General features: G+C 34.9%; 4 protein-coding genes across 5 annotated transcripts; 3 read left to right on the top strand and 1 right to left on the bottom strand.

Moving 5' to 3' along the window:
* Nucleotides 1-10,775: 10,775 nt before the first annotated feature.
* On the top strand, nt 10,776-12,857 carry LOC141480760 (uncharacterized). Its single transcript, XM_074171164.1, has 2 exons — nt 10,776-11,349; nt 12,486-12,857. The coding sequence occupies exons 1-2, from the start codon at nt 11,017-11,019 to the stop codon at nt 12,855-12,857; spliced, it is 705 nt and encodes a 234-aa protein (XP_074027265.1). The 5' UTR covers nt 10,776-11,016.
* A 60,528-nt stretch (nt 12,858-73,385) lies between these two features.
* Nucleotides 73,386-265,950, top strand: LOC111503323 (diuretic hormone receptor). Of its 2 annotated transcripts, none has more exons than XM_074170818.1 (10): nt 73,386-73,587; nt 149,584-149,976; nt 165,492-165,669; nt 169,734-169,824; nt 172,420-172,516; nt 187,675-187,755; nt 189,112-189,188; nt 226,596-226,883; nt 255,487-255,653; nt 264,747-265,950. In XM_074170818.1, exons 2-10 carry the CDS (start codon nt 149,751-149,753, stop codon nt 264,919-264,921), a joined length of 1,380 nt encoding a protein of 459 aa, XP_074026919.1. In that variant the 5' UTR covers nt 73,386-73,587; nt 149,584-149,750; the 3' UTR covers nt 264,922-265,950. The 2 variants fall into 2 exon arrangements, with proteins under 2 accessions (XP_074026919.1, XP_074026920.1); XM_074170819.1 differs by lacking the exon at nt 73,386-73,587 and adding an exon at nt 129,228-129,331.
* Nucleotides 235,069-236,178, top strand: LOC141480747 (uncharacterized). Its single transcript, XM_074171160.1, has one exon. The coding sequence runs from the start codon at nt 235,069-235,071 to the stop codon at nt 236,176-236,178; it is 1,110 nt and encodes a 369-aa protein (XP_074027261.1).
* An 8,113-nt stretch (nt 265,951-274,063) lies between the features above and the next one.
* On the bottom strand, nt 274,064-275,872 carry LOC141480748 (protein hunchback-like). Its single transcript, XM_074171161.1, has 2 exons — nt 275,632-275,872; nt 274,064-275,536 (listed from the first exon to the last, which is right to left on the bottom strand). The coding sequence occupies exons 1-2, from the start codon at nt 275,755-275,757 to the stop codon at nt 274,220-274,222; spliced, it is 1,443 nt and encodes a 480-aa protein (XP_074027262.1). The 5' UTR covers nt 275,758-275,872; the 3' UTR covers nt 274,064-274,219.
* Between the last annotated feature and the right edge of the window lie 3,131 nt (nt 275,873-279,003).

Here is a 279,003-nt window from a genome sequence, read left to right as displayed (position 1 = left end):
AGGTAAATGGCACAAGCAGAGAAGAAATGTCAAAATAGAGGATATTGTCCTATTTTATGACCCCAATAGTCCACGGAACATTTGGCTGAAAGGAAGAATTACAAATGTTCACCCTGGGAAGGATGGCAAAATCAGAGTGGTTGATGTTGTTACAACTTCTGGAACAACATCCAAGCAAGCTGTATCTACACTTTGAATACTTGATGTATTTAAAGAGAACTCTCCCGAGAATAATCAGATTTGAAGTTATTTCTTTCATTCGAATCAATTACTGCGGAAGAGAATGTTCAGTATTTATATTCACTATTATTTATTTACTCTCTGTTTTACCCTGTTATATTCAGTTTGATGTTCAGTTGTTGTAAGTAAAACAAGGAGAACAAAAAACAAAACAAAAAAAACTTTTTTGATTGACACTGAATTTCAATATTTCGTTCTTCGAGACCGGAATAAACCTAGATATTTTAGGTAGAACATAACATCATTCGTTGAATAAGCATATTTGTATGCCACGGCAATTGGGTATCGTTTCCCAAAAAAGTTGAATAATCCCTCAGTTCTATTTGGTGTTGAAAATAGTTTCGTAAACTCTCCATAATATTTTTCCTGAGTGAGTTTTCGATTCCATCCATTGTTCAACATGAGCACATATTTCATGGAACACTTCGGTTTATTGAAGTAGCAATTGAAGAATCAAAAACAGTTATAGCATTTACAAAATCATTCTCCCAATAGCTGAAAAATTTTATGGAAATATAAACTCAACTCTCTCCATGGAAAACATTCTGAAATCCAGATAAAATAATAGAAGTCAGAAGTGTTGTTCTGACTTGAACTCAAGTGAAATGTGACACTTTATCAAAAAGAATAAGTTGAATAAGTTGAATTCATCGGAGATAATTCCATCATACTCATTTCTCACATACATTAAGGACCAAACAAGCACTACAAGAAAATCCTTGAGATGTTTCAAGAGTGGTGTCTGTGCGAAACTAGTGATTCACAGTTGATATGAATCGTTGGAGATGAAATCCATTTGGAAAAACGTTCTCAGGAAGTTTATTCCACATGAGTCCAGCTTTACAAATCGAAGAGTTCTCTAACAGTGAAGTTCGATGTGAACTGAGTTGAACCCTAAAACGATGAACGGCCACGGTCTGTCGCGTATTTCTGATATGTACCGCTCTTGCTGAAATCGAATATGCCAAGTCACTTGAACACTTCCCGTGGAAGTATCTGTAGAAGAGAGACAAATCCTTAACTGTTCTTCGATGTTCCAGACTATCAAGGTTGTAAGTGATGTTCGTGTCTTTAATCAGGCGAATGGCTTTTTTCTGGATTGGCATTCAGTAGCTTCAGGGTATGCTTAGGGGGGAGCTCCATACATGAGAACAATACTCCAAAGGAGGTCTGATCTGAGCTTTATAAAGTATCAAAAGTTATAAGGTGTGTACAGTTTTCTGGTTCGGAACAGTGTTACAAGCTTTTGGGAAGCAGCGACATGATTGGGTCAAGCGGAATTGTATATCCTGATATTATTATATCCTGGTGAGTTTCACTGAAATACGAAATCACTCCTAGATTCTCATCAAGGTATACAACCTCCTGCTTCCGGTGACGATGTGCATCCGCAGCCGATGTCCTGGAATACGAATGGAATGTGTGCTGCATGTGTATGCTGTCGTCAGCAAAGCAATATATAGGAATCTTCGTTTCTTCCAATAAGTCGTTGATATACAATAAAGAGAGTGTTGGAGACAATATCCATCCCTGGGAAACACGAGTGTTGATGGTAACCCTAGTGATCCATTTTGTCTCCAACCCATTATTCATTGCATTACCGACTTATTGGATGAGATACTATTTCCATCCATCTACCTATATTTCAAATTTTTAAAAATAATTGTATTTTAAAGAATTGTACTTCTTTTCGGGGGACCGGGAACGATATTTCTTCTCCAAATTCGTTTTATCAATCCAAATGATACGCATCCAATATTCCCAGCAGAATCGATTTTACGAATACAAAATAAAAGCTAATTAAATTATAAATAACTTTAGGTACATGATAAGTAGCTTAATCATGTTGCCAGTTGAATCACAAAAAAACTGATGAATGTTGTTGAATTCATTAGGTTTGTCATTTCAGTAATTTTTCAGTTAATCCCACTAATGTTTTCTCGTAGTTTCATTTCAACAATTCCATTTTGCAGATTGGGCTCATGCATAAAACCACTGGCCGAATCATTAACTCTAATTTCGCAGTGTTCAGTTGAACCATTATTTCCCATATATTCCCTAATGTAGAAAATATTCATCCATTAATCTGCTTCCTTTCATCAGGTCTGGCTTTGAATATAATGTGGTGTCAACTGTGTAAATACATAAGGCTCTAATGGTGTATGCGGTCAACTCACACTAATTTCTTTTTTTCTCACGGAAAAAATGCATGCCATTATGTTCCAGTCCCTAATCGCTAATGGGGTTGAGAGATATAAGGCCGATTGGAACTATTTGGAAAGGAAAATTTAGCGTCTTCGCTCAAACTTCAAATCAATAATGAGCATAAAAAATTACGTTTTTCATATAACACTTACTGAAACATTCATAGTTTAGGTAAAAACAGATGAATAAACAATACATTTTGTACGTTACTGAAGAGTAAACAATATCACTCTGACGAATGAATGGAAAACAACCGTGAAAATACGACAGTATCTATGTTTGATGTAGATATGCATTTATAATTGTAATACTATGAATTGAAATCATGTACCAAATGAATAGGTTTTAGTAATTGATGTAATAGATGGTTGACTATATCGCAAGTGCAACTATGAAAAAATATCGGATATATTATGAACAATAGCGATATAAAACTTTCATAGTTTATTTTCATCCTCATCTTTTTCTATTTTCCTCACTTCTAATATTGATTGAAAAGTATATCTAGACATTACTGCTCAGGTATGCTCAGTTGATCATTAATTTCTTATTTGAGATACCTTTATCCACCAATCAACCTGATGGCCTCTTCTGATGAATTCTGGATCTGAAAGGATTCGTAAAAATTTAAGTCAATTCGCATGAAATATTGTTAGACCATCGGCGTACATTAGAAAATTGGAAAACTTCAAACACATTTAAATATCCTTCATGTGAAATGTTAAAGAGTATTGGACCCAAATGTGATCCCTGGGAAACTCCAGATGTTATGCGAATTTAGGTTTGAGGTATAATTTCTAATACAAACGGACGACGACGGTTACTTATGTAACATCAGAGCCAATTCAGCGGTGATCTTACAGCAAGTTTGAACACTACTCTGATCAATTCTGTCAAAAGTTTTACCGAAATCTGTGTCAATAGCATCTACTTGATTTTCACTGTCCACAGTTTCCAGAATGTATTTCGTATAATCAAATAGGTTAGTTTCCACAGATTTTTTGAATCCGTGTTTGATTTTATTTTGAATATTTATTACGTATTGCATGTATAAATAGACAGAATCAATTCAAACAACTTGGCTATGATAGATAATTTTCAGACAGGTCTATTAGTCAGTTGATAAACGAGAGAAATAAGAATGAAACCCCTAAAAATATGGGCAACTCATTCGATTCACAATGAACTCTAGAAAAATGTATTCGAAGGATTTTATACTGGATGAAAAATTATGATCGTTATTCCGGTGTTCCATTTTTCTGGCAATAACATAAAAATTTTAATCATTCAAGAATGGAGACAAAAATATTCTCGAAGAGAAAGAAATTTCCTATACAAAAGTCTCAACTACCAGAAAGGTACCTCCATCATTTATAATTTTAAATGAATGCTCGTTTTATCAAAGACGCGACGCCACTAAAAATAGCGCCACTGAAAATATTTTTCTTACAACATAAGATTTGAATATGTTTTGATATTATATTTGTGAAATTATAAAACAGCCATAAAAATAAAAACAACATTAAAAATTAATTGGAGCTCCGGGGTGACTTCATTGATTCCATATTTGCAAAAATCATACTTCATTTGGAACACTTCAAAAAATAAGGTCCCGTTGGAAAAAAATGTATCCTCGTTTTTCATGAAGTTTTTTTTGTTGATTAACAAATTATTATCGGATCTCTGCTCTTACAAATAGTTGAATGAAAGTTCAGATGAAGTACTTGAAAAAAACTTCGTGAAGTTCTTCCCATATATATGTATACTCAAAAATAACATGGGATGAACGTTTTTTTCATTTTGTTTCTTATAATTATTTATTGTTTTGCTTTAAAGAATTTTTTTATTATCAAATGACAGTAATTGATCTCGGTTGCAATTTATTTCCGTCATTTGTTAACAAATCATTCATAGATAAATAGACAAATTCCATAGTTGATTTTTTTTTCATTTTGTTGTGATAAAAAAAAATCTCATATTTTCTAATAGTTGATCATGTATTGAAAGAAAGGTTTTTTTCCTTGAAATCATTATTTATGTCTCTCATTACAGTTGAAAAATTTTTATTTATCCGTAATTTGAATGTTATTACCAAAAAAAGATGTAATAATTTAAGATTATCCATACAATTTCTTTCTAAAAGTGAATGTGATTCTTAGAGCAACCATATAAAAGAAAATACGAAATAATTGTAATTGTTTTCAACATAACACAACAGCACGTGTCATCTTATGTGAAGTATTTTTTGTTGGAGTAGAATCTATGAAAATCATTCAATAAATATTTTATGTTATAAAAAAATAAATAGAGTTTGAACGCCATTCATAAAAAAACGAAATACCTCATTCTTCGATTATTTTGTTCATAACAATCGTAGATTTTTATTCACTGTAAAATACTCCGAAAACGTTTTTGCAAAGCTCATTTTCAATATTTTTAGGAGCTTCATCTTTATTTTCCACGTTTTTCAACTTGATGATTGGACTATATTATTCTCTGGTTAATCATTTTTGGAGAATGCATTTTCTTGTTTCAACTGCAGAAGTTAAGACTTTATTGTATTTTTTGCCTTTCATATAACATCAAAATAAATGTGCTGTCCTTTATTTATTGAAATGACTTATTTAATTGTAAATTATTGAAAATTTTCAAAGGAATTCACATATTCAGAATAAAATATGAAAAGTGAAGTTGCGAAATGATATAAGAAAACAATAGATAACAATATTCACACAAATTAACTATCTGGTCTAATGTTTGAAAGTAATTTGCATCAAACGTGACTTTACTGCATCAATTAAAAGAAAGTTGTACCAGACATTGAAAAATACCAAGTCTATTTTTCTGGAAAAGAGAGATCATCGGTAACACTGCACCACAGTTAGTCCTCTCACTTATATGGACTAGACATAATCCACAAGAAGGATGTTCCGCTCAGACCGATCATTAGCTCCAGAGATTCAGCTACTCAAAACTTGTCCAGATTTTTACTACCGATGATGAAACCACTGCAAGAAAAACATAATTTTTTGTTAAGAATTCAAGGCATTTTGTCGAACTACTAGGGTCAATCGAAGCCACAGAGCAGGATCAACTGATCAGTTTCAACGGGGAAAGCCTCTACACCAACGTTTCTGTCGAAAAAGCACTTCAAATCATACAGAGGAAGCCTGTAGCTTCCAAGAATACTTGGACTGTCTCCAAGTATCCTGGATTTATTCTTACAAATTTCAGAAGTATAGTTATTATTGCAAGTAATTGTTTTTCTAAAGTGGAAAACGTTTTCATCAACGAATTTTTTTTTGTATATTCTCCATAACATATTTCTTAAGTCAACTTTCAAATTCTTCGGATTGTTGAATATTCAACAAATGAGCTCAAGTGAATATCATGATACGAACATTCGAATAATCTCACCCTCTATCATGTCAAGTCAAGTCAAAAATGTTTATTTAAGTGTTTGGATAAATAATAAAATATTTGTTATAGTGTATTTTGTGTGGGTCCCTACTGTAGGCTTATGCCTCCTAAAGGTTTCACCCTCTATTCAAAGAAGTCATTGTCTTTGTTGTCTGGCAGTATTTCATAAATATTTTGGAAGGCACCTAACTAGTGGAAACTCTCTATAATAACACAATGAAAGCCCTGGTGAATACCCAATTCTCGTACATATATTGTTCATGTCGCCACCCACTTTTGTTGAACTTGAGTTACCTTTTTCTTGGTTCCACTGAGAATAACCGGAGTAATTAGACACTCCCACTCTGACGATGACGTCCAGATTTTCTTTAACGAGTTTTTGACGATCTCGTCGCTGACAACATATAAGTGAAAATGGACAAAGTTTTAATCAGAATGTCGGGACTGAAATTCACCAGCCTGGCCCTGGGATGAAGCTATTTTCTTTGAAAGTTGGGACACGATATTCGTGAAAGCTCGTCATGTAATTCAAACTTTCTCGAAGAAGATGACAGTTCCAACTCGGAGATATATAAAATAGGGTCAGTTATATGTATGATATGTGGAACGTTCAGTAGCGTCAAGTGGGTGAAGTGGGTAACTTTGATCGACGTAGGTTTCCTAGAATGACTCATTGTGTTACAGTGTTCCCCTTAAATCCGCACAATTACTAGGAATTCCCCCTGGAAAAAAAATCATTTATGGAATGAACAACTACATATTTTTACATGAATAATACATTGAAAATAATGAATGAATGATAAAATATCATCGAACAAAAAATAAATTTGAAATAATCAATACATAATATTATTCAGCAACACTTTTCAACATACTTTATTTACATTCTAATTTTTCAGAATCATATATGTTAATATTCAATAATTTTAACATTTTTGCCCACAGCTGAAATGTTGTACGGGATCCACCATTCCGTTGTTGCATTAATTGAAGTATATAAAATTGAAGTTATAAAAATTCCCACAGATACTTTTAATGATATAAAAACCCGAAAGAAATCCCATCCCATCTTTCCCCCTGAATTTGGGGGGAAAAACGCTGAGTTGGAAACCCTATTTTGTTATATTTTTATTGTTTCTGATTTGATAAGTGGAATTTGGTATCCCTGACGTGATTGAATAAAACTGGCCAATACTTGATGAAAATCTATATTGAAAAACTAATTAATACAGTTTATTGTATGATTTTCACAGCATAAGGTAGCAACTTTCAACAGTATGATCCACAGACCGATAAATGTGCCCTTGTCAGAGGCAAATTTCAATAAAGAACTGAATATAATAATATATCTGGCGAGACAAATATCGTCAGAAAAGAGGAGAAAAAACGGATAAGATTTTCTCTACGAATTCCGCAGAATCTATACAGATCACTCTGTCAAGATGGTTGTTCTGATTATTGGAGTCCTTGGTGGAATAATGCCCTCTCTACTGTCGAATCTTAAAATCATACTGGCTTGCCGCACTAAGGCAGAAATCTCAGCCGCACAGATGCAGAAGGTTGTCATTCTTGGCTCACTCCGCTTGCTCAGGGCACATGATTCTCGGACCCAATGATGACTTACCCCACGGTGCTGGCGCGCCCTCACGAATGTATCGGGGCTTTGGGGGATAGGGTCTGACCAGCGCACACTACGGTGAAAAAAAAAACTTAATACAGATACAATTATAACACAGAATTGCAACCAAATACCGTTAACACTCAATAAGTGAAACACTTGTTTTGAGTAACAAATCAAATTGGAAGTCAGAAATTTAAAAATCTTTGGTCATTACACTAAAATATAACACTATAATAAATTCTTTCAATTTAAAAAAGGAATAAATGATTTCTAAATATCCTTATTTTCAATGAAACGAGCAATTTTTTGCCTTTTTTGGACAAATGAAGCAAATAGTCGTCAACAATGATTACGATAGCGGTCTAATACGTTATCTATTATCAAAAAAGTTATACAGTCAAGCTTTGAGAGAAGTTTACCCAATTCAAAGAGAAGAGGATAAAAGTTGGAACCCACTAGAAATATTTCAGATTTTCTGCACAGCAAAGGTGTAAATACTGCTTTCAAAACCAACAACAACTTAGATATGCACATTAAAAATAATAAAGATGAAAGTTCAGTTTCAGAAAAATCAGGAGTGTATAAATTATCGTGTGGGTCATGTCCGATGTATTATATAGGTCAAAGTAGAAGATCGTTCAAAGCCCGCATAAAGGAACACAAATATAGTTTCCAGGATGGAAAAATAAATTCCACATATGCCACTCATTCAATCTAAGAGGGACATGAGTTCAACCATGAATACAAGTCCCTCCATTTCCAGAAGAAAGGTTTGAAACTCAACCTGTTGGAGAGTATGGAAATAAACAAATTCAAAAACTGTCAATATCTTATGAACGATCAAACTGAACTGAATAATTCGCCATTATCAAATCTGTTCATTTGCAGGTGAAAATAGTTAGGTATATTTACACGTATACTTTCGAAAAATGTATTGATTTAGTTAATAAATTCATACCTGACCTCTTCAGGTAGATGCATTCATTAGGCAGACGAGTTGGTAATGAGTTGGAGTATGAAATGGTTGTAATTTAGAAGTAACTTTCAGTTTATGCTTGAGGAAGCTATTGTATAGCGAAACACGTGTCGCGGTCTTTGTAACACCCTTTATAGTGAAAATCATGCAATAAACTATAATAATTAATTTTTTTCCCTGACGTGAATTTGTGAACACCTTTTCCTGACTAGAAACAAAAAGCTGTTTTTCGAAGTTTCGCTAACCAAGTTACCATCATCAGGAGATGGTTGAGAATACGTACGTAGACTACCAACTGATCCGTAAACAGTACAATGTTTACTACTTGTATGTGTGAAACCGTTTTTTTTGAATCTTGCCGCATATTCACATATTATGTATTCTCAGTAACAGTTCTTTTATTTGATGGTAATCTCAGCACTTTAGCTATAACTTCTGGAATTATTATTTCAACATTCAATGCAAATATATGTCATGATAAAATGGAACAGTTAACAAGTTTTTCCTTATCATTATCTACACGGTATTCAATCAAAATTAAAAATGTCTTCTCAAAGAACAAATGTCAATTCAAGAGTGTGTTCTGCGTTGATTAAATCAAGACTAAATTCACCAAATATTTTGGAATTTCCATTTCTTCGAAGTATTCACCCCACCTCGACATATTAGCAAGGAAATTATTTGTTAGTGAAGTGAAACAATCAGAATATCAAGTAGAAGGTTAGATTAGGTCAAAAGTGAGTGGGTCCATTCGACCCTTCACCGCAACCCGCAAGGGTTTATTGTGGCTCACACCTATTCTCAATCGGCCAAACAAACCCAGCTTCTTAACGAAGCCGATTAGTTTATATGGTGAGTGGTATTTCAGGTCAGATGGTAAGAGTACGGCTCTGCCGAACTCTAAAGACCTGATTCGGTTCCCAGCGGGGCAGGCACTAAACGTATGCTCTGTTAATGAGGTAGTCGGATGGTCAAGTTGCAAGATTCCTACCTTGATACCCACGACAACCTTCCCATAAGAGGGTTTTTGCACGTCAGCTACACCTGGCGATGCCTTAGATTCAGCCGTGCAGGGCTTTTTCGCCTCTAGTTTTGGTGAAACCTCACTTGAGCGCAAACGTTTGCTAACCTGATCATGATGGGTTAGTTCATCCACCTGAGACAGATTCTGCGTACGCCGCAGCTCTCGCTCCTGAACTAAATTTACAGGGAGGTTAATTGGAGTCGTAAACTCGACATCCATCTTCTCTGTAGACTCGCTCCTGAATTAAATTTACAGGGAGGTTAATTGGAGTCGTAAACACGACATCCATCTCCTCTGTAGACTCGCTCTTGAGCTGAATTTACAGGGAGATCCGTTGGAGTCGTAAACTCGACAACCATCTCCTCTGTAGACTCGCTACTGAACTAAATTTACAGGGAGGTCATTTGAAGTCGAAAACTCGAAATCCATGTCCTCTGTAGATTCGTTCCTGGATTAAATTCACAGGGAGGTCAGTTGGAGTCGTAAACTCGACATCCATCTCCTCTGTAGACTCGCTCCTGAACTAAATTTACAGGGAGGTCCGTTGGAGACGTAAACTCGACATCCATTTCCTCTGGAGACTAGCTCCTGAATTAAATTTACAGGGAGGTTATTTGAAGTCGCTCCTGTATTAAATTTTACAGGAAGGTCAGTAGGAGTCGTAAACTCGACATCCATCTCCTCTATAGACTTATCGCCAGAAAGAATATTTTAGGTTTACTCTGTCTAAATAAGTCCCACGAGTAGCTAGGGAAAAAAGGTCAATCACGGCAGAGCCCCGCATTACCGTGACAAGGCGATGACACGACGAGAGGGCGCCCGGTATCTCGAAGGTTCCGTAGACACAGCTGATAGGCTCAGTGTCATTCATCCTCTCGGGACGGATACACACACCAGCCACCCCCCATCCCAAGCCAATGCACTCGCCGAAAACAGCATGTACACTGGTTCAGGCAGTGAAAGATGAACAAGGACAGCTAACCCGCCATATCAAATAGAAAGTTATTATTTCTAATGCCCCTACTTGACATAATATGTATAAATGCGCAGTATCCCAGAGTACAATCATCATCGGTCAGTGCGGCATTCAGTTAATACGTCAGCAGCAGTGGTATTACAATGGAAATTGATATAATAATATAATAATAATAATACTTAACGGCAAATAATGTCCTCAGACAATCCAAGAGTAGTCTTGAAAAGGAGACAGATCAACAATTTCTCTGAGAAAAGAAGGTAACTTGTTGAACATTTTCAATTCCAAGTAAAAAGGGGACAGGCCAGTTAAGGCGCGTACACATCTGGCGAACACATGTGGCCGAAGCCTTTCGACCGAACGCCTTCGGTAAGTGTGTACGCCCCAACAAACGCTAATCAACGCATGCGTTTGCCTTCGCGAGAGTTCGCTCGTCGGGCGGTACATCAAAAGAAAATTGAAGAACGAATTCTTTCGTCTGGGTTTAGTGTGTACGCTTCTCATACAAGTGTCGAACGTCGTCGCGATTTTGCTTTCATTTCTATTTTGCGATAATGGAGTGGACTAATTCTGCTTGTTTAAAATTGATTAATGTATATCGAGAGCGAGAAGTTTTATGGAATCCAGTGCATAATGATTACAAAAATAAAATAAAGAAACTTGATGCCTGGAACGACATCAGCAAAATTATGAAAGGCGATACAGGGGAGGTTAAAAAGAAAATGGAATCATTATTAACGTCATTTCGACGTGAGAGACAAAAACAAGACAACTCTTTTAAAACTGGCTCAGGAACCGACACAATTTTTAAATCTAGCTGGTTCGCTTTCAAAGATATGCTTTTCTTGATGGATAAGTTTATACCAAAAGAAACTAAAAACACTGAGGTAAGTCAAAATATTTATTCTTTTATGAAATGAAATATTCCTACATATGCAAATATTATGACGTATTGTATACAGTACGACTGAAAAAAATCTCCCTTTTCTTCGTTTGAACATAAATGAGATATAAACTTGAAAAAATGAGAATTTAACTCCATACTTAGGTATTATTGGAAAAAAAATAGGGAGGGCATTTTTAAGACCGCAGGGTCTAGGCAGCAATAAGATGGAAGTTTATTATTATTCGTCGAATAATATTTATGCATGTGTATTCTGCCAACTCACGCTACCTTCGCACATAAAATATGAAGCAAATTTATTTCTAATTGCTTCACAATTTACTGAACTTTTTCGTCCTATCTTAGGTATTGGAAGAAAGGACTCTGCATTTCTATTTTCGTTTCCCTGCCTCCAGAGTCCAGGAATGATCTTTCCATCTTTTTCCTCATCAAATGTCCCTGGTGGTGTGTAATTCTTGCGGGAATGTTTACTCTTTCGTAAGAAGTTGTGTAAATAGACGCAAGCTAAAACTACCAAAGTTGCTTTTTCAGGTGATAGTAGCATCACTTTTCTCAAAACTCTAAAAACAGCTGACATGATGCCGAAAACATTTTCAACAATACGCCTTGCTCTACTGAGTCTATAGTTAAAAATACGTTTCTTAGAACCTTTTTTCTGTTCTACTGGATACCCTTTCATTAAATGCTCACTAAGGCTAAAAGCATCATCTCCTACAAATACATAAGGAACTTTCACATCTCCATTAGGTAGAATGTCATCAGGTGGTAGATGAAGCTCATAGTTTTGAAGTTTTTTCCAGAACATGGAGTTTTTTAGTACACCTCCATCAGAAATCCTGCCTTGGCAGCCAACATCAGCAAACAAAAAGCAATAGTTTGGATCAGCAACTCCCAACAAAACTATACTAAAATTTGATTTATAATTAAAATAGTCACTGCCACTGTGTATTGGGGCCTGTAGTATGCAGTGTCTACCATCTATGGCACCAAGGCAGTGAGGAAAATTCCATTGAGCTTCATAATTTTCCGCAATATATCGCCATTCTTCTTCAGTTGTAGGCATCTAAAAATAAAAACAAAAACAATAGTGTAAAAAATTCTAAAACCAAAAACTTTCAGGAGATGGTTCGACCAAGGAGTCAACATCCAGTAGAAGAGGAGGAGAAGGAAGAGACGGAAGAGGAAGAAGATACTGCTAGTAACGCAAATAATAATGACACACAAGAAACAGAAGTACCAGAACGAACAACGCTCAAAAAAAATCAGATTTTAAATCTCCCAAGAAAGTCAAACGAGTACTACCTGTGTCTTCTGGGGAACGTGGGACAAGCAGTGGGACAGCTACCTCTAGAGGGCAGGAAGCATATCAAATATTACAAGAAACTATTGCAAGTAGAAAACCGAGAGACGATAGCACAATTTTTGGAGAGCATGTGGCGGCGAAGCATAGAAAACTCAGCGTTCATACACAAAGCGAGGTGGAACATCTAATTGGAAACCTATAATCAAGCGGAACACGACCAACTCCCGTCACAAAGAGAAGATAGGTGAAAGCACTCGAATGACCTATATTCAGATCTAGGAGGAATCAGTCCAGTCATCACCCGAAGACGATTGTGGATACTAACAATTGAAACGTCGTGAAGTAACTTGGTGCGAGAACTTTCATTCCTTGTTAATATTATTTAATTTTCATCTCGTGTTAATAGTTCAATTTTTTTAATTTTTATTGTTGCTTGTATTTTATTTCTTTGTTATTTCAGTTGTTTTGCTTAATATAACTGTTTTTTTCAGCTAATCTTTTTAATTATTTATAGATTTTTTTAAGGATTTTCAATCAATTTATATCATATTAGACAATGGAAGTCCGAACTTATGAGAGGCACCACAAAATATTGTCAACTATCTTCAAACAAACGGTAATCAACATTTAAAGTGAATACCAAAAATTGAAAACTCAAAAATTATTTCAAATTGTGACAACTCAATGTTTTCAATCAGTGACTTTGGTAATTGTTATTACCATAAACAATTGGTCGACGATAAATATGGTATGTTACAAAAGTATTAAACAGAATATTATTATTATTATTCACATGCAGGAAAATGTGATCATTTGCGCGGTTAGGAAAATAGAGAATAGAAGTTCCATTGAATAATTTTCGAACAGAGTAAATTTGTAATTGTTCTACACGAGAAATTTTTTTCAGTCGAAACTATGATGATATCAGAAAACTAATAATATGCATAATGATCAGTTTGATCAAATTGAATGAGAAATATTTCTCATCAGCCCTCAAACTGTCATATGCAGCTCGCAGTTCTTAATAGTGCCTCGGCTGCAATTTAGCTTAGTGAATGCTCTCCAATATCACTCTTTAATTGGACCCTATGGCTAAGAGGACATGGCCCCAATAACAAACATTAGTTGAGTAAAGTTAATGAACCAGCAAATTAATTCACGGTGTAATCAGAAGTTGAGAACATCATAATGGGGTAGGAGACTGATATTAGTAGGGGGTGTGGAAGTTTGTACAGTTTTGAAGGGCACTAGAAATGGAGCAGAATCGAATAATAACAGTGATCTCGAAGAGATTGATTATATGAATACATTATCCAGTCATTGAAGAACAGAAATATCATTCTCTGATCATATATCCATTTTATATGATTATGAAAAATGCAGGTATGCAGTTGTTTCTGCACCTTGATATTGAAGTGACCTCAAAATTTTGTTTCAAAGCAGGATTACTGAAACGTAATTGATTTCATTCATGTGGAGTTATTTTCCAAATGCCGCAACGGGGTTATGTTAGAGGTCTTCAACTATTCGAGTGAATCAACATCAAAGCGCTGAAGATCACACTTTGAAAGCTAGAACCTCTTCACGTTCCAGCTCAATAACGTTTTAAATGATCGAAATGTGAAGTTGGGTGAGTTAGCTGATATTATAAAGATATCAGAAGAACGTTTTGGCTTTATATCGAATGAGCATTTGCCTATGACAAAGCTCTGTTCAAAGTAGATGCTGCGCGAGCTTACCGTTGACCTGAAACAAAAACGTCTTGATGATTCTGAGCAGTGTTTGGCCATATCTGTCCATGGCTAGTGAGTAGTCGACTAAATTGTAGCTACCGAATATATGTGAATAAAGAATTTATTACGGCAAAGAAAAATGTTTGAAAATGAAAATTAGTAACAACGTATTATTTTGCTTTGAAAGTTGGTGAAATTAGAAACAGGAATATGGTTCTAACCAGGGAATTCCGTATAGAAATAGAATCAGCAGTGGGTCAAGCGATTACCAAGTGCATGAAAAGTTATATTGATATCTCTCAAATAGTAAACAAAGTCACTGAGGCTATAACAAAAACCATAGACGAGAAACTCCTGAAGATCGAATCCACAGTGGCAGAGCTCTACCAAAATTACTCCAAACTCAACGAAAAGTTTGAAAATTAAATTAAACTCTTGGAAAAGGAAATGAAAGTGGCTAATGAAAAAAAACTTCCCTGAAAGTGATGAAATTTCAAGTGGAAAAATTCCAAAACAATGGAAAGAATCACTCGCCACTCTGATTTTTAATACAGGTAACCGTTGTCAAATAAATAACTACAGGCAATATCTTTCATTAATAATGTAGCAAAAATCTTTGAACAAATAGTTAAATAAAGATTGACAGAATTTTTTCGCAGACATAACGTCATTACTGACAGCAGTTTTTTTTAGATCTTTCTGAGGTATTTGACACAGTATCACACAAAATTCTACTTAACAAATTGAGTCACTACGGTCTCCCACAAATTCTTACGTCCAATTACTCAACAAATAGAGTCCGGAGAGTGAAAATTGGAATTGAGGTAAGTACGGAGTCAATAGTAAAAATGGGGGTGCCTCAAGGAACATTGTTGGGCCCAATACTCTTTCTTGTATACATGAACAATATAGCAAAAATAGATGGTCTAGGACACCTTATTTGTTATGCTGACGACCCGGCCCTGATCTGCGCGAGAAAGAATTATGTGGGTGTTAAACACACCACCGAAACAAATTAACAGAATATATATGCGTGGTTGGATTTGAATGAGTTCACTCTAAATAATGATGGGGCTGAATTTATTGCCGTTGTACAACGGTCATTAGTCAACCACATAACCACACTCTATAAACAGTCACAAAAACGTATGTGGGTGTTCTACTATTAAAAAAATATCATCGATTGAATATTTATGGGTAGTTCTAGACTAACATATACATGCATATCATGCATGTAAAAAAACGCATTGGAACACTTATACACAGTTTTTATTTTCTAAGAGACATGATGCTCATGATGCTCTACAACAGCCTAGCCGAATCAATTCTGTCTTACTGCATTACAATATGGGGTGGAGCCTCCAATAACACACTGAACATTATATAAACAACATTATACAAACAACATTATACAACAACTGTTAAACTATTATACACTCACCAATGTTTGAAGAGAATGTTCATATATCAAAAAAAATTCAAACAGAAAAATACTAGGATAAGCAGGTCTACCACAAACATGAATGTTAATATGCAACTCTCCAAAAAAACCACACAAAAAACATTCTTTTTTTTTGTCTCAAATTTTTCAACGCATTACCAGTTGACCTAAAACAGATTCCAAAAATGAAGGTTCACAATATTGAAACAAAAAATATGTTATGAATAATTCTGAGAAATTTCATGATATACTAAATACAAAATTACCGTGAAAAAATACCAAGTGTTGGCATCCTCTCCCATGTAATGATCACACCCGGAAGAAAAATATTCAATATCAGAAATCTAGTTTATTTTGCTCACTCACCATGTCAGACAATGTACATTCAACTCTAAATTTCTCTGATTGAACACATGGCAGACAGGCAACCTTGCCTAGGAGAGCAACTGGTGAACCTCGTCTAAAGTGCCAGAAAGCACAACAATCGACTGGAAAAGTTATGGCCTCGGTGTTTTGGGATGTGCGTCGTGTAATATTCATCGAGTACCCGTGGGTTGGGGTACCTATCGGGAGCGTCCCCAGGTGGCGGATAGAGGAACGGTCAGAGGATTGGAGGCCCTGTCCAAGAAGCCAATGTGGCCTTACGGACGGGGTCGCCTGACTCCTGGTAAGTGGTAGAAATAATTACAGTGAGGGGAACTGAAACTCTCCAAAAGCCTTTGCAAAACATGCCACCGTGGACCAGCCTACCCAAGCTGAGGTGTAGGGAATCGTGTCGACAGCTGAATGGCCGCTGGGTGATATGTGGTCACGAATGGATTCCCTTGGGGAACTAGGCGAAACCTCATTGTAATCAGCCTTCCTCTGGTAATGCAGGGCTCTGCCAGAAGTAACCAACTCTTTCCTTGCGACTCGTGGGATCACACATGAATGAAACAAACACAAAAATAAAAACAACAAAAACCAATCCCAAGATTGGACAGAAGTGCTCACCTCAATCTAAGGCGGTGGCTGGGGATGAACAGAAATGTTTACCCTAATCTACCGCTTGGAATGAGGCTGGACATAGCAGATCACCTCGTGATGTAATACAAAGGCCAAGGCGTAAGCGCATTCGTATCGCCGAGGACAAGAGGAGAAAGAAAGCGAAGAAGGCAGGAGTGGCAGTAACTATAAGTGTACCCTTCTACTCCCCCCCTCCATCTCCAACAGCAAGGGCACTTCCTGCGGCGGGCGCCAAGAGCTCCGTTTTGAATGAAGGCAAGGAACCGGCTGCCCCTGCAGGAAAGCTCCCTCACTTGTGCACTTCCACGGAGAGATCCCCATGAAGGTTGAAGAATCCGCGTGATGACAGTAATGTTACTGCACCTTCCAAAACCTTCGCGGAGGCCACCATGAGACACCTCAAGGTTGCCAAAGAGAGTGTGTGTTCGGCGAGTCTTGGCCTGCACCTGCCAATATAAAGGAGATGTCTCCTAGTGACCTGTACACCTTCCTGGAAAGGACAGGATGGACGATGACCTAGGAGGACAACTCCTTGGGAGGATGAACAACGGGTCACATGTGACCTAAGTGCTGTGGGTCTACACTCACCTCCCCTACTCTACAGATACAGATACATAGATTCATCGACTATTTTGAGAAGGGAAATACCATCGACAGTGAATATTATATAGCATTAATGGAGCGTTTGAAGGCCAAAATTGCAAAGAAACGACCGGATATAGCGAGAAATTTTGTTTCATCAAGTTGACGCACCATATCACAAGTCAATCAAATGTCAAAACTACATGCATTGAACTTCGAATTACCCCCACATCCACAGCATTCACCGGATTTGGCTCCCAGCGACTAACAGTTGTTCGCAGACCTCCAAAAATTCTCACCGGTAAAAAAAGTCGCTCGAATGAAGTGGTTATTGCTGAAACTGGGGCCGTTTCTGAGACAAAAGATAAATCGTTTTACAAACGTTGTATTAGGATGTTAGCGCGGCGCTGGAATGATTCTGTGTCTCTTGATGGAGATTACGTTGATGAATGAAGCCAATTTTGATAAAAAAAACGCGTTTTCTTTCCTAGCCCCGTAACTTTCCATCCAACGACTCATAAATATGGTTAGTTTTGATATGAAATATCGATGTATTTCTCCAGAAAATGTAAACGCCAAAGTTCCGCACAAGGAAATTTCGTCTTCACAAGACATCATATTCATTGTGATGATTTCATGTTGTAAACTCCACTGCAAACATACCCGTTTTCAAGCGAACAATCCGTATTCATTCTTTAGGAATCCACGTATTAGTTTGAAGGCGAGTTGAATGCAATTTCTATGTAATTATGTTTCTCTCTACGCAGTGCCAACGTCAGAAAGACAATATCAAAAGGCGAGATGTCACACGTGCTATGATTTTGTGAGGAGGTCGTAAAGCCAACAAAATTCGCGAAGGGCGTTGTTTTATTTATTTTGCTAGGGAGTCGTAATCAAATTCTCGTTTATGTTAAGCATTTCACTCTATCTACATTCCAGAAACTGTCGTTCTCAACTCGGGAAGGAAATACATGCAGGAAAATGTGATCGTTTGCGCGGTTAGGAAAATAGAAGTTCCATTGAATAATTTTCGAACAGAGTAAATTTGTAATTGTTCTACACGAGAAACTTTTTTCAGTCGAAACTATGGTGATATCAGAAAACTAATAATATGCATAATGATCAGTTTGATCAAAGTGAATGAGAAATATTTTTTAGGAGAGATTGATTTTTGGGAAAGAAGCTGAAAGCAAATTGCATAATCTAAATATCTTTGTGAAAAGTTAATTCCGATTACTTTCTTCTTTTTGTGAAGTTTTCCATTATTTTATAAGGAGATGAAGAAGTAGGAAGCCAAAAAGCTATTTCCCAATCATTTAGATCAGGTCTGTCTAAGCTATATGCTTTCGCGGGCTAATTGAATTTACATCAGAAGCTGGAGGGCCGCAGAAAGGAAACCGTTTTCAAGATAAATAAATACGTTTATTGGTTCTGCGTTAATTTATCTTAAACAATCATACCGATATCAATGTCAACATTCGTTGTTACCAGACGCATTGCATGACATACAAGCAACAACCAGGAAAATAAAAAATTGAAATAATAATAAAAGCTGAAAAAATTGAAATATTGGAAATATTATAAACAAAAAATGGAAAAATTAAAATTAAAAGATTTCAAACCAAGTTATGTCACAACGTTTCGATTGTTAGTATCCACAATCATCTTCGGGTGATAACTGGACTTATTCCTCCGAGATCTGACTATTTATAGGTCATTCAAGTGCTTTCACATATCCCCTGTTCTCTCTTTCCGCTTCATTGGTTTTGGCGGGAGATGACCGTTTGGCGGGAGTTGGTCGTTTTTCGCTTGATTAGAGGTTTCCATATGTTTCGTATCTCTACGCTAGCTTGACTAAATGCGTTATTGGACAACATATACGTGGCTTCTTTGAATTTTCTCCTAAACCAGTGTCCCTTTTTGTGGATGATTTCAGCTTGAGCCCACTTGAGGTTGTGTTGATGAGTCCAAAGATGCTCTGCTATCCCGGATTTGCTGGTTTCTCCTCGCTGTGTGTGTTTCTTGTGCTCAGCAATGCGAACTTCCAATGGCCCCTTAGTTTCACCGATGTATGAATCGAGCAAAATGCAAGATAGGCAAGAAATTCAGGATCTTGCATTTTAGTTTTTATATCTGTTGTATAAGATTTTATTCAATTTTTAAGAAATATCGGAATTTTTTTCCGTAAAGTGAAGGAGCGATGCAAGCACTGACCAGTACTCAACTATCGTATTTCTGAGTGCAATAGCAGATCTTATAGGTGGCGTCAATTTCAATTAAAAAAATTACGAAATTTGCGATGAAACAAAGCTTTGTTTTCGCCTCCAATAAGATTTGTTACTTCAACAATATTTTCATGGCATTCATTTGGCGCAAATATTTTCCGCATAAGGCTTCTTGGTGTATGATAATGGATTTATGGGCAATCAATACTATTTTGTTCTAAAAGTCCCTCAAGTCCTGTAACATTTCCTATCATTTAAAAAATGACATGCGAGTGGAATGTTACAAGAATAAAGTTGAATAAAATATACCAAATATTGATTATATATTTAAACAAAGAATTCTATTACCTAAACTATTGATATCCAAACTTTTTTCTGATCAATATACACTATAAAACATGCGTCGTGGACCGTGTTCTGGATAGCCCTAATTTACATCGTTTCCAACAAAGATGTCCGTATTTTTTCAGGGCTCTTCGTAAAAATATATATTATTCAGTTGTGAAACAACTACGTATTTCCATTATTTGAAAGATGGTATATGACAATTTGATTTTTCTTCCTTATCGTCTTCAAAATGACTGAACGTTGCTTCCAGTGCATCATCATTATGAATCACATCATATCGAATAATTCATTCGTTTGATACTGAGAAATTATTCGGAAATTATTATTATAATGGACTGATAGTTTGATCTTCGGGATGCAAGTGATTCATTTTTTTGTGATCGAGTCACTCTAGAATATCATTTCAAAACTACTTTTTTCAGATGAAAAACCATCCTAACAATTCTATTTTTGTGTGGAATTTGAATTTATTTTGATGAAAAATTATCCAATGAATTGGTAGGCGCGGTACGAATGAATGTCCACAACTTGTATTACATCGATTTTTTCATTATGTAATATACTTCAGGCGGATATCTGAATAGATCAGAGAATATTGATGGTTTGAAAGACAGAGGAAGATAGGAAAGACACTGAGCACATTATTCAAATTAAAATACAAGGGGTTTCTGTGATAAAATACAAACGAATAGCATAACCAACAAACACTCCATTGTGAGATATTCACTAAACACTCGCTTCCGCCATAATATCAAATATCAACTCCTTCGCCAAATTATAACATTATTTTATTCACATTTCCAGCAAATAGGAAGAAACTATTCCATTTAGTTATCCGATATAATATCGATTAGAACAGCTAACTTAGGCTTGATAATAATTTTTTTTTCATCCTTATAGCAACCAGTTGATATTTTAATTGTAAAGGCAAAGTAAAAATTATATTGTCAAAAGTTTTTCAGCATTATTTATTTTCATGTAATATAATAATAATAATAATAATAATAATTCATTATGGCTTGCCAACATCTTAGTCTACCGCAGTCGCGTGATGTGTATAGAGGTTCCTGACACAAGGTGCAGGGCCTGCCGCGAGGCGCCCGAGACCCTAATGCACTTGCTATCAGCATGTCCAGCATATGCGGTCTCGGCCTATATCCATCGACATAACGCGGCCCTAAGAGTGCTATATTACCATCTACAGCACTCTTACGGTATTGACGAGACACCGGTGTTACCCTACGCTCCGGGGGATATTGAATCCGTTGTAGAGAACGAGAAGTGCCGAATTTATTGGAACTATTCGTTCCCCACCCTCAGGCTCATACAAGCTAATAAGCCTGATGTAGTCCTTCTCGACCACCAGACCAAAACGATATTTGTCGTGGAGTTTTCAGCTCCTGGCGAGACGAATATTGTCAGAAAAGAGGAGGAAAAACGGATAAAATATCGAGATTTCCTCTTCGAACTCCGCAGACTCTATCCAGATCACTCTGTCAAGATGGTTGTTCTGATTATTGGAGTCCTTGGTGGAATGATGTCCTCTCTACTCTCGAATCTTAAAATCATATCGGCTTGCCGCACTAAGGCATAAATCTTAGCCGCACAGATGCAGAAGGCTGTCATTCTTGGCTCACTGCGCTTGCTCAGGGCACATGATTCTCGGACCCAATGATCACTTAACCCACGGTGTGGGGAGTGTTCATTGGTTGATAATGCTGGCGCGCCCTCTCGAATATATCGGGGCATTGGGTGATAGGGCCTGACCAGCGCACACTACGGTGAAAAAAAAAATAATAATGTATTTTATTTACCAAGGTAAAAAAGAAAGTACATAAAGGAAAATTCAATGGGTTTGGTAAAATTCTGGAGCGGAATTCAGGAGACCAGCGTGTGCAACACGCCGAATCCTGCTCTTCCATTCAACTCCTTTACAATATACAAAACTTAAAAGTATTCATCGAACATATGATGTACAAAAAATTATAGTACCTATGTAGTAAGAGAGAGAAAAAAAATCAAAGGAATAAAATAGGGGTAATTCATAATGCTTACAGAATTACTTGAATTTTGCATTTTATGCGAGACTTTAGTTGCACGATAGCTGTTTTTCATATAGCCAATTACGAGCCTGAAACTTGAAAAGTGGTATTTTTAATTTTTTCAGATGTGTGGGAAGACTATTGTAATGAGTGTAGATAGAAAAGCTGAACGATCTCTCCAACAGTGCTGTGCTGTGGTGGGGGGCAGTTATTGCATTTTTGTGTCGGAAATTCACTTTATGTTCATTTTCACGAAATCGAACTTTATCATAAAGATACTGCGGTGATTCGTTGATGATTATATTGTGAAATAAGGTTAGAGATTGCAATAAGAAACGATTCTTCATTGACAGCCATTGCAACTGAGAAAGCTAATGAGAGATATGCTGGAACTTACGAATGCCATAGATGTAGCATTAACAGGAATTTTGGAATTTTTGTATCCTGCATAAATCTAGACTATCCAAACAGGGATAATATACAGGTGAGCAGTAGGTGAACCGTGAAAGGATGAGAGTCTGTCATAAATTTTTTTTGTCTGAGTATTTAGGTATGCTCGGTGAGGGTAAATTGATCTTAAGTTCGCGTAAGCTCTCTGGATATATAATAAAACTTGCCTTTAAAACCTGAAATTATTATCCAATATCAAGCCAAGATTTGTTGCCTCCGGTACTATATTTAGAGTTATACCATTCAGAGAAATATTTACTTGAGGTGAATACCTTTAGCGTAATAACTTGGGACCAAACATAAGAACCTGCGTTTTATTAGGATTGAGTTGCAGTTCGTGTTTCACAAAAGAATTACAAATGTTTAGAAGTTCAGTATTGAAGTCAGCGACAGCTTCATTCAGCAATTCTGGTTTAAACGATACATAAGGTTGGGTATCATCAGCGTAAGAATGATACTTACAGAGATTGATCTTAGTCAGTATATTTGAGGTATATAAACTAAAAAGCAAGGGCACACGTATAGATCCTGCGAAACACCGCGCATTAATCTCACCGATTCAGATAGTTCGGCTTCGAGTTTCACCATTTGATGTCTATTTGTGAAGTATTCTTGCATCATCTCAAAGGCTGTTTTGGAGAAGTCAATGTAATTGAGCATAGATATAAGTATTCCAGGATTTAATAAGTCGAATGCTTTACTGTAGTCCAGTGAGATCAATAACGAGATATCTCCTGTATCTGTTGCTGCCAATATGTCATCCGTTATTTCAAGCAAAGCTGTTGTACAGCTATGTAGAGGCCTAAAACCCGACTGAAAGAGACATTAGATTAAAGTTACTTATATATTCCCTGATTTGTTTGTTCACAATGCGTTCTAATAACTTGGACATGGTGGGTAGAACACTTATGTGTTGGAGATCTTTGTAGTCTAAAATATCAGCCGTTTTGGGGACAGGTATAACATACGCAATTTTCCATTGAGTTGGGAAAATTTTTTCAAGAATGCAGCTATTGACAATATGTAATAAAGCATGTTTTATTATAGGAAAGCATATATTTATCATTATCATATTAATACCATCCACTCCAGTTGCCTCAGTTTTCAAGAAATTTACTGCATCTACAACGTCTTCTTCAGATACCAGGTGAAATTTGAAATTATTTCCGTCCAGATTCGGGGATAAGTTGTTATTATAAAATTCAATAAGTTCTTTGTTGTCATTATTGTGCTTTGGGACACTGTTTACAAAATGGGAGTTGTTATATACTGTTTGGAACCTTTGGTGTAGTATGAATATTACCGGAGTTTTTTCCAACACCAAATCGTTATTTTTACACCTCGACACGTGTTTCGATCACTAAGTGATCATCTTCAAGAGGAAGATAAAACTAATAACTACTCAAAACTAAAGCTACTCATACTAATCAGGTACATCATACAGGTAGGTAATCAGTAATACCACCCATACAAGTGTACCACCCTGAATTAATTTTACAATTGGCCTTTCTATCATTTACAATATGTCCTTATGTATGTTTAAATGTTACAGCTATATATAGAACAATTTTCAGCTATATAAAATTAGTTTTACAATATTGCCTATCTAAATATATTTACAATGTGTCTCTTTGTAGTAATCAGTAAACCCAACAATATTATTTCAACAAGCTATATAGTATGATATTTGGTATTGTTCCGTTATCGTTATTCATAATATCATTATGTTTACTTATTTCCACACTCTCATAGGCATCTAGTTGCCTATTGTTATTAACTTGTGTAACTAATCTTAAAGAACTGAAGTCTGTGGAATGGTTTTGTTGCAAAATATAATGGGCGACTGCTGTTGATCTGATTGACGACAGTCAAATTTCCTGGGACTGCAACCTAAGGTTTTCTGCTTGTAACATTCAGGTTTTTCAGCTCTTTCCATAGTTGCTTCTGGTCTTCACTGGCACAAACACGGTTGAAATAAACTTTTTTTTCATGATTTATAGAAATGTTGGTGATGTTTCGGAGATTTTCAATTTTTCATCTATATTTTTAGTATAGTTTATTCTATGTAAATTCTTTTCCTCTAGTTCGGAGCAAACCTTATGACAGGTTCCGGCTTTGAAATACCAAGATCTGCAAAAACCGCATCGTGGTCCGATATACCACAAACTATGACTCCAGAATTGGATATAAGTTCTGTTTGTGTAATTATTATTAAATCTATCAGTATCGAACTTTTCTCACACACTGTTGTTGGTGAGTTTATGATTTGCGATAGCTCGTGATCTCTCATAAAATTTTCTGAATACTTGCTTGAATAATTATTAGGATTGTAAACATTCACATTCAGATTGCCCATGCAAATAATATCATCAGACATATTTAAGGAATGGGAAAATGTATTATTTAATTCATCGAAGACGTTGTCAATTGAACTATTAACCATAACTGCTCAATTTTTGTAGATGTTTCAATGAGTTTGAATTTAAGTTTATTGGAAATAAAGATGCCTACCCCGCCACCACGCGAACACCTATTGTTTCTTAAGAATTTATACCCGCTAATCGTAACTGCCGACGTTACGACAAAATGTTAGGACAAAATTCTTGAAATCAGTGAATTTACCCAAAAGAGAACGAGCATTTAAGTGCTTTATTCTTAGATTATTCTGTATCATATTTCAATAATAACTAAAGAAACAATTTGAATATCAGGTACTATTTCTGAATGGCTAAGAAATAAAAGAAATAGATGTAAAAAAAGAGAAAAGAAAAAGTAACTTATTCTGATTCGCAGTCGCTACTCTCTTCTTTATCCAAGGGTACTGTGCAAATACAAGTCTGCTCATTCCAGATAAGATTATTTCTCTGTTAGGGTTTGGATGAATTTTGCGATGTCATCATGGGACACAATTTTATTTACCATGCCATTAATTTTTCCTCGAACTTGCCCGCCCATACTCCAGGTGTTCTTATTACCATATTCAACAGCTGCCTTAGTTGAGAGTCCATAACGAGTGGGCGTAAGATATTCTTTGATGACGACATTCGTTCTTTTCAGCTTGGATTTGTTGTAGAATACTGAATTTCTTTTTTCCTTTTTCATTCCTGACAGGCAGTTGGTATTTGAATTATATATCTTCCTGTCTGACATTGAGTTTCATTTTGTTTTCGAATATGGCAACTACTTGTTTGACATGGCTTCCATCCTGACTTCTGTCTTCCTGTATACCATATATACGCAGGATATTTTGTTTAGCTTCCTTTTCCAACTGATCCACTCTATCTTCTGATGAGCTAACCTTTTCTTCATAGACAATTTAATGAGAATTAAATCTGTGATATATTTGTGAAAATTATTAATTACAATTATAATACACTTATCGAATACAATGTGAACTTGAATATTAACCAGATTGAATGTTTTTAACACATTGTTATTGTGCAACAAGTTAGCGATTCACTCATATCGAAGTACTTATAGTAAGGGGTTATATTTTTAGGAGTGACTAATTTTTGGGAAAGAAAGTTTGTGGCTTTCTACTACTCCATCTTGATACAAGAAAATGTGAGAATCTTCCAAACAAATGAAGGAAGTAATCAATTCTTAAATAAGTAACTCTGTACTTAGATATGTAGAACATGCAAAGAAGTAACTTTCAGATACAAACTGGAAGAACTTCTGTGAATGATATCTGATGTTATTCCATAACGGATGTTTGGAATACAAACTGAGATAAGTATTTTATGTGACTTATTAAGTGTTCATATAAAAGTATTTGTTTCGAAAGAATGTTTCTTTCGTGCAATTCAATGTTTATGTGGAAGTAGCTGTTTTAAAAAGGTTTTTTCATCCAGTTTGTGTCCGAAAGTTACTTCTTCGCATGATCTACATATGCAAGTATAGAGTTACTTATTTATTATTCTTTCCCAATACTTATAGTAACTACTGATCATTCACCACTAGATGAAAAGTGAAAGTTGCCTGTCATTTAGTGTTTGTTTTCAACTGGATTCTAATAGAATATATTGTTTAGTACAGAGAAACTAATACAATTTTCAGTTGATTTCCTCAACTTTCTCTATGTCAAGAACATTACAGTATTTTCTAGTTTAAGGTTTTTCTACTCTGTCAATAACACCGAAAAAAACTGATGTATAAATCAATATTAGGGCTTCCTGAAAACAAGTGTATTCCTGTAAAAGAAATACATACTAATGAGTAACTGAATTTCTACTGAAATGAAATTCGATAAAAAAAGAGATTTCATTTGAACATTTTGTGGTAAATGTAAGATACTATCAAATCAAGACAAAATGAAGAGACCGCATGTTTCGAATTGTCCTTGTTAATGCTTACAGCCCCAAAAGTTAACATATGTTATTGTCATATTTTACTGTTCTAGCCTCCGTACTCTGTTATAATAGGATATGGACAAAACCAAAGACAAGGATGATCATTTTCCTTTTACATAGATTTTCTTTGATTCCCTTCAATTCAAGAAATGGAAAATTCAATCCTCGGGTAATATTATGTTATAAAAATAATTCATGAATGAACCTCATCAGTTTTTAGTTAATTGAAATATCGATGCTATAATTTGGCGAAAGAACGGGCGTTTTGTGTTTTTCAGCTTGCCTCATAAAAACACATTTTCGAGATATTTTCATACCTGTAATTATACAAGTTTATTCAGGAAATCCTAGAGAGAATGTGAATGATCATGCAAACTATCGAAAAGCATATTGTAGAATGGATCAGCAATTTCGATGCCCTACTGTGAAATTAACACATACATTTTTTGTGAGAATTGTATCCACTCCCGACTCATCCATGCTGCATATTTTTTCTTTCCATATTTTCCACATTACTGCTTTATTTCAGCCTTCGGTCTCAATGATAATAAAAACGTGCGTTCATTCGAACAGAACCATTAACAATTTTCGAAAACGAAATGGCTCGTTCTCCACTTAATAACACACATGAGTAGCTGCGATATTCGTGAAACTCCCATGCATATATTTCAAATTTCCTATGAAATCGGGTGGAAATTTATTATAGCAGGGGTGGTTATTAAGTTGATATTAGACAGAAATTGGCAAATTTCTGCACTCTGCGGTGTATCAACGTGCTCTCAGTCATTTATTATGTTTCATTCAAAATGAACTATCTACCATACGTGTCGGAAAGCTGTGGAGAGTAGATTAGGCGGTGAGATATTTTATGGAGGATCTGTATCTGTAGAGTAGGGAGGGCGAGTGTAGGCCCACAGCACTTAGGCCACATGTGACCCACTGTTCATCCTCCCAAGAAGTTGTCCTCTGAGAGCATTGTCCATCCTGTCCTTTCCAGGAAGGCGGACAGGTCTCTGGGAGACATCTCCTTTATATCGGCAGGTGTAGGCCAAGACTCGCCGAACACACCCTCTCTTACGAAAACTCCGGATATTCGCATAGGACATGCCTGCCAGTTTCATCTTCCTGTTCACACATCCTGCATAGAGGTGTGTCCGCTAGCTCCACGGTAATCCTGGCCAGATTGCATCCTTTGAGTTCATCCCATCTCTTTAGGGATTGAGCATGGGTGTGACGTTCAGCTAGTTCCGCAATTGTTGAAGTCATCAAGCCATAGGTGCCACTGGGTCCTAAAATTCTTAGTCCAGCCGCTTTCTTGGCTAAAGAGTCGGCAATGCGATTACCTTTACTCCTGTCGTGCCTTTCAATCCACCTCAGTGTAATGTTATTATCTACCGAGGCTTTGGCTAAATCTTGGTGGCACTCTATTACTAGCCCTGAAGTAACATATTGTCTGTTCAAGGTTGACAGCGCTTGTCTGCTATCAGTGCAGATTGTTATGTTTTTGCCAGAAATTCCTTTCCTGGTTATTCCTTTTGTGGCGATTGAGATACCAGCCAGTTCAGTTTGAACCACGCTGGTATTTTTTTCCATTTCCCACTTAATCCTTACACTTAGTGATCTGGAGTACACTTCACATCCTGAGCTTTCTTTGGTTTTTGAGCCGTCTGTATATATGCGTATTGCATTTGTAGCATCTGACTCTGTGTTCTGTTTTATTTGTTTTATTTCTAGGCGTATAAGTTTTCATCATCAGTCTTCATAAGGGTTTTCTCGAATATTGGACACATCCAAACTTTGTACATTCGAACAGATGTTCACCAGGACGTATTTCGCTTGAACCCTCGAATAGTGAAGTGATGAAGTCCGCTGATACTTGATGAAAATTCATAACGTATTTAGTAAACAGTTTTACAAAAAAGCAACACGTATTTTGCTATACAATGGCTTCTCCAGGAGTGTCTTTACAAGCCCAACACGTCTGAAGAAGCCATTGTCTGACGAAACACGTGTTGTGTTTTTGTAAAACTTTTTAGTGAAAATCTCGCAGTGAATTGATTTTTGTTTTTTCAGAAATGACTTACAAAATATACAACATATCAAGAAGTTGAAACATATACATATTGAGCTGATCAATTTATGGAAACAATGGATTCCTTGGAGGTCCAGTGAATATGTAATTCGAAGTGAATAAAAAAGTTGAATGAACCAAATAAATTCTCAAGATGCTATTATAATTATGTGTTGACGAGCTCTTTTCGAATTGACTCTGTACGATGTTGAGCATATTATTACGAAGTACCAGGCATATGGCGATGTATCAGTGTAGTTGAACAATGAATATATATATATATATATATATATATATATATATATATATATATATATATATATATATATGATATAATATAATATAATTATTAAAATAAATAGCTGAAAGAAACAATTATATGGAACATAAAAACACTGAATTGAATTACAAGATGGAAATTCGACAAAAAATTGAACAATTGTAATGAAATGAAAATTAAAAGATTTCAAGAAAATTCACTTCACGATGTTTCCATAATTGTCTTCGAGTGAAGACTGGACTATTTCTCCAAAAGATGGGTTTGTATAGGTCATTCAACTGCTTTCACCTACCCCCTATTTTCTCTCCCCGCTTCACCGATTTGTCGGAAGATAACCATTTGGCGGGAGTTGACTGTTTGATTATGGATTTTCTTATGTTGCATATATCTACGCTAGGTTGGCTGAATGCGTTGTTGGACAACAAATATGCGATCAATTCCTTTGAATTTTCTCCAAAATCAGGGTTCCTCCCTGAGGATAATCTCAGCTCGGGACCACTTGATGTTATGTTGATGAGTACAAACAGGCTCTGGCTATTCCCAATTTGCTGGCTTCTCCTCGCTGTGTGTGTTCCTTATGCTCGGCAATGCGGACCCTCAATGGCCTCTTAGTTCCACAGATATAGGATTCGCCGCACTCACAGGATATTCGGTAAATGCAATTCTTGGAATCGAAGTCCGCGTTTGGTGGCCTGGTTTTCGTGAGGCTGCTACGGATGGTATTTCCGGATCTGAAGTAGGTTCTGATGTTGTACTTGGACCCTATTATTCTCATACTTTCTGACAATATTCTGATGCAGGTAAGTGCAAGCACACTGTCATGGTTTTCCTTCATTGCAATACTCTTGTCGTCTTCTAGCCAAAGTCTGTTCCACTATTACTTTGAAGTAACAATTCCGTTGAAGATATTTTTTGATGATGGCTAGTTCCTTCTCGAGACTTTCCCTTCTTGAGGTTTTCCCTACTCGAAACTTTCCCTTCTCGAAACTTCCCTTTCTCGAAACTTCCCTGCGTATTACAGAGTCTGACAGCACAGTCTACTAGAGTTTTGATGATTCCTCTTTTGATAGGTTGTTGGTAGTTGAATTCGTGATTTATTTACTATGCCGCGTGAGTGTTTCTTTGGTATACAGATGTTTTCTACTTAGTTTCGGTACTCTTTACCAATACGTCTAAAAATGGACTTGTGGACTATCTTCTCCATTGTGTTGGTGATGGAAAGTCTTATGCTGTTGAAAGAAAGATGTTTAGTTATGTATCCCTATGACTCCATTCTATGAAGGTGTCGTCAACGTATCACATCCACACTTGGGGTTTCTTGTAGGTTTCTTCAAGTTTCAAACCACTTCATATATATATTGGCTATAACTGATGAAGGTGGCGATCCCACTGATCGTCCCCTCCGTAGCAACTTCACGAAGACCAGGCCACCAAACGCGGGATTCCAAGCATTGCATTCACCGGATACCCCTCGACTGCGGCAAGTCCTATATCAATGAAACTAAGAGGCCATTTAAAGTTCGGATTGCCGAGCACAAGGAAAACATACAGCGAAGAGGAACCAGCAAAGGTTTGGACTCATCAACATAACATCAAGCTGAGATCATCCACAGGGAGGAGCACTGATTGTTTTCCAAAATCACGCCGCAATTAATATTTTGAATAGTGTTGGCTCTTATTTATTATTCATATTACACTCTAGAAATATGATGATGATGATGATTCACCATAAGAATGTTATTCGACTCGATAAATAGCGACAGTTTCCCAATCGTTTTTTCGTTAATCGTTAAATGCTAACAGAATGATCAATTAAGATTGAAATCCTCCAGATTTGATAGGTGGCCCCCTACATTAACATCTAATCTGTTACTTGTTAATTTCCCCTATTCGCATCAATTTGCAGGACCCAAAGTCTCATATCTGTATTTTGATCGCCTAATAATAAAACTGAGCTTTCGAAATCTTACAGAGGTTTCCAACCAAAAACTAACATCTTGTCTCCAGAGAACCATTCAATCGGAGTCAACAAGCTGCCCCACCTGTCATTCCATCTAAGAATATTCAACCTTCCCAGAGCAATTGCGATAGAGTTTATATCCGTCAAAGTGGATTAGGATTTGAAATCAATGCGAAACTATGGATCCAATTTGACTAAAACGGATTAACTATTCAGGAAATTAATTGGGGTAATGTTTTGAACTCTGTGATTTTCAACATTTGTGGAACTTTAATCATTCTTTGTTGAATCAAACACGGTTACTCTGTGATTTGAAACTCTGGTTGATAACTGAGAAATGTTTGCTTGGATGGTTACCTGGTATTTCACTTGGTATCGGATAATAAACCTTGTAGAATGATGTATCATATTTTGCTAGATACCTGCGTCACCAACCTGCGAAAATACTATCATTGCACAATAGCCGAAGTTCAAAGTGTTCAATTCATATCAACGCACTGTACAAGAAATTTCAGGTTCAAAACGTGCTCATTTGGCATTATCTCTAGTTGGCTGGACTAATTGGGGTAATCGCGCTCGTCTACCAAAATCATATAAAAAAGAACGGTATGGAAATTTCACAAAACAGTAGATTGGTAAGAGAGTATTTCGGTATCGATCGGAATGGAAATGTTATTTACGTATTCAACAAATTTATTGTGATTTTACTCGAAATGGAAATCAATTGATTTATAATTGTTTTTATTTTTTTTCTCCCGCTTCTTCAACGAAAGTGTTTGAGAATTCCATGTTAACGGAATTTTATATAACTTTTATAGTAATATCCATGAAATTAATCATTAGTTGCCTTCTTTTCTCAATTTTTTCTTCAAATATTCGAAAGAAAACATTTAAATTGATATTAAATTACTTTTTTCCGTAAATACACATGCCAAATATTCGTGTTGGCAAAATCTTACAGAAAGTAACAGAAAACAAAATAGACAAAATATTTTGTAAAAACAGTCCATTTTCATTCTTGATCGTAGTTCATGAGTGACTAGTTTGGCGTATTTCAATAAGGGGAAAAACAAACAAACAATTGAAAGGAATGATGAGGCATGACAATGAAATGGCGTTACGAAGAAAAAATGAAAGAAGAAGGATAAAGAGTGTTATAGAGGGAATCTTTGTCAGTGGACTTATGAGACAATTAAATGGATATTAGAACCTCACTGAAGAGTTCATTTTATTGTGTTACATACATGAATGTAGTAGAAACGGCATCTAATTTTCCCATATTCTATATTGGCTCTATTTCAGAGGGTTCCCAGAAATTTGAAATTGAAACTATGGATTTCAGAAATAGTAAAGACAATTTTTTCTTTCAGAAATATATTTCCTAATTCTGTATATATGTTCTCATATTTTATATTTTTTTGAAAATAATGATGGTATCATATCGTTTCTACCAGGAAATATAATCCCAATTTCAATAAAAAACTTCTCTAATCAAAATATACGTAACGAACAGATCTCTCCACAAATTTTGTGTCTAACTTCGTTCATTAAAATTTAGCATAACTAGAAAATTATATATTCAGTAACTCTATATTCTCCCAGTAAGTATTCAAGAGTTTTCGTACTTTTAATTGATTGTGAACCTTTATGACCTCACATCGAATGAAACGGGCCGACATTTTCAATATACGCTTTGGTCCTGAATATAAATCGAGGGTTCGTGATGGTATAAAGAAAATTCCTTCATGTATTGCACGAAAGTATTCACAATGTGGAAAGTGTGCGTTTCTTCTAGCCATCGCCCTCGCAGTTTTTATAAGGCTGAATAATTCCACGATTTCGTCAATAGCCGCAAATATGGGGAAGATATATATGATACTTTTTGGGTGCTTCGGGTATTACAACGAAAAACCTCAATATATCTCTCATATATTTTCTTTTTTTTTTTTCACTCAATTGTTACCTTTTTTATGGGAGATTATTGAAACACCAACCTATTTCAGTGGTTGACCACTTGAAGAAAAAATGTTTCATGTTTTTTGGTTTTTTGGTTCGGTTGTGAAAAACAAAGTTTGCTAAAATTTTTGCAACTGAAATGTGTATAATGTAAATCTGGTTGCACTCATATTACGGAACCGCATAGATTATAGAAGACTTATGATAAATTGGAGTTTTTTCTGGAGTTTTTTCCTAGTTACAGAGTTTTTCATGGTAATTGAACTTCAAATGCATCGAGTGTCTATTTGAAAACAGTTGAAGATTGAACTATCGACTTGGTGTAGTAGGTAGCCACCTATGATGAATGATTGAGAAAGTATTTGTGATGGTATCTCTGTTTCTCGTTACTGAAATCAAACTGTCTTGATTTGAACTCACGGAAAAATAGTTCATTGTCAGAAATATTGATTTATGTGATTGTAGGAAAATTATGAGGAAAATTGGAAACCATATGAATTCTATGACAGACGATACAGTCAAATTTCAATTTTCTCAGTACAACATGGCTATCACTGACGTGTTTTGTCTACCTGTCTAACATTCGTTATTTTTTTCAATCGTATATTCATTATTAAATTGATGGATGTAGGTGAGAAATCATAATGAAGAGAGGAGAATTGAAACATACCACATAAAAGTGCTAAAAATATTCATTATTACTTTGAATAACGTCATAACTTCTTTGACATGTACTGTTCACTTTATAATATTATGAATACAGCTAACTCAACAAAAAGTAAGTATGCCTTTTCTGATTTATAACTATAACAAATAACATCTTAGTTTTGTTCTTATTTCCTTTCATTATTCATTTGAATATTTCAATTTCCTTACCTTGATGGTATGATACTCAAGCCAGTTACTACTAACTGATGAGCTACAATTTATAGAAATGATTCTTAAATGCAATTTATTGTGAAAATTCTATAATAATTATCAGACAGTGATGATTCAATGTTCCGTGATATCTCACTGGCAAAACTGCCAACATTCAGTTGGCATACGAAATGTACCACGACTTTGTCATTTTGAGTTTCAATGACATGTTATTATATTAATTGACGAATGTTATGACATTATTTTTTCATGTTTTTACATAATATTAACCAGTTCGTTAACTTAATTTCAACAAAACTTTCGTAAGTAAGTGTTCTATTCAAGTGATAATTTTAGACTTCCTGATGGAGACACAATGAACGTCTTTTCTGTGAAGATTTTCCTGTGCACTGTTCAGGTTACGTCAGTAACTTGGAATTACCGAAACGAGTAGAATTACTTAAGTTAATTTCATAATAATAGAAGAACTGTGGGTGTTCTATTAACGACAAAATCATATGTGATACAAAAACTCATCAAAATCATAATTACCTCAACCACATTGAACTAGTATGCTTTGTTGTTGTGCTTGAATGAATAGACTGTTCTCAACTGTAGTGATTGGTGCACTTATATTTATCAAACTTGCACTTCAAAAAAGACATATTTCGGTCAGAATTGAGTCTTGTTGAGAAACAGCAGCCTGTGAAAACTGTTATTGAGTTTCATGTGTTCGTTTTATTATCACTAAAATTTAACGAAATTCACTATAGCTGAGTAAAATGTTTATTATGTAATAAAAGTCAAGACCTCATTTCCGTTGCTGCTTCCGCCATTATAATTTCATTCAGCCATAAACACTTCCAATCTCTAGCAAGCTTACATTGAATACTGGAAAAAAGCATATGCACACGAACAAGACTGGATTTATTGGTTTTGCGATATTTTTGATATCGCAATCGGATTTTCATTTCTACTGATCGGTTTGACTTTTGTCTTTGACTGACGTTTTGTTTATTTTGTGGATATACATGTTCCATGAGAATACACGATAGTTTTATATTTCTTGAATAGTTTCGGTCATCACAACATTTTCAAAACTAACTATATTACATTCAAGTAGTCTGTGTAATTAATACCTACATTGCCTATCCTATCATTGGTAACTACATTGTCCTGGGATAACAACAATTGATAGCAGTATGTATGTCGATAAATAAAACAAAAACAAAATTTTTGATAAAATGGGAAATGGCTTATAGGTTCAGGAAAGGACTCTTCTTTAGATCGAGTTGTGGGTTGAGGATACTATAATTTGGATTTTTTTTCGATTTGTTTATTTTCATAGATTCCAACAGATTCATTGTTTTCCCTTTTTCGCATGTGTGGAGGATTTTTAACTTATCTTCATATATTCCATGTTTGGAATTTTGAAGGTGTTCGTACCTTAATGATTTTTTATCCGAAATGAACATGTTATTTGAATTTGTGTTTCTTCAAAATCCTCCTAATGTTAGTTCTTGGCAGGCCTGTTGATGTTTTCAAATTTCGCGTTGACGTTTCGGCAGTATTTTCAACAACTCCTAAAACGATTGTTTCTTTCAACTACTTATCCCTATTCGATTCATATAATTTTGTACTTTTCTTTTCAAATTGACCAATACCAATTTAGTTGTGTAGCAAACCTTACGAAAATTTATAAACGGTTGTCTTCTCTCCGGATACCTCTCGTGTTACAAATTGCTTGCTGCTTCTGCATTTTCACTGGTGTGTATGAATCAGACTATCATATTCCATTTTTCATGACTCTCATACTTCATTGCGAATGCGTTTGAAATTTGAACAAAAACCACTGATTGAAGAGCGTCTTCACCGTTTAAATAAAAATTCGACAGCTATCAGTGAAGATTTGCATTCTGTTTTATCGCCGCATCGCCTACTTGATCAAAGTGTGCGTTTCAAAGTCTACATGAAAAATGAACTTTTTCGAAAAAATTGTTGTAACTCAGAAACAGTTTTCACTATTGACTTTGTCATAGCATTTAATCCTCAGACACAGTCATTAGTTTTCATCTGTCTAGTTTGAAAGCAAGAGTTTCCTTTTAGAAGTGTTCAGTTTGGCCCACTCTGTACAGTACAGCATGCAGTGTACAGTGTGGATTTTGAGCTCAACATATACCTAAATCTTGTTGAATATTTTAATTAACTTTAGGCTCACCCTCACTTGGCATAATTCTTTGCATTTGCTGTATCCAGCTTCTAGTAGATTATAGAAATAAGTTCATGGTATTATCTGCAAATTTTTTGTTGAGTGCGCATGAAATTGCCAGCGCTATGCATGACTGAGAAGTTTTTCCTTTCAAATTGAGTCATCTTTGAAAAAAAGTTTGATTACAGAAGCGAACTTTCACGTTTTCGACACTTGAACTAAAAAAAAAGCTGGTTATAAAAAGAAAATTTTTGAACAATTGAAGTGAAAGTCTTGGGGTTAGGTCGACTATTGAAAGACTTCATGAAAGTGAGTAGTTCTCTACTAGCTTTGCTTAGCAGTTCCATTTTTTGATGATTAAAAAAATCACTTCGAGCAAGTACACTTTGCAAAAAAGAATAAACATCGTGGTATGGTTACTTTCAGTTTTCCATAGTTATCAGGAATACAATACATTTTTTCATCTAATTTTTCATTTGAAACTTATTTTACAACCTGTTACTCAAAGTTAAAATTTTCAACTCGATATTGAGAATTGAAAGAAAGTATAACATTTGTTTCAGAATACTGTACTAGGCTGGCTTGGAAAGACATTGTTGGATCTATTGAATAATTTTCAATAAACTCTGAACAATGAAAAAAGATTATGAATTAACTGAGCCGTAACTTAATGGAAATTAATAACAACATTCGGGAATAAATGTTTTTGGATATGGAAATGAATGAATATTTTCTAAAGAGGAAAAAATATTCCAAACAAAAATGAGAAAGAAAGTTGGTGAAAATCAAATCATAAGGTGTAGTTTATGAAAAAACTATTGGAAGCTTTCTTGTGAGTAACCTTGAATCACCGTTAGTTGGAGTGACTTTGTCCTACGAGGTAACTTTGCCCAGTTTTGAAAAAACAGTTTCGCGCCTCCATAGTGAATAGCTGAAAGGTCGTTTGAGACTAAGGACTAACGAGGTCTTACCTTTTAACGTGTGATTCCTAACACGGAAAATTTGAAAAACTTTTATGTCGTTCATTTGACTTCTGTAGACAGTTCTGGCAAGTGTATTAGTTATTTTCGATTTTTTGAGCAATTTTTATCTTTTTTTATTTATTATTTAAGAGGGGAAGTGATATAAAAATAAAATTATTACATAAATCGCATCAACAAACCACCTTCCAAAGGTACATATTTCATCTAGGATATGAAAAAATGGGTCTTGTGAAAATTATCAAATTAAATTTTAAAATTGGGCAATTCACCCCAATTGACCGGTAAGTTCTTACTACAAACTGATGACTGTATTATCTACCAAAGATAGACATAGCAATGAATATTCGAATGTTCGATTCGGTTTCTCATGAAAATAATAAATTTTTTCCTCAATTATGGTGACGCGGACTTTTTCCGAGATCTACTGAAACCAGTATTTTTGTAGTCCATCGTACTTACGCATATTATAATTATTACAGTGCACGCGAAAGAAATATCGGTTTTACTCCCGATTAAATTCATTTATAATTATATATAATAAATTTTCGATGCTGAGAACCGTAGCGTAGATAGCTTATAGTCTTCCTTATGGATATGGATGCCATCTCTAGTCCCTGTCATTGGGACAGTGATTGAAATCATATTAGAAAATCGTCTCACTAGCTTTTTTGAGAAATATTGTCTAATACATAAACTTCAGTTTGGTTTGGTAAAAAAACTTGAACACTATGAAGAACTCAGTGTGTCTAAGATAACAAAAAACTATCCGACTTACGTGAAATAAAATATGGTGTGCTCCAAGGTCTGCCTTGGGACCCCTTTTGTTCATCATTTACATCGATGATCTTTTTCCGAACACTATTGTCATGTATGCCGATGATGCGACATTGATTAACAGACACTCAGACTTGCGCACTATTAAATACATTAGAAAGGAGGTAAAAAAATACAGCAGATCACTGGTATAATTATAATCTACTCTGCCTGAACAGAAACAAACCATAAAAACTGAACTTTTTCGCAAATCACCAACTCTCAAATGGTGGCATTGTTAAACTCCTTGGAATAACCTTGGACGATAATCTCAACTGGTCTGCTCATATAGATGACCTGTGCAAAAAATATCCAAATACACGTATGTTCTGCGTCAACTCAAAAAGTTTGCAAACATAGAAACCTTACTGAGTGCCTTTCATGGTCTTATACAATCCCATTTGAATCACGGTATTATTTTATCGGGTAATACTCCAAACTCAAAAAAGTCTTCATTATTCAAAAGCGAACTAAAAGAGTCATAGCTAATGCAGGACATAGAGATCACTACCGGTCGCTGTTTGCCGAGTATGGAATAATGTCTGTACCTTCCTTATATATATATATATATATATATATATATATATATATATATATATATATATATATATATATATATATATATATATATATATATATATATATGAGTGGTATATAAATATATATATATATATATATATATATATATATATATATATATATATATACCGGGTGTCAACGAATCTATTAGACAAGTCATAACTTCTAGACTATTAGGTGTATCAAAACGAGATTTGGTACAGATAAATGGTATATGGAGAGGAATGTTTTCACATATTTTTCACTTTCCGGTCACTTCCGGTTTCAGCGGAAATGGCTCCGGTTCTGAATTTTTAAATGGAACACCCTGTATATTGTAACATTTTTGGATTTTTGAGAAAATTCTGGATCAGAAACTGACATTTCCGGAAGTTTTTCAGCCTACTTGATTTTTTCAGAGTCACTTTTAAAATTGCATCTAGGTGGCCATGATCGGACGTAAACTAATCTATGGACCTCAGGTGATATCAGAAAATTGCAATAGCGGAGTTTTAGTGACTAGTGTGTTGAATATGAATGAGACAAGTTTACAAAATAACATTTTCGTGTCTAACTATCATTTTTCAAATGGCGACCATTTTTTGACAAGCACTTTCCGAAAAAAGGATTTTTTGACAAATCTAACGATACTAATTTATTTGCGATTGGATTACAAATAAGAACATAAATTAAATATTACTGAGGAAAATACTCGATACAGATTCATTTACTTTTGTCAAGGGTGCCATGGATAGGAATGATGCATAATATTTTGCGGTTATTTCCATCAAGTCCACTTTGGAGAACAAAACGCTCACCTAGGTTATGACAGTGACATAAGCTTTATGAGCAGAAAGTAGAAGTTTCTCTTGATTTTCGTTAATATTAGTTTAATTTTTCGTCGAAATAATGTATACTCAAAGTGAAAAAGTGGATATGTTGTTATTGTTTGGAGAATGCCACAGAAATTCAAGGAAAGCTGCTGAGTTGTATGCTCAGAGATATCCCAATCGGCAACACCCATCTCATCAGTATTTTTCCTATGTTGAGAGTCGTTTTAGGCAAGAGGGAAATCGAGACGCAGAACAGAGGTTTGTCATAAATGAGGAGACTGAGATTAACGTTCTTGCTATGGTAGAAGTTGACAAAACGGTTTCTTTAAGAGAAATTAGTAGAGAAATACAGATAAGTCACGAATCAGCAAGAAAAATACTGAAAAAGCACGGATATCGAGCATTTAAATATCAGTTACATCAACATTTGTATGCTGACGACGGCAATAGAAGAGTAGTATTTTGTGATTGTTTGCTTCAAAATCATAGAGTTAACCCAAATTTTATCAACTTCATTCTATTTTCCGACGAATCACGGTTTACAAATAATGGCATGTTTAATAAGCAGAATTGTCGGTACTGGGCCCAACAAAATCAACATGCAATGAGAGAGGGCAATTTTCAAGAAAGGTTTGGCGTCAATGTCTGGGCTGGTATCGTTGGAAACAGAATAATTGGTCCAATATTGTTTCAAGGTCAGTTAACAGGGGTTAGATACTTGGGTTTTCTTCAAAATGAAATCGAGGATCATCTTAATGACATGCCTTTAGAAGTTTTACGGCAAATTTACTTCCAGCAAGATGGAGCACCACCCTATAATAGCAGAGACGTACTTGATTTTTTAATAGAGCATTTTAATAATAGAGTTATTGCAACCAACGGTCCAGTACGGTGGCCTGCCCGCTCACCGGATCTGACTGTGTTAGATTTCTTCATTTGGGGATATGTAAAAGAAAGGGTCTACTATGCAACAGCCCCAGCCACTCTCGAAATCTTAGAAGAAAGGATTCAACAGGCATTTAGAAGTATATCGCCTCAAATGTTACAAAACGTGTTGAGAGAAACAATTGAACGAGCTGAAATGTGTCTTGAACAAGGAGGGATGCACTTTGAAAATTTACTATAGTGGAATTTTCAAGAACTTAGGATATTGCAAAAAATCTAAGTGCATCGCTGAAATTATTAGTTAAATTTGTTAAATTTGTTGATCCAATCGCAAATAAATTAGTGACGTTAGATTCGTCAAAAAATCCTTTTTTCGGAAATTGCTTGTCAAAAAATGGTCGCCATTTGAAAAATAATAGTTAGACTCGAAAATGTTATTTTGTAAACTTGTCTCATTCATATTCAACACACTAGTCACTAAAACTCCGCTATTGCGCTATATATATATATATATATATATATATATATATATATATATATATATATATATATATATATATATATATATATATATATATATATATATATATATACCACTCACTACTACATATACATAAAAACAAAAATGCCTACTCAACTAATGCGGAGTTCCATAACTACAATACCAGAAATGAAAATCTGCTAAGAGAACCATGACATCGTCTAAGCAAGTCAGTCAGAGACTCTATTGATAGTAGGATACATAACAAATTATCTGACGAAATTAAAAACCTAAATTATAATGAATACAAAACAGAAGTCAAGAAAATATGCTCCCACCACTGTTTCTATATAGTTGATAAATTTATGGCCTGGAATATATAAAGTTTTGTCCTATTTTCTGTCACACAATTATGAAATATTTCACAGATCTGCCTCCCAACATATTTCGCTAATATACACCGCTAATAATTTACCTGTCTGATTGCCTGCTTGTCAATTTTCATCTATATTCATAATGTTTTATGCCTATGTGATTTTTTGTCTTTGAGTGAATGTTTCAAATCCTACAGTGATCAACTCGTTCGAATATAAAAATGAAAAAGAAACTTTTCAGCTTTATCATATCAGTATAGATTCATATTATGTGAATTATTTGAAATTTTGGTACTGTTGCACCCATCGAAAGTTCCTTGTGCTTAAAATGAGCCCAGGAAAATGACTTGAAAATTAGAAAAGAAGTGAAATATTTCCATTGAAAAAACCGTTATCATTCGGGGATTTATAATGATATTCATGATATGGCTCAAAACAAATTTATGCGTTAATTCATGAACACACCGTGTAAAGAGAACGTTGCACTAGGTCTCCGAGTCCACATTATATTTTCTTCAATACAGCATCATTAATTGAATGTTCCCTGGAACAAAAGGAAGAGAAGGAAAACTGATTGGTGGAGTTTTATGTTTCGGAACGAAAATAAAACCATATCTTTCGTGAATACAGCTCAATGAAGGGTCGAACTATAGGGAGACACATTCAACAAAATGATTTTTCGATTTGAGTACTTTGAAAAATTGTCAACGTCGAGCATATGCTGAATGAGTAACAGAAACCATTTCTGTACCGTTCAACAAAGCATTTGAAGATAGGCAAAGCCCCAACTGAATTGGGATAGCGCAAATAATGTATAATCAACCAGAACACAAACAATTTGTGCCAGATATAGCAATTTATAAATCCCCGTCATGTTGAAGTACCAACCGATGCGCTTGACCAGCATCAGGAACATACACGAGTGTTTTTAGGAATTAATGCAAGTGACAGTATTCGAGTTTCGTCCTCGTAATTTTATATGAGTGTGCGGGTACGGGGACTGGATTATTACAGGATCATAACTGTGGATCTGAAAACGTGACCTAGGAAAAAAAGACTATTTCATTATAACCATCGAAAAAAAGTGAACAAGGGTCATTTTTTTACATAGAAATGGTTATATTTTTAGGAGTGACTAATTTTTGGAAAAGAAAGTGTTTGGCTTTCTACTACTCCATCTTGATGAAAAAAAAGTGGGAATCTTCCAAAGAAAGGAAGGAAGTAATCAATTTTAAAATAAGTAACTCTATACATGGATATGTAGATCATGCAAAGAAGTAACTTTCAGTCACAAACTGGAAGAAAAAACCCTCCTGAAACAGCTACTTTCATATAAATTGAATTACACGGAAGGAAAATTCTTTGGAAACAAATATTTTTATATGAACATTGAATTATACAGTTTGTATTCCAAACATTCGTTATGGAATGAAATCAGATATCATTCACAGGAGTTCTACACTGAATGAATGGTAAAGCATTGCACTTACATGGAACTCTGCCATCCTCACTGGTAGACATCGATGTTTCGCCATAAGACATTTGCCTTGGGGCTCTTCAGTACCAATCTGGATACCATTATACGTATTATACGTATAATGTATATAGTTTCCACTGACTTCAATGACAAGAAGAAACTGCTATATTTTCACATAAAATGAATCCACAAACAAGACGGGGTAGTTCTTCTAAAGGTTTGCCTAGCAGTTTCACTCGTGTATAATTGAAAAAAAAATCACTGAGAGTGTGATTCCGAAATGACTATTTGTACTAGATTTGTACTAAATCAGTTGAGCATGGTTATTAGGACTAAAAGATATTCTTTCATGTAATTTTCCACTTGAAACTCAGTTTTCAACCTGTAAGATGTTCAACTAGATATTGAAAATTGGAAGAAATTGAAAACATTCACTGATACACTCATTGATATTCTCATTTTTCAGTTTGAGCCCTGGATTCAGGTTTATTGTTTTACTGATTCCAATGACAATATCTTCACATAGGTATAATAAATCCAAAAACAAACACTTTTCACAGTCCATGAACGTGGTTGGTGAAACGTGAAATCTGATAAATGCCTCATACACAGTAGAATCTGACAAATGCCAGCCTGACAGTAGAATACGACGGTAGAATCTGACTAATGCCTGTAAAATCTGATGAATGCCTGATACTCGATGAAATCTGATGAATGCCCACAAAGAAGAATCACAAATACCATGAATGTCTGACACACAGTACAATCTGTATCTGGTAGATGGTTATAGAATCTGACAGTAGAATCTGACATAATCATGATAATCTGACAATATACAAAAGTTATAAACAATTTAGTAAAAAAAAATGTTTGGTTTTTTGCAAATATCTCGAAAAATATTAAAGATATCCAAAATATGAAAAAAGATCCTCGAAGAGGAGAAAATTCCAGAAAAAAAAGTTTCACCTCCCGGAACGTTATCGTTAATATTGATAATTTTGATTTAGAGGCAAAAATAGCGCTAAAAACGGCGTCCCGCACGTGCCTGGTCCCCCGAGTTGTGTTTTCGTGCTCCACTTTCAATGGACGGCATTAGGCTGAAACTCATTTTCATTTCAGTACTATGATAGTCAAACATTTTTGAAAAGTATCGAATGGCCTGCCAGAGGAAATGTGTGTCCGACATTATTCAGTTGAATTCTGCTACACAATAGTCAACAATTTTTTACGTGTTTTTCCAAACGTTCCTATCGAATCTTCATTCTTCAGGATTTTACTAGGACGTAAACCTTCTCATCGACATTGATATTTATGATTTCGAATCGATAGACAAGATAATGTATTGTCGTTCCTAACTTGATGATAATACAGGGTGTAACTGAATAAGTGTGAAACATTCAAAGAGGTGACTCCTCATCGAAAAAAAGATAGGATCTTCCACATGAAGAAACGTCATTGGAGCATTCCTTGTTAAGATACAGCCCCTTAAAGCGGGTACATAAAATTTGTATAACAATTTTTTTCACAAACACTGAAAAGGTTACAATATTGAAATTAACCTGGCGTTTTGTACTACCAAAAAGACACTTAGCCAGTAATTTATTTGGTTCATCCCATGGTTGTAAGGGGTGGAAAACGCAACCCCTAAAATTTATTTCCAATGTAACTTTTCATCTTATTATTTGTTTACCATTGAAAAATGTATTTCCGATAGCCTGTTTCATTCTAAACAAAAAATGTCTCTTGGGTTTTTTGCCCAAAATGAACCAGTTCGCAGCAAAACATTATTTTACGAACAACAACAGAGATGCATCGTCATAAATGCGAACTGGATTTATTGTTATTTTGTAGTTAGTACCTGCATTAAACGATTAAAGGATAATAAACAAAACTAATTTATTAATAACAAAACACAACATGTAGAAATCATATTAAATGTTCAATATATCTACCTTCAGACATTATGCATGCGTCTAGACGTCGGCGCATTGAGCCACGTATTCGCTCAAATATTCCTGGAGTCTCTCTGATTACCCTGCATGCATCGATGATGCGGTTTCTTAAGTCCTTTACATCGCAAACAGAAGTACGATGAACCAAATGCTGTAAATGGCCCGAAATAGAGAAATCGGGAGGATTGAAATCCAGGGATCGAGTGGGCCAGTTCTGTGGTCCTCCTCGACCTATCCACTGATTTGCATATGTTTCAGTTAAATGCTGACTTGCTTCTTGACTAAAATGGGCGGGTGTCCCATCATGCACAAAAAACATATCCCTTCTGATGCCCAAAGGAACTTCCTCCAGCAGTACTGGATGCACTTCTCTTAAAAATTAAACGTATGCCTCACCATTCAATCGAGGAGGTGGAAAATGAGGCCCAATTAAACCATGCCCAATAACTCCGAGCCCCACGTTGAGAGAAAAATGTTCCTGATGGTTAGTTTCGACAATAACGTGATGGTTTTCATCAGCCCATATGTCGTAATTATGAAAATTAATAAACTTGTCCCGAAAAAAAACTACATTCGTTTGTGAATTCTATCGTCTTCAGAAAGTCACGATTTCTTCTTATCATTTCCAGCATCCAGTTGCAAAATTCAAAACGGTTCGGTGAGTCTCGCGGTAACAGTGCCTGTTCTTGTTGCAGATGGTAAGGATATAAGAGTTGTTCCTTTAAAATTCGAAAAACCGTCATATGATCATCATTTACCTGGAAAGCAATCTTTCTAGTACTGGTAGTAGGTTGTTCTTCAAGCAAATTAAGTACTGCTTCCTCAAGCTGTGGCGTTCGTACTTCTCGATGGAGACCACAATCCTGCGTTCTTTTGTCGAATGAACCATATTCTCGTAATCGTTGATGAAGTCGAGCAAATATTCTATGTGAAGGATGCTGCCGTTGAGGATACATTTCAGTAGTAATTATTGAAGTAACAAATTGATAACAGAACAACAACACACAATTAGTATTAATTCAATTTCGTATGACACTGACAGTGTCATACCAATTTAATTGTCACTATGGCTAATAGCGACCTACTAGATAGATTAGTTTCGTATTTTCGCATTTATAACGATGTATCTCTGTAGTTTTTTTTTTGTTTAGAATGAAACAGGCTATCGGAAATGAATAATGAATTTTTAAATGGTGAACAAATGATAAGACAAAAAGTTACATTGGAAATGAATTTTAGGGGTTGCGTTTTCCGCCCCTTACAACCATGGGGTAAACCAAATAAATTTCTGACTAAGTGTCTTTTTGATAGTACAAAACGTTAGGTTAATTTCAATATAGTAACTTTTTTAGTGCTTGTGAAAAAAAAATGTTATACAAATTTTATGTACCCCGTTTAAGGGGCTGTATCTTAACAAGGGATGCTCCAATGAGATTACTTTATATGAAAGATCCTTTCTTCTTTTCGATGAGGAATCACCTCCTTAGCTGTTTTACATTTATTTAATTACACCCTGTATTGTTTTTGATTTCTGAAGAAATCAGTAAAAGCGGCTTTTCTATTTTGAGACAAAATATTCTCGCTTTCTAATCATACGCTCGAAACAATTCGGAAAATCCCATTCCATTTTCAAACATCCTGTTGACTTCCTGCCAAAATTGTACAGAATAGCTTTTATTCAGTGTATATAAATATACGCTTTCATATTCGTGGATAACATATTCCATTATACTTTCGACAGAATGATTGAAAATGTAATATTCGGAACAAGTTTCTATGCATAATGTTTTCATTTTTCATTGGGAAATACCTCAAACAATATCGATGAAATACTCGTATATGAAAGTTTTATCGTTACCAGTAGTTTTGATGGAGCCAATTCTCTTCTGGGATTATCGAATTGGAATACTGAAACACATTTCGATAATGATTGAGTTAGACAGAATCATAGAGATTAAGGTTCTTTACACGCTTTATATTAGCTGGACCTTTATGTATGTTTGTAACTCATATCGGGATCTATATTTGACAGAATTATCAACATCATTACTTGATCTATTCGCAGGCAGATGGCGCTGTACGTAACCTCCTTGATATATCGATATTATTACTTGATCTATTCTCTTTCAGATGGCGCTGTACGCAACCTCCTTGATATAACGACATTATTGCTTGATCTATTCCCGGGCAGATGGCGCTGTACGTAACTTCCTCGATAATAATATATCGACATTATTGCTTGATCTATTTGCGGGCAGATGGCGCCGTACGTAACCTCATTGACATATCGACATTATTGCTTGATCTATTCCCAGGCAGATGACGCTGGCACTGTACGTAACCTCCTTGATATAATTCGAACTCACTGCTCATGTATTTCTTCATTTGAAAAAAGTATTTTTTTTTTCGCGCGCCTGCTGCTAGCTGATTTTCAGGCTCCTTCTCCGGAATCGGAAAATATCAATGGTCATTTTCCTAAACAATATACGGCTGTTTGATCCCAAAGTTTAGATAAAATAAATAGTCCGATGTTTTTCAAAAGCGTGTTTTTTAGTTTTTTAAACTATATTTATTTTTCTGATACGACATCAAAAAAAAACTTTTGAACATCCTTGTGATGATAGATGCGGTATTCATTTTAAACCAGACTAAATCATGATGAAAGATCTTAACGATGAATAATTTGAGAATGCCTATTTCTGCAATATAGAGAGATGTATAGATCATGCAAAGAAGTAAGTTTCGGACACAAACTGGAAGAAAAAGCCCTCTCATGAAATTCAATTTATTTGTTTGCTTTGTTTTTTGTTTCTCGATTTCATTATCCAATAGGAATATTCAAGCCACCAAATCTTTATGTTCTCATGAATGAAACATCATTTTGGTAAAATTTATTTGTCCAAATGAAGTAACAATTTATCTTCTGTGCAAGTTAAACTACATTTTGTCACAATATCTCCACGGAACCAGGAACTTTGCAAGTAAATAAGTTATATTAAATTTTCACTTGCTATCTTCCAACCCGTGATAGGAATCACACGTTGAAAGGTAGGACCTCGTTAGTCCTTAGCTCGCACAAGTCTCGACTTCTGAGAGTTGTCGTTCGTTTTTTTGACTGATATTTTGCAGTTCTCGCGGACAAATACACGGAAAAACCGGAACGAATCAGAACGGTTCGTTAGTAGACAAAAAAAGTCGGTTATAGTTCTGAAATAGTTGGATTGAAGTTCTGTGAGACATTTCCTTTATATCCGCAGGTGTAGGCCACGACTCGACGAACATACACTCTCTTATTGACGATAACTCCGGACACTCGCATAAGGCATGCCTGACAGTTTCATCTTTCTGTTCACACATCTTACATAGAGGTGTGCCCACTAGCCCCATAATATGGAAGTGTTTCTTCAGTTGGCAGTGGCCACTCAGAAATCCTACTGTTAAGTGTAGGTTTTTCCTGGTCATCGCCAGATATTTCTTCGGCGCCAGCTTCCCAGGGTAGCCCAGGGTGATCTTGGCAAGACTGCATCCTTTGATTGCATCCCATCTCTTTGGGGATTGAGCATGGGTATGACTTTTGGCTGATTCCGCAATTGTCGAAGTCATCAGGTCGTAGCCGTTACTGGGTCCTAAAATTCTTGGTCCAGCCGCTTTCTTAGCTAAAGAGTTGGCAATGCGTTTACTTTTACTCCTGTCGCGCCCTTTAACCCACCTCAGAATAATCTACCGAGACTTTGGCTGAATTTTGGTGGCACTCTAGTACTAGCCCCTAAGGTAACACGTTGTCTGTACAAGGCTAATAGGGCTGGTCTATTATCAGTGCGATTGTTGTTTTTGCCAGATCTGGAGTGAACTCCACATCTGTATATATGCGTATTGCATTTGTACTAACATGTGCTTTTCATCATATAATTTTTTAATCTCATATTATTTATTTATGGAATGAACTTTGCAACTTCTTCCTGATGATGAATGAAACATTGATTCTGTATATAGAAACTCAACGATTTTTCAACTTACAATTTCTTTTCAGACCGTGTAATGATTTTTTAGATGAACTTCGTTATGGATCTGAACTCGACTCAGGAATTATTGCATATACACCTATTACATTCTGCGAATATCCAATATCAAATCACTCCAGTTTCATCACTTTGATTGGAAAATGAAAACATATGTTATTAGATCGAGATCTTTGGAATTGAGTTTTCTTGGAGGCAACAAACATGTATATTTCAGAGAAAATATAAGAAATTGTCTAGTAACTGGGCGTTCTTAATTTTTTCTCTCATACTGGCATTATGGACACTATCAACAGCTACTAGTAGAATAAAAGATTGGTAGAAAATCATAAGACCGAAATATGCGGATGAGTTGCTTATAATATTGTAATGAAAATACGTGAAGAGATATATTTTTGCCAATGTGGTGTCCATCAAAAAAATTAAGATATATATTTTTTTGAATTGTTCATAGTTTCGAATAGCACGATGAAAGGAGCTCGTTAATCTTTAGCCCGCACATGGTTAGACTTCTGAGGGTTGGCGTTTGTAGGCCTTGAATAGTTGGTTGACGGAAAAACAGATTTTAACAGACTCCGAAGGGTATCTGGAAGTTTTCGAGACAAAGTTTGATTGGAATTTCCTTATCTTCGTGATTTCAAAGGAAAAATTTGAATCTGAGGAGCTATAGTCATTTTCTGATATAATTTTCAATTATTCCAAAATAGTTAACGTTTTAAATGTCAGTCATCACTCAACCTATTTTCTCTCTTTTACTTTCGAAATCCACATGTATAGAATTGAATTTCGTTACCCCTATGTAATCGGGTTTTCAGTAATACCGCATTGATAGTAATTTTCAGAGAACCAATCCATATTTCTGGTGTTTTTTGGAACATACCTATGCCTAATTTATAATTAAACTCCGCGTATCACGAAACTATCTCCAAAACAATGTGAGATTATTCCAAACAGTTCGAACAAAATCCATGAGCTTATTTTGGATAATCTGGAATTTTTTATTCGTTTTTAAATTTGTGTTCGGTTTTATGTTATCGTACAGTTGTTTCCATGTGAACACATCCCCATAGTTTAAAAATGGTGGAATATTGAAATGTATTCTAATATGTTCAATCACGTGATTAACTATTTATGAAGCATTTGACTGAATCATTTGGCGAATCGAATGGATATCAAACTGGTGAATAAAAGTCATACGTTAATTTAATAATGATGCTCTTAATGAGTTGATCAATCGTCTCGATCATACCGGGTGTGAATTTAATTGAGTAGTTCTGCTTCATGAACTACCCACTTGTTAATAATTTCGTGGGAGGAGAGTCAGAAAATTGTTCAGTGACCTTGAAAAAATTAAAAAAAGAACTCCACAGTATTTTCCCTACATAGTGAAGTATTTGTTTGTAAAATAGACTGTTGTATCTTTGAATGTATAAATTTACTGAGTGTTCCATTTGGAATTCCAAAGCTAAAGTAATTTTTTTCTGAAACAGGATATGCTACAAAATATTTTTGATCCAATTGATCCAAAACGTGATACGACTTAAAATTCGAAAATTTGACATTGCTACCAAGAAAGACGAGGGCGAAGCAGGACTGGATCGGTTCAAAAGTGCCGCAACTACGTTGGTGTAAATGAATTTGCAAAAATAGTTTCATTCATTCTAAATTCAATAACGAGATATTCTGAAATTATTGGTATTTCAGTGAAGAATCCAACAGAAATATTTCCCAACTTTCTTTTTTACTTACGCTTCACTAACCAATTTAACGTTATCAGGAGTTGAAGTATATTGTATGTAATATAATAATAATAATAACTTCATTCACAACGTATAGATACAGATTAGAGTACAATTAAAACAAAATATGTGAACAAAGTGGTTTGGCGATGAGAGCAGAGCTCTTGTATCGCAAGAAGTTATAAAGAATAAGTAAGTATATAAATATTTGTATAAAAGTGAGTATGGCTTTCATGGAGTAGAAACTACAAAACATATTATTGAATTTTGTAAATTTGGTGTTATAGTTAAACAAATTATATTTCGGCTTGAGGTGAAATATGCCGATTAAATACTAGATAAACAAAAAATAGGAAAAATAGATAAAACCTTTGACAAATATTACACGGTCTATAAGAATAAAATATCAATGCACAAATAGATAAAATCCTTCGCAATATGGATGAGATTATGCTACTTACAATACAGTATAACACAACTTTCGGATAAATTTGACTTAGACTAACTTATTTCACTCAGAAGTTTTTTAAAAATTGTCTATCTTTTTTGAGAAGGTGTTTTTCTTATCTGTTTTTGAATACTGGTTTGGAATAAGATTTATTTGATGCTTTATTTTTGCTGAGATGATACTTCACGTTTGTACAATAGTAATATAATTGTCACATATCCATAACTTCCCACTCTTTATACAGGAGATCTGACGGGAAACGTGAATTTCTAGACATGATCAACTTCATTAATCTCCTTTGTAATACCTCTAAGGGATTGAGGTGTACACGGAGAGCTGATCTCCATGCTGTTCTACCACAACGGAAGCTGTGAAGCATTGTTTGCAGTTTTTTCATTATATATTTCATATGAGAGTCTTAAGTTTATGTACATAAAACATCTCCTGATGATGTTACACGTGCCTGGTTCGTGAGAGAAGTGTTTTTGTTGAATTTAGTATTAACTGAAGGAACTGTAGAGGGTTTTGATGAAGTGAAGTTCAGTAGTGGTGAATTGGAAAGAATCAAGCTTTAAGTGCTCATTTTGAGTATATGGATATACTGAAGTATATTCTATCCAAGAAACGCTGGGGCCACACTCTTCTTACCCTCAGGTAGCTTCATTTTTGAAAAAATGCGTCTTGGCTTTCTACTTTTCCATTGAATTCAAAAAAAAAGATAAACGTCAGTAAACATGCTTTACGAAGAGTGTTTACTGACAACTGTCATAAATTCCTTTCAGATGTAAACCGGAAAAATAGGAGTCTGATTATTTATTGGAAAGTTTCACTCTTTCATCATGAAGTTGTATACTTCATCAATGGTTTTTCACTCATTGCATGAAATTCAAAAAAGTCACTGTAAAATCGAGAGTCTCGTGGATGTCTGTTGATTCTTGCCCGTGCTATCCGCTTACATAAAACAAGGGTCATTTATTTTGGTGTTCCATTGCATTGATTATCCTATGTTACTTGCTGTTAATTTTCATCCAGTTCAACCAAGCGTTTCCTGTCATAATTACAGTCACAAATTGTTGTTTCAGCGACAATAATATTATACTTCAAATATCGAGCCGTTCTTAATTGCTCCTTTATGTTAGAATCTTCTCCAAAAGTTGTCTGGAAAGTGAAATGATATTGGATGATACGTGGCATGAAATATAAATTAAATGAAAAGTAAACTATGTTTCCCTCTTTTTCGTGAGAATCTCGAATAATGAACAATAAACTACCATGAATCTCCTTGTTGTTCATATAATTCACATCTTAGAAATGACAAGGTCTCGATTCTCAATGGGACAAAGTGGGAGGAAGCAATTTGCGAGCGGGTTGAGACGGGGAATATTTTTTCGAAATTGTTTTCACACAACAGATCTTGTCTTACGTTTTCGAAATCTTTTACGGATCAAAACTGTTTCATATTTCTCTCAATAGATGTTGGCTAGGTTGAAAAACATTTTCAAGAATGTAATTCGATATGAATGAAAATGTGATGCACTTTGAAACCTTTAGTGTGGTAATGAATATTACTGTATTTCTATACCAATACCAAACCGTTATTTTTATTATCTAGACACATGTTTCGATCACTAAGTGATCATTTTCAAGAGGAAGATTCAACTTTCTCATTCCTTGATCTTACTCTTGAAAATGATCATTTGGTGATTGAAACACGTGTCGAGGTGTTGAAACTGAGAGTTTGGCGTTGACATGAAACTCCAGTGATATTCATGAATGAAAATGTTGATTGTTTTCTTTTGTCACTGGTCCATTTACAATTTGATCTTTTTTCTAGAATGGAACTAGCATCCTATACATCTTCTAAATTGATGTTTCTACTTCTTTTGTTTTATTGTAGAAAGAAACTTTCTTGAAAGACGCGTGGAACAATGCCTTTCTCAATCGCAGCGAGAGCACTGATATATGTGAATTAATTGGCGGATACTTCACGATACTCCATAACTTATTCACAAGTAACGCATTATTTTAAGATTTTCACTGGACAGTTCATGAAACGGTATTACCTACGTATTTTGTACCAAATTTACACGTTTCACTTGAACCAGGTCTGTTTAAAATGAATATAGTTTGAAAAAAAAAAATAAAAAACATGCTTTTAAAGAACATCGAAATAAAAAGTTAAAAATGATTTTTCAAAAAATAAGCTTAGAACAATAACGAACAAAAATACTGGTATTATTGTGAAAAAAGCGACGGGCGCTTGATATACAAAAAATGTGACACAAAGTGCTCACACTTTTTTCACAATAATACTAGTATTTTTCGTTTGTTATTGATTTAAGCTTATTTGAAAAAGTATTTTTAACTTTTTAGTTCGATGTTCTTTAAAAGCGTGTTTCTTAGGTTTTTAAATTATATTTATTTTTCATTTTTTAGTTTCGTATGCTATAAAAGCGTGTTTTTTAGACTTTTTGAACTATATTCATTTCATCTCAACTTCAAGATCAATCAGCCGTATATTGTTTAGAAAAATGACCATCAATATTTTCCGATTTCGGAGAGGGAACCTGAAAAACAGCTACCAAGCCCAAGGAAGGCAGCAGGAGCGCGTGTTAATGAATAAAATACTTTTTTCAAATGAAGAAATACATTAATTGAAGGGGTTATACATTTGAGAGTGTGTGTATCTGAAAGTAGCTTCTTCGCATGATCTACACATCCATGTATAGAATCACTTATTTTCAAATTGATTACTTCCTTCCTTTCTTTGAAAAATTCCCAGATTTTTTTGTATCAAGATGGAGTAGTAGAAAGCCAAAAACTTTCTTTCCAAAAAGTTTATCACTCCTAAAAATATAACCCCTCCAATTCAAATAAGATTCCTCTTGGCTGGGATTTAATCAAATATGTGAATGAATGTCATTACGATGTCATCGACGACATTAGTAGATCAAACTTATTCCGTGACATAGAAAATCGTAATTCATGAATGAATTGTTATCCAGATTGGTGCTGAAGAGCCCTAAGGCAAGTGACTTATGGCGAAACATCGGTGTCTGTCAGTGAGGATGACAGTGTTCCATTTAAGTGCAATTTGTTACCATTCATTTAAAGTAGAACTCATGTGAATGATATCTGATTTTATTCTATAACGAATGTTTGGAATACAAACTGAGTAGAGAAAAGTATCTTCTGTATAATTCAGTGTTCATAAAAGTATTTGTTTCGAAAGATTTTTTTTCTTTCGTGTAATTCAATGTTTGTATGAAAGTAGCTGTTTCAGGAGGACTTTCTTTGTGTTTGTGTCTGAAAGTTGCATTTCTGCATGATCTACACATCCATGTATAGAATTATGTATTTTCAAATTGATTACTTCCTTCCTTTCTTTGGAAGATTCCCACATTTTTTTGTATCAAGATGGAGTAGTGGAAAGCTAGAAACTTTCTTTCCCCAAAACAGAAATACATATAAAGTGAGTTCGAATTATATCAAGGAGGTTACGTACAGCGCCATCTGTACGTCTACGGGAGGAGGTGTTTTACTGACTATCAAAAAAAAGTACAAAATTTTGCAAGTAGTTAGGAAATCGACACTTTTTGAGGCACTGGTTGTGCGGGTGAAAGTTAATAGTTGTAAGTACACATTTTGTGTGTTATATATTCCTTCAAATAGTTACATTAATGTAATATGAATGATGTTGAAAAAACATATATTTTTGGAGATTTCAATATACCGGAAATAACTGGTAGAATATTAAACTATTCAACTGCCAGTGAAAAACTTGCAATTTCAACTGATTCCATGAATTTTAATACTTTTCAGTTATATAATGACATTCCCAATTTGCAGGGAAAAACACTGGACTTGGTAATCACTTCTGAAGGTAATATAAATAATTGTACTGTGGAAAGGGACTCTTTATCATTTGTCAAGGAAGATATTTATCATCCTACCTTAGAAATCACTATAAAAATTCAACGTGTAAAAGAACGTGTGAACGAATTATTAGAACCAAGATTTATATCCAAAAAAGCTAATTTTCTTATGCTAAGTGAACGAGTTAGAGATACTGATTGGCATAGTGTGTTATATAAAAATATTGTGGATGAGGCTGTAGATAAATTTTATATTATATGGAACACAATTATTGATGAATGCGTGCCCAAATGTAACAATATTCGAAAAGAAAAAAACTTTCCCATTTGATTTGATACAGAGGTCAAAGAATTATGGAAAGAAAAAAATATATTTAGAAAGTTACGACTAGTATCGGACTATTATGGAGAAAGTTATAAAGAATTGAGAAAAAAACTCAAGAACTTGATTAGTTTGAAATCTAAAGAATTCGTTTCAAAAGTAGAAGATGAATTAAAAACCGATGTGAATCAATTTTGGAATTATGTTAATAATAGTAGAAAATCGTCGAATTTAGGAAACTTTTGTTACAAAAATAATCAAATAGATGACAAAGATACAGCTGAGATATTTGTAAATTTCTTTTCATCTGTTTATGAGACAAGTAAATCCGGATATAATCTCAATTTCATAAATGATGCTGATATAGTTAACAATTTTTGCGGCATTAGAGTCAAATTTTGAAAATGCAATAAAGAAATTGAAACCAAAGAAAGCGGCTGTTGCTGATGGAATTCCCCCATACATTCTGAAAGCATGTGGCGATTGGGTAAAAATACCACTTCTGCACATATTCAACCTTATCATCAAGTCAAATGTTTTTCCAGATTTGTGGAAAACTGCTATAACAACAGTGGTAAAAAATGTGACATTGAAAATTATCGGCCAATCTCCATAATGTGTGCTCCAGCCAAGTTATTTGAGCAAATTATTTATAGACGAATATTCAACTACGCAAAAATGTATATCATGGAAGGACAGCTCGGGTTTGTTAACAATAAATCAATCAATACCAATCTATTTATTTTTACTAATTATGCATATGATACACTAGAATTGAAGAGTCAACTCGATACTGTATTCACGGATTTCAGAAAAGCGTTTGATGAAGTAGACCACGATGTTTTGTTATATAAACTAAATAAAATTGGATTTTCTGAGAATTTATTGAAATTATTAAAAAGGTATTTACAAAATAGATACTTCTGTGTCAAACACAACGGTAACACATCAGGTAAATTTCATGCTAGCTCTGGTGTTCCTCAAGGGTCTAACCTTGGACCATTATTATTTTTTCTATTCATAAATGATCTCCCTTCCATTTTGAAATTTTCTGAATGTTTGCTTTTTGCCGATGATCTGAAAATATATAAACAGATTCAAACAGTTAGGGATTGTGTTAATCTGCAAAGGGACATCGACAGTATTTATGAGTGGAGCATCACAAATAAATTGAAATTTAATATTAACAAATGTAGCATCATCACAATAACTCGTTTGAAGGATCCTGTTAATTTTGATTATATGATGGATGAGGAAGTCCTCCACAGATGTTCTGAGGTTAGAGATCTTTGGGTAACTTACAACAGTACTTTATCGTTTGCCAAACATATTCAAAATATTGTTAAATCGTCAAATCGAATGTTAGGATTCATTATTAGACAAACTTGGTACTTTACGAATAACAATACTATAAAATTTTTATACTACTCACTTGTAAGACCTAAATTGGAATTTGCAAGTATAATATGGTCAGGTGAATATCGGTCCACAATCAATGCAGTGGAGAAAATACAAAATAAATTGCTCAGGTATCTATATTATAAACAGTACCGTATTAGAGCTGACTATGAAATTATCAGATCCAATCAACTTAGACATGACTTCAAAGTTCTCTCTTTAGAAACTAGGAGATCTCTCACCATGATGTATTCTTTGTATAATGTGATAAATAATAGGATAAATGCACCAGGAATCCTATCATTACTGAGATTCAATGTCCCTTCCCGTAGAACTCGGAGAACTTATCCATTCAATATTCCGTTGGTCGTTACAACGTACAGATCCCCTCTCGTGACCATGCTACGACTGGCCAATACATGTAGTGTGCTAGTAGATTTAGATTGGACTCTACCTCAGGAAGTATTTCGTAGAGCAATATTAGATTTTTTCTTGACTACATCTGTTTGATACGCATACAAATTCATTATATTTAGTATTTTCATCTGTGCACGAATATGATTTTCTATTTATAAGCTAATTTACATATATTACCATTATCGATTTTATTGCATAACTATATTCAATAACAGAGTATATATAGTTCATTGCTATTCAACCTCAAAGTTTTTGAGTAGGTACACAACTGACTCTCCTGATTAATGATTATTGAAATGTGAAGATTATTTTATATTCATTATTCATGTAATTAGACCTATGGTCTGTTTGGATACAAATAAATAAATAAATAAATCTGTCCGCGAATAGATCAAGCAATAATGTCGATAATTCTGTCAAACACAGATCTCGAGCTTTTGAGTTACAAACAAACTGACAAACCAACAAACATACATACATACTGGTGAAGCTAATAAAAGCGTGTTAAAATAAGGAGAATTTTCAAAATTTGCGGGCTACGTACATTCATTTAGCGACTTTATGAAATTTTTTCAGTTGGTATACTCGTCTCGAACATATGTTCACAGTTCCGGCTGTTAAGAATGTTTAGTTTGTTGGTGAGAGGCATGAAAGTTGGAAGTTTGCATGTTAGGCGATTTCATGCTATCAAAAAATAGGATCACATAATTTTCATCAAATTTTGTATTAAAAATGAAATTGAGTGCTCCGGAAAACTCGAAATGTTGACAGTGGCATACGGTGATTCTACTCTGAATCATAAAATGTTAACTAGTGGTCCAAGCTTTTCATAGAAGATGTGAATAACGAAGCTCACCCTGGTCGCCCCAGAACATCAACAACCGATGAAAAAGCGAAAAAAATTGGGAAAGAAAGGTTTTGACTTTCTACTTCTCCATCGTCATATGAAGAAATGTATAAATCCTCCAGAGAAATAAAGAAAGCAATTGATTACCAAATAAACTCTTCGCAAGTATGTGTAGACCATGCAAACATGTAACTTCTAGACTAAAAGTGGGAGGAAAAGATCTTTCGAAACAACTACTCCCATATGACTATTGAGTTACACGAAGAAAATTGTTATCACTGTAAGATAATCTGTTGAGTATGTCGGCATATAGACTGGCTCATGCCATGAAATATACATGTACATTTTGGGCATGAAGCGTGTGGCAGTAAAGTTCGTTTCAAAATTGCTGAATTTTGACCAAAAAACCGTCGCATCAACATCGCTCAGTGACGTCAACGGCAATTCAGATTTACTTGAAATGGTCATAAATGATGACAAATCATAAGTATATGGTTGTGACATTGAAACCAAAGTCCTAATAGTAGAGCCCAGGAGAGTCAGACCAAGATCAATCAAATTTCAGGGTTCTGCTCACTTTTTTTCAATTACCGTGGTATAGTGAATCATAAGGTTAATGAGAAGTATAATTAACGGATTATTGGAAAAACAGATCTTTAAGTTTTGCGCCGCTTATAAGAAGCAATACGAAGAAAACATCCGGTATTGTGGAAAAACAATCCATGATTTTTGCGTCACGATAATGCACCTGCTTACTTGTTATTGCTTGTTCGTTTTTTTATGCCGAAAACAACACTCTATTCGTGGCTCAGCTACCGCATTTACCCGATTTGAACCCTGAGACTTTTTCTTGTTCGCAGAGACCCACGAAAGGACGGCGTTTTGCGATGACTGAGGAGATAAAACGAGTCACTGAGAGAGTTCAAGGATATACTAAAAAGTGCATACTAGAACTGCTACGAGGCACGAGTATTAAATCTGTCTCCACTTATGCCTCTTGAAATACTAGTCGAAAAACCAATTATCGTCGTAGATAGAAGACGCAGTCGTCTATCCAAGACGGAATAATGGCTTCCTAAAATGAGATTTAAGCTAAAAACAGAAACAGCTGTTAATGCAATGGGATTCTAATATTGCAAATTTTGATTTTGAGTTTATGTATAACACAAGTATATTCAAGTAACATATTTTGTGAGATTCTTAATGGACATTTCATAAATCGCAACACGTGTTTCGCTATAAAATAGTTTTCTCAAACGTTTTCAGACTCAAAGTCTATTGTACAGCAAAACACGTTTTGCGGTTTTGTAAAGTAGGTATCCAGTGAAAATCTCACAATGAAGAGTGACTTGAATACTTCATGGATTTTCATGAACTATCTGCCAACTCCATCCCATATTTTGAGAATATCGCCAATATTCGTTTATTATGAATACTGTCAATTATTGAGGTAGGAAAGGGTAGAGAGAAAATATGAAAGAAAAAAGGTAATATATCCATGAGAGATCGAAACGTTAGATAGCTGCAAGGAAAAAAAAAGAAAAGGGTGAGCATTATTTCGGAAAAACTAGTGAAATCATGAAATACCGTAGTCATTATGTTTTTTCTGTATTCGTTTTTCAGGTCCTTGAAATACAAATCATTATATTCCATGTAGCAATGAGGAATTGTGTATAGATTTATTTTTACATATACATTTAACAAAAGAGTAAATTGGACTAGTTCTTTCTGTACTTCGAAATATTTCATGACCAGATAACAGGCTTCATTCGCGAAAAGTTTCATGAATCATCTGATCAAATGAAAAATATCTCATTTGGTCAGTTTCGATTTCGTTAACCTAATACGTGGTCTCAATATAAACAATAATGATAATGAAATTGGAACGAAACGAACTACAGATCAACAAGGTTCCACTTTCCAACGTGCGATTTCCAGAGGGCGATTCAACAATAAATGGTGAACGATTTGGAATGGATTCAAAATTCACAGTAGCGATGATTTAATGATTGGAACTCAACAACTATTCAGCTACCACTCGAGTAAAAATAATTAAAAAATTCAAAATATTCAAACAAGTGACTCTCTCTGTTTGAATTGATCAAAATAGTGAACCTGAAAAAGCGTTTCGTGGACAATCTTTTGATGGACCCTTATATGATAAGTCCGCTGGATTGGATGGTATAAGTAGAAAACTCCTTGAGAACCTACCGATAGAAGCTCTATTTGTACTAACTGAGGTAATTTACAAATTTTTTTGTGACAAGAGTTTTTCCCTCAGGGTTGAAAACATTAGTTGTTTTATCTCTCTATAAAGGTGGGGAGGTCACCAACCCCTCGAACTTCATACCCATCTCGTTATTAATAACTTTTTCGAAATTAATCGAGAAGCTAGTGAAGAAAAAATTGTTGAAATTGTTATCAAATGGAAAGATATTGAATGAATGTCAATTTGGCTTCAAAAGCTCTAAAAACAATAATGATACAATATTTCATTTTTGGAAACAATATTCTTGAATCTGAATGAGGGGGAAGCAATTTCGGTAGTTTTCTGCGATTTTTCGAAAGCCTTCGACTGTGACAATCATGATATACTTATAAAAAAAATGTTCTGTTATGGCATAAGAGGGACATGTCTTGAATGGTTCAAATCGTATATTAAAGGTAGATCCCAGTTGACGACAGTCAATAATGCGTATTCGGACATTTGAGCTATAGATTGCGGAGTGCATAAGGGATCTGTTCTAGGGCCCATTTTATTCCTATTATATATCAACAATCTTGCTACAGTCGATATTGAAGGGACATTCACAATTTTTGCCGATGATACCACATTGTTATGGTATGAAAAAAATACTAACAACTTGAAACAAATGATATCATTAGATTTAGAAAAAATCAAACAGTGGTGTGATTCTAATTTACTCTCCTTCAACGCAGACAAGACCAAAATTGTAAAGTAAAATATAGTTATGACAACTTGCTATTAGATGGTAGGAAGATAGAAGAAACGACTTGCACTAAACTTCTTGGTCTGCATATCGACAATAAGTTAAAATTCAAAGAACATATCACATCTTCATCCACAAAATTGACTTCAGGATCATTTGCTGTCAGAATTGTCTTCAATAAACTTGATATATTCACTGCTAGATCGACTTACTTTGTCCTAGTATGGCATTGCATTTTGGGGATTCTGTAGTAAACAACTTTTCGTTAAATACCGAATCCTCACTTTATTGTTTGCCTGATTCATAAAAGATATAACACTGATTCGCCAAATACACATAGAATCCACAAGGTTTGTTTTTTTTTGACAAATATGTTTTACATACTTTTTAACTTATTGTTTTACTTGGAAATCACACATTAAAAGGTAAGACCTCGTTAGTCCTTAGCTCGCACAAGTTTCTTAACTTCTGAGAGTTGTCGTTCGTATGGGGGCGACAGCTGATTAACGGAAAAACAGATTTTAAACAAATTTTCTTTATTTATATTTTTATCTATATATACACATATATTTACATTTTTCATAACACTTTGTAAATGAGAATTCATTCTTGAACAATAAAGTATATCTATCTATCTATCTATCTTTTTTTTAAGAAGGAGAAGGGGATATCTTCATAGACGCTGTGCCGGAATCTTACCGACTAAAACCCCTTCCCCTATTCTCGGTGCCAAGTACCGGGAACCGCTCTCGCATTACTTCAGTACTTGACCCGTGATATATCCAAAGATTGGACAAACAAACAAAAATACAAAAAATATATCTATCTGACTTTTTTTTAAGGAGGGGAAATCTTCATAGACTCTGTGCCGGATTCCTACCGACTAAAACCCTTCCCCCGTTGCTCAGCAATACGTACCGGAAACCGTTCTCGCATCACTTCGATACGTATGTCCTAGGCAGTGTTTGTACGAAACACTAAAAGTAAATTTAAGAACTATAGGACGTTTACATATACATTTGAAGAAAACATCAAAGTTATTTTCACGAACTATTGGCAGCTAACTATCACATTTGGTCATCGATTTGTGTTCCGACTGATCGGAAGCTTATTTCTCGTCACCTGCTCTCTCTCTCCTTAGTTTTGATGATTTTTCTTATCGTCATATAGGTTTTGTTCCAAATCTTTTCGCCACGTAAGAGACTCTCCATCATATTTTCGGCATTGAATATGGTGTTTGTTTCACGTGCATACAGAAGTCTCGCATTTTCCCATCTTATACAGACAAAAAGGGTGTGTTCTACGTCGTCGTCTGCATTGCAGTAAAGACAATCTGGAGATACTGCTCTTCTACGGTTATATAGGTACCTACGGAAACAACCGTGCCCCGGTCTATCTATCTATCTATCTATCTATCTACGATTCCAATCATGTCTGCGTGTCGTCGTTGTGATACAAGTTGCATCATGGGGAAAGAGGAGTATCACCTTCAGAAGTATTTGAGGAACGAGGAAATCTTCAACTCCAAATTCCCAGGACTGACATCTGGAAAGTATTTCAGAAACAGCGGAGTGTTTACATCAGTTATAGATTATCAGGAGCTCCTGAAGAATGAAATACATTTGGATGCAGAGAAGAAGACGACTGGTTGCGTTGCCGACTAGACGATATTTCTGATATGCTCATCCGAAAAGAAAACTGCAAGAACAACATATGTTCTCACAGTAGGAAGATCAGAGGATTGATAGCAAAAAACGCCTCTTGTTTTGACCTTACAGTCATTAAACCGCTAAAATTTTTAACTTGAAGTTGTTGTATAATGATTACATGTACATAATACGTTACTTTGTACATTATACAAAGTACAACTCCACAGGTGGACTCAATGTCAGAATATGATCGAGAAGTATGTCAAAGGAGAAATGATCACGAAATTTACCGACCGTTGATGTGAAGGTTTGGCTTTGTAATGAACTGATTAGGAAATACTACTTACCTTTGATATTCCCAATCCTATATATAAATTTGTACCTGTGAAATAATACGATTCGTGAACAGAACGTATTTTGTTCAAGGATGAGAGAGTGCTTTCATTTCCCCCTATGAAGTCGCCATCTATGAAATCAACTCTATTCTTGAATACAAAAGATAAACAAGGCTCCTGAAGGCGGGCAGTCAGTTGCAAAGTTGATCTTCGACATCTTACGTCATCCTTGGCGGGTAGAAACAACGCTGTCAGTTATTGGATTACAACGGACCGCCTTGTGTAGCCTTGTCTATCAATAATTTTCGACGACTGGGTCTTCATCAATGTCATCAATTTACTCCCAAGCTTGTCCTTTTCAGGACAGTTGAGTGGTTCAACCTAGCACCATTGATGATAACTTGGCAGGTCAAAACGGCGCTGTCTGGAATTGGATCACCAGATATCAGTGCTCTAAAGAAAGCTATCAATATATATTTACTGATTGAATCACAACACAACAAAAAAATATTTTTTGAATGTTTCCTACACCAAATTAGTCAATTTCTACTAATTTTGGGGTGATAAAAACGAAAATAACAATGAAAAATTTTTATTAGCTCTGGTTTTTGAGATACACAGTACTTAATCTTAAAGAGTAGTTATACTATACGTGAAAAGTGAAAGTACATAAAACAATATTGTTATGTTTCTTTTAGAATATTTTAAGTACAAAATTAATAAAAAAAAAACATTATTCTTAGTGTTTTGACAAATAAAAGAAGTTTGTACCACCAAATTTTAATTAAGTCCATCCGATTCATTGTAAGATCGCTGTCGTTTAGCTTGTCTTTTATAAAACACTTCTGGAGCATCCCTACACACAGACCAGCAGTAGTCTGCAAGCATTGCTTCATTCCAACGGCCCTGATATCTCTGTTCCATTAAGGCAATGTCTTGATGGAATCTTTCTCCATGTTCGTCACTCACAGCTCCACAGTTTTGTGGGAAGAAATTAAGATGAGAGTGAAGAAAATGAATTTTTAAGGACATGTTGCATCCAAGTTGGTGGTAAGCTTGAAGAAGCTCTTTAACCAATGCTGTGAAGTTATCATCTCTTTTGTTACCTAAAAACCCATGTACAACCCCCTTAAAGGCTTCCCAGGCTCTTTTTTTATTTCCTGTTAAAATCATGTCAAAAGCAGGATCATTTACGATTTCACGGATTTGAGGCCCAATAAAGATGCCTTTCTTGACTTTAGCATCACTCAACCTGGGAAACTTTGCTCTCAAGTATTTAAAAGCTTGTCCTTCCTGGTCCATGGCCTTCACAAAGTTTTTCATTAGTCCCAACTCAATATGTAATGGGGGAAGGAGAACATCCTTAGGATCCACAAGAGGCTCGTAAACTACATTTTTCTCATTAGGGTTTAGGTCTCGTGTAGGCCAGTTCATTTTTTTATAGTGAGATTTTCTATCCCGACTGTCCCACAGACACAAAAAACAACAGTGCTTGGTGAACCCTAATTGCATTCCTAGGAGTACAGCAATAACTTTCAGATCACCACAGATGTGCCACTTGTGTTGTTCATATTTGATTGATTGGAGAAGTGTTTTCATATTTATATACGTTTCCTTCATGTGAACTGCATGACCTATAGGAATAGAGGGTAGCTGATTTCCATTATGCAGAAGTACAGCTTTTAAGCTTAGTTTTGAAGAGTCTATAAACAGTCTCCATTCAGACGGAGTGTGATCCAAATTCAAGCAGTCCATCAAACCATTAACATCAGAACAAACTACGAGGTTTTTTTCTTTCTCAAAAAAAGGAAGCAAATCTTTTTGACGCTGTCTGTACTGAGATATTTTCACATCATGTTTTAGAAGATTCCACTGTTGTAGTCTTGACCCTAACAGCTCAGCCTTTTCCTTAGACAAGCGAAGATCTCTTATAAGGTCACTCAACTCTGTTTGACTAATTCTGTGCGGATCACTACACCTATCGCTTACCTCAAAATCAGGGTCATAGGATGTAGAAGGATGGGTTGCTCCTTCTTAACAGTCTTCATCACCTTCCTCTAAAATTTCATAGTCTTGGGGTGGAGAAGGGACTGGCAAATTGTCTGAGTGTGGTACAGGCCGAAGAGCAGATGGAAGATCAGGGTATTTAACCGTTCCTCTTTTCTTCATAGATAAACCTTACTTAATGGGAGGAGTTAAGCAGAAATAACAGTCGTCTGTATGATTGGTAGGCTCACGCGAAACCATAGGTACTGCAAAAGCCATTGCCCGGTTTTTATTTTTCAGCCACTCTCGCCACTGACGGAACAAGAATTACAACATATATGAGGAGCCCATGATTTATCTTGGTCTCCAACTTTCACACCAAAATAATGTTCATAGGCTGTCTTAACGATAGGTGTCATTTTACGTTTCTGAGCCTTGAATGTTATTTCCCCACATATATAGCAGAAGCTATCGACAGAATTCACACACTTTCGAGGCATTTCAGATCAGCACTTAAATTAATTTAAAAATCAACTTCACACGATAATTTCAATAGCAACCACGTGCGTACAATTGACAAACTCACAGGTTATGTTTACTACTTAAGAACAGCTGATGAGAGGGGTGTTATGTAAACAAACATGTGTACCAACTGTTGGTGATGAAATATTTCATTTGTTGAAAACTCAATATACATATATATATATATATATATATATAATATAATGATACTATATCTTGAAAACAAGAGCTAATATATAATTTTTATGGTCACTTTCGGTTTTAACACGTGGAAATACATTAAAATCATCTAATTTCAACCCCGAAACAAAAACTTTGTTGTGTTGTGATATGAATCATCAAGGATTTTTTTTTGATTTCAATATGGAATGAAGACAAAATAGAGAGTGATTCTGTAGCACTGTAAATATGAGGTTTGGGATCGAATAATAATGAGGTCCTTGTTCGAAAAAAGAAAAACAAACAAAAGAGAGAGATACTGCGTATTGTTTATTCATGAAAGTGGAAATATTATTTCAAGGAAATTCTGTGGTACAGATGTGTCGATGAAATGAACTTGAAAAAAAAAATAAATTATCAAAAATTAACTTTGTTTTGAGGTACAGTTCACCCACGAATTGTAAGCGAGGTCTCATTTGAAAAATTTTTTCCTCAATTAATATCCGGGTTAGATATCAGTTTGTATGAGTTTTTCGACACTTTTCACTGTATTCGTTCATTTCTTTTTTTCAGGATGTTGATGAATGATAGAATTCTTTGGGAATTTGTGATGTTGTTAAACAATATTTTTCGTTTTTCCAAGGACATAGAAGCAAAGAAAAAATAATTCACTCAATATGATAATTTTATAGCGTATAGGAGAAGATCTTGATCTAGAAACTAAGCAAATTTGAGTTTCTACAGTCGAGGAACGGCAAAGCAATTTAAGTTCACCACGGAGATGTGTTCATCAACAACGTTATTAACCTATATATTACCTAATTAATTAAAAACGTGAACTTGCTACCCTTGTACTTGGTTCGACTTTGAACTTGACGTATGTTTCAACGTTCAACGTAAGACATACAGCACGTGATATATCGTTGTTTTTGGTAGTTTGGAAAAAAAACATCATTTCTGGCGAGTTTTACAAAAACTATAATGAAATTAACTCGCATAAAGTTGTATAAATGAAATTTTACTTTTTTGTTTCTATCGTCTTCTATACTGATATTATAAATGTGAAAGTTTGTGAGGATGGCTGTATGTACATAAATACATACAAACATACATGTAGATACATTAATACAGCTTATATATCAGAATAACATATAGGCTACAATTTACAGAGGTTTTGTGTTATTTTGGTCATAATACAACTATAATTGTTTGAAGGTTATTGATAATGTTTTATGATGAATTTTATTAGTTCGGATTTCCATCGTCAAATATTATATAAAATGATTTGAAGTCCCTAAAAGACCCAATACAAATGAAAAATTGAAAAGAATAGCTGGAAATAACAATTATATTAGGCAAAAAACCCTGAAATGAAATGACAGTGAAATGAAATACAAGTAAAATAATAATAATAATTTTATCAGTTCGAACTTCCATTGTCTGTTATAATATAAATTGATTTGAAATCCCTGAAAGAATCTGTAAAAAAATAAAGAAGATTAACCGAAAAAATAACAATTCTATGAAACAAAAAACTGAAATTACTAACAAATAACATACAAGCAACAACCAAAAAATAAAATAATTTAAATATCAATACAAGCTGAAAATCAAAAATATTATTAACAAGAACAGCTTTATGGGAAAGAAAGTTTTTGGCTTTCTACTACTCCATCTTGATACAAAAAAAAGAAGAAGGATGAGCCAACCGCACATTTGAGGTTCCCCCTTTTTTGTGAGTGTTGTGTCCACGAATTATTCCATTCTTGATTTGTATCATACACACTCGATAAAATCTCTATCTGTATATATATATATATATATATATATATATATATATATATATATATATATATATATATTTGTTTATTGCATATTGATCAGACCGGTATATGAACGGGGCGTTGGTCCACCGAGCATTTCCCGAATATATTTAGGAATATACTTCTCGGAATACTCTTCAGTGATATGATTTTATCAATAGGCCCATCAGTGGGGTAGATTTTTTCTGAAAATAAAAATGTTACATATCCTTTGAACCTTTGTCAGCCCCATGCTGTTGGTCAGCCCACAGTTATACAAATCCCTCTATGAAGAGCATCTTGGTCAGCCCGACAATACTGCCACATCGAAGGGCTGACCAGGAACGCGATCCATTTCAGTGTATCAGTGGATTTCATCGTGAGGGTATCAAGTGTTTTTAAAATCCTGGCAAATCCAGTTTTTCAGAGGTAAACTATGTGTTAGTTCACCGGCACAAAATATATTAGGAAAAGAAAAAGAAAATATTGACTATTTATGTTTCATATAGTTTCTGTATTATGTATGATTGATTACTTGTTAATTTTGTGGTGATTCATGACCATTTTAATGAAATGAATAAAAACACTTTTGTCTAAGTACCACTAGTTGATTTTATTTATAAGACCAGTTTCGGGTTTGACCCCATTATTAAGTATTTTTGATGGGGATAATGGGGTCAAATCCGAAAACGGTCATATGAATAAAATTAACTATAGGTAATTAGACAAAAGTGTTTTTATTCATTTCATTAAAGTTTCAGTATTCCTACGGATTCTGCAATTATTTGACACGCGTTAACTATTTTGGCGCGAAACTCTTTGAGATCCGTTACGATTTTTGCAGTGGTCCTAATGCTATTTAGTTTATTGACTTGCCAATATTTTGGTATAGTTAGAGAATAATTAGAGAATATAAGGGTATATGACGATTACAAATAAATATCATAGAATCTACTTAATTTTAAGTAATTTACTGTTTTCCAATTCCTAACTCTCAAATGAAATCTTATTTTCCTGTGTTTTCATTTTTATTTCGAATGGATGTTTCAAATTTGGTATATCGATTTGATGATGTGAATGTGTGTAGAAAGTAGCAAGTATTAGAATAAATATGATATTTCACGGAAGCTTATCAATTTTTTTTTATTCAAATAGACGTTACAGTTTGTTCAGGACTGTTGTATTGAATATTCATAATGCATGTGTTTTCTTCAAGCATTACGATATCCATCAACCACTAGTGAATAATGAAATCATTACAGAAAAGCAATCAGGCAAGTTCGTTGAATATGTCAATTCCATCCACCCGTCAATAAAATTTACCACTGAGAGGGAGGTAAATAATTCAATAAATTACCTTGACCCAACCATTACAAAAAATAACAATGAACATGAATTTGCAATTTTCCACAAACCATCTTACACGGACATTATCATACATAATTCCTCTACACACTCTTACCAGCATAAAGTTGCTGCATTCAATAGTATTCTTCATATACTATTGAATATTCCACTGTCTGAAAGTAATTTCCAGAGAGAGCTGGAAACAAAAACAAAAACTACAAAAGCAAGCCATTGACCACATCTACCCAAATTCAAGATGCGATAACGTCAGTTATAACACATTGTCATTTTTGGCTGAACCAACCAATAATATTTTGTTGAAGAAAAACTGCGTAAACTTAGCTCACAGAACGGATAAAAGTCCAAATAATAGTTTAAGTGCATTTATTAAAAACAATAAATACAAAACTTCGGTATCGGATAGATCAGGAGTATATCAGGTGACTTGTGGCTCTTGCCCAAAACTGTATATTGGCCAAACAGGGAGATTATTTTCCAAAGAATTGAAAGCATAGATGTAATTTTGTGAATAGAAAGACCAATTCCACATTTGCAAACCACCTTTTAGCAGAAGTACATGAGTTCAGTCATTAATAAGACATGTTACATTTAGAAGAGAAGAGTTTGAAATTCAATCTTCTAGAATGTTAAGAAATCAATAGATTCAAGAATTCAGGTAATTAACTAAATGATCAATTAGAATTGAATAACCGTTACTGTATATTTTTCAAATGTGGGAACTGGGACATAAGCTCAGTTAATTTAATTCATTACAAACTCAGGTACTTGAAATGTAGGTACTTTAAATTTTAAAATTAGGTATGTCAAGCAATAAATTAGTAAAATATAGTAGATAAAGAAACGCCCGAAGAAGCCATTGTATGGCGAAACACGTGTCGCGTTTTTGTAAAACTGTTTAGTGAAACATTTTTGGCTGTGAGTTTTAGAAAGTATTTTGAAGTGTTTCGTGAGAGAAACTTTGCCAAAAATCCAACAGATATAATTCAACGGTAATACGCGACAAAAGTTGTTTTCTGTTAGAAAATTGACAATAGAAATAACTGTTGTATACGTTTTTGTGAGAGATTGTATCAATTAATCTAAAAGGTCCTTCACTTATACTTCAAGGTCCTTCTTCACAGTAAATTGGAAATCAACCCTGAAAAATCATCGTTGAATTCCTGATAAAATCACCTATCCAATAGATGGCATATATGGGGTTATTTTGTTTGATATTTTGAAGGGGAGTGTGTACGCATCTTAGCGATACCTTATAATATTTCACAAAAATTTACGTGTTTCGAGAAATTTACATTACTGTCTTATTTATGGAGATAATAAACGTGGCTCCTTCCGAAAAAATTTCCCTATATAAATATTTTTGCAATTAATTATTTATATTTTGAGCTGTTTTGAAATCATCCGTATCCCTGAGAATAGGTTGGAAACGAGTCAAATCACTTTACAGTATCGTCCTTTCATTTTTTATTTTCATTCATTCTTTTTTGGATCCATTTTCAACCCGTTTGATATCTTGATAGAGTTTTTCAACACACTGATCTCATTTCAGATCATCAGACACGCACAGTTTCAAAAATAATAAAACCTTCTCAAAAACAATCTCCACTTCATTGTGTTCAACCTGAACAACATCATACCTCCAAAAACTGAAAGGGAGTTTTTGAAAAAACTATTGCTGAGAAAAAGAGAATTGAAACTTATAACTAATATCTGTTTCACAAATTATTTCTTACCTTATGTTAGTTACTCAGAATTTCGTTTCGTCATAGAAAACATACTTGTGCGGTTTTTACCTTATTTTTGAACTAAATTATATATCGGAAATCCGTGGTGCTGCTGCGGATTTTTGTATAGAATTTATTGAAAGAGGTAGGTAGACATTCTGGATAGTCACTATTCATTTTTCAATAAATCCATTACCAGATCATTCATCACATTTTAGATTTTTTGTTTGTGAAAAAAATGTCATTTCTCATTTACTCATTTTTACTCAGTCACACTTTGATTATTTTTGTGCCGTCAGGTTTTCAAATCTGCAATTTCAAACTCAAATCCGAAGTTCCCTGCTAATGTCTCAAATTGATTTACACAACGCGTTTTCTGTTGAGGGGTCCATGCCAAATCATTAGAATTTGAAAATCTACATTTGAAAATACAAACAGCAAACGGTTTAAAATATGTCTGTTTTAAATCTGTTTTTCCGTTAACCAGCTGTCGCACCCCTACGAACCCTCAGCTATAGATTAACGAGGTCTTACCTTCTAACGTGTGATTCCTAACCCTATATTGATACTTTCAAGTTATAACATATTCAAATTTTTGTATCTAAGATAGCGCAGAAGTTAAAATTGCTTCGACAAGCTAAATGGAATAACGCACTGTTAGTTATTATATTATTATTATCCTAACTAGAACGGAAACAGTACATTTCCGTATTCGACACCGTTATCCGAAAAAGCTGATTTCGGGTAAGTAGTCGAATGTGAAAAAGTATGAGTTCAGATCAAGCATTTTTCTACAAGTGAAAATGTTACGAAGCTCTGAAAAATCAATTCCTGATCTAAATTGCTTTTAGATATAGGGTGATGCACGCACACGCACGCTTGTACAAAAAAAAAAAAACTTACAAAACAGGAACTTTTTCAAAAAATTTTCCATCTCTATTATCGGATTTTTGCACCACGATAATCTAGTTAGAAATTATTCATTATGAAATGCAAGTGCAGCGTTGCCCTATTGTGGGCTGACCAACATGCATTGAAAGTGTTCGTATAAACCTGGGCTCACAAAGACACAATTCACATCAGGTGTATACAATTACACAGCCACGCCTCCTGGCGAAGTTTTGTGAAAGTAGGTGGTGTATCAGCTATGTGTATATGGTGTAATGGTCGGCCCAACCGAAAATTTGCTAAACGTCATTTCACATGATAACATGTTCTAAAAACACTATATACAGTGGGAAACGTTGGTGAGCCCGAAACCGGGAAGACCGACGTTTCCAAGGGCTGACCAGAGTTCACATCGTATATTCTACGGGCTGACAAATGACCGTTTATATATATATATATATATATATATATATATATATATATATATATATATATATATATATATATATATATATATATATATATATATATATATATATATATATATATAGAAATACGGAATAATGTTGGGGATGCAGTCAAAAATTGCTGGGCTGTTGTTTAAAGAATACTCTTTGTTATATGGTCGAGCTTTCGAGAATGTTTATTCCCTTTCTCTTTATTCCCTTTCTCGAAAGCTCGACCATATAACAAAGAGTATTCTTTAAACAACAGCCCAGCAATTTTTGACTGCATCCCCAACATTATTCCGTATTTCTCCTTAACTAGTCAGTCAAGACTACCCATCGCTTTAAATATATATATATATATATATATATATATATATATATATATATATATATATATATATATATATATATATGCAGTTGCAGTTTCGAATGAATGTAGCATCTTTCTCACCAACCGATTCCCTGGAGTCTTTGAAGTCCACCAAATTACTTATTAGGACAAGAGGCTTGCTTCGAATTCTTGGGGTTCTTGTTGAATACTCTTCGTGTGCAAAGAAATAGCAGAATCATCTCATCTTGTGTTTATAGATCTTTTCCTGGAAAAATCCTCACTTGTTTACTTTGTAGGAGGTAGCAAAAACGTATGTGATTTTCTGGAAATTCAACTAGCGTTTTCTAATATGACTGATAACCAGTCCGTGCAAAGCTTATTGTCCAATTATCTGAAAATAGAACTTTCAACGGGTGATGATCAACTGTATTGCCAAACATGCGCCAAACTAACTGACTATTATGAGAAAACAAATATAGGTGAGCTACCAGTGAATCTAATAATGACACTGATGATCTTCAAATATGACTCAACTTCTGACGGATGCACCAAACTCATACGAAAGTTTGAAATAGATGAACACTTCAATCTAGCAGATCACTCTTATAATCTTCATGCAGTCATTGTTCACTGTGGTTCTGGCGTTGAATCAGGTCATTATTACGCATTGGTCAAAGACGAAACGGACTGGTTTAAGTTTGACGATAGCCGTGTCATGGAGTGTTCTGACGATATTTTGAATTTATTGGAGCCTTTGGAGACACCGTACATTTTGTTTCATGAACGAGAGGACATTGGCGTCTGTTTTAAATTGAATTTCACAATGTTCAATAGTCAGGTAAATCTGATTATTTTTTATTTCAACAAGCTATATAGTTAACTACTAGGTATTAGTTATTGTTCATTATAATGAGGATTTTTATGATATTTTATATGTTTTATAATATACTAGTACTATGTTGCTGAATCGCTGCTGTTCCAATGTTTTGGCAGAATCAGAATCAACGAACTTAAGCGTGCGCAGCGTTATAGAACAGTGCTTTCAAAAAATTGTTCTACAGCGCCATCTGGTGGCCAGTTACAGAAAAATTGATAGCCTTTGAAACCTTCTCTATGAAAAATTACTCATACATGTCAAGTTTCATCACGATCGGTTGAGCGATGGAGAAGTTTATCACTTATCAACCAACCAACCAACCAACCAACAAACAAACATCTATTTTTATATATTAGAAATATGTTTCAGATCAAATGATTTTTTACGACGTCGTCTTGATTTATTTGTAAACAGTTCAATTATATCGTTCCAATATATATGAAGGCTTTTTGTTTTAAATGATACAGTGAAGATCTAGTAGAAATTTCATCACCCGTTATTCCATGAAGTGTTCTTCGAAATGTAATGTATTTATAGATTCTTTACTCTTCAGAAAAGTTCGGATAACTTGCCTTCCACGAAGTTTCCAGTATAGGAAAGCTTTTCAGAATTTCGTAGAAAAACCACCTTGAAAGAAAATGAAATAACCTCTTCGAGGAACGCACCATTGCAGACAAGTGCGCATGAAAATGGTCCAGATGCCACCGACGCTCTTTCGTCATTGTAGAATCGGCGTCGCAGTGTTACATATCGGCGGTGGTGACAGAAGACTGACAGTGGAGGAATTTACCTCAACGCGTGTTCTCGCCAAACTGGCAAAGTTCTGAAAGTAATTCATCAGAACTCCGAATCGATTATCGTAGTAGAAACTTTTCGAATATTCAGTTCTTGGGTACCATGAAGTTCACTTTGGCAAAGTTTGCGGTAGAATGGGAATATTCAGAGTGAGTTATTTGGATGATTAAAGTTTGATTTGTTTTCACTGTGATTTGAATTGATATTTGCATGTGAGAAAGTCTATTTTATACGAAAATTCATTTGTATGAACGTGAATAAAAAACCATCATCATCAATCAATTGATTTTATTGATTATTGGGTAACTGATATTCTAGTTGATGATAATATAGATGTGACAATATTCATGGAAAAATCATCAATTCATGTGATTGATCTGGAGAACCTTATTTGATTTTCAACCATTTTTGCTCAGAAAACATGATATAAAGTTCCATTCTTTTTGTAAAAACAAAAAATGTATAGATATGATGAGAAAATTATTTTGAAGAGTTGTTTTCTGAGTATGGGAAGATAAAAAAAAATAGAAAATGAAAAATAATGAAAAAATCATTAGTAAAATTTTTGCAAAAGACCAAAATAATCTTCAAACTATTCTGATTCATTTCAATACCCAAATAAATTTTGATATATCCTTTCTTTGTTCCCAACAAAATAAGGTAGATTGAAAAAAAATGTTTTTTGACCGGAAGTTGTTGGAAAATTAAAAAAAAACAGTTTTTTACAAATTCAAAGCAAAGATTATTTTTTGAATTTTGTGATGGAACAAAAAGCACAATCAACTTGAATTTCGTGAACAAAAACACGTTTCTTTGAAAAAATTAACTATTTCTGCCATATGTACCTACGATTGATGATCTAATCATTTTGTAGAAATTCATACTGAAAATAGAATTGGAGAAATAACTTTTGCCTAATTTCTACAAAGATTTTTATTTGTTAGTTTCAAAAAAACAATTCATTGTGAGATTTTTAGTGAACAATTTCTCAAAAAGCAATACGCACTTGAAAATGTACAAACCTCTGAAGAAGCTAGCCACTCACGTCTGCGAAACGTCAGAAAGAAATCAAAAAAATCGACGGAAGCTCGAATAAAAAAAGTTAAACTGAAAACCTTGGCCGCGAAATCCTTAACCTTTTTTTTTTTGGACCAGTTTTATTATTTGAATGAATGATTATGGTTGCTCAAGTAGGTCTGCAGTTTGAAATATTTGTATATTATGTGGTTTGAAAATATAAATGTGTTGAAATAATTGCTCATTGAAATCCATCAGCCATATAAAACTCCTGGAGAACAAAATGGAAGGGAACCACATTAACCGTGCACATTCCGACGTATGCATGAAATATAATATAATATGCTTTTGTAGGAAGGCAACGATGTGGAATTTTAATTCGAGTATGAAGCCACACAGAATAAAATAATTTGTATACATTTGTTGTCAACTTGTTAATGCTTGCTATTAGTTTTTGAAGAGTTTTATCATAACACTAGCGCCGAAAGTGATTGGGATTTATCATTCCTTATTCATATCGATATGTTTCTTAGAGCTTAAGTAATATACTACCTGGGCTGAAAAGTCTCGGGCCTAACACATAGATGGCGCTAGACTCATTGTATTCACCGCTTTTTCAGTTAGTACCAACCTTCAAAAGAAAGCTGTTGGAATTTCATGATATTCTACTCATAAGTTTGTGAGTGATTGTGCCAAGATTTTATTTTACACTACTTCTCGATGGGGAAAAATTCCGTTCAAGCGAAGCAATAGCTTGAAAAGTGTTATGAGGACTCTGCCCCCTCATAAAGTACAACTAAACCACCGTATATGACTGAACGTTGGTTCGCAGACTTCAAACGTGGTCGTAGAGACACCGATGATGCAGAACGCAGTGGTCGTCCAAATGAGGCAGTAACACCAGAAAATATGAAAAAATCCACGAAATGGTTTTGAATGATCGAAAAGTGAAATTGCGTGAGTTGGCTGACATTGAATAGATATTTAAAGAACGTGTTGGCTTTATATTGTATGGGCGATTCACTATGAGAAAGCTCTGTTCAAAGTGGAACATTTTGATGATTCTGAGCAGTGTTTGGTCATGTTGAAACATAACAAACCAGAACTTTTGCGTCGATATGTGACAATGGATGAAACTTGGATCCATTACTTCACTCCGGAATCAAAACGATCGTCATCTGAGTGGAGAGCAACTGGTGAACCTCGTCCAAAGTACCCAAAAGCACAACAATCGACTAGAAAGGTTATGGCCTAGGTTTTTTGGAATGAGTGTGGTGTTATATTATTCGATTATCTTGAGAAGGGAAATATCGTCAACAGTGAATATCATATAGCGTTATTTCAAGGCCGAAATTGCAAAGGAAGGACCTCATATTGCAAAAAAAATTGTTCCATCAAGACAACGCACCGTGTCACAAGTCAATCAAAACAATTGGAAAACTTCATGAATTGAACATCGAATTGCGTATTCGCCAGATTTCGCTCCCAGTGACTACTGTCTGTTCGCAGACCTCAAAAAAAAATGTTAACCGATGAAAAACTTCGCTCGAATAAAAAGACTATTATCAAAACTGAGGCAAAAGATAAATCGTTCTCTAAAAGTGGTACTGAAATATTAGAGCGGCGCTGGAATGATCGTGTAGCTGGATATCGATAATAATGGCGAGACGGTAGTCGGTTGGGTGGGCGTGAGTAGTTTGTTCCAATTATTCAATCGACCGGCATCCTCAGGTGAAACTGTGATTCGAGCCGAGAGGACGGTCTATCTATTTTCACTGCCTATCATATAGTCTATGCATGGAATCGTACGTTAAAAATTAAAATCTCGGTAACCCTCAGCGTGCACAGTTGGTCGGTAAAACATATTTTTTTTTAGCAATTCTAGCAGTAATATTCTTATTATAATCCACTCTAGCGATTCCTCGAAAACCTAGGCCGTCTTAGTGGAAAATTGGAACCTAGAGAAGTAACGATCCATTTATCCACCAGATAATTCCAGGGATACGTTTCTCAATATGTCTGACAATGTATTTCGAATGTACAATGTACATTCAATGCTTGTTCATGGATTTTTTACCATAAACAAAACTGTAACGACGCCTCAGCCTACATATTTGCCAGACACGGCTTCTCATTCCCAAAAATGAAGAGAACCTTGAATGTTTCACAGTCATAAATGACATTGAAAGCGCATCGCTAAAGGAGATCCTTAAGATCGAGTTTGAGAAGTATTTCGAAAATTAGCACTTTCTTCTACTTGGAAACTCATTTGTTATTATGAACCAGGTATCATCATTATCCCTTACTGGAAGTTAATGCATATGAATCGTCATGGAGTGAGTTGAGAAAATATTCGTTTCAAAATTACCATGGAAATTTGTATGATAATTGATACTGGGACCTTCGTTGATTCTCTCTCGTTGCAAAATATATTTTCATCTACTCTGAACTGTTTCTGTTGACCTTTATGCATTATTCTACATGGCACGTGTTTGAAGAATAGTTTTGGGAGTTGGCGATATATGTCTGTTAATTTTGCTGGAGGGAAAAGTTGGTTTGAAACTAGATGTCATAGTTCATAGGATACCTGGGTAGAGAAGAATATTTTTCAGTTACATTATTAAATTTGAATTCCACATTGTATGCCCCATGGGTGATTTTACAGTTGGATTGAGAAAACGTTTTTTGATTAAGTATTAATTTTTTGATGAGGAAATGAAAAATTTACATCAAAATTCTTCGAAAACAATCGATTCTGAACTTCAAACTTTATAACCTATCGGTAGAGTATTCATTCGTTAATCAGAAAAAAAAGGGACATGACGTGTATCTATATCCAATTTGAATCATTGATTGATGGCAACTCATCTTACAAATCACCGAATAACCAAAATAAAAGGGGGTCCCAATAGTGACCCAGTGGAAACAGACGAATAGATGATACCAGAATACAAAACTGTTGCATTCATGATCCAATTTCAAATAAAACTATTTGATCTGTCATTGATCAGTGGCACTAGCCACGAAATCATCGTTTAAGTACTTTCAAAAGATGATAATGAATCTAGAGTACAATTTCACTATTTTTGATAATCTTTTTCAGTTAGCGTTTTTTTTCCTTCATTTATAGTGACGAAACTTTTCTCTCAGTTCCTCTCTCTTGAGGTTACTATTGCTTTTTTGTGTTTCCGTTGTTATATGCTATGAAACTCATTATCTTTGAATATTGTTTCGGCCTCCAGAAAGCAATTTTATATCACAAATGTGTGCTTTGAGCAAAATATAAAGGGTATCTTGGGTTGTTTTTGATATAATTCATATTTTCTGATGAGCGTCAGAAACTTTCTTCAGTTTTAGCTACCCTCACACACACGTGTATCCCACAAATATTCGAAAAATTTGCATTTTTATCCAGCAAATTGAAGACAACAGAATTCATTCCGCTAACCCATGATAGTATAAATGATATCAATATCGATTTTTCATTAGAATATATAATGCCGTTTTTGGCGCCGGTTGAAACCTTCCTTTATGAATTTTTCTCGTTAATTTTCGGCATGAGATGCGATCCCAAACTGTATCTACATTAAAAGCCCGGAAACATTATGAGCCCGTTGTAATTGAATATTCCAGTAGATTTCAAGGTCTATCGTGAGTCTTTTGTATTGACTGAAAATTAGTTCATCTTGTTATATTTTATCTGATGGAAAATATTTTGAGAACGACAACATGAATGTAGACGGACAAATCAATACTTTTTTCAACAAACGAACATTTCTGTTATTTTCTGAACATATCTCGTACTTCCAAAAAGTTAAATTTTTTTTCTACTTGGAAACTCATTTTTTATTATGAACAAAGTTTCATTATTATCCCTGACTGAAAGTTAATGCATATGAATCGTCATGGAGTGAGTTGAGAAAATATTCCTCTCAAAATTACCATGGAAATTTGTATGGTAATTAGTACTGGAACCTTCGTGAATTCTCTCTCGTTGCAAAATATATTTTCATCTACTGTGAATTGTTTCTGTTGACCTTTATGAATTATTCTGCATTATTATTATTCTGTGTTTGACGAATAGTTTTGGGATTTGGTGAAATGTGTCTGTTGATTTTGCTGGAGGGAAAAGGAGGTTTGAAACTAGATGTCATAGTTCATAGGATACCTGAGTAGAGAAGAATATTTTCCAGTTACATTATCAAATTTTAATTCCACAGGGTATGCTTCATGGGTGATTTTACAGTTGAATCGAGAAAACATATTTGGATTAAGTATTAATTTTTTGATGAGGAAACGAAAAATGTACATCAAAATTCTTCGAAAATAATCGATTCTGAACTTCAAATTTCATATCCTATTGGTAGAGTATTCATTCGTTAAACTTTGTATGTTCAACTGAGCACTACTATATAAGGAATAACTGGAACATACTAAGATCTTCTTTCATTCGCTATTCTATAACGAATGAATTCGAGATCGAATCGTGAGGTGAAGTTTTTGAAGTTACTATGGATTTTCATCAAGTAACCGCCAAATCAATCAGAAAAGAAACAAGGGAACTAAGTTATCGATATCAATAACTTAGCCAGCATGACGTGTATCTACAGGGTGTTCCTTAAACACATGCTATTATTTAAGGAGGTAATTCTAAGACCCATTTTAAGAAAAAACTTTCTGTGGACGTATGTCCTAAACGCCTTAACTTTTGAGATACAAGGTGGAAAAGTTTTCAAAAATAATCAGTTTTTTAATAATAACTGAGATAATTTTGTAGACATCTTTGGCATATTTGGTACATATGTTCCATGCCTCAGGGCGCATTTTCTGATGTACACAAATTTGTATTTTTTCAAACAGTGGCATCCCTACGGGTTTCGCATTGAATATTTTTGGGGAAAAAGTACTACGCCAATGCTTTCTTTTCAAAATAAAATCATTTTTGAAATTCTCATTTATTTTTGAGAAAATTTGATCTCTTGGTATTTCTTTGTCCGAGGCATGATTTTCACTCAAAAAAATAAAAATGGACAGAAAGCAAATTAAGAAATTAGATCAATTCTAAAATGAATGAGAATCTGAAAATTACTTCATAACGCATTACCAATTCCCTAATATTATTTGAAAGCATGATCTGCAAAAAAATAATTTTTTTACAAAAACGAGTTTTATTTTATTTTGTGACAGTAAGTCTAAACGAATAGAACAAATTTGTTAATTAGTATATTAATACCAAAACTGATTATAAAAATTGTTGGAAGTGGCCACCTGCACTTAGTATGCATGCTTCCGCCCTTCTAAGCATGGAATTACGCACCCGTTCAAATATTCCCGGCGTATTTCGTATAGTTTCACACGAGGCAATCTCTCTCGTCTAAAGTATTCTCTTGAATCTTCTGAAGTATTAACGGGAGTTTTATACACAAGAGTTTTAAGGTGACCCCATAAAAAAAATCTAAACTGTTGAGATCGGGGGATCTTGCTGGCCATTGCTGAGGTCCTCCGCGACCTATCCAACGATTAAGATAAACTGTATTTAAATGGTTTCGGACAATTACACTGAAATGAGCAGGGGCGCCATCGTGCATGTACCATATTCGATTCCTTAACGCAAGTGGCACATCTTCCAATAACCCAGGTAAGTCTTCTTCGAGAAAGTGTGAATAAGAACGACCATCAAGGCGTCCTGGTAGAAAAATGGGCCTATTAGATGATCACCTATAATTCCTGCCCATTCATTAACCGAAAATTGGTGTTGAAAATGGGTTTCGGTTATTGCATGGGGATTTTCTTCAGCCCACACATGATTGTTATGGAAATTTTGAATGGCATTCCGAGAAAAATTTGCTTCGTCTGTGAACAAAATTTGTGTCTCAAACTGCGGATTCAGTGCAATACTTTGTAGATACCATTGACTGAAGTTCACACGCTGTGGAAAATCTCTGGGGAGTAATACCTGCACTCTTGAAATATGGTATGGGTATAACAAAAAATCAACCAAAATACGCCAAACAATTTGATGACAAATATCCAGAGTTCTAGCGATCTTCCTCGTACTCGTCTCAGGATGTTCCTCAATTTCTTGCAGCACCGCTTCCTCAATTTCAGGAGTTCTTACTACACGAGGTCTACCTTCCGGAGTCCCTTTCTTGAAACTACCAGTTTCCCCAAGTCGACGATGAATATTTGAAAAGGTTCGGCTATCTGGTAAGGCACTATTAGGATATCTTTCCTGATAAATGCGCCTGGCTTCTGTTGCATTACCATCGGCAAGGCCATATACGTAATGCATTTGCGCCATTTCCACATTCGTATAATTTAACATATTTACTGATATTCAGAAAAACAGCGGACTACCAAAATAACTTCAATAACACTTCAAAATCAATCAAAACGCGCTGTGACAGTTTTTAACACCAACATCTTACTTTAAACCAACATCAATATTAGCTACTGACGTTTGTACATACAGAGAATTCGTTTTTTATTGCTATGGTGGGTACGCTGGTTTTTCTGCTTTTAATCTTTAAAAGAAATCACATATCGACAAACTCTATACTTCCAAGAGGTGCAGTAAATAAATTCTGCTACACGTCATTTATTCCAGGATAACTAAATTTATGTTTTCAAAAATTATTAAGCGGTGCTGCGTTATGACGTAATTTCAATTGAGAACAGTGCATCTGACAACGAACAAATACCTTTTAGATCCTCAACTATTTTGCAACAAATCTGATCTCTTAGTTTGCTTTCAGTCGATGCACGATACCGCATCAGATTTTTAAGGAATGTATCCTTAAGTAAAGCGATTTTCAATTTTTTGAGCGAAAACCATGCGTCGGACAAAGAAAACCCAGTAAATCAAATGTGCTCAAAAATGTATGGAGATTTTAAAAATAATTTTTAATTCAAGATAAAGCAGTGGCGTAGTATTTTTTTCGCCAAAAATTTACATTTCAAAACTCGTACGTACGCCACTGGCAGATAAAATTAATAAAATTGTACATCAGAAAATGCGCCTTGAGGCATGGAACATATGTATCAAATATGCCAAAGATATCTACAAAATTATCTCATTTATTATTAAAAAACTGATTATTTTTGAAAACTTTGCCACCCTGTATCTCAAAAGTTAAGGCGTTTAGGACATACGTCCATGGGACGTTTTTTCCTTAAAATGGATCTAAGAATTACCTCCTTGAATATTAGCATGTGTTTAAAGAACACCCCATATATCTAATTTCAATGAATGATTTGTAAAATGCAATTCCAACACTATTTGTCTCGTTTCGTTGTGTTTTCTCATGAACAATATAAGTTTTAATGGTATTGGTGATGACAACCCTTCTTACAAATCACCGAATAACCAAAATAAATGGGGGTTCCAATAATGGTCCATTGGAAACAGGCGAATAGATGATATCAGAATATAAAACTGTTGCATTCATGATTCAATTCCAAATAACACTATTTTGATCTGTCACTGATCGAGGTATTAGTAATAAAATCACCGTTTGAGTACTTTTAAAAGTTTAAAATGAATCTAGAGTACAACTTCACTATTTTTGATAATCCTATCCTGTTAACGTTTATATTCCTTCATTTATAATAGTGACCTCTCTTGAGGTTTCTATTGTTTTTTTGTGTTTTCGTTGTTATTTGGTATGAAACTCATTAACTTTGAATATTGTTTCGGCCTCCAGAAATCAATTTTCTATCACAAATGTTTGTGTTGAGCACACATTTGTTGTTTTTAATATAATCATATTTTCTGTTGAGCGTCAGAGACCGTCTTCAGTTTTAACTACACTCAAGAGAACGTGTATCCCAGAAATATTCGAAAAATTTGCATTTTTATCCAGCAAATTAAAGACAACAGAATTCATTCCGATAGTATAAATGATATCAATATCGATTTTTCATTAGAATATATAATGCTGTTTTTGGCGCCGGTTTAAATCTTCCTTTATGAATTTCTCTCGTTATTTTTCGGCATGAGATGCGATCCCGGACTGTATCTACATTAAAAGCCCGAAACATTATGAGCCCGTTGTAATTTAATATTCCAGTAGATTCCAACGTGTATCGCGAGTCCTTTGTATTGACTGTTGTTAGTTCATCTTGTTATATTTCCTATGAAAATTCTGCTGATTACAAAGTTCACAGAAGTTATAATAATAATATATGCTGAAAATACACTTACGGGTTAAATAATGTTGGCCTAAGTGACGTAAACTGCCCGGGAGTCGCGATGGAAGAACCCATTTTTACGGTAAATCATACTAAAAAATAATAGCAAAACAGAAGCAACAGGAACAATAACAGAATTAACACGAGGAAGTAAGACTCAATTTAATACACACTTTCATCGATATTGTTGGTTAATATCAATCCTCATTTGTTTTCTACGGCAACGTCAGGGCATCCCTTGATTTTTATTGAATTCAAGAATTTGAATTCGCGAAAGAGGAGTATAATAATTCAATAGTGAAAAAATATTGAGCGATTATGAAATACAATAATTTTTTTCGAGCAAAACATTTTCAGTGGATATTTCCATTGGATGAATTGATTTATTTCTAAACTGAGGGCTCCATAAGCTAATGCTCAGATTCTATTATTATGGGAGTGCTCCCAGGAAAAATTAGACAAATTTGAAATTTTCAGCTAATATTTTTTCAGGAAAAAGGTGTACATGTAGTGATTTGGGGATCCCGAAGACGAATCTGAAGGAATTTTCAGCCTATTTTGCCCTCTAGTATGATTTACAGTAAGAATGGGTTCTTCCGTCGCGAATGGCAGGCAATGTATATCACTTAGGCCAACACCATTAAGCCTGTGACTGTATTTTCAGTGTTTTCATCAATTCTGCGAGTTCCATCATTCTACCTTGATAATTGCGGAAGTTACGGGAGTTCTTTCATGAAAAGTGAGACACACTATATGAAACAATACAAAATGATTTTTCAATACAAAAATATCTAATGAAGGTAAACAAAAGGGTAACCGTTAGACTTTGTAGCCAATTCTTCCACAGTAACCTTGAGAAGCCAATAAATACATAAACACGAAAAGGAAAGTAAACTATATATTTTCGAACTCTAATGGAATATTCTGTTCTCCACCTACAATACAATTTCATATTCATAATCGAATGGTACAGGTAACAAACTATTGTCGACTCAATAAGAATCGTTTATACCCAGAATTGAATGCATGATATAACGAAAAGTTAGGTACATCCACGACATCGCCCAAAGTCGCTATATTAAAGGAAAAAGATCGTTTGAATACTGATGTTTCATGCTTGGGTATACTCAGCATGTTCCTACGTCGCACGTTCAAATGATGCACATCAGTCCTAAATCCAACTTTTTTGACATAATCATTGTGGTATTTTACTTTTCAAAATTTTGTGAAAAAAACATACCATATGATGCTCTCGACGGTTGAACATACTAAGCTATCCAGCATTCCTTAATTCATGTGGAATACGCATAGGACGCCGTATTCCATAAATCATTCTCAAATAAGAGTTTTGAACCTTTTGTACTCTTCTTATATCAGAACTATCAATACATGGTCCATAGACTACGTCTAGTGTCCGACCGAAAGTTCGGTTTCGGTCGAGTTTCGGCAAAAAAACGGGTTTTGGTTTCGGCGGCGAACCTGCCGAAGCTACGACCAAAATCGAAACTGTATTCGGGAGTTCCCGCGCTGTGATCGGTCCTGTTTGGCTCGTTAAATTTCATACAAGTGATATTAGGTAACAATTCAAATAAGTAATTTTGTGTTTAATATTTTTGAAAACCCATCAATAATATTCAAAAGAAGGATCTACACCTACTCAAATGAACACCTCACCTATTTTAAGTATTTTGAAGGTGCCATTAATATTTTTTTCTTAAATAAGGGTTTTTTATGTTGATTATCAATACATGAAAATGTCGAAGACTGCATCACGTTGAGATTTAAAGATAAAAAATAAAGACTAACTGATTAAAAATAACCTTTTCTTTATTTTTCCCTCAAAACATAATCCTTGTAAGGAAGTTTCGGTTTCGGCCGAAACTGATGCCGTTGCCGAAATTTGTTTTCGGTTTTGGTCGGACACTAACTACGTCACAATAATTGAGGTGCGAGAGAACCAAACTATCATAACTCTGATATGGTGTTTAAATCGTAACTTATCGTCCATAGTCAGTCCAAGTTTCTTCAATCTTTGTCTCCTACCTTTATTTTTATTCTATTCTTTGCTGAGGTCACTTCCTGGTCCTGGTCAGTGCCAAATAAGAGTGTGACAGACTTAGTTGGGTTGATTTTTAACGAATGACTATTCGTGAGGTACTAATTGATTTCGGTCATAATTGATGCAGTCCGTTGCTTCCGCTAGAAGAAAGATATAGCTGTGTGTCATCTGCCTAAAAATAGTATTTACGGTTTGTCAGATGTAGAAAGAAGTTGCTAGAGTAAATAGTGTATAGTAATGGTAATAGAATACTTGGGTTAAGATCTGGGGACCTTGGTGCCCACGCCTGGTTAGGTTCTCCTACACCCCTACCGATCCATCGATTTGGATAGACTGTGTTAAGGAATTCCCTGGCTACAACGCTAAAATGGGCCGGACCTCATCATGCATAAACCACATGCGGATACGAATTTCTAATGGTACATTCTGAAGTAGTCCTGGCAGTTCATTTTCTAAAAAGTGTCTATAAGTTGCGCCATTCAGTCGAAGCGAAAGAAAGAAGGGACCTATCAAGTAATTATCAATTATTGCCGCCCATACATTTACAGAAAATTGATACTGATAATGCCTTTCACTAACTGCGTGCGAATTTTCGAGAGCCCAAACATGGTTGTTATGAAAGTTTGTGATATCATTTCGGGAGAAGTTTTCCTCGTCCCTGAAGAGTACATATCTTAAATATTGAGGATTTCCAGCCAATTTTCTCAAAAACCATTGACACATAGTAATGCGTTGGGGAAAGTCTCGTGGCAAAAGAGATTGTACCCTTTGAATATGGTATGGATAAAACTGTTGATCGTGGATAATTCTTCAAACTGTGGACTGAGTAGAATTGACAGCTTCAGCAATTACTCTTGTGCTTGTTTCTGGATTCTCCTCGAGAGCGTTCAAAACAGCTTCTTCCAATTCTGGGGTTCGGACTGTTCATGGTCTTCCAATAATATCAGCTGCCCTCTTAAAGCTACCTGTTTCTGCCAAACGACAGTGGAGACTAGCAAATGTTGGAGCTGAAGGCAATACTCGATTAGGAAATCGCTCCTGGTAAATACGTCTTGCTTCGCGTGCATTGCCATCCGCAAGGCCATAAACGAAATGCATATCGGCTAAATGAGCATTATTGTTTAAATAATCCATTTTTTCAAAATAAGTGTTTCCTACTTCTACTTACGGAAACTTCAACAAAACGTCTAACTGTCACAAAATATGTAATTACCAAAACTACTCACAAACGTCAAGTTTATTTCCAAAGCATTCTTGTGAAAAATGCAAAATATTCGTAATAACTTCAACATGCATCGATTATCAAATGATTGACTTGGAAGTTTTCAAGTCCAAATATTTAGAAAACGGTTGCTTACAGCGACTAGTAACAAGGGTAGCTTATTTACATCGATATGATAGATGAATCGATTTTTTTACTGAAAAATGTGCTAGAAGTACGCCCAAAATAGTTATGAATCTTTAAAAAAGAAAAAGACGTGTAGGTGGCGCCCCCTACGAGTGAGAGCAATAAGAACATCAGGTTCGAATTCGACACCTCAAAAATCTCCTATTATGTACCAAGTTTCGTTTAATTAAGCTCAGTATTTCAAAAGTTATTTGAAAAAAACGAAAATAAAAATAAAACTTCAACATCCTGTATCTTGGAAACGAAGCGTTTTCGGACCTTCAATTCATATTAGACAATTCATATTAGAACATTTGAGATTTCATATAGGTAGTATAATTGAATGTGACTAGTCTGAAAGGCATTTATTTGTTCACCAGTAAGGAACAGTATATTGCTTCAATGATGAATAAACGGAAAACCAGCTGCTACTTGAACAAATTCATCTAGATCATAAACAGGTAGAATGATGACGAGAATTTCAGCCAGTTTCTGTTTCATCCGAATATCGAATCAGTTGTGTCGGGTATTTCTATGAATTAGACATCTCCCAACAACCCATTAAGGAATCTTTGTTTTTGTGGATGAGAACAATCTTCTACTCGGTGCGAAATCTGATGATCTACTTTATACCCACATCAAAACAATTTTTTTCAATAAAAAGTAACGATCGAAAGTCTGCGGTATTCAATTTTGTTCTCAATATCAGAAGCCTGAAATATTGAGAAACGCTAATGTATCGCAGTAAATTAGGACAATAAAATATCATTTCTTTCACGTTGAATTCAATCCTCTGATTTTATTGAGATATTTTTTCTTATTCAATTGTCTATTCCTTGGATGGATACAAACGTCAAAGAGATAACATACTCAATTTAATTTAAAAATACCAAGAGAGAAACTAATCGCTGGGTCGGCAGAATAAACACTTTTTCCTTTCATATATCTCCTGGAAACAGACATTTACAGGCGCTTTTGATATGTCCTTCATCCAATAAAAAAGTGTTTCAAACTGTAACCGGGAAAATTACTATGTCGAGTGGATAGAGAAAAATTTCGAACAAAAAATGCTTTATCTGGGATGTTTCCATCAAAGGCCACTTTTTTATTCAGTCGTATTTCATGATATTGGTAACTGTTTCGATTGAACAATCCACCGTTTCATTCCAATCAATATTGTGTCACTTATCTCGAACGGAGAATTTCATTAGCCTCACAGAAGAAAAAAGGATAATTCTTTGTTTTAGCGAAAAGGAAGAGTTTCGAATATTTAATATGTTAGTAACAGAGTTATACAGTGAAAATCATTTTAGCCAAGCATATATGCGCTATGTTGAGTATTTTGAAATACTTCAGCATGAATTATAAGTATGCTCAAGTAATGTGTAATTCAATAGTAATAATAAAAATAATAATAATAATAACGCGGCCCTAAGAGTGCTATATTACCATCTACGGTACTCTTACGGTATTGACCAGACACCGGTGTTGCCCTACGCTCCGGGGGATATTGAATCCGTTGTGTGGAACGAGAAGTGCCGAATTTATTGGAACTATTCGTTCCCACCCTCAGGCTCATACAAGCTAATAAGCCTGATGTAGTCCTTCTCGACCACCAGACCAAAACGATATTTGTCGTGGAGTTTTCAGCTCGTCAGAAAAGAGGAGGAAAAACGGATAAAATATCGAGATTTTCTCTTCGAACTCCGCAGACTCTATCCAGATCACTCTGTCAAGATGGTCGTTCTGATTGTTGGAGTCCTTGGTGGAATGATGTCTTCTCTACTCTCGAATCTCAAAATCATACCGGCTTGCCGCACTAAGGCAGAAATCTTAGCCGCACAGATGCAGAAGGCTGTTATTCTTGGCTCACTGCGTTTGCTCAGGGCACATGATTCTCGGACCCAATGATTACTTACCCCACGGTGTGGGGAGTGGTCATTGGTTGATTATGCTGTCGCGCCCTCCCGAATGTATCGGGATCGGGGCTTCGGGGGATAGGGCCTGACCAGCGCACACTTCGGTGAAAAAAAAATAATAATAATAATAACAAAGCAGGGATGGCCACTAACACCCTTGGTTTGGTGAGTTGCGACACCACTTACCCGAGCAACTGGTGCAAAACCGGACCGGCAGCCCAGGCGCACCCGGGAAGGAGAACTCTATTCTCCCTCCGGTGCCGGCCGTGGGTCCACAGGGCTAACCATCCGATGGACTCAACACTTGATTCCCAATAATCAAGGAAGAGGCCCCCACAATCGACCCGCTCGGAGGGGTCAGAGGCAAGGTGGTGGGGCCTATAACGATGATTTGCCTACCGACGACAACCCTGGCAACGACAACGGACGCTTTGAGTGGACGCATGAGCTGAGAGATAGCCTTATGCATTGCTACGAGAGTAGTGAGCCCGCGCGAAGAGGGTACATGGCGAGATTGCATGCTCTGTGGTGTGAAATACATCCGGAGCATGCCGCCTTTTTCGCCCAAAATCTTAGGGATTACGTATCCTATCTTCGGCAGCAGGGCTATATAGCTCCTCCCCAGTCTGCTAACGAAGTGGTAGAAGTGGCAGTTCTACCACCCGTTGGCACGGCTGGAGAGGAGACTCGCACCATACCACCAATGGAGACGACAATCAGAACACGCAGGGCGCTTCACAGGATTAAGCCCCTGAAGCCACAAGAACTGGCTCGTTTGGATGCGGAGGTTCATGGTGTTCTAACAGAAGAGGCTGACATCTGGCAAATCAACACCGCCGTGTATAACGTCGTCCAATCGCTTTCCGAATCGGAAGGACGAAATCCCGGCCTTGCGGTTCGGAAGATTGAAAGGCGTGTACACAAGATGGAGGCTAAGATCACGTCGGCGAGACAACACGCGTCTCGTATCCAATGTGTGATGGACTACAGGGCGGCCAATAGGCCGTTCACGCCCGCAGTGCGGCGAATAGCCGCCAATTTACGACGTATCCATCACACTCTAAGCCAAGGCGTGCTGTTGACCACCAAACAGCATTGCCTTGATAGGATACGAATGCTAGTGGCTGCTAAGAAGTCACTAGTGAGGCGAGCGAGAAGTATCGCGGAAAACCTCAGGTTCCGCGAGAAACCTTCTGGCTTTTTCCAAGAGCCTCCACGTGTTGTGGATAATCCGCCGACTGCTGATCAGGTGGAATCCTTCTGGAAGAATATCTATGAACACCCGCAGTCACTCCACTTAGACACTCCAGCCCTAGCGCAGTTCGAAGCCTTCAACAGAGAGCTTCGACAGCCTGAGCTCAATGAACTGCGCAACCCGATAACCCCGGATGACGTTAGAAGAGCCCTTGTTGGTTCCAAGAACTTTGCTGCTCCAGGCCCAGACGGGCTGAACTCTTATTGGTACAAAAAACTACCAAGTACCCACCGCCATCTGGCCAGAGTTTTCAACTTATGGCTGGACGGAGAGCAGCCGATTCCGGATTGGTTTGTCGAGGGGCGGACCGTTCTCATCCCCAAAAGCGGAGATTTGTCGATTCCTAAGAATTACAGACCGATAACATGCTTGAATTCGTATTATAAGTTGTTTACAAGCATCTTATACACATGAATACTCACCGCAGTTGACCGAGTGTTCGAATGGATATCTGAGCAGAGAGGGTCGAAGAGAGGAGTCGCTGGATGTAAAGAGAACCTGCTCATCGATAGATGTGTAACGCAGGACTCGATACAATATAAGCGTAACCTCTCTATGGCCTGGATCGATAACCGTAAGGCATTTGATACAATTTCGCATGAACTCATCTTGCATTTGCTCAGATGCCTTGCGGTACCCGACAACATAGTGAGATGCATTGAACAACTGATACCACTTTGCCGAACTCGCTTCACCATAATATCTGGTCAAGCAAGAGTCCAAACAGGGTGGGTCACTTTCAGAAGGGTTGTATTTCAGGATGATTCCCTCAGTCCCCTTCTATTCTGCATCTCACTATTGCCATTATCTGTTGCGCTCAGAAACACTCGAGGGTATAACTGTGGCACCCCCGGAAACCGGAGGCACAAGGTCACCCATCTATCATCATGCATCACGCATGCTATCGGTATGAAATTCTGGATAGACAAATGTGCAATGGTTCATCTCAAAAGAGGACGATGCGGGGACTACGGAGAGGATGTGCAGCTCGTAGATGGAAGCATCCTACACCATCTGGATGCTGGAGAGACGTATACTTACCTCGGGGTGGAACAACGCCACTCACAAGAGGTAACTGCAGTGAAAAACTCTCTCCGCGGCAAGTATCAGCACAAACTTCGACAGATCTGGTCATCGGAGCTGTCGGGACAGAACAAAGTTGCTGCAACAAATATGCTCACCGTTCCAATCTTACTCTACTCGTTTGGAGTAGTGAAGTGGACTCGGGAGGAGCTGTATCAACTCGACGTAAGGACCCGAAAAATGATGCATCTCTATAGGAGTTTGCATCCCAAATCGTCCGTTCCACGGTTGTACTTCCCCCGACAACAGGGAGGTCGTGGACTTTTGAGTTTGGAGTGTTTACTTGACAGAATGGTACAGGATACAGCCTGTAAAGTCATCAGGAGTTCGGATTCCCTTCTCTGCATGGTCCGTGACCATGAGAGAGCAGGAATTGGAGCATTTCTCCCTAGGGCAGCTGCTCGAGCAGCTGATGAACTCGGTATAGTTTTCGACTCTGAACGAGGTGACTACAACTCTGTCACCGAGTTGGAACCCGTACAGCAAAAAGCTCAGATAAAAGCCGCAGAGATCACCTCACTTCTGCGGAGACACAGGGATAAGCCAATGCATGGGGTCTTCTTCAATAATATTGAAGACCTTGGCTTATCAAAGCGCCTGACGTTCGCTTTTCTCAGGTCGAATGGGCTGAAGTCGGAAACTGAGGGGTTCATCATGGCTTGCCAGGATGGTGTCTTCAACACCTTAGTCTACCGCAGTCGCGTGATGGGTATAGAGGTTCCTGACACAAGGTGCAGGGCATGCCGCGAGGCGCCTGTGGCCCTAATGCACTTGCTATCAGCGTGTCCAGCATATGCGGTCTCGGCCTATATCCATCGACATAACGCGGCCCTAATATTACCATCTAAGGCACTCTTACGGTATTGACGAGACACCGGTGTTGCCCTACGTTCCGGGGTAATTGAATCCGTTGTGGGGAACGAGAAGTACCGAATTCATTGGAACTATTCGTTCCTCATCCTCAGGCTCATACAAGCTAATAAGCCTGATGTAGTACTTCTCGACCACCAGACCGAAACGATATTTGTCGTGGAGTTTTCAGCTCCTGGCGAGACAAATATCGTCAGAAAAGAGGAGGAAAAACGGATAAAATATCGAGATTTTCTCTTCGAACTCCGCAGACTCTATCCAGATCACTCTGTCAAGATGGTTGTTCTGATTATTGGAGTCCTTGGTGGAATGATGTCTTCTCTACTCTCGAATCTCAAAATCATACCGGCTTGCCGCACTAAGGCAGAAATCTTAGCCGCACATATGCAAAAGGCTGTCATTCTTGGCTCACTGCGCTTGCTCAGGGCACATGATTCTCGGACCCAATGATCACTTACCCCACGGTGTATGCAGTGGTCATTGTTTGATAATGCTGGCGCGCCCTCCCGAATGTATCGGGGCTTCAGGGGATAGGGCCTGACCAGCGCACACTACGGTGAAAATAATAGTAATAAAAATAATAATAGTTCCTGACACAAGGGGCAGGGCCTGCCGCGAGGCGCCCGAGACCCTAATGCATATGCGATCTCGGCCTATATCCATCGACATAACGCGGCCCTAAGAGTGCTATATTACCATCTACGGCACTCTTACGGTATTGGAGAGACACCGGTGTTGCCATACGCTCTGGGAGATATTGAATATGTTGTGGGAAACGAGAAGTGCCGAATTTATTGGAACTATTCGTCCCCCACCCTCAGGCTCATACAAGCTAATGAGCCTGATGTAGTCCTTCTTGACCACCAGAGCAAAACGATATTTGTCGTGGAGTTTTCAGTTCCTGGCGAGACGAATATCATCAGAAAAGAGGGTGAAAAACGGATGAAATATCGAGATTTTCTCTTCGAACTCCGCAGACTCTATCCAGATAACTCTGTCAAGCTGCTTGTTCTGATTATTGGAGTCCTTGGTGGAATGATGTCCTCTCTACTCTCGAATCTTGAAATCATACCGGCTTGCCGCACTAAGGCAGAAATCTTAGCCGCATAGATGCAGAAGGCTGTCATTCTTGGCTCACTGCGCTTGCTCAGGGCACATGATTCTCGGACCAAATGATCACTTACCCCACGGTGTATGCTGTGGTCATTGTTTGATAATGCTGGCGCGCCCTCCCGAATGTATCGGGGCTTCAGGGGATAGGGCCTGGCCAGCGCAGACTACGGGGAAAAATAGTAATGATAGGTCCCAGTAGACTTCTTTGTTTTCTCACTTATGCTATGGATGTGAAAGAGTGTTCAAATATTCATTAGTTCGAATAAGCAGTTGAAAAGATAAAAATTATATCAATACTAGTTGTTGCCCGCGGCATTGCCCGCGTGAAATTTGGTAGTTGTAGTACTATTTTGCTGTATCGCTGATGTTCCAATGTTTTGACAGAATCAGAATCAACGAACTTAGGCGTGCGCAGTGTTATAGAACAGTGCTTTCAAAATATTGTTCTACAGCGCCATCTAGTGGCGAGTTACAGAAAAATTGATAACCCGAAAACCTTCTCTATGAAAAATTACTCATACGTGTCAAGTTTCATTACGATCGGTTGACCGATGTAGAAGTTTATCACTTATCAACCAACCAACCAACAAACATCCATTTTTATATATTAGATGTATAGTAAATGTAGATACAAAAACCGTTGATTTGCTGAGAAAACGAATGAAAGTCAGATGGATTAGAAATAGAATCATTGTCTTTAAAACAAAAACAGACAATGGAAAATGATAGTGAGAAGAGAAGACATAGGAGGAACAAAAATGGTTTCATATTAAGCTACTTTGAGACGTTTCGATTATGAAACGACACATCATGTATCTTTCAATCTGAAATATTTTTTGATGTGAAACATCTATAATCGAACGTAAATCCGATTGCAGGCGTGACGACGCATGCCATGGTGACGGGTCGCTCGTGCAAGCGACTGTGCGCTACGCTATCTCTCTCGCCACACAGAGCTCGGATATAGTGTGTACAGTTGTGTTTACTAGAACATACATATCATGTGTTTCACTCAATAAAAATATTATAAAACAATTGAAAATAAAATATATCTGTGAAATGAATTTGAGACACTTAATACGCAGTTACCTAGAAGAGGTATTTATGGTATAAATAAGGACAAAATTGTGAGTAAATATTTAGTTTAATCTTTTTCTTGAAGATGATCACTTGGTGATGGAAACACGTGGCGACTGTTGAAATAACGGATTTGGTGTTGGGAAAAATCTCCAGTTATATTCACTTATCATGTCAAGAATATCATATTGTGATTGATTCATTGATACAACCTGACTCATGACTTCTTCAAAAATAGAGAACAACTGCATTTGCTTGTTATATGGGATTCGTAAATTCGACTACATTTCTGAAAATTTCATAGAATCTTACTGGCTGAGGCTAAACAAGAATCATTTTCTTCATTTTCTTGTGGAAGCTCATGAAATTTCACTGAATAAGAAACGACAACATGTACTGGGGAGTTATGAAACATTTTCATCCCAGAATGAATTCTATACCGGAAAACTTTCATTATACCTAGATACACTGCTCGCGCAGTTTCATTTATAGTTCTATCAAATAATATGACTTTCTAGCCAGAGAATTCAAGCGCTATTTCATTTTTAATTACAAGAAGGCACCAAAACTCTATTTTGAATTGATTAGTTGGATTTTTCTAAACTGAAGTTTGACTTTGTAGACTGAAAATTCCGGTGCCATTATTGCTGCTTCAAATTGATGCACTCAAGGAATATTATAGAGAAATTCCACTTGTTATCATCGAGTCGTTAAAATCGTCCTGGAGTATTCGGAATTACACGAAGGATGTTGAACTGATAACAAAATCATTAGTTCAGCAGTTTCTTGTTTGAATCAGGAGCCTAATATTGCCTGTAATTTGGGGCAAGGCAAAATTTATATTTTATCTTCTACCCGTCTGAATACTTACCGTCATCAACATATATATCTCTGTTTTCTGGCAGTTATAAAACGATAATATTAATGAGATATTTTCAGTGCTGAACTCATAAGTCAATAATAAATGAGAATCTACGGTTTCGGAAAACTGTCTTTAAAGACAGAATTCAATTCTTCTTGATTAAAAAAATGCTTTGCGAAATTTTTCAACGTTTGAAATATATGATTCCTTTCTCTAGAAAGTTTCCATGGCTACATTAATTTCAACAAGTTTGATCTGATTCAAAAAAATTATAATTCACTTGCTCATTTCGAATTGCCGAGATGAAATGAGTGCGTTAATAACATGTTCCATGTAATTGAATTTTTTGAAAACTTCGATAGCGAACTCTTTTCCAAATTCATACAAAGAACTTCTAATTTTTGATGGCATAATTCATATGAATCATTCTTCTACTCAAGAAACAATAAGTTTTCTAATATAAATGTCAGTTGCAGACCAATACCAATAATATAACAATGATAATAATAATAATAATAATACTAACAACGACTTTTATTGATGGTTCCATACAATTAAAACCAATCATATGGCACGAATCAATATCCAAGTATGATGAATCATCCCTGAGATTGCTCTTTCATCCAACCAAAGCGATGGTGGAACGTACTTTGGCTAGAAGACAGCAGGAGCCTCGCAAGGAAGAGAAGCCGTCATAACCAGTGCTTGCACTTCCCTACATCAGAGGATTATCGAAAAGTATGAGAAGAATTGTGTCTAAGTACAACATCAGAAGCTGCTTCAGATCCGGAAACATCAACCGTAGCAGCCTCACGAAAACCAGGCCAAAAAACGCAGACTGCGATTCCAAGAATTGCATTTACCGGATACCCTGTGAGTGCGGAAAATCCTATTTCGGTGAAACTAAGAGGCCATCGAAAGTTCGCATTGCCGAGCACAAGAACAAACACCACGAGGGGAATTCAGCAAATCAGGAAAAGCAGAGTATGTTTGGACCCATCAACATAACATCGAGTGGACCCAAGCAGAGATCATACACAGGGATGAACATTGGCTTAGGAGGAAATTCAAAGAAGCTGCATATTTGTTGTTCAACAATGTATTCAGCCAAGCTAGCGTATAGATACGCAACACATAGAAACCCATAATCAAGCGAAAAATGCCAACTCCCGCCAAACAGTCATCTCCCGCTAAACCCACAAATAGTAATATTCCAGAGGAATTAGTCCAGTCACCACCCGAAGACGATTATGGATACTAACAATCGAAACGTCGTGAAGTAAATTCGCTTGGAATCCCTTAATTTTTCATTTTCATTTTTTTATTTGTTGTTCAATTGTTCTATTTTTACTTGTATTTCATTTCGAGTTTTTTTTGCTTAATATAATTGTTATTTTCAGCTATTCTTTTTATTCTTCTCTTTTATTAGTACTTTCAAGTATTTTGAATCATTTTACATAATGGAAGTCCGAACTAATGAAATCCATTATAAAACATTTTCAATCACCTTCAAACAAACAAACGTAAGAACCAAAGGAAACAAAGAGTATATTATCAAGAACAGTGCAAACATTATATACATCGAATTTGCATTCCAAAATGCATATATTTTTTGCTCTTGGAGGAAGGTTGATTGATTTCGTCATAATTCGATCAGTTGAATCTATTTATTGTGATAAGATATGTTTTTATCTTTCGTTTGAAGCTTTCTATTGGCAGATGTTTATCTTCAATATAAAAGTAACTATCGATTATAGCTCAGTTGAATTTTAAACTGCAATACATCTGATTTGAGTAATATTTCATTGTGACATTTTTTGAGGTATTCTGAAGTATTTCCCATCTGAGTTGGTCTTGAGAATTGAAGAGGCGTTAATTCTGATACATTATATGGCTAACAGGACTGCCACTAGAATGATGCTTTCTTTGTTGTTTCGGCAGCTATTAATATCTATATCTATATCTATATCAATATAAATGTGATAGTTTGTGAGGCGATGGAGGTATGTATGTTTGTGGCTCTTTTGCGCCTAAACGACTGAATGGATTCGGATTTATACATCAGAATAACATATATGCTACAATTTTCAAAGGTTTCGTGTGATTTTGTTCATAATATAAGGATAAGTATCAAGTAGGTCGGAAAAATTCATGTTTTTCACACTAAGCAATTTGAACGAATCATTTAAATGTTATCACAATGAGCCTTCATGAGCCTTTATAAACAGTTTATTCCATTTGTATCCTTTTTTCGATACGTATTCTTCACCGGGTAGGTGCTGTTTCACGAATTTTCATAACACAAGAAATCACGAGTACGAAAGAAGTACGCTATCATTACGGACGATTTTCATGTGCTCTACAAAAATTTTCGCTAACGCTTGCGCTATTCGCTATTGCTTAACGCTTACGTCATACAGTCCTCAACCGCTCAACGCTTTCGCTTTGCTATTTGGATTTGCAGCAGCAATTCCATAATTCTGATTAGTGCATTTTCAACTTGGTTTTGCTTTTTATATTCATATAAACATGGACCCTGAAACCCTTTTACGAAATGTAGAACAGATTGGAACAGAACAAATGACATTAATCGGATAATATAAATGTGATATACTTGTAATCTTGTTCGATAGATGACCTATTTATTTTGTGGAAATTCATATTGAATATGTGATAGAGAAAATAACTTTTGTTGAAACACCACCAAAATTATTATTTGTCACGACCGGTTTAGATTTATTGAACCATTCTCAATTGGAATATTCCCAAATAATATTATATAAAATGATTTGAAATCCCTGATAGAACTAATAAAAAAGGAAAATTAAAAATGAATACCTGATTATAACAATTATATTTAGCAAAATACCTGAAATGAAGTTATAGTGAAATAAAATACAAGTAAAGAACAATTGAAGCCCACCTACCCCCAAGAGGGGATAGGTGAAAGCACTCGAATGACTTATAAATAGTCAGATATTGGAAAAAAGGATATGGGAGCCAGGCTTCAAACTGTTTGAACCAAGATGGCTGTCGGAATGAGTCAAGTTATCACCCGAAGACGATTGTGGATACTAACAATCGAAACGGCGTGAAGTAACCTGGTTTGGAACCTTTTAATTTTTTTTGATTTTAATTTCTTGTTATTAATTTTTAATTTTCATCTCGTGTTAATATTTTACTTTTTTATTTTTTCGTTGCTGCTTGTATTTTATTTCATTGTAATTTTAGTTTTTCTGCTTAATACGGTTGTTATTTTTCAGCTAATCCTTTTTTAATTTTTTACAGATTGTTTCAGGAAATTCCAATCAATTTATATCATATTAGACAATGTAATTCCGAACTAATGAAAAGGTTTTTTTTTTCGATCCACCGATTTGGTGGTATATGACCGTTTGGCGGAAGTTGGCCATTTTTCGCTTGATTAAAGGTTTCCACATGTTGCGTATCTCTACGCTAACTTGGCTGAATACATTGTTGGACAACATGTATTCAAAGAGGCCGCATACAATGTATTCAACCAAGCTAGCGTAGAGATACGCAAGATATGGAAACCCTTAATCAAGAGAAAAATGGCCAACGGTCTTCTCCCACTAAACCGGTGAAGCAAAAAAAAGGAAAACGGAGATAAGTGAAAGTACTCGAATGACCCATGAACAGTCATCTTTTGGAGGACTTAGTCCAGTAATCACCCGATACTAACAATCGAAATGTCGTGAAGTAACTTGGCTTGGAATCTCGTAATTTTTATTTTATTTTTATTTTTTGTTCATATGTTCTATTTTTACTTGTATTTTATTTCACTATTAGTTCTTTCAGAGATTTAAAATCATTTTATATAATATTAGACAATGGAAATCCGAACTAATGAAATTCATCAGTGATTTACTTGATCGGGTTCGGTTTACTGAGCCCTTCCCAAGAAAACCATTCTGAAGTGTACTGAAACAAAAGTTATTTTTCCAATCCTATATTTCATACTCGTATATATTTTAATACTACTCGATTACATTTTTTGAAGTCATGGTTTGAATCATTCTATTCAACTTCCATCGAATGTCAAGAATATATAAAAAATTTGAAATATTTTTTGAAAAAATGCTTTATTTTCCCTTTTTCAAAATATAACATTATATCTGAAGATTGAATCATGAATTTCCACCCCATTTCCCAATTTCTTTCTATACGCAATCAGGCTCAACTATTGTTATAATATGTATGTTGACTGGAAATGATTCTGTTTCTCTGTCGCTCAGTCATCAAGGAATACTTTCCGATTGAAAATGTTTTAGTGCCACTATTGGCGAAACATTGGTGGCACTATTGTTGTTTTCTCCAACTTAGGAAGAGGAATAAAATACTCTGAAAGAATTCCGATTTTCAATTAGGGAATATCATCGACTTCAGGTCGGTGATGGCCATTATCTTGCACTGACTAGTGACTAATGAGTCCGAAACCGGTCTGCAAGTGTGTCCGTTCCAAAATTGAAGGTCGACTCTTTCAGTTCTATTGCTAATTGCATATGCAGGAAATTTTCTGTGAAGATTCGTGCACTGACGCCTGTCGGATATAATCCAACGCCGTTCGTGGTATTAGCCAGGGGAGTAGTTGTTTTCTGATAGATGTCACTAGATTCAACCTACTGTGAAGGTATATCCGTGACTGGCTTGAACGTTTAAAGTTCATTTCTTTAGATTTCTTTACTGCCAGTCTTCAAGCATAACCCACTGACTAATGAGGAAATACCTTTTTAATCATTTTATGTGATGTGATGGATCATTGAAAACATTAATTTTGTGTAATAGATGAATCTAATAGCAAAAAAACTTCTTTTCTAAATCTGTGTAGTTATCTAGAGGCAGTTCGGTCATAATCCCGGGAAAGGGAAGTGAAATGTAAAACAAAACCATGAAGGAGAACAGCGGTTAATTACTTCAGCCTATTTTCAAACAAGCCGGGGATTATCTTAGTAAATATTCTAAACCAAATGGGACGAGATTATTTTCATCAAACAAAGTAAAAAAATAGCCGTCATTCCGTTCGGAATGGCTTCGGGCTTTTATCTACCGAAACTCCTAAAACAATAAGTTTTTGTTGGTTTGCTAACTGAAACTGTCCTGTTTCTCGCCCTGAATAGGTTCAACTAAAGCTGAAAGGCCAGACTGTAGGCCACGAACAAGTTGGTACCTATTCAGAAAGTCTACAATTCAATTCAAATATCAGGGGAAGTTTATGGGCTGGTCAGTATTTACTCAAGAATGAATGTTTGTGGAATAATATACCCCTCGGAACAAACCGTCATATTATATTGAAATACAAAATCAACAAATTAGAAGGAGGGGAATCAATAATTTGATTAATTTTCTAGACATAAAGCAACGAATAAGAATTCCGAGCAAAAAATCAGAACTGCAACATTATCGACGTGTGTTTTACCGTTACGAGATGAACTGAAGCGATTTTGTTTGTTACGTGTAGTATTTCCATAATCGATATCAACAATGAGAATTTACATTCAATTCAAACGTTGATGACAAGTTTGATATTTGGGAAAATACAATGGTACGAAATAACGTAGGTAATTCGTTTTGAACGTGTATATAATAATAATATTTATTTACATTACATCACAATAAAAGAAAAGGTATAACAAAAGAAGACATTCAATGGTAAATAAATACATACCACCCAACAAGACAAGCCTTGGTAGTGAGAGTAAAACTTTACAAAAGTAATAGCTATACATTCAATTAGCCTAATAGGGGATCTGGTCAAAGTAGACAAAATACCAAAAGGCGGACCTTGACTACAGAGAAATTGTCTACGTAGATCCAGAATCTCGAAATCATATCTGGAAAATTAAAAGAAAATATGAAATTGAAATATGAATTATAAAGTGTCCAAAATATAAAAATATTGTTGTAAAAATAAAATTCAAAATAGTATTGTGAATATAAAATTTTAAAAATAGTGCTGTAAATGTAAAATTAAAAATAATGTTGTGTATATAAAATATCATGGAAAGAGTATAGAAAGAGTGATAAACAGTGCTGTTGATATAAAATTCAAATATTAAGTCTAAAGTATATAAAATATAGAAGAAATAGTGTTTTATGTATAAAATGTAAAAATGGTGTTGCAAATATAAAATTGAAAGTAATGTATATATAAAATATCATGGAAGAAGTTTTGAATGAAGAGAGAATAATGTATATATTAAATATAAATACCAAGGAAACAGTAACGAAAGAATACTTATAATGAAAAAATACTTATAGAGCAATTATTTCTATGTGAATTTTTTTTCAATTTGTTTTTGTTTTATAACAAATTGTAATATATGTTTTTTATATCAATATATTGATGGATGCTACCATTTTCCAACTTGTATGGTGTATTAACATAAATAACTTTTGAAGTTAGTACGTCCTGAATTTGTGAAACAAGAAGAATTATCTACAACAAATACATCGTTGTGTCTTTGAAAACAGTTCAATCACTACTAGTAGTATTGAGGGTGATTTATACCTAATTTATTCCACTACATTTGAAAGATTCATTTTTTATTCAATCAAATTAAAACATTAAAAACAGCTCATTTCATAGTTCATTATCAGTAAAATGAACCAAAATTGACTTTTAATGTGAACAAATTAAGACCCCAAAGGTCACAATTTCCAATAAACTACCAAATGCGTCAGAAAGAATATCATGTGGGCGAGGCGTGGCTCGGCTGGGCTCCTTTGAAACACCCTCTGCACACCTCGAAGGGGTTACCTACTAAATTAAGGCCCTTCTGACACTTCTTCTTCAACCCATCCTGGTCATTGACAATTAAAACCAGCAGGGTTGCTCAAGAAGTTGCGTCATTCCATTGTTTTATCTCTCTCTCAACCCTCAGAGTATATTAAGAACCTTTTGACATTTTTCTTCGACGAAATCGTCGACGACAACAACCTTCTGGTCATTGCAGTGGTGACTTTAAGCCTTTTTGACAACTCTTCACGTACCAATGTCACCTTTACACCTAAGGGTTGAGAGAACTCGATGGGCTTCAGAGAACTGGATGGACTGTATCCAGTACAGTGGTATGATAACTACTATAGATATAGATAAGGGTTTGATGATGTGTATTCAGCAATTAGTTTTATAATCTTGGCAGTCACGTTGTCAAGACCTGGTGTTTTCTTTTTTTTTTCAATTTATCAATGTGTGTTTTCGCTGTTATTTCATTCACACACTTCCATAGACTTAACGAGCTATCTTTATTTTTTGATATTTCGTTCTGATAATATTTTTCTGCCTCTTTCATTATATCATTCAATTTGTTTCTGAATTTTTTATAATTTTGTATATTTTCATCAGTTTGGAATTAATTTCATTTTTATTACATATAGTTCATGCTTATGGTTAACTGATTTCAAGATGCCATCTGTTATCCATTTTCTTTCCTAAATTGAGAATTTTTTATTCCAATATTCATTGTACTTTCTTCTATGTGTTTTTATATTGCGTCTATAAATATGTTGGTGGCAGTATTAATGTCACTAGTAATATACACTGGTAATATATCAATGACGTTTCTGTCATAGTTAATGAACATAGAGAATTAGTTTTTTCACAGATGACTCTTGGCTGCGATTTCAAAATATCAATTCAATATTTCAAGAACTTGGTGAACAGAATACAATTAAAATGGTCGAAATGGTGCAGAGAGCCGTAAACGGAATAGCCGCTGCAGATGAGGATTCAAAAAACTCCAACAGCAATATTTATCAGTGAATAGAGAATCTAGGGAAGTGTAATAAAGGGCAAACTGAAAAGTTGCACACAAATTGGAAAACTTAAAATTGAAAAAATTAAATATTATTAATTACCTTTCTTCAGTGGTCTATCTGTTTGTTTAAAAATCGGTTTTTTCGTCAATCAGCTGTCGCCCCCATACGAATGACAGCTCTCAGAAGTTGAGAAACTTCTGCGAGCTAAGGACTAACGAGGTCTTACCTTCTAACGTGTGTTTCCTAACACATTCTATACTTTGGAAAACAGTTTTTTACCGTTCTCTAAACCTGAAATTCATTATAACAGCTTTTATTCTTCTGAAATATGCCACAAAATGAAATTTCCATATCACACGTGACAGTCTACATGAACAAACAAACTGGATGTATTTTGGGAATTTAGTTAAGGTTAGTGAAAGGTGGAACCTCAAGATCTCTGGATGAACAAAAAATGAAACATCGTGAATATATAAGTAGGAGATAAATGGTAGGATTGGGGATAACGTAGCATATTCTAAAATAATCTGGTGATCACTCTATAGAATGAAGTGAAGAAAAATGTCACCAAAGAAACTCATGAAAAAATCAGAGGACTCGAAGAATCCGCATATATTCCTTCAGCATGTAACAAGAGTTTTTCGAGTAGTTCTGTGGGAATGCATCAAACCTTGTTTCGATAATAAGGAAGAGATGTTCAAAACGAAAGCATGAACCATAACTTAATTCTCAAAAAACATCCAGAATGTGTGTTAACGTAGACCAGAGGTTCCCAAACTATTGCTGGTTTAGTTGGACCCCCTGCAGATAAGTACCAACTATTGCCGATAGTGGTAAACAGTAACATCGATTCAGTTCACGTTCGATTCTAAATTCCAGAAACGAGTGAGTTACGTTTATCCTTGGCATTGGCATTAAATATTTATATGGGTAGAGAAATGAAGAGTCTGCTGTTCTCCCCACAAACACGTTCCATACCGAGCCGACCTTTTACTTGTGCATGATAGTAATTTATCAGTTGCTGTAGAGTCAATACGTGATTGAGATTTCTAAACACAAAGTAGATCAAACTAATCATACTTACAAAGTTATCCTTATTTATACCATAGATACCTCTCCTAGTTACCTGGGTCTCAAGTATCTTAAATTAATTAATTTTTGAATAACAGATTTCAATCAATAAAATTGACTTAGAATATGATGGAAAACTTTTATTTTCTGACGTTCTGGTAATGAGGAGCCAATATGGAGATCTATAATACGATGTATTCAGAAAAAAAACAAGCACGTTCAATTATATTCGCGACAGTTCACATCACTGTGGACAGCACAAACGTGCTGGGCTGAATTTTCTAGTGCCTCATCTTTTACTTTTCCTCTCACACATGAGAGGTTCACAAAAGAAAAACGTACAATACAGAAAATAGCAGCCACTAAAGGTTCCTCTAGAGTTATTGTAGGTGACATAATACGGAAGAAGAAATTTAGTGTGAGAATGAATGAAATCCCGATTTTTAAAAACAACAAAACCAAGGTGAATATATGTCAGTTCCATACCACCAATACACGAACAACTGTGGAAAGATTTTCAAGGCACTAGGTATGAAGTTGTTTTTTAAGCAAGTCATACAGTACAGAGCCTTTTAGGAAGTCCAAAAAATAATTTACTGAATTGAATGTAAGGTCTGCGATGCAAAATATTATGGACACACAAAAAGATCTAATAAATCAAGATATAAGGAACACTTAGCACACTCAAAACAAAATCATTTCATAGACTTCAGTTAATTAAGATTAGTTAGACAGGTTAACAACAGGTATCTAGATGCCTATGACTGTGTAGAAATAAGTAAATATGATAATATTATGAATAATAATGGTGGATCAATACCTAATATAATACTTTATAGCTTGTTGAAATAACATTTTAATTATTAGATTCACTTGAGACTATTACATCAGGACATATTGTGATATTAATTTAAGACTAGCAGATAAGACACTTAAGACGCAGGTACCTAGAAGAGGAATCACATAAATCTACAGTGTTCTTTCCAGTCCAAACGGGAGTCTACGAAAGTACCGAGAAATTTACAGTCTTCATGAACGGATGACTTTGTCATATTGTATGACGACTGTTTATGTAATGAGATTTTGTGTTTCTTTCCTAATGAAAATGAATGCAGTTTTGGAACTGACAGATTATATTAATTGACATTATTGTACGTTTATTCTTCATTTTACAGTTTGATTAAATTTTTTCGTGTCTAAGCTGAGCTTTAATGAAAAATATAGTTTTTTTCGGAAATGAAGTATAATTTTTCCCTATCTCTCAATTGAATTATCTAAGTTCAATGCAGACTGCTTCGAAATGCGTCGAATTGAAATTCTTTGAGCAAAGAAAAACTTAAGAGCCATGAATCACCCTCCAAGACTGGGTTTGATCCCAGTCACAAAAAAGTAAATACAACGAAAATGAGCTTAGCGGTTCTTCGAGGATTTAACAGCGTTTGTTGAAAGACAAAGCACCAAATCTTCTCTGATTGGGGCCAAACAAAAGCACTCGCAAAACATTAAATCACGAAAAACTACATGATATGATTTATTTCATGAACAAACTTTTTCACAGATGAACTTTTTGTGCGTTATACGCGAGAAAATAATTCTTACTGAAAATTCTCCCCAGTTTCCAGTTCTTTACCCAATTTATTCACGCAAATTCCTCTCGCATAGGAGAGACAATTGAATTTTTAGGGATATTAATTGAAAGTACGGTATAGGCTGTCAGCAAGGTCTGAAGCTGTTGTTCTTTAATTAATTTATGGTTTCGGGCGGTGTTCTTCGATAGAAATGTTGAACTGACATCTAATCTTTTTTTTTCTTCGAATGAAAACGCTTTTCTGAATCAGAATTCAATTAGTTTCCAATCCATTATTCAAAATAATTATTCAATAGGTCAAAAAACTGTTTGTTCTAAAAATGATTTATCTTTCTGAATTTCATGAAACTCTGAGAATATTTCCATTTTGAGTACTTCATAAAAATAACGATTGAAATAAATTGGCTCAAACTAACTCAAATCCGAAACAGTTCGTTGCAAAAATAACAACTGCGTTTCAGCAATAACAACTGCGGCTAAAACATCATGGGAAATATTCGAAAAAAAGCAACATTCCCGAATTCTAAAAATACTGCATCTCGACGCGCGTTTCGCTTCCCAAGTTAGCATCCTCAGGAGATGATTTAATCTCGGTCATCTTCTAGTGATGTTGACTTGGTTCTCGACGCGTGTTTTGCTTCCCAAGTTAGCATTCTCAGGAGATGATTTAATCTCGGTCATCTTCTAGTGACGCGGACTTGGTTAACATAACGTGCGTCGAGGGACAGTTGATTTATTCTGGTATGGCAAAAGTGCTTTCAATAGATTAATTCAACGCCAGAGGTCCTAATTATCTATTAAAACCCATGTTATTTTGACTAATCACGTCCATTTTGATATGAATAATAATATAATCTCCCTGAGTTTTGGAAATTTCAGTCATTCATTTCTCCAGGAGAGAATTTTCCATAATTTGAGGCATTAACTTGCGACTGACATGAGAGGAATCGATGTTGTATACAGGGTGTTTCAAATTCGATCCTCACCATTGGCATTTCGGAAACTATGAGAGATACGAAGATGGTTAAATTGTGGCAAATTCTTATTCTTTTGAATAGAACCAGATTTTACCTTTCCAATGATATATCATAAGTTATAATTTTTTCGAGAAATTGGCGATATTGAATAAAATTAATTCTTATCATAATAGGCTAAATTTGACTTTCAATTTGTTACACTAAATGATATTTTGTTATTGTTGAATTTTTGGCAAAAAATGGTTTATGTGAATCACCATTTTCGCATTGGCACCGCTATAAGAGCGCCTTCAGGATTTTTCTGTAGTGCTTGTGTTTCTTGAAAAAACAATCATCGTTTTTTGCTGTTGATGGTCATTTTATGGGCGGAAGTAATTTTGAAATCGATTCAGTTGTTTGTGAGTGTAACCATCATGAACACACAAGCAAACAAAATAATATTATTTTGGTTTAGATTAAGAATCGGCAATGAAATATAAGTGAAATAGCAAATATGTCAAACAGATTTGAAATAGTTTTCCCTATAATTAACCCCTTCCCACTTTTATATTTATTGCATTGAAAATACCAAACTGCATAACTGAAACAACAGAAAAAGTAATGAGGATTTTTCAGAGAATTCTTCAATGAGTTTCAGTACTAATAGATGATATACTTATTTGTCAAATTTTAATTACTTTTCATTGTCATTTTTCACAGGCCTATCAGACAAAGGAGTGTAATGAAAGAGATTCAGGTCGTAATTTTATGTACACGACTTGTGGTGGAATCGAAATTTTGGCGTATACAAAAATACATTTTCAATTCTAGAAAAATATCCGAATGAAGATATCTTGCGGTTAAATCCACATAACGTAACAACGACTGTTTTGATCTCCGAAGGTATTATGTTTTTTCCTATATTTCTACCCCAAGGGTCCCATTATGGTTGTCTCATCAGTGCTTCTCGTTGTTATCGCTGCCACCCTTATTCAAATTATAGGGTAAGACGCCTTCGCGCTGACGCTGATTGGCGTGATGGCGATAAAATTGTATTATTACCGTAATTTACGTCCCACAAAAAATATCTGATTTTATTTCGTAGGGGCGGTTGTAATTTGATACTTGAGATGTATGCGATCTAAGTATTGCATACAAATACTGAAACCATCATCAGGAAACATATTTTTGAGTGTTGCTTTTACGAAATAATTATGAAGGAAGGACACTTTTTTTCATCGTAGTCTACTGAACTGCAGGAATTACTGATGGGAGGTGAAACTGGAAGTCTGGCGTGTTATGAATTCAAAACAACTACTGTTCTCAATCACCAAAACTGCAACACTGTTCTCGACGCGCGTTTCACTAATCAAGTTGACATCTTCATAGGATGAAGTACACTGATTCCTAAGTTTTCACGTTCAACATTTCGAAAATGCGACTCAATCCGTTGGTGTTTCTTCGTTGATACTTAAAGATAATGAACTTGGACTGTATGTCTTTTCAGAAAGTCGAAGAACTACGAATATTCTTCCTCATCACTTCAACTGATTTTTATTTTCAATGTTGCACCTTTCTTTACTCAACGGGAATGTAACAACTAACAATCTGAATGAAACAAAATTGCTTTCGGTTCAACAACTATCTCTACATACAGCATGAAGGCACAACAATGTGAAACTCACCCTTCAACAGAATGGTTACTCCAAAGTGATGGTAGAACAGACTTTGGCCAGAAGGCAGCAAGAGCCTCACAAGAAAGAGAAGCCACCACAACCAGTACTTGTACTTCCCTACATCAGAGGATTGTCGGAAAAGATAAGAAGAATTGGATCTGAGTATATCATCAGAACGTGTTTCAGATCTGAGAACACCCTCCGTAGCAGCCTCACGAAAACCAGGCCACCAAACGCGGATTGCGATTCCAAGAATGGCATTTACCGGGTACCCTGCGAGTGCGGAGAATCATACATCGGTGAAACTTAGAGGCCATTGAGAGTTCGCATTTCCGAGCACAACAAACACACACAGTGAGGAGAAACCAGCAAATCAGGAATAACAGAGCATATTTGGACTCATCAACATAACATCAGGTAGTCTCAAGCTTAAATCATCCACAAGGAGGAACACTGGTTTAGGAGAAAATTCAAAGAAGCCGCATATATGTTACGTTAGGTTAGGTCCAAAGTGAGTGGGTCTATTCGATCCTCCACCGCAACCCACAAGGGTTTATTGTGGCTGAAACCTATTCACACTCGGCCAAATAAACTCAGCTTCTTAACGAAGCCGATAAGTTTGTATGGTGAGTGGTCTTTCAGGTCAGATGGTAAAAGTACGGCTCTGCCGAACTCTAAAGACCTGAGTCGTTCCCGAGCGGGGCAGGCACAAAGTATATGCTCTGTTAGTGAGGTAGTCGGATAGTCAAGTTGCAAGATTCTCACCTTGATACGCACGACAATCTTCCCATATGAGGGTATTTGCACGTCAGCTACACCTGACGATGCCTTAGATTCAGCCGTGCAAGGCTTTTACGCCTCTGGTTTTGGTAAATCATCACTTGAGCGCAAACGTTTGCTAACCTGCTCATGGGGAGTTTGTTCCCCCAACTGTGACAGATTATGCGTACGACGCAGCTCTCACTCCTGAACCAAATTTAGAGGAAGGTCAGTTGGAGTCGTAAACTCGACATCCACCTCCTTTGTAGTCTCGCTCCTGAACTAAATTCACAGGGAGGTCCGTTGGAATCATTAACGCGACATCCATTCCCTCTGTAGACTCACTCCTAAACTAAATTTACAGGGAGGTCAGTTGGAGTCGTAAACTCGACATCGGTCTCCTCTGTAGACTCGTTCCTGAACTAAATCCACAGAGAGGTCAGTTGGAGTCCTAAACTCGATATCCATTTCCTCTGTAGACTCGCTCCTGAATTAAATTCACAGGGAGGATAGTTGGAGTAGTAAGCTCGACATCCATCTCCTCTCTAGACTCAGCGTCAGAAAGAATTTTTAAGCTTACTCTATCCATGAAAGTCTCACGAGTAGCTAGGGAAAGAAGGTCAATCACGGCAGAGCTCCGCATTACCATGACAAGGCGATGCTACGACGAGAGGGCGCCCGGTATTTCGAAGGTTCCGTAGAGACAGCTGATGGGCTCAGTGTCATTCATCCTCACAGCACGGATACACATACCTTAGGATTAAGCCATCGTTGGGATTTCATTCAGTTAGGAAATAACAGAACCACAAGTGATTTTGTCATTCCCGTATCCAGCGGGGCTACGTGGAATCGGGCATCCGATAGCCAGTTTGCTCAACCCCCACATCCCAAGCCAATGCACTTGCCGAAAACAGCATGCACAGTGGTTCAGGTAGTGAAAGATGAATAAGGACAGCCAACCCGTCAACACACAGTGAGGAGAAACCAGCAAATCAAGAATAGCAGAGCATATTTGGACTCATCAACATAACATGAAGTAGTCTAAAGCTGAAATTATCCACGAGGAAGAACACTGGTTTAAGAGAAAATTCAAAGAAGCCGCATATATGTTGTCCAACAATGCATTCAGCCAAGCTAGCGTACAGATACGCAACATATGGAAACCTATTATCATCCGAAGACGACTGTGGATACTAACAATGGAAACGTCGTGAAGTAACCTGGCTTGGATTCTTTCAATTTTTAATTTTCATTTCTTGTTTATAATTTTCAATTTACATCTCGTGTTAATAGTTCAATTTTTAAAATTTTTGATTGTTGCTTGTATTTTATTTTATTGCATAGTAATTTCAGTTTCTTTTTGCTTCGTATAATTGTTATTTTTCAGCTAATCTTTTCAGTTTTTTATAGATCCTTTCAGGGATTTCGAATCAATTCATATCATATTAGACAATGGAAGTCCGAACTAATGAAATGCACCACGAAACAATGTCAACCACCTTCAAACACAAAGAAATATAACGTACAGTTTGTCAAATATAGAAAGAGTTTTCTGAATTCCATTTTGGTCCCGTTCACTACATGTACGTTTGGCGAAAGACTATTAGAGCGAGAGAGAGAGAGAGAGAGAGAGAGAAAGAGAAAGAGAGAGAGGGAAAATTCCCAAATTTCTTCCTTGATTGGACAAGCTGTGAATGGTTTTATTTCAACCCTCAACATGATATACCTGAAAGTATTTGATAGTAAAAGATTCAAGGATTTACCATTCTTCAATGTCTTTGTGTTTAGAATTGTTTGAAGTCTGGAAATTGATGTCTATATGAAGAATACCAGTTCATTTAGATATCTTCCTACCAGCTCACACCATTATCGATAACACAACATGGCAGGATTAAACTTTTTTGTCCATAGACTTGTTACGTTCCCATTGAGTGAAGAAATATACGATATTGAGAAAAATGTAATCAAAAACATAGCTGAAAGTAAAGGATATCTTCCAAATATAGTAGATGGGTTAATTAGGCAACGTGAATCCAGGGAGAATCCTCATAAATTTTCGACATTTCAAAAAAAAGTTGACATAAAGGTATTGTTCAATCCCAGATACACTAAAAGAGTGGACTGTATTTTTGAAAAGGTGAATGTGAAAGTGATCTTCTAAACATATCGCTCTTTGAAACAAAAAAAAAATATCGATAAGCGAGCAATTGAAACTCTTTCCGGAAAACATGTAGGAAATATACAATTTCGGAAACCAGAAAAATCCAGTGTCACGCAATATGCAGGATCATGTCGTTGGAATTGCAAAGGCTGGAAGCAAAGCTTGGAACACTGTTCCAAACCAGAAAACTATACACACCTCAGCAACTTTTGATGCTTCATAAAGTTCAGATCAGATCTTCTTTGGAGTATTGTTCTCATGTATGGAGCTCTGCCCCCAAATACACTCTAAAGTTGATGGAATCCATCCAGAAAAGAGATATCCGCCTGATTGGAGACGCAAACATCACGTGTAATCTTGATAGCCTGGAAATTCGAAGATTGGAGATTTGTCTCTGTTCTCTGTTCGGGAGGTGTTCAAATGACTTGGCACACTTGATTACATCAAGAGAGGTACATATCAGAAAAACGCGATGGACTGTAGCTACTCATCGTTTCGAAGTTCAACTCAGTACGCATCGAATTTCACTGTTTGAGAACTTTCTCATTTGGAGAACGGCGTTCATATGGAATATACTTCCTGAGAACGTTTTTTCTAATGTATTTGATCTCCATCGATTCAAATCCGATGGATCACTACTTTCGCACAGGCACCGCTCTAAGAGCGCCTTGAGGATTTATCTGTAGTGCTTGTATCTCGGCTTTGAAACAAATTTGAAGATCTATAGAACACTTTTTGATAATTTTGACTTGGTTACCTAATCACCAACCTGAAATCATTTTTTCGGTCAAATAATAGTTTAAGGACACAAGTATAGTTGAGGCACCAGTCAATCTAATAATAACACTGATGCTCTTCAAACAAAACTCAACCTCTGACGGAAGCAAGAAACTCTTTGGAAGGTTCGAATTGGATGAACATTTCAATCTAGCACACCACTATTATAATATTCATGCAGTCATTGTTCACTGTGGCTCTGGCGTTGAATTTGGTCATTATTACGCCTTGGTCAAAGACGAAACGGACTGATTTCAGTTTGACGATAGTCATGTCACGAAGTGTTCTGGCGATGAATTGAATCTATTGGAGCCTCTGGAGACACCCTACATTTGGTTTTATGAGAGAGGGGACATTGGCAGATCAAGATCTTCAGATGATGTGGTGCAGGTTTTTCCGGGTTTTCCTGCAGCTGAAAAAGCAAATGCGCCACAGGAATCGATGAAGTCGCCCCGGAGCGCCAATTAATTTTTATTGTTGTTTTTATTTTCATCGTTGTTTCAATAAAAATAAAAAATAGTTTATTCAATTACTTATTCGAAAATTATTATTTTATAATATCCTCAAAAATATACTAGTATGTTTGATTCAAAAATCAAAACTGGTTATCAAACTGAGTATTCTCTTTATCAGTCTAAGCAAAATGAGGCAGTATGTTCTATTGATTTTTCAAAATAAACGTCTGATCCATTCGCAAATTCAATTTGTCATGTGTATAAATCTTTCATCCTTCTTTACTCCAAATAGGAATCACTCTTCGTATATATCTTTTTCAACGGACAATTCTGTCACTGACAGAAAGTCGTTTGGGTTTCTTCCATGAGCTCTCTGTACAGATTCTTGAATAATGGGAGGGACTGTTTGGCGTTCGACCTAACTGCCGTGATTGATTGTGATTCGGGTTAATGTTCAACATGCTTTACGACAGGAAACCATTGGCTGCCTGTATTTCATTCAACGTTATCGAACTCAATTCGATGGGTTGGAGAATGTCATTTATCTCTTTTGAGCAACTCGAATCCATTACTGAAAATATCATAGATAAAAATAGAATTGCGAGAAAAATTCGAGGAAGAAACTACCAAAAAATGTATTGGAGTTCATAATAGATAGAGATATCATTGATTGCATTGAAGTATGCATATAGAGAGAGCAATTGAAGTATGTTTCAGGTGGTTGAATAGAGGGAAATACTCAAAATGAGGAGTCAAAAAAGTTATCGATAAATGAAAATCCATTTTTCTGCGATTGATATTAACAGCATCAATTATGTGTTCGTTTCTTGTAGTTAAGAAGGTCAAATAATTCATCTCACATTCAAAATTGATCAGATCATAACTCACTACCTTTGAAAAAAAATTATAGATGAGTAAATTATGAAAACAACACTTGCATTTCACTTAATTTCAATCGCAAGTGGGCCTTGAGCATGCACCTAATTCAAACCATGTTTTCAAATGCCTAACAAAATCACTGAACTGACAGATCGTTTCAAATTTGACCTTGAGAATTTATCTAATGAAAATATCTCCTCAAACGTAATCACTGAACTGGGATTGTTTTAAAATATATGATGGAGAATATTACTGGAGGTTTTTTACAACACCAAACCGTTATTTCAACACCTCGACACGTGTTTAGATCACCAAGTGATCATCTTCAAGATGAAGATCAAATTTAAACAAAGTTATCCTTATTTATACCATAGATACCCCTTCTAGGTGCCTGCGTCATATAAATTTCAAAAAAAAACCTCAAAAGTGCTGCTTCGTTCCCTCCTGTTCATAAAAGAGGACATATACCTCCTCACTCACAAGCGATTATGAGGGTGTCTGCAATATGCTTTGTAAGTATTCACACTGTGAATCGAAAGTGCATATAGATTGTAACAATAAGAAGCCACATTGTCTGCTGCATAATTGTTCATATATAATCCTTCTGAAGAAAACTCAATGGAAATATTCAATTTGCCTCTGAATCTTTTCGTTGTAGAGAATCTTTTCAAATTAATTGCTAAAGTTCTGGAAAACTTATGGATTGATAGGGACTTTGTGCATTTTCTTCTTTCTTGCACCTCGAACACGTTGGTTTTTCATCTCAATCCAGGGTTTCCTCTTTCGTGAATAAATCCAAGCATTGTGACAAACTCGATTAGCCAAATCTTTGTGGTTAGCGAAAGACAAATCCTAGAAAGGATCGAAGGTTACTGATGAGAATCCACAGTGTGTGCACTTCATAGTAGATTTTGATTGACCAACAAAATTGTCTACAATCTTAGAGTTGTTCATGTTCAAGTATCTCAGCCAGATCAGTAATTCCAATGAGGTCCACATGTAAACATTCTAAGATATCAAAGGAATTCCTGAGCGTCTTGATGGAAAAATTCCATGAATCGAGGGGCAAATCTTTGAATCTGACTTTCAAGTTGGCAGTGTTTATTACTGTATCAGATGACACTTCTGAACACAATTCTATGATTACTTCTGCGAACGCTTTGATTGAAGCACCTTTCATACTAGAAATACTAGAACTGATATCTTCTTTGTATGTATCCGTTTCTAAATATTCTAGCAACCATCTCGTGTTTAATAAAAATTGGATTATACTGTTTATGAAACAGGTGTTTCCAATATTTTTCAACCCATTAAACCCAAGAGTTTTGACCAACAACAACCAAAAAATACAAAAAAATGAACTATTAACACAAGATAAAATTAAAAAATTAATAACAAGAAATCAAAAAACTAAAAATTAAAAATATTTTGAATCAAGTTACTATACGACGTTTCGATAACTGGACTTATTCCTCAGAGATCTGACTATTTATAGGTCATTCGAATGATTTCACCTATCCCCTCTTTCCTATCTCCGCTCCATCGATTTTATCGGAAAATTACCGTTTGGCGGGAGCTGATCGTCTTCCGCTTGAGTAGAGGTTTCTATATGTTGCGTATCTCTACGTTAGCTTGGCTAAATGCGTTGCTGGATAACATGTACGCGTCCTCTTTGAATTTTCTTCTAAACCAGTCTGCCTTCTTGGGGATGATTTCAGCTAGAGCTCACTTGATGTTATTCTGATGAGTTCAGACATGTTCTGCTATTCCTGATTTGCAAATCGCAGTCCACTCCTTCTTGGGTCTTTAAGCCACCTGAATACCAAGTTTCTTCCGCTTTTACCGGTGAGCCGTTTTGCCAGTCTTCTCTACTTGGTATGATGATTTGGAAATCTTTCTGAAAGTTGTACTGCGGAACGGACATTCCTAGTATGGGATCTGCCTTCAGTTCATTGTACAGTTTCAAGTATTCTGCACCGTGTGACTGGCTGATTGGGGTTTGCCCCTACATTAGCCTGTGTGTCACCAGTCGAGCTTCTCTTTGTATGTAGATGTGCAATGGTGGAATTCCGAGTGGAACCTCAAGTGCTGCAGTTGGGGTCATTGGGCTCGCCAGCCTTTGTATGCCGCCTAATAGCCTAGCCGTACCCGATTGTTTTTTTCTTGTCCACCAAGCCATTACACTGTATGTTATCATGAGTCTTACTACTTTTATATATAACGAGAGTGTCATTTTTGGGTTCAGCCCTCAGTTTTTTCCATCCAGGGCCATCATTCCAGGGCCATCTTGGCTTTATCTGCTGTTTTTTGGATGTGAAGGTTCCATGTGAGCCTGTGGTTGAAAGCCACACCTAAGTATTTGACTTTCGTGGCGAAGGGGATCTCCACTTCATTGAGTATTGTTGGTTTTAGTCCTTGTATCACTATTTTCCTTGTGAACACGACGACAGGATTTTTTGGGCATTTAATGAGAGGTTCTCATGCTCGCACCATCTGCCGGCGATGTTCAAGGCTCTTTGCATGCGGTCAGAGATGACGCCTGCAAATTTTCCTTTCATGACTATCACGAGATCGTCAGCAATTCCAGGCAATATATGCCTTCTTCAGATAGCTTCTTGAGGAGATCGCCTACCACCATACACTCATCATGGTCTTTTATGATGGGTTCTTTCCTTGGGAAAGTGCCTGGGTGGCTCATTGCTGTCCAATCACTGTTCTGAACTCCACTTTTATCACATGTGCCGATCCAAAAAAAATCATTTCAAATCGTGGAACACCCACTTATCGAAATTTTTGACGTGTCCAATATGTTCCAAACCATCAAAAATCGCATGAGAGCTAACGCCGAGTTCTTCCGCCGTCTCATGCACGTTTATAATGGATCTGTCTTCACCAGGGTCTCCAAATGTATTACTGCAGTTTGACCACTTTGAAGTTCATTTTCGAAGTATGAATTCTCTGAAAATAAATTCCGTAAACCAACGTCAAACAGTGCTTTCATCAACACTATCATTGCCAAATGCCTAATTAATTTTGCTGACTGTTTCGGCAGCGCTTTGGTTCAATTTCAATTCGTAGAGAAAAATTGGGCCAAAAATCGCTTAACGACATCATAAGCTGAGGAGGCAAAAAACAGCATTAATGTATAGAGTACAAAATTCTCCAGCGATCAATATTCAACATGACACAGTAGAATCAATATTTATTGAGATATGGAGCTACAAAAAAACATGATATTAAGACGAATAAAACTTTGGAAACCACCTAATACATTATCTGCCCCATCATTCCATTTCACTAAAAGGTTACTGAATGCTCCCGAATCCGTTACTCATTACAGTTTGAATTTCCATTTAAATTACCATTCCAATGAAATAGTAGATGTTTTGCTGTAGATTATAACCAGTTTGTGATGTGTTTTGATGAACTGAGGATCACATCAAAGAGAAAGTAATAAACATGTCTGTTTATAGCTGCAGTTATTTTCTTTTTGTCTTTGTCTAGGTGGAACTGAGTAACTACGAATATTTCTAGAAAACTATCATTCATTGTTCAAGCTGACATTAGACTTATGTTTCAAAATGAGTAGTTAATGGATTCAATCGCTAGTTTTCGTAGGAAAAACAATTCTTAAAAGTCAAACTTGGTCTGTCATTGCTCTACTCAAATAAAGATCGAGATTAACAAGAGCCCATTATCTTTCCTTCGACATGAAATGACGCTTCCATAGGTACGTAACATGAAATTTGCCTGATAGGTTGAACAAAATCGAAAGAAAACATACACATTGCAAAATGCAGAATGAGACAGAGTGTTCGACGTTTGATATAAAAGGTTGACACTGATGACAGAATATCGACCTGACAACTGACAAAAATTCAACTTCGGTCACTTTCAAATATTACAAATCAAAAACTGTATTACAAACCACTGAAACAGATTTGTCCCTTATATAGCTAATGCCAACTTCCTTTTTCTATCTCACAGATACTCTTATATAGTGTTTCCAAAAAAATTAGGAATACTCTTATCAATTAATATAAATCAATTTCATCCTAACCTAAGGACTATTTTTCAAAAATTCGCGATGTGGCAGCCGAATCCCAAGTTATTAACAATTAGCTAATGATTCAACTCCAAAATTTATTATCATTTAGATTTTTTGAAGAAATATTACTCATGTTGAATATGCTCTTCTTGCTCTTTCTGATGAACAGAATTGATCTGCTATTTTATCATTGCGAGCTGCCCCGGCTTCGTAACTTGATTCGTTTGTTGATACAGCATCTGGTGGACAACAAACAAGAAATGATCATCGATGACGTTGAATATTATGTTGGTACTGAGGAACATGGAATTCAACCAAAATATTCGTGATGAAGAAGACAAACTATAAAGGATTGTTACTGTCTATTCAATTTTTCATTGCAAAACACTCAAAATGTTTGATTCATTGTTGGCAATTGATGAGGACTGGCATTTGGTGATTTTATTACAGATGCCCTAGCATTTTTCAAAGCCGAGTTTCCAAAGATTACAACAAATACAAACATCCAAAATCATAGATGAGTTTTGTTCATCTAGAAAACTCTTTTCATATGTTGAGTCGTAGTATAAGATTCGAAAAGTTTTTCTTCTGGTGGCAAATGAGACTTTGCCAAAACGTTGTGAAAATAATCCTTATGAGGATAAAAAATACAAAACACGGAGCGAAATCCGAGAAAACAGCTCATCATTCTTTGTCCGTGAGAATCATTTGAAAATATGTATATATATATATATATATATATATATATATATATATATATATATATATATATATATATATATATATATACATATATATATACGCATCTGACGCATGATACCAAGCCCGCTATATGCCGAGGGTCAGTCGAAGCCCGGGTTGAGAGGAAGGTCGGCGGGTGTATATAAGAAATATATTCGCTGAATATATTCTACGTATATTACGAATCCATTGATATTCATTCGCTTATACAAAGCCCCATTGTATATAAGTATATATTTTGAAGATATAACCAAGCCCCTACGGTGTTGCCAAGATATTTGGTCGTAGGTATGACATAAGTGGATATAATATTTGAAATAGGAGATTTAAAGTTTATTGTTGACGGTCGATGGGAAGAGGTAAATTGTCAAATTAGTCAAGGGTTTCGACGGTACTCCTCAGATAAAGTACATATTATCTCAGATCAAATTATATCTTTGATTCATAGGTATGATTGGAAAGATTCGTATGAAAATAAACACTTTTTATTTGAATTCAGTTATCCATTCACCAGTTTAAAAATACTTGCACTTGACGTGCGTTTCGCCAACAAGGTTGGCATGTCCAGGATAACAAATTAATACTTTGGTTGTAGTATCAAGTATGTTTTCCTTGTTGCTGAAATTCAAGTTGAGTAAATGTTTTTCCTGTTTACAGTATAGGAAGTTGAGAGCTTTTGTACCTCTGATAATTCAATGATATTTATTTGTACTCAGTTGAGGAAACATATAATTCTGTTCTTGTTCATAAAATATATTCAGTATAATGATGAATATATCATTTCACATATTTTATTTTTGAAGACCATTTGATGAAAAATAATAAAATGAACAAATATTTTTTAATGGTTTCCAAAACCATTTTTGTCAATATATGTCGGTAGGGTATAACCATATTATACAAAAGAGTTTTTATTACAGTTGATATTGATTATGATGACTTCTATTGTTTTATTTTTTGATTCATCTCTTAAAAATGATTTTTTGAAAGACTTGCACTAGGATATCTTGCAAGCAAGGTGAAAAAGTTCAAATATTTTATTCAACTAGAAACTTTTTTCTGGAATGTCAAGTAATCTATAAAGATATTACTCAAATGGATACTTTTATAGTAACACAATTTTCACGATTGAATTGGAAATTGAATTATACGAAAATCACCTCTCCTTCTTATCAGTTTAAGTTTCTATTGGACACAGAAGACATAGATAGACACAGAAGAAAAAATACATTTGCAATAATTTCTTTAAAAATATTATTTAATTATACGTAATTTACTATTTCTAAATCAGTGTTTATTGACAAATGAAATTCATTTCAAGCAATAACTGGTCTTGAATTCCCCATTAGAACCTTCGTTGGATTTATTTGAACCATGGTTTACTCAAACCTTCCTTGAAATTTTACTTTGACACTGTAATGTAATGTAGGTAATGAAACAAATCTGTGAAAATGTTTGAAACATTCTGATAATCAACAATAAAATAAATATTTCCAAATGAAATTACGAAAATTTCATCTTTCTCAACAGAACTACACAGTGGGTTCTGGTAAATTCCTACCGGAAAACAATTACTTTCTTCCCGGCGAATACCACGTTGGATATTGAATTATATCCGACAGACATTTATGCAAGATAACTGTTTGATCTCAAATCCATTTATGACATTTTTCACCTCTCTTCTACGAAGTGTTATGTGAAATAAGAGTTAAATGGAAAATCCTAATGCAATACCCTTAACGTTACGAAGTACGATAGGAAGCCCGCATCACGTGTAGCTAGCGCTGTATTGTAGACAAACACAAAATTAATCTTTTCTGATTGATTCGGTCATTACTTGATGAAGATCCATAGTAATTTCATAAACTACACTTTACGATCTGATCTTCACAAACTTTATGTTCAAAAAATATATCACGACATGTTTCGCTAACACAGTAGCTTTTTCGTAGTTAATTGAGTACTAATATATATTTTTTGAAAATAAAGTTTGTGAAGATCAGATCGTAAGGTGTAGTTTATGAAAAATCAAAATAACTCGTTTCCTACCACCAAATGTATTATTGGCTTTGTATAATGCACGAAAGATTGTGGGACTCCTATGAACCGCGTACACCCTGCACTTTGTATATAATTATGCACATATACTCGCAAAGTATATGTGCATAACTGACCAGGCTTATATGCCTAAGTGTGATGGTGAAAATGAAAATAGATTGCATTATATAGGTTGAATGCTTCAATTGAATAAGATTTTCGAAATAAGCAAACACTTCATGATTTGATAAGTAGAGAAATTGAACGAGCCTAATATTCTGCAACCTAGAAAATACGAAACAATGTGATTGTATTTATAATTAGTAACCTAAATGTTAATCTCATTTTATGTCAAATGTGTATTTAAACTTATCTTGACACAAATGATGATCAAAGCTTTCTGATCTCGTCTTCGTCATCGAGAGCAAAAATGAGTAGAGCAGTCCAGAACAGGCTGCAAATTGAATGTGTTTTATCTATAATTTTGCATTCAATTGAAGTATTTTTCGTTTGGATTCGCTTTTGTAAGTTTTGCAACCGAACATGCAGTTTTCAGTTCGAGACATTATTGAAGTTCCAAGTATATGTATTTCACCTTCAGTTTTTTTGTAATGTCGAAAAGGAGAAGGTACTTTTCAATTCATCAATCAAACGGTTTCATTCAGCTTGTCCTGTTTGTTTGTTCGTTTATTTATTTATACATTTATTTATTTGGGTCAAATTTAGTAATTGGAGTTTGACTCATTTCTTGTTGATAATTTGATCTGATATTTGGTACACATATTCAGTTTTGATGACAATACAATTTAATGAATTCGCTATCATTGTAAATTCAAGATGGCCGCAACTACAAAATTACATATTTTTATCCCACAACTACCTCAATATGGATATCAAATGACAAGGCTTGACTGGTAGAATAGTAGTCCACTCTGAAAAAGATGTAAATTCAAGCTATAAAATGGTGAAATACATATTATATCACAACAACCTCAATATGTGTATCAAATGACGGCTTGACTAGAAGGTACTATAGTGGTACCTATTAATCGAAATACAAGCATGGATCTTTCATCCAAGTCAAAATTTTGTAACGTGTTGAGGACTGTATGGCGTTAGGGTGGCTACAAATGATACGTCGTTAGCGATACATCACCCAAGTTGAGGTAAAAGGTTATAACGTGTCTAGAACTCTGTGGCATTGGGGTGGATAAAAATTAGAAACTGAAAACTTGAAAATGTTACGTTGAATGATTTCATTAAAAAAATAATAATAATAATGATGTAGATAATCTACTAAAAACTGGAAAATAATTTGGAAAGTCCTAGGTGGCAGTCATCACACCACACTCCTCAGGAGTCTACGGTATTGATGAGATAGCAAAATAATAAAATCGTTGGGCTTGGTATTTACATATTTACTCAGGTTACGCTTCGCCCAACGATTCCATTATTTTCTATTTGATCAATTCCGTAGATTGCTGAGGAGAGTGGTGTGATGACTGCTACTTAGAACTTTTCAAATTATTTTTCAATTTTTAATACATTATCCCTTTTTTGTAACCGTTTGACATGAAAAATATTTTTACTCATTTTTCCAAAATATGGGCTATATATAAACAAATTGATATATTTGCTGACTGAGTCATGAAAATGTAATTTCAGTACTCTAAACCGCCTGGTATAAAGCATCATCCCCACAAAAGGTGTTTCTGTAAAGGAAATAGAGAGATGCTCATTCAGCAAGTGAAATGTGAATCAAGGTAGTCCCATCAAAAAAATTTTCGTAATAGTGGTTCCAAACGCTTCTAAATATCGAATATAACTCCACCAAAAGTTTTCTTTACAAATTATTACTTCATCACTATCTCGAATATATTTTCCCAATTTTGAAAACATTTTTTATTCTAGGGTTCTAGTTCAACTCTTGAATCGCAGAATTGTTGATGAATAGAAGCTTTATACTTGACGTGGACACATCGATTTCATCTGACACTGCTGTTTACGAGAAAGTGTCCCAAGACCCTGTCCTAGGTCAATTTTTCTAATAACTCACGTAACCAAAATTAGACACTATTTGAATAGTTCTGAATCACTCCATGCTAATGATACCAAATTTTACTCCAATCTATCACCTTTTACAGGAAAATTCGGCCTCAATTCCCAAATGATGCAATGAATGGTTACTTCCATTGAATATTGCTCAATGTTGTCGTCTTACATATAAAAAAACAACTGTTTTTCCTTACACATTACGATATACCTACTCAATCACAAACTAGAAACTGGTATTTACCTGATCTAAGACCAGTGTGTTTTATCACTTCAGACCTCACCTGGTCCAATCATATTCTATCAACAAGCGAACGTGTCAGAATTGATTTCACGAAACATTTTTACAAATACCCTTCATGACATCGATGAAACTACCATACTTACGTTCACTCTATGTTATTCAAATCTGTTGAAAAACCAACCCTCATATACTGAAAGCTACACTCGGAGGAGATCTCATCTTCTCCTTCCGCACTCTCATATAAAATTATACTAGTCTAGGCCAAATTTTCATTCAGAATTTTGATAAAAGATCATAAAACCATTGATTCAAACTGAAGAAATGAACTTTGAGACCAAACAATGAAAGCAGTTTCAAGGCATTCGAATTTTCAATATAATGAAAAGTTGTTAGTGCTACATCTGTGAATGCTATTGAGAATGAAATCAATGATATCTTATTCTTCTGATCCTTATATTCATAATAATTTTGTACTCTGCTATACTATCATGTTTATATTTTTATTAGCGTCCATATGATCCTTATGTTCATGATAATTTTGTACTCTGCTATGGTATCATGTTTATATTTTTATAAGTGTCCATATTGATCTTATTTTATTTATTAGACTTTCATAGGACACTGTCCTCAGCTTTTAACTATGTTTATTATGTTTAATTATATTTATTATTATATTTCAAATAGAGTGAGTCAATTCACTATGTAAAAGTTCATTTGAATGGAAATAGGGTCTCTGGAGCCATTTGAAAGCTATATATAGAGCAATTAAAATTGGCACTATGGGTAAAATATATGAGTAGTATATTTCAGTTAACAAAATTCTTCTGAGTTTCATAATAAAATATCCAGGAAATTAAATACACTCTCACATACAACGCTCTCAATTTCAGTTCCACCACCTCACTCAATGAACAAAGAGGGAGAGAGAGAGAGAAACAGAGAGAGAGTGAGTAGCTCTTTTTTGACTTGAGTCATTTTTTACTTTTGAAAACCGTTTTCTCATCTATACTTCCATAGTTAACATTTTAACGGAAAAAATTATAGTTTCACCGTTAACATCTGTCGTTTCCATACGAACAACAAACCTCGAAATTCGTGCTATCTGAAGATAAACACGGTCTTACCTTTTAACGCATGATTCTTAGCGATCCAAAAATGATGCCATGATTATGTACTCAAGAAAAATGAAATATCTTTCATATATTAAAAATTGGATTTTTCTTAACAAAAACAAAAGAAACAGGTAGAAACAGAAACAGATAGAAAATATAAAACGATTCAAAAACAGATAGAAAAACATTAAATAATGACAGTTGATAAAAATTTTGGCTGACAATGTAAAGTGGGAAAATTCTGAATGATAGTCAAATTACTAGATCTTTTATTTTCTCTATCATATTTCAGTAGGTTCGTGTATATTTTGCTGAGACTGTCAATATCAGTTCGTTTATTCATTTATTCATTGAATGTTTTTCGTTATCAATATATATATATATATATATATATATATATATATATATATATAGAGAGAGAGAGAGAGAGAGAGAGAGAGCTCACAATGCGGAAGCTTTAAAGGGAATAGCTTGTGTCATAAATTTCACCAATTCCATCTCAGATCGTCAATGTTAGTGTGGAGGCCATAAACTTCAGTCCACTGTGATATCATTTACATATGAAACCAAGAGTCTGTAGAAACGACAGATCGTAACCTCATAAACAAACTGTAAAACTAAAAGATTCTTTAGTTTATATAAGTTATCCCACGAGTTTTCTTTTGATTGTTCAAATCAAGCGATGTATTACGAAAACCAGTATAAAAAATGATATTGAGAGTTATTCAACTGGCATTATAAATGATAATAATTGAATTATGATAATTTGAATAGAAATTACGAAATAACAAACATGTAGTCGACGTTACTGAAAAAAATGCAAACCTGAGGATAAAATACTCCCATAGATGGCGTGTTCATAATGTCAGATGCCTTGGGGAGCCTCGTTTATCTTTGATATTCGATGATTGAATTTTCTGTCGAACCCATAGATGGAGTATCCTCGCAACTTCGGCAATAGTTGGAATATTGTACTGTATAACATACTGATATTCTGCTTGGTGAATTCCTCCCCGTTTTTCAATTTTCGGAATTCAGGGAATGATATTTTTTTAGTGAGAGAACCACGTATCGCTCATCTATGATCATATATGGTAGATTATTAAATTTTGGTTAATAAGTAATTTTTAAAAATGTTGCTTTAAAAAATGCTATAGCATCTGTAATACATCATTCCTAACAATTATCGAACAATCAAACGCAAGTCTTCAGTAGTTCCCAATAACAAATCAAATATTCTGAGTGTTTTGCAATGAAAAATTGATTCGACAGTAAAAACCCTTGAAAGTTTGTCTTTTTCATCAAATATATTATAGTTGAATCCTAATTTCCTCAGTACCAACGAAATATTCAACGTCACTTCTGGTTTATTGTATAACTGATGCAGTGTTAACAAACGAACCCCGAAGTTAACGAAAACTTTGTCTGAATATAATTTATTGGATTTTATAATAATACATCAGGACATGCTTCTAATGAACTGAAATATTCAAGCATAGTTATGTATTCCACTATTTTGGGATATGAGAACTACAACACATTTGGATTCATCGCTCCATTATCTAGTAAGGAGAGATGTCGTCGACCTTACTTATTCAGGACAGTTGAGTCCAGCGAAACACTTCTAATAATACCTGATGGGTCAAGAGAGTGCTATCTAGTGTTGAATCATACATGTATTGTGTTTGGGCAGATCGAAGTTGGCCGCGTCAGCTAGTTATGATCACTTATTCAACATCGACCTTTCATCGACTTATTTTTCACAAAAAAATTTTATTCATTAGTCACTACGTAGTATCTACATAGTATTGAATATGTAGTAACGTATTCAATTTTCATCCATTCATCTATCTTCAGAATGGAAAAGAGTTTAAATTATTGGTGGGTTTATCAACTTTTTCGACATATCTCAAAGAAGTTTCGACATGTGTATCAATCGATTTCGTAAAAGGTGTTCTTCGATATCAGTCTATTTCTGTCTGTAGAGTAGGGAGGGTGAGTGTAAGCCCACAGCACTTAGGCCACATATGACCCATTGTACATTCTCCCGAGGAGCTGTCTTCTTTGGTCTATCCTGTCCTTTCCAGGAAGGTGGACAGGTCACTGGGAGAAATCTCTTTCATATCGGCAGGTGTAGGCCAAGACTCGCCGAACACATACTCTTTTATTGACGATAACTCCGGGCACTCGCGTAGGACATGCCAGATTGTTTCATCTTCCTGTTCACACATCCTGCATAGATGTGTGTCCACTAGCCCCATAATATGGAGGTATTTCCTAAGTTGACAATGGCCAGTCAGAAATCCTACTGTTAAGTATAGATTTTTCCTGGTCATCGCCAGATAATTCTTCGGCGTCAACTTTCCAGGGCCGCCCAAGGTGATCCTGGCAAGATAGCATCCTTTGATTCCAACAAATCTCTTTAAGGATTGAGCATGGGTGTAACGTTTGACTGGTTCCGCAATTAGGTTCCGCGTAAAACTGGAACCTTCGGTTCGCTCCTTACGCTCCAAAAAATAATTAAAAATAGTCTGTCCAGGATTTTTTTAGCGAACCCATTTTTAACATATTTTCTGATATACTAAATTCATTATAAAATATATTTCATTCTATTATCAGCTCGGTGGAAGTCGATTTAGGTTCGGATCTTGGACTAAAGGATGTATTAAGTATATGGAAGTTGGATAGATGCTTTAGGTAATTATAATCGAGTATAAATACCTGAGTGGGTAGTCTCAATTGTGATTGCGTGGGGTATATAGTTTTAAAGTAAGGAATATACTTTCAGTACGTTATTTACTACGAAAAAGCTGCTGTGTTAGCGAAACATGTGATATTTTTTCCACAATTAAGTTTGACTAGATTGGATCGTTAGGTGTAGTTTATGGAAAATCAGTCTAATAACTGTGTTGAAAAGAATTAAATACGACAATAAAATGAATGGTTCAAACGAAATTTGAAACGTTTTGAATAGCCAACTGAAATAATGATACTGCAAACAATGAGATGGAATGATTAAGTTTGTGGTTACAAAAACAGATAAATTCAAGCGAAGTATGACAGTTATTCATCAAAGTTGAGAAGCATACTCAGAATATTCTTTGCAATGTTTTCATTCAGTCAATAAAAATATAGATACAGTGTGTCCAAAAATGTGGTAGACAGAAGAGAAACTCACCAAAAATTTCCTGTTTCGAAGAAACGTCATTCTCAAGAAACATTTGGTTTGCTGAATGGAATCTGGCAACTTCAGGGTATATTTGGGGGCAGAGATCCAAATATGAGAACAATACTCCAAAGAAGGTCTGACCTGAGCTTCATAAATCATCAAAAGTTGCTGAGGTGTGAATAGTTTTCTGGTTAGAATAGTGTTTCAAGCTTTTGAGAAGCAGCCCTTGCAGTTCCAGCGACATGATTGTGCCAAGACATATTGGTGTCTGTTTTAACAACAAAGCAGAAAGTGGAATTGTCTGACCTGACATTATTCATGGGGAAAATCGATGCCTGGGTTTTTGTGGTATTGAATTGAACCTGGTTACTTTCACTCCAATTCGAAATCACCTCTAGATATTCATTAAGTTATACAACTTCCTGCTGCCGGTGAAGATGTGCCTCCGTAGCCGATGTCCTGGAATCCAAATGAAATAGAATGAGGAAAGTCCATTTCACAATTATTTCTGGTTATCTCTCTGTCTTCACTTTCAAGTTATTGCCTGTAAAAAACCTTGTTAATTATTACGATACAATTTTTATCACCATATTCTGTTTTGAACCTCTTTCTTACGGACAGATATTTTCAGCCATTGGACTTGTTCAATTAGTCATAAATCAATGTCGTGGGGGGTCTCATATTCATTTTCTCATATTAGTCAACACTGAGACGACTTCTACCCGTCCCGGGTAATTACAACATCGTGTTTCAGTAATTTCATTACTCCACTGCTGTTTGTCCCGTTCAACCGTCTCCATAAGTTACGAGTCTCATTCTTTTCGGGGGATTGAAAGGCACCACTAACGCTCATAAAAGAAACATCGTGACATTAATACGAGAGTGTATTGAAAGCTGAATATCATGGATGGCCTGACAATGATACTCCGGAGCGAAGATATCGATGACAAAGCGAGTTTGGAGAATCATGCTTGTTCAATGTTACATTGAGAAAAATAATAAAATATTATATATTGGTAGGGTATGTACAGCATAATTCAGAACTATATCCTAAGTGCATCAATTCTTAATTGGTTAAAATTTGTGGAAATCCATTTATTTAGGAAGTTTGCCTAGCAAATGACCTTTGGTCGAGGGAGTCCATTATGTATCGTTATATGCTTCTACCAATATTTGATGAAACATGCACGCATCTTGCTCTTTGAAACACTAAGTGGTATTTCCAGTAGTGGAGAAAATAATCAACAATTTATAGAGGAAACTGAAGTTAATTTATGTCAATAAACATTTTTCATACTCATGAAACATCACCACTTGGCGAACGACTTAATTTTTCAGGAAATAGTTTCAACATTTGAGATAGTTTTTGCTATAGACCAAACAGCGCTAAAGTAACCTCCTGAAATATCTGGTGATAACAGATTTGAATGTAAACATGTTTTGTCGTGACCTCATCTGACTAGAACTAACTTGAATCTAACTTGAACAGTCCAGTCATCACCCGAAGACGATTGTAGATACCAACAATCGAAACGTCGTGAACTAACGTGACTTGGAATCTCTACACTTTTTTATTTTTTTATTATTTTCTTTTTTCATTCCTTTAATTTTTATTTATTCAATCATTATATTTTTACTTGTAGGTTATTTCACTATCATTTAATTTCAGGTTTATTGGTGCTTAATAAAATTGTTATTTTCAACTATTCTTTTTTAATTATTCTATTTTACTTGTTTCAGGGATTTCAAATCATTTTATATAGTAGACAATGGAAGTCCGAACTAGTGAAATTCATCACGAAACATTGTCAATCACCTTCAAACATAACTTGAATAAGATTATCAATAATATCCGGTTGTTCAGACACTAGTGTTAAAATACTCCCAGCTGCTGAAGGTAATGCCACAGTGATAACGGATTCTGCCGATTATGAAAATGAATTATCCCAGTGGCTTCGAATGCAACATGTAGAATAAATAATATCACATAAAACGGTTACAAAAAACTGGAGGGTGATCCAACAAAACCAGTGAAATAAAGAATATATAGGAGAACATTGGCTCAATATGAAAACATGCTAAACAAAACGCACTCAACTGATTTCCTTTTTTAGTGAACCTCCTCATTTTCATGGTTTACCAATAATACATAAACTCAGTCATCCTTTGAAATTGGGTTGTAAGTTCATTTAGATAGATATACTGTGATGAACCGATATCCGGTCGTCTTAATTAACGAAATTAGGTCAAACTCAATTAACGTGAAAAGAGCGGAATGTTGGTCAGATATGAGTCTCGTAATTATTAGGGCTTATCCATCGTCCATAGATATTAGAATATCTATGGACGATGGCTTATCTAACCGGCAAGAAACCAAAGACTGTCGGCGAGTACTAATAATCATTAAGTTGTCACAATAGACATCAAAATGTTAAATAATGGGGTCGGAAACCCGCGTTAAATGAAGGAAGTCGCGCAGCTGCGAGTTGCAGGTGTTCATATTATTGCATCATTATTCGTGCAATAAATATGAAAACGAAAAAAATGTTTGGTCTATCTTTTTTACTATTTTTTAATTTGAATTTTCGGCTGTCCACTTTGTTTCTTTTGCATTATTTCCAAAAAGAGTTGAAAAATTTCAAAGTAAGTAATTGATTTTTTTATTATTCACGTTATCATATTTTGAGATTACGAAAACTTGTCTATTATAGATATATTACTACGGTTATAAATCAATATATATATATATATATATATATATATATATATATATATATATATATATATATATATATATATATATATATATATATATATATATATATATATAGAATAGTAGTTTTTTGGGGATTCGGTCTGATTAGAATAAATATTTACTCTTTTTAGCTGCCCGAGCTTTCGCTAATGTTTATTAGCTTTATCGAGGGCTGTAATATAATCCCCGAAAAACTACTATTCTATACATACATACATACGGTCGTTACACTATCATATATATATATATATATATATATATATATATATATATATATATTCAATTAATGCTATATTGTTTTATATTTTAGTATTATATTGAATATACTTGATTATTATGTAATTTTTTTTGCAACTCAAATGTCAGTTGCTCCAAAATAACGCGCACTGTTTACTATTTGGAGGGTGGTAGAGGTACACCTCTACCCTCTATAGTTTACATACCGAGCATGCGCACTTTCTAATATTCAAGGTCCCCTTCGAGGCGACTACGATGTTGGGTCCTTTATTATTACACAGTTTACTTATCTCGGATCTCTCTGTCACACATTTCCACGCACATTGAAATTCAAATCTTTAAAGTTCGCAAACCCCTATTAGGACCGAATTTTCTGGAGACAACCCTATATGAACGTGTTCGCAATGAAACAGCGCTAATGATGATATCATTTTTTTTATTATCTAATCAGTGAAAGTAACTGGCATCGATATACCTGTTTATACCTGAAAAACCAGTAGTTCGCCCAGGTAAATAAATAATAGAAAACCCAACGGCTGCACATTCTATACGTTTTATACTTCAAGTAAGGACAAAAATTTTCTTATTATCTTGATGTTACAAAATTTGATTAAAAATCATTTTTCAAAAATAAATTGAAAATAGTCTGTCCAGGATTTTTTTGCGAACCCATTTTTAACATATTTTCTAATATACTAAATTCATTATAGAATATATTTCATTCTATTATCAGCTTGGTGAAGGTCGATATAGATTCGGATCTTCTACTACTTTATTATGATTACCTCGAGCATATTATATCAATTCTACATCAATAATAACAAGTATAGCTGAGGCACCAGTCAATCTAATAATAATACTGATGATTTTCAAACAAGACTCAACCTCTAACGGAAGCAAGAAACTCTTTGGAAGGTTCGAAATAGATGAACATTTCAACCTAGCAGACCACTGTTATAATATTCATGCAGTCATTGTTCACTGTGGTTCTGGCGTTGAATGTGGTCATTATTACGCCTTGGTCAAAGAAGAAAAGGACTGGTTTAGGTTTGACGATAGTCGTGTCACGAAGTGTTCTGGCGATGCATTGAATTTATTGGAGCCTCTGGAGACACCCTACATTTTGTTTTATGAGAGAGAGGACATTGTTAGATCAAGATCTTCAGATGATGTGGTGCTGCAGGTTTTTCCGGGTTTTCCTGCAGCTGAAAAAGCAAATGCGCCACTGGAATCAATGAAGTCGCCCCGGAGCGCCAATTAATTTTTATTGTTATATTTATTTAATTTTTATCGTTAGTGAAACATAATATACATACTTTTCTCATAATATTGAACTATAATAATGTAAAAATTTTATACTCTATCGATTTCTAGAAAAACAAGTTCAAAAATGGTGGTCTATTTGAGTCCAGTTTGTCATTCAGTGGAGGTTTGAAATTTCAAGTTCATTGATTTCCATTTCTTCCAAATGATTCAGCTTTAAACCTTACCACCGTTAAAGATACGATTTTCTTCTAAAAGATGATTTCGATTATGTTGAACTTGTTTTCTTACTTACGTAGCTCATATGATGTTCCAGGATGCGATTCGTCAATGTTATGCCAGTTTGATCAATATATACTTTAGGATAAGTTCCAAACTTTAATTTATAAATTTCTGATTTCTCGAATTTGGATGTTTTGTCTTTATTATTTTTAACTAACTTTCTTAACTTACTACCTGTTCTTTATGCAATTTCAGTATCTTGTTTATTCTAAAATGAAACCACTTTTTTGTTCTTTGTTCAGTACGTTATCAGTTACAAAAAAGCTACTGTATTAGTGATTTATTCTTTAATATAGTTTGTGGAGACCAAATCGTAAGGTGTTGTTCATGAAATTACTGCGGATCTTCATCAGGTAACGACCGAATCAATAAAAAAGCTAGAATGTTTTGTTTTCTGTTCGAATAAGAAACACGATACATGCTAAATATACTTCTTTTTGGCTCGATAGTTTGTTTACTAGATAGAGCACTGACACTATTTCATTGAAGTTGATGGCCCCAAGGCAAACGTTTCATTCAAGTGGTGATAATTCGAAAAACATATTCGTTATACCTAATGATTATACTATCTTGATTCAGTCTGTCCCTCACTGATGATAACAAACATTGAACATGTGAGTGATTACTATTACTCTGTCAGTTGCAGCTGATGGAGATTAAGAATTTGCAATCGAGGCAATACTCAGAGTAGTATTTTCGAATTTTATCTGAGATATTCATCTTATTAGAGACTTTGCAATGCTCCTTTGGTTTGCTTAGTTCGTATGAAATGCTGTAGGTGAAGTTTTCACAAACATAGAGTAATTTTTTTTCATGGAAACCATAACTTGTCACTTTCTGGAACGTGTATTTCGATATTTATTGATAATGTCTAGATTTGTCTCGCCAGCTTTCAGGAATTAGAAATTTACTGGTATCAGAATGGATGCTGCTGATACTACAATGGACATTGCATTATATTCGACAGATATTTGCGAAATTTTCCCTTCGAAGAAAATTCTTGCAGATGCTTTCATTTTTTCCAGCAACAGAAATTAGTTGGAATCAATTCAATAGACAGACAGTTTTCGCGTGTATTATTCCTCTTCAGTTCAGGAAGGCAGAAGTGTGTCTGGGACACGACTGATTATGTTGGAGCTCAAGCAGATGAACGTGATATTTGTTTGGAGAAGGTTGTTTTAACTGCAGTCAAATATTTCGAATCAGAACTTAAAACATTCTGTTTCACGCCAAAAAGAATTACTCAATCTCAGGACAATTGTGAATATTTGGAAAAAATATCTGATTGAGTTGAACAAGTTCAACGAGGAAATTCACCCGACGTGAACGCAGATGAAGATGTGAAACATAAACACGGGAGAACCTACAATATTCGCAAAGTCGCAGTTAGAAGTTGCAATTTCGATATTTAGAAAATGGTAAAACAAACATTAAAATCAGTGGTACAGTCAGTTGTCAATTTATTCTGTTGATGATTACATTTTCATTGTTGTACGGATTGAGAAAAATTATATTCTAAAATTAATTCGATGCAGAGAATAACATCGTCGAATATAATTATACCAAAAGCAATCGATGTTTTTTGTGAAAATTATGAAATGTTCCATAGATGAGAAAAGTCGTTCGTGTTATTTCAAATGGATAGTAGCTTAACTCTTCGCACATATTTCCACTCATGTCTTTAGTTATTGGACATATCAAGCAATTAAAACTGCTTGATATGTCCAATAACTGCTCATGATATCCTACTGAATTACTTGATAATAATCAAAACTCGACAAGAACCTAAAATAAAATAAAGTATAAATGAATATTATATCTCTCTTTTGTGTAATTCGTACTTATTCACCGGTGAAAAATCGAGGATAAGCAAGCTTTTACCTTGACTCTCAGCGAAAATTTTGTAGTCCCGCTTGGGAAATCTCGTGCTTGACTTCAATCTGTTTTGTTTGTATATTCTCCAACAAAGTTGTTCAGGAATCCTTGATTACCTCATGAGCCTCTCCTTCTATCATTTACTACGACTTTTCATTTATACCAACCTTGCCATGTTTAGGTGTTACAAATTATTCAGACTCAGTTATTCAATTACACAACAATGGAAGCTGGTAACGAACTTCAGAATCTGATGATGTTGGAATTCTCAATTCAGAATATCTCAACAAGTTATTCCCTGATAAAGATTTGGTTTTTACTATCTTTTTGAAAATATTGCAGAATACATAACAATATTCTCTCAAACAGTACGAAATCCGGGTTGGTAGACCGTGAACGAATGGTACCAAAAGTTTCGTCTGGTACTGCGGCAGACATCATCTCTGAATATTTCTAAGTATAGTATTTCTTAAGTCCCATTCGTTACTGGAATTTCGAAGTATAACAAACGTTAAAAAGCATAAAGGGCGGGTCTGAATATTTTAAATTTGATTGAAAATGAACTATCTTCGTTTCGGAAAATACAACAGAATATTTGAAAGGGGTCTCTATATTATTCATACATATTCACTCAATTCGGATATAAGAATATCAACATTCTCACAATAGTTTGCTACTTGATAACTCCAAAAAATATTGTTCTCTAAATTTCTACAAAATCAATCTCAAATTCCATAATCATCTTCAGTTATTTTCATGAGGCTTCTACTTCTAGTTGCATTTTATCTTCCAGATATTTTTTGAAACAGATGGAAAGTCTGCCATTTTTTATCTACAGAATTAAAAGTACTTCTCTTCACATCTTAGTTACATGCTTGATGATCACAGATTTACATTATTCCACTTTCAATATTTGACAAGACTGATTTGCCAATGAAGTCTCGAAAGCTTGAACAGAAAAAGGGTTTTTATTTTTCTCATCTCCAATTGCTATAACTGTTCCAACCTGACTCTGTATGAGGTGCAGCTCATGGGACAGGAGCGGTAACCAGTCTTTTTTTCAAGGACAAAACAAAAACACTACAGAAAAATCTTTAAGGGGCTCTAAGACGGTGCCTATGCTGGAGATTGAATCCATTTTGGAAAAACGTTCTCAGAAAGTTAATTCGACATGAACGCAGTTCTCCAAATGAATGTGTTCTCAAACGGTGAAGTTCGAGGTGTACTGATTTTGACCTCAAAACGATGAGCAGCCACAGTCGGTCGCGTATTTCTGATATGTACTGCTCTTGGTGTAATCAAATGTGCCAGGTCACTGAAATACTTCCGGTGAATGTTTTTATAGAAGAGAGACAAATCCCCAACCTCTCCTTGATGTTCCAGACTATCGAGGTTACGATTGATGTTCGCGTCTCCAATCAGGCAGACGGCTTTTTTCTGAATGAAATCCAGCAGCTTTAGGGTATGCTTAGGGTACGAGCAACAATACTCCAAAGAGGTCTGATCTGAGCTTTATAAAGCATCAAAAGTTGCTGAGGTGTATAGTTATCTGATTTGGAACAGTGTTCCGAGCTTCTGAGAAGCAGCCTTCGCACTTCCAGCGACATGATTGTGTCAAGACATATTGGTGTCTATTTTAACCCCCAACAAGCAGAAAGCGGAATTGTCTGTCCTGACATTATTATATCCAGTTCAGAGACAAATATTTTTTTAAAGAAAACAAATTCCTGGGATTTTGTGGCATTGAATTGAACTTGGTTAGGTTCTCCCCAATTCAAAATCACTTTCAGATCTTCATTGAGATATGCAACCTCCTGCTACTCATGCATTCGCAGCCGATGTCTTGGAATCCTGATGAAATGACGAGACAAGTGTGGTGTCGTCAGCAAAGCAATATATTTTATGCTTAATATTTTACAATGAGTCGTCGACATACAATGGAAACTAGTGGGTTGGAGACAATATGGATCCCTGGGAAACACCAGCGTTGATGGTGAAAGTATTTGAGAGATATCCACCTGTAGGAAACGTTTTTTCAGGAAGCTAGACAGCCATACACGAAAATGATCCGACAAGCCATAGCATCGAAGTTTGGCCAGCAAACCCTTATGCCATGCACGGTCGGAAGCCTTAGAAATATCAAGCGCAATAGCTCTGGCTATCCATGTTTCTCGATTACTTCATTTCAAATATTGGTGTTGGAGCCTTTCAAATATTCAAGGCTTCCTCTATTATTTTTGATATCACTGATAGCAGAGCGACCAGGGACCAGAGAAAGTTTCTGTAAATATACATGTATATCAAATGTTACCTGAATAATCAATATCAAAACTGAAATAACTGGTTATCTTGAGTAATGTATCTCGATTACTAACTGTTGAATGGATACTGTTTTTGGGAACCTAACAAAAGGATCGTACCACATGATGAACTTAGTAGAAATTTGACAGAAGTTATTTACTTTATTCTATATTCAATATGAATTTCTACAAAACTAATGGGTCATCTATCGATGAAGATGAAATGTAAGGTGTTGTCTAGTATGTCATCAGTGCGGTAGCTTGCTACCGAAATAGTGCTAATAAACTCACTTCAACACACATTCGTTATTGTGTAAATCTAAATTGAAACCAAAGAAATACAAAAACTCATTTATTATCCCTGATATTAAATAGAAAGTCAAAAATTCAATGAACACCCAGAGTCAAGCATTCGAGTCTCGATGATGTTGCCGTCTTTGTCGCAATTTTTCAAGACGAGCAAAACATTTTCATCGTCTTCCTGGTATTTTTCATCCTGTATTGCATTCAATTGATTTTCTTTTTGTATTCCTGTATTCTGTATTCTAGTCCTGTTCCTGGACTAAAGAAAATGACTGTGAAAATATCTGTAATATCAAATGTTACTATCCTTGAAATTGAATAGATAGTCGAAAATTCAATGAACCCTATATCGTGGATCAAATTGTTAGCGTCATCCAAAAGTCATCCAGCATTCGAGTCTCGATGATGTTGCCGTCTTTGTCGAAATTTTTCAAGACGAGAAAAAAATTTGTATCATCTTCCTGGTATTCTTGATCAAGTTATTTGTAAAATTTCTCTTTTTTTTCTGGGAATAGGTTGAATGCGAGAAATCTTCCAACAAGAAGTCTTGAAAATGCCATCTGAAATGGTGGCGATACGTTGACATTTGATGAAGATCACACAAAGCATAGACCCTCGGAAAAACAACTTATGACATTCCAACATTCCTGTTGTAAAAAGACTGACTGGAGTAGTTTCAGACGATAGATTGAGAATTTTGGTAGAACAAACTTGGTTTCAGTCCATTCACATAAGCTCGTGCAAATACGTCAATATTGAATGGTATTTTGAAAGATGGGAAGAACATCGAAAACTGATTATGATCTTTCTAGATATAAGCAGAGCATATAATGTAGGGTATGACTATCTGAACCATCAAATTCAGTCAACACGAGAAAGAGAATCATTTTCTGATAAATGTTCAAACCTAATTGAAACGGTGCCAGAACGATGCAAGTGCATTGAACTGAATGAAAAAATGTTTTTCCGGTATATTTTATGTTTTTTCATCCATCATCCAGTCTTACTTTCTGTTATCCTACAGCACGTTCAAAGACCTCAAAGATAATATATGAGAGTGTCGGGTACACTCTTCTGTTACAACATTGCTTCTGATTCCTGATTAGCGTGACACCCATTATTTCAATGTATTTCTTTTCTCCAATTTCTTCATTTCTACACTGCCTAGATCAGGGGTCGGCAAATAGTTTTAGGTGAGGTGCGGATACTATGGGAAAATTTTAACGGGGTCCAGAAAAAAACAACTGATATTAATTAGGTGCTACCTATGTATTATTCATGTATCAAATCAAATTCTGAATTACAACACACAAGACCTAAAATTGAGCCAGTTTTTCATAGTTTGGTTCTCGAGAAGAACAGCAAATTCGAAGTGTGTTTTCTAGTTGGGCGTCCGTTGATATTAAACGATATCACAAACGATTTGTTTTTCAAAAAATTTCTTTGAGAAAGATGTTTCACATACGTTTGTCGGGAACATAGTGGCCAAATTTATAGCTAGTTTCACGCAATTTTCATATTCATCTGGGACATGTTTGGCCCAAAATTCTTCTGTGGATACCGTTTAAGACATTTGCAAAGGTACATCTTCTTGCAAATCAATTATCTCCATTTGATGTGATGACTTTAGCAGGTTTAACAACTTGGCAGCCACATCTATCCATTCTGCCGCTACATCAACTCCAAATGGCGATTTAAGAAACGGAGATAGCTCACCCATCTCTGCAAAGCTTTGGAATCTTATAGCAAATTCGTTTCTCAGATTGGCCCAAAATTTTACGAACAGTGCACAATGTCTTCTTCAGATTTTTTTTTATATTCAATAATTGTCGGAAAATCAATAATGAATGTATTGCAATATCTTTTTCAAAGATATCCAGATTCCGACGAAAAGCAGACATGCTTTGTATCAGATCAAATATCAATTTTCCATTTCCTTCTGAATCTGTGTTGACCATATATGAATATTTCAAAATATATTTTAGAAAAGTCAAAACCAGCATATTGCGCTTGTTTGTTATGAACTCATCTGCAATGTCCTCTTCAGAGATCTCCTTTTTAAATTCAAGAATTGTCGAAAAATGAATAAATTCTTGTTGAACGATATCTTTTTCAAAGACATCCAGCTCACGACCAAAAGCAGACACGCTTTGTATCAGATCACATATTGATTTTCCATTTCCTTGTAATTCTGTGTTGAGCGCATTTGAATTTTCAAAATATCTTTTAGAAAAGCCACGACCAGCATATTACCCTTGTTTGTTATAAAGTCAAAGTGCTTCCTGGCTCCCTACGTTTTGCTAGAAGGTTACTTCTTCTTTCATTAGCCAGGCTAGATGTGGAACTAATCAAACCATATCAGTTGCAGGTACTTGTAAAATAGGTTAACTAGGCAACTTAAAATAAAATGAGTACTGACGTGAATTCTATGTGGCTCAAAAATATCATTTTATTTATTAAAGGTATAGTATACCTCATCTACGTATTAATTTTTACTGGGTATACAACATTTTCGTAGTAAAACTATCGTTTTTCTGCAGAAAATGAACTTCGCCCTTTATTTTCAGAAATGTTTTTATTTTTTGCATACAATGTTAAAATCTATATGTATATTATTTGAAAATAATAAAGACCTTTATTATTATTATTATTATTATTATTATATCACACGGTCTGCCTGTTGGTGACCGTTGGCCTAGACAGTCATTGTGTCACTTTTGGATTATCTTTAAGAATAAGAAACTCTTATTTTCAGATTTTCGAATGAATTCGTTAATCAACGATATGATTTGAAAGCATTCATTTTGCAGAAAGTGTGTTATAGTTTCAAACTCATTTTGATTTGCTGTTTATAATATAATATTCAAGCAAAACTTTGGGAAAAAAGTTTTGACTATCTCCCTTCTCTAGCTCTTACAAAAAAAGTAGGAAACTTCCAAAGGAAGGAAGAAAGCAATTAATTCCAAAATTGACTCTTCATGAAGATATGAAGATTATTCATAGAAGTTATTTTCAAATGCACACTGAAAGAGAAAGCTCTTTCGAAATAACTACTTTCACATGGTTATGGACAGTTTATTTGGATGTTATTCAGTTTCTCATTGTTAATATGAAAATAGTTGTTTCGAGAGTGCTTCCTTTCCAGTATCTGGAAGTAACTTCTTTGCATGATCTACACATTTTTATGAAAAGTTCATTCTGGAATTGATCACCTCCTTCCTTTCTTCGCGAGTTTACCACAATTTTGTATCAAGTTGGAAACGTAGAAAGCCGAAACTTTTTTTTTAATTATTCTCTGCTGAAAATATCCCCCTTTCAATCGAATAAAGCCAAATACTTGAACCACTTATTCTCTCTTGTAGTCTCTCCAATCAACTTCTGAATATACAGTTGAAATTTCATCGGTCAATTATCTTGAAAGGAGCAAATTAAAGTAGTATCTGATTCAATTCGAGAAAGCATAAATCTTGAATACACCTGCGACACTGTCTGATATCTCTGAAACTACTAATCCTCAGAGAATATCTTCCGTCAATTACTTTCCCACTGGTGCACACATTGAGATTTATGAAGAGGTTCTACACTTTGCAGATAATCCCTGGTCGCTTTTGTAAGCGAAAAAATATTTTCAGTCGACGCCGTTCATCTTGTTCATGAAGCGTTAATGACTGCTAGATTTCGTGAAACAGTAATTGCTACTGGTACGAGTTGAGATAAGGAGAAACAGGTGGTTAGAGAAGCAAAATTTGTCAGTATTGGTTATGGGGGATATTTTATAGTGAAATACATGTAACGGAATACGGTTTTTGATACGGACAATCAAATTGTTTAATCGTCTCGCGTTAGTATTTGAAAATACTGATTAGGACAACTTAATTTTTGACTGTTGATCACCAATCTGAATACGAAACTCAACTACTCAAAAGTTGAAGATGTCAAAAATAGGCCTCTTCAAGATCTGACGTTTATCTCATAAAGTTACACCTTCTTTTCACTCTATATATCCATTCCAAATGTTTCTACAGAGTAAACTTCCATTCCACCAAACGTGGAATAAAAGTTTACTCGTTCTGAATGATTTAGTCACTTTAAAAGAGTTTTCACGGGTATTTGATAATATCACTATAGGTCTAAGTCAAACAATAAAAATTATTGCCAGGTTTCTAATATTTCACTCGGCTCTTTTGGAGAACGTTCATTACAATAACTCAGAGAGCACATAGTTTTTCTAGGATATCTTAATTTCATCTTCCATTTGTTACTCAAGAACTCTCATGAAAAATTCCATAAATATTCTCACCTCATCCTTAACATACCCTGGAGCTGATGGATTGATTCCATCCAGAAAAGAGCCGTCCACCTGATTGAAGACTAGAGCATCACTTTTAACCTTGATAGTCTGGAACATCGAAGAATAAAACACTTCATTGTGAGATTTTCATTGAGCAGTTTCACAAAAACGCAACACGTGTTCCGTCATACAATGGTTTTTTTCAAGCGAAAAACGTACTGCATTTCTGTAGTACTGTTGAGTGAAAATCTCACAATGAAGTGTTTCTCGAATACTTAAGTTTTTGTCACGAGGAAAACTTCTAAACCAAAACACACCATTCATAACTACTGTGAGTGTTTTAAACAAAACAATTCAGAACGACTTCCATCCGATGTCAAGGAAACTTCATTTCTCCATCTATAGTGTGTGTCTTTGCTAGATAAAACTGTCAGTTTGATCTTCCTCTTGAAGATAATCACTTGGTGATCGAAACACGTGTCGAGGTGTGAGAACAACGGTTTGGTGTTGGGAAACACTCCAGTAATATTCACTAATTCAAAGTTCGAAAACAAGCCGAAGGCAGTTCATCAGCCCAAGAAAACCAAACAACGCCAAAACAATCAGGAACATAGTGAAAGCGACGAAGAAGAAACTTACTGTCTAGTTTGCCTGGAACCGTATGGCAGTAGTTGCCCTGGAGAGAAATGGGTGCGGTGCATTCGTCACTACTTTAGTGCATGTCGTCACTTCTTTAGAATGAATATTTTTTCAATCAGAATATTGTTTCAATTGTCCCAGGTATATGTTTCATTTTTCTTCGACACGGATACAACGTTTGACATAGGTGACTTCAGAGCGGTATGACTTGGATGACTACAACTTACTTGAGGGGATCAGAAGAATGTCTTCTGAGGGAAGTTAGTACCCTGTGGCTACGGGAGGGTCAGAATTACTCACCAAATAAAGCAATCGACTCCGTTCATTCAGTCGAGTTCAAAAAGACAAGTCGCAATAGACTCACGGGTTGAAGTGGAAGGTTGAATAGACTTACTCACGTCTTCAAGATGTGGTTCAACTACACAATTGATGTCTACTCACACAATATTGATATGTTTTTCCCGTGGGTTTGACAATAATAGAATTCACTGTACAATCAGATTTATCGTCATTTCACTGTTACACTGACAATACAAACTCAAACACTTCAACTGAAACTTCAGACTAACACTTAAATGTCTATCGTCTCATTAGATCACTTCGCACCGCACTTTCAACTGAATTTTCCTGATCTGCGTATTGGCAGTGTTGACATATCGTGATGGAACTCTCTGGAAGGCAAAAGAAAAATTGCTGGAAGTCTCTCAAAGCGACGCGATATCTTGAATGATCAAAGAAGCACAAGTCGAGTTTAGCACGACCATGGTCAATTCACAATCGATTGAGGAAGACCAGCGGTGGCCGGCGTTATTTTCTTTCAGGGGATAATTTACAACAGAATACAACTTTTGGCAACTCATATAATACTGTTATGAACACAATGTGATTTCAGTTGAATGTGGTTTTCTTTACACCAAATTTTGATGATTTCTCTGAATGGTTCATTTTTTGAACATCTATCCTAGTGTGATTGAGGATGTTATATTTAAGTCAGTCATGGATGAAAAACTTATATCTAAATAATATTTTTCAGAATCGCGCACACCTGGTAAATTATGTTCACATTGATAATATTACACATATTTCTCTTTAGAACACCAACCAGAAATATATCAATCTTCTGATAACTATCAACACTAAAACATATCCTTCAACCTCTTGAATTTGTGTTATGAATGCCCAGTCTCTTCTGTTCAGTATTTTATAAAGCAATTTCCTACACTCATAATAAATTTCATTTAATAACCGAACATTCCCAACTTTGACAAACTGATTCACGTTATGGATGAAGTAGGGAAATATGAGATTATAAGGACCTTCCTAACTCTTGGGTCCTTTCCCCTTTACAAGTTCCAGATTAGCATTCCTAGTGACACTCTAGTTGTGGAGCCGAATATGAACAAGGACACCCCAAGAACTTCCAATGAGTATTTAATCGAGTTAGTAAAGTTGTGTCCACTTTGTTATTGATGGCCGAAATGAATACGGAACGAATACGTTAAACGATCAATCTTTGAAAGTTCTCAGAAAGTTTCCTGAATAATTTCAATGGCAGAAAATAACTGGGTCAAAGCTATTTGCCAGACTGTCGACCTTTATCTGTAGGTTTTTTTCTGCATCTACGATTATGGAAGTATTATGATATTCAATTCAACCAAAGAACGACGACACGTCATATTTTAATGGAATGAATCCGGATACTAGAACCAATTCTGTAGTATCTGCTTTGAGGTCCGTTGCTTTATCGCTTCTGATAACGTGTCGTAGATGAAAAATTAGAAATAAAAGCTTTATCAAAAAACATGGAAGAAGCTCCCACATTGTGCATTATTTGATAATTTTTTTCCTACTATTTTAATATTATTTGAAATCTAAAAGATTTTGAAGCGAAAACAGAGTAATGTATATTTTGTTGAAAATGTTAGCATGATATTCATATAAGAAATGCACTTGTTAACAATAAAAACGAAATGAAGTGAAGAGGAATCGTGGATATTTGAGGTATACTTCAATTTATTATTTTTTTCGGCACATGGCTTCATGGTTAAAGACCTCCATTATTCTATTTTTGAACGTGCAACTGAATTCTCTTCTTCTGATACATCCTTTGTCGGATGTTACGGATGTTTCAAAGTGTTGACAGAGACATATAAAATGACAATTCGATCCTGAATGATGAAACCGTTGGATAGGTAGCTAATCGAGAAAGATTATACTTTTTATAGTGAAGACCCGCTGTTTTTGGCATGAAAATATAATACACCGTTGCTTGTCGAATACTTACTTATTGGTTTTATTATTGAGGATCCAATTGCCAACTCAGTACGTCTCTGACAATATTAATATCCATTGTTCTTTGAAGTTGATACGTTTGTATCGGTTCGCGGTTATCTACAATAAATTGTGAAAGTAAACTTGATACTTTCATTGAAGGGTTCTTTTTACTTGGTTTTTCAACCGTGAATGATTCACTTACTTCACGTGACTCTTGACAATTTCTGAAATTTTCAATGGATTCATTTTTTATTCATGAATGTAAAAGTGATATGGCATAACAGACAGTGAAAGCTTGAATGAAAAATAGTTGTGATATTGCCAGTGATACCGTAATGAATCAATATACTTTGCTAGAACAATGCCATTATGGAAGATAATACCAGGAGGTGATTGAATGATAACATACATAAAAAACTACATTGAAGTTCTGTCATAATTATTATGTGACTATCCAATGTCCGTCGGTAGGCAGTCAGTTCGACGTGGGTTCTTTGTTCACTCTCTCGAATCGACCGCCGTGTTGGTCGGAGGTTCAAGCCCCAGGCTGAACGATCAATTTTCACTTGCTATCGTCCAACCCGTATTACAGCCTTGCCACAGGACACTCGCCGATGCGAATATTCGCGCGGTGCGAACGGCGAAGCGTCTAGCGACTGAAAAAAACGCATTAGAATGTATTTATGAAGCCACGCGCAACGGCGACAGGCGAAGCGATCGGCGAAATGTACCGAGCGAATCGCGTGGGCGACTTGCGGCGCGCCGGCGAGCATAACAAATGCATGAATCTGTACGGCGCGAGCCACGGAGTCGAGCGATAGTCGCGGCGAATAGTGCAGTGATCAAACGATTTTAGTTGTTTTCGCCGCGAAAAATGAACACCGAGACTTCTTGTTTGAAGGTGGTTGACAATGTTTCGTGGTGTATTTCATCAGTTCGGACTTCCATTGTCTGATATTAAAATGAATTGATTTGAAATCCCTGAAAAAAATAAAGAGATTAACCAAAAATAACAATTTCATTAAAACAAAAAACTGAAATTACAAGGAAATAACATACAAACTACAACCAGAAAATAAAAAATTTAAATATTGATAAAAGCTGAAAATTAAAAATATTATTAACAAAAATGAGAAATAAAAATTAAAAGATTCCAAACCAAGTTACGTCACGATGTTTCGATTGTTAGTATCCACAATCGTCTTCGGGTGATAACTAGACTCATTCCTCCGAGATCTGACTATTTATAGGACATTCGGGTGCTTTCACCTTTCACCTATCCCCTCTTTCATCATTCCACTTCATTGGTTTCAGCGGGAGATGACCGTTTGGCGGGAGTTGATCGTTTTTCGCTTGATAAGAGGTTTCCGTATGTTACGTATCTCTACGCTAGCTTGACTAAATGCGTTGTTGGACAACGGGATTTCAAATCAATTTATAGTCCGAACTGATGATATAACGAGACTTTTATTGCTGAATAAAAGACTGATTGGAAAGTTAGAAATTCATTATTCATTCTACCGTCAATTACAAGTTAGAAGTTGTTTTTTGTTTTAGTCCCAATCAGCAAAGTTGTTTTATAATTCCAAGGTGTTGCAACAGTTTTATTTTATTAGTTTTTTATAATTACTTCCAAAATGCTAATTGATTATATTAGATGATCGATGAACACAATACAGTTATAGGCAATAAAAGTGTTTTATAAATTTGTCATAGAAACGTTTATGAAATGAAATTAAAAAATCATTATAAAATAGTCAGGAAATTATCACAGAAACGTTTTTGCAACTAACTTATAAAACTTATTTTCCTATAGAAGTAAATTGTTATGTAGCAGTTTTATAATACTTTTCTGCGAGATTTTTATGATAATTATAAAACTATTTCAAGCTTATTTTATAACTGTTTCCTGTAGCTTTATTGAAATTATTTTATTAGAATGCTTTCAGATACTATTTTATTTTCATTACCATATTGTCACTTCAATGATAATTTTCCAACTATTTTATAATATGGTATATCAACTACAATTCAGAGACACTAATATAACTGTTATAAAATCAAATTGCTTTTGTTAATATATATTTGCTGCCACCAATAATAAAATCCAGCATTTAAGAACAACCAGCTGACATCGATTCCTAATCTCAGCTTTGAAAAATTTTTCAAAAGTTTAGTTATGTTTAGTAAGAATATTTTTGTTTAGTTATTCAAGTGGGACACCATCGATATCGTGAAGGAAATTAGTTCTTCAGCAACTGCTAAGTATTTGATTTTTATTAAGTCGGCCATATTGAACATTTATTGGGGGGTATATAATAGTTTCAGATTCAGTTCGAGGTGATTCAAATAGACGAAGAAATGACTTGGTAATCCATAAAAAAACTTTCTGGAAGCTTTGAGTCGCCCTGTATATTGAAAATACTAAATAAACACTTTGAACTATCCCACCTAACCTAGTGCTTAAATTTTTTGCGAAAAAGCACAAAAAGGGTATCATAATGGTTAAAACCCGTCGTTTAGCCTTTATAATCGAAGAAAGAAACTTTTTAGCCAAAACATCTCGACAGATAATATTTATCCAAACTGTATGTGAGAAATTCTTCAATCATACAAGCACTTTTGTAGAAACCTACAGCTTTAAAAGTAGTCCGACTCTACCGCAATACCCTCACACCCAGAACTGTTTCTTAAGAGTTTTATAGGGGTAACATAGTAGCTAAAATACGTTGAAATGCTTGCTACTGATACCAATTTATTTTATAGAACGACGCCATTTCAAATGATAGCGATCCGGGATACTGAAATTAGATGAGTTGAAAATATGAAATACCGCACATATAAAGTGATATTTACAGCTGAAAAGTACATAAATATTATAACATTATATTATTTAGAATAAAGTGAGTTAAGTTTGTGATTAGAAAATTGATACGTCGACAGAGTGAATTTTTGTATAATCAATAATTTTACCGAAAGCATTTATGATTGAGTGGCGCGCTTAAATTTTGCTAATAATAGGCTATATATTTGTCAATAAAATTTCATTTGCAGTAAATCTTCGAAACACAAACAATGTCTATAACAGTTTTATGAGTGCAAAAGTGAAATTTTAAAATGACTTCAACCTTTCTATTTCTTAGTTTTCAGTTGGTGACATAACAATTATATTTTCCTAGTGTACAATACAAAATTACTTCTTGCGTCTTCAAGAAAACTTTTTTAACACTTTTTTATTTTATTGTTATCATTTTCAGCAGTATTATATTTTATAACGCCTACTTGGAACTACTAAAAAACTCTTTTAAAACTGCCTTCTGATTTTTCAATAAGTATCGCTTAAATATGTTGCAAAACTGCAGTAAGGGATGTCTTTACAAAACTACTTTTTAAGAGTGTTAGACAAATTTTATAGTAACTGCCAAAATGTTTATAAAACTGTTTTGTAGTGTTTGTAAAATGCCTTACAAAATATTGATAATAACTATAATGTTTTATAAAACGGTGCCAATTTCCCATTCATAGCATTATGAACATATTGAAAACATTTCTGGGAGAAATGTAGTTTTATAATTTGTTTCCCCGAAACGTTTCCGCAACTATTATAAAATACGAAATTGCTAGTTGGGAGTTGTACGAAAAATTACTGTCATATAATTTAGATTTTTGCAATAAATAACATAAATATCTGAAAGTGTTTTTATTCCATGAAATAATAATATACAGGGTAATATTTAATTAGCTGATAATATTTTGGGCAAAGATAGTTCCAAATAAATTCAGTTATAAAAAAATCAGTTTGCGACCATTACTTTCTTGGGAAAAGTTGTTCATACTGATGGATTCTATAAGTAATTTTCCAAAATATGATCAGCTAATTGAATATTACATGTATACATAGGTATATAGATAAATACGTAATGTAGAATAATATAGACGGATATGTATAAATAGGTAAGTACATACCTTGATGTCGAAAACAATTTTTCAGCGGCACTCAAAATTCTATTTGCATTAACTTTTTTCTCCAATTCTGATTGAATATTTATGGGAATATAATCGAAAGATTCAATACTAATTCTGGTGTACTCAAAAAATGTTTCTGGATATAATCTGTATTTTTCGTACTCCTTGTGGGATTCTCTATATACCCCGACTCTTATTTAAATCATGTACTCCACAATCTCTTCCAAATATTAGGTCTTGAACCAAAAAACTATTACTTTCCAAGCAATATCGAGATAATTTCGATAAAGACATTTCGCTGTCGGACTATTGGTCGCGACGGCGAACGTGACTGCCCGTGGCCTGCAAACGGTGTCGCGCGAATGGTCGCCTCGCTCCCCGCTTCGTTATTGGCACCGCCGATCCCCGTGGCCAAGCCGTTAGGAATCACACGTTAAAAGGTTAGACCTCATTAGTCTTAGCTCGCACAAGTTTCGACTTCTGAGCATTGTCGTTCGTAGGGGTGCGACAGCTGGTTAACGGACACAGATTGTTAATCGGATATTTAACGGATTTAAGAGATTATTAATCATACAAACAGAAGTTACCGATCACTGCTTTCAAATAATACAAAAGGAAATCAAAATTTCAAACGGAAATCATCAAAATATGAGCTGTTTCTGCAGACGTCCGAGGGCAAAGTTCATTGATTTCATTACAAGTTTTCTTTCATTGAAGAAGTGAATCGATGATGTTCGACGAAAAAATATGTTTACACAAACTAAATGTAATTGTTTCAGTTAAATAATTTAGTGATCCAATGATTTTTCTGAGAAAAGGCTTGGTTGGGTAAGAGGATCAATTTTTTCTAAAAAAAAAATATATTTATTCTTGCCGACGTTTCGAATTTAATTAAATTCTTCTTCAGGACTCGAAAAGTAGTTATTCCGTGTTTATGATAATACTATTTTAAAAACCATCAGACTTATTAGATACGTATTTCAAAAATAAAAATGAAAAACATTGCAACAACAAATTTTCCAGACAACACAAATACAAAATGACATGAAAATTTGTTGTTGCAATGTTCTTTATTTTTTCAATACGTATTCAATATGTCTGATGGTTTTTAAAATAGTATTATCATCAACACGATAAAACTACTCTTCGAGTCCTGAAGAAGAATTTGATTCAATTCGAAACGTCGGCAAGAATACAATTGTTGTTTTTTAAGAAAAAATTGATCCTCTCACCCAACCAACCTCTTTTTCAGTAATTGTTTTATTTTGTTTTTTGGACACGTAACCTCAATTATACCGGTTCAAATCTTCAGTTTGGAAAAAATAAATGAGAGGTTTCAGTAAAGCCCAAATGAAGTAATTAATTTGCCATTGAGGAATATTCATAAGTGCCGCCATCGTTTTGGAATGAATAGTAAGATATAACGTTTTCACTATAAAATAGATTTTTCAGGTGTGTCATGTGATGTTTATAATGCAACATGCTTGATGAAACTAGTCTTTTGTGAAAAAAGTGTGGTAAAAACTGTTTTGAGGAAATCAGACAATATAGATTTATCTAATACGTTTCATGAATGTTCATCAAGTACCGACCATTTGTTTGAAAGTTGTTGACAATATTTCATGGTGAATTTTATCACTTCGGACTATTGTCTACTATGATTTGAAACCTATGAAAAACCGACAAAATTAGAATGAATAGCTGAAATATCAATTATATCAAACAATAAGACGTGAGTTGTGATGCACTGTAATGAATGTTACTGGAGTTTTTTCCCAACAACAAACTATTGTTTTAACACCTCGACACGTGTTTCGATCACCAAGTGATCATCTCCAAGAGAAAGATCAAACTAAAAATACTTACAAAGCTATCCCTATTTATACCATAGATACCTGTTTCAGGTACTTGCGTCTGAGTGTCTTGAATTGATTTTAAAATTTGCCTTATGTAGATGATAGTCAGGTAAATCTAATAATTGAAATATTATAATTTCACCTGTTGCCTTATCTACTAGTCTAACATGAATTTTACAAAGTGTTCTTATGTAATAGAAAGGTGAATCTAATAATTGAAATATTATCAGCTATATGAAATTAATTTCACAAATTGCCGTATCTGCTAGTCTTAAATTAATTCAACAATGTGTCCTTATGAATAGTAATTAAGATATTGAAAGCTATATAAAATTCAATTTCACAATATTAATTCCACTATTTGTCGTTATGTAATAGTCAGGTGAATCTAATAAATAAAATATCATTTTAACAAGCTATATAGTATACTATTAGGTATTGGTCCACCATCGTTATCCATAATATTATTATATTTACTTATTTCTACACTCTCGAAGACATCTTGATGGCTGTTGTTGTTAACTTGTCTAACTAATCTCAATGAACTGAAGTCTATGGAATGGTTTTGTTACAAAATATGATGGGCGACAGCTGATTTTTCAGGTCTTTCATATTTTACATTACATTTAATTTCGTAAATTCCAGACTTTTCCGAATTCTCGACTTTGTCTTTCGAACATTCTAAAAAGCTCTGTAGTGTATGACTTGTTTTAAATACCTAGTCTGGTGTTGGGAAAAAACTCCAGTAATATTCTTTAATAAGACGTAAAATGAAAATGCAATAAATGCAATGTGAAAATGACTACTACAGAGTAAAAAACAGGAATAAAAATAAGAACAAACTGAAATCAACGTGATTTCAAACAATCATCTTCGGGTGACTGGACTATTTCTCCAAAAGATGACTATTCGTCGGTAATTCGAGCACTTTCACCAATCCTCTCTTTTCTCTTTCCCCTTCACCGGGAGTTAAATGTTTTTCCGCTTGAATACAGGTTTTTAAATGTTGCGTATCTTTACGCTAGTTTGGCTGAATATATCGTTGGACAACATATATGCAGCTTCTTTAATCTTCCTCTTGAACTTGTGTTTCTTCCGAATTATATTAGAATCTTATGAGACAATGGATGTAACGGAACGGTAATAGGAACACTAGGGACTGTATACCGTTATGATACTTAACAAAATGTTAAAGTAAATCCCTCAAAGACGACTTACCTTGAGTGGATTGCGGCTGTCTCATCAGAGTCCTGAGATTGGTACCAGTTCTTGGAATCGAAGCTAATCCGTGTATCAAGAAGCACGATATTATGCGGTGAGATAAACATAAATATTATCAGCAAATAACGAATATTCACAGTTGAACTGGGCAATCGAGAATGGCGGACAATCAACCACATAGAAAAACAATACAACAACAACTGTTCGTCCCTTTTCATCGCTCCAACACACCACAGAGGGCGCAATCATAATGAAGTCGTTTTGAGGGTTCAGGGTGAGGCAAAATTAAGAAAATAAAAATGAGTATGTTAGCCGTTCCGTAACAATGGAATTCCAAACTGATAAAACTCAAGTAACGACCAATTATACTCATGCGAATTTGAGAGTGGGTCTTTTGAAATATTTATATTTCCAAAGAATTCCAATTATTAATGATTCTGAACTCAATTGGTGGGGCAAATACAAGTAGAATTAAATTTATTTATTGTACATTATCTTAACTACATTATTTCATGCAATTTATAGTTTACAGTCGTTTTTGTTCCAGATGACCAACTCGAACAGAAAGTCCTGAACATATGAAACCTATCTATCCAGAAGCAAATCGAGCAAAATATAATGTTGTAGAAACAAACCTACAACTCAATATCAGTATGAGTGAAGGAACATAGAAAATAAACTCAGATATCCGTTCGACCCATTCCCGAGAATAATATGAACGGTTCCTATTCCGAAGAAGAGAACTTCAGAACGAATGTTAGTTTGGAGCAGTGTAAAGTTCAATACGAGAATGAAACTATCCAATATTCCCAACTATACCCGGAGGGATTCTGCCCTGTAATATCTGATAGTGTGTTGTGCTGGCCTCCTACACCCCTCAATGAAACTGCCACCATTAAGTGTTTTTCTGAACTTTTCAACATCAAGTATGATGACACCCGTAAGTGTACTATAATTAATAATCTAGTTCAGAAGAAATTGTGTCCGGTCACCGGATGTGTGTAATATAATGTACAATTTTTATATGATTCGATTTCATGAGGTTTTTGAAGTGTTACAATTTATGTACTCGTACGTATCTCAAATCTGAACACTTGAACATTGCATCTCATTTGTTTGATGGTGGTGGACAATGTTCTTGGAGAATTTCATCAGCTCGGACTTTCATTGTCTAAAATCATTTGAAATCCCCGAAAAAATAAATACAATTGAAAAGAATAGCTGAAAATATCAATTATATTGATCAAAGAAAGCTTGAAAAAAATTACAATAAAATGAATATTGAGTAGTGAATTGAACAATTAAAATGAAATGAAAGTTGAAATATTTCAAGTCGTTACTTCACGACGTTTCGATTATTAGTATCCACAATCGCCTTCGGGTAATGACTGGACTATTCCCATGCCACCTCCGGGGTTGACTGCCCTGAAATGAAACCTTCTCCACTCCGTTACTGTGTGCAAAACATCCCATCCCGTCCATCCACCCCCACTCTTATGAGTGGACCTCAACCTACTGATGGACACTTCAGCAAGATTAACATTTGACCTACTGCAGTCGAAAGCCCGCCTTCAGGTGCTTTTACTTTTTAATCCGGTATTTTATTAAATCGTGACTTGCATTGGGGACCCCAGAAACTAACCGGAGACGAGTGTCTTTAGAACGCAAATAAGTGTTTTCCAGTGAATTTGAAATCTTTAAGAAATTTTTATACTTACCGGAGCCGCCTGGTAACGACTCTCAAGAGTGATTTCTGATTTTGCTTGGTTGGACTCTTGTGTTTGTCTCTCTCTCTCGAAATCTTGGGTCTTCTATGCTGAGTGCTTCGTATAGATCGCGCAGCGCTGGACTGTTGTGTGATCGGGCTCTTTCGAACACGTTTTCTGCGTGTTCTCTCATATACGCGTCTACGTAGTTGATGTTCAGTTCCAGATTCCTTTATATGTATAAATTTGGTATGTATCTTGTTTTACAGCGGTACGCAACTGTTCATGAACGTCAGGATACTGCGTCTGTATGTCGCGCCCCAGGCAGTGCAGACCTACAGGATGATTGGTAGTAGTACGGTCTCGATTACCAGAAGTTTTATGTGGAGTCCCATGTTGCTTTTGCGATCTATAATCGGAATTAGGTTTTGTCGGCTCTTGCCAGCCCTAGACCTGCACCTTGTTGTGAAGAGTTCTTATCCTACTCTGCAGCGGCATCGCCGGACAGCTAGAAAATATTTGATCAGTGTTACCATTTGTTTCGAGTAGCCAAAATTGCTCATTTTAGCTAGTAGTTAGTCGTACCAAACTCTGTCGAACGCCTTGAAGACGTCTAGAAATATCGTTCTGGTGTGGTATTTTTTGCCCAGATTGAAACCTTCTGTCGCATTGTCTAATACCCTCAGGATTTGCAGCTCTGTCGAGTGTTCGGATCTGAAACCGAACTGTTCATCTGGTAAGATTCCCAGTTCGCTGGATTGGTCTTCTAGTCTTTTCGATATGACTCGTTCTGCCACTTTGCTTATGGAAGGGGTTGAGCTTATTGGCGTATTGTTATCGGAAAATATGTCGTTCTTCTTTGCCTCCTTGAACGGGTACGAAAAGTGCTGTAGTCTGAGTATAGCGTTAATGATATTCGTCATTGCAGCTATAAAGTTCCTTGGTGTGGCTCTTAGTGTCCCGTTTGGAATCTGATCCGGGCTTGGGGTTTTCCGTGGGGCTAGGCACCTCACGATGCCTTTCGCTTCCTTAGTTGATGTCGGTGTCAGGGGTTGCGTGTTGTTCCTCCATTGCCGTCTAATCCTTCGTACCGTCTCTTCAACCTGGTTTTCGATTGCTTCTACTTCGTCCATGAACGAGACATTATTTTCTCCACAGAGCCTTTCGAAATTGTCAGCAAATGCTTCCGCTTTCTCTTGGTCCATGTAGACCGTGTAGACCTTGCTCGCCGTGTATAGGCGGATATGATTTTCGGTGACCCTTCCTAAGAACTTTCTTCATCCTCTGCATTCATTTTCTGGGTGTCTCTGCTTGAAATAATTGTTATTTTCAGTTTTTATTTTTAAGTTTCATTTTTATTTGGTTTTTCAGAGACTTCAATATATTAGGAAATGGAAATCTGAACTAATGAAATTTATTGTATCTCATAGTGGCCAATCTCTCTTGTGTATTTGTGAATATTCCGTAACTTGAGTTACATCACTATTTTTTTTGTAAAAATCTAATAAATAAAACACAGTCCATATTCTATACATAAATAAAATAATTTTCAAAAACAGTTGTGCGGTTTTTCAGTTCATTCATATTTTTGATTTGATAATAAGAGAATCTCATACTCACTACTATATTCAAATGAAACAACATTCACATAAACGATGCATTATATTGGAATTTGCATTGCAAATAATCGTAATTTTCGCAAATATAAAATTTTTTGGAAAAATGCTTGTTACTTCCAATTCTACATCTTTATCAAAAATTGTGGAAAATTTCCAAAGAAAGGAAAGAAGTAAACGAGTTCAGGATGAAATCTCCACAATGGTATGTAGATCATGCATAGACATTACTCTCAGATACAAACGGAAAGAAAAATCCCTCTCGTAACAACTACTTCCATATCAAAATGGAATTACACGAAAGAAAAAGTCCTTTTGAAATAACTACTCAGATATCATTCACAGGAAAGATACACATTATAGTATGAGGAAAAGTTACATGGTAATCTGATGCCATTTTTGTAGGCGGACTTTAGAGTTTCGGAATAAGATACTTGTCTTATATTGTAATGTATAATATAATTTCATGATATATAATGTGTAGAGTGGTTGAATAGTTTACTCTGTTGAGTTTTACTCTTTGGAAAGTGAGATCTATTCATTTTTTATTTTTAAATTATCAATATCATACATTTTGAACTCTTCTGGTAACATATTGTATATACGAGTTGCATCAAAGACATATCTCCTGTTCTGTGCTGAGGTATGATGAAGGTAGATGTTTCTAGACCTTTCATCGAATCTAATCGCCCGAAAGCAAGAACTCCAGGAAAATGGATTCACTTGGATATTTCAGTCTTTTCACCATAGCACATTTCTGGAAATCTCACCATGGAAGAAACTACACTACACTACAAGATATTTTGAAAAATTCCGGTGCTCTTGTAAGAAAATAAACTAGAAATTTTCATTGAGGTCTTTCGATTCCATGAGGGAAATAAATCAAACAATTTGTTTAAGAAAAACGAAAATTTCATGTGGAGCTTCAGATCCTTCATGAAGCTCTGTACAAAGAGATTTATCGTAACAAAATATTCGGGTTATGCGTGTGATTTCTGAAACAGGACTTCATATTAAGGTAGCGAAAGCAATCATTGCATAAAAAACGTATATTCGAAAAACATAAAACCAATTGATCACCACATAGTTCAACTGCTGAAAATTATTGATTTTTCTTCATTATTCTTGAATTTTCAATTTTGACTATTGATTGTTAATATGCATTGCCTATAATATCAGACTCCTGTTTGGGATGTATCATGACACCAATACACAATCTCACCATGATGTGATTCTCTGGAATTATGCATTATGCATGTAATATTGGAAACTCCACGAATTGCCACATGAACAAATGAGATATGGAACCCCGACCGAGAATGTTATTCTTGATACAGGGCGCTTCAAAAAACTTATCTATGTTGATATCCATGTTGGTCTGCGAGCATGAACTTTTGAAAATTATAATTGAGATCTAGACAGTGTAAAGAAGTGGAGTTCAATTGAATGAATTATGGAAATCAATTATTCTGGATGAAAAAATACTTTTCTCTATTCAGTTTGTTTTCCAAACACTCGTTAAGCAATCGATATGTGTATTTGATGACTAGAGAAGTCGTTCCATACCAAGGAGGATCACTAATGTTTCGGGGAGGTATAATGCATGGTCGTCGTACGCAGCTTATTCCCAATCCAGATACTATGACAGCGGGTATATATGTTCGAAACATTATTGAATACATCATTCAACCCCTTCAAAATGAAGTTGAAACCAATTTCATTTCCATGGATGACAATGCTAGGCCCCATCGCACGAGAAGAGTACAAAATGCAAAAGAGATTGAGATTATTCAAAGTTTACCGTGGCCAGAAAATTCACCAGACATGAATCCCATTAAGCACATGTGGGATTTCGTTGAACGAGGACTCTTGAACAGTATTAATCCTCCTAACACCCTCCCGGAACTCACACTCGCGGCCCCAGAAGAATGGAACAACATCTCAATGGATATTATTAACGCCCTTATTGTTTCCATGCACAGGCGAGTTGAACAGAAAAGGACACACAGAATAATAATGCATTTTTGATTTCGCTCTGAAATGGTTTTCTGTATGTGTTTTCTTGTTCAGTTGAAAATAAATACAGCCAATTTGCGTTGGTTACATAATCAAACTAAATGAACTTTGTAATACACTTCTTAACTTATGATGATAGTGTTTCATATAGACAAACCTAAGGGGTTCAAGAATGTTGGCGACGTGTGAAATTATAATGCATATATGATTCAACTTTTAAGGTTGTAGAAGCCGTGAGAAAAGTTGTTTTTTAGCAGGAAATTACAAAAAAAGTTACTGGACGGAGTCATGGCCGGTGGAAGAAATTGTAACTGCATAATGTTTGGGTCGGTGTTTTACAAAGGAAGTATTAGAAAAAAAGTAATAGAAATTTTTGTTTGCAATTTTACGTTTACGGCTCGAATAATCTAACAGACTGATAACTGATTTCTACACATCTACTGCACATCTTGAGGGAGGGGCTTGGACCTGCTGCTATGAGAATCAAAAGCATCTGCAAGAGTCCTGTGACGTTCTATATTCAATATAAGTTTCTATGAAATGAATAGGACATCAATCGAATAAGTTTGTGAGGTAACTTGCATAAATGTCTGAAGAATGTAATTCAATGTCCATCGCTTTATTACTGGATATGTTATTGTTTTTTTCTGCAGGAATTCAACGATCCTACATTGTAGGAGGATTGTAGAGGATGAATTTCCTAACTATATTCAAAAATATTAATTTTCATGTCTGTATCTATCCTCGACACAGTCATCAGATTTATTTGGATTTAGATTCAACTACAAGTGAAGAGGAAGATGAAATTCAATTTCAATGTAAGCACAAAGTAATTTCATTGTGGTAGAGGAAAATGAATAAACATTGATTAGCTGAACTCCATGCGGAGGTAGAGAACGCTAGTGCAGGAAAATGCCTCCGGGTGATTTACTTGAATTTTCACTTTGCCGGAATGATATCGTTCTGACGTATGGTAACTTACGGTAGACTGAACCAGATCAAGAATAATTCGATGTTGCAGGTTTCAAATTCATAAAACATGTTTGACTTCATCAATTTTTGTTCTCAATAGTTACTTTTTTATGAGTTCCTTCACTTCTATAATATTTTCGCAGTTGAATATCAATAGTTTAAAAAAGCGAATCTAAAACTATTTTCATTACGAATGTGGAACTAGGCAAGCAAAAGCAAATAGTTTGAAAACTCTGTATGAAGATTTGTAGATCATACTAAGAAGTTTATTCAGATACAAACTCCACATGAATATTGAATTACACTTAAAATCCTTTTTCAGTACGAACTGAATAGAAAATTTCCTAACGAATGTTTGTAGAACAAACTGAGAGAAAAGTAATTTTCATGTAATTCAATGTTTATGAAACAGTAGTGACTGTTTCCTTTCCTGTAATTTAGTGTACTTGTGAAGTAGTTCTTTCGAAAAGGTCTTCGTCTCCAATTAGGCGGATGGCTCTTTCCTGGATGGAATCTAGCAACTTCAGGGTATATTTGAGTCAGAGTTCCATACCTGAGAACAATACTCCAAAGGAGGTCTGATCTGAGCTTTATAAAGCATCAAAGGCTGCTTAGGTGTGTACAGTTTTCTGGTTCGGACATGATTGTGCTAAGACATATTGGTGTCAATTTGAACCCCCAACAAACTCATGGAAGCAGACAGCAGAATTGTCTGACCTGACATTATTATAATATCCGGTTCGGCGACATTTGTCTTCTTGGAGAAAACGATGCCTGGGTTTTTGTGGCATTGAATTGAATCTGGTTACTTTCAAACTAATTCGAAATCACTTCTAGATCCTCATTAAGATATGCAACCTCCTGCTGCCGGTGAAGATGTGTCTCCGTAGCCGATGTTCTGGAATCCAAATGGAATGACGAGACAAGTACGCTGTTGTCAGCAAAGCGAAATATTGGATTCATGGTTTTTCCTATGATTCGTTGAGACAATATGGATCCCTGGGGAACATCGGCGTTGATGGTGAAAGTATTCGAGAGATATCTATCAAAGTCCACTTGCAAATAATGTTATTTCACGAAGATGAAGAGCTATACACAGAAATGATCCGCCAAGCCATAGCATCGAAATTTGGCCACACACGGTCAAAGACCTCAGAAATTTCAAGCGCCAGAGCTCTTGATTCTCCGTGTTTCTCGATTGCGTTATTTCAAATATGGGTGACATACGATAGAAGGTCGTCTGATGATCTTTGTTTCCGAATGATATATTGATGATCGCTCAAAATGTTGAAGCCTTCCGAATATTTGAGGATATCTTGGTCTGTAGTTATTTGGAAGATTTTTCTTGCCCTTTTTGGTAATTGGCTGAACAGGAGCAATCTCCAACAAGAAGGAAAAACTCCTTTCTTGTAAGACAGGTTGAAAAGTCTGCAAAATACTAGTGAGATCCTTTGCGTACTGTTCAAGTACTAAGACGAGCACTTCATCAGGGCCAGACGCCTTGTTTATATTGACCTGTTCAAAATTCGTCTGACTAAATGCTGTCGAAAAGTAATTTTCGGCAATGTGTATTCTAGTGTGAAAATAGTGGTTGGTGCTTTTCCCAGAAAATCGACTGTGGAGTGGGACGCAAATTATTCAGCTAGTAGATTTGGTTTTTCTATGGCAGTTGTTGCAATTGAACCATCCGCTTGTGTTAGTGGTGGAATTGTGGATTTTGTGAAGTTCTGATTAACAGCTTCAGCTACCGACCAGTAGGATCTAGAGCCCTTGGGATTGACAAGCGGTTTATTTCTAATTTAATAATTGTGGAATTCTTTGCTTTCATTCATACTAAGTTTGCAGCTGTTGCGAGCATGACAAACCTAGTTCGGTTTTCGGCATTGGGATTTTTACACCACTGCCGGAAGGCGAGATTTCTGGGGGCGACAGCTTGTTCGCAATTTTTGTTGAACCAAGGTTTGCCATTTGAAGGTCATTTCATTGAAAAAGGAATATGATAGAATAACTTCCGTGACTTCAGGAGCATAATTCGATGGATCTTTAGAGCTGAAAGCCAGGAGAAATTTCGGAAATGGTCTTGAAGATCCTCCCATTCAGCTGATCTGTAATGCCAAACTTTGATTGTTCCTCAACATTTATCCGTACATTGATTGGCATAGTTATCATAGTTGAAATCAATATATTTTGACACTATTTTTACATTGTGCCACCAACATATTTTTGATGTTTCAGCAACAACAACGTCGATTATAATTTCGAAACCGTTTTGTAATTCTAGCACACAGGGACTAAACATTCTGTGAATATTTATCCACCGTAAATCGGTCGCAATTTTTACGTTGTTTATGAAATATAAAACGGCACCGTTTCACAAATGCCAAATTTATATTCCTGGCTATCCGTCAACGTGCTTTCAGATCACATTTTTTGAAAGGAACTTTGTATACTTAGACGACGATGACGAAAGCAAAACTACGCAGGGAATTCAACAAGATTTATTATAGTGCCTGCATGTACTCGGAAGGCATCCCATTTCTCACGAATGCTTCCTTTGGGACGAAAAATGCATTTGAAAGCTCTTAGAGATACCCCCAGAAGGAGAAATCGAAGATGAAGAATTGATGTCGTTGTTGTGAGTGGGATGATATGAGATTCAGGATTAGTTTGAAAAAATCCTCAAGTCAGATGAACGATTTAATTATCGAGAGAGATTCATTATACAGTGCGAACTTGAAAAACCTTCCTTCTCTTAGGTTATCAATGGGACTAGATATCAAGGTTCAACGAAATTTACAGAAAAATATCATTTTCATTACGTTTTCATGAAAAAATTATTGTGTGACGTCACTCGCCGCCAAAAGAACACGTACACACATTTTTCAAACAACTCTTTCAAACTCAAAGTAGGATCAGCTTTTCTTGAGTACTGATTTAGCCAAGCTAGCGTAGAGAAACGTATCATATGGAAACGGAAAGGTCAGCTCCCGCTAAAACTGATGAAGCGGAAAGAGGAAAGATGGGATAGGTGAAAGCACTCGAATGACCTATAAATAGTCAGATCTCGGAGGAATAAGTCCAGTTATCCCCCAAAGACGATTGTGGATACTAACAATTGGAACGTCGTGACGTAACTTGGTTTGGAATCTTTAAATTTTTAATTTTCATTTTTTGTTAATATTATTTTTAATTTTTTTATTCTCAGCTTGTATGTTATTTCTTTGTAATTTCAGTTATTTTGTTCAATAGAATTGTAATTTTTTTTGGTCAATCTTTCAAATTTTTCTACAGATTGTTTCAAGGGTTTCAAATCAATTTATATTACATTAGATAATGAAAGTCCGAACTGATGAAACACACCACGAAACATTGTCAGCCACCTTCAAACAGTTTTAAATCAATTTTGTAACTTATGTAATAGTTAGATGAATTTGATAATGATCTTTGATCTTTCTCTTGTGAATGATCACTTGGTGATCGAAACACGTGTCGAGGTGTTAAAATATTGGTTCGGTGTTGAGAAAAATTTCCAGTAATATTCATTACTACATCAAAGGTTCCAGACAGTGCATCACAAGTACATTTTCAATTCAATAATCAATTCGATGAATTATAAAGAAATATATTTTGTTATTCTGTTGAGAAATGTAAATTAAGATTTTCAAAGAAAAAATTATATTTTCAGTTACAATGAAAGAACAATCACAAACACTAAAATAATGAATAGGAATAATTTTTCACAAATAATTATTTTTTCAATACGATGGAACGGTAACATTTGTTTTCGTTTACTAGACTCTTCTCTCCGTTTATGAATATAGGAATAAATGTCGGAAACTAATTCGTTATTTAACCATTGCAAACGTTGAATTTATTTTTCGGCATTTATTGGATTGAAATCATTAGTAATGTTCGTTTGGAAATTTTTCATTTCTTTCAATTTTTTCCATTCTTTAATAGTGATTTTGCCGTTCATAACCTTCCAAACTCTGCAAAATAAATGAATTAATGGAGAATCTGCTGAAGTTTAGTAAAGGGCAAACTGAAAAGTTTATCCCGAAAAGTGACTGCGTAATATAAACTACTGCAGAGTCCAACTAGTCAGTAACTTGTCGTATTTATGAATTTTGCCTACGAATTGGAAAGAAATAATAATTGGAAGAATTAGTTTTCTAGAGTGGTTAACGTTTCGGGAAACAATCCTTCTCCGGTTTCAAAACCTGTATTAACTATGAAAATCCTGCCTCAAACTGTGATATTTCTGATTTCTTTTGACACAAATCAAAAGAATGAAAGGTCCATATGTCACATGCGACAGTCTACATGAACACACATACTGGATGTTTCTTGAGAATTCAGTTCAGTTAAGGTTCATATCTCCGCGTTCAACCTCTCTTACTAGTAACGGCAACCAAGTACGATCCACTTCCACAGAACCATTCGAAATATACTTGTTCCTTGCTGAAAGACTAAATACATGGGGATTCTTTGAGTTTTTCAATTTTTCATGAGTTTTTTTGGTGATGATTTTTGTTTCACTCCAGTCTATGGCGTGATCACTAGATGATTTTAGAATATGTTCTAAGCTACGTCATAATTGGTTTATGGCTACCAGTGGTGGCTGGCATTATTTTCTTCAGGGCATGATTTATAACACAATCCATAATGTTAACTTTTTCGACATCTAGGGGTCTTGAGGTTTCATCTAAATAACTTTTTTTATTATTATAACAAACTGTAACTCCATAAATTACTATAAGTATTCTTTCGATAATCTTTCGACGATATTTTGTATCTTATATCAACAACATAATTTTCCAATTTTATATTTACGACACTATTGTTGAATTTTATTTTTATATTTCCTTTATTTTACTTGATATTTTATCGAAATTCTGGATCTACATCTTATGGTATTTTGTCCACTTTGACTAGATCCCCGGGCTAATTTACGCATCGCTTTTACTTTTGCCTGTTCTTATGAAATATTTTTATGATATTTATAGTTTATGATATTTATATTTCACTCCCACTTCCAAAGCATGCCTTGTTGGATAGTATGGATTTATTTACCACGAAATTTACTATTTCTATTGAATTATTTCAATGTACATCTGAGGTAAATAAATAGCATTATACCTATCAGGTATGATGTTAGTTGTTGTAAGGTATGTGTATTGTTGTTGAGTTTGTGGCGATTGTTGGATCTGTATATGTTTTATATTGCTTTTACCAACTTCATTGAGAGCTCTTTCCACAAACTGCTCCAGATATGCCTTTTGCTCCAAAACTGTTTTAATGATATTTATTTCCTATTTTATATCATCAAGTGAATTGTAAACTGTCTTTGCAAACATCATGATTTACTAGTTCCTAATAGTATAAAGTGGACACTGAATTATGTTGAGTGGAAAATCAGTGAAAGGCGATTTTATAGAACTTGTTCAAGCTTTCCAAAAACTGTATTTTACAGTTTTTGACTTCGGCTTGAATGAATTGTTTCAAAAAAATGGTTTGAACGCATGGAAACAGTATACTGATATCAAAAGCTACTTAATTCAATAACTTGAATCTTTCATTCCAGTTTTATATATGTTAGACCTTTATCACTGTACAGCATCATTTTCAATGATAAACTAGAGTCCTTTTCTTCAATTCTTTCATGATTCCTTCAGATTTTGCATTGAGGAACAACGTTCAGGAAAAACGTGGATTCATAAAATGTTTGCTTGAATAGTATACTTATATGGATATTCCCAATGCATTATGTTGAGTGAAGAATCAGTGAAAATCATTTAAAAAAAAGCATTGAAGCTTTCCAAAAACTGTATTTTTGAGTTTTTGACTTCGGTGTGGATGAATTATTTAAAACCTGAACTCATGAAACAATATATTACTATCAAAGGCTGATGAGTTCAAAAATTTGAATATTTTATTCTAATTTTATGTATGTTATATTATTATCAGTGAACAACATTATTTTCAGTAATAAACTGAAGTCCTGATTCTCAATTCTTTAATGATTTATCCAGATTAAGAATTGATTTATTTATATGAATATTTCATATTGAATTACATGAGCTCAACATTTAAAATAAATGACACTCCGGAATTTCAATTTCCGTTCCCTTTCTTTAAAATACCATGAGTATTTTGGAATGAGAAAGCAGAAATTTAGAACTATCGAACTATCTACCAAAATGAATCAACAGTTGAGACTTTTCGGAAGATACTAGGATCGAGATGAACTTTGGCTGCATTTTTACCTTTCACTAATGAGAGTAAACTTCAGCAATAAAGGTATTATGGACCTATTAGCGACATCTGCCGCATACAATTTCCAACTGAATGCGAATGAAGAACAATTGTTTCTTTTTGGACCAAGATAAAACGACTCTTGATCGGTAAGTGTTCGGTAGTAATTATAAAATGCGGCGTAAAAAATTCAGAACAATATGTAATGTAAAAGCACTCACAGGGTAGTGCGTCAATTATATCAAAATGCCACGTAGGATGAAACTGAAACTTTGTGACCTACACACGCTGCATATCTATATAAATATTATATTGTGACTGTATTCATATAATGATATGACCCATTAAATCAAAATACAGAAATTCTTAAAATGTAACAGGAATGAACTGTTTTTTCCTCAAAGTGAAAAAAAAATTGGCCAAAGGAACACAAATTATGTCGCACCCAGATTATGGTCGTTGATACCAGAAGATCTTTAAAATATTTCAAACTTTCATTATTATAAAAGTGAGCATATGTTATGGATAATGGAAAATGAGCGTAACTTGTTTTATAATTTATTGAAATGAAGCAAACCTAAAGTGACACTATACCACATATGACCCGAACACATGACAATATACTTATACTTACCAACTATGATGCCAAACATACTATTGTGACAAAGTTTATTTTTAGTAGTTGAATATCACATTCAATCAGCCTAATGACTGCTTTAGTGATTTTGCCCTTGTTTATTCACAAATCAATTTTATAATATACCTATTTTTATTATATACCTACCTATCCATATGCTGTATCTATATGTTGTATTACTGTGTATTTGTGAAATTTATTTTGTAAAAATTCGTGAATAAACCTCTTTATTATTATTATTATATATGTATTTCTTCAGAATGACAATTCAACCCATTCTGACTGATGTAATATGTTGTACGAATTTTATATGGGATTACGAAAGCTCTGCCATACTGAGATCCATTTTATTACCGAAAATACCCTATGGAATGGTGACCATTACTATTAATTGTGGCTATTCAAAAGACTCAAATGGAATAACGGTGAAGTAGTAACATTTAATCCGGTAACCTACTCTTTACGTTCTGTTTAATTGAATGGAACTAGCAGTTTTCGCAGACGCATTAACTGTTCTTAATAAATAAAGTTTCATTGGAAAATGGCTTTCAATGGATTTTATCGAAGAGACTGGTTAAAATCGATATGTAGGAGAAAGCAAATCTAGTTGAAGCGATTTGATATACTGAGAATATTTGCAAGTCAAAACAATATTATTGAAATTTTCCATGATCCAATAATTTGCGAAATGAAACCTGGAATGAATTTTATCAAGAGAGTAGTGTAGATAATATTGCAGCTAAATTAATTGAGAAAATGAAACATTACACAGAGTTTCATACAAAAAAAGTTAAAACAAAAACTAAAATCAGGTTTATAAAAAAATGGATGACTTCATCTTTGCTGAATTCAATTAACGAAAAAAATAAATTTTACAAATATTCTCTAAAATCTCCACAAAATGAATAATTGAAAGAAAAGTATAAAAATTAACCAAAACCAAGATTGAAATATCAACTAAACAAGCAAAAAAATATTATTTTACTAAACAAATTGAAAAAAATCAAAACTCATCTAAAGCTTCGTAGAAAAACTGCAAATTGTCTATGTGGAAAAGGTAAAACTAAAACAAACATAGAGGCTATCGAAAATGCAGATGGCACTAAATAACGAATGAAAGAGATATTGAGGACAGATTCAATGACTATTATAGCAACATAGGACAGAAACTTGCTGAAACAATCTCAGAGGTTCTCAATGATACTATCAGAATCGAGTTTTTTGATCAGACCATGTATTTACATCCAGCAAATGAGAAAGAAATAGTTTCAATGATAAAAACTTAGGAACCAAAAACCCCTAGTATTCTTAGTGAATAAATGTTTTGATATGGGGCGTTTTCCTAGAATTCTTGAAAGCGGAATAATAAAACCCCTACACAAAGGTGGAAATAAATCATCTGTCGCTAATTACAGTCCCATTACACTAATCTCTAAGTTATCGAAAATAATTGAAAAAATCATCAAGAAAATATCATACTCTTCATCAACACTCATTTTTTGTTTTTTGCAACGTTAATTCACCCGCAGATAGCACTGAGTAGGTATTTCTAACTTTTTTGTTTTTGAAAGAGTTTTTTCTCGAGGTAACCGCATGAGTAAAAAAAAATAAAGGGTATGGTCAGATTCCATTTTTTACGAGCTTTTCAATGAGCCCATACACGACATAGGTTTGCATTCGAAAAAAAAGTTGGGGAGGGTTGCAGCTAAGGGGTTGAAAAAAGAAATTTCATTTTATTGCCAAAAATGCGTACAACGTGAAATCAACTGACGTGTTTCAGCGTTTTTTCCTTAAATACTGGTTAAAAAGATATTAATTTTATTCCGGACTTTTGCGCACCCCTGTATATCAGAAATACGCGACGCACTGTGACTGCTCATCGTTTTGAGGTTAAACTCAGTACACCTCTTACTTTACTGTTCAAGAAGTCTTTCATTTGGAGAAGTGCGTTTCGGCGGAGTAAACTTCCCGAGGACGTTTTTCCAAATGGATTTAATCTCCAGCGATTCAAATCTAATTTAAATGACTGCTTCCGCACAGACACCGCTTGTGTTTTGTCCTTGAAAAAAATTATTTTGGATGAATTTCCCTGAGAAAAGGTCAATACCTACAAGATATCTCAATGTTTCTCTGGCCTATGAGAAAAATATACATCGTCATTAACATATACTCTATGAAAGTCATCTTCACCATGAATAATTCATTAGCGATTTCATGAGCAGTCTCTGAGATATGTAAATTGAACGTAGGTAGACAAAATGTACGTATATTTGTCTCATGCTATGTAAGCACCTCAGAAGTATGTGGGTCATTTTAATTCATCGCAAGATGTCCTCTGATTCTGAACACGACTTTCATCTGAATATTACTGAATTTGCATTTCACCATGCAACGCAAAATACTTATGGAAATCAACCTCCTCGCTGGGTCAGATAATCAGTTCCACGACATGACAGGGTTAAATTGAAACGAATTGAATTGAGGCTGAATAATTAAGATTCCTGCAGGATAATACGAGTTCAGTAATGAAATGGAATATGAAGAGATACGAACTGACTTCGTGTTTTCCGTTGAAAAAATCTCATCAACTGAAATTTTGCACAAATAGCAAATGTTACCACATTTATTACATTATCAAACTATAGTATGGCCAATATAATTTTTTTCCATGACGTATTGGTGATACAAATGAATTTGGAAACAAGTGATTTTTTCGACATTTCGATTTTCATCAAGTTCATCCGCAGAAATCCACAAAAATTATTTCTTATCGAAGCTTCGCATCCAGAATCAGTCAGATTTTATTCCTCAAAGCAACAACACGTATAATTTCATATATTTTGTATTTCTATAATTTTTCATTTTCAAGTTTGTAACAATAAAAGTATTTTTAAAAGCAAGTTTATTGCCGTCGATAGTTAATTCATGACGAAACTTTGGACTATAAAATTAATAAAGAAAATATTTTTGTACAACTGTCATTAAAAGTGATATTTTTAATGATTGTCATGTGTTTTGAAAGATGTAAGTGAAAGGACAATTTATTTATATTTATGAAGACAAAACAAGTACTGTACAAAATAATCGAAAAATATTTCAAAAACATATATTCTGAGTTTTTCAAAATTACATGAGAATATGGAAAAATATTGAAATATGAGATATTGAATCCTTCGATACGAGTCTGTCGCTGATTTACAAGCAATGCGAAACAAACTAAATTCAAAAGTACACAATTCATTTCCTCTTTCAGAAAATGCCACCAGAGAATGCTCATGGAATGGAACGTGGTCAAAGTCGAATTATTCATCGTGCAAAGAGATTATTGCATTATCTGCGGACGTCGAAACACAGACCACAATCTATTTCGTTGGATACACATTGAGCCTAATTACACTGGTAATAGCAATGGCAATTTTCACGTACTTCAAGTGAGTAATTTTAATTTCATTTTGAAGCCAATAACAGGGAGTGACTTTGTGGATGTGTGCAAATCTTCAGAAGTTTAATTCAGAATAATCAGATGAGAACCGCATACGATATTTGATGGTTATTTGTTGCCCCTTTTTTGCGAAAAATATGTATTTTTTATTTTATCACGCTTTTATTAGCTTCATCTGTATGTATGCATGTTCGTTTGTTTGTTTGTAAGTCCAAAATTATCGACATTATTCTTGATCTATTTGCGGTCAGATGGCGCTGTATGTAAACTCCTTGATATAATTCGAACTCACTTTACATGTATTTTTTCGTTTGAAAAAAGTATATTTTGATTATTATTTTATCATCACGCTTTTATTAGCTTCACCTGTATGTATGTTTGTTTGTTTGTAACTCTCCTTTTCATTTCATATTTATACCCGTTTGAAAGCCACGGATCTGTATTTGTCAGAATCATCAAAATTATTGCTTGATCTATCCGCTAACAGATGGCGCTGCACGTAAACTCCTTGATATAATTCGAACTCAATTTATCTGTATTTCTTCATTTGAAATAAGTTTTTTTTTTCATTAACACGCCCTGCTGCATTATTTGTAGCCCTCCTTTGCGCGCCAGCTGCCTTAGGCTGCCTTGGGCTTGTTAGCTAATTTTCAGGCTCCCTGTCCGGAATCGGAAAATATCAATGATCATTTTCCTAAACAATATACAGTTGATTGATCCCAAAGTATAGATAAAATAAATATAGGTCAAAAAGACTATAAAATACGCTTTTATAGCATACGAAACTAAAAAATAAATATAGTCTAAAAAAATACACTTTCAAAAAACATCGAACTGAAAAGTTGAAAATATTTTTTTTAATGAGCTTAAAACAATAACGAACGACAAATACTAGTATTATTGTGAAAAAAGCGTGGGCGCTTTGTGTCATATTAAGCGCCCGTCGTTATTGTTTTAAGGTCATTTTTTGAAAAAACTCATTTTTAGCTTTTTAGTTCGATGTACTTTAACAGCATGTTTTTTAGTTTTTTCAAACTATATTTATTGTGTTATTCTCATTTGATGAAACAGCCAAAAGAAAATTGTGAATCTGATCTGGGCAGATTGTACAGTAAAACTATTTGGAAGGGGCCAACAGGACATTCCTTTTTATCCTGCACCCAATGGCACTAATGATGATTTTATGGTCATCTCTACTATGATGAAAATAAAGTAAACGCTATTTGACAGTTACTCAAAGAGAAAATCAACTTCTATTTGTTATTTTCTGATCTTGACTTGCATAAACTTTTATGGCGGTTCGCGTATATTTTTTCTCAAATCATTTTCCTTTCTATTTTCTATATTTTCAAACTTCAACAATTTTTTCAACCGAAACTAAGCTTACCAGAATGAACTTCAACTGATTTTATGAAACATATTAATTTGTTCAAGAAACACTTCATCGTAAGATTTTCACTGATTTTAGTAGCTGAGATAAAATTTATTTCAATAAAATGTCATTTTATAGATTATAGAGGTTATAATATGATAATTTCGTGGATTACATCTCCATCAGCGTTGAATTCCTTTCCAAAGAGCATTTTGTTGAGATCTGAGAACAGAAAAAAGTCGCTGGAGAATACGGTTGATGCGGAAGCAATTCGTAGCCCAATTCATGCAATTTGACTATTGGTGCCATTGATTTTCAACATGATGCATTATCTTAATGAAACTGCACTCTTTTCCGCGTTTTCGTTTTCCTTTTTCAACATAAATAATATTTATTTATTCATTTATTTGTTCATTGATTTATTCATTTATACACTATTCTACAGGTTACACCCAACTACAGAACTAGGATATAAGTCAAATCACAATACAATACAATTACAAAAAGTTATAAGATAAAAACAATTCATATATAATTAGGTGAAGTAAAAAGACCTAATCTCAGAGATGGAACAGTGAAAAATGTGGAGCAGAATTGCATTTGACACACGTGTTATGCAGAGGTGAACGTTTCACAATATTTGTACTTGGTGTTGGCAGATAAAAAGCAGTATCCACTCTAGAGGTTTAGATATATTGAAATTCAGTTTTTGCAGAATATGTGGGTCAATAATTAAATTATTAATCAGTTTTAAAAGAAAATTTGTGGAGTGACAATCACGACGGCAATTCAAGCTATTTATAGCATGTCTAGCTAACAATGCATCATGGGGAAATCCAATTAGTGGATAGATATTGTCTGATCTATAGGAGAGAAGTTTTAGGAAACGATGTTGTACTGATTCAACTCTCTCTGAATACAACTGATGAGATGGATTCCAGATTATGAATGCATATTCTAATTTTGATCTGACGAAAGCATAGTATAAGGTTTTCGATGTAGATGAATCCGGGAAATCTCTGGAGATTCGTGCAATAAATCCATACATTCTGTTTGCAGCAGACAAAATGGCTTCAATGTGTGGTACAAAAGAAAGTTTTGTGTCGAAGGTAACACCTAGATCGGTGAATGTGAGAGGCCGTTGAAGTGGAATATCGTTTATTAAATATTGATCTGAAAATGGTGTGTGAACGTCATATCCCTGATACTGATAACTTAACTTTGCAAGCTGAATGTTGTGACTGTACACGCTTTGGAGTAGTTTCATCACGTGCATCACGTGGTGTAAAGTGATGGAGCCATGTTTCATTCATTGTCACATATCGACGCATGAATTCTGGTTTTTATGACGGAACAGCTTTAAACACTGCTCATCAATTCGTTCTTGTTGTTGGTCGATTGTGAGGTCGCACGGCACCCACTTTGAATAGAGCTTTCGCATATCCAAATATTCATGCAAGATATGTCATACACGTTCCGTTGATATATTTATAGCCTCAGCTATCTCTTTCGACTTCACTTCGCGTCCACTGCGTCCATAGTCCTTGGTGCTCAGATCATCCAGTTTATTCTTAGCAAACCACGTCTGAATGCTTGATTTTTCTGATATAAAGTCCCAGTAAAGTTCATCAAGCCAAGCTTTGTCTTCAACAGGTTTTTTCGCCAAAAAGAAATACTTTATCCACAGCAGAAGTTTCTTTTCATTCATTTTCTTCAAACTAACGGTTGCTTCTTTTAAAATATTTTACCCCACAAAGTAATTTCTGTTGAAGAATAGGATTCACTGAAAATCATATGGATTCAATACTAGTAGCGCTAGTAGCACATCTGTGTGTTAGTCTACCAACTTTTCAGCCCAGATTATATTTTATAAAATGTTTCTGATATTTCATATCCTGAAATGTGACCGTAGATGGATAATACCACTGAAGAATCCTTGTCAAATTTATCACTCTGTTGAAAGCAACGTATTCGTAAAATATTGATTTTTGGGGAAAATCTGTATAGCTTCCCACTTGTTATGCTTCAAGAGATTCAGAGACTTTCGATAACAAATTTCCTAGCTCTCGTATCGGCAAATTATTTTGCTAACAGGTTCAACATAAAATATTTATATAGCCTGCCATAAAGTAAACTTGGACCTACTTCAATGATGATGAGAGCCCGTTCCTAATCCAAGCACTTCTGTGCTGTACATTTTAATGAGAATTATTAATAGCTGAGTTGGTTAACTTCGACATGAAATGAAAATGAAAGAGCTCTATCGTATCTCTGCTGATTGATTCATGAGTTGCTCTATTTCAAGCACAGTTGAGAGATACATTTCATTGGAAAAAATATGAACTCTCCCATTTTTTAGTCAATCGTCAAACTGAAGTGTTTCTTCATTAGTCACAGAACAGTCATGAAAAACTGATTTATTCCAAATTCTCTACTCAAAATAGATACACGAGATTATAGATTGTAGAGTAAATCAAAATCAATAACTTGAAAAACTTCATATTAATAACGATTCAAATGAACTGCTCTGTGTTTATACTTTTGAATGAAACATATTATGGAAAAACAAGCAGGAGAATGTCAATTAGATCTTATCTGTACTAATTGAGTAATGGACAACTTTTTTTGAACTTGATTATATATTATTATTTTGTGATGAAACAGTCTATTTTTAATTTCAGGGAACTTCGTTGTTTACGAAATACGATTCACATGAACTTGATGTGGTCCTATGTGCTGACATACTGTATGTGGATTTTAACTTTAATATCCGTAAGTTTTTCACGATATGATAGATCGATAAACAGATATAGAATTAGTAACTGCATAATTTATAAATTTGTTCTATTTGTGGCGTTGCATTCAATAGCTGGGTTATTACAATGAAAACGCTTTGTTTGTTAAGCTGTCGGTATATTTGACACGTTTGTCAGGACACCTGCAATAATGAGATCATTTATTTTGTAAAAATAGGAATATAGAGCACTCATTAACGTGTGAATAAAATATAAAATGGCTCGAAACACGGATAAAAAAAACATAAAATACCGAGAATTATCAAAATTTGACTGACAATGTCAAGTGTGAGAATTCTGTTTTTTCTTCGAAGAAAAAACTTCTAGAAAGTTCATTCTACATACACACAGTTCTCCAAATGGACAAGTTCTTGAACAGTGAAATTCGAGGTGTACTGAATTGAACCTCAAAACGATGAGCCGTCATAGTCTGTCGCGCGTTTTCAATATTTACTGCTCTTGGTGGAGTCAAATGTGCCAAATCACTTGAAAGTACCTATGAAAGAGAGACTCATCTCCAACCTTTCTTCGATGTTCCAGACTATCAAGGCTGCAAGTGATGTTTGAGCCTCCAATCAGACGGATGGCTCTTTTCTGGATGGAATCCAGCAGCTTCAGGGTATGCTTAGGAGCGGAGCTACATACATGAGAACAATACTCCAAAGAAGGTCTGTGCTTTATGAAGCTTCAACATTTGCTGAGGTGTGTACAGTTTTCTGCTTCGGAACAGTATTCCAAGCTTTTGAAAATCAGCTTTCGCAATCACAGCGACATGATTGTTGTCCATTTTGACCCCCCAACAAACTTATCGAAGCAGGTCAAAGGCCTTAGAAATATCAAGCCCAACAGCTCTTGATTCTCCCTGTTTCTCGATTGCATTTTTCCAAGTATGGGTTACATATGATATGTAGCCTATACATATCTGTATCTGTAGAGTAGGGAGGGTGAGTATAAACCCACAGCACCCACATAGTATAAACATAGTATAGTATAAACACATGAGTATAAACCATTCTGTGACCCATTGTACATCCTCCCGACGAGTTGTCCTCCTAGGTCATTGTCCATCCTGTCCTTTCCAGGAAGGTGAACAGGTCACTGGGAGACATCTCTTTTATACTGGCAGGTGTAGACCAAGACTCGCCGATCAAATACATACTATTTTTGGCAACTTTGTGGTGTCTCACGGTGGCCTCCGCGAAGGTTTTGGAAGGTGCAGCGACATTACTGTCGTTGCGCGACTTTTCAACTTCTTTGGGGTTCCCTCCGTGAAGGTGCACAAGTGAGGGAGCTTTCCTGCAGGGGCAGCCGGTTTCTTGCCTTGAGAAGGCGGAGCTCTTGGCACCCTCCTGAGAAAGTGTCCTTGCTGTTGGAGGTGGAGTAGGGAGAGGATGAGGGTGCACTTATAGTTGCAGACACTCCTGCCTCTTTCGCTCTTTCTCGTTTTGGCCTCGTCGCCACGAATGCGCTTACGACTTGGCCTTTGTATTACATCACGACGTGATCTGCTATGTCCAGCCTCCCAACCTTGGAATTGGTTTTTCTTTTTGTTGTTTCTGTTTTTGTGTTTGTTTCATTCATGTGTGTTCCCACGAGTTGCAAGGGAAGAGTTGGTCACCTCTGGCAGAGCCCTGCATTACCAAAGGTAGGCTGGTTACAATGAGGTTTCTCCCAGTTACCCAAGGGGATCGTTTGTAACCACATATCACCCTGCAGCCATTCAGCTCTCGGCACGATTTTTCACACCTTAGCTTGGGTAGGCTGGTACATGGTGGCATGTTTTGCAAAGGCTGTGGAGGAGTTTCAGTTGGAGATGCGCCCGATAGGTAGCCTAACCCACGGGTTATACATATGAAAAGTATGGTTTACATACGATAGAAGGTCGCCTGTTGATCTTTTTTTCCAAATGCCGATGCCATATTGATGATCGCTGAAAATATAAAAGCCTTCCGAATATTCGAGGATATGATGGTTTACATATCACTGATAGCAAAGCAACTGGTGTATAATTATTCGAAAGATTTTTTTTGCCCAAGTTGAAAAGTCTGGATAATACTGGTGCACTTTTCGAGTACGATGACGGGCACTTCATCAGAACCAGACGCCTTGTTGATGTTTCAAAATTCGCCTGACTAGACGTCGAATAGTAATTTTCGGCATTGTGGATTCTAGTGTGGGAATAGTGGGTGGTGTCTTTCCCAGAACATCGACTGTGGAGTGGAATGCAAATTGTTCAACTGGTATAAATTTGCTTTTTCTATGGCTGTTGTTGCAATAAAACCATCCGCTTGGTTAGTGGTGGAATTGTGAAATACTGCTAGTCTTTCCATTCTCGTAATTATATTTTAGTAGGTATATCGAAAATCGTTGCAAAATCCAGTCGTGATCACGAAATGGGCTAGAACAAGCTTTAATAATCCGACGGGTGAACTATATCTCAAAATATCAGTTGATACATTCAATTAGTGGAATGAATTTCCACAAAGTGGTTTTGAAATCTTCTTGTTATATGAGCCAAAAAGTATTCATTATCAATATATGTGTTAATATATTATGTCAATGTATGTTTCAGCTCAATTTTGGAAGTAATGTTTCCATCACTTGCGTGCTCATTGTGACACTCCTCCATTATTTTCATATCACCACGTTCTTCTGGATGTTTGTCGAGGGTGAGTACATTTAACTTTCTGATGTTATGTTTCTGTAGATGTTATAATTTTTGTATCTTCTCATTCGAAACCATTAATTGAAAATTCGACTTTAATATGAAAATTCCAAAAAAATTCAAATTTTCAAATTTGGGTCAGTATTCGGTATGAGGAGCCGATTTCAAAGGAACTCTTTCAAATAAGTCATTTCGGTATCTCCAACGCGAAGTAAAATATCGAGAATTTTCCTTTTCGCGGAATCGCAGTAGGCTGGGTTTAGAGCTGTCACTCGGGCTGAGTGTTGCAAAAAGTGGGGCACATGAAGGCCTATGCCTGTACCAAAAATTGAATCTGAATAAAATACAGGGGTGTCTTCATCTTAAGTGTATCACACTGTAACTGCAAAATTTTGAATTTGATTGGAAAAGTTCAACATGTTGTCTAATCTATTTTATCCCAAATCGGGAATCCTCCTCACACAATCTATCAGGTCTTATATAATTCTATCGGGTCTACCGAATCGTTTTTCCAGTGTATTGATAATTTTGTCGACTTCTTGATTAAAACTAAACGAGGCGTTAACATATTCTCTAGCTTTACCTTCAGTCATTTTTGAAGTTGCGAAATATTTTCGGCATTGGAAAATCCATAATTTTTTTTGTACCTTTGAACTGATGAACGAAATCAATTCACTCTCCAGACTGTCCAGAAAATATCGAAAGTTCCTTGCTGAACAACTATCTGGCCATGAATTTGTTGAGTTTCTGGTCTTCCGTCATATCTTCGTGAGAGAGACTGTGGAGTTGCATTTTCTCCGTGTTATCATTTGTTAATGCCACCTAATTTTCAATGAATGATGATTCAAAAACTATTAAAGTTATTTTTCATCAAATGTCGCCATACCAACTTCATTTCAGCAAAGCTCATATCATGACAATGATAAATAGTGGTGTGTTATAAAAAATGCATGCATAGAGTTCGGAGAAGTAATTAATTCCATTAGATGGAAACATCCAATATGAACACAAATCAAAATTCAATTATGAGTGCCAAACAAACAATCATCCATTCAATACTTATGTTTCATTCAATTCGACGCACATGGTTTTCCAGTAACACTGGTTTATCTTGTTAATGATATACACTTTCAATGAACTCTGAAAACTGAAAGGTAACTAACTACATGGAAATAAGTCTGACTCTGAACTCGAAATTTTGCCCTGAAAACTATTGATGCTGATGCAAAAACTTGGGTTTGGAAGTCTTGACGTCAAATCGACACCTCAAGAGCATCGTCTTGCAGATATAAGGAAGAAAGCGAGCAAATTAGATAATTTTGATAATTATATTAGACAAGCGGAAAAATTAACAATCAACAATGTGGAAGAATGACTTCACTAATTCGTAAAAAATTATTATGGCCTGAATCGGAAAGGAATTTATGCTAATGAATAGACTGAAGAGTAAAATGTTAATGATACAAGAACAATGAAAATAAAGGATACGGTGGTGAGAAAATTGAAAAAACAATTGGAAAAGAAAGTTTTTATCAAAGCAATCTCTTCCGCAACGTTTCAACTGTTAGTTTCCATATTCTATTTTCATACTTTTATATTTCATACTCATTGTCCATTTCTTATCATTAACACAGTGCAGAACAAATATTCGCAATGAAAAATGGTATTGATCCGGTTGGTCGATATTAGTATTAAAAATGCCTGGGTCATAAGTAGAGAAACTGGAAGTACAGTCCTACTTACAAAGATTTCAATCACCCAAGAAGTTCCTGAATCTATTTATATGTGAACATTCTAACAGCTGAGTTTCAAACTTTCCTCCTTATCGTGATTGAACTCATGTTCTTCTGCTAACATATGGTTCGGAAATGTTTAGATGTTTGATTCAAAAAACTATTTCTATGTCCTTCAACTCTTTGGGAAGAAGTTGCTGTCTGTGGCTTGTTTTCGTCGTTTTTAGAAAGAATGTAGTCGATATCATTTATAATAATGACATAGTTCTACATATTTTGTGATGTAGTCTTTGTAATGATTTATTTCCGAGTACTTATTAATTTCTTGTTTCTAAGTCTTTGAAAAAATTATAATCATGACCTGAATAATTTTCATTTCTTATACAATTCCATTTCATTCTTCAGAAGTTCAATTGTTTTTTGAAACATAAATATTGGAAACAGGTAAAACAAATCAAAAATTTTAAATGTTTTGAATGCGTGTTCAATCTACTATCTGCTATCTACTTTGGGATGATGATAGAATGATATTGAAGTGGTTGAAACATTCATAGGTTGCAATTCAGGAAAGACAGTTGCCGATTATGAAGAACTCATTTGTGACTGCGAATTTGTAATCAATGCGGAAACACTAACTTATCACTTACACTTATCAGTTCAAAATCATATCAATACTGATCTCATATCAATAACTCGTCTAGCACCTGTTCAGTTGAAACTCAATTATAAGTGTTATCTAATATAATTCGTCAGAAGAAATCAGAAGGAATATGTCTCAAAACATCAATATTAAAATAAGTAATAACACGTTATCGATAGTTGAATAACACGTTATCGATAGTTGAATCTACGAAAAGTGTATTCACTTCAACAGTCAGAATAAATTATATAATGAACCTGTTACTTAAAAATCATTTACTGTTTTATAGGTTTTGATAATTACTGTATTGTAGATCACTACTTCATATACATATTTTGTATTTCAATAAGAATGCTTTTGTGATATATTACTATTGAATTGTACAACTTACAAAATAAATAATATATACTGAAAGGAAATAAAGACGAATTATTATTATTATTCTTGTATGGCAGAACACGTGTTGCATTTTTGTTAAATTGTTTGGTGAAAATCTCACATTTGAGTGGTTCTTGATTTTATTATATCAGTTATGATACCCTTGAGTATCGGCAACAAAATAGTTGAAACCGATCGAATGATTTTAATTTCTTTTTTAATTTTCCACATTCTTACTATCTTGAAACTGGTTTTCCTTTGAATAGAAAGTGTTTCAAATTTGTTGCTCACCAGGAGTATACTCAAATACACCTTGAGTATCTGCAAGAAAATAGTTGAAACCGATCGGCCGATTTCAATTTTTTTTTCATTTTCCACGTTCTTGCTATCTTGAAACTGGTTTTCCTCAGAAGAAAAAGTGTTTCAAATTTGTTGCTCAGCGAGAGTATACTCAAATACAACTTGAGTATCAGCCACAAAATAGTTGAAACCGATAGGCCAATTTTAATTTTTTTTTCATTTTCCTCGTTCTTGTCATCTTGAAACTGGTTTTCCTGTGAAAGAAAAGTGTTTTGAATTTGTTGAATACAGAGTATTCTGAATTTGTTGCTCACCAGCAGCATACTCAAATACACTTCGAATATCAACAACAAAATGGTTGAAACCGATTGGCCGATTTTTTAATTTTTTTTCACTTTTGAAAGTGTTTTAAATTTGTTGCTCATCAGGAGGGTACTCAAATACATTCCGAGACTCAGCAACAAAATAGTTTGCCTTGATCGGCCGATTTTCAATTTTTTTTTCATTTTTCACGTTCTTGCTTCCTTGAAACTGGTTTTCTTTAGAATAAAAAGTGTTTCAAATTTGTTGTTCACCAGGAGTATACTCAAATACAACTTGAGTATCAGCCACAAATTAGTTGAAACCGATCGGCCGATTTTTCAATTTTTTTTTCATTTTCCTCGTTCTTGCTATCTTGAAACTGGTTTTCCTGGGAACGAAAAGTGTTTTAAATTTATTGCTCATCAGGAGGGTACTCGAATACACTCCGAGAATCAGCAACAATATAGTTGGTTTTAATCTGGCCGATTTTCAATTTTTTTTTCATTCTCTTCGTTCTTGCTTCCTTGAAACAGGTTTTCCTCAGGATAAAAAGTGTTTCATATTTGTTGCTCACCAGGAGTATACTGAAATACAACTTGAGTATCAGCCACAAAATATTTGATACCGATCGGCTGATTTTGAATTTTTATGTTTTCATTTTCCTCGTTCTTGTCATCTTGAAATTGGTTTTGCTGAGAATAAAAAGTGTTTCAAATTTGTTGCTCATCAGGAGGGTACTCAAATACACTCCGAGAATCAGCATCAAAATAGTTGGCCTTGATCGGCCAATTTTCAATATTTTTTTAAATTATCCCTGTTCTTGCTATCTTGAAACCGGTATTTTCTGGAATACGGAATACTATGAATTTGTTGCTCACCAGGAGAGTACTCAAATACACCTTGAGTATCAGCAACAAAATAGTTGAAACCGATCGGTCGATTTTTAATTTTTTTTTTTTTTATTTTTCTCGTTCTTGTTATCCTGAAACTGGGAAGGAAGAGAGTTTCGAAGTACTCAAGGTATTTAAGTTCACTCTTGTAAGCAACAAATTTAGAACATCTTTATTTCCATAAAAAACCAGTTTGAAGATAGCAAGATCAAAACAAATTCAAAAAACTGTATTTAAAAATGTTTCGCTATATCTGAGGTTTATCAACTGAATAGTAACTAAATCGTCTGTAAAGATCAAAGGAAAAGTATATAATTTATTGAGTTACCTTGCTACCTTAATATCACGATAGCATTATTTGCGATTTCTAGGGATCGGCACGAGCATCGGCAACAAAATCGTTGTTTCGGCAACTAATTAGCAACTATTTAGCTACAAATTGATGTATTTTTTTACAATTCTGCTGGATTCGCTATGCTAGCCTGATAGAGCTAGAGCTACGAACGCTGCTGAATTTACTTAATTTCAGTTCAAAAATACTTTCCATAGATTGAGTTGTTGATATTGTACTTATAGAATAAGAAACGTGTATATGTTTTCTGCCAGAAAAGGGTTGAAAGAATGGATTGAATTCTAGGAAGCCTATTCGTCCACTATGGAGGCTCTTTTCAATGGAACTATCAAACTCTCACAATTCAGAAGTAAGAAAAACATTAAATATGGTTTTACGTCAGATCAGAAATTACAGGAAAAAAATGAGAGAGAACGATAAGTCGACGAGAATACAGAGCTCCTCATCGTATGCGACACTAACTTAAATAACGGCTTTGCAAAGTTTCACTACGAAGAGGAGTATGTTGGAAATGTACAATGCTTATACGAGACAGAGTTTCATATGTTCTAGATTTCTTTTTTTATGATATAAGTATACAACATTTTTTCATATTGAGACATTTGTCAATTCTGGAATATTTTATTGAAATATAAACTTCTCTATTGAAGATCACGTTCAATTCAATCTAATTCAGTATTTAATATGTTGCCTCTAGCCGTTGCTTCGTGATGTTTTCAATCAGGTTAGGAGCACAACGGAAAACTTAATTTACATAAATTCAACCCACCCGACGTTTAAGAAAGGTGGATGAAGTTCTTTTAGCATTGGAAGACTGAGAAATGACGTAATACAATTCCACTTTGAGTCGCCTGAATATAAAATTGCTCCTGTGTTCCACAACACATTCGTAAACAATTTCTAACCAGACTCTCGCGCTTTCTTATTGAAGATAATCCATTATTCAGACGTTCATCCTGATAAGACACGAAACATTCATGACAATATTTGCCATTCCCTTGGGAATCACGCTGAAAAACTCAACTGAATTTTTCAGGCGCTCCATGATATAGTATGAATGATAACGAAAAAACAATAAATGTTTTTTAAAGCATTCAAAAACAAACACAATTGGAATGTATACTCTGATGAAAGATATTGTACGTAACTTACGAAATTGAACATTTCCCTTAGCGTTGTGTTTCTGTTTAAAATATGTTTTTCCGTTAACCAGTTGTCGCACCTCTGCAAACGACAAACAAAGGATTAACGAGGTTTCACCTTCTAACGTATGATTCCTAACACGGGTAGGATGATAGCAAGTGAAAATCGGTCGTTCAGACTAGGGCTTAAACCACCGACCAACACGGCAGTCAATTCGAGTGATTGAACAAAGCACCCACGTCGAACCGCCTGGCTACCGACCGACCCTTTGTATAACTTATATACTTCGGATTGAAAATGTTTGTAGCTACTGGTATGGAGATAACTGAATATTGAATAAAATTATTTGGTCTCTTCATGCTATGAATCATTGTCTGTCATCCATCTAAATGAAACACCTTCAAGGTTCATTCAATAACTATATTTTCCAATTTCAAAATACCAAATCAAAGAGCCCTGTCCAAGGACGTCACAGATAACTTTTTATACAAGTATTATAGTCCAGGCACATTCCTACTGACATTACACTCCTCCCTTTCTAATTTAGAACTATTGTGCTTATAACTGTGGTACAAACCGCTCAGGCGGTTTTCTGAAACGCTGGGGGCGATGGGATAATTCACTGGGAGATATATGAGTCTCTTGATCACTACTAGTTGAATTGATATTATCATAATTCGATATTGACATCGTTGAATCTCTCTCTTGTGATTTTCCCACCACCGCTCCTGGTGCCTCACTACTACCTAATTGAGAGCTCTTGAGGCAAAACAATTTGTTCCTTACTGATTTCAACTTCTCCTACATTCACATAACTATCATGAACAGGGAGAATCTGGTTTATGTGACGTTTCCATTCCAAATTGGCATTGGGTATTCTTACTTTAACAATATTTTTTCCTAATCTACGAATTACAATTCCCGATGTCCACTCTGGTTTGACCCTTCTATAATCTTTCACTAGCACCTTTTGTTTACGTACCGGTACATTTAAGGGTTCAATCAAATCTAATCTAGTTCTGAGAGCTCGGCCCAGCATCAAACGGGCTGAGGATTCGCCAGTGATACAGTGCTCTGTATGTCTATACAATACCAAAAAATTATTAAGGTCTAATTCTGTAATCTGAGATTGTTTCGAAATCTCATCAAAGATATTGTAAGAACTTTTCAAAGTCTTGATAATAAATTGTTTGATAGTTTTCACACTATTTTCAGCCGCCTCGTTTGAAGCTGGGTGGTATGGTGGAGACATGAACAATGCCATTATTAAGTAAAAAATTCTGAAATTCGTTGGAGATAAACGTTGGTCCATTATCTGAAACCAATGTCCTCGGGAGACCAAACTGAGCAAATAATCCCCTTAATTTACTTATAGTAGCTGATGCTGTGATTGAAGTACAATTTTTACACATTTCTTCAATTTCTTCATCAAGAGACGGCCACCAAATATATGAACGTGCCAATGCTTTTGTTTTCACAATTCCCATATGGCTTTCATGCATCTCACCTAAAATAGCAGATTGCAATATTTCCGGAACTACCACTCGATAACCCCAAATTAAAACATCATCTTCAATACTTAGTTCATTTTTTAGTTTGAAAAACGACATCAATTCACTTTTATAATTTATTGGCCACCCATTTTTTACATATTCTAGGACTAAGCTTAACTGTTCGTCCCTTTTCAATTCCCTTTTTATAATTTCAATATTTAGAGGTAATTTACTTTTTTCTACATAATGTAATGTTAAACTCGGCTCCTCTGTAATTTTTTTTCTTTATCCATTAATGGAAGTCGTGGAAGAAAATCAGCACAATTCAGTTTTGAATTTACATACTAAATATCAAAATCATAGAAATATAAAAATATTGCATAGCGCTGTAACCTATTTGCTGTCATAACTGGGAAACCTTTTTTTGGTCCAAAAATTGACACTAACGGTTTGTGGTCACATTTTAAAAAAAAATTACGGCCCCACAGATACGAATTTAATTTTTGTAAACCATAAACTATTAATAATGCCTCCTTGTCTATTTGACTGTATCTTTTTCCGGTATCTGATAATACTCTAGAACTGAATGCTATCGGTTTTTCAATACCCGACGGATAACTGTGGGATAGGGTTGCACCTAAACCGTACGATGAAGCATCTACCGTTAAAATTAGATCAACATCTGGGTTATAGAGTGCTAAAACTTGAGGAGAAGTAATTGCTTTTTCAGTTTCCGAAAATGCCTTTTCACCCTGTTCGTTCCATTCAAATGGGTGATCTTTTTTTAATAAGTCATAAAGAGGAAATAAAATGTCGATCAGATTTGGTATAAATCTGTGATAGTATTGTACGCTGAACAACAACGATTTCATTTATGAAATATTTGTCGGTCGCGGAATTTTCGAAATAGCTTCAATTTTCTTCGCAGATTTATGTAACCCATTTTTGTCTATAACATGCCCTAAATACTCAACCGAATTTTTGAAAAAATGACATTTTTCTTTTTTTAATGTCAAGCCACTTTCTTTTAGTATATCCAAAACTAATTCTAACCTTGCAATATCTTCTTTTTTATTTTTACCGGTCACTAGAATGTCATCCAAGAAACAACAAACTCCTGGTATGCCACTTAAAACCTGCCCATTTATATACTGGAAGTATCCAGGTCCCGACGAAATTCCAAAAGGTAGACGTGTATAGAAGTATACACCTCTATGTGTAGAAATAGCAGTTAGTTTTTTTGATTCCTCATATTTGTTGATGAGAAAATTTCAAATCAAGTTTGGAAAATTGCTCACCATTACATAATTTTGCAAACACATCCTCTATTTTTGGTAATGGATAACAACAAATTTCGATATGAGGATTCAAACTAATTTTATAGTCTCCACAGATTCGAACATTTACTTTATCGTCTTTTAATACTGAAACAATCGGTGTGTCCCATTCAGAATATTGAACTGGTCTATTTTGAGCAATTTATCTATTTCTATCTCTACTTTTTCCCTAAGAGCATGAGCTATTGGACTAGGTTTAAAAACTTCAGGTTTAATACCTTATTTCAATTTAAGGGATAGTTTTCCTTTATTGAATGTTCCCAATTCGTCCTTGAAAACATCTGCATATTTTGTTTGCCAACTTTCCACAATTTTTTTATCTGAAATCTCATCTATATAATTCAACTGCCTGAATCCTAAATTGAATTTGTGAATGAAATCACGCCCCAGTAGCAAGTTGTCGCCCCGTCTAATAACAAAAAAATCCAAAATATGGGAACGGTTATTAAAAATGACTTCAAGTTCAATTTTCCCTAAAGCACAAATTTTGTCCCCAACATATGTTACAAAACTCAAATTGGTCTTTTTTAGAGGTAACTTTTGGAAATGTTTTTTCCACAAATTTTCTGAAATTACTGATTTTGAAGCCTCTGAATCTAATTCAACTTTGAAACTTACTTTATTCCACTCAACATCTACTAATATTGGATTCTCATTTAAATAAATAAACAAAATGAAGGTTTATCTCTGACTGTTGTCGAAAACTCGTTGGTATCATCAACGCTCGACTCTAACTGTTCATTTTCGAAATAATTAAATGAATGGTTTAGGCCCACCTTGCATACTCTCTCTAAATGGCCTTTTCCTCCACATTTCTCACAAATATATTCTCGGTAATAACATCTGTAGGACTCGTGATTTTTGCCCCCGCACACCGAACAAAAAAAACATATATTTTTTAGAGGAATACTTTCCTGAAGCGATGTGTTGTCCTGTCGTCGCGTCTTAGGTTTTTGTTATGCATCTGCCCTTGACTGTCGCCTCTTTGCCCTCTTCCGCGCGGGCGTATCGAATCTTCTTCCAAGCGATGTAATTCTTCCATTTTCACTTGCACTGGTAATCCACAATTATTTTGAGCTGACTCTGTCATTTATGCGTTGCTGATGGCTTCTTCAATTGTTAACATTTCGGTTTTGGTAAATAAGGTATCCAAAATTCTTCCAGGTTCGAAACCACATATAAATTTATCCCGAAGTGCATTGTCTAAATAAGTACCAAATTAACAATGTGTAGCAAGCCTTCTAAGACGTACTATATATTCTTGAATGATTTCTATTTTAAGCTTTTTCGCAGAATAAAAAGCATACATTTCTGCATAAACAGCCCGTTGCGGTTGATAATGTTTCTCCAATAACTCAACCAACACATTGAAACCTTTATTTTCTGGTTTATCAAGAACACATAAGTCCTCGAGTAAGGCAAATGCAATCTGATTAAGGCTATTCAATAACATTGCTCGCTGTTTACTTTCCTCTGCCACCTCATTAGCAGTAAAAAACGATTTTAGTCGCCGGACATAGATGCCGAAATCGTGAATGTCTGGATTGAACTCCGTTTGTAACCCAAATTGTTCCGTCGCCATGTTACTTGTTTTCAATTAAACAAATCCATTGTTAGACTAAATTTTCAATATACGTTCATCCTCGTCGCCACTGTGATGTCTGTCATCCATGAAACACCTCCAATGTTCATTCAATAACCATATTATCCAATTTTAAAATACCAAATCACAGAGCCTTGTCCAAGGACGTCACAGATAACTTTTTATAGACAGACTATAAGTATTCTAGTCCAGGCACATTCCTACTGACATTACAGTTTGCAATCTTCTTTCTATAAGTAACTGGAAATGGCTTTGTTGAAATTGAATGAGTACAAATATCAAATCAAATCAAAACATGCTTTATTATCTTTATTATTGAATGAAATTAAAATTATGCAAACCAATATGGATTGTCCGATGTTAAAAGTGGATGTACTTAATGTATATATACAGTCATGTTACTATAAAATATTTTCACAACAATACAGTAGAATAGATATAAAAACAATTTTCCCTAAATTATTCTATATCAATTGGTTATAAATACAAAACAGGACAGAATTGTCAGATGATAAAAAACATTAAAATAATATATATATATATATATATATATATATATATATATATATATATATATATATATATATATATATATATATATATATACATATATACATACACACATATGTATTTTATTTAGTGTCATTGAAACAGTAGATTGATACAACAAATATACATTCCATGTATATTCCACATATTATTTCAGTATTCACTCATTCGATAATTATACAAACTGAACTGTCATTAGTAAATCTCAACCGTATGCCTGACAACACGGCAATCCTATCTTCCTTCTGCACGGGATTGATTCGCAATATTCTGCAATATTACGGCTTCATTGTGAATTATTTTATCTTCTTGACCACATCATTGTTAATAACACTGTAATGGATATTGCTGACTTCGCTGCTATTGAGATATAACAATGGTTCATTCAATCACAATCACTATATATATCAAAATATATAATATAATATCAAAATTACTCAAGTGACACTGGGCCGTTTACAAAACTGCAACACGTGTTTTGCTACTAAATAGCTTGGGGGAGTGTGAGAGAGCTATTGCATAGCGAAAAAATGCAATTTTTTAACGAAATTTGTCCAGTGGAAATCTCAAAATGAAACTTTATTCGAATACATTTCATTGGTTCGGACTTCCATTGTCTAATATGATATAAAATGATTTAAAATCCCCGCAAGAATCAATAAAATCAAAATAAATAGCTGGAAATATCGATTATATCAAGCAAAACACTTTGAAATTAAATTAAAATGATATACAAGCAATAATTGATAATTCGATTGAACAAAATGAAAAAAATGAAAATTAAAAGATTTCAAGCCAAGTTACTTCACGACGTTTCGATTGTTAGTATCCACAATCATCTTCGGGTGATGACTGGACTTATTTTTCGTAGCGATGACTATTTATAGGTCATGCGAGTGCTTTCACCTTTCCCCTCTTCCCTCTGTCCGCTTCACTGGTTTGGCAGAAGCTGACAGTTTAGCAGCAGTTTACCGTTTTCCGCTTGTTGTTTGCCATTTGTTATGTATATCTATGCTATCTTGGCTGAATGCGTTGTTGGACAACATATATGCGTTTTCGTTGAATTTCCTCTTAATCCAGTGTTTCTTCCTGTGGATGATCTCAGCTTGAGACCACTTGATGATATATTGATCAGTCCAAACATTTCCCATTTGCTGGTTTCTCCTCGTTGTGTGTGTTTCTTGTGCTCGCCATTGCGGACTTTCAATGGCCGTATCCGATATCCGGTAAATGATATTCTTGGAAACACAGTCCTCGTTTGGTGGCCTCGTTTTCGTGAGGCTGCTACGGATAATGTTTCCGGATCTGAAGTAGGTTCTGATGTTGTACTTGGACCCAATTTTTCTTACCCTTTCCGACAAACCCCTGATGTAGGGAAGTGCAAGTAGTGGTTGCGACGGCTTCCCTTCCTTGTGAGGAGCTTGCTGTCTATTGGCCAAAGTCTGTTTCACCATCACTTTTGAGTAACTATTCCATTGAAGATTATTTTTAATAATGCCTAGTTCTTTCTTGAGACCTTCCTTTGTATAATAGAACCCGAAAGCACGGTCTACTAGAGTCTTGATGACTCCTCTTTTAGTTGATTGATGGTGGTTGGATTCGTCATTTACATACTGTCCCGTGTGATTGGGTTATCGATATATAGATGTATTCTACTCAGTGTCGGTCCTCTTCAAGAAATAGCAGAACATGTTTGGACTCATGTTCACAGATCATAGGAAGAAACACTGGTTTAAGAGAAAATTCAAAGAAGCCGCATAAATGTTGCCCAACAACGCATTCAGTTGAGCTAGCGTAGAAACACGCAACATATGGAAACCGATAATTAAGCGAAAAACGGCCAGCACTCTTCAAACGGCTAAACCGGTGAAGAGGGGAGAGGAGATAGGTGAAAGCACTCGCTTGGCCTACAAATAGTCATCGCTCGGAGAAATAAGCCCAGTCATCATCTGTAGATGATTGTGGATACTAACAATCGAAACGTGAAGTAATTTGGCTTGAATTGTTTTAATTTCAATTTCTTTTTGTATTGTTCAATGTTCAATTGTTGCTTGTATTTTACATTAATTTCATTTCAGGGTGTTTCAATTTATATAATTGTTATTTTCAGCTATTTATTTTGATTTTATTGATTCTTTCAGGAATTTCAAATAATTTTATATCATATTAGGCAATGGAAGTCCGAACTGATAAAATTTACCATAAAACATTCTTAACCACCTTCAAACAAACCTTCACTTGGATAAGTTATGAGTTTTCATCAAGCATCGGCCCATTCCATCTCATAGTCGTCAATTTGTTCAATCTTCAATTTTCGAAGGTTTCAATTCTGTTATTCTGGTGAAGACAAATGGAAAGAATCAAAAGTCATGAAAATTGGCACAGTCGTTCTAGAAGAATGACTGATTTTACCGTAAGTTTACGAGATACATTGCAGAATCACTTCTGAAACCAAACACTCTGGCTGGGCAAATATGAATCAATCCAGCCACGCGTTGGTGGAGCGATACGCATGGAGTAGACTGAAAATCATTATGTATTTGAAGATGTAATTATAAACGACATGCTCAGTTTCGGAAAATAGTTATTAACGTTACAAGGCCGATAGGTAGCAAATAACGGAATCCATTATTTGCGTATCGGCCGTGTGTCGTTCAAGACTTTTCGTAATCCCGCTGAAAGATTGCATTTTGATTCCGAGGAAAGAAGAAACCACGTTAACCACGTACCTCGTAATTCTACAGAAAAATCTCAATATAGTGTTGTCATGGAACAGCTTGATATCACAACAATATCAGAAAGAACGTCAATTTTATGTGTTCGCCAGTTCGCTTTAACAACGACCACGGAGGAATTTGAGGAACAAAATCGAATTCCTTCAGAAATATTGGGAGAATCATGTGCAATGAGTGCAAGCAGAATAAAGTTTTGGAAGAATATTTGAACAATTGATTTTTTAACGAACGGAGGCTGTTAACATTAACTTTTCAATTGTCATGTGAATACCGTTAAATCGAAATAACAGTATGGGATTACGAAAAATATTATTCAGGAGTGCAATCAAATACCTGATATCTTTCTTCAGAATGGAAGTATTCAGTAATATCATTTCACTGGCATCTGAAAAGAATAACTCCCCAACAAATCCATGAAGGACCCAAGAGATACTTCACAGCACCGAGACACTTCCGGCAAAATATTTTTTCCAGAAATTGTAGGAAAAATCGAGTCCAGAAATTTCTAGTGGAGATTTTTCATGAACGAAATCCGTTAACTAGACAAAGAAATTAGAAAGTGAGATATCGCATTTTTCTGATTCGTTAGAGCTGAGTTAAGCTTTGTTCCCAAATTCAGCTAATACGCAACGATTGAAAGCTTAATTTGTATGTTTGTTTGTAACCGACAGACTGATTTTAATCTTTGTATACTCATCAAGAATCGTTGACAATACAACAATTTCATAAGTTTATCTTATTATCCTGATCAGGATCGCCAGGATTAAATAATTTCCTCACATAGTATCTGTGAGAGCAAGTGAGACAACCACACTGTCTGCGCACATCGTATTTGTTATTCAACACTAGGAAGGGCTGTGTTGTCCTGCCATAAGTCCCATCAGTGGTGTTAGGCTGAACCACAAATGCATTGCTGGAGAAGCCTAGTAAATTAGGTTTCTCACACAAAAAATCGATGTATTATTGAATTTTTGGAAATGCCAAGGATCAGGCACTTATTGAAGAGGAATCTGAGATTTACGAAATAACGTTGGTGAAGAAACAGTTTTAGTCACCTCCTGATGACACCAACTTGGTTAGCGAAATGCTCGACGATAGACAGCATTTTTGTTCTGATGTGCGGAAAGTGTTTTCGAAAGATTCATTTTACTTTAGAGGTTCCAAATTTTATTTATTACCTGAGTTCCATTTCTTCAGTTTGAAGAAATAGAAGAGACAAAACTGAAAAGGCCCAGTAATAAGACTAAATCTGTGTCAAATAACAAATTCCTAATTATGTACTATTTAGTCAGATTGAATCTAGAGTGAAAACCCTATTGAATTTCCTATTTAAAAATTTGAAAAATACTCGAAGAATAAAGATAAATGTCGCAGATTAAATAAATTGGAAATTAGGTTGTGTTTCCAATAAAATTTTCTGTTACATCAATATCATCATGCTTTCGGTATCGTCATTTGAAATTGTAGAATAATTACACAGTATTCACTATCAAATAAGTTGTTATTTATTTCACAGTGTGTAATTTCACTGTGCTACATTCCTATTCACGATCTTTTTCATTGAATCTTTTCTGGATATTCTCAAATGAAACAGATAAAACATCAGTATAATCCAAGATGAAAATAATAATGGATTTTCTCACAAGTCTTCCGTGAACTGAACTCGAAGGCAAATTATGAATAATTCTCCCTTCATTTTGTTCCAGGACTTTACCTCTACATTCTCGTTGTGGAAACATTAACAAGAGAGAACTTCAAACTGAGAGTATATGTCTGTATTGGATGGGGTAAGTTGCAATGAGATATAGGAACATTTTAAATCCGTTTTTTTTTGCTACCGTTTTCATCGAATTCCAATTCAGCTTTCAACACATAATGCATATTGGTAGCATCATCGAAATTTTCACGCTCATTCAATGGGGAATGTTACTCCTGACAAAAATCAAGTAGTTTTCATAAAAGAGCTCTAAAACAACGCATTTTGAACTTATCATTTCAACGTTTTTCTTTAAAAAATCATTTAAATACTTAAAAAAGAGAAATGAAATAATGCATTTTCACCATTTGGCAACATCGGTAATAGCTAAAAAGGACGATGAATCTGTTACCTGTATGAGACAAACAAAGATGACATATTTCAGAGGCGTGCTGTTCTGTTTACTTATGTTCCGAGTTCCGAAACATTCTGTGACATATGACATTTTATGCACCTAACCTATCCTCCTCTATATTAATAAATAACAAAACAACTGTTGTTTATGTGGGTAATGGAGGTGGTATTGAACTATAATTTATATTTTGCTTTAATTGTATATTTATAAAGATACTTTTCTTTTTTTAAAGTAGAATATCTACTACGTATAAATAATTTCAACTTGATATAGGCGCTGTTGCCAATATGTGAATAAGAAAAATTAAAACCCAACATTCTCAACATCAATTTGAATACTTTTCGAAGTGAATTTGAGAAACTCATGAATTAAACTCAACTTTATTTTGTTCAAACTTGCATTTGCTGTAATAAACCAAATTGAGGAACATTTCCCATCATGGAATATCTGTCTAGCCTGAATCAATTTGACATGTTCGACAGTTCATTGAATTCAATTTTATTCGTAGCCTACATTTCATGCATATTATTTATGAATTCAGCAATTGCAATATCTTGTAATACATTGTTTGGTTGTACCTTATTTAGTTCACCAACGTTCTGTATACCGGGTAGACCAATAATAAAAAATGATTTCGCATAGTCTATATATAAAGAAACTGTAGTCTATATATGAAAAAAGGTTTTTTTCGTTTCCAAAATCTACCCTTATTCAATAGCTAGCACCATTATCATCAAGATTTATTTCACCTGATTGTTCACAAGTTATCACTTGGATTGATGCTCACAATGAGAAATTGTAGTTTTTTTGAACTCTGATACAAAAAGAGGTAATGAATGATCTACAAATATCAGAACAATTAGTGGGACATTATCGATATAATCGATAACAGAGAGAAAGGAAAATCCTCTGTAAAACCGATATAATGAGCGAAAAATAATAAAATTTCTGTTTTCAATTATGTCAGTATTGATCACACTTCAAATGCTTGGCGACAAGTTCTACTTTTTCAATTCGAAACATTGTTCACAGGTCTTCCAATGGTTTTCATAGTGGTGTGGGCAATAGTGAAAAGCTTTCTTCCAGTCTCAGGTGATCCTGCTAATACAGTGAGTTGAAAATCAATTTTAATATTTACAAATCCCTTTCTTGTCTACCTAAAGGTTCAAAACGTGTGTTGAAGTATAAGTCAAATGTTGATGGTCTTCATGAGAAATGAAAGTATGAACGGTGTTACTGATGTTCTAGAATTCTAGATCAAAAGATTTTAATCACAATTCAAATCGTTCAGGAATGTGTCGCATCGATAGTTATTCCAATTTAATCAATCAGAAAATATAAGGTAATAACATGAATAATATCAATCGCGATATCCGAATGAATCCTAAACTCAGGAAAGATAGTACTCGTAGTGAGTTTTCTTTAGCATTATCTGATAAACTTATTCTTCGTCGGCGAATATCAGTACCAATTTCCGACGCTGTATAAACGAAACATAACCTGAATTATATTCATATCTTTGGAATTACATAACAAATTGTAATGCATATGGTGTACAGCGTCATATTCACAACATAAAGAATATGTATTTGAAAATTATATGGCATATACAAGTTCGTTCAGTATCTCTTTTTCTGGCTCCATTCCACCGGTGGTGGGCGTATTCAACTCCCAATCAGCTACTTCATATTTTGAACGACGATTTGCCATTCGAAATTCGTTTTGTCATAATGACAAACTTAAAAAAAACATTATTATTGCTTCATTCTTTATAAACTACACTAGCAGGGGAGTCCACGATGCAAAATGGGGATTGACTCGAGCGTCATTGAGACATTGAGACGTCATAAGTTTGAAAATGTCCTTATAGAACGAAACTACAGTAACGTTAGTCACAAATAAAAGTGGTAAAAACATAGAAAGTTCAATTTCTCTTTTATTCATTATGATTTCCTACCACGTAGTAACGGCAACATCCATCAATTGATTGATTAATTAATCATCATCTTCATCTTCATCACGAACGAGTTTCTGTGATCAGCTGTGATAGCGTCATGGCAACAGAATTTAGAGTAAGGACGGAGTGAGAGATTAATAGATAGAGAAAAAGTGAATAGAGAATAGAGGAATAGAAACTCGGAGACGGAAATATAGGTATCACACAGCTGCACGCACTAAACTTTATCGACGAATGTTTGTCATTTCGGCTTGCGAAAATCGTCAGAGTATATATTTTTCATTATCCTTGAATTATTTACTTTAAAATAAAAAAAAATTATCTACGCTCGAGAATGTTGAAATGACGTTATTTTTTCACAACATTGCTGCCCTCCCCTTTCTTTACGTCACTCTCAAATTGTCAGATTACTGGAATATATACTTTTTAGCAGGTAATCAACTCACCCTACCTTAATCTGATGCGCTCGAAAATTTCTGATCATCATTTTTTTTACTAATCTGATCCTTTATCCCTCACATGCGGCCTTATATATGGGGCTCATATTTAGTGGAGGTACTTAACCGGGTATAAGGTAACACCCTGTATATTGATCTGCCGCGCTATAGTAAATCCCGACATCCCCGCTTGGGCTCCCCTATTAAAATGAATTGTTGGATGTAGCCTTTACTATGTGGCAGGAAATCACAATTAGGAAAGGGGAATTGAAACTTTCCATGTTTGTACCATTTTCACTTGTAAATAACGTTTAATGTATAAGTTTGAAAATGTTCTTATAGGACGAAACTGCAGTAACTTTAGTTACAAATAAAAGTGGTAAAAACATAGGGAGTTTCAATTCTCTTTTCTTCTTTATGAACTACAATTATTATTGTTTCCATTATCAAATGATGAATGTGGTAAGCCGAAATGTATTCAACACCCTGGTGAATACTCTGTACTTTCCTGAGAGATCTAATAACTTTCCCAAACCTCAAAAGAACCACACGTAATGCTACCTCTCCAAATCCATTGAGATGATTTCAACCTAACTGATATAATCTCAGGATGCTGGAACTATTTCCTTTGATATTCATGTTAAAACTCTTACTGGCAAGGAATGTGAGGGCCAATTTCTGATCTGAAATAGCAGGAAAACTTTCAAGTTGTGAGCGGCTGAAGGAAAGTAAATTGAAATTGAGGGACGACACACGAAAGTCACGAAGGAGTAGCTTGAGTGGAAACTGCTTCAAAAAAGGAAAAGTGGAAATGTAATGTTTGGGAAAGAAAATATGTTCGACGTGACATGATACCCAGATGGTAAAAATGGAATAGTGATGAGGGTGTGATGTCTGATTATCCGTTTGTGAACTGTCGAATCTTGCGATGACATTTACCGGATTTTTATTCGAAATCGATTTGAGTTTTTTTCTACTCACGCATATGACAGTTTTGCAAATTGCTATTTGCGATATATGAACGAAGAGTTGGAGATGTGAGAAAATAAAGGGGATTCATTAGAAATATGGAAAAATTCTAGGAAACAATCTCGTCTCTATTGGAAATATATTTTGTAATACTTCTATCAACTGCAATAACACTTCCAAAATACAAATCATGAAATTATAAAACAACAAAAATTAATTGGCGCTCCTGGGCGACTTCATTGATTACAGTAGCGCATTTTCTTATTCAGCTGCAGGAAAATCCGGAGAAACCTGCAGCACCACATCATCTGAAGACCTTGATCTGCCAATGTCCTCTTTTTCATAAAACAAAATGTAGGGTGTCTGATAATCCGTTTACAAAAGGATTTTTTTCAAGAAGAGATCAATGTAACTTTTTTGGGTGTAAAACTTTCCACAGTTCGAAGACTGGAAAAAGTTCAATCAGTAGAGAATCTGCTGCAGTGTAATAAAGGGAAAGTTCAACCCAAAAAGTTACGGCGTAGCTGAAGAGTTAAATTATTTAGCAACTTTCCGTTTTTAAAACCCAAAATGATGTCCTAATTGTGAACAGCTATATTTTCTTACTTTGATGGAATGTATGAAAATACTTTTGTCTTATTTCCATATTTTATTTTTACCACCGGTTTCGGGTTTTATTCCATTATCAAGTACAAAAATTCATGTTATCATTCATTTCATTGAAGTGATCGTGAATTTTCACAAAATACACAAGTCATTAATCACACAATAGTTATTTATTATACAAGGGAAAAAAGTATTAGATTTCAGCTCGAGGATGTGTTGACAAAAAACCGAGAGCTAAAATCTAATATTTTTCCCGTGTATAATACACAATTTTTTTCTGTGATGAGAAAAACGACAATTTAATATTGAAAAAAATACATTATTACAATATGTTAAAGTCAGAAAATTATCGATGTGAAATTTGAATTTTTAAACAATTTTCAAATCAATAGAAAATGAAATATCTGTCAATTTAATTTTATGATTTGATTTAAAAACTGCGAACTTAGTGGTAAGTAGTTATTTTGAAAAATGTTCAATTCCGAATTTTCTCTGATTCCACCGGAGTGGAATTTCTGAAACAAATTGGGAAAGGTTACACGCCCAAGAAAGCTGCGATATTTACGAGTACACATATTAGTGACTTTTTGAATAATACTCCCGATGAAGTTTATTTAATGGCCAAGGTTGTTGTTGTATTTGGGATTGCAGGAGCTTGTTGAATTTGTGAAATCAGTCAGGTAACATTAGATGATATTGAGAAGATTGGGTACGTTATTAATAGTGATACTCAAGCAAACAAAGAATGATGTAAACAGGAGATTTGTAGTTACTGAAGAATATATTAAATTTTACCGAATGTACATAGCCCTTCGTCCAGCAGAAGCAAAGGATCGCCGCCTGTTATATGCATATCGCAAAGGAAAATGTATCAATCAGATTGTGGGTAGCAATCAGTTTTATAAGGTACCTGAAGCAGTGGCTACTTTGCTTCAACTTGAAAATGTCAATTCATATACAGGTCATTCATTTCGAAGATCGTCTGCTACACTTTTATTTGAATCTGGGGGAGACTTGATGACAGTAAAGAAACATGGCGGTTGGAAGTCATCAACAGTCGCTTACTTTTTTCCGGGGAAAAAAGTAATTTCATAAAAAGTGACATTTTCTTACCTGTCATCAGGTAACACATTCGTGACACAACTTGGTTTGGAATCTTTCAATTTTCATTTTTTGTTAATATTTTTAATTTTTTAATTTTCAGCTTGTGTCAATATTTCAATTTTTTATTTTTTTGGTTGTTGCTTGTATGTTATTTTTTGTAATTTCATTTTTTTGTTTAATAAAATTGTTATTTTTTCGGTTAACCTCTTTGATTTTTTACAGATTCTTTCAGGGATTTCAAATCAATTTATATCATATCAGACAGTGGAAACCCGATCTGATGAAATACACCACGAAACATTGTCAACCACCTTGAAACGTACACAAAAATATCTTTCTTTTGATGGAAACAACTTGAATCATGCTATCGGCTTGCTCAACAATGGTTTCAATTCTCTCACGCATCTATCTGATCAGTATTATCTAAAAAAACAATCAAGTGGAAATTTTTATTATTTGGAAGATCGGCAGCTAGAAAGGGATGCCTGTCTGAATTGAAAAAAGTGATTGTCAATGAGTATGTACGTATGGAGAATGGCACGTAAAACCTGGGACTTATCATCGACAACACCCTTAGATATTCCTCCCACGTGTCTTTGAGCCTGAAAAGAGCGTATGATGGCTTGAGATTAATACACTTAAATAAAAACATTCTTAATAAGCGATTAAAAATAACCTTGTGTCAGTATCTCGTGTTATCTCACGCAAACTATGCCGATATGGTTTTTGTTCGTTCCCTTTTTAAATATGATAAAACTAGATTGCAAAGATTACAGAACACCTATGTTCGTCTTATATGCGGCTTGCGTAGAGAGACCTTGTAACAAATGCTTTGAAATTTCTTGGTTTGATGAACATGAATGAAAGGATAGCACTTTACGCTTGCAGCTTATTCAAAAAAATCCTATCTAGCAAAAGTCCTCCTTATTTACACCATAAAATACAATTCAGAAGATACGTAACATATTCATAACAAATCAACGCTACTTCACCAAGTCACAGAACAACTCTCTTTGAAGGTTCATTTTCTCATTAGGTAATTTGGGTAGTGAATAGAATACCACTTATATATAAAGACTTACATTTGATTTTATTCAAGAAACACATCAAGAATGAAATTTTGAACAAATCTCCTACGTAAGAGATGAATTGAAGCATCTTCATTAAAAATACTGTTCCAAATAACAGTATCTTACATTATTGAACGCCCTTTTGTGCATCTACTTGAGATGCACATTTTGCGCTTGAGTGGAAAAACAAATTGCTTCTGCCAATCAGACTTGAACTCTGCCTTTCGACTGACATTTTTTTCTCTATATTCTCTATATATTCTGTATTGTCGTATTATCATGTATTTATATTTCACTCAATAAAAACGATTATCATTATACTGTCTCATTCCGAAACGTGGGATGCCCGTCATTCACATTCTCTACAGGGTGTAACATAAGTACATTGAAATTTACAAGTGACTTATTTCTGAGACAATTTGAAGAAAAACAGTCTATGTGAACTTGTGTCCGAAAATGCTTCGTTTCGCAAAAAACAAGATATTTGCACGAAATTTAGTACCAGAAGTTTTTCTGCCTTGGGAAATTTTAATTTCGTGTTAATTTTCAAGTAACATCAAGAGAACACCCAGCGCTGTCATTATTCATTTCAAATTGCCTAACTTTTTTGATAGTGAACTTTCGGTTCTTCCATGAAAAAACCTGATTCCCATACCTTTTCCGAATGACACCTCCCCAACAACGCTAAAGGTGGTCGTTTACCAGATATTTATAATTTTCTACATCGATGCATATTATTTAGCTCCTAGGACGCTAAGTGAAGTTGCTGAGAACATTACAAAAACTAAGTATGTGGTGGATCTCGTTAAAGTAAAAAACTTTTTTTATAAAATGTTTATCGAAATATCATTCGTTTTCGTAGTACAAATAACTGAAATCGCAAAAAATTTATGACAAAAACCAACCGTGTTTCGAAATATTTCAACAATTTGTATCTCGAAAACGAATGAATTTTCGATAAACATTTTATAGAAAAAAGAAACATTCATTTCCATGAAATCTACCACAAACTTATATTTGTTGATGTTCTCGAAAACGGTTACCTCTAGCGTTGTTGAGGAAGTGTCTCTTCTTTCATTCGGAAAAGGTGTGGGAATTAGGTTTCTTTATGAAAAGTACCAAAAATTTATTGTCGGAAAGTTAGGCCAATCTGAAATGAATAATAACAGCGTAGGCAGCGCCCTATATGTTACATAAACATTAATACGAAATCTTGATTTCCCACGTCAAAAAAACCCCGGCTACCAAATTTCGTGCAAATAACTTATTTTTTGCAAAAGTTATTTTTTGAAATACGAACAAATAAATTCAGTTTTAACACTCTGTATTTTCGAAACGAAGCATTTCTGGACACAAGTTTATGAAGACTTTTTTTGTTAAAATTTTCTCAGAAATACGTCAATTGAATATTTTAAGGTACTTATGTTACACTCTACACTGTGAAGAAATCCTGTGAATGATATCTGATTCAGCACAAACTGATTGGAAAATTGTAATTTATTATACAAGGGAAAAAAGTATTAGATTTTAGCTCGAGGTTGTGTTGTCTCCCGACGCGAAGCGGAGCTAAAATCTAATATTTTCCCGTGTATAATACACAATTTTTTTCTGTGACGGGAAAAACAATTTAATATTCAAAAAAACATATTATTACAATGTGTTGAAGTCATAAAATTATCGATGTGAAATCATGAAATATATTAATTCAAAAATTCCTATTAACATCAATTCAGTTGATATATTGAACGAATATTGGAATTAAATTGATTGGTGAATTTACGGTAACTTGCAAATTGAACTTCCTGAAATCATAATTGGTGGCGTAATCCTTTTTGAAACCACGATAACTGAAAAAAAAAGTATACGTTTTTAATCAAATAAAACATTTATTCAGGGAAAGAGAATAATACATACACAGCTTTGTAGTTTTCTATTTTTTTGCAAGAATAAGAATACCATCACTATTTCAGAATTGATATATCCTTGGCTTCTCCAAACCAAGGAATTTTTTTTGTTAAACAAGAATTAAAGAAACGACGAAAAACAGAACATGAAGAGGTGTGAAAGTCTCAAAACGTGAGAAGAACTACAAAAACCACCCAATAATAGTGCCTGACCTAGGAGAGAATGAAACCGAATTACAAACATTAGCGTATGAAGATGAAGTCAGTAAGATATAATTCATTTTCTAAAAAAGCTTGATTAATGGAAGTGAAATGAAATTGTTTTATGCTATAAGAAAACTTGGCAGAATTCATAGAAGAAACTGGCAAACATTTTTCAGAACAAAACACTTTAAAGGTTGTTAACAGAATGTCAATAATCATTTTCTTCTTCAGAATTCATTCATTTTGTGCATTCTATCAGTTTTATAATAATTTTAGAAAATGTTTTCAGAAAAGAGTGTGTGTGTGTGTGTGTGTGTAAAATTTGTTCTGAAAATCCATCCAAATTACATACTCAATACAAAATGAAAATACTGTAGCAACAAAATATTGAAGACCAACTACACAATGACAACTGTTTTTCTGAGAATAATAATTGATCCAGTTATACAAACAACTAATCCAGCATCATCGCTTCGTGATAATGCTTACTGTTTAGTGAAACGAGCGTTGAGAAACACGATTTTTGTTCTGGCCAAGAGAAAGTGTTTTAAATAGAAAGATGCATAGAATGCCTTCTGAATTTTTTCTGCATTTCCAATCAAATACATGAAAACTGTAGGTATTGTAGTTATGAAAATGATCAGATATGATAAACTTATGATGCACTGTTTGGAAATTTTGGTGTAGTGATGAATATTACTGGAATTTTTTCCCAACACTAAATTGTTATTTTCAACACCTCGACATGTGTTTCGATCACCAAGTAATTATCTTCAAAGAGGAAGATATGATAAATCTGAATTTTTCGCTACTTCCTACCATGTGAACTCGGAACTTCAGTTTCTATAGCGGTGAGTTCGATAATATTTCAGACGTGCGATTTCCTAAATCCTTCAATCATGAATAATGGCACAAGTAGAGGCTTAGTTGAAGGAAAAAAACTGTAGGTATTGAAATTTGTCACGTTCTGATTTCTCTTCAATTCCAAAACCAACTTCCATATCGATGTGAATCGGTTGTGGATGAATCATCGTAGTAACTTTCATGCATTCACTTGGATTTTCAGTAATTCATATCATGTTCAGGAGTTGAATTATCGATTTGGGCTTTGAATTTGTCTAATTTTCCCATAAAAATGAATATTTTGAATAATAATTGAAATAATTCACTTCTTCAAAGATTCCTATACCTTCCCAAAAGTATCTAAATCCTTGAATAAATTGAAAGTAATAACAAATATGAAAAAATGGAACAACAAGAACAAAAATTAATTGGCGCTCCGGGGCGATTAATTCCAGTGGCGCATTTGATATTTCAGCTGCAGGATAACCCGGAAAAACCTGCAACACCACATCGTCTGAAAATCTTGATCTGCCAATGTCCTCTATTTCATAGAATAAAATGAGGCTCCAATAAATTCAAGATATTACCAGAATATTTAGTGACACGACTATCGACAAACTTCCATTTCGTCTTTGACCAATGTGTAATAATGACCAGATTCAACGCCAGAACCACATTAAACAATGACTGCATGAATATTACAATAGTGGTCTGCTATATTGAATAATAAAAAACATACACTAAAATGAATCTGAAAGATATTTCTCCTAGTAGATTATCTTGCAGATGTTTTTCATCTGTCTAGCAGAAGGTTCTACAGGTGATCTAAACTCGACTGATTGCATTAATGTTCCATCGCTTATATAAAACCTTTCTTTCGAACGGAAAATACCGAGAGTTCTCCATGTAAGTGAATTTTCTTTATCATACCTCTTCATTTCATTACGTTGTGAAGTGTTTTTATTAATGATATATTCTTCAGTTTCATCACAAATGTTAGTAGTTTGTATTTGAAAGAAACTCCCTTGTATGATGATGTATGAATAGTTTTTATTGTTTTCCAAATATTTTTTATTTGATTACAGAAACTGAAGAAAATTTCTCCAAACTTTTCTTCCTAATTTTTTGAAGAGGTCACTGTTTAATGCTATTTTTAAGGTAACAATATTTTCACAGTTGATGTATATCGAAGAAGCTACTTTTTTCATTTGAGGTGCTTTTTACAAAGTGTTGTCAAAGTAAATGTCAGTGAAAGAAGTATGTTTACATTATTGTTGTTAGTATTGTGGTCGGAATTTGACATACAATGAAATATAGAAAAATTCTTGTGAACTGAACTCAGTTTCCATTACAAACAGAGAACCGACGGTTGAAATAATAATGACTTCCAAAGGTCTCTCAATTTCGCCTTGAACATTTATCTTATTACTTTCTCCTGGAGTAAAAATACACTTTGCAGCAACTGTTTACTGTTAATCCACCAGAATCCAATTCCCTGCCCGATGTGAGAGTCGATAAAAGCAAATTATACTGTTATTGCGAATTCCATTCCAATTCCTTCAGATAACATAACATTTGAATACAAGTGTTTTAGAATAGTACCGTTCCTTTTCCGATTTGGTAAATCGCACTGGAAGTTGAGTAAATTTTTTTCTTGAAATTCAGTCATGAGTGAATGAGTCATTTGAGTTGCACCATATTTTCACCAATACCATATCTGTTGTAATTTGGTGGTATAATGCACCTATCTTTTTCCCTGCCATAAAAGAGTAGCGCTATGAAAAAATTAGTTATTGTGGTGCTGATTCTCACAAAGGAAATATCATAAATGAATAATGGAGATAGGATAGGTTCCAGTACCGAACCTTGTGAGACCCTGATATTAACATAATTCATTTTTCCAGTCAGTTGAATGTCTTTAAAATTGTTTTCTATGTGGGAGATATGACTCAATCCACATGAGGCTCAGTTCTCCAAATCCACAGCATTTGAGCTTCTAAAAAAGTCACATGTTCTACAAAGTCGAATGCTTTTCACTGCAGAATCGGAGAAGACTGCCGCTGCAGAAGCACCTGAACTAAGATCACCATAGATCTCGAAAATTGAATGCAAGTTACTGCTATTCTGAAACCTCAACTATTGTGGAGTTAGGATATTATTATCAATAAGGAAGTGCATAATTAACTTTATGATACATTTTCTACGGATTTAGTTGAGGTTGGGATGAAGAAATGAGTCCCCAGTTGGATTTGAATGTCATATTATGGCACTGTAATATCCTGCCGTTTTGTACAAATTAAAACAAATATCTGTTAGAAACTTCAATATATTAATGAATACAAGTAATAAAATAAATATCTACAAAGCAGTCTTCAAAACTGTGTGCTTTATTGTCCCTTATAAATAAATGTACCGAAGCGTTAGGAACAACGTAATGATCATCGCGAATATTCCTAGAACATGTAAATTCAGATGTAAACAAACATTTGTAACGCCTAACTGAATGTTTATACTTGGGTAAACATAAATATGAGTTTAGGTGGAAAGTTCTGTTGGTGAAGGTTATACCTTTCGCACCTGTGAAAATCATTTGAGCTGAAAAATAATAATAGGGGATCAACTCAATACACATGAGGAAGAGGATTAATACATGTTGAAGTGATAAAGCACTAGAATTACGGAGATTGATTATTACTTATTATTACTTTGCTCAGAAGTATTTTTGTAAATTTTATCAAATATAAACAAAAAAACTTCGTGAGTGTTTCTCATATTCGAATTTTCATGAGAAATGTCAGATAAAGTACTTGAGTTATTGAAATTATTCCGTATAAAAGTTCTAGATAGTGTTTATACACCGAGCAGTTCCAGTTATTTTCGGGGTGAAATAGTGCTAAAACAATTGATCTTTTTAACAGTTACCCATTATTCAACCTAATTTGAAAATATTCTGATGTCACGATTTTTTTAAGATTCTTTTTCATCAACAATTCCTGATACAATTCACTTTTGTGATGACAAGATACCAAATCTTGACAATGTAACTAGCGTTATTGAACAGCTAGAAAATCATATATCTACATAACAAATTTTCCCGTGCTTATAGTACCTGGTTTTCTATGAGATCACAATGTGAGATCTATGAAAGATTCACACGTTTCGTTAAAAAGTTGAATGAAATCTCTTCCTGAGAAAATTTTCTTAATGGAATTCTGAAAATATTGAAAAATTGTTTTTTTAATGCAACTCATGGCAAATCATTGAATTGCTACGTGAAATCCCATAATTTTGGAAAGAGAAAGGTGTAAATTTAATATGGAAAAAAATCACGACACCAATATTTTCGAGTATTGATTCACCCAGTATAAAAAAAAATTATTCAATTTCCTGGGTATCGAGGTATTCTCATAATGAAACAAACTCATCAACTGAGTTTGCATTGAGAATAGGACCGTTGAAAACTTTTTTGACATTGCTCTTGTTCGGTATATTTTCTAAGAGTACATTTTGACGGACTTCGAATGGTAGTAATGTATGACATTTTACTGAAAACCAACTGGTTTTGATACGTCACGTTTGCACTCGGCACTCTGTATATTGGCAAATAATTAAAAAATCCAATACATTGATACTTCCATAGGAAACATGTTTCCATCATTTCACTCCCACCCCCCTCCCAACAGGATATTTGAATGGAATAACAGTGTGAAAAACAAATTGAAACTCATGAAAGGATGGTTAAAAAAATTCAGAACTGAAACTTCATTCATGCCTGAAAAAATAATAGCTGAGTTTATTTTTCATTTTCACGAGTGTGAAGTAAATACCAAAGTCCACGGATTTCTAGTTCTTTTTTGTTAATGTATGAGTATCGACAGATGAGGAAAACCACTAATTTCATCCACATAAACTCATTCTCTATCTGGCCTCTGTATAGTTGAGATCAGTTCAGCCAATAGACGTTTCATCAATATGGTTGCAAACTTAAAATCAAAGTAATTAATAGCAGGGGAGCCCACGATGCAAAATGGGGATTTACTCGAGTGTCATTGAGACATATTAGGTTGCAAAGCTTAGATGATAAAAAGAAAAAAATGTTATACAATATATACCTTTTCATCGGTGGGGGAAGCGGCTATAGATTTTAAAATATGTAAAAAAATACTGTTGCATGGACATACTCGAGCGCGTCAGATATTGATAGCATCAATGTCCTACGTATTTTTAATAATGTTGGTATGTTAATCTGATCGTTTGCATGATGTGGGTGGTTGTACGAATGGGTTAGAAGTAAAATGAAAAAATAATTTAATCGAGCGCGTCAGATATCCTAAGGGAGTGTTAAGTGCAACAAAAAAAAGTTCTCATTCAATAATCTGACGATTTCGATCTGACGCAAACTCGTGGCCATTATTATAACCATTTAAACCGGCCATTTAATAGCAAGACCGTTTTATGATTTGAGGGAATTTTTTGAATAAAATTTTGAATAGCTGTGACAGCAGTACAAAATTTGTCGTATCCATGTCTCTCACTAAATAGTGTTAAGGGTAGGTGTGTATGTATGACTATATATGTATGTACATATCAACTGCCTGCATTAAGAAATCAAACATTATATAAAATTAGTATATGTGTGTACATGGGTCTTTATGTGTGTATATATATATATATATATATATATATATATATATATATATATATATATATATATATATATATATATAAATGAATGAAGATTTCATCGAGTGGGCATGATATAAATCAAAAATGAAACAATTCGTGGACATAACACTCCAAAAAGGGGGGCAAACCACCAACACTGACATAAAAACTTGGCAAGTTGACTTGGGTGTCACACCAATAGGTGGTTTCACTTATGTTTCGCTTGCGTTTACGCAGCTATTTTTATCAAGTACTTTCTTGGTTTTTTGCTCATTTTGTCTTCAATCGAGGACCGCCTGCCCGGTACTGACGATGCCCAATAGACTGAAACAGCTGTATACCGGTGGCTCCTGAATTGAAATCAATATGGGAATGATCAAAGAGTACTTATCTATTCATTTTTTGATTTTCATGGAATTATATATATATATATATATATATATATATATATATATATATATATATATATATATATATATATATATATATATATATAAATGATATATGTGTATATATATTATTTTAATGTTTTTATCATCCGACAACTCTGTCCTGTTTTGTATTTATTACCAATTGATATAGAATGAATTAGGGAAAACTGATTTTATATCTATTCTACTGTATTGTTGTGAAAATATTTTATAGTAACATGACTGTATATATACATTAAGTACATCCACTTTTACCATCCGACAATCCATACTGGCTTGCATAATTTTAATTTTATTTAATGACTTCCTGCTCATTTTAAGCAGTTAGGATTTATGTACCATTATATTTAGGAGCTTTGTCAATAAGAATTCTATTCTTCAGATAATAGAGCATGCTTTGATTTGATTTGATTTGATTTGATATGATGTGCAAAAAAAATTCGCCATTTTGAAATACTCAAGCGCGTCAGATTAAGATATATATGGTTCATCTCTATGTTTTAGACGTGCTGTCTCATAATCTGACTATTATCTAGAGGGATTCGCCTAATCTGACAGAAACAATATTTCTTTTAAATTTTTTTCAATTCATTGGACTCAATTAATTGAAAAGCTCAGGAAATAGCATGCAAATAAATAAGTGTATGTTTTTTAAGTAGAATACTTGTATTTTATAATAACTCTCAAAAAATGCTTAAAAAATTTTATTTTTTTAAAATAAATTGATTAATTATTGAAGAAAAGAGAAATGAAACTTTCTATATTTTTTACAACTTTTATTTGTAGCTAACGTTACTGCAGTTTCGTCCTATGAGGACATTTTCAAACTTATACAATTCTCTTTTCTTCATTATGATTTCTTACCACGTAGTAATGGCTACATCCATCAATTAATAGATTAGTCAATCATTATCTTCATCTTATCAACATATATACGAAAATAGTTTGAATAGTCAGACATCAAACTTTACACCGGAAAAAAAATGACCACTACTGAGTTTTGCTATTCCTGGTTCAACTATGCTTTTCATCTGAGATTAAAAGAAATGAGTGTCATTCAAAATAAAAAATTCATTCATTCACCTTCCGAAAAAAATTCTTATCCACAGGTTTTCTTTCTCATTTTAAAAAAAATTCGAGTGAAAAACAAGATAAACATGTTGACTAGTATGAGTTCGATTTTTTGCCCGGCTAGTTTCAGAAAATGTATTCTTTATTTTTTGTTCATTTCTCAATCCGCAGTCGCCTATTGTATTGTGACAAAATAGACAATATATTCTGTTTTAATTTGATTGTGTTCTAAAACTTTTTTTTCTTTAAAGAAACTGCTTCTCAAAGCTATTCTGGAATCATTTTCTTTTTGTTCTCCTTTGATTTCATTGTTCACTATTGAGGTAATTCTATTGCAGTGGCTTTTAGTTCTTAATCCAGAAGATTCCTCCGGAATATTTCCTACCGTTTTCTTTCAGGCAGGACGATCAATTTCCGTTCTCAGTTTTCATTTCACGATTCGGTAAATACTTACTTCATCAATATTGGAAAGCACATCGATGAAAAGAAAAAGTATGGAAAACCCTTTAACTCTCGCGAGTCTAGTGATGATAACAAAAATTACACTCTAAGTATCTTTCTACGAGAAATCGATAATTCGATTGGATTTTACCTTGAATCTGATTCTCGAAGTAGTTTCGAAGTCAAATTAATTTTTTTAATGGGAACCTCCATTTCTTATACCGAAATATTTCCAATGGGTATTTGGGTCTGAGGATGAGAAAAGAACAAAATGCGTCTTCGTAAAACTTTCTCGGGCTCATAACAGTATTTTAACGAAGTACTTTAATATATACTCCTGAAAAATAATAGTAGAAATGTTCATGCAAACATATTTTTCTCCTCTTGTCTTTTCATTATCACATTCGTTGGTAAGTACAAAAAAAGTGTCGATCAGTTGACATAGATGAAAAAAATTACATGAGTTTCTACTTTTCAATGTTTGTACTTTCTTGAAGTAGGTACCTTTACAAGTACGCGAGAATACCATCAAGACGAGTTCAGACATGTTGAACATACATTTCAACGATGAGTTTTCGATTCTGGTATCATAAATATGTATTTTCATAAACTACACCTTAACTATTTAGTGTCGGTACTCTTCACCAAAACGTCTAAGAATGCCAATACATTGTGGATTTCCTTCTTCATTGTGAAAGTGATGGAAGGTCTCATGCTGTTTCTTGAGGGCTTCTTCAATGGCTAGAGTATCAAACCACTCCATTTATATGTTGGCTATGACTGGTGAAAGAGGCGATCCCATTGGCAGTCCCTCATCTTGTGTAAAGGATTGGTCCTTCAGTTGGTAATAACAGTTCCGAACACAGCATCCTAGTAATTCCATAATTACTTCTATAGGTAGATTCGTCCTCTCTCGGGCTGCGATTCCAAGAATTGTATTTACCGGATACCCTGTGAATGCGGAAAATTCTATATAGGTGAAGCTAAGAGGCCATCGAATGTTCGCATTGCCGTGCACAAGAAACACACACAGCGAGGGGAAACCAGCAAATCTGGGATATCAGACTAAGCTGAGATCATGCATAGAGAGAAATATTGGTTTAGGAGAAAATTCAAGGAAGACTCATACATGCTGTCCAACAATGTATTCAGCCAAGTTACCGTAGAGATACGCAACATATGGAAACCCATCATCAAGCGAAAAATGGCCAACTCCCGCCAAACGGTCATCTCCCACTGAACCAGTGAAGCGGAAAAAATGGAAAGCGGAGATGAGTGAAAGTACTGGAACGATCCATAAATAGTCATCTCTCGGAGAAATCAGTCCAGTCATCACCCGAAGACGACTGTAGATACTAACAATCGAAACGTCGTGAACTAACGTGGCTTGGAATCTCTTAACTTTTTATTTTTATTTTCATTTATATTTCTTTATTTTTTGTTCAATCGTTCTATTTTTACTTATATTTTATTTCAATATTGTTCAATTTCAGGTTATTTTTGCCTAATATAATTGTTATTTTTTCAGCTAATTTTTATATATATTGTTTCAGGGATTTCAAATCATTTTATATATTAGACAATGGTAGTCCGAATTAGTGAAATTCATCATGAAACATTGTCAATCACCTTCAAACAACTAGTTACTACGGTGAAATTGTAGTAACTATAATTTCACCGAGCAGTCGACGCTTGAATGGTTGGTAAAAAATCGGTGAGTATGCAAGAGTGTATTTAGTCACGTACGCCACTACTTACCGGTACTGCCGGCGATACAGTGGCAGTGGACGGCTGCTCATCGGTATTTTACCGGCGACGATCACCGGTCGGCGTGTGTGTCAGGTCCCGTTTCCACATGTGGTTCACTATTGGAATTTTGACGTCCAGTATAAAATCGGCCGATATTTTATTGGTAGCGGGCACTTGCACACTCACCAGATTTTTATCGGTCAAACAATCAGTTGCTTTGTTGTCGTAATTAGCACGCACTACCAAAACGAAGTTAATGCGTAGTAACTACAATTTCACCGAGCATTCGAGACTGGAATGGTCGGTAAAAAACCGGTGAGTATGCAAGAGTGTATTTAGTCATGTACGCCACTACTTCCCGGTACTGCCGGCGATACAGTGACAGTGGACGGCTGCTCACCGGTATTTTACCGGCGACGATAACCGATCGGCGTGTGTGTGTGTGTTACTTGCGTAACATAGATGATGCAAAATCATCGCCAAATCATTATAATCTAGAACAGCGGTTCCCAAACTATGGGTCGCGTCCCACTAGTGGGTCGCGGGAGCAATTTGGGTGGGTCGCGGAAACAGAATATAAACACCTAATACCTTTGAATAGTTTCTCCTATTTTGGATGAAGGCTAGTTTATGTTCTTTCGAACATAAACTTTGAAGAGCTAATGGAATTTTCAACCACATATTTGTGTGAGATGGCATTCTTCACTTTGGTATATTTGAAAAATAAATATAAGAATAGGCTTCTTGTGGAAAGTGACCTGCGTTTAAAGCTCTCAATTTTCAACCCAGATATAGGATCTTTTGTCAATCGTAAACACCAGCTTCATAATTCGTATTGATCACATAAGTCTCATTTTTTCATTTTATGTATTTGTTAAGTTTCAAGATTCTAAATCAGAATTATTTTTTCGTACTGTATTTTATCTTCAATCATATCATCTTTACCATTCTCTCTTAGAGGTATATTCCTCAAAAGCGAATATTCACGATGATAATAATGGAAATATCATTAGTAATAATGATTATACTTGATATTATTTAATATGTGGGTCGCGAAAAAAATTCCACAATGAAGGTAGGTCTCCAGGCAAAAAGTTTCGGAAACGCTGATCTGGTATTTTTGATATTTTTTTTGATACGAATAAAGTTGATTCATCACTATCATTATTGATAATTTTATAAGAATTGAATTAGTGCCTGAATTTTTTCCTCCTGGTCTCACTTGTTTTTATTCTGGAATATCCATGATGTGGTCATGAGAGAAATCATTGTGATTATCAAATAGTTGAAGAAGTTTTTATACTGATGATAGACAAAAATGAATAATTTTTTGCAGTATTCATGAAACACTGAAAACACCAACAGAATAATGAAAAAGTCTGATAGAATTTCCAAAGTAACATAACCGATTGGGAAAATGTTGTTCAAATCCACTGTTTAATGATGAATTACGACTGACAGGCCAGGAAACCAATTTCAGCATATTTGTTTACGAACAGTTGACTGTTATTTTTCCAACATATCCGCAGCATACCTAGCTGGTCAACATTCTCGCGTCACTCAGGATAATGGCCGACAGCATTCCATTGTTGAAAGGCTAGCGAGTATTCAGTCAGTCCCTTGAAATGAAATGAAACGTTCTGTTTGTTTTCACAAATTTCGAATGATTTATGGGAAGTTGGAAGTTTCCATTAACCCCCTAACCCCCTTGCTGATGAGTTTACATACAACCCAATTACTGATCAACGGAAAGGGCAATTTCAGTTTCACTTCATGAATAATCATTACGAAATCAATCGCAAACAACCTAAATACCTGATTCCAATTTTAATTAAATGTACATTAATTGATGGAGAAATAATTTTTCCATCGTGTGAATCAATATTCAAGAAAGATGAGTGGGTAGAAAACAATCAAAAACCCTTTGTGTTGAAAATGAAGAGATTTGGTTTCAACCCTTCACTTTTCCAACTTTAAAAAATGTGGGGAACTTTCGAAGATATGAATAATTTAAGGAAGAAATTGACTTCAAGATGAACTCTACAAAAATGTGTAGATTACGTACAGAAGTTTCATCTAGATGAAAACTGCAAGAGAAAAAGCTCTTTCGAAACACTATAATCACATCAACATTGAAATACAAAGAATAACTTTATCCCATTCAGTCAGTACTCTAAACAATCTTGATGGAATTGAAACAATATCGTATATAAGAACGTTATAGAACGTAATACATGAAAGAGAATTGATATTAAATTTTACTCACATGACACACTATTATCCTTAATGGTGTACTCCACTAAGAAACGGATACAAAACACTTTTTTTCAATTCCTCCTGGATTGAGAATCGATAAAAGTGTTCCGAGTCGATAATCAATCATCTGTAAAGTAGGGAGGGTGAGTGTAAGCCCACAGAAGTCAGGGAACATGTGACCCATTGTACATCCTCCTAAGGAGCTGTCCGGCTAGGTCAACGTCCATCCTGTCCTTTCCAGGAAGGTGGTCAGGTCTCTGGGAGACATTTCCTTTATATCGGTAGGTGTAGGCCAAGACTCGCCGAACACACACTCTCTTATTGACGATAACTCCGGACATTCGCATAGGACATGCCTGATAGTTTCATCTTTCTGTTCACACATCCTACATAGAGGTGTGTCCACTAGCCCCATATTATGGAGGTGTTTCCTTAGCTGACAGTGGCCAGTCAGAAATCCTACTGCTAGGCGTAGATTGTTTCTGGTCATCAGAAAAAATCTTCGGCGCCAGCTTCCTAGGGTCGTACAGGGTGATCCTGGCAAGATTTCATCCTTTGATTTCATCCCATCTCTTCAGGAATTGAGCATGGGTGTGACGTTTGGCTAGTGACGCAATTGTCGAAGTCATCAGGCCGTAGGTGCCACTGGGTCCTAAAATTCTTAGTCCAGCCGCTTCCTTGGCTAAAGAGTCGGCAATGCGGTCACTTTTATTCCTGTTGCGCCCTTTAACCCACCTCAGGATGATGTTATTATCTACCGAGGCTTTAGCTAAATCTTGGTGGAACTCTAGTACTAGCTCTGAGGTAACTACACGTTGTCTATTCAAGTCTAATGGGGCTTGTCTGCTAATCAATCATATATTTTGTTCATTCTCTAAACGGCTAGTCATCACAAATACGACCGTTTGTTGCGACATGTATGTATAACATTTTGAGTGGCCTCATAATCTATCAAAGCCTGTTATGGATATTTTGTGGTATGTGGTAGAGTATATAGTGATAATTTTGTTTCGATTATTTCCTTCAAACCGATACAATGGTATGACAATTGAAGAGTAGGCCACCGAAACAAAGTTTTACATCAAGAGAAAGCTTCTATCAGAAACGATTGAACTGACAGTGATGAAATAACAATGATGAAATTAACATTCATGTGTAATTATTCTTGAATCATACGTAATTCCCGTGAGATAAACTCACCAATGCAATGAACAAATACAAGAGACCGAAATGAAAAATGAATGACTCTACTCCTTCACAAAACCTCATTTACATATGATATCCATATGTTATAATCATAACGAATTCGAAGGAAAATGTTATTCTGAATTTCAATGAAATCGAAAAAAATACCCGACGTATTATTGATGCATCTAGCCGCGTCAAGTATGTCGGCTATTATTGACAAGTACGAGTTCAGTCATCTACGTACTCTGTTCATATATTTTAAAGAATCTTCTGAGTGGAACCTGGGTGTATTCTTTTTTCTCAATCATGCACTTTCACAGCACGGTTTTGTACGATACTACAGAACGAAGAAGTTTCAATTCTGTATTGAGCGATTTCTATTCAACTTGTGTTGTAATTGAACAAGAGATCTTCCAGTTTTTGGCAAGTCAATCCAAGGTATATACCTGCTTGACATTTTGTTAACAGCTTGTGATGCACTGTTTGGAACCTTTGGTGTAGAAATGAACATTACTGGGGTTTTTTCCCAACATCAAACCATTATTATAACACCTCGACACGTGTTTTGATCACCAAGTGATCATCTTCAAGAGGTGATCGAAACACGTATCGAGGTGATAAAATAAGGGTTTGGTGTTCAAGAAGAAGATAATCACTTGGTGATCGAAACACGTGTCGAGGTGTTGAAATAACGGTTTGGTGTTGGTGCTGTAATATACCTTATGTGTGGTTGCCTAGCTAACATATTGTTGTCTCACAAAGTACACAATTTTACTTTTGCGTCACCGTCCAAATCAGCTGCAGATATTCTTGCAAAGTTTGAGTTGGTATGATATTTTGGAAGTCAATGATTGAAAAAACTAGACATTTTCTAATGAGAGCAATCCACGATGTGTTAACCTGCTCTATGGAAACTAGATCAGATACCACAGTCAGTTATCACTTTTTTTTCAAAATGTATATTCTATACATCATTAACATATTCAACAGTTATCAACATCCACATTAGATATAATCAATAAGCTATATCCAGTAACGATGCATGATAATATTCGATGTATTCCATAAATCCTTCATATAATTTCGGAGAAATAGTTATTGGAAATTGCATTTTCTTTCAACAAAAGCAATGATTTGATCGTTTTTTTGCAGAGCATTCAGCTGAAAGGGAAATGGTTTTTCTATTATATATCCTATTCGCTGTTGGGTTCGATACAATGCAATTGAATTTTATTGGCTTTTCTCTGCAAAAGATTGACCTCTGTGAAGTGAGCAGAATACAATATATACTAGCATGTTTATTTATATTCGACAGAAGTGAAATTTATTGCGAAGCGGTTGCATAATGTGTCAACTATCTTCGTATTTTTGTATTCACCATATATATGGTGTGTTCGGTCAGTTGGCTTGTAAATAGTAATCAATTACTACTTGAAATTCTACAAGATATCGGAGTCAGAAATAGTAGCTTGGAATTATTTGAAACCTATCTTCACACGTTAAAAGGTAAGACATCGTTATCCTTAGCTTGCACAAGTTTCTCAACTTCTGAGAGTTGTCATTTGTATGGAGGCGACAGGTGATTAACGGAAAAACAGAATATTTCAAACAGATTTTTGAACACAGAAGCTAATTTGTGGAGATAGACGACAGCTACAGCCCAGGAAACAATTTTGGGACCACTTCAATATTTACATGAACGGAATATTTTCGCTGAAGGCTAGGGGAGATATCCTGGGTTTCGCTGATGATACAGCCATTTTTCACAAAGGTAATTCGTGAGACGAGCTTAGGGACATAGTTGTATCAGACTTTCATATAATCTGGAAATGACTGAATCATTAATTACTCACAATCAATGTTGACAGAGCACACTTCTCACCCCCAACTTCGATACAATTCATGTAAACATTCCAACAGAACAAACAGTCCAGTATCAAATCAGCAACATCTCCAAGATATTTGGAAGAACACATAGATTTGCATCCCAAGTGAAATATTCATATTCAATCTTTAAGCCAAAAGCTGAGATTCATTCTCCATAAGTTTGAAGTCCCAGCATCCTCACTACCACCCTAGTAGAGAGTCATCTTCGATACGGCTTATTAGTATGGAGTGGTACGCTAAAAACTCATGTATATCCTAAAGAAGTCATTCAAAGGCGGTTCTTGAAAATTATCTTCTGAAAGGAACCCAATTTTCTATCTGATGCTCTATTACGCCACAAATTCAAAAACTAATATCCCAACTTTCATATCCGTATATTATACAACAATTTATACAACACACTTACACATTGATCAAATTGATTATAAATCCACATCGCTTCAAAAAATACATGAAATATTTCGTACATAAAGAACAAATTAATAAGATCCACTACTGTGATTTCTTGTTTATTTGTCACACGTATATCTCATATTAACTCATGTAAATTGGTAAGATGATATCCCTTCTAGAATGTAGGTACGTTTTATTTCTTATATCTGTTACGGGTCAAATATTCACCCTGTATTTTTAATGGAAAATACTGATTATGTTTATAGATAACCAACTGGAAGGCGCTTTTCAGCCATAGTCAACTCGGAAATGGCATTTATTTGAACAACGTATCACCCAGAAGTTAATATATTCTGTTCTTCAAATTATTTCTCTGAGTGAATGTTTCTTGTTGTAAGGATTTGCAATCGCTCTTCAACTCCTCACTAGGCAACTTGAAAATTGAAGAACATCTTGACCCGTCCATCAGCTACCGCAAGCTAAAAAGAAGTCCAACACAATCAAGGTTGCGAAATACGAACCGTCTCATGAAATCATCATCATTATTGTCGGAAACCACTCAGAAGATCATTCCAAGAATGAAAGCTGTTCCGCCAAGGCTCTACGGTCTTCCGAAGATACACAAGAAAGAAGTTCCATTGAGACCCATAGTGAGTGCGCTGGGTTCGCCTACGTATTACTTGTCAAAACACCTTGCATCACTCTTCCAGTCTCACGTTGGAAAAACAACTTCATAAGTCAAGGATTCAACAGTCTTTGTGAGAATTAGGAGTATAACCTTGGAGCCAAGTTATACTCTGGTCAGTTTCGACGTTGTGACCTTGTTCACCAATGTCCCGCTGGAAGATTCTTTGAGACAGATAGCCAACCTGTTCCCTAGGCCTCTTCCCTCTTCAAGGCCTGCCTCACAGGAAGTTACTCCCAATGGAGAGGAGATTTCTATGAGCAATTAGACGGCGTAGCGATGGGAAGTCCACTCAGGCCAGTGATAGCCAACTTCTTCATGGGGAAATTCGAGAAGAAGGCAATCGACGCTTTCGATTTCAAACCAACCATTTGGCTACGATACGTGGATGACACCTCCGTTATCTGGAGAAATGGGAGGGACAGACTGAACCTTTTTATAGACCACATAAATGTTCAAAACCCTAGCATCAAATTCACCATGAAAACTGAACAGGAACAACGAAGAGCTTTTCTAGATGTACTCGTCGAAAGGCGTGGCACAAGATTGACACTAAAAGTGTACCGAAAACCGATACATACGGACAGATATATGCATGCACTTTCGAACCACCATCCAAGTCAAAAGCGGGGAATTATCAACACCCCGACAGAACGTGCCCGTAGAATATGTGAACCGGAACATCTACAAGAAGAATTGGAGCATCTTCAAGTGGCTTTAAGATCGAATGAATATAGTAACCGAGATCAACAAGGCCATGAAACTGAAGACTTCTACAAGTCAAAACAGTGAGAAAACTTAAACGATTGCACGTTCATTTCTACCGTACATCCCTAGGGTTACAGATAGAATCGGGAAAAAATTCAAGGAAGCGTAACATAAAAACAGTGTTCAAGCCCACCAGGATAATACAATATAGCCTGAGATCTGCGAAAGACAAAACAGATCCACTATCAGCTGCGGGGGTATATCGTATAACATACATCAGCGGAAAAGTTTATATCTGTGCCACCAAAAGGTCCATGGGTACAAGGCTGAAATAACATCGAAGATACTGTAGATTAGGTGAAATAGAAAAATCGGTAGTAGCAGAACACGTGTTTAGTGAAGGAAATCATACGATACTGTTTGAAAATGTGAAACTACTTGCACCATATCATGGATACCACAGCTGGCCATAGAAATCCATAAACATACGGAAAACTACAACAGAAAAGAGGAGGCGATAAAGCTCAACCGGGTTTCAAATACAATACTAAAAGATGCTGAGGTGGAAGTAATGCAATGCAATGCATTGCATTACTTCCACCTTTGCATAATGAGTTCAGCTTCCTCAAATTATTGATATCTCCTCTAAAAGATTGTTTTAGCTGAGTTATGAAGAATTTACAGGGAACAATTTTTGTCCTGCTCTCTGTTTCATTATTGAATAAATGATTTCCATGCTTTAAATCAATTTGATTTTAGCGGCTATGCGGAAGAATATACTGAGTACTGCATAACTTGAAAATTAATTTTTAATTTTCTGTTATTCTAGAATACACTTCTCGTAACCTACACTCAAATGAATGATTTTAAGGGAATATTATCCACAAATCCAGTGGCGAAGTCAGATTTTTATTACAAAACGCTTGCACCACAAATCTCTCACATTACCATATTTTCAGGAGTTATAACTGTAGAACGCATTGAGCTGTTGACTTCGGATTTTCACTGTACAAATTCACTGGTGTTCTACTTGGTGATGACAGTGTTGTCAGATCTCAAATATGTCTATAATCTGAATAAAAATTACAAACAAATACTTTGTTTCCAAAATTGAAGTTGTTGTAACTTCGTTGTTAACAAATATTTTTTAATGAAAATTTGACAGTTTTGATTTATAACGACTACGAATCCAGTGGTGTAGTCAAATTTGAAAACAAAAATTGCCTAATAAACTTTTGCCGTTTTTGACAAACAAAAAAAAACCATAGAGTGCCTTGGAAATGAAACTAAAATTGTGAAAGTTAGTGTCAAGATACAGTTTTTCATGCTTAATATTTCAATAAAGAAAAAATTGAGATTGATTGAAAAATGCACATTCTACAGGGGTGGTTCCATTTTAAATGGGTCACACTGTATATATATAAATGAAACGAATAGTGGACACAACACTCCAAAAGTGGGGCAAACCGCGGCTATTGGCCTCATCAGCGCGGTGCAGCCAAGTGTAAAGATGGGCAACATTTGTTTACCGAAAGCAGGAAACAACACATATGCATGGAGTCAACAACAGGAGCCAACCGCACATTTGTGGTTCCAGTTAGAAGACCTAGAATTCCCACGCTACATCTAACATGACCACGTAGGCAGGTGTAGCTACCTGCGTGACATCCGGTTCCAGGATATAAATACAAAGAGAGATTTTATCGAGTGAGTATGATTTAAAAATCAAAAATGAAACAATTTGTTCCATATCCTGGACCCGGATGTCACGCAGGTAGCTATACCTGCCTACGTGGTCATGTTAGATGTAGCCTGGGAATTCTAGGTCTTCTAACTGGAACCACAAATGTGCGGTTGGTTCCTGTTGTTGACTCCATGCATATGTGTTGTTTCCTACTTTCGGCAAACAAGTGTTGCCCATCTTTACACTTGGCTGCACCGCGCTGATGAGGTCAATAGCCAGAAACACGTGTCCGCGGTTTGCCCCACTTTTGGAGTGTTGTGTCCACCAATTGTTTCATTTTTGATTTTTATATTATACCCACTCGATTTGTGTGATTTCCACTGGACAATCCATTGTCCAGTGGAAATCACACAATAATGTGTTACCTGAATAAGAAGTAAATCTGTATATATATATATATATATATATATATATATATATATATATATATATATATATATATATATATATATATATATATATATATATATATATATATATCTATATATATATATATATAGATATATATATATATATATATCTATATATATATATATAGATATATATATATATATATATATATATATATATATATATATATATATATATATATATATATATCTATATATATATATATATAGATATATATATATATATATAGATATATCTATATATATATATATATAGATATATATATATATATATATATATATATATATATATATATATATATATATATATATATATATATATATCTGATTCGATTCCATTACGAATATTTCAGAATGTAAATAAAAAAAATGTTTTTCGTATAATTCAGCGTTCATATAAAAGTATTTGTTTAGAAAGTAGGTTTCCTTCGTGTTATTCAATGTTTATATGTTGTTTCGAAAGGGTTTTTCCCAATGTGTGTCTGAAAGTCACTTCTTTATATGATCTGCACATATTTGTATGAAGTTAATTTCTGAAATAAATCGTTTCTTTGAAAGATTTCCACATTTTTTGTATCAAAATGGAAAAGTAGAAAGCCAAAACTTTTTTCTCAAAATTTCGGGTAATATTATGCAACAGAAAATTTAAGCGATTACAATGCATGTTGAGAATGTTGAGTGAGGTCATTCTACATGGTGGACCACTCCCAACATTTCTAGCTAGTTCTTTCTTGCATACCAATGATCTGGGTATCATATGGCAAGATATGCTGAAAATAATACAAAAACCTAAATGACGTCACTCCAAATCCAATCTGATGTATTCCCAAAGATGGTGTTCCTATTTTTCGGAATGGCGAATAACAAGATGGTCGTTATACCAATTTTCAATAACTACGCATTTTGAAAAGAATTTTCATCGTGGATAATAAAATTATCGTGAAAACATTTAAGAAGAGACGCTTTCACTTATACGCTCCAACAAGAAAATGAACTTTGAATTGAATAAAACTCATCAATTCATCAAACTACATAGATTATACAATTTTAATAATATAAAAGCTTATTGCGGAATTTACCTGAGTAGAAGCAAGAATACCATATGTAATTTGATTTTGATATGATCTCAGAAAAACATCTCATCTTTGTCATGAAATAGGTCATTTTGAAGTAATTTTTTTCAGAGCATTCGAATAAAATCTTGCTTTCCGAAATGCTTTCTGTTGAGAATTCATTTTTTAGTTCATGGAAGCCTAAAAGTCTACACAATATCGTGTAATGCTTTTTTCTTTATATTCAATGATATTTCCAGTAAAATTTCAAATAGAATCACTTTTCCTACCTTTCTTTGGAATTCTGACAAAAAATACAATCACAATCTGAACTTCGAATATGAACCCTAATATGAAGTTGAAAGTGATTGTAGCGAAAATCTGTCGACCCATTCAATTTTCTCCACTTCCCTATATCAGTAAAAATTCCAGCCCGTCAATTCCATCAGTTTCCTCGGTTTCATATGAGCGGCAACTGCCGTCCCTTCGATTCTCATTTAATCATCATCTCGATCTCTTTCAGTATCACGGTTTCAGAGGCAATACGATTGAAATATATTGGGTGGATTGGAAATGGTGATTGATCGACTTTTCAATCGCCACATCAATATGAAATTGATCACACGGATCAAAAATTATGGAGGAATGAAAGTTCCATTAAAGTGAATTAAATTCAATCTAACATATTCATGCAATTTCTCAAAAACATTTTTTGTTAGGTGATCACATAAGCAAACTGTTAAAAAAATTAGTTTGAAAAACTAAAAAATACGCTTTTAAAGAACATCGAACTAAAAAGTTGGATAAAAGCGACGGGCGCTTGATATTCAAAAAATATGACACAAAGCGTATTTTTTAGTTTTTCAAACTATATTTATTTTATCTAAACTTTGAGATCAATCAGCCGTATATTGTTTAGAAAAATGACAATAGAAATTTTTCCTTTCCGGAGAGGGAGCCTGAAAATCAGTAATCAAGTCCAAGGCAGCAGGTGCGCAAAGGATGGTTACAAATAAGGCAGTCAGCGCGCGTGTTGATGAAAAAATATTTTTTGCAAATGAAGAAATACATGTAAAGTGAGTCCGAATTATATCAGGGAGGTTACTTACAGCGGCATCTGTCCACGAATAGATCAAGCAATGAGGTCGATAATTCTGTCAAATACAGATCCCGATATGAAATGAACAGGCAGAGGCGACCTTAGGGGGTGGCGAACGGAGCAATCGCCCGGGCCTCGATGCAACCCAACTGAATTTAAAAAAATACAGATTAAAATAAAGTTAGTTAACTAATTCATTCATTCAAAACATAATTCTGAAATTCATTATGTAGTAATATAAACTAATATTTATGAGTTTTACAATATATATATATATATATATATATATATATATATATATATATATATATATTACTTCTGGGAATTATATATATATATATATATATATATATATATATATATATATATATATATAATTCCCAGAAGTAATCTTACCTAGGCCCTTAAATTACCAATTTCAATACCTGCCATTGTTTACCTGAAACAGTTTGGTAGGAAACAAAATTAGTTGTTATGAAATCATCCTGTTAGTTTAAGTAATCAAGTTTCTCAGATTATATATTTTGTTACAACTTGTTAATTATTCAAAAATACATTTATAGTTAGAAACAAGTGTTTTACGAAATGAGTTCGCGTGATCGTGATGCCGGTAGAAAATTCGAGTCAGATAGTTCAAAAAGGAAACGAGCTATGAAAAGAAAGCAGGTTCAAGAAAGTCTACGTGGATCTTTATATAAATATATAAAAAGTGAGGATCAAGAAACAGAAAACTCTACAAAACATTTATTAACTGAAATTGACTCTGACTCTAATTCTCATCCAGCTGAAAGTATTTCTTTCACATCATCATGGGTGCCGCCGCCGTCATGATGATCAATTAACTACATCATTGTCTCTTAGGTCAGCGGTGCCGCCGTCAACGCTATCCAGTCAAGAACCCGAATCTGAGCCCGAGTCTATGTCTACAGTCATGACTGCTGGACTGAAAGATCTGAATCATTAAAATGACCCCGGTTTGTGGCCCATAACAATTACTGATGTAGATCGAACTGAGACTATATTGAAAGGTCCAATCCGGGTTAAAGTTGATTTATTTTCCGTAAATGATAATGGACGGCGATTCAGCGAATATAATTATAATAAGATATTAGTTAACGGTGTAAAGCTTGATAGGCGCTAGATGCCGTTTACTGCTTTCCGTGTAGAATATTCGAGATAGAAAATACAAAGATTGGATCAAGTGAAGGAGTATGTGATTGGAAACACTTGGGTGATTACCTAAATTCTCATGAATCTACTCGACAGCACAAGGATTGTATGTTGAAATGGATTAATTTAGAGAATGGTTTGAAAAGCTGTTCCACTATTGACTCCTTGCATCAGTCAAAAATTGAACAAGAAAGGCAACGTTCGAGAGATATTTTAGAACGATTGATCGCAATCTTAAATTTTTTTAGCATCTCACAATCTGGCCTTCAGGGGTTGCAGATATAACAGATTCGAGTGAAACAAGCGGCAACTTTACAAAACTGATTACACTAGTTCTACATGCAGCACTATATGGTTACTATACTTCCTGTTGATGTTTGTTCGTGTAAAATAGTTCAACCCAATATAGCTGACCATTTGGGTCATTTATTATCGTTCATTATAGGCAGTGATCCCAATAAATTTATGGAAATGGCTAATGCATCTATAAGTTAACGTCAGTTGCACCCTGAAAACATCAATGAATTCAGAACAAGACTAGGCTCAATTGATTGGACCTCACTATATTTCAATGATATGAATTGGGGATTTTCTTATTTTTCTGAACAAATTTCCTGGTGTTATGATGTTTCTTGTCCTTTTAAAAGAACTAGGCCTAGGGAAAATAAATCGAACTTATGGATCTCAAATGATTCAGTCAAAGAGAGCAAAGCCTTAAGAGATTTGTTTTGGTTAATTTCCACTAACTGTAATGTGGACCATCAAGCTATGCAATTGTATAAACAAAAAATTAAAGAACACAAATTAAATATAAAAAAAGAAAAAAGCCACTATTATGATTCAAAAATCAGGAAATCCAGTAACAAAACTAAACAAGTTTGGAAAATAATAAATAATGAATTGGGAAATAAAAAAGGGCACTTGGAAACAAACCTATTACTTTAAAAAATGAATTAAAGGAGGAAATTAACAATCCACAAGAAATCTCAAACCTTTTCGTTGAACATTTTTCATCTTCTGCCGAGTTGCTCATCTCAGAGCACTTTGGTCAAAATATATTACTTCCCTGTACCTATTCGAAGAATACTGTTAGTCAGTATCCCTTCGATACATCCCCATTCACAAAAACAGAAATTCTAGGTACTCTGGAAACAATGGCAAATGAAAACTCCGCAGGTACTGATGGTATCTCAATAGTTACTGTGAAAAAAATTGTAGACCTTATAATCGAGCCACTATTGTTTTTGATGAATCAGTCATTTTTTGTAGGTTGTTTTCCAAATGTATTTAAAACGGCACTCATATTTCCTCTATATAAAAAAGGCGACAAAACTGAGGTAGACAACTACAGACAGATATCTTTACTTTGTTCCCTCTCTAAACTGTTTGAGAAAGTTGTTAGTAACAGAATTCTGAATTACATGGATCAAAATAATCTTTTTAGTAATAACCAATATGGCTTTAGGAAGAACAAATCAATTGAATCAGTTTCATACCATTTATTAAATTTCATTTATACACAGGTTGACTCGAATAAACTAGTTGTAACACTTTTTTTCGATTTGTCAAAAGCATTTGATACCATTTCTTCCGAATTTCTTATAATTAAACTTGCAGGCCTAGGTTTCCCAAATAATCTATTGAACTGGGTGAAATCATATATGGAAAACCGTAGTCTAATAGTTAGCTGCAATGGAATTTTATCAAGTCCCAAAGATGTAAAACTAGGAGTGCCTCAAGGTTCTGTCCTGGGACCATTGTTGTTCCTCAATTTTATAAATGACCTGTCTGAATTCTTTTCTGAGTGTCACATAACCATGTTTGCGGATGACACTGCAATTACTGTGGCCGACAAAAATGAAGTTGAGTTGTCAGACAAAATAAATAAAATAATAGATAAATTCAGTGCTTGGTGTCAACGTAACAAACTTATTCTGAATAAATCTAAATCTGTTTCAATGAAATCATTTATTAGGAAAAATTTCAGCAGTGACTCTTCCACAACAAACTCAATTCCGCATATTACTCAATCAAACAATTGAAAAACACTCTAGATAATTTTGGATTGATGAATGTCTATTTTTCTATGGCTCATTCTCACATCAGCTTCAATATCATTTCTTGGGGATGTGCAAGGGAATTTCCACGAGTTTTTGTTGCTCAGAAAAGATTGCTGAGACTAATTTTTAATATAGATTTTCAAGATAGTTGTAGACCAATTTTCTTAAGAGAGGGCCTATTGACGGCACCTTTTTTATTTATCTTGAAGTGTGTCACTTTTGCCCGTAACTGAATTTGTCACAAATGCGGATATACATGGTAGAGACACCCGTCATGGGAAACTGTTAAGAACCCTCTCACACAAAACGGCTTACTTTAGATGCTCCCCACTATTTAATACAACAAACTGTTATAATAACTTGCCGGCATCCATTAGGAAAATCGAGTCAGATAAATTTTTAAAATTGAGGTGAAGAAACTTCTCTTACAGAAGTGTTACTACAGTCTTAAGGAATTCTTGCACGACACTTTTTCATGACATTTTGAGAGTATTTGCTAGAGCTTCTCCGATTTTTTATATTATACTTCTATGTCGTGAAAGTTTGTGGACGTGAACCATATTTATTGTTTTTGTATTGTTCAACTTCTGTAGTTTTATTTTTGTTTTTTAATTATGACTTAGCACATGTACTCAATGTACCAAAGTGTCAAATAAATAAATAAATAAATAAATTTAGTAATGTTAATATCACGATTTGATCCAGTGTTGAGACTTTACCTGAAACAAATACAGGATAAGACGATTCATGATCACTATCTTGAAAAAAATATTCAAAATGAGCTCATACAATTAATGGCAAGTCACGTGAAGACTCAAATTGTTAAAAAAAAATAATAAATGAGAAATATTATTCTATTATTCTTGATTTTACTCGTGACTTTTCTCGTGTTGAGTAATTTTCATTCATTATAAGACTTTTTAATACAAATACAGCTGAAATTGAAGAACATTTTATGGGTTTCTTAGCCGTCGAAAAAACTACAGCTGAGAGTTTGACTAACTATATAATCACAGAATCAGAACAGTTAGGTATATCATTGAAAAACTGCAGAGGCCAAGGATATGATAATGGTGCCAATATGCGTGGTGAGAAAAGTGGGGTCCAAAAACGTATTCTTGAAATTAACCCACTTGCTTATTTTTTACCTTGTGGGAGTCATAGCTGGAATCTCATTCTAGGAGATGCAGCATCGTCTTGTGTCCAAGCAAAATCTTTTTTTGGTTTGCTTCAAAGGTTGTACACTTTGTTTGCCGGCTCAAGTCAGACTAGATGGGAGTGCAGGGTAGCATCGGTGAAGGCCGTTAAATACTAACTAAGTGATATATGTGATGCTTTGAAGGAATTATCAGAAAATATAACAGATTGTCAGTTGGTCAGTGAATGCCATTTTATAGAAAAGAAAATAACTACCTACGAATTTGTAGTTTCACTTGTCATATGGTATGACATTCTCACAAAGATAAATGTTATAAGTAAAATGTGGCAAAGTGAAAACATGCACTTAGATGTGGCTATACAACACCTAGACGCATTCATAAATTGGCTCGATAATTATCGAAAAAATGGTTTTCAGTCATCCGTTGTATCAGCGAGAGAAATAGCTGAAGAAAATTATATGGACAGACAGTTCAAAGAAGTCAGAAGACGACGTAAAAAAAGCATTTTGATTATGAAGGAGAAGATGAAGCTCAAGAATTGAAAGCGGAAGATGATTTTAAAATAAACTATTTTTATGTAATTATCGACAATGTGCGCGCAAGCTGTCATCCTAGGTTTGAGGCACTCAAACATCATGAGAGCATATTTGGTTTCATGTATAATATACAAAGATTGAAGAAAATTAGTGATAGTGGACTTTCGAAGAAATGCAGTGACTTGTAAATATCTATGACAGTAGGGGAATCATGTGATGTTGATGGACATGAATTGTACGAAGAACTAAGTATGTTTATTTACGTATATGGAGAAAACGACGACATTATCTCGGTGCTGAGATACATAATAGAAAAAAAATTAACCGAAGTTCACCCGACTATCGAAATAGTCCTGAGAATTATTGCCACCACACCTGTAATAGTTGCGTCTGCTGAAAGGAGTTTTTCGAGGCTTAAAAGTGTCAAAACATATTTGAGAAATTCGATGACACAAGAACGGCTTCCAGCCCTTGCTATTCTTTCAATCGAAAATGAAGATTTCAGTCTCAGGAAAAGCCGCAAACATCAATTTTGATTTCTGTATTTATTAACTTGGAAATCTTACAAAATAAAATATTTTAAAACTCAAATTTTATTTATTTGTATATCTATAGCATTTCTCGTCATTTCGTTAGACGTGACAAATAGGTACCTAAACCAAACAACCAGACGGTCTGGTTCAAATCTATTTTCGCATCACATACTTTTCACGAGAGGCAAAGGGCCTCACAAAGACCTGCCGCCCGCAGCCTCGCAATGGGTAAGGACGCCGCTGCAGGAGAGTAACAAACAAACACACATACAGGTGAAACTAATATAAAGCATGTGAAAATTAAGGCTATAATTAAAATTTTGCGAACTACATACATTCGATTGGTGATTAAAAAAATATGTTGATACACTTGTTTCGAACTTGTTTCGAGTGTTCGGCGATTTTGTGCTATCGAAGAAAATGAATCAAAACTTTAAATGAAATTTTTCATAAAAAATGGAATGGAACACTTTAAATGTAGAACGGTGAACGGTGATTTGTACTCAGTGTCTGAAAAATATTTACAAGTGTAACAAGCTTCCCACGGAGAGTCGAGAAGGTGGTGAATGACGTATGCCCCTCAACAATCGATGAAAATGTTGAAAAAGTGAAGAAAATTTTAGGTAGAATTGTTGACTCACTTTTGAGAAATAACGGATATCGGCATATTGGCTGGCTCATAACACGCCCTTTTTCGAAAATTTTAGACATGAAGCATTTGTCAGCGAAGTTCATTCCAATATTGCTGAATTTCAACCAAAAAAAAATCGCATGAGCATCACTAAGGAATTGTTGAATGACGTCAACGATCATCCAGATTTGCTTGAAAGGGCAATACGAAGAAAACGAATTGTGGAAGACCATTCATGTCTTTTGCATCACGATCATGCACCTGCTCACTGCTCATTGCTACAACGACCTCATTCACAAGATATAAGTCCCTGCGACTCTTTCCTGTTTCTAAGATCGAAGAAACCCATGAAAATATGGCGGTTTGCAACGCTTGAGGAGATAAAAAAAACAATTCGCTGAGAGAGCTCAAGAACATACCAAAAGTGCATATCAGAACTGTATCGAGAATTCATGGATAAATGAATATTATTTGAGAAAACTGAAAATTCATGTAATTTTTTGAATATACAGCGTATATATCTTCTGAAAGTGAATAGATATGATGTAAAAATAACAACTGTATTCCAGGATCACTTTTAGTAGCGTGCATCAATCCTTTTAGTATTATCTGTAATCACGATAGCTCTCTTGTTGATGAACAAAGTCGTTATTGCCTCATTCGCGTTACTGTCGCTTTTTCATATCACTTTGACCTATATAAATCATCATTCTGTCCTTGATAAATTAGGAAACCTATTATCCTTGCATGGGACCACTACACGTGAAACCATGATGGAATGATATTTAAAATTATACAGTGCATTTAATTTAAAACGGGCCACCCTAAATAACTTTTCGTGCAATGATTTTCAGAAAAAATAAAAAAAAAACCTCAACAATAGTATACAGGGGGACACAATTTGACATATTTCTCATCTTCAAAATAGATGATACATATCCTGAAAGGGGAACAAACAATGAGGAATTATGCATGAGGGTCAATATTGACAGCTTAGAGTGCAGAATAAATTGTGCATTTGTTATATTTTTATATAAATCTTGAATGGCTTTATTGACTCTCCCAGTCTGCTCAGCCTGATTAATATCCATGTTCCTTCATATTTTTCTCGAAATCATGCAACTTTCAAACTTCCAAGAATAAGAACAAATATGCAATTGAAATCTCCAGTTTATAAAATGTGTAGTGAATTCAATAAAATTGGCAATCGAATTGACATTCATTCGTGTTCCATCAATGAACTCATCTCGGTGATGAAAAATTAAACAGCATTGTTATATCGATATTTCGTTGATTTTTGATATGTTATTTTAATTATTGTTTAATCTACTAGATATTATTATTGATTTACTCATAAACACCATTTTATGTTTTGTTTTTCTTTAATATTGTCCTGTAATTGGGAACTGTTGGACAATAAAGGCTATTATTATCTGATGTTACTTCTCCTATCGCACCTCCAGAGCATGTCACCATTTTTTTTAATGAATCACCCTATATTGTTTTGCATTATCATATGCTCCATGATGAGCAGATTTCAACAAATTATAAAACATATGGTCTGAAGCTTATGGTCCGGGAGCTACAAATTATTTGAGTTGAAAACGAGCTACCCTGAATAACTTTTGGAACAATGATTTTCAGGAAAAATGAAAAAACACCTCAACAATAATATACAAGGGGACACATTTTGACATATTCAATCTAGAGACAAATATGTAAGCAATAAATCAGAAAAAGAGAGTTTGCATTGATTCTTGAATGAAAATTTGATGACTGGACAGTAACAAGAAAAAAAATTTGTATAGTAAATGTTCAAAAACATTTTCACCAACTTCCATACAATGGTACAAACAAGCTTTCCTTGCCGCCCTCACACGGTTGAGAATCTCGGGAGTTATTTCTTTGCAATGCCTCACGATATTCTCTTTTATATCTTCTAATGTTGTTGATTCTATCTGATACACTTTAGACTTCAAATGATCCCATAGGAAGAAATCTACAGGAGTGATATTTGGAGACGTTGGTGGCTATTCTGTAGGGACCTCTTTTGCCAATCCAGCGACCAGAAAAATGATCATCCAAAAATTGTCATACTGGAGCTGCATAATGAGGAGATGCACCATCCTGTTGGAAAACTATTTCGTTTTCGAATAAATTTATATCCTCCTCAATCGTCCCATTGATGCACGGTATTATTCGATTCTCCAACATATCCAAATATTTATCACTAGTCAAATGATCATCGATAAAAAAGGTCCTATAAGGTGATCACCTGAAATTCCTGCCCAAACTTTCAGTTTTTGAGGTAGTTGTGTATGAACTTGGCGGTATAAATGAGGATTCCTATCACTCCAATTTAGACAATTTTGCCGATTCACGTCTTCATTAAAAGTAAACGTACATTCATCTGAAAAACTGATTCCATACAAGAAATTCTGATGCTAGTTGATCCGTTCAGTGAGACTTTCACAAAACTCGATACGTCAATCGAAATTGTCTTCGTTCATTTTATGAACTAGTCTAATCTTAATGCATGAAATTTGTACATATGAAGGATCCTGAAACATTTGTATGACTGGTTCCTGATTCTCGAGATAACTTAGTAAAAGAAAACTGCAGTAGAAATAGCTTCATCGTTGACGACTCCTAAACGGTTAGGCTTTTTATTCTCAAATTATAAATTTTATTCTCAATTTCATAAATTTGTTTAATAATTCCAAAACGTATTTTTGTCGTACAGAAACACGAATTGAAATTTCACTTGGTAGATAATTGTTATTGTCGAATGAGACAAATACAAAATGAAATGAATCCCATTTCACTAAGATAACGCACCGTTTCACACCTCAACGGTTGCCATGACAAAAATTCACGATTTACGGTTTGAACTTCTTGATCATCCACCATTCTCTCCAGATCTAACCCTAAGCGATTTCTTTTCGTTCCTTTATCCAAAAATTGTTCTAGAAAGACCTAGACTTTCGTCAAATGGAGATGCAATCACTTTCGTGAAGATATATTTTGCACAGAAAAATGCCGAGTAGTATTTGGTCGGGTAACAGAGAAGAAAGCATCGCTGGGAGGGGTGTGTAGAGTTGAGAGAAAACTATATTGAAATTCGAATAAAAAAAAAGTTGAAAAATGTCTTGTATCTTTGTTAAGTCAGAAACTTCTCATACCACTTTTGTATTTGGGACAGATATTCCTCTTGGTGGAATCAAACTGGCTCGGTCAGTTGAACAGAAATAAGCCCACATCCTTATTTCGATGTCTCAGGCAATAAATGTTGCTTGTGATGTTTGAGTCACCAATGAGGCGCATAGCATTTTTTTCAATAGAACCTAGCAACCTCAGAGCACGATTACTTTATGTTCAGAACGGCACGATAGAACAAAGTTTCTCCGACTGTTACTACTTTCACGGACATTTCTCATTCACAATTTTGTATTTTTTCAACTACGATATTCAATTGAATTTATAATGATCTCAGTAAAAAATTATCGTATGGATAATACATCATCTCCTGATCAACTTTACTTTTTTTTTTCAGTGCCACTGGTTTGAGAGCCACCCGATCGATTGGATTTACCAGACTCCAACGGTAATAGTTCTTCTCCTGAACCTGATATTTCTTGTCTGCATTATGTGGGTCCTTATCACGAAGCTCCGTTCGGCAAATACTCTGGAAACTCAACAATACCACAAAGCCGCCAAGGCCCTTCTTGTACTTATGCCTCTTCTGGGGATCACGTACGTCATCACTATTTACGCTCCGACTCCGGATAGGGCTTCTATCAATGTTTTCGAGTGTACAAGAGCCGTGCTACTGTCGACACAGGTTAGTATAGGAAATTGTTACCCCGAAGAATCAAGATAACTTCATTGCATGTTCGAACTCGATGCAATAACGTAAGTGCTGAACAAGAACGAGGGACAATCGAGTTACTCAATAACATTATCAAAAATTATTATGAAATCAATTCTCTACAACCATTTTTACATTTTTCATACTTCATCTGAGACAAATGAAATACTATTCCATCCGTTTGAATTCTATTTCAAATTCAGATGTATATTTTGAGTGGAGCTGTTAACAAATACCATCAGCCCAATTTGTTCTTAATGGAAGTTCAAAATTCTCCTTCAACATTTATGGAGCCTGAATGTGAAGAAGATACATCAGAATCAAAAGATAGCCCAGATAACGAAAATGCTCCTGAATTTGGAGAAATTAATATCAGAATTGTGAAAACTATAAAAGATAATGTTATCATCAGCCAAATAAACCAACCTATCATTCCAAACAGACATTATTCCAGAAGTTTTTGTATTTTTTCTCTGAGTTCTTTTATGTTGTTATTGCAGATTTTTATTAATTGGAGAACTCGACCAAGATACCATCTTCGACAATATGATTTGCGATTGTTTCATTTTAGTACAAATTTGAACTTACGAAGGTCGTGGAATTGTCACTTTTCTTTTGGTACTATAAAATACTGGACATTCGAATTCAACCAAGAAAATATTTGTTTCGACAAGGATTTTATACATTTATATGGTCAATAATAAGCTATTCTCTATTAGAAAATTCTGCTTTCACAGACTTGTCTGATTTTCAAAATCATTGAATATTTAACGGTTTCATTCAGATTGCCCTGTTTGTTTGTTTTGGTCAAATTCAGTAATTGAAGTTTGACTCCCTTACTGTTGACAGACTGATCTGATATTTGGTACACACATTTAGTTTTGATGACAATACAATACAATAATCTCTGTATCATTATAAATCCAAGATAGCCGCAGCTACTGAATGGCGGATTAAATATTGTTTCACAACTAACCCCCTGTAAAAATCAAATGACAAGGTTTGACTAGTAGAATAGTACTACACTTTGGAAAAGATGCAAACTCAAGGAGGCCGCAGCTACAAGATGGCGGATTACATATTTTTTCATAACTTTTTCAATATGGGTATCAAATAACAGGGATTGACTTATAGTATAGTAATACACTTTTAAAAAAAAGCAAATTCAAATTGGCCGCAGCTTCAAACTGGCGAATAACATATTTTTTCACAACTACCCCAGTGTGGGTGACAAGTGATAGGGCTTGACTAGTAGAATGGATATTGTATTCCAACAAGATGGAGCACCACCACATTACTACAGACAAGTACGAAACTATTTGGATATTACTTTTCCCGGTCGTTGGATTGGCCGTCGAGGTCCTACAGAATGGTCAGCCGACTTGCCAGATTTGACACCTTTGGACTTTTTCTTATGTGGCTATTTGAAGCAAAAGGTGAACGAAACTGGACCTGCTTCAATATTGGATATACGGCCGTTACTGTGTTCGAAAATGTTCGGAGTGAAATATCGGAAAGAAGAAAAGTATCTTCTGAATAATTCAGTATTCATATAGAAGTATTTGTATCGAAAGAATTTTTTTCTTTCGTGTAATTCAATGTTTATATGAAAGTAGCTGTTTCAGGAGGACTTTCTTTCAGTTTGTGTCTGAAAGTTACTTCTTTGCATGATCTACACATCCATGTATAGAGTTACTTATTTTCAAATTGATTACTTCCTTCCTTTCTTTGAGAGATTCTCTCATCCCTTTTTTTGTATCAGATGGAGTAGTAGAAAGCCAAAAACTTTCTTTCCCAAAAATTAATCGGATAGGCTGTTCATATATCAAGAAATTCAAGGCAACCATTTTGAGCATCTCTTGAACTGACCTCAAACTTATTACCTCATATTATGTAGTTAAATGTCAATGTATTCAGGCAATTATTAAAATTCGCTATTTTGTAGTAGTTGAAGATATTGATATTATATTCTAGGGTTATGAAGCATTCGTCAGGAGCTTCGAAAGAATGTATCACAAAACCCCCCTTTTCATTTAATTTTTTTCTAGATAGCGCCCAGTCGCCATTTTGAAAGTTTCATCTGTCAGTTTCACTTCAAAATGATATATTCATGCAATAATTCCACTGTCTCTAATTTCAATTTTTTGAGTTGACCCGTTCAAAAAATGAAAGGGGGGGACATTAAAGAAATGCACTGTGTGATCAATATCGTAGACTACTGAGGAGAGTGGTGTGATGACTACTACCTAGGAACTTCCGAATTATTTTTTAGTTTTTAGTACCTACATTATCTACATCATATTATCAATAAAACCGCATTTTTTTCAACTTATTTTTTTGTAGGTATCAAATTTCTCAACTTCAAAATCTCTAGTGTACTTGTTGATCCAAATCCTTAATTTTTCTTTCCGAAATTTTGTAAGTTGAATCAAGTTCTTTGAGGATTTGGGTTCAAAATTTTCAGTTATATCAAATCGGTATTGAATATTACTGGAGTTTTATCCCAACACCAAATCGTTATTTTAAACACTTCGTCATGTGTTTCGATCACCAAGTGATCATCATCAAGAGAAAGATTCAATATTCCTCTTGAAGATTATCATTTGGTGATTGAAACACGTGTCGAGGTGTTAAACATAATGGTTTAGTGTAGGGATAAAACTCCAGTACCTAATATTCCTCATTACACCAAAGGTTCCAAACAGTGTATCACAAATATCGAATCAGATTCAATAAAACTTTGAAATGAATGAGGTGAGTACATATATTGAAATGAACATGAAAATCGAATACTCGAATTGTAGTTCAGTATTAGTTAATTGTTTGTTTACAAAATCCGCTCGATGTGATTTTATTTTTCCTAGCTGCTTTTAAAAAAAAATAATTTCTCACCCTCACTTGTTCAATTTTGTATCTATTCAATTTCATCTGTCAGATTCTTTCTCGAATATTTTTATTTCATTACCTGACACTCACATTCTGATCCAGAATGAATTTTTTTATTGTGTATATCTGCATTTCAACCCACATCGGCTTCTATATTTTAACCAGCTCGTCTATCGTACTAAAATGTGTACTCTATTTGTATTTTATATTTAGGGTTGTTGTTTAAAATGTAGGCGAATTGAACTTTTAATTGTGATATTCAATAATACAATTACTTCATATGAGATTTAAATGCACTATTGGTTGATTTATTAATCCGTATAGCAGATATCAATAACCTAATTATTTTCCATGAGTTTCCGAAAACATCAAGTATATTGCACCAGAGAGCGTAACTTAATGATGCCACAATAGTATCCTTCATATTCACGTTCATATACATAGAGTTCAACCAAATTATAAATTTTGAAACACGAGAATAAAGATTATAGTTGTGAGATTCGCTTCTAGAAAGGAGATATAGATATCTATTTATGGAAACCAAACGCATTGGAAACTATAATTCAGCAAATATGTATTTTTGGTTGCATTTTACATTTGTGACTACTTGGTTGAAGAACTGACCAATAGGAACTTCAGGGAGGCTACAATCCAAGAAATGACCACAGAGTAGTTGGATTTTTCTATTTCTTGTCCGAAAGTTTCATTGATTATTATACTTTGTACTCATAGAAAAACTGGAAATTGATTGTAATACAGCTGAATTTGAATGAAATATCCACAACATATACCTGCTAACAGGAATAAATTGGTTTTATGAAATTTGCGATCCCCGAGTTTTCGATCTATGAAAACCGTCAGTCAGTGTCACTATTTTTTGGGTTTGAGGTCGTCGATTTTTGAAATTTCTTCCTGATGTTTGGATAATTTCTTCAGAGGTTTATACACCATTAATTTATATTAAATGACTCAGTCATCGAAGTGACACTGGAAACCTAGGCCAAGAAAGGCTTAACCACTTTGAGTTTCGCCGGATATCATTCAATACTTGTTAAAATATCAGCTGAAGACGAATTTTTTCTGCCAGGAATCTGTGTACGAATGTTGAAAGTGGTGAATGTTTTAAATTTCAATTTGAAATATTTATTTCCTCAGAAAATCGTGATGAGGTACCAATTATGAGTTGAAGACTAGTTTATTCCGGAAATTTTTATATGTTCACCTCAAAAAAATTAGAATTGCAATTTGTTCGATTGATGACCTATTTCTTTTGTAGAAATTCATATTGAATATAGAATTAAGAGAATAACTTTCATCTAATTTTTAAGTTAATTATTTGTTACGACCAGTTCTAGTTCATTAGTCCATTTGTTATGACGGAATATTTGTGTATGAATCAATTTACTTCGTGTTATAATTCAGAGACTTCAATCGTATAAATAGAAACATCAAGATTTTGTATCAAAATGGGAGTTTTCTGATGAATTATTAGTGAATTCGAATAAAAGTTACACCAACAAAATTCAATAGTAAAAGTTTGAAAACAATTCAGTTCAGTCCATCAAAAATATGTAAAGTATCATAACTGAAAAGCATATAATTCAACAATGTTATTTTTCTTAGTGTGGTGCGTAGTATACACATTTGAATCTCTACCTGTGCTATTTTTCTCAGTGTATCAATTGGTATCTCTGTCAATGCTATGACGTATTTCCTCTGAATATTTTGTACAACCTACATCAAAGGTTCCGACAAAGCATTCGCCGCTTTCTAGTTGGTGTAATCTTTGGTCGTAGGCGTTACGTAATAACTCTGGGAATGAGGTACATCCGCAGAAAACTGACGACCCACTAGGTTCTGTGTTGCTCCAGTGAGGTGAGTTGAGAGAGAGCATACAAATCCACATGCATTTCTTCTAATCTTATACTGAACGTATTTGTTTCAATCAAGCTAGGCAAAAAAATCACCATGGGAAGGAAACTGATCAATCAAGAAAAAACACAAGTTGAAACGATGAAAATGAATATTTCGTACTTTTCTCAAGTCTAACTCAGTTATCGCCCTAATATATTTGTTGAATTCACTCCGTATTTCCTATTCGAGTATAAGTACAGTAATTCCGTTTAATGCATGGAGCTTGCATTGAAGTTACAATATGAATCATTCAACTGTATTCTAAAGAAAAATGTACTTCTGAGAAATCAGACATTGTGGCAGATATTCAACAAAAGTTCTCCTTCTCTAACTCTCTTATTTCCTTAATGTGTCGAATATACCTCGCAAGATAGAAAATGATCTGTCACTGCTACGGAATAACACTAACTTCACGAATATAATTCTTGGCTGGATTGGTAGTTAAATATTGACATCATTGAAATTCCATATAACCTGTAACCTTTTGAAACGCTTAATATCACATCCAATAGAAGTCTCATGATTTCAATCCTGAACTTTTACATTATTTATAATTCCATTCTTTGAAAATATGTTATATGATTTCATTTCCATTTTCACATTCGTGAAATGAGAGGATATTATAGATTAATGTCATGGTGGGTCAGTTGAAATTAATTCACTTATTCCAGGCCGTTCATACAATGACATATTCATATCAAAATTAATGTTCTCGGGATTTGAATGAACCTCAGTGGCAACGTTTTACAGATAACTAATATTGCAATTTGTTCGAATGAAATACTTGATGAACTTGTTGAAACTTAGTATTTGGAAACGTCAACACATTTGGGTTAACTGTAGTGTGCTCTAAAGGTTTTTCATTCTTTCGAATGAAATTTCAGCAAACTATTATAATTGCTCAATTATGAAATGAAAAATGAATGAGAAAGTTCCTACAATTTATGAAACACACCACCTGAGAGATAATTCCATTGGATGTCACTCTCAGAAGTAAATATACCATAGACAGTTGTTTCGGGCTATTCCAAATTGTATCCAATATGTAGGGATAGAAAGCAGTTGGTTGCAAAGAAAGAAACCAGCTGCATATCTATGATTTTGGTTAAGAGATCTTCTTCAAAACAAGCACTTTCTCCAGTGAATTTTATCTCCAAGAAATGCAAACTTGGTTGATGAAACGCACGTCAAAAAGAGTATTGCAGTTTTGGAGTTTGGGAGAAGTTTGGGAGAAGTTCCACCGAAAGTGCAAACTGATTAAGAGTGAGCATCATCCCTACCTTCGGCTCCACTGTTTTTCTCACCATCACCCCCACTACTCTCTGAGAGTATGAAAACGAGTGAATATGTAGCTAAGTTACATTATTCCCGAGCCAACCCTGGACTAACCTGTTTCTTTATAGATAACAACCGGTAATTGCTGACATTGCATTCTTGCCGAACTTTATCTCTTAATTGTTTACAACCATTGTTTGATGTTTACAGCCTATAACATATCATAAGCATTTTAACCAAGACTTATCTTTTGATGATTATGAATTCTACCCGGGAATTATCTTGCATAGTAAGAACTTTTCCCGTAAATTATCTTTTTACCTTTACCAATGTCATAGTGTGTCTATATAAGCACATGAATTGTTATTGTACACAATTAGTTTGTGACCAGCTTTCTATTTGAATAAAGCACATAGTGAGGTCTGAATAACTTTTATTTGTGTGAAGTTCAATTAGTCAGAGTTATAAAACTAGTTCAACGTTACTGGTGCTTCTACGAACCCCAGACTGCTGGAAGCACAACGTAATTGCTAGCCGAACGCTCGTTACAGAGACTTCGAGATATAACTCGTGTTAAACGCACATACCATTGAAAATATTTGCCTCAATAACAGACGTAACGTTTGGTACTGTTAGTTCCGTTGGACCACAGCCTGATTCTGTTTTCTACAACTTCCTCTTGCTGTCTTTCATGTACTGCCTATGTTTCCGAAATGATAGTTTGTAAGTTCCTTAGGTAATTACATTAACGTTCCATGAAGTTGAATGCAAACTCTGATAGAGCTGTGTATTATGAGCTGTTCATCTCAGTTGAAGTGGCATACATTCAAAAATGTATATCATTGCATGAATTTATCTGAGGTTTGAAAACAAGAGATCTCTGAATGACATGTGACCAAATTTCAATAATCCTATTTGAATTCAGTAGAAAAACATGCTTTTGGTATGGCGTTATATCAAAGAAGTATATAAGTTGAGTCTTTCTCTTGCACTACAGACTGTACTCGTACTCGTGTATGAATTGTAAACACTCAACATATTGAAATGAAGACAACATTCAACTCATTCGAACAAATGCTTTGCTTTCTTTGCCGTGATATTTTGAACACTACGTCAAAAAGATCAATGAAATATCATGTTTATCTTCGTTCCATAAATTATTAGAATATTCTAAGTGTCCCGTCATTAAAGACTGTAATTCATTCTGTACTGTTTCAGTAACATTTTCAGTGACAGCATAATTGAGAAACGAGTTGTGGTTGAATAAACAATTTGATGTGCATGGATTTATTTGAGGGGAATAGAAATTAGTCCAACCTTGTTAGAGCAGTATGTGAAGATGTTGGTGGTTCTTATTCTATTGATTGCGGTATACACAACAGATTCAACTAAAAATGCAACATGTTACTCGAACAACAATATTTGGGCGAAATATTCTGAGTATTTCAAATTTTCGAAAACTCTCACCTTGAGATTGCTCACCATGGAAAAATATGATGAAGAGGTTGACGATTTCGCAAAACATTTGATACGAAATATAGGAAACCATACTATTGTTATCAAGCACAACCTGTTAAGACCATTAGAGATAACACCATCATCAATTTCCACAGTGAATATTTATTATACTGGAAAATATTCTGTGGCAAAAAAAAATAGTGTCACGTCTTTCTCATCAGATTTCGATTTACAGATTTTTGTGGCAAAGAATGAATATGTTTTCCACCAATTTTTATACCAAAATGCAAGCATGCATCCGAATCCACTTTATATTTTAATATTTCTGTATTCAGGTCCAGAAACTTGCCAAATATCAATGGCTTCAGCTGAACTTGTGGAATACCTGTGGAAAAAATATACCATTCTGAATGCAATCGTTAATGCTCCTTGTTCATGCCGACCCTATTTTACGTACATCTACAGACCATTCAAAAGAGTTGGTAATCAATGGGGTCGCGTACGAGTTGGCAAAAACAATTTTCCCAAAGCAAATATTCTGGAAGATTTGCACAAAAAACCTTTCAAAGTATCAGTGTTCGAAAGAAGTCCTTCTATGAAATTTGATGGCAAGAACATTCGTGGAATGGATTACAATGTTTTGAGGACTCTCTCAGAATACATGAATTTCACCTTAGAATTCGACGAAGATAAAGGAGTTTATTTTGGTAGTGTTTTAGCAAATGGGTCTGCTACGGGAAGTTTAGGAAAAATAGTACGTGGTGAGGTGGATATGGGAGGAAATCATAGGTTCATTGAGGATCTTGGAAGTGCTGATTATCAGCACACACTACCATCTTTCATTGAAGATCTATGTATTGTTGTACATAAAGCCGGTTCTAAACCCAGATGGTTGGCAATTCTGGGATGCTTCAAGTGGGAAGTTTGGCTATGCATATTGATAACTTACGTGATCTGTGCTATCTCCTGGAGTATACGTGAACGAATGGTCGAAAAAGATATTGATTATACAAAAGCTCATTTGGAGATTTTTGCTATAGCATTTTCGATACCGGTCAAAGTTAAAATTCGTTCAAAATTCATTTTGTCTGTTTGTCTATATTTGAACATTATTACTGTCAGCATTTTTCAAGGGAACTACATAAAATCTCTCAATATTGTTCAGTACTACAAAGAAATCGATACTTTGGAGGAGTTTATCCATAGTGGATACCAAATTTCTACAAGTTTAGTGAACATTTTCGATGGAATAGACTCAGTGATATATAGCAAACTGAAAGAGAGAATTATTGACAGTTCCGATGCTGACATTCCCTCGTTATATCGTACTGCTTCTTCAACGAATATAGCAGCCTTGTTATCGAAGAGAAATGCAGAGATGTTTGAGAAAACAATCAAAGATTCTGAAGGCAATCCAGTTTTTCACATGGTCAAGCAGTGCCCAGTAACACATTTATACGGGTATTTGTTACGGAAAAATTCACCATTCATTCCTAAAATCAACGCTATACTTCAGAAACTCAAGGAAGGTGGATGGATGAGCAAATGGTTGAATGATGATTATCAATATAATCTGGTTGATCGTGTAGAAATGGAATATCGACATGATTTCGAATTTAAAGGACTTGATTTATCGGGCATTCAAATCGCCATATATATTCTGATAGTTGGAACAGTTTTGTCAGTTGTAGTTTTCTGTATGGAATTGCTCTGGTGGCGCATCATATTTTCCTAGGCATTCAAAAATTCATGCCTTAAATTTTGACATGTAGTTATGTTCTCATATGAAGGGTGTATAACACGTTTGATAATTTCCAATAGAAGTAAAGGATTTTAGCAATAATTATCACATTCTATTGTGGAAATCACGAATTGCCTCAATCTACACTTAAGAACCTGATTGAACTGCACCGAGAATGGAATTCCAAATCAGTGTCTGAGAGTATTCAGTTTTTTAATGGTTTTAAAGTTAGACATTCCATCATCAATCCAACCGTCATTTTCTGAGAATGTAATTGCTCATATTTCATAGGAGATTACTCTTATAGTGGTAGCCCCACCAGATATTTCTTGAATTTTTCTTCAGTTCTTCTTTCACACTGTTCATCTTTCGCACTGACGTCCACTTCAAAAATACATTAGAGAAAAGTACCCCGATTTGTCAAGTTAGAGGTTCCCAGACATTTTTGAGTCAAAACCTCTCAATATTTGGATTTTTGGTAGCGCAATATGGAGCAACAAATGATTAACCTCGTTTTATTTCATTTCAGTCGATAGTTGCCATATAATCATGAACAAATTTTCCATTTTTGATGTAATCGATGTTCATTCAGAAGCACTTCTGATTGTTTTAATATATCACCAATATAATGTTTCTGATTAGCTAGTTTTACATTCGTCTGAATATAGATAACAATATCAAGAGCAAATAAAGAGTTCAATTGCAAAACACACGTTTTCCAATTTCCATTTTCATTGAATTTGAATGAACATGTTAGTGAGTTTTCTATACGTGAAACTTCAAAATTTCTTTTTTTTTCAAAGGTGGCTTTGTAAATGGAAAATGTATGTTGTGATAACATATTTTTTTGTAAGATTTTTTCGAATTTTTATGCGTCAGTACTGGATTTTTCTTCTTTCATTATATTTACTGCTTTTGAAAATGATATAATCAAAGATGGTTTCGGTATTATCTAAAGGGTTATTGACAGATTCATTGTTGTATTCGAATGTTTTTTCGCTGGATGTGATACAGATCCCTTATTCCTGTGAATAAAACGTGAAACTTTGTATATGTACGAGTTATACAAAGTCGATATTTTATGATTTGGCTGATGATATCAGAATGACTTCTCAAAGTATAGACAATAATTTGAACTGACATAAGTACTCCACAGCTCGAAGCCAAATCGTAGAAAGCATAAAACACCATTTCACCACTTTCTTGTTTGTGTTCATTTCGATATGCTGATCATAGCTCTATTCAATTTTTTCTTCAATTTGACAGATAATCAGATGGGCCCTGAAAATTCTAAGGTATTTGAGAATTTTGAAGGTGTGATTCACTGACACACATTTAGAAGACATTCATTTGTAGTGAACACGTTCATTATTTCCGTCACAATAATTCGAATGAATGAAGTACTGATTGAATTTCTGAAACAGATGACGCTGGTATCGTCGTTTGAGACAGAAAATCATATTTTAGCAAAAATTGAATGTCAAAGTGAATGGAAAACAGAGCGGAACCAAGAACATAATCCTGTGGAACCTCTTTATACAATGTATAACTTATTCTGAGGTACCTTGCATTTCCCTTTGATCTTCATGAGTGTTGAATCACATCAAGGAAGCATCTCACATGCTACAATACTCAAACTTTGTCAAGAGAAGGCAAAGCAAAGGTAGGGCGCAGAATTTGGTCAGGACCTTTTTGCTTCAATCAACCCATTAATATATTCATTTCAAGCAGATCCATTATAAATTTTAATCATTTCTCTGGAAACCACATTCTGCATCAGTTGCCTACTCAGGAGCCATTTTTGGAGTTTTCGTGACCAGGATAACAGTTTTATTGTGGATTAAATCACAACTGAAGTGTAACATGGATCGGCAGATAATTGGAACATCCAAATTAGTTAGTTCAAATGAAATAATCTGAATGTCATTGGAATTTCATGAATTCTTCTCTTTGAGCATTGAATATCTCAATTTTATATTTCCAGTGTCAAGGAAAGCGAGTTGAGAAATGAGGTTCTTCAATAATTCGTTACAACTTGCTTCAATATTTGAGTCAAAGTCAGTATCTACATTGAGTAGTGAAAAAGAAATTGATCTCATATGTTAATAATATAGTTTTGAATCTGTAATCGATTACAATGTCATCCATCGTTTCATCTACATCAGAATGACCTCGCAGAAATATAATGATGGTTTGAAGTATTTTGTATTAGTTTTCGAATTGTTGTTTGTCTGTATGATGTGGTTATTGTATACTTCAATTCATCGATTGTATTGCAGAATGAACACATATATCATCAATGGACGTTCTTCATCAATTCTTCTATTGACCTCCAAACAGTTTTTTTTCATTTAGTTGAGAGAATTCATTACTTCTTTCGAAAAGAATTGTCAGAAATGATATGAACAAATATTTTGAATGCAATACTGCATGAAATATTTCATCAATACAACCCCAATGTCGGTTATGACCTACTTTTTATGTGGATAATCTCCAAACCCTTCATCTCATGTGGAATATGATGTTCTCAATTCACTTCACTATCTCTATAATGTATGCTCACATAATTGTTTAAAGAGTTTGTTTCCTTTCAGTAGTCACTTACATGAATACGATCGAACGAATTCAATAACACCACATCAAGAAAATCAAAATGACTATTCTGTTTAATTTCTGTTGGTTCAATGTTGGCTCTGTATCATACACTTGAATCGTTTCTATAATTTCCAATGACAAATTTTTCTGAACATTCCATATAAATATTATTCAAGATAACCATACCAAAACCCGGAATTGAATACTTCTATTCTCTAAGCATAGTTTCAAAAAAACTACATTGACCGACAAAACAAGAAGACACATATATATGTGTTTTTATCATAAATCGTGGCTCGACAACACACTATTGAACCTACTTCTAAAGTTAGCTACAGTGTAGCTGAAATTCACATTGAGCACATGAACCAAAAGTTATTAAAATCGGGTTAACATATTTGGATGTCTATCTTATTATGACAGTCAATATGAGTATCGAAGAACTAACAACCATCTCCGTTCATTATAAGTAACAAATGACCCATTACATAACTGAGTTAGTGGAGACGATGTACTACACCACGTGTCATCGTAGTTACGGATACGAACCGAGCCACCATTTGTAGATTTTCAGGCGTCGCATCAAATAACTGATGAGCGGCCCACATATCTACGGCCTACGATGCATGCATGCTGAGGGCACGAAAATCGCGACGGCCGAGCGGTGGCAACCACCAGGCGGCGCAGCGCGAGGCGATGAAGGGAAGTATCTTGCTTCGGCACGAAACTTCGGCGGTCGGTTTTGTCCTTCTGGCAAACATCAGTCCAAAGGGTAAGGGAGCTAGACTCCAACCTGTTTGAAATCAAGACGACGTGCAGGCTTCGGTCGGTCAGTTGTGCTGTAGTGGGGTTGTGAGCAACATGTCTCGTCATCGTAACACAAGTTTACGTCGAAGAGAACTATTAGAGCCAAGTCTACTAATGAGAACGGAGTTATTATTACCTAGAGATGATGTTCATTCAATAAATTATGGAAGAAGTAATTTTGGAGAATTTTCTAGCCTTCATTAGGAGCTAAGTTGAACATTTGGACTGTTCCATAGAGCAGATTTTGAGAAAGAGTTCAAAAAGACCATATAGGACGAAACTGCAGTGACGAAACTAACGAATAAAAGTGGTAAACAACAAAGAAAGTTTCATTTCTCATTTCTCATGTTGTTGTATGCATCGCCGCCGTTCCGCCGTTTCGTCGCCTAGTCATCGCTCGGCCGTCGCAATTTTCGTGTCTGCAGCCTTATGTTTCATGACGTAAGTAGCAGTGTGTGTAAGTATCTACCGAATCACGTATTTTGCATCAGTTGCGACTTGCAGCGATGTAGAGTCTGCAATCTCATTTTCGCCGCGTTTCTCAAAACCACCTCATTGTAGATGTTCGTTTGTTGGTTATTTGTGTGTAATTCCGTGATGTGTAATGATCGACAATTTCATGTGTTTGGAATACAAAGGTTAAAGAATATTCAGACAGGAACATAAGAAACCAAACACATAAAAAAATGCAAGAAAAAATTTCCAAATGTCAATAAGAACTTTGTAGCTGAAACATTCATACCATGAAACATCGAGTCGATTCAGCGCAACAACAGGTTTCAATTTGAAAAGGCGCTTCTGCACTCAACAAGTTTCATGAAACGAGTCGATTCAGGCATCGCATATATCAAGGTGTATAGGCCGCTTTACGTTAAATGAGGAGAAAGGTTTGTCCATATCGCGTAGCGTCTTCTGCATGCGATATTGTTTCGTAGCATCGTTAGATTACGATACAGAATAATCGACACGGTCAAAACGGTCGAAGTGAATATTTGGCATTGGCTCATAAGTATACAGGCCATGTGAAAATTATTATCTTTTGCAATATAAAATCAATTCAAGAAGATTTCAGCAAAGTAGAACAGAGGTGATACTCTTTGACGGAGAGCACAGAACTTTGTAAACTTCAGAATGCATCACATTCTGAAGTTTTCACATTCTGCACATACCTGTTCTTTGAAATATGTTTTCTTTGTGAGGAAATACGAACAATGTATTGAGGGTAGCACCAGATCGATTCCATTCAGAATAAAGGTTCCATGGGGTTTGGTAATGTATCATTGTGCACGCATTATTTATTTATGATGTAGGTACTGTTTGAAACCTTTGGCGTAGTAATGAATATTACTGGAGTTTTTTCCCAACACCAAATCGTTATTTTTACACCTCGACACGTGTTTCGATCACCAAGTGATCATCTTCAAGAGGAAGGTAAAACTAGAAACTTCTCAAAACTAAAGCAATTTATGCTATTCAGGTACATCATACAGGAAGGTAATCAATTATACCACCCATACAAGTGAACCACCTTAAATTAATTTTACAATTGGCCTTTCTTATGTATGTTTGAATGTTACAGCTATATATAGAACATTTTTCAGCTATATAAAGTTAGTTTCACAATATTGCCTATCTAAATATATTTACAATGTGTCTTTTTGTAGTAATCAGTAAACCCAACAATATTATTTCAACAAGCTATATAGTATGCTATTTGGTATTGGTCCGTTATCGTTATTCATAATATTATTATGTTTACTCATTTCTACACTCTCATAGGCATCTAGTTGCCTGTTGTTGTTAACTTGTCTAACTAATCTTAAAGAACTGAAGTCTATGGAATGGTTTTGTTGCAAAATATGATGGGCGACTGCTGATTTTTCAGGTCTTCCATATTTTAAGTGTGCTATGTGTTCCTTATATCTCTCTTTGATAGATCTTTTTGTCTGACCATAATATTTTGCATCGCAGTCCTTACATTCAATTTCGTAAATTCCAGACTTTTCCGAATTCTCGACTTTGTCTTTTGGACTTCCCAAAAGGCTCTGCAGTGTATGTTGTGTTTTAAAAACCACCTTCATACCTAGTTCCTTGAAAATCTTTCCAAAGTTCTTCGTATATTGGTGGTATGGAACAAGGTATGAAACAAACAAGGTTTGAAACCTTGTCTATTGCGGAACCAGGTTTTAGTATAAAAAACTCTTTAAAGTTCATACAACATACAAAAAACATGGTTCTGCAAGAAGGTGAGATTTTGGTTTATTTTGATGTTAGTTCCTTATTTCCTAGCGTCCCAATTCCACAGACCTTGCAATACCTCAGGGAATTACTAGAGAAAAATAATTTCAATAACAACGAAATCGATGAATTCGTTCCTCTTACCAATTTGTGTATGAAACAAAATCGTTTCCAGGTAGAAGGTTGCTTTTATGAACAACAGGAAGGAACGGCCATGGGAAATCCCTTGTCCCCCTACCTGGCTGACCTGTTCATGAGCAGATTCGAAATGGAAACTGAAGAAAAGTCAAAGTACTTTCCTAGAATTTGGCTAAGGTATGTGGATGATATTTTCGCGGTATTCGATACCAAAAATTCGAATATCGAAGACTTTGTTTCCTTTTTAAATAATAGATGTCCATCAATAAAATTCACGTATGAATTAGAAAATGAGGGACAACTACCATTTCTTGATGTTTTGGTAATGAGAAGCAAAGATGGAGGGTTAGAATACGATATATTTAGAAAAGAAACAAGCACGTACAGGTATATTCCTGACAGTTCACATCACTGTGGACAGCACAAACGTGCTGGGTTGAATTTTTTGGTGCATCGTCTTTTGACTTTCCCTCTTACACATGATAGGTTCACAAAAGAAAAACGCACAATACAGGAAATAGCAGCCACTAACGTTTTTCCCAAGGGGTATTGTAGATGACATAATTAGGAAAAAGAAGTTTAGGTTAAGAATGAACGAAATCTCGACTTTCAGAAAGGACCAAAACCAAGATAAATACATCTTAGTTCCATACCACCAATATACGAAGAACTTTGGAAAGATTTTCAAGGAACTAGGTATGCAGGTGGTTTATGAAACAAGTCATACACTGCAGAGTCTTTTGGGAAGTCCAAAAGACAAAGTCAAGAATTTACGAAATTGAATGTAAGGACTGCGATGCAAAATATTATGGACAGACAAAAAGATTTATCAAAGTGAGATATAAGGAACACATAGCACACTTAAAATATGGAAGACCTGAAAAATCAGTAGTCGCCCATCATATTTTGCAACAAAACCATTCCATAGACTTCAGTTCTTTAAGATTAGTTAGACAAGTTAACAACAACAGGCAATTAGATGCCTATGAGAGTGTAGAAATGAGTAAACATGATAATATTATGGATAACGATAACGGACCAATACCAAATAGCATACTATATAGCTTGTTGAAATACTATTGTTGGGTTTACTGATTACTACAAAAAGATACATTGTAAATATATTTAGATAAGCATTATTGTGAAACTAACTTTATATAGCTGAAAATTGTTCTATATATAGCTGTAACATTTAAACATACATAAGGACATATTGTAAAATAATAGAAAGGCCAATTGTAAAATTAATTCAGGATGGTACACTTGTATGGGTGGTATTACTGATTACCTACCTGTATGATGTACGTGAATAGCATAAATAGCTTTAGTTTTGAGAAGTTTCTGGTTTTATCTTCCTCTTGAAGATGATCACTTGGTGATCGAAAAAAGTGTCGAGGTGTAAAAATAACGATTTGGTGTTGAGAAAAAACTCCAGTAATACGCATTATTTATGTTCATCAATAAAATTGAGAGAGGTTGTTCATTCTTATTTTTTTATATCCATAGAGAACGTTTCGTACGCTAGGTTGAATTCACCATAAAAAGGTCTGAATTTATGACTATTATTGGGTTTTTGTGTTGGGAGCTTTCTATCTTTGAATTTAAATGAAACAAAGTTTGTGTGAGATATCATCGGAATTTTTTTTCATTTGAAAGACCTATTGATGCCATTATGTGTAGAATATAACTCAGTTCAAAAAAAAATTCAAAATGCCAAAGAAAATTCAAATCAATCAACTTACTTCACATCGATTCGATTATTTGTATATTTTTGGATAATAGCTAGTTTGATGATGCACTATTTTTAGATGATTTGGCTCCTTCCGCACTTCTTCCCACTCTCTTCTACTTCTTTAAGGTATCCGGTACAATGTAAGGCAGAGACCGCTGTTTCGTTCCAATTGCGATTTAAAAAAAAATAAATTTCATCCTCACAAACAGTTGAAATGGTAACAGTGGCATATGATGATTGTACTATGAGTCAGAGAAATGTTCACAAGTGGTACTAGCTTTTCACGAAAGGTCGGGAAGATGTTAATGGCGACGCGCGCTCTGGATGCCCCAGCACATCAACAGCCGATGAAATTGTGGATAAAATTGGAGAATCGTCGAATCACTATCATTGCTCATGCATTGCAATTTTTTTTGAAGTTTTGAGCATGAAGCGTGTGGCAACGAAGTTTGTTTCTAAATTGCTGAATTTTGCCGTCGCCTGATCATCGCTCAAGAATTGTTGAATGACGTCACCGGCACCCCAGATTTGCTTGAAAGGGTCATAACACAACACAACAAAAAATATTTTTTGAATGTTTCCTACACTAAATTAGTCAATTTCTACTAATTTTGGGGTGATAAAAACAAAAATAACAATGAAAAATTTTTATTGGCTCTGGTTTTTGAGATACACAGTACTTAATCTTAAAGAGTAGTTATACTATACGTGAAAAGTGAAAGTACATAAAACAATATTGTTATGTTTCTTTTAGAATATTTTGAGTACAAAATTAATAAAAAAAAACATTATTCTTAGTGTTTTGACAAATAAAAGAAGTTTGTACCACCAAATTTCAAATCAGTCCATCCGATTCATTGTAAGATCGCTGTCGTTTAGCTTGTCTTTTATAAAACACTTCTGGAGCATCCCTACACACAGACCAGCACTAGTCTGCAAGCATTGCTTCATTCCAACGGCCCTGATATCTCTGTTCCATTAAGGCAATGTCTTGATGGAATCTTTCTCCATGTTCGTCACTCACAGCTCCACAGTTTTGTGGGAAGAAATTAAGATGAGAGTGAAGAAAATGAATTTTTAAGGACATGTTGCATCCAAGTTGGTGGTAAGCTTGAAGAAGCTCTTTAACCAATGCTGTGAAGTTATCATCTCTTTTGTTACCTAAAAACCCATGTACAACCCCCTTAAAGGCTTCCCAGGCTCTTTTTTCATTTCCTGTTAAAATCATGTCAAAAGCAGGATCATTTACGATTTCACGGATTTGAGGCCCAATAAAGATGCCTTCCTTGACTTTAGCATCACTCAACCTGGGAAACTTTGCTCTCAAGTACTTAAAAGCTTGTCCTTCCTGGTCCATGGCCTTCACAAAGTTTTTCATTAGTCCCAACTTAATATGTAATGGGGGAAGGAGAACATCCTTAGGATCTACAAGAGGCTCGTAAACTACATTTTTCTCATTCGGGTTTAGGTCTCGTGTAGGCCAGTTCATTTTTTTATAGTGAGATTTTCTATCCCGACTGTCCCACAGACACAAAAAACAACAGTACTTGGTGAACCCTAATTGCATTCCTAGGAGTATAGCAATGACTTTCGGATCACCACAGATGTGCCACTTGTGTTGTTCATATTTGATTGATTGGAGAAGTGTTTTCATATTTATATACGTTTCCTTCATGTGAACTGCATGACCTATAGGAATAGAGGGTAGCTGATTTCCATTATGCAGAAGTACAGCTTTTAAGCTTAGTTTTGAAGAGTCTATAAACAGTCTCCATTCAGATGGAGTGTGATCCAAATTCAAGCAGTCCATCAAACCATTAACATCTGAACAAACTACGAGGTTTTCTTTTTTCTCAAAAAAGGAAGCAAATCTTTTTGACGCTCTCTGTACTGAGATATTTTCACATCATGTTTTAGAAGATTCCACTGTTGTAGTCTTGACCCTAACAGCTCAGCCTTTTCCTTAGACAAGCGAAGATCTCTTATAAGGTCACTCTTATAAGGTCATAGGATGTAGAAGGATGGGTTGCTCTCTCTAAACAGTCTTCATCACCTTCCTCTAAAATTTCATAGTTTTGGGGTGGAGAAAGGACTGGCAAATTGTCTGAGTGTGGTACAGGCCGAAGAGCAGATGGGAGATTAGGGTATTTAACCGTTCCTCTTTTCTTCATAGATAAACCTTGCTTAATGGGAGGAGTTAAGCAGAAATAACAGTCGTCTGTATGATTGGTAGGCTCACGCCAAACCATAGGTACTGCAAAAGCCATTGCCCGGTTTTTATTTTTAAGCCACTCTCGCAATATGACGGAACAAGAATTACAACATATATGAGGAGCCCATGATTTATCTTGGTCCCCAACTTTCACACCAAAATAATGTTCATAGGCTGTCTTAACGATAGGTGTCATTTTACGTTTCTGAGCCTTAAATGTTATTTCACCACATATATAGCAAAAGCTATCGACAGAATTCACACACTTTCGAGGCATTTCAGATCAGGACTTAAATTAATTTGAAAATCAACTTCACACGATAATTTCAATAGCAACCACGTGCGTACAATTGACAAACTCACATAGGTTATGTTTACTACTTAAGAACAGCTGATGAGAGGGGTGTTATGTAAACAAACATGTGTACCAACTGTTGGTGATGAAATATTTCATTTGTTGAAAACTCAATATACATATATATAATATAATGATACTATATCTTGAAAACAAGAGCTAATATATAATTTTTATGGTCACTTTCGGTTTTAACACGTGGAAATACATTAAAATCATCTAATTTCAACTGCGCTGAGGATTAGAAAAAACAAGGGTTTCATATCTGAGGGGGACTAATTTGAAGAGCGCAGATTGATAAATGAATATTTGTTGAGGAAAATGAAAATTCAGCCAGTTTTTTAACAGGCAGCGTATGGCTGAGTAAATTCTCAACAAAATTTTTCTTTGAAATAGGAAAAGAGCGAATTCATTCATTTTATTAATTAGTCATTTGCCTTGTTTCATTTTTATTGGTCCACTCTGTATATTTTCTCTGTTGTATGTTAATCCTTCCATCCGTCTATGAAGGTGTTATTTTCTCCATCCAAAGTAATTTCAGTCAGAGAACAGTTCTAAGTCATCTTTAAGATTCTCTATGAGATGAAACCAGTTGCACCCAGGGGCGGAAGGCTCGAACTGCTTTCGAAGTCATGCATATAAACGAGTTTCCTTCGTTGGAGAGATATATATTAGTAAACTTGTCACTGACAAAATGTTCATAAAAACCTCGACAGTTACATTATTAGATTTTCCTCCGTATGTTTCCTATATTCCTTCAGTTTTCTTCAAGTAAAATGAAATTCTTGAGGTCGAATGTATTTATATCGAATTTGCAACGATAATAAAATACACGTGATGGTATGCCACCGGAAATTCCTACTGAATATTTCAATGCGATATATCATTCTATGAATTTTCAGTTGACACGTCAAGACCACGTCACTGAAAATAACTACCGCAGTTGCAGTTGAAAGGTTTGGAGAAGACCACGCCAAAAGCCGGAAGCAAATCAAAACAACGATATATCATTTTATAGTTATGGAATGATACTTCGTCAAAACCTGTATTTCAGTGTTTTTTGCTTTGAAATTTATAATTTCTAATAATCAAGTGCTTCACTTCAATATAGAGTGAGAGCGATTGAATGCTTGAATAACTTTAAGTCACACTGATTCGGAAGCTTCTTCTTGGAGCAGTTGTTGAGCTCGAGCTGATTTCTTTCATTTCTTTTTTCATTGAATTCTCAAATGATTTGAAATTGATCAAAATAACGGGAATAGAAATTATTTACGAATGATTCTCATAGGTTTCTTCTTGCTATGAATTTCAGTGGTACTTCTCTGAATCGGAATCTTCAACAAATAAATCTTGTTTTGAACAACTTCTGTTTATATTATAGAAAATTGATTCACACGGATATTGATTCACGAATAATGGCCAGATTTCTCGCTCGTAATATACCTACATTTCTTCAGAAGGCTTGCATTTACGTAAGTAACACCTTTCCATTCTCAAAACCGGAGAACTTCTGGAAAACGTCTCAATCTTCTGCATAAAGCAGAGGTTGCGATGATAAATATGTTGTTTGTCGTTCGCTTCAGCCCAATTCGAAGAATTATTCTCTGAAAGGAATTCGATCTTAATTATTGGAAATCATCGACTTCATGTTGATAATAGTGGCCAAATAGCCCGAAACCGGTCTGTTAGTGTGTTCCAATAAATAAATATCAATTATGCTAACAGCATATCCAGGAATTTCTTTTGTGAAGAATCCTGCACTGAAATCTATCGGATATAATACAACGCCCTTTGTGGTATTATCCAGGGGAGTAGTTGTTTTCTGATAGATGTCAGTCTATAAACCTACTGTGTAGGTGAGGATAGACTGGCCTTCAGTCTATCCTTATTTGAACGAATTGCTCCTTCAGAAAATTCAATCGGAAATATACCTATTTTCGATGAAGTCGTTACCAAGAAGTGAACTTTTTGGGTTCTGAGAGAGGAATGGGATTACTTTCTGAAACATGAACCCTCTAAAGAAAGCTGTGATAATAAATTGATTTTTTTTCATCAAATATTTAGATTGTAGGCATAATTTATGAACAAGGCAATTTACTGAATGATTACACTCTCTAGTGGTTTATGTTAGGTAGTAAGTTTTTGAGGTAAATTTCAGTTTATCCCAATTCAGCAGATTATCTTTTGCTTTAGCTACGTTAATTTTTCAGATTTTTGAAGGTTGATTGTCTGGAATAAAATCACTGAATCTTTCGTTCAGAAAATATTTATTTAGTGGTTAAATCATGTTAGGACATATACAGAGTAGCCCATTGTTGTTAGTAAATCCAACGACGCTGTTGTTACCCAAAATTCATAAATAGTTCTCGATGAGAGTTATAGCATCGAATTTTGTCAAAATAGGATGTCATGAAAATATTGTAAAAAAGTTGTTTCATAACAATACCAATTTTCTTTGCATGAATATATTTACCGTGAGATTTTGATTCGATATATATTGCGGTGTTACCACGTCGCGGATTTATGAAATTACTTGTGGGGACTGTGACAAAAAATATATCGGTGAGACTAAGCGAGCCATATAAACTGGTTTCAGAGAACACTCGGCATATATTTGGTTTCCGAAACCAGGAAAACCTGGTGTAGCTGAATACACCTCGGGAAATGTACATAGAATGAATGGAAACTGTATGGAATCATTGAGATCGTTACATGACACTAAATTTTCAGATACTTTCGGAAGTCTGGAACTGGCACAGTGTGGTACGGAAACAAAGTTTGTACGGTGATTAAGGTCCTGTTCCAAACAGCTCATTGTCAACTTTTTCATGTTGAAACTCTGTTGAAATTAGCGGGAATCACCGCGGGAAAAATTCCCGCAAATTCCCGGTGTTAGTCTGAAAGTGAAATTGTACCCTGATAGATATCAATAGAAATCAGTTTCTGATAGCCCTACAAGGAATATCAAAAAATGAGTCTGATTGTTGCAACAATTTTTTTATCAAAATCTGTACGGGTGACAAGAAAACAGTTTTCACTTTATCGATCCATCCAACATTCCATAAGTGTTGTGTGATTTTCATGAACGCACATTATATGGTTCCAATTCTACAAGGTGTTTTAAAAAGTGAGTCTGATTGTTGCAAAAATGTTTTCTCGAAATCTGTATGAGTGACAAGAAAACGGTTTTCACTATATCGATCTACCCAAGATTCTATGGAAGTTGTGAGATTTTTATGAACGCACATCGTATGATTCCAATTTTACAAGATGTTTTAAAAAGTGAGTCTGATTATTGCAACAATTTTTTCTCGCAATCTGTATGGGTGACAAGAAAACGGTTTTCACTATATCGATCTACCCAAGATTCTATAACAGTTGTGTGATTTTCATGAATACAAGGAACCTCAAAAAATGAGTCTGATTGTTTCAACAATTTCTTTTTCGAAATCTGTTCAAATGACAAGAAAACTGTCATCACTAAGTTAATCTACTCAAGAAACTATGGAAGTTTTGTGATTTTGATGGACGCACATCATCGGATATCATTTCTATATGGGGTATTGGAAAGTAAGTCTAATATTTCCAATTTTATTTTTCCCTAAATTTGTATTGTTGATGAGAAAACGATTATCAACGCGTCAATCTACTCAAGATTCTATGAAAAAGTCTTAATAATTCCACGTTCAACCTATAGTGAATAGGTATTTCCAGCCACTGATATTAGTACGGGTGCCAATAATTTCGTATCCCAACCACAGATTTTTATTTTCCTCTACGTCAGCATGTGTGGCCAGAAATCTGTGGATAACTTCACGTCATTTATTTTTCCCATAGGTATTTCACAAGTTCAGCTGATGCCATCAGTATTTTGCAACTTCGTGAACCTGAATAGGTGAATATCAGCAAAAAGTGATTTTGGGGCATGCTTTTATTTTGGTAGAGAAATTGCTGAAAAACATGTTCATGCGTTGCAACAAAATTCTGTAGATCGAAACTTGATAAGAGAGAGTTGGTACGTCCATTCATGGTAAAAGAGTGTTTTCGAGTGTAATGTATGTATACTGTGGAGTTCCGATTTCATATCTTTTTGTATCAATGCATGACGCCTGATAACAATAGAGTGGTTGCCTATATTATGTATAATTATTTTGCAAAATCGTCGACTTCTTCATAATGATTTTGCATCGTGAGCAAGCTCAAGGTGGTAGTTCTCGGTAATTTAAAATATTCGTAGTGTTTGGTCCAGATTTTTCTGTTTTCCAAGTGGCATGTTGCTTTTTCGTTGAGTTTGTTGTGTATAATATACTGATGATAAGGATGAGGGCCACAAACATCGTTATGGGGTGCTCTGACTGAAATTACAATAAAACTCGGTTCGACAAATTCCTTCACTATCTAGAAAATATATACACATTCTGCTGTATATTTTACCATTACTGTTTCCATAATTATGCGATACTGACAATATTGACATACCAGGATAGCCATACGAAATTATAGTCTTTAATTGTTCAATTTTTTTCAACACCATCCTCATACAAGCTTTGATTTCATTTGCAATATTTGTATGTGTGGTACTCAAATCGTGCAACTGAATTTGTAAGCAATTTATCAATTGGGCTGTTACTTTGCGTTCACATTCAATATGAATAAAAATGCATTATTAGTGATCTGACATCATTTCATACAAATGAAGGTCTGCCCAAGATAACAAATTTCATTTTTTCCAGGTACCCCTATGATATGGGTATCAGATAAAATAATTTGCTGAGCAATGCGAAGAACAATATGACTCCACACAAAATCCAAAATAACAGACCGCCCAAGGCCGCGAACTAGTTTTCGAGTGCTTTTTCAGGATATGTGTATAAAAAGAATGGACTTGCTAAAACATACAAAAATTAATTTGACGTAACACTAAATTCAAAATAACAGAACGCCCCAGATGATATAAGTATTAAATCAAAGAGTTTTCTGAAAATATTACAAAAAATAATATCACGTACTATGAATCCAATATGACGAACCGCTAAGATGGCGAACTAGTTTTTTTATAGCATCTCCATGAGGTCTTCAGAGTCGAGTTGAAAAACAGCTTCAGCTGACACTTTGTCCATTCGTCACAAGATTTCCTTTGATTATTGAGAATCAAAATTAGGTATCCTCCATCTCTTGTGATGAATAAAGTCAATACTATTATTGACAAAATGGTGAAGCTTTCGCGGCTGAGGTTTTCATTGTAACTATTTTCGAGTTTGGAAGCCGTGGATTCTTGGATTGTTTTCCGACATTTCGCTGTTGCAAGTGGCTAGCTTCTTCAGAGGCTTATACATCCTGAGTAGATATCTTCTTCTTCTTCTTCTATTTAATTTTGGTCCCAGCTTCCAGATGGCGCTATTATGACCAGTACTTCTCCTATCAGAATTGATAAGAGCTTTGTCGGGGGGCGCAGCTGTCTTGCTCGCAGCAATGCTGCCACCCCTTTTTTGTCCAATTTTTTTATATATTAAAAACACTTATAATTTTTTGGATACTTCCAAACTTTTTCCACACATTTATTCGTTAAAATCCTGTCTCCACGTGGACATCCGGTCCACCCCGGCCTCCAACCGGCGTGAATGGGGACAGGAGTTATATCATCCGCTATAAAACTCCCACGTGGACATCCGGTCCACCCCGGCCTCCAACCGGCGTGAATGGGAGTGCTGTTTCACTATTACACTTTTGAACTTTCACAAACTACTTTTATTTATTGCTGGCACGTTCTATGACGGCAGACATTCACAACACTAACTGAATTTCGTTCCCAACAATGGCGTCCACGTGCCTTCTTTGTGGACGGTCGCTGTCATCACGTCCGTCCATCACCACGTCAGAAACGAAACTGAGTAGATATCTCCGATGACTGGATATTGCGGCTTGCATAACGCGAATTTATGTTGCTTATACCTGTTATATTCACTCTTTTGAATACGACTTTTTTAAAAAAACACTTTATTTTTCAATTACAGACTTTTCTGAATAACAACAAAAAATATCATTACAAAAACTACAATGGAAAATGGAACAGAATCTAAGTTGATACTACACGAATTCTAAATTAGTTCTGACAATGATTTGACCTCGCAGGGTCCATTTATAATGTGTAGACAGCGGTGTCAGCAGGAGACGATGGGAATAACAAAAGTATCACATTCTGCTGACTCTGCTGACTCAAAGTCTTGGAAGTCGTTATCTTGGTAATCTGATACCGGTGAGAACGTCCTACTCACGATATAACATACCTGTACCTGGCTTAGGTAAATTACGTAAGACGTGTTTATGTTGATTCATGTAGTCTGGTGTGATAATAATTGTTTTTCTTTTTGGACAAAACACAAGCACTACAGCAAAATCCTTAAGGCGCTCTTAGGGCGGTGCCTGTGCGAGAGTAGTGATTCACATTGGATTTGAATCGCTAGAGATTAAATCCATATGGAAAAATGTTCTTGAGAAATGTATTCCACAGGAACACAGTTTTTCAAATGAAAGTTCTTAGCCAGTGAAATTTGAGGTGTACTGAACCTCAAAATAATGAGCAGCCACAGTTCGTCACGTATTTCTGATATATAACGCTCTTGGTGGAATCAAATGTGCCAAGTCACTTGCACACTTCCTGTGAAAGTATCTATATAAGAGAGACTAATCTCCATTTCTTCCCTGTGGAACACAAGCGTTGATGGTGAAAGTATTCGAAAGATATCCACGACCAGTTGCAGAAAACGATCTTCAAGGAAGCTGAAGAGCGATACACAAAAGTCATCCACCAAGCCATAGCGTTGAAGTGTGTCCAGCAAACCCTCAGCCAGAGACCTCAGAAATATCAAGCGCAACAGCTCTCTATTGGGTTATTCCAAAAATAGTTGACATACGATAGAAGGTTGCCTGTTGATCTTTCTTTCCGAAAACCATATATTTGAGGATATGGTGGTTTACGGCTTTCTCCATGATTTTTAATATCACTGATAGCAAAGCGACTGGTGTATATTTATTTGGTAGAGTTTTCTTGCCCTTTTTGGAAATAGTCTGAACGCGAGCAATCTTCCAACAAAAAAGAAAAACACCTTTCTTGTAAGACAGGTTGAAAAGTCTACCAAATACTGTTGCCGGTTCATTTGCGCACTTTTCAACTAGGATGACGGGCAATTCATCAGGACCAGATACCTGGTTGATGTTGAGCTGTTTGAAAATTCGCCTAACTAAACGCTGTCGAGAAGTAATTTACGGCATTGTGGATTCTATCGCGGGAATAGTGGGTGATGCCCTTCCCAAAACATCGACTGTCTAGTGGGACGCAAATTGTTCAGCTAGTAGATTCATTTTTTCTATGGCTGTTGTTGCAATTGAATCATCCGCTTGTGTAAGTGGTGGAATTGTGGATTTTGTAAAGTTCTGAATAACAGTTTTAGCTACCGACCACAAGGATCTAGACCCGTTCCGATTGGCAAGTGATTTATCCCTAATTCTCTGATTGTGAAGTTCTTTGCTATCATTCATCCTGAGTTTGCAGCTGTTGCGAGCATTAACAAACCCAGTTCGGTTTTTGTCATTACGATTTTTGCGCCACTGCTGGTAGGCGAGATTTTTGAAGGCGACAGCTTGCTCGCAAACCTGGATTGGGTGCATTTTCAATAATGTTCGTTGACCCTTTTCTACCTGCCGTTATGCTGCTTGCTATTCTTGATGGAATTCCATCATCGATTGAGACTCACAGCTCCTCCTTTTCTGAAGATGTGTTTGTGGATTTCTATTGCCTCCCGTACCAGTCGGCTATTGCATCCCTGGTCGGGGCAAAGAGTTCTGTGTTTTCAAACAGAAACCTGTGGTTTCCTTAACTGAGTGCATCCGTTTAGCCTAGTCTGCAGTTTGTTTCATGCGTCTTCAGGCTTGTCCACATTGATCTTTTGGTGGTTCCAATGTACACCTTCTCACGAGTGCACGGTGATAACCTATGCCGCTGATAGTGGAATTCATTTTGTCTGTAACCGACCTGAAGATTTGCTGTATGTATTTTCTTGGTAGGTTTCAAACCTACCAGGAAGATACAAGATAATTTTTCAGTTAGTTTAGAAAATTCCAAAAACGGGTGTCGATATATGTATATATTGGGTGAAATTACTTCTCATGAGAAAATCTGAAAAAAAAATCTATTGAGAACTCATTAATGAAATATTTTCAATATTAGTGAAATACTAATGTGACAGTAGCCGGTCGGGTTGACCTTTGTGATTTGCTCTACTCACTCAATCGACCGCTGTGTGACACGGTGGTCAAATCGTAAGGCCTGACGATCGATTTCCAACACATGTAAAGTAAAACCTCGTTAGTCCTTAGCTCGCACAAATCACGACTTTTGAGAGTTATCGTTCGTAGGTGGGCGACAGCTGGTTGGCGGAAAAAAATATTTCAACAGACAGATACCTACTCAATTGTTTTACAATTGCATGTGAATTGCATGTTAATAGAATAGCAAAATATTCATCGTCAAATCACCATCTGGCGAAGACAAATATTTTAATTCAATTCACATAATAAAACGCTTTCGATCAAAGTTGAAATATTTTCAAAATATCCATATCCTATCCCAACAAATAGGACAATTCATAGTAACGAATGAATAATGTTTAGTACAGATCCTAGGACATTATATTTGACATAAACAGTTAATTTTATGAATAATATTCATATATAGACACACAAATTGCCAACAAATTGTTTTTTCACAGTTATAAATTGATAAAATTGTACATGTTCATAAGTGTTATTCTATGACAAGAATATATGATTGTCATATATAATACCATATAATATAGTGGCTAACATATCTGGTTGAATCTTCTAATCTTTTTTCCGCGTGAAAAACTAAAAATAACAATTCCGGTCCAGAACATCGGTTGGAAACGAAGCGGTTTATCCAGAAGGAATATCATCTACCGCAGTTCAAATTCCACACAAATTGTTACTTTTACATAGCCACTACTCTTAAAAGCTCTGATGATTTTATATACGTCTTTATCTTCTCAAAATTACTTTTTACCCTACTCAATTATGGACAATATTTCTCTCGAGTTTACTAATTTTGTTGGAAATTCCCGTGAAGTTATGGTACTCATTCGGATAATTCCTGTATGAATTAATGCTAGGTGTTGGCTGATTATTTGAAATCATTATGAAACTTTTCAGGGATTCACTGTGGCCCTGTTCTATTGTTTCCTCAACACTGAAGTTCAAAACACCTTACGACACCATATTGAGACATGGAAGACAAGGCGATCTCTGGGACCAAAAGGTCTTCGTGCTAGCGCTCGTAGCAAAGATTGGTCACCACGATCACGTACTGAAAGCATAAGGTAAGTTATCATTTATGAACTCTTCATTTCTGAACTTTTCTATCATATTGTTATCCTGAAGTTGCGAAAACTGTTGGTGAATACTTGCACACAATTCTTATAATTTTATCAGCTCCAGAAAATAACCACCTGGATGTAGGCCATTCTGTTCATATATTTGAAGCAGAAATTGTTCACTTATCAATAACGAAATATGGGGTTTGAATTTGATCATAGAGTTTCATCAGAGATATACAGCCCCAAAACAATAAACAAAATTATGATATTCATATTCTGAAGATAACGCGGAAGTCTGCGTTATCGCTTCCAAGGTTGAAGGAACACCTTGAAAGCAATAGTACAGACCTTTGAAATATATGTTATCGCCAACCTCCATTGGCGAAACATTAGGTGAAATCTCAACACACAAAGGTCTAAGACTCTCAAACGTGATTTTGTTGGGGATATTTATGGATCAAAATATAAATCAACAGTAGTCAGGCGATTGAATAGTTTCAAAGCGGGTGGGTATATTCAGGCATCCACCGCAACCTGTGATGTTTTATCGTGGCTCAATCCTATCCAAACTCGACCAAATGAATCCAGCTTTCTAACGAAGCCGATTGCGGCGTTTTGGGCCTGATTTTTCGAGTAAGCTCGCAAGATTGAAACTCTGTGATATGTCAAAAACCAGATACGATCTGTGGCCGGGCAGAAACAGAATATTTGTTCTTCTACCAGGGCCTGTACTTTCTCTGAGGAATAATTCACTTCGAAGTTGACTTACCATGATTCATTATTTATAATTTAGTATGCATCTGATCGGCAGTCAGTCTAGTATTACCTCCTTGATACGAATGTATCACTTTGAAATTATTTCTTCTATCACGCATTTGAGAAGAACATTTTCTCAAAGCTTGAAGGTATCAACTGCTCTAACCTGCTGGAAGATCTTCTTTCCTCTCAGTTAGCCTGATGCCATTGAAGTAAAGTTACCGGATATGAAAGGAGGAAAGTCCTCAAAACAGAAGACTCTTTCCTCAGTCAACTCAATACTTCGAGAACGGAAGTTGTTGGTACCATTGGCAAATATGGAAGTACTGAAAGTGAATAGGATAACCGACACCAAGTTATGGTTGTTGATAAGTGATACATTACAAAAAGAAATGTCTAAATAATGATATGTACAGAACAAACAACCAAGCCCAGTTATTGAATATTTTCAACAGAAAAATTTTGAGTGGACAACTCAGATGAGAAGACTGGTATGTCGATTTCAGAGTCAGTGCTATTCAACTAAAAGAGAAAATTGAATCAAAGATATTTAAACACAGGTATGAATTAGATAATTGTGGCTAATGATACTACCATTGTATAGTTCAGTAATTGTATCTCCTAACTATCTTCTCGCATCCTCGATGGCAGCTACGATATTATAATGAAGAGATACTAGTTGATTGGACGATAAAAACTCAAGGACTGAGGGCATATGTAAGTGAGCTTACCTGACCGTCTTATGGAGTTTTCACACCTCTGGTTTGAGAGAATCATCATTTGAGCATAAGCATTTGCAAACCTTCTCTGCTGCTATGCTATAATCTGCTAAAGCAGATTATTCCATCTCTTGACGTAGATTCTGCTTTATTGGCTCAAAAATTTGTTGCAAGGCGAAAAGCAACTTATTCATACAGGTTTGTACAAGGTCCTACAAGTACCTAGAATGGAGAAGGGATGTGTATCACGGTAGAAGTATGTATTCCTATGACGAGGGTCTGAAGATGAGAGCTCACCTGGTAGGTATCTTGAATGTTTCGTTATTGAGACCTTTCACCCTCATATGCAGATAAACATACCTCAGAATAGGACATTATTTTGGAAAAAACTCACCTCCACGGGTGATACATCTTACGCAGTCTAACTTTTGCAAAGCAAAAGTTAGACGGTAGTCAGTTGCTCAGTGAGTTCCCATTTCAAGGCGATGAGTTACTGCCTATCTTCAAATAGTAAGACAACGTTAATCTCTAGCTCGACTTTTAGAAGTTGGTGTTTATATGGGTGTGGCGGATAGTTAGGTACAGAAATTAATTTGACTATTTTTTCTTTCAAAGCTACTTCTCCATCCTACAACTGCAATACTTTTTTATGAGAGATTCTTTGCTATTTTTGACAGATTTCGTATGAATTAGAATACAAGTAGATACAAGAACTCTCACAAGAAAGTGGTACTTGAATTCGTTGATTTTCATCGAGTATCGATCAAATATATCGCAAGAAAAGTGTTAGGCCGGGAGCCCGTGACAGAAATTTTGACCCCATTTTTTACCGTCTGCCTTTTTTAGAGGACATATTTACAGCCATAAGCAACAATATTATGTGTTGAACAATTTTCTCCTCCATTACACGCTTGAACATTAACTATTTTTCATAAAAAAACCGTCTGCCATTCATGCGATCAAAAGGCTAGTTTACGCAACCCACAAAAAAAAGATTGGCAGATGGTTACATGGTGTTCTGGCTAAAGCATAAATTTTTTATTTAACTAAAAAAATGGTTGACTAAAATCAATTTTTTACCGTCTGCCAAGCACAGCGTAGACTAACAGTAGCATGGAATGAACGAATTTTCACAAGGCAGACGATTTGCCGGTGTATTAATAATTTATAGGCATTAGCTTTTTTTTTACCGTATAAAACTTGGCAAGATATAAACTTCAGTAATGAAAATACAGAGAAAAATTATTGACAGATGAATAAACTGTGTTTATACAACTGGAAAATATGTTTTAATTTGTTGAAAAAAGTAATAACTTTTACCGTCTGCTATTGTTTACTTGCAATATATATTAGTATTAGGTAGACAAATTGTCAATCGGCAGAAGAATAGATCGTGTTATACAACTGAAAAATATGTTTTAATTTGCAGAAAAAAAGTAAAAAATTTGACCAACCGTCTGCCGTTGTTTCCTTGCAATATATAATTATTAAGTAGACAAACTGTCAATTGGCAGAAGAATCGACCGGGTTTAGATGAGAGTGGTAGACAATTTGTGATGACACAAGTGTCAATGTTACTTCACAATTTGGTTTTGGAAACAATTGCAGATTCATAAATGCCACATGAATCGACCGTGCTCTTGGCTTTCAGCTTTGCGCTGGTTTACCTGCACTCCATGCCTTAACCGGCTGTTATTTTACACCAGCTTTTTATAAAAAAAGGTAATGAAAACCTTTGTCGATTTTAATAGGCAAAGAAGAATTTGAAAAAGCTTTTGCAGACTTGGCGAATCCTTCTTTGGTTGCCGACAACGCACCAATAATCGAAGAATTTGTGTGCCGTATGTATGGAACAACCAAAAATAAGTTATCCAAAGTCTCAAGACTGAAGCAAGAGTTCGGATATTTGAAAGACATTACGGAGTGATAGATGACATGGAGTCTTTCAAGAAACAAGTTACATCGTTTGACGCATCCAATGTGCCAGAGAGTTATAGCAACAAATTTAAAGAACTGCATATCTGTTTTAAAAAATCTGTTTTAAAATCTGTTTTTCCGTTAATCAGCTGCCGCCCCCATACGAACGACAACTCTCAGAAGTTGAGAAACTTGTGCGAGCTAAGGACTAACGAGGTCTTACCTTTTAACGTGTGATTCCTAACACGTTAGAATAGAACTGGCCGATAGTTGAAAATCCTTATTGAAAAACTAATCATTACAGTTTATTGTATGATTTTCACCATAAAAGGGTTTTACAAAAACCGCGACACGTGTTTCGCTATACAATAGCTTCCTCAAGCATAAACTGTATATGTTTGTATATATTGTATAGCGAAACACGTGTCGCGGTTTTTGTAAAACCGTTTTATAGTGAAAATCATACAATAAACTGTATTGATTAGTGTTTTTTCAACAGCATATATATATATCAAACATGTGGACCTATTCTTTTGAAAAAATTCCATCCCAATTAGACCCATTAAATTATGGCTGGTGTCACAATGATAATGGACAGTATACATTTAACTGGTTTGAGGCACCTGATACGCCTGAAAACATTCAAGAAAAGTATATTAACATCTGCAGGTACGTCAGTATTTGAGAAAGTATGAGAACTGTATCACAAAAATTGATAATTAGATTGCTACTTGATTTTTTGTTGTAGATCCTACTGAATTTGCTCTTATGAAGTAACATTGACGCTTGTGTCATAAAAAATTGTCTACCACTCTCGTCTAAACACGGTCTATTCGTCTGCTAATTGACAGTTCGTCTATTCAATAATTATACATTGCAAGGAACAATGGCAGACGGTAAAACGTTGGTCAAAGTTATTCGGTTTTTTTTGCAAATATATATTGCAATGAACCAATGACCACCTTGTATAGTAGGCGTTTATCGGAGTCGAGAAAATACATTTCACGAATTTCAAATTCATGTGGGGATCCTTCTCTGAAATTGATTTTTCTAAATCACATTCTGATATCATGAAGGGCATCGATGAAAAATGATATCCTCTCTGGAATGTATAGTTTGAGTTGCCCAAGGGCTTCAAACGATGCAAAATATAACAGATGAGCTTTTTATGCGAGTTATATGATGCGAACTTTAATATTCTTCAAAACGTACATCATCTGGATAACAAATAGGTTCACATGTCTGGGTAAATTTTAATGGATGGAGAGAGAGAAGCCGAAAGTTATATCAAACTAGTATACTGAAGTCTTCCAATTGAGCACCGAATGGTAGAGTAGACATGTGATTTATTATAAAATTAAGGGTTGGTATCGTTACACGCCTTGTAGAGAAGGAGAATAGAAATTGCTTCTTTTAAATGTTTCGCCTTCCAGCCAGAAAAATTTGAGTGGAATATCGTTGATAAATTACAATTTTTCGGTTTGTCCCATAAAAAAACAGTTTGTCAAGATACGTACCTTGCCAACAGCAAGTACGAGTTATTACAAGTCAAAAAATCAGTGGGTTTCCATTATCTCCTCAATTATTTTCGAATAAATTGGAAGCACACTAATTGAACGAATATCACTGAACTCCACTGAATGGTTTATTTCAAGAGTAGAAATGATTTTTTTTTGATTTCTATGATGTGGGAAAAATTATTTTTTAATTACCATTGATTATTTATGTGAGTAATGACAAGAACTATTGAAGGACAACGTGAATGAATGATATTAATATTCAATTCGTCGTTACCAAATGCTTTCGATTTCATATGCTGCATCTCCAACAGTACTTTTAGAAATCCCCACAAGACAAAATGGAATTTCAATTTAATTCTTCATGTTTTCTCATAGCACATCAACAAGTCACTTATAGAAGGTGGAGTTTTGGTTGACCCAATAGGATATTCATTATTATTCTCAATAGTTTCAGATGATCTGAAATTCTTCGATTTTTACTTTTCATCTCATTTAGTGTTGTTCCACTGAATTATTTTTCAATCACTGAATAGTTTCGTCCCCCATTGTTTGCATTTCTCTAATAGTAGATAGATAGATTTATTAAAGCTTTCAATTTAAACAATTGATAAAACTCAAGTCATAAAAATGATTACTTCAACAATACAAATATCACTTAATATTGATATAAATAAAAGCACGTTGTATAGGTAAATACAATAAGTATATGAAAATTACAAATAAGTAAATATCTCAGATAAAGATTGATGAGTAGAATGTAATATTGAAGTTACTAGGAAGCTTAAATTTGATACAGACTGAAAATGGTTATTTGTCCATGAATTCTTGTACTGAATATGGCTCAATGTCACACAACAGATCGAAAACACGTTTTTGAAAATGTGTCTGGTCCGATCTTCTTTGATAATCAAGGGTAAATGGTTGTAGAATTTAATTGATGCGTAATGCGGCCCATGCTCTGTGTTTTTCAATCTATGTTTAGGAACAATATAATTTAATTTCTGTCAGGTGGAATACTCATGTCTATATTTGTCATCTTCAAAATTCGATTTGTTCTCGTTTATAAAAAGTACACAAACATAAATATATATAGCATATTATACAGTAAGCATTTTGTTACCCTTGAAGGTACCACGACAATTTCTGAGTAATTCATATCGAACATTGTTTTCATACGTTTCTGCATTATGAAAATACGTTTCAGTTGTGTACTCCCTCCCCATTCTGATATTCCATATTTCAGCAGAGGATAAACAGTCCCATAATATGCCGTTATCAGTGCATCGATTTTCAAGTGACATCTCAACACTCGAATTGCATAACACTTACCTGCTAGTTTTTTTGCAAGATAGTCAATATGTACCTCATATTTCTGTTTACCATCTATATAAATTCCTAACAGTTTTGTACTCGTTGAAATATCTAGTCTTTCACTACGGAGCTGAAAATACTCCGGAATAGAAATATTCATGTGAACAGTTTTGAACAGAATGCAGTCCGTTTTAGATGTGTTTAACAATAACCTGTTGGTATTGAAATATGTGGATGCTATAGAAATGCTATTTGAAATGGATTTTTCCAAGTTGAGGTTCCTGTTTACTGGTACAATGAGATTGAAATCATCTGCATAGCTCACAACTTTACTACTTGATTTAATTTCAGAAAAATCATTTAGGTATATAATAAATAGTAAAGCTCCAAGTACACTTCCCTATGGTACGCCTTTTTCTATTTCAGTGAAGTCTGAAAAAAATTCATTATTCCGTTGCCTAATATGTAGTATCCAAATAATATAGTAATCCTAAGTAATCCAAAGGGCATATTTTGCATTTTTGACGAAAAACACTCTTATGGTGGTTGAAAGTCATTTGAGTGAATAATACTATCATTAATAATATTAACTTCAGTATATCTTCAGTTTCTGAAAAAAGATACTAGGGTAATTCTTGTAAATCTTCTTGAGAATATTAGGTATTTATACTTTGTGATAACCTATGAGTTATTTTTCGCTGTAGATTATTCGGTAGTTCTACAAACAGTTTGAATCCGCAACATATTTGCCGGTGATCTGATATTTGGCCAGTGTTTACCCTAGAACAGTATTCATCACAACTTAAATCCGTAATGATTTAATCTATCAGAGGTACAGAAGTTTTAGAAATTCCATTAGTATCCAAAATAGAGCTTAAGTCTATGACAGTTGAAATAAAAATAAATCTTTTATGAATTTGGCCGTAATAGAACTCGTAGGTTTGTGAATATTTCGTATAACAATTGAAAATTTTCCAACAGAAGTTTCAATCCATATTTACTCTACATAATAGACACCTCATAGGCACCTCATAGGCGCCCCCCCCCCTCAGCATATAATTTTCACTAATTTCAGAATAACAAAGAATCGTCTCATTGCATAGTATCTAGTTGTGATTATACCTTCCTTTGAACGAGTTGAGAATATCACCTACACTTTGCTAAGTGTAAGGAAAAGCGATTTTGCTGACTTCATGATAAATTAGTAAGAATTAGAAGGTGGGTCAGGACACTCACCCTGAGGATTTATACGTGAATGAAATACAACATGTACAACTATCGGTCGGTAGTTGTAGGTGCTTTGTTCACTCAGTCAATAGGCCGATGTGTGAGTCGAAGGTTCAAGCCGCAGGCTGAACGTTTGATTTTTACTTGCTATCGTTCAACCCGTGTTAGGAATCACACGTTAAGAGGTTAGACCTCGTTAGTCCTGACTTCATGATAAATTAGTAAGAATTAGAAGGTGGGTCAGGACACTCACCCTGAGGATTCATACGTGAATGAAATACAACATGTACAACTATCGGTCGGTAGTTGTAGGTGCTTTGTTCACTCAGTCAATAGGCCGATGTGTGAGTCGAAGGTTCAAGCCGCAGGCTGAACGTTTGATTTTTACTTGCTATCGTCCAACCCGTGTTAGGAATCACACGTTAAGAGGTGAGACCTCGTTAGTCCTCAGCTTGCCTGTTGTTGTTAACAACAACAGGCAACTAGATGCCTATGAGAGTGTAGAAATAAGTAAACACAATAATATCATGAATAACGATGACGGACCTATACCAAAGAGCATACTATGTAGCTTGTTGAAATAATGTTGTTGGGTTCACTGATTACTACATAAGGACACTTTGCAAAAATAAATTTAGATAGGCAATATTGTGAGATTAATTTTTATATAGCTGAAAATTGTTTTACAATAATCAAACATATATTGTAAAATAATAGATAAGGCAAAATTGTAAAATTAATTCAGGTTGGTATACCTGTATGGGTGGTATACCTGGATGGTTTACCTGTATGGGATATCTATATAGCATAAATTGCGTTAGCTTCGCGTTAGTTACTAGTTTAATCTGCACCTTGGAAGATGATCACTTAGTGATCGAAACACGTGTCAAGGTGTTAGAAATAACGATTTGGTGTTGGGAAAAAACTACAGTAATATTCATTACTACACCAAAGGTTCCAAACAGTGCATCACAAGACCATTATTGCAGATAAAAATTATGTTTCTTGTGTACAACGTATCGAAATCAAAATAAACACCATTTTTTGTTACTTCCACTTGTCAACTGAGTCAAATCACAGGTACAAATGAACAAAAATGGTACAGGTGTGAAATGTTTGAGAGTTTCAATATTGATGTAAGGATGGTAATTGAAATGTTTTTAAACATTTCTCTAATTAATAAAAGAAATTGAAATTTGAATTTGAATAAATAGTGTTTTATTCACCAAATCAAAACTTACTACATTGATTGTTGCTTCGTAGGGTACCATTGGAGAGCATTCCTAATAGCTTCTAGATTAATTATCAAGTAGCGGATTGCCATTTAAGAATATAAATTCGGGGTGGCTGAGGGCGAGGGGGTGTGTGAACAAAAGTTATCTATTACATCATTTTGGCTTTCCTTTCCTAATATGAAAGTTTTTTTCAGCGATTTCTTATATTTTATTTGATTCCTCAGATATGGCCATTGTAAGTTTTCAAATTGACACCCTGTATGTAGCAGTGTGAAGTTTATTTGAAGAGGAAAAGATCACAAATATTGAAATAACACGTATAACTGCTTAGTTATATAAATTTCTCCCATGGATTTGAGTTTCAGTAGAATAGTTCATTCATTTGAAATGTGATTATAGTGATGTTTTCAGATTATATAGTCAACCGACCAACATTTACCGCAAACGAGAGTCAAGTGCTTCAGAAACCACAACAACTACACTTGTGACAGTGAATGGAGGTGGTAAAAGAACTTCCAATGGAACTCCCATGTCAAGAAGTCCGTATCTACATCTCCCAAGACCAAGCTACGGTGGTACTGTTTGAATATATTCAGAATACTTAGAAACAGCGGACAAATTCGGCCAGTCGATCACTTGGACCACAAGAAAACTCTTTTTTTCATTTACAAGCATCATTGAAACGTGTTCATAATTATAAACACTGCAAAAAACCAAGAAATCCTATCTTCTATTATTTTCTATTGCATTTCAGTTCAAATATTCATTTAAACTTGATACTGGGTCTGATGTTTAACTGAATGTAGAAGAATGTTTGAACAAATTGTATTGTGAGAGTTTAAAATGATTTTGGAAGCACCATATAGTATCTTAGACTAGGTATGGCAGTGATTTGATAAAAGGTTCTCAACAAACCGAAGACTCTTTTTATTTATCACACATATTTGATAATTTTAGTACTGATTTCAAAAGCCAGATGTTCGAATCAATTTCTACAGGTTATTCAATGAAATGTTCTGTAACTGGTATTCATACAACATCCTCAAGATAATGTAATCAATATAATATTGCATAATTAAGGAAAATATCAAGAAACGAATATTTATTTTCATATTCTCGACACCAAATGATTTGTTAATCGAATCCCTTACTTTGGTATCTACACCAAAACCTCAAGATGATGTATTCATATTGCATAATTACAAAAAGTATCAAGAAACAGATATTTATTTTTATATTTTCGACATAAAATGATTTGGTGATCGAATCCCCAATTAATGAAAGCACTGACAATTTTTTTTATATTTCATTGGTTAATCCATTCCATTGTCCTATTATTCATCAGAATTAAATTTCATCCTAGCTTGATGAAATTTGATTCATATTTCATGCAGGAACACAATTACTTCAGCAAAATCGTCAAGATAATCGCCAGTGTGAAAGTGTACTTTGCATTTGCATATCTCTCAATCATATTCATTTTTAGAAAAATGGTATGAATGATATGATAATAAAATCGTGAAAGGTTAAATGAGACTACTTTCATGCGATATATCTATTCTTCCAAATGTATCGAAAACACTGAACTTTCATTAAAAATGTTTTTCCAAATTCATTGTTTGTTTTATTAAATTCAAAATCATTAGAGATAGAATTTGAAGACTATTATACAAAATGTGGAAACAGCTTCAATATAACAGCATGCATTTCTTAGTATATTCTGCTCAACTAAATAATTTAGGGTTGTTGCCAAAACCATAACATCTTTTTTTTTAACGTATTCCAAAAACACTTTATTGTGAGATTTTCACTAAATTGTTTTACAAAAACGCAACACGTGTTTCGCCATACAATGGCTTCATCTGGCGTGTCTTTCAACTCAATGTTGAAAGACACTAAATTGTTTTACAAAAACGCAACACGTGTTTCGCCATACAATGGCTTCATCTGGCGTGTCTTTCAACTCAATGTTGAAAGACACGCCAGATGAAGCCATTGTATGGCGAAACACGTGTTGCGTTTTTGTAAAACAATTTAGTGAAAATCTCACAATAAAGTGTTTTTGGAATACGTTAGTTATGGATTTTCATCAAGTATCGGCCGATTCCATCATATATCTTTTTTTTCATCGATTTTTTTGTGGAATTTAGAGATTCAAGTGGGAATCGATGTTTCTCAGCACACAACATTCAATATTCAACGTAGCAATCCAGTTTCAATTCCATAAAGAATGGAATACAAATTGTATCAACTGTATATGAGTTCTTACTATATTGATTATTTTCGTCCTTCTTTCAGAAATTTCCCACTTCTTGTATGATTAAGGATAGGTTAGGTTAGGTCCAAAGTAAGTAGGTCTATTCGACCCTCCACCGCAACCCGCAAGGGTTTATTGTGGCTCACACCTATTCACACTCGACCAAATAAACCCATTTTTAACGAAGTCAATTAGTGTGTATGGTAAGTGGTCTTTCAGGTCAGATGGTAAGAGTACGGCTCTGCCGAACTCTAAAAACCTGAGTCGGTCCCCAGCGGGGCAGGCACAAAGTATATGCTCTGCTGTTTCATCGCTGATGAGGCAGTTGGATAGTCAAGGTGCAAGATTGTCACCTTGATAACCGTGACAACCTTTCCATATGAGGGTTTTTGCAAGTCAGCTACACCTGACGATGCCTTAGTTTCACCCGTGCAGGGATTTTTCGCCTCTGGTTTTGGTAAGCAATAATTTGTGCACAAACGTTTGCTAACCTGCTCATGGGGGGTTTGGTCCTCCACTCGAGACAGATTCTGCATACGCCGCTCAAGAATTTGGTGCAAGGCAGTTTCAAAAGATACTCCGCTCTAGAGGAGAAGACCCAGTCGTTTCCTGGCTGCACCACCATACCTTTTTTTAGGTTCAGTTATGTACAGTTATGTACAGGGAAGTCCGTTGGAGTCGTAAGCTTGACATCCATCTACTCTGACGACTCGCTCCTGATCTAAATTTGCAAGGAGGTGTCAGTTGCAGTCGTATGCTCGACACACATAGCCTCTGTAGACTCAGCATCAGAAATAATTTTTAAGTTTACTCGGTTCATGAAAGTCCCACGAGTAGCTAGAGAAAGAAGGTCAATTACGGCAGAGCCCCGCATTACCGTGACATAGCGATGCTACGACAAGAGGGCGCCCGGTATCTCGAAGGTTCCGTAGTGACAGCTGATAGGCTCAGTGTCATTCATCCTCGCGGCACGGAAACTCACACCTTAGGATTAAGCCATCGTTGGGATGCCATTCAGTTAGGGAATAACTGAACCACAAGTGATTCTGTCATTCCAATATTTAGTGCAGACAACCCGTAAAACATCGAAAAGTGCTTTCTTTCAAAAACTAATCTCTCAAAAATTCATTATACTAATTCGTGGTAGTCCCTAGGTGCAACAGGAGGCAATGACATCTCCACTTTAAAAAAACTTCATCTGTGCCATCAGGAGAACGAAAAACTAATTATTACAGTTTATTGTATGATTTTATAGTGAAAATCATACAACGGAGTATATTAATTAGTTTTGATATGGATTTTCATCAAGCATCGGCCTGTTATATTCAATTATCAACAGAATACTGATTCCACGCATATGGAAGATAAATAAGGTTTTCCATGGCGGTCAGTTCAAAGTCAAGCTTCGGTGTCGACCGGTGTCCTTCACTACAAGGCAACTAGTTGAAACCCGTAAAAGAAGCATTTGTGTTTATAATCCAGACAGTGCTCTTTAATTAGTCATAGATTCCATCAGTAGTACTAGGTTGAATGACGAATGCATTGCTGGTCTCTGAGATAGTTGAGGCGATATTTTTCCTTTCAACGACGCCATCTATAGGATCGACAGTAGACTCAATCCATGAATATCTCAAAACCTTCGAGACAAAAATAAGCTCTTTTGATTTCTGAGTATCCAACACAACAACTGCACTCACATACCAGAAAGACAACCCTATATTGCATGGTGAATTTCATCCTTTCATGACAGAATGCGTGGAACGCATTGGAAAAAGTGATGCTATTCTAGTGTATGATAGAAGTATTTGTGTTGGATTTATTCCTGCCAAAAATTAATGTTCTACCTGCCAATTTATCAGAACTCAGCCGAAAAATCACTTCCGCATTGGAAACATCCAAAAAATATTTCAATTTTGGTATTGATGAATGATGTTACCCATTGCCACGAAGGGGTCGATAGAGTTGAAGTACCATCGGGACGTATACAGATAATAAAGGAATTTTGAATTGAAGTTGTAACTTAAACTCTGATGAAAAATGTTCATTTGCCTTAGAGAACCTGGAGAGATCCCTTTACTATCGAATAATAACTTGAACTTTACTAATTCTTCCTCACTGTCACGTGAGGTTAGTCCTAGGAAGAGCCATTTAATATTATCTTCCGGAAAAAAATTCCCAACACCAGAATACAAATACTGTCTCTTGAGGCACATTCTGATAACCATCCCTGAAGATATTTACCCAGCGAAACGCACGTCGAAAGACTTCCTCATATCAGTGCACTGTTTTCAAAAAGTCAACAAGATTGAATTTGGCATGTTCATTATCGTAATATGATCGTTGAATTGTAGAAATTGGACCGTCTGGCGTAAAATAAATCTACTAAGTCACTGTCTTTCCACCAGAACAAAACTACTGCCTCTCGATACTAGCTTGCAAGAAGTTTTATGGACTCCTGGCAGAATCTTCCAGGATTGGCTCACTCCAAGGTGTTTATTCATCCTTCGAAGCTTGATACCAAACAGTTGTTCGACAACAAATGGGATGAACTACGATGTCTGACAGGTCTTCTTACAGGTCACTGTCATTTGAATCATCATATGCAGAAACTTGGACTGTCGGAAGACAGCGTGTGTCGCCTCTGTTTGGACAATGATGAAACAGCAGAGCACGTACTTTGTGTCTGCCCCGCTGGGCACCGAATCAGGTTATTAGAGTTCGGCATCTGACCTGAAAGACCACTCACCATACAAACTAATCGGCTTCATCAAGAAGCTTGGTTAATTTTATCGAGTGTGAATAGGTGTGAGCCACAATAAACCCTTGCGTGTTGCGGTGGAGACTCGAATAGACCCACTAACTTTGGACCTAACCTAACCTAACTACTACCTCTCAATAATATATTAGATCTTTGAGAATGTGTGTATTAATATTTTTGGTATTTAATACTACTCATAATAAAACAGGGAAGTTGGGGTGCATATGCGAGTTTCTAAAAAAAAATATAAAAAATCATAGCTGTTTTCAAAAATGGGACTTCCCAACAGGAACACCATTCATGACACAGTTACCCAAAAATGTCAGTTAAAATGGGGGACAATTATCGCGAAAATGTTGGACTCAGGCAGTGACAAAATTAGAGGTTCTTGAGATTTCCAATAACAACACATTCTGGATATTACTGCAGCAATTGGTGTCCTCAAAAAAACTTTCAAAAGTATTCAAAATATTTCTGGAGGAAATCACTTTCATATTTTAACCAGGTTTCTCAAGAAAATCCTAATAAAATATTTTTCCTTTTAGTCTGAATTGTAGAACAGTGAACGCCCTCTAGGTTGTTTACATTAAAATAATGGAAAGCTCATATAAATCGATAAGCCAGTTAGTCGATTATGTTTCCATCTATCGTTAGTTTGATAAAGTTATTTTACTTGAATGTCTTCGATTAGAATCATATTCGCAAACAGTAGGGATCTGTTATTATTTATGTTCATTATTTCCACAATACATAGAGGGAAAACCATATAATACGTCTGAAAGTTTTCCATAGCAATTTCAGATTGTCTTCAAATAATTGAAAACTCATTGAGAACAGGGGCGCCGAACAGGGGCGTGATTCCCACGAGAGGTTAATAGTGAGTGTCGAGCATCCACGACTGTGAATATCTATAATAATTCTCATTCTCATCTTTCAACGAACGCGATCTTAAAGTCTTGTATTTTCTTGTGTCCATTTAGTAATTACTAGGTTTCCGTACGCAGCTTCGCTGCGATTTCGTCTTCCGTTGTAACTACTTCTCGACAGATTGATCCCAATACAAAATGGCGCTACCTAGAGAACGAATTCACTTCATTCACTGCTTTTGAATATTAATTTGGTTTCTCCTACTATTATTTTTTCAAGATAATAATTTTCGTGTGACGTAACCAATATCTCTACCAAATTTCATCCGTTTTACAAAGTACCTCTGAATTGTAAGGCTAATAAATATCTCTACATTTTATGAAATAAAGTTGCTTCCTGCTGTCTGGATATATGTGTGTCTCAGTGGCCATGGCGGTATCTTTATACAAGCCCAAAGCCCGGCTTGATTAAAGAAAAATCTTGAAATATTTGTATCTACCTATATTTCAAATTACGAATTAGTTTTAACGAGCAAAATATTTTTACTTGTTATGATATTATTTGTTTTTTCGCGCCATCTAGTCAAAAGCGAGTGAGCTAAGACAACGACAGACAAAAAACCGATCCAAAATATCGACAGCAACTCTAATGTTTCAATTTTTAATCTGTCTTATGCAGCTGTCTTTGCGAAGCGCAGAACTACCGAATTTCACTTTTGTTTTGTTACCTATGTCTGTGATTCATAGATTTTATTCGTTACCGTTTATTGTAATTTATTAAAGCTAAAGAATGAGATAAATGATACGCAATTTTATTTATTTTCAATCAAATGTTTTAAAACAAAAGTGTGTGTGCACGGTGCAGCATTTAGTATAACGGCGCGACGGAGGCAGTACGAAGTTCCCCAGGGAATATAAGTAGCTAGGTACATGTCATTAATAAAGCTGGAGCACCCACGGGACTTTCAAAAACCCGGCTTCTCTGTTTTGCACTATTTTTTTTTCAACTTCTCAGTTTAGCTTGCTATTTCAAGTCCATTTACTTCAATGTAAAATATATACGCATGCACAGACAATGTGGTTGTCTCACTTGCTCTCATACAAAGTCTTGTGAGGAAATTATTTAATCCTGTCGATCCTGATAAGGATAATGGGATAAACTTATGAAATTATTGTACTGTCACCGATTCTTGATAAGTGTACAAGGTTTAAAATACATCTGTTCGTTTAAAGTTAGTAAAAATCGGGTACAAAGGAGTCAGTTACAAACAAACATACAAGTGAAGTTTAAAAAAACCTCAAAAGTCTGTGTTGTTCATGGAATTTTATACATATGCCGTGCTTGAAAACTCTGTTAGTGGGGTATTATAGTAGTATTAGTTGTAAGGTAGGTCTAAAGTGAGTGGGTCTATTCGACCCTCCACCGCAACTCACAAGGGTTTATTGTGGCTCACACCTATTCACACGTGGCCAAATAAACCCAGCTTCCTAACGAAGCCGATTAGTTTGTATGGTGATTGGTTTTTCAACTCAGGATGTACAATGTCAACCAAAAGTCTGCTGCACTCTGCATTGAATTGTGCAATTGGCAATATGCACAAGTTTGTATGCAGTCCATCTAGCCTCTCTTTTCGGAAAAAATGTGAAGTAGATCCAGAAGGATCTCTATGGCCGCTGACGGTGTGGAACTGATGGCCAGACAAGCCTGTTTCTGTAAGCCAGAGAGCTTCGCTTGGGCCGTTTTCTGTAAAGCCTTCGGACACCAACCAATTGCACCATGAGTGATCATTGGTGTGACAATTATCACACAAATCCAATGGATTTGTTTGGGACCTAAACCCCAAGTTTTACCACAAATACTTGGACAGCACGTAGACATTAGAATATACTTTTTTGTTGAATAAATTTTACCGGAGTTCTCCATTATAATTTTCATATTTTTTCAGATTGTGGAAGGTAAAAACACCCAAAAAAAGGTCGAAAAAAAACTGATTTTCCTCCACAGAAAATAAATGACTTTCCTTTAATATATTATTATTTCTGCTCTATTCTATCATTTCATCTGACTCAATTTCGTTTTGAATTATTATCTTATTGATGTGAACCTTGGTGTACTTATAACATCAACTCGTATTTTCAATTTTACTTGTAATCCAACTGTATTGAACATTACTTTCCATCCAAAAGATTTATACCCAAATGTTCAAATGGATTGAAAATCATGGAGAAAGTCGTAAACTACCATAACCTCAAATATTTGGAAGGCTTCAACATCTTGAGCGATCATCAATATGGCTTTCGGAAAGATCAACAGGCGATCTTCTATCGTATGTCACCTATATTTGGAATAACGCCATCGAGAATCATGGAGAATCAAGAGCTGTTGCGCTCGATATTTATAAGGCTTTCGACTGTGTGTGGCATGAAGGTTTGATAGCCAAACTTCGATGCTATGGCATGTCGGATCATTTCTGTGTATGGCCCTTCAGCTTCCTGAAATAACGTTCCCTGTAAGTGGGAACGGCCATGGAGGCACATCTTCACCGGCAGCAGGAGGTTGCATATCTTAATGAGGATCTAGAAGTGATTTCGAATTGGTGTGGAAGTAATCAGGTTCAACTCAATGCCACAAAAACCCAGGCATCGGTTTTCTTCAAGAAGATCAATGTCTCCGAACCGGATATAAGAATGTCAGGTCAGACAATTCCGCTTTTTGCTTCGATAAGTTTGTTGGGGATTAAAATGGACAACAATATGTCTTGGCACAATCATGTCGCTGAAATTGCAAAAGTTGCTTCTCAGAAGCTTGGAACACTGTTCCGAACCAGAGAACTATACACACCTCAGCAACTTTTGATGCTTCATAAAGCTCAGACCAGACCTTCTTTGGAGTATTGTCCTCATGTAGGGAGGGAGCTCTGTCCCCATCACGTGCAATCTTGATAGCCTGGAACATCGAAGAAAGGTTGGAGATTTGTCTCTCTTCTATAGATACTTTCACGGGAGGTATTCAAGTGACTTGGCCCATTTAATTCAACCAAGAGCGGTACATATCAAAAATACGCGACGAACTGTGGCTGCCCAGTACACCTCGAACTTCACTGTTGAAGAACTCTTTCATATATTATAGAGAACTGCGTTTATGTGGAAAAAACGTCCTGAGAACGTTTTCCCAAATGGATTTAATCTCCAGCGATTCAAATCCAATGTGATTTGCTACTTTCGCACAGATACCGCCCTGGTACACACATTTAGTTTTGATGACAATACAATCAAATAAATTCTGTATAAAAGTGAATCCAAGATGGCTGTAACTACAAAATGACGGATTACATATTTATTTAACACTCAAATCAAGATTTTGTAAGGTAAAAGGTTAAAACGTAATGAGAACTGTGTGGTATTAAAAATGGTATGTCGTTAGCATTTTCCCCCCAAGACTCAGGCACATCTTGATGTATATAATGCCTTGCCCCTCTATTAGACCTCTGGGAGGGTTGACCGTTGTGGAAACAACATGGTAAATATTAATAAAACTATAACGAACACAAATAAAATTAGTAAAAAAAATGTTGGACGGTGTAATTGAAAAAACATTAATGATGATGTAGAAAAATATATCAGCCTTCTATCAAAAAAAACGTACACTTCACAAACTGACAAAATTTGATTTATGACACTGGCGTTCATGACATTTTAACTTTTAGCTGATTTACAAATACATACAAATACTATATAAGACATGGCAAAGTTGCTAATATAATTATTAGGGACGTACCAACTCTGTACTTGCATTAGAAATAAAATTGCACAACTGCAAATGCAGTTTGAGAAGAAAAAATAACGGCAACTACATTTGGGATTGCTGTGCAAAATGTACATAGAAAGCAAGCCTATCTCCGCATTCTTCGCCACACATATTGCACGTAAATGGGTTATTGAAGCCATGATAACCCATATGGATGATATACATTATTGGATCTCCAAAGGTGAGATCGCAAAACTAACAATTGTTTTGGTTACCAACACTGGTTACTGTCTTAATATCATCTTCAGGATTCTTACCTAGTACTACTTCTACATTTTCGAACATAGTGGTGAAACATTCATCATCATCTTCTTCATCCTTCGAAGATTCATTATTTGACAGTGGCTCGACCTTGAAGGACACTGAAACTTCATTTTCGGTGACTCGTGGAGCGTGAGGTTCGGCCTGGATTGTGATTCGAGAAGTGCTCGGCTCTGTAGCTGCTCCTGGACTCTCATGTACTAGTCTCTTCAAGTTTTTCAACACTCTCGGATCCTGAAGATCAGGAAAAATTGGAAAAAGAGCAGGAAACAGGTCTTGAACTGAAGGAGTGGCATAAGGCATCAATGGGTTGAAAGGAAAGGGTATTATTGGCTCAGGATTCCAAGTAGTAGTTTCAGTAGGTTTCTGACTTTGCGGATTCAACTTAGGTCCTCGTCTGGTACCATAAACATCAATAACCTGCGAAGGATTTAGGGTACCGTCTGCATTCAGAACCATTGCTGGGCTATGTTTGAGCTTACGCAAATGAAGTTTGAGGGAGTGGCAGTACTTAGTAGCGTACTCGCAGTTCGCACAACGAAATTGGTAGATGTTGGAATGCGATTTTTTGTGAGAGTTCAGCATCGAGTTATTGACGCAGCTATAGTCGCATTGTGAGCACTTATAGGGCTTGGAATCATCATGGTTCCGCATATGATATTTCAGGTGGTGCTTGAGCTCTGTAACAAACGGACATTTGGGACATTTAAAAATCCTATCGTCTTTCATATGCATTTTGATGTGTTTCCAGAAATACAATTTGGTTGTGGCAACAAAAGTGCAATGCTTGCATTTGTGGGTTTTCACTTTGCCGTTAGAGTTTTTCTGGGGGATCCCCAATTCTTTGTCATATTCTTCCATGTCATTGTCGTATTTTTCGTTCTTGAACTCATCTTCTTTGGCAGAACATTCGCTTGGGTTTGGAGACAAATTGTCCATTGTCATATGTACTGGTGGGAAAGACTTCTCTTCCTCAATTTTCGCGACTTTTGTTGATGTCATCGATTCTAAACTTGGCGATGGTAATGGTGTGTGATCCATATTGGACGTCATGTGAGGCGGGCTATCCTGGTACTGAGGAGATTGTTCCTGACTGATCATACGATTGGAGTAGTATGCCGTGGTGGGCATGGACGTGGTCGATTGACTTGTAGTCGCTGCTGAGAAACACAGGCCTGCACTTCTATCACTTTCCGAAGAAGATGGCACTCCGGAATCATTTCTTGTATATTGCTCCATCGGTGTTTGATTCTGCAAGCGAATTAAATGAATATAGTGAAATATCGAAAAATAAATTAAACTAATGAGGATGCAATAGCTTCAGTCAATCAAATGGAAATACTTACAGGTAACATAGTATGATGCTGCCAATCCGTAACTGGAGACGAAGGCTGTACCATTGCAGACTGCTGTACTCTTGAAGGATGAACTTGTTTAGAAGAAGTCGTCATTTCGCCAGCTACACCTCTCATTTTTCTTAAAATGTTACCTATAAATATATAACATGAAAAACTTCTGTTCGCGATAAAAAATTATGAGAAAACAAATTTTCCGGTTTTATGAAATGATTCAGAACGTTAGATAGTTATGGGTATTATACATACATACGGTTGAATAGCATTTCACAAAAAATCTGAATGTTTTCAAATTCAAAAATATGTGTAATACATAGATGGCTTTAGGGTTATTGCATTCATCGGTTTTTCAGTTAGTACTAGCCTTCAGGAGAAAGTTGTTGCAATTTAACGATACCCCAGTCATAAGTTTGTGACACTAATGTCGATATTTTCAAAACACTGGATCGTGTTTCAATTCAAACCTGCTTCTTGATGTAAAAAAATACCGTTGAAGCTAAGCAATGGCTTGAAAAGTGAAAAAAGTGAACAATCGAACGGTGGTTTGCTGACAAATGTGGTCGTAGAGACAATGATTATGCAGAACGTAGTGGACGTCCAAATGAGGCAGTAACACCAGAAAACATGAAAAACGTCCACAACATCGTTTTCAATGATCAAAAAGTGAAGTTGCGTGTAATAAACACTGTAATAAATTAGACAACCAAAATTATCAAACATTTGAATTGAAAGCACAGTAGAAATAATTATCAGAGCTTTTAACAATATTTATAGAAATTCGACCGTTAGCGTTTTATATAAATGACATTTTGATCATGAATAGTGTGAATATTCATTCAGTAACTACAATAGTCAGTAAAAAAGACTCCGAAGTTGGAAAAAATCTTAATAAAAAAAATTCTGATCTGCTGTCATCGATGACATTGTAATGACATTCATTCACCTATTTGATTTAATCCCAGCCAGTGGCTTTCAGTTACTTCTTTGCATGATCTACACATTCATGTATAGAGTTTCAAAATGATTACTTCCTTCCTTTCTTTGGAAGATTCTCTCATCCCTTTTTTTTGTATCAGATGGAGTAGTAGAAAGTCAAAAACTTTCTATGTGTTCTATGTGAGTACAATTTATTACCATTTATTCAAAGTAGAACTCATGTGAATGATATCTGATTCTTATTCCACAACAAATGTTTGAAATACAAACTGAGTAGAGAAAAGTATCTTCTGTAAAATTCAGTGTTCATAAAGAAGTATTTGTTTCGAAAGAATTATTTTCTTTCGTGTAATTCAATGTTTATATGAAAGTAGCTGTTTCAGGAGGACTTTCTTTCAGTTTGTGTCTGAAAGTTACTTCTTTGCATGATCTACACATTCATGTATAGAGTTTCAAATTGATTACTTCCTTCCTTTCTTTGGAAGATTCTCTCATCCCTTTTTTTTGTATCAGATGGAGTAGTAGAAAGCCAAAAACTTTCTTTCCCAAAAAATGTATATCTTATGTTTGAAATGTATTTTAACATTCTATATGTACTATATTTGTTTCCATAATATATATGTACATTTTTTAACTCTTAATTGACGATCCTCACATCACTTTTGTGCTCAATGGTTAATATATAATTTGAATTTGAAACAGTACGACTAGATTCTACCTGATTGAGTGCAATCAATATTTTTTTATTCTGAACAGTTCTGATGTTGATGTACCAATTCGTTCGCCGTATAGAAATTCAACCTAATATCGGTCTCAAACCCGATATTTCTGACTTCCATGTAACAAATAAAATTTTTTAACAATTTTGCATTCAGGAAAACTCTACAAAGATCTCTAGTTCGAAGACTGGTGGAAATTCCGACAGAGTGAACAAAATATAATATTTATGCAACACCATCTGGATTTAAACCCAGATTTTTTTAAACGGTTTCAGTCACATTGAAATTTCGTGAAACATATAGCCATTTCGTACTTTGGGATATACGCGATTGTAGTTAAAGTTCACTGTTAAATTATCATCTCAAAACAACTTTCCATCATCTTTTTCGCCTTCAGTTAATCAGTTAAAACCCTTCTTGCATAAAGCAACATTTTTACCATCTACCTGCGTTTCAGCATAAAATCGTCCAACCTCATAATTTGATTGTGTTTTACTATCACTGGCAATGTAACAAAAGTCAGACCAAATTTACATCCCTTAACACCATAAAATACTATAAGCAAACAGGGTGGCTATTAACTTTTAAAAATGGGATGCAATGGAAAATTAATTTATTTTTATATCGATGCATATTACTTAGCTTCTAGGGCTCTAAGTGAAGTTGCTGAGAACATTACCAAAACTAAGTATGTGGTGGATCTCGTCAAAATTAACAACTTTTTTTATAAAATGTTTAACGAAGAATGATTCGTTTTCGAAATACAGATTGTTGAAATTTTTCAAAACATGGTAGGTTTTTGTCATAAGTTTTTTGCAATTTTAGTTATTTTCATCAAACTTTATACGTAGTATTCCCGTACAGACTACTTTCAAACCGAGCATTATCGAACTGCTTATTCAATCCAAATAAAAAAAATGTCAGGTTTAATTATTAAAATGTGCTACATTTCGGAGTTTGTAAAAAACAATTCGGAGAAGTACTATGTTATTTATTGGGAAAATAAATATATAAAAATTGAACGAAACAACTATTACAACTGTTCAAAGTGACGACCCCAAAAGTAATACAAGCTTCTGCTCTCCTCATCAATGAATTCCGCACTCGATGGAAAATGCCTGGAGTGTTTCTTATCGTTTCGAAGCAAGCTATGATGTGATCCCTCAACATTTCACCGTTTTCAATGGGGCTTGCATGAACTAGTGATTTTGGGTGTTCACAAAAAAAATCGACGGGATTGAGGTTCGGTGACCTAGGGGGCCAATACTCAGTGCCTTCGTATCCATCGTTGGGGATATGCTACGTTTAAAAAAATTCTTGCTATCACTCTAAATGAGCAGGAGCTTCATCGTGCATAAACCAAGAGTGATTTCGGAGACCAATGGGAATATCTTCCATAAGTTGGGGAAGCTCGTGTTCCAATAAATGTAGGTAAGCATCTCCATTCAAACGCAAGGGGAGAAAATGGGGCCCAAATAAATAATCCCCAATTATGCCTATCCGTATATTGAAAGAGAATCTGTCTTGGAAAGAAGTTTGCGTTATCGCATGTAGGTTATCTTCCGCCCAGATGTGGTTGCTATGGAAGTCCATGATATCATTTCTTGAAAAATTTGCCTCATCTGTGAAGAGGATTTTCCGTTAGATTTGTGGATGTTGTTCGACTTTTCTTTGAAGCTATCTATTGAACCTATCAAATTCGATATAT

This window comes from Leptinotarsa decemlineata, unplaced genomic scaffold (genome assembly GCF_025532065.1).
Source record: "Leptinotarsa decemlineata unplaced genomic scaffold, Ldec_3_MD MMD2_tig00000008_RagTag_RagTag, whole genome shotgun sequence".
In the NCBI taxonomy this organism is placed as follows: Eukaryota; Metazoa; Arthropoda; class Insecta; order Coleoptera; family Chrysomelidae; genus Leptinotarsa; species Leptinotarsa decemlineata.
The sequence above is the reverse complement of the archived record's forward strand: the minus strand, read 5'-3'. Positions and strand labels throughout refer to the sequence as shown.

Excerpts from the sequence above, each read along its gene's own strand:
- LOC141480760 (XM_074171164.1), top strand. The coding sequence starts at position 11,017 with ATGGAGTGGACTAATTCTGCTTGTTTAAAATTGATTAATGTATATCGA. Across the intron at positions 11,350-12,485 it reads AAGAAACTAAAAACACTGAG|GAGATGGTTCGACCAAGGAG; the intron begins GTAAGTCAAAAT and ends AAAAACTTTCAG.
- LOC111503323 (XM_074170818.1), top strand. The coding sequence starts at position 149,751 with ATGAACGGTTCCTATTCCGAAGAAGAGAACTTCAGAACGAATGTTAGT. Across the intron at positions 149,977-165,491 it reads CATCAAGTATGATGACACCC|AAAATGCCACCAGAGAATGC; the intron begins GTAAGTGTACTA and ends TTCCTCTTTCAG. Across the intron at positions 226,884-255,486 it reads CCGTGCTACTGTCGACACAG|GGATTCACTGTGGCCCTGTT; the intron begins GTTAGTATAGGA and ends GAAACTTTTCAG.
- LOC141480747 (XM_074171160.1), top strand. The coding sequence starts at position 235,069 with ATGGATTACAATGTTTTGAGGACTCTCTCAGAATACATGAATTTCACC.
- LOC141480748 (XM_074171161.1), bottom strand. The coding sequence starts at position 275,757 with ATGAGAGGTGTAGCTGGCGAAATGACGACTTCTTCTAAACAAGTTCAT. Across the intron at positions 275,537-275,631 it reads AGCATCATACTATGTTACCT|AATCAAACACCGATGGAGCA; the intron begins GTAAGTATTTCC and ends ATTCGCTTGCAG.